Source organism: Cydia splendana, chromosome 9 (genome assembly GCF_910591565.1).
Source record: "Cydia splendana chromosome 9, ilCydSple1.2, whole genome shotgun sequence".
In the NCBI taxonomy this organism is placed as follows: domain Eukaryota; kingdom Metazoa; phylum Arthropoda; class Insecta; order Lepidoptera; family Tortricidae; genus Cydia; species Cydia splendana.
Window position 1 is genome coordinate 1,798,844 of NC_085968.1, and position 288,358 is coordinate 2,087,201.

The 288,358-nt window shown below is 37.3% G+C and overlaps 4 protein-coding genes and 1 long non-coding RNA gene across 5 annotated transcripts; 2 read left to right on the top strand and 3 right to left on the bottom strand.

Moving 5' to 3' along the window:
- Nucleotides 1–16,424: 16,424 nt before the first annotated feature.
- LOC134793368 (cardioacceleratory peptide receptor-like) lies at nt 16,425–198,798 on the top strand. The gene is made up of 11 exons (XM_063764930.1): nt 16,425–16,765; nt 134,330–134,459; nt 140,496–140,631; nt 164,013–164,116; nt 165,836–165,929; nt 170,523–170,618; nt 171,015–171,218; nt 174,608–174,709; nt 176,667–176,847; nt 197,327–197,474; nt 198,664–198,798. The coding sequence occupies exons 2-11, from the start codon at nt 134,334–134,336 to the stop codon at nt 198,754–198,756; spliced, it is 1,284 nt and encodes a 427-aa protein (XP_063621000.1). The 5' UTR covers nt 16,425–16,765; nt 134,330–134,333; the 3' UTR covers nt 198,757–198,798.
- On the bottom strand, nt 39,344–41,144 carry LOC134793958 (leucine-rich repeat-containing protein 74A-like). The gene has a single exon (XM_063765670.1). The coding sequence runs from the start codon at nt 41,118–41,120 to the stop codon at nt 39,432–39,434; it is 1,689 nt and encodes a 562-aa protein (XP_063621740.1). The 5' UTR covers nt 41,121–41,144; the 3' UTR covers nt 39,344–39,431.
- On the top strand, nt 43,758–44,549 carry LOC134793959 (uncharacterized). Its single transcript, XR_010144601.1, has 2 exons — nt 43,758–43,860; nt 44,132–44,549. It is a non-coding gene; the product is annotated as an uncharacterized LOC134793959 (long non-coding RNA).
- LOC134793960 (zinc finger BED domain-containing protein 4-like) lies at nt 52,707–54,700 on the bottom strand. Its single transcript, XM_063765671.1, has one exon. It carries the CDS (start codon nt 54,685–54,687, stop codon nt 53,041–53,043), a length of 1,647 nt encoding a protein of 548 aa, XP_063621741.1. The 5' UTR covers nt 54,688–54,700; the 3' UTR covers nt 52,707–53,040.
- On the bottom strand, nt 81,364–87,929 carry LOC134793866 (uncharacterized). The gene is made up of 2 exons (XM_063765579.1): nt 83,942–87,929; nt 81,364–81,567 (listed from the first exon to the last, which is right to left on the bottom strand). Exons 1-2 carry the CDS (start codon nt 87,845–87,847, stop codon nt 81,364–81,366), a joined length of 4,110 nt encoding a protein of 1,369 aa, XP_063621649.1. The 5' UTR covers nt 87,848–87,929.
- Nucleotides 198,799–288,358: the final 89,560 nt, after the last annotated feature.

Below are 288,358 nucleotides of genomic sequence, written 5' to 3' on the forward strand. Positions count from 1 at the left end.
ATGTATGGAGCAAATACTGTTATTGTTATGTAAGTTTAAAGTGGCATAAGGGGTTAAATATAGTATTTAGTTGGGGTTTTAGGATTTATTTCATTTGAATGACAGAATTTCTTTCATATGTGCTCAGAAAAATTGATTGTGTGTCACATTAAAAGTAAAAATATTCAATTTTGTGATTTTATATGAAAAAGTCAGAAAATACATTTTCACCTCTAAATCGGTATTGTTTTTTGCTTAAACTGTCTGTCAGTGTCGTTTTCTAATAGATAAAATTTAAATCTTGAGAGCTCATTGCAATCAATCGTGAAAATGAAATAAAACTTTATTTTCAAGAGATTGGTTAGTATACACATAAATCAGTCGATATCAAAAGTTTCTATTTGCATTACAGAACAAGTCGCAATATTTTTTTAATCTCAGATATATAAGGCATTATTATTTGTAGTCAACTATGTAACTTACTTCAGGAACATAGTTTTTTAGGCGGCTAAACTTAAAACTTCTCTATCGTAAAGTTGCTCATTTCACAACATTATTTTCAAAAAATCATATCTCTGTAACTACGCAACCTAGAAGGTTGATCTTTTGTGTTATCGATAGCTTATTTATTGTAGATTACTGGGGTATGCATAACTCCATACCCGCCATAAGGTACCTTTGACCGTGGGACGTCACATATCTTAATGTTCAAAACAAAACAGACCACATCAAAATGTGCGTTTTTATTTCTGTAACATTTATCTTACACCTCAAATAATGACCCAACAATGAAAATACAGAAGTATCCAGTTCTGAAAATATCCTAACAAAAGAATTCCGAGTGCAATCCTCATTCGTGCGGAACGGGAAAACTCGCAAAAAGAAAAAGGGAAAACTTTTACAAGTCAAACAATGGACGTACTTGTTACACAATTCATTTCGTAATTTCCGATTTCTCCGAAGTTAGCATCCTTTCCTGATTGTTGTTCAAGTAATTTATTCGCGAATAGCTTATTTGGAAATAGCTATAAGTTGTTTTAAAACAGAGACGTTTTATTTCAAGCCTTTTTAATCGCGCGAGAGACTTAAATTTTTACGTGAGGTAAACCACGGCTTAAGTTAGTGTGACTTACGACAGTTTCGATTCGAATACGGGGATCTCATACTTACATAGATGAGATGTAAAACGGTTGTAAAGTACAGTAGAAAAATAAGTCGTATTACTTCCACTGGAAAAATTGGAGATTTACTTTCATAATTAATCTTTTGCTCTCTTTGTTGAGTTGTCCGCTCCAGGTTTGTACAATGTAATGCTAAATTCTTAAAAGTGAATAGTATTTTTCTGATGCAGTTTTCAAATGGGAGTTTAACAGTTTTAGAAAAGTTTATTTTTCAAATTTAAACGCGTTTAAACGCCCTTTAGAAAGAAAGGAAAAAAACAAAAAGAATACTTAAATCAGCTTTTAAGAATAAGATACAGTATGGTGAATAGAATCAGGCGTTACTTTGCGGAAATTTATATTAATTAAAACGAAAATATTACTTTGCTAATCCGCGAAAAGATAACGTGCTAGTCAATCAGTGCTAACCCGTTATACTTACTTGCGTATTTTTACATGCAAAAAATGTTTTTTTTTTGTGTATTTTTGCGGTGGGAGGGTGGGAATATTAATTGCATGTAAAAATACGCAAGTAAGTATAACGGGTTAGCACGTTATCTTTTCGCGGATTAGCAAAGTAATATTTTCGTTTTAATACAGTATGGTTAAAAAAACGTGATCAGAACCAAATATGGCGAAAAATTCTAGTCTTCGTAATTTTTTGGTCCGAAACGATTTTTTTGGTTTGGTTTAGGAACGTTATTGACGATACTTTAGCAACTATTGGCCGTTAGATATATACATATCTGCTTGGCCGCCGCTATATTTACAAGGTTGCCTGTCAAATATAAAAAGTGCGACAAAATTGGAAGGATATCAAGTGCTGTTGTGCTATACATGTTATCAGCAACATGCCAAAAAATATGCTGCTATAGCACTTCAAATGAAGGTCACACTCACACCTGAACTTTTGCTTGTAGTCGTCGGGCTATTTTTAACCCGTTTTACTCGTTCTTTTTAGGGTTCTGTACCCAAAGGGTAAAACGGGACCCTATTACTAAGACTTCGCTGTCCGTCCGTCCGTCCGTCCGTCCGTCCGTCCGTCCGTCCGTCCGTCCGTCTGTCACCAGGCTGTATCACACGAACCGTGATAGCTAGACAGTTGAAATTTTCACAGATGATGTATTTCTGTTGCCGCTATAACAACAAATACTAAAAACAGAATAAAATAAAGATTTTAATGGGGCTCCCATACAACAAACGTGATTTTTGACCAAAGTTAAGCAACGTCGGGAGTGGTCAGTATTTGGATGGGTGACCGTTTTTTTTTTTTGCTTTTTTTTTGTTTTTTTTTTGCATTATGGTACGGAACCCTTCGTGCGCGAGTCCGACTCGCACTTGCCCGGTTTTTTCTTATTCTGTGTTCGGTACGGCACAAACGCCCTAAGTATTACAAGATCGGATGCCGAAGCCGGTGCTCGAACTTTGATAAGGGAAATTGCCCCGTCGCTATTCCCTGCCGAACAAAACAGTTCCAATCTAAGCAAACTAGTATAAAATGTGGTTTCTGTAGTTCCTAGAATTACATCTCAGCCAAGTGCAAATAATGCGTCGTATGACTCGTATGAGGAAATCAATAGACTGGCCCATGAAAGAATGGATTGGCGATTACTTTACCGACAAGAGCAGAGCTCTTAAGATGATGATGTTTTTCTCTGGTTGCTACAGAACTCAAGATTTTAGTGACGCCGTGGACGGTCGGCCACAGCGTTCGTGTGACATTATGTATAAGTACGTTTGAACTTTAAATATCTCAATTTTAGGTCATTACTCATTAATCGCGTTGCTTCCCGCTCGGATAGTGAGTACCTATTTTCTTCCTTGTTTAGTTCCGTGCATTCTGTTTAGAAACGTCAAAGTTTAAAAAAAGGAAATATTTCTGTCAGAAACAAACCTAATGTTTGTGGCGGGAACTCATATCAACAGCGCCTGTTCACACTGTTCACAGCAGTTTCTCTTTTATTAAGTTAGGTAACAAGTTAGGGTTCAAGTGCTTTCCAGATACATTTTAGAACTCGTAGGACACTTTAAGTGCGACGGACAGTCTGCCCCACCACTCATAACTCATAAGTCTCATAACAGCCGCAACAGGCGTCGATACACACATTAATTGTTTACCGTATTCTCGCGCAACCTATTTCAAAGGGTCTAAAAAAACTCAAAAATAGTTTTCCCAGAGATAAGACCTAGCTAAATCAATTTATCGCCCCCGAAAACACCCATATAGCAAATTTCATCGAAATCGTTAGAGCCGTTTCCGAGATCCTTGTTCGATAATGTTTTTTTTTTTGACATGACGCACGAAGATTTATGCAAATATTTTTATATATGTATATATATAGTGGGTATTAGTGGCTACTCATGCATATTTTTTTTGTAGGTGTACCTCCGCGAATAAATAAATAAATAAAATAAAAAAGCCTTTTATTTCTCGCCAATATAACGTACAAACACATAAAATTTAAATAGTAAACACAAAAAGACATGCTTAAAAAGTCGTAGTACATTTTCATAATTATGTCCCTATTCTATCATGCAATTTTTTGATGAATTCCTTATTGTTATTCATTAATTACTCATTAAGTTTAATATTTAATTAAATTGAATATTTTCATGTCATTTCATTTCAAAGATATTTCGTTTTATATTAATCAAAATTTACAAGGAAATAATAATATAATACAGTAATAGAGTTAACAAAATGCAGATAATAATTTAAATGTCAATAGTCAATAGTAATAGGTATAATAATGAAGTATAAATAGCAATGTCAAGCGAGAACCCCTCTTAGCTGAGGGTAAAGGCCTCCTCCAGCGATGACCAATGGTCTCTATCTTTGGCTTGTGTCATCCATAGTTTGCCAGCCGTATGTGTGATGTCGTCTTCCCATCTGGCTCTTGGTTTTCCTCGTTTTCTTTTGCCTAGCGGTCCTGGCCATTTAGTTAGCACCGTTGTCCAGCGACCGTCGCTCATGCGGGCTACGTGGCCTGCCCACCGCCATTTCATTTTTTTTGAGTAGCTTAAGGCGTCTATTACTCCAGATACTTGTCTTATGTTAGAGTGCCGTATTTTTTGAATCTTTCTGATTTTTAACATGCTTCTCTCCATACCTCGTTGGCAGGAGGTTATTTTGTTTTTTATTTGATTTGTGAATTTCCACGTCTGGCAAGCGTAGGTGAGTGATGGCAATAGGCAGGTATCCATGACCTTTCTCTTAATCTTTATAGGTATATGGCTTTTGAAGATTTCCTTTAGGCTCCAATACTTTTTCCATGTCCCTTTTACTCTTCTGTCAATTTCCATCTCGTTGCTTTCTTTTTCGAAAGAGATTAGCTTGCCTAGGTATATATATGAGTCAACATATTCTAGTGGTACGTTTTCGATGATTATTGGCTGCTTTGATGAATTTGTCATAATTTTGGTTTTACTAAAGTTCATTTCTAGGCCCACCTGTCTACTTGATTTTTGTAGAGTGTCTATCATATACTCCAGATTTACACTGTTTTCTGATAGCAAGACTAGGTCGTCAGCAAACCTCAGGTGGCTGATACGTTTTTCGTTGATGTCCAAGCCAGCTCTTTTCCAGTTTAATTTGCTTATAACCATTTCCAGCACGGCTATGAAAATTTTTGGTGAGATAGGGTCCCCTTGCCTCACTCCTCTTTTTATTGGTATAGGTGGGCCTGTAGACTCCAGTTTCACTTTGCTAATGTTATTGTCATAAAGATATTTCAGAATCTTGATGTATTTGTTCTCTACATTTTGAACCGCTAGAGCTTCCCATATTGATGACCTCCGCGAATAGTACCTATAAAATATAATGAGAAGAAAAATAAAATGTTTTTTTTTTTTATAATGAAGTATAAGGACATGATGCAGGTTAAACATATTCATTTTGTAGTCTATTTTATTGTTGTCAAATATAATTTTGTTTGGTTAATCTAACTTGAACGGTTTACAAAATATGACACTTTCAATGATACACTGATGATTTTACATTATCCTGAATAACTCGAAAACAAAAGAAGATCGAGGACTGATATTAAGCATAGAGAGTTCTTAGGACCTGCCAGTACACCACCTGAAAGAATGACCAAATCCGTCGTTGGGGGCACTTCTTGTTCGCTTAGCCTGCTAGACCCTTTACATGGGAGTTTTGGAGTTTCTAGTTAAAAAAGCGAAAGTTAAAACGTTATAACATAAAAGTTTTATCGGGGTTTAAACGTAACTCGAACAATTTTCGAATTGCAATTATAAGAACGAGTTTTTATAGTACGGTACGCTTAGTGACTTAAAAAAAACGTATGATCCATTAGTACGAGAATTTAGTAGTACATATTAGCGATTTTCAAAATTACCCCACTTTCAAAGTTATTCCCAAGTTTTTGAGTGTATTTTTTTAACATAAAGCAGCCAATTTTACGAACGCTGCAGAATAATAATATATCTTATTCAATATATAAAGTTTCTACAAATCCGTTTCAATACAAATAGAAGCTCATTATCATTCGTTACTCGCAAAAAGAAAACTTCCAAAAAAGGGTTTGGACAAGTTATATTCGTTACTGATGAGCCTTTATACGAGGCCCAAAAAGAGGCCTATTCAATTTTTTTGAGTTTCATCTTAATTTGCTGCATCTCGCATAGTACCTATGTACCTACATGTATTGCTTGACTGGAGATGCGCAAAATACTTCACTGAGTTGAAAGATTGATTCATATCTTTCGCTCGCGGTGATGTATATCACTCGTTTCGCTCATTTCGCTCAGAGGATCTGTAGACTCGGCCCGATTCAAACTTTAAGATATATCAAATATTAAAAGTGACGTTTTGACACTGACATATCTAATCTATATCGTATCTAGCCGTAATATTTGACGTATCTTAAAGTTCGAATAGGGCCGTATATTGTTCACGAATGAGTACAGAGAGATGTCAATTAATCAGATACACACAGCCATAAGTGCGACCAAGATGGAACACTGAGATATATGAGTTACTGAGCGAGTTAAATCATCAGTGATTTGAAGAGTGAGTGAGTTCAATCAAAAGATTATAGTTCATTTAAATCACTCACTCGTGAACGACACAGGTCTAAATAGCTTCTGCTAGTAGGTACCTCTGAGTTACAAAAAAGGAATGGATTTCTCGTAACTCAACGGAAAATTTGAAAAAAGAATTGTCCCAAATTGGGATTTCGGGTTTAATCCGCCCAGAACGAGGAGTTCTTCAAACTAACCAAGTTTATATGTATTATAATCTGACAAAAAAAATTTGCAACAAAATAAAACGTAAAGAAATTTTTTTCTTTACTTATTTGCTCTCGTCTTGCTTTATGTGTATCCAAAATTATCATATTGCTATTTGTCCATATTAAATTGTCTTTCACGTGTTAGTGTTTGATCCTTTCGCATTTTCTTAAAGGTTAGCTGGAAGAGATCCCGTTTATGGATAAATTCGCCTTTGTACATAACATTTTTATTTTTGTTTTGTTTTTGTCCATACATACATACATTAACTGCCGTATTCGAACTTCAAGATATTCATATAAAGAGACGACACGTACTAGATCCATTCTAGATACGTTATAGTTTAGATTCAACTAGTTCTCTTTTGCAGCGCAATTCGGGCAACCAATGTCACTTTTACGTTAGATAGAGTAAGATATCTATTAGATGTGAATTGGATCTCTAAGTCATCCTGTGGAAATCGTTCAAGATTATCTCCAGAATCGCGCAAATGTCAAATTTGACAGGTTAGATCTTATACATATCGTTATCGTATCTTGGTGATGTCTAAAAGATATCTAATAGATGTCTATTTCAAAATCCGAATCGGGCCCAAAGTCCCAATATGTAGAAAAAATCGTAAAACATTATAAGATGAGATTTATCGAAGTTCGAATAGGCCCAAGCCTTATTACAATAAGACCAGGCGTCTGTTGCGCATTGTTCGCTAGTAGGAAAATTATTAGGGTTCGAATCTCAAATCATGGCTACTTTCAGTTTGTGAAGTTACTTAGATACAATAAAAACATTACTCAGACTTTTTGCTTTGGATTGCGTTTATACATATCGGCAACATGAGCTTTGTTTAGTGGGAAACCTTTAGGTAAAATCAGTATACAGTATACCTACTAGCTTTTATTTGACTTGCACTGTTAGTAAGCGCCACTTGCACCATTCCACTAACTCGGTTAACCGGTTAAACCTGGAGTTACCATGGTTACCAGTACAATTTGACACTGGGTTAAAGGTTCAAGTTATGAGTTCATACTGTTCAATGTGTTTTATATCATGGTATAGTAATATACTCCGCCTGGTACTCCATTCCCGTCTTTTCTAGGTCACCTAACTGACACGGGCCTACGTCATCATGCGACAGCGCTATATGATAATATGCGATAGCGCTATATATAGCGGCCATGTTGTTGTGACGTAGGCCCGTGTCACTCTGGGAATGGAAGACCATGTTTTATTAGACTATGTTTTATATGACCTATAAAGTCACTACGAAGAGTAAAGCTGGAGATAAAAATGTATAGAGTTAGATTCTGGGCAATATGAGCGCAATTTTACCGTATGTTCTAAAAAAACTTGCAGCAGCTTGACGGAAAATTACATAGATAGGTAGAGTTAGACCAAGAAAAGTCTGCAGCGATTTTGATAGCCCACGCAGTGCAAGTGTTATTTTAAACGTCAAACTTCTATGAAATTATGACTTATAAAATAACAATTGCACTGCGTGGGCTATCAAAATCTCTGCAGACTTTTCTTGGCCTAACTCTACATACATTTTTTGCCCAAATAGGGATTCGTGATTGTTTCACACAAATTGAGTTTAATCAAAAACTGACGATAAAAAAACCTACCTAATACTTAGATATTTCTTCTTAGATTTTCTCTATCGTAGAGGTAATTAATTTCTCATCAGCTAGCCAGACAGGTATGTGGCCGGGGGTTAGAACGGAAAAAGGTAACAGGGAAAATTAATAGAATAAAAACAGGAGAGTAAATCAAGCTGCCATAAATAGCTTTTTGCGTTTGGCGTTAGATTCAGAGAGGTAATTTGCTAAACGTGTTTAAGCTGGGGCCTTACTAAGGCCATAGAGAAATATAGTAAGAATATAGTGCTCACTCCATACATCAATTTGATACCAAAAAGACTATTATCTCTGCAGTCGACATCTAGCATCGAGTAGCGGAATTATCAGTATCGCTACTTGATACTAGATGTCTCTTGTGTCGCGACTCACGTAAACTGTATTGATCAACAATTTACAACGAATATAAACGCAGAAGGAGTTGAAAATAGAGTTCCGGTTAATCCGGTTATAATATTAGCTGAAAATTGTTGAGCATTAGACTTTTTGATCGCCGGAACATCTATTGTCAAGTAGCAGTACTGATAATTCCGCTACTCGATGCTAGATGTCGCCTACGAAGATAATAGTCGTTTTGGTACTACAACTGATGTATGGAGTGATCATTCTATGTATTTTTTTTTCTATATATTAAGGCGACGGTAGCGGTGGGTAAATTTTCAGATCCTGTCAATTTACCCCATTTCACACACAAGCGCACTTCACGCACACTACCTCACTTTACTGGGACAGGTCAGTGACACATCATGTTTTTTTAAGATTGGGGTTTTAGTTTAGTATTGACCACTGGCTTCCTTTGAGGAACAGAAACTGTAAAAGCGTTCCATTGAAAGATGAAAGAGAAACAATACAGTTAATCTTGTGCTTTCCTTGTATGTTTTAACGGTACCTAAATCTTATACTCGTAATAAATAAGAAGTATATGGCTGTATGGCATGTATTTCTGTCTATAATTTACCTTTATACATAATATAGTAGCGGGACTGCTTTAAATAATTACAGACAGGAAAGACCCGTATCCGCGCGGGAAAGGCGCGTTTTAATTCGTTTAGGTTTACTGACCTAAAAATCCTGTTAACATTAAACAAATGTCCACAAACCGTGAAAAGAAATAGGCAAATATATAACAAACCTCCGCCAACAATAAGAAACTCGACACGTGTTTCGCATCATCCATATTTTTTCTAATTCTATTTTCGTTTATTTTGTAAGTACCTACGCGTGTCAGACATCCCCCCGGTCCCGGGCCTTATAATATCTACATGATATTGGGATGTTGCGAACATCCGCATCCGCATCCGCAACCGCGGAACTTCCGCATTATTTTCAACATCCGCATCTGCATCCGCATCCGCATAAAATCGATGTGGAGCTTATGCGGATGCGGATGTCGAACAAGTCGGTACATGAAGTGCTAGGTAATTTCGTCATTACCTATAACGAAATCGCCTCGATCCAGAAAAGTCGGCCAAGTTACTGTTTATTAAATATAACGCACCTATATTCTTGCTCAAATACTAAACGTTTCGTTTTTTTTAAATAAAAAAATACTAAAAATGTAACATATGACGTTTTCTAAGTACCTAATCTTGACATCCGCATCCGCGGATGTGAGCCTTTGAATATCCGCATCCGCATCCGCGGATGTCAAAAAATCTGCATCCGCAACATCTCTGGTACAAAGTTTGGTTTGAGTGGGAGACGTAAGGAAATGAATAAACAATACTCGTAAATGTTGATATATACCTATGTAGCACAGAACTGAAGGTTCGAATGGTAGGAAGAGTACCTAAAATGGAAAAAAACAATCAAACAATATTTAATTTTATTTCGATAAAATAAGTGATGTGTAAGGGGTCATCCATTAATTACGTCACACGTTTAGGGGGAGGGAGGGGGTCAAGAAAATGTGACATATTGTGACATGGGGGAGGGGGGAGACACAAACTTTGTGACGTCACTTTAACTTCATCAGTAACCGAATTATTTTTTTAAATTATTTTATTCGCTGTACATTTAAATAACAAGTTTTTAAAACGATAATCGTTTTTATTCTTTTAATTTTCTTTCCTAAGCAGTTTTGGATTATAAAATTACTAATATTTATATCGTCAAAAATATTTTGATAAAATATTAATAATACTTAGGTACTTACTTAATTCGATTTGGCGATTTCGTAGAAAAAATGTGACGTCACACTAGGGGGGAGGGGTTTGCCAAATGTGACCAAATGTGACAAGGGGGGGGGAGGGGTCAAAAAACCTAGAAATTCGTGTGACGTAATTAATGGATGACCCCTAAGTAACTTTGTAGGCAATTTTATTGTCTTGTTCTGTATTTAAATTTCAATAAAGTAAAACAATTTCCCTGTTCGCTAATCCGATAACTCGTAAAGTTAAGAAGTTAAGGAACATTTCACGCCGCTGGTAATTAATTACGTAGTTTGTTTACTTTATGTAATTAGGCGCAGAACACACTAAACTTGGTGGGAAGTTTGTAAGGCGTGTAATCCATGTGACCTTGGCATTGACTAAAACGCCAACGCGGTGTATAGTATCAAATCAATAGTATAGTAAAAAAAGATTTTTCTTCAATGAGTTCCAATATTCCTACTATCATAAAGTGAAATGGATGTCATAATCAAATTTAAACTTTCGTGAATCATACTTAATCCAGTAACTTTGTCGAATTTTGTAACCTGGCTCTTTTGCGTCAAATCCGGTAGTTCTGATTTTTGCAGACTCGTTTATGATGTTGGCCCATTGCATTGGGGACTGTACGATCTTGTGGCTACCGGGCCAAATCAGCTTTGATTGACCTTAGAAACAATTGTGCCAAACGGCATCACCTGAGACAACAGTGTATACTCACTGCACTTACTTAGCCTACGAATACATGTTCGAAAAAATTATACATTTGGAAAGGCTTTATCTCGGAAAATATTAGATGTACAGAGACAATTCTAGTGTCTTATTGTAGTAGCAAATTTAGTCTACTTTAAAAACGCCCTAGGAAGTTACTATCAAAAACTAGTACTTTAGGGTTATAATCGCCCAAATCTAAAAAAAAATGCGGTTTATTCGATTTTGACAAAGTTGCGTTCGGCGCTCGAGGTCACAAACTTGGATTATTCATTGGGCCAACATCATAAACAAGTCTGCAAAAAATCAGAACTACCGGATTGGACGCAAACGCAAAATGTATAATTTTACTGTATTAACTAACATTACGCTAGATTTGATTTTGAATTACTTACTAAAAAAACCGGACAAGTGCGAGTCGGACTCGCCCACCGAGGGTTCCGTACTTTTGAGTATTTGTTGTTATAGCGGCAACAGATATACAACATCTGTGAAAATTTCAACTGTATCACTGTTCATGAGATACAGACAGCCTGGTGACAGACAGACAGACGGACAGAGACACAGACGGACAGATGGACATATGAATAGACGGACAGTGGAGTCTTAGTAATAGGGTCCCGTTTTTACCCTTGGGGTACGGAATCCTAAAAAAATACGTGAGTTAAAACTTTACTGTAAATTAGCTTTAGCAAAAAGAATAGATAGTATAGAGGGGTCCTGTCATTGTAAATTTTGTAGTCACTGTAAATTTACTGCCATCTATCGACACACGACTAAAACTCAAAATGAAAACGTATAAAGTTATCAAAAAATGTATATATATGGATAAATGATTTTATTATTTTTATATCATTTTGATCCATGTTCATTCACTGATATCTATGTGTTAAAATTGTTAAATATGAAACGGTGTCGTCACGCCATCTAGCCGAGGATAGGCTAAAGGTGTGTGCGGCATCTATTCGAGAATGACTTTTACTTGAATTCCGAGGCACGTTTTTTCCTTAGACTTTATTCGTCTTATACGAAGTTACATATGTCTTTGGCTTTAGGTATGTTAGATCTTCATATAATTATACATATGTAACTCCGTATAAGATGAATAAAGTCTAAGGAAAAAACGTGCCTCGGAAGTCAAGAAAAAGTAATTCTCGGACAGATGGCGCATACACCTTTGGCCTATCCTCGGCTAGATGGCGGTGACGACACCGTTTCATATTTAACAATTTTAACACTTAGGTATCAGTGAATGAACATGGGTCAAAATGATATAAAAATAATAAAATAATTTATCCATATAAGTATATTAATTTTTTGATAGTTTTATACGTTTTCATTTTGAGTTTTGGTCGTGTGTCGAAAGATGGCAGTAAATTTACTGTGACTACAAAATTTACTATGACAGGATATTGAATATACTAAGCGCTACTTGCACCATCCCTCTAACCCGGGGTTCACCGATTAAACCGCCTGGTAACCCATGGTTACCAGTACAATTTGTCACTGGGTTAACGATTTAACTGATTAACTCCGGGTCAGTGGCCGGCGGCGAGTTAGTGGACGAGGCCCTCCAGGTGGTGAAGGCCAGGGCACAGGAGGACTTCGTCTCCTTTTCTTAGTTAGTACTCTTAGTACATGACTTCTATTTCAGTTTATAATTTATAGTAGTGTGACTCAAGATGGGTGTGGGCAGGGGGGTGTCACTACGCAGTTTAGGTACATTTGGCCGGCGGGCCTCCCGGGCAGGGCAGGCGTATGGCAGTGGGATGTGGGATGTGGGCTGCCGCTCGACCGCACGATAGTCGTGTCACGTGGCGCTCGCGCAAAGAAGATTCACCGTTCGTGCGCGGTTATAAGTTTAAATTTTGTTGCAGGCGGCGAGTATAGGTATAATTTATATACCTAAATCTGACTTTTGTGAAGGAGTGAATTTTCTGTACGGTAGTACTATTAATTATACCAAAAAGAATAGCTAGTATAGAGGGGTCCTGTCATTGTAAATTTTGTAGTCACTGTAAATTTACTGCCATCTATCGACACACGACTAAAACTCAAAATGAAAACGTATAAAGTTATCAAAAAATGTATATATGATTTTATTATTTTTATATCATTTTGATCCATGTTCATTCACTGATATCTATGTGTTAAAATTGTTAAATATGAAACGGTGTCGTCACGCCATCAAGCCGAGGATAGGCTAAAGGTGTGTGCGGCATCTATTCGAGTATGACTTTTACTTGAATTCCGAGGCACGTTTTTTCCTTAGACTTTATTCGTCTTATACGAAGTTACATATGTCTTTGGTTATACTGTGGTATGGGGTACACCGAGCGAGTGCTATATACCCTTGTCCGTGTCATGGGACGCACGTAGAGGCAGCACCTGCCAGGCCCCAATTTCACCACGGTGACAGGCGCGACAATTGTAAAATCACTGTTGCTGACGTCACAGGCATCCATGGGCTACGGTTACCACTTACCATCGGGCGGGCCGTATTCCTGTTTGCCACCATCATTGTATTATTTAAAAAAACTTTATTATATCGGAATAAAACAGATATTTCTTTTGCGTAGTTTCTGACAATTGTCAAGATTTAGAAGAATTGTAGGTAATTCTTGACAGGTAATGAGTTATATGTCGGAATTTCGTGACAATTGTAGTGTTTCTTGTGACAATTGTCATAAACTTAGCAAGAGAAATATCTGTTTTTTTCCGATATAATAAAGTTTTTTAATAAAACAATGATGGTGGCAAACAGGAATACGGCCCGCCCGATGGTAAGCGGTAACCGTAGCCCATGGATGCCTGTGACGTCAGCAACAGTGATGTTTTACAATTGTCGCACCTGTCACCGTGGTGAAATTGGAGCTGTTATAACCTAGGCCTACCAAAAATCACAAATCAAGTTTGTGATAAAAAAAAAATCCAAAGCAGTAACCATCACCCACACTGTTAACTGTACATCGGTGGAACTTACCTTATTCCTTTAGTAATAAGGTCCACCGAAGTACAGATAGGAGTGTTGCTGTTTGTACTATCATATTATTCATCATATAAGGTTGTGTGTATGTATGTCAGACAACATTTGGCTGTAAATATCAACTCTTCTTATTTATCTGCTTTACATCCTATAAATACTGATTAGATAAACGTATAAAAATAACTGCATTTTTGCATCGGCGTGTCCTGATGTGTGCATACACATATTTGCGAGCTACATACATGGTACGGAGCGTACGTAGGTAATGAAATATTGTTTTAGAGAATTTAGAGTGTCATGTTAGAAAAAATGTAAATACTGCATGTAGTGCATGATTGTTTTCCATCGTATTTTCTCGGAAACGTTCGAACTTATGTCTATGCCGTCGTATTTGTCATGCTAGATCCGTCAATCTGACCGATTCGAACTTTAAGATACGTCAATGAATAGATCTAGAAACGATATGGATGAGATATGTCAGTGTCAAAAGTGACGTTTTTGTTTGAAGAAACGTCACATTTGACACTGACATATCTCGTCCATATCGTTTCTAGATCTATTGATTGACGTATCATAAAGTTCGAATCGGGCCGATAGTCTGATACGCTACTTTTGTGGTTACAAGCAAGATGCACCGGGCGAATGATAACAAAAGAACATCAATTTATAAGTTCAATTCAGTCTTTTTATAGGACTCGTTGTTGTGTGCGTGACTTAAGACCCCTCTCCTCCTCCGTGCAAAAGCTAAACGTGTGTGTAAGGCCAATGCCAACGTATATTTTGATATCTTGCGGCACGATTCGAACTTTAAGATACGTCAAATATCATGGCTTTTGATACGATATGGTAATCCATATCGTATCAATATATATATATATTCACCTCTAATGAAGTGTCAGTGTCAAAAGTGACTTTTCATTAAACAAAAACGTCACTTTTGACACTGACATATATGATCTAATCTATATTGTATCTAGCCGTAATTTTTTACGTATCTTAAAATCGAATCGGGCCGTTTGTGATGTCATTTTGCTATTGGCTCGTTCTTTTTCGTACAGGTATTGGCGACGGGCGAATGATAACAAAATGACATCATTTTGACGTCAAAATGTAAGTTCGAATCCTCCGGGTAAATACAATACTTCCTTTGTCCGTTTTATAGAGACCAGTCCCTTGTATAAACCTATCTCTAGACGTGAATGCCGGGTTTATGCCACCGATTTGAGGGGATTTCAGCGTACTAAGGCCACTAAATACCAATAATAGTACTATTGTACTAACCTAACCTAACCTAACTGTAATGTAAGTATTACTTACGTATAATCTAAGTACCTAATAATAATGTATGGTATAGAATAAGCCATTAGCAAAAATATTTAGGTACACACAGGGTGGCCATTAAATAAGTGCATTCCCGTTGCAAGGGAGGTTTTGGGATTATACTGAGCAACTTATACTATGGTACCAAACCCGAAATCGCGAAAACTCACTCAATTTTTCTTCTAAGGAGTTACGTAAAGGGGCATGGGGCATCACGTGCATGGGGCACGTCAGAATTTACAGAATACCTGATTTGTCCGGCTGTCGCCGTCGACGGATGCGGTTGGGAGGACATCATCATCATCATCATAATTGCAAATGAATAACTTCAGCTGCAATAATATTTATATCCATGCCACAAAACAACACGTACCAAAAACAATCCAAAAGCGTGGAACAGATTGGGCTGTTGATGCACTCAATGCACCTGCACCTGTTGAATTATTTACGTTTTACAACGATCAAGCACGAAGAGAATGCGTAAAGAGTTTTTTGGAAAAATTATTTTGCCTATAGAAATATTTATTATGCTTGAGTAAATCGAATAGTACGATAGAAAGGCCATATAGGCATATGGCCTGTCGAGCTGTTTTCTGTCAGTAGAAAAGAGCGGCAAATTTTAAAAATGTAGACTCGAAGGGTTATCGTCCCATAGAAAATTAGAATTTCGGGCCGTTTCCAACTGACAAAGTTGTTTGACCAGCTATTTTTTTTTAAGTCATACCTATCTGGAAAAAGAAAAACTACACTGATATTTGTCCGTGTATAGGGCTTACCGCTTACCGTGGGGCTTAGTCAATTTATGTAAAATGTCGTATAATATTTATATTTATTTTATATTTTATATTTATAGGTATATATTTAAAGAGAGGACACCCTATATACGCTTCATGAATTAAAAGTACGTTGTTAATGTACTTGATTACACAAACGGGTCTACCGCAAATTCCGACGTTTCAGCTGAGTTGCACCAGCTGTGGTCACGGAAAGACAACTCAGCTGCAGAGGAGCTGGTGCAACTCAGCTGAAACGTCGGAATTTAAGGTAAAAACAATGAAATTATATCGCGGTAGACCCGTTTGTGTAATTAAATATGTGTACAAAACGCGAGAGTTTAAAGTGTTAAGTATACGTTGTTAATGCATGTGCAAAACTATGTAGAAATAAAATAATTATATCGTACTCTTATACTGGATACAGTAGTAGATAAGATAACTATAGCGCCACTGCACATTTTCAGAATATCATTTCTACCTTTTCAATCAGACGAACCTTTAAAAAGATAATCTAGTCAATCATCCCGTGATTGCTACTTTGCAAAGATGCTCCCATTCAGCGCTCACTCGTGTTTCGAACGCGTCTGGGAGTGCTCGCGCCCGTGACACGCCGCCGCCCACCGCCGCGCACGAATTTAAAAACAAAACATTTAAAAAGTTAAAATGTCATACGAAGTGACTTGAACGATAGACAATTTAACGGTTTACTTTAGTGACTGTGTTTTGTGTAATGTGACTTGGTGATAATTATTTAAATTATCCGATAATTTTCGGAGTCAAGGAGACGTTGAACTAGTTGGTAAGTAATTATAATTATATCGGCAATTTTATATGCATTTTACAAGTTATTTATTACTTGAGTTCCTTGGTTTATAACAGCTAAGTAGTTATTATGACCGGTCCTTAGATAATTAATATAATTATGGTGTAGCGGTAAATTGTCAACAAAATAAAATTATGATAGGCGCACTTTAACCGTAATTGTTGGCGCGTTCATAGGCATAGTTACCTATTACAATAATTATGGTTTGTCGAAAACATATAATCATAAAAACGTGTTAGTAAAATTGAGTTGTGAAAAGAGTTACTAACTTAGGAAAAAAGCTTCATAAGAAAGTACTTAATTTGAATAAACAAAGTTTGGAATCTCAATTCTTTTGCACTTAGTTAGTAAACTATATATTTTAAAACTTTTGGTAGGTAAATGTTCTTTTTTAAATTGGTGGTTTATGTTAAAGGTAAATGTTTCGTGTAATTATATTGAGTTTTATTTCTAAATTCCTATCCTTTTTTTATTTTTCAAGGGGATTATCAAAGTAAAATTTGAAAACACAAGTTTTTAACTGCGTACTAAAAGTTATAACAAATAAAATTAATTTAAATACATTCAAAACCAACAGAATTAAATGTTAATGTTTCTTATTTTTTATTGTGGGACGCAACGCGTATTGGAAACGCGTTGGACCGGCAATCTAAACATGTGGGTGATGTGGGTTCGAGTCCCACGTTGACCAGAGTTGATCAGCGTTGATTTTTTCAATCTGTATAAATCCACAGAATCCAGTCGTTTTGTAGTGATAATCCACAGAAATTGACCCGTTTTCAATGCTCTTGAGCGTATTGGGCACTTAATCCAACCCAGTAGGCACGTTCTCGACAATTTGATTTGACGTAAGTAGGTAATAAATTGCGGGGTATTCGTGGAATTGTATGGTAATATGAGAGATTAGTACTTAGTACTTTTTATAATAGGGGTTATAAATTGTAAACGAGTATGAAATTGGGCTGGAGTATTGAATTGGAGTACCTATTGGATTGGAGTATTGGATTGGCATTGGATTGGACTTGTGGGTCTGAAAAAGTATATATTTAATATATTTTTAATTAAATTTAATAACATGAAAAAAACCGACTTCTAAAAGGATAACATAAAATCCATTTGTTCGTGTCTGGCCAAACAGTCCTGTAACTAAAAAGTTTTAGGCTTGTACGTTTCAAGTTTCAAGGTCTGGATCTGAATCCATATTTGAGTTCCCTCAATTCCTCATGGAACTCATCATCACAGCTAGGCGCCTTTCCCGCATATACGCCGTGTGACGTGTGAACGATTTTGAACGTCGCTATTCAAATTCGATAAAATCTCGTATACGGCCACCACTCTCACCCCCCACCACCTGCCACCTGGCTGACGACGGTCCAGAGAGATCTGAAGGAGACCGAGATGAACGCAGCAATAGCGCAGGATATAGAAAAATGGAAAAGACAGACAAGGTCAGCTCTCCTTGTCTGTCTTTTCCATTTTTCTCTATCCTGCGCTGTTGCTGATGCCACAGATGATGGGAAAAAAGCTTAGGAGAAGAAGAGGAGAAGATACGGTATACGGGAAAAATTTACGCCGTGTGATTCGTGTGAACCTAGCCTGACTTGTTCGAATCGTTCTTTACTCACAAACTCCCATTACAAAACGGCAAGAAATCATGACGTCACTATTTCTAAGAAGCCGACTTGAAGTATGGAAAACAAGGAAATTGCGATTTCGTCGGTGAAATATTGCGTTTATATAAAAATGTAAGAAATCGATTAGTACCTAGTTACCTACCATACAGGGTGTCCCATAAGTGACACGTCACAGTGACACTGGAGGTAGACCAAGCCAAGAGGACCCAAACCAACTTAACATGACCCCAGTAAAAGTGGCACGGTTTTCGAGTTATTGCCAAATTAAGGTTTTTCATGAATTTTGACCGTTTTTAACATTGTTAGTGCCAGTGTGCACTCGGAAAGGTCTCGAAGTTAGTTTTTTTTATGTGTACGGACGGCATCATGAATAGTTAATTAAGATAACAGAATAGGTATTTTATCGATAAACAATGTAAAATGCAAAAAAGTCAGTACTTTTAATCTTGAATTAAATTCACAGCGAAACATTAATTTCGACTTTGACCACCTGTCGTGAAAAAAAATTACTAGAAAAGTAATGAGCAAATAACGTCAAAATATTGAACATTTATGCAGATTCAAAAATGGTATAACACATGTACCTTTCTGCAATAAAATAGGAATTATTATCATCTTTCGAAAGCCTCATAAAAAATAAGTGAAAACTAGGAACTCTGCAATCCGTTGCTACTTTTAGTAAAAATAACGATTAATGTTGAGATATAAACAGTAGTCACCTATTACAATAATTATGGTTTGTCGAAAACATATAATCATAAAAACGTGTTAGTAAAATTAAGTTGTGAAAAGAGTTACTAACTTAGGAAAAAAGCTTCATAAGAAAGTAGGTACTTAATTTGAATAAACAAAGTTTGGAATCTCAATTCTTTTGCACTTAGTTAGTAAACTATATATTTTAAAACTTTTGGTAGGTAAATGTTCTTTTTAAATTGGTGGTTTATGTTAAAGGTAAATGTTTCGTGTAATTATATTGAGTTTTATTTCTAAATTCCTATCCTTTTTTTATTTTTCAAGGGGATTATCAAAGTAAAATTTTAAAACACGTTTTAACTGCGTACTAAAAGTTTTAACAAATAAAATTAATTTAAATAAGTACTTACATTCAAAACCAACAAAATCAAATGTTTTTTATTTTTTATCGTGGGACGCAACGCGTATTGGTAACGCGTTGGACCGGCAATCTAAGGGGCTACAGCGAAAACCGAAATTCGCAACTTGCGGGGATCTTTCTCTTTTACTCCAATGAAGGCGTAATAAGAATGACAGAGAAAAATGCCCGCAATTTGCGAGCTTCAATTTTCGCGGTTATAGCCCTAAACATGTGGGTTCGAGTCCTGCGTTGACCAGAGTCGATCAGCGTTGATTTTTTCATTGCGATTGATATCTGTATATATACAATCAACAAAATCAAGTAATTTTGTAATGATAATCCACAGAAATTGACCCGTTTTCAATGCTCTTGAGCGTATTGGGCACTTAATCCAACCCAGTAGGCACGTTCTCGACAATTTGATTTGACGTAAGTAGGTAATAAATTGCGGGGTATTCGTGGAATTGTATGGTAATATGAGAGATTAGTACTTAGTACTTTTTATAATAGGGGTTATAAATTGTAAACGAGTATGAAATTGGGCTGGAGTATTGAATTGGAGTACCTATTGGATTGGCATTGGATTGGACTTGTGCGTCTGAAAAAAGATATATTTAATTTATTTTTAATTAAATTTAATAACATGAAAAAAAACCGACTTCTAAAAGGATAACATAAAATCCATTTGTTCCTGTCTGGCCAAACAGTCCTGTAACTAAAAAGTTTTAGGCTTGTACGTTTCAAGTTTCAAGGTCTGGATCTGAATCCATATTTGAGTTCCCTCAATTCCTCATGGAACTCATCATCACAGCTAGGCGCCTTTCCCGCATATACGCCGTGTGACGTGTGAACGATTTTGAACGTCGCTATTCAAATTCGATAAAATCTCGTATACGGCCACCACCCCCACCCCCCACCACCTGCCACCTGGCTGACGACGGTCCAGAGAGATCTGAAGGAGACCGAGATGAACGCAGCAATAGCGCAGGATAGAGAAAAATGGAAAAGACAGACAAGGTCAGCTCTCCTTGTCTGTCTTTTCCATTTTTCTCTATCCTGATGCGCTGTTGCTGATGCCACAGATGACGGGAAAAAAGCTTAGGAGAAGAAGAGGAGAAGAAGAGGAGAAGATATGGTATACGGGAAAAATTAACGCCGTGTGATTCGTGTGAACCTAGCCTGACTTGTTCGAATCGTTCTTTACTCACAAACTCCCATTACAAAACGGCAAGAAATCATGACGTCACTATTTCTAAGAAGCCGACTTGAAGTATGGAAAACAAGGAAATTGCGATTTCGTCGGTGAAATATTGCGTTTATATAAAAATGTAAGAAATCGATTAGTACCTAGTTACCTACCATATTTTGTTTAGTTTTCTGCAGTTAAAAAAAACTTGTAAGTATGCAAAACTTTTGGATCTTGTATTGTTTTGGCCATCTCCATATTTTTCAAGTATCCAATTTATTGATATAAATTATTCATTTTCTATCTATTAAACTAGTTTGTTACAAAATTCAACACGAGTCATCATCTCTATTAAAAGAAAAAGAAATGGAATAGTATATTTGCAAGTGTTCAGTGAACCCAGTACAAATCACCTCCGGTATGAAACACCCTTGGATTTCACAGCCCAGTGGTCAGGATATAACTGATGTCCGACGTTTCCGAATATTTTCTGTTGGAAATGCACCTTTTTCTCTGACAAATATACGTACAGCTTTTGCCCGCGACTTCGTTCATGTACAGTCGCCATCAAATATATCGGAGCTGCCGAGGTGATCAAAAATATCTCAACACGCACTCTAGCGTCTTGACAATAAAGGCGTGTTCCGATATTTGTGAGCACCTCGGCCGCTCCGATATATCTGATGGCGACTGTACCTAACAAATCGTGGATGGGGTACAACTTACCCCAGTTTCCTCGGTTAGGGTCAAGTAGGGAACAGTGGCTCGGAAAAAAATAGTTGGGTACAGTGACTCACTCAACCTAATTCCAACATGACAGACTAGAGGCTAATCCCCCTTATTCATAAAACTTTACGGGCCTGATTTAGTTAAATTATGTTATATCCCTTTCTTACAAATACATAAGTCAAAATGCCAGATAAAGACAAACGTTTAGCTAATTGAGGTTTGTAGCGCGTTTATGAATAAGGGGTATTTGTTTACCTGCTAATATAGCAGAGACATTCAGTAAAGTTAGAATCAGGCCGACAGTTTTTGCCCCGACGGAAAAGAGGGGCGTTATAAGTTTATCTCTGTGTGTGCGTGCGTGCGTGCGTGCGTGTGCGTGTGCGTGTAGGTGTAAACTAACGGTGCGATTCGGGAAATGAATTAGAGCTTCACTAGATATGAAATAGTAAAGATATGTGACGTTCCACGGCAAAAGGTACTTTATGGCGGCTGGCGCTTACGTCGCATAGCGCCGCAATAATATTATTGCGGCGCCATAAGGTACCTTTTGCCGTGGAACGTCACATGTCTTTACTATTTCATATCTAGTGAATCTCTAATTCATTTCCCGAATCGCGCCGTAAGTATTATGTATTCCCGGCTGTTATAGTACTGTTTCTGCTTCCAAATACCTGGTTTATATATTATAATAGGTATTGGCTTGAACAAAAGCCGGGAAATTCCTGCTAAATATAGATACGTGGTTCTGATTGGTAATTAAAGGTGGCCACTGACGAGCCTTCCAACAGTCCAAATAGCGTGGCTGCAATCCAAAATCGGTCCGTGAATGTTAAAAACGTACAATGTTTAATATTAGGATGCCGTCCATTTGGATGAATCCATTGTAACGGCATCCATTTGGAAGGCTCGTCAGTGGCCTGCTTAAGACGTTCCTAGAAATTTCTTTTGATATTACCAGATTATCTAATTGCAAAATTAATTTAGTTCAGAATAAGTTCGTTGAAATTAATAACATACCTAACCTTAGAGCATTTAGTAACTGGAGACGTCTTGGCTGTCATTTTCTGTACAAAACAGTCCCCCGATTGTTGCGGGGGAGGGGACGTCAAATGTTTTGCTATTTCTACATGATTTGTACGTAACGTACAAATAGCCATGTCAGTCCATATCCATACAAAAGTTTGCACAATTGTGCAAGGTTTTTGGCAGAGGGGTAAGCTCTTAAAGGCGACTCCGGTTATTAAATGCTCTAAGTACCTAACTAAAGCTACAGGCCAATTTGGAACTTACATTTTGACATCAATATCTCAATATCTGTTTGTTATCATTTGTCCGTGCCTCTCGCTCGCGCCAATACATGTACAGTCACCTGCAATAATATGTTACACAACGAAGGCCGCATAAATATCTGACACGATCTTATTTGTAGAGCCATAAGAGCGTGTCACATATTTTTGCGGCCTTCGAAGAGTAACATATTATTGCAGGTGACTGTACGAACAAGTATGATAACAACTGACATCATTTAGATATCAAAATGTATATTTGAATTGGCTTCCCGGGTTTGCAATGAAGTTATTATTTAAAATTCATTCAAAATAAATCTAGAATTCTTTATGCAACATAAAAATAAAATATTTCTATGATTTAATTTGAATATTCGATTTCTATGTGAATGCATGAGTGCTCATTGAGTAGACACTAGAGATGCCACGAATATTCGGCAACTATTCGGTATTCGGCCTATTCGGACACTTTGCCGAATATTCGGTATTCGGCCGAATGGTACCTACTATTCGGCCACTATTCGGCTACTATTATACCGAATCCGAATCTGTTGCACCTACCTGAAAAGAAAAAATACACAAAAAAATAATCATTATCTATAGCTATATTTAATATTTAAAATGTATTCTTGGAAAGTAGTTAAATACGAAGACACGTTTTAGAGCATTTGTTGATTCCAAAATATTTTATTTTTATCATGGGTCTGATTTGATTGATTCTAACTACATGAATTGATTCTGTTCAACATAAAAATATATCTTAGCAAACATTATGCTTTGTTGGCGAACAGTTTTCATAATAATTGTGACTCAAAATGGTCGCATGTCATGCCGAATATTCGGTCGCCGAATATTCGGTATTTGGCCGAGAGGGGGGCCGAATATTCGGTAAACGGCTGAGAGGGCGGCCGAATATTCGGTATTCGGCCAAATTCACTATTCGGGGCATCTCTAGTAGACACTGCATTAATTTCAAAATAAATTTTATTATTAATTTACCTATTTAACTAGCTCCTGCTTGCGACTTCGTTCTTATTTAGGTACTTTACTTACATAAGGTTGGTAGAACATGAGTGAAGCTCTTCTATTCAGACTGTGTCGACGTACTAAAACAGATGTAGTGCATAATTATTTTCCATCGTTTTATCACGGAAACGTACGAACGTGACTTAATTGCTGTTTCAGTCAGTCTCGGTACAAAAAGTACTGAGGTTGACTGAAGTAGCATGACAAATATGAACGTTTCCGAGAAAATACGATGGAAAACAATTATGCACTACATCTGTACAAAGTTTTTGCCCTCTTCCGAGCAATTAATTACCTATATAATGTCTATCTACCTCACGTTGACCTTACGTCAAATTCTTTTCCTTGGTATTGATGGTTGTAAAAAGTTTAATTTGAGTGATTTAATAACGCTTTAAAAAAACCGGCCAAGTGCGAGTCGGACTCGCGCACGACGGGTTCCGTACAATTACGCAAAAAACGGTAAAAATACACTTTTGTTATATGGGCACCCCGCTTAAATATTTATTTTATTCTTTTTTTAGTATTTGTTATTATTAGAGATGCCACGAATATTCGGCAACTATTCGGTATTTGGCCTGTTCGGCCACTTTGCCGAATATTCGATATTCGGCCGAATGTTGCCTACTATTCGGCGAATACAGAAAATCTATTGCACCTACCTAATAAGAAAAATTACACAAAAAATAACCAAAAACTAGGTATATTTAATATTTAAAAAAGCGCTGGTGGCCTAGCGGTAAGAGCGTGCGACTTGCAATCCGGAGGTCGCGGGTTCGAACCCCGGCTCGTACCAATGAGTTTTTCGGAACTTATGTACGAAATATCATTTGATATTTACCAGTCGCTTTTCGGTGAAGGAAAACATCGTGAGGAAACCGGACTAATCCCAATAAGGCCTAGTTTCCCCTCTGGGTTGGAAGGTCAGATGGCAGTCGCTTTCGTAAAAACTAGTGCCTACGTCAAATCATGGGATTAGTTGTCAAGCGGACCCCAGGCTCTCATGAGCCGTGGCGAAATGCCGGGATAACGCGAGGAAAAAGAGATTTAATATTTAAAATGTATTCTTGGAAAGTACTTAAATACGAAGACATGTTTTTGAGCATTTGTTGATTACAAAATATTTAATTTTTAACATGGGTCTGATTTGATTGACTCCTAACTACATTAATTAATTCTGTTCAACAAAAAATTATATCTTAGCAAACGTTGTGCTTTGTTGGCGAACGGTTTTCATAATAATTGTGACTCAAAATGTTCGCATGTCATGCCGAATATTCGGTCGCCGAATATTTGGTATTCGGCCGATAGAGAGGCCGAATATTCGGTATTCGGTATTCGACCAAATTCACTATTCGGGGCATCTCTAGTTATTATAGCAGCAACAGAAATACATCATCTGTGAAAATGTCAACTGTCACGGTTCATGAGATACACCGGGTGACAGACAGACAGATGGACAGGCAGACAAATATTAACAAAATAACGAAAACTCTTCGCGATACCAAAAAGCTGCAAAAGCAATTACTCATATAAAAGTTTATCTGAGACCATTCCTCCACCGCTGGTGCGAACTTCCTTATCCAACTATATAAATCTCATCAATCACAGACAGACAAACAAAGGGATAGATGTACCGGGTGTGGCCTGTACTTAGAGCATTTAATAACTGGAGTGGCCATTGAGAGCTTACACCTCTGCCGAAAAACTTGCACAATTGTGGAGCATTCCACGGGCTGTAGGGTGGTTCACGTTTGTATGGGAAAAATTTAAACTCTAGCTAGAAGAAGCGGCACCCTCTCATTTTGTTACACTTGTTCTGTTGACTAAATATGCCAAGTTTTGTAATCTTATCTCAACTACAAGGGGGTGCTCAAACAGTTTGAAATTTTTCAAAGTTGTATGAAATCCAAAAAAATCAAGTTATTTTTTTTTGAGTTTTATGAAAGTACTTAGTAGTTTTCACATTATTTGAAAGTGTGATTTAAAGGTTTTTTGGTGAAAAACCATTTTTATTTCTATTTTTTATGATTTTTTTACGTAAAATTCTAAAAATCTTACTTTTGAAATATTATAAAAAATAGAAATAAAAATGTTTTTCTACTTAAAAACTTATAAATCACATGTGCAAATAATGTGAAAACAGATACTTAAATAAAATTCTGAATAATAAATACTTGGTTTTTTTTGGTTTTCATACAACATACAAAATTTTCAAAGTGGTTGAGCACCTCCTTGTAGTTGAGATAAAATTACGAAACTTGGTGTATTTTATCAGCATAATAAGTGTAACAAAATAAGGGGGTGCCCCGTCGGAAAATAAAAAAAAATGTTTTTTGAACCACCCTAAGTCGGGCTGTCCCGTACAAACGCATTTTATTTCCCGTGTTGCGACTTTTTTTTCGGCATTTAAAGCAGGCGATTATTTGTCTGTGCATATTTTTGACCATTTGTCATAGAAAAGGCAACTCGTATACTTGCAAATCTTCAGAAAATTCGCGTTTGTATGGGACAAACGGTAGACAATTTCATGGAATGCTCCTTGTGCAAACTTTTGTATGCACTGACATGGCTATTTGTACTTTACGTACAAATCATGTAGAAATAGCAATATATCTGACGACCCCTCCCCCGCAAAAATCGGCAGAATGTTTCGTAAAGAAAATGACAGCGATGACATCTCCAGTTACTAAAAGCTCTAAGGGCCTGTAACACGAGCAAATAATTAAAACATATAGATTGTACTCCTCAAACGGTGACACTTATGTTTAATAACTTTTAAAAATTATGAAGTCTTTAGACTTTCTATTTTTCATACAAAATAAATAATCAATGTATGCCATTATCATTGTGATTAACGTTACTTGTCACGCCTTAAACATAACAAAATTCGCAATACTATGCGTCTTAGAATATTTGTTAAAGTGTATAAAAAATCAAAACATGAGTTATTTTTAAAAATTTGAACAAATATGAGGAGTACACATGCAATAATATGTTACTCTTCGAAGGCCGCAAAAATATGTGACACGCTCTTTTATCTCTACAAATAAGATTGTGTCAGATATTTTTGCAGCCTCCATTGTTGCCATCGTGTAACATATTATTGCAGGTGACTGTACAGCCTACAGTTAATTTTTAACTCGTATTACAGGCCACACCCGGTATATACTACCTACTTATATATTAATATAATAACGTGGGATTGGAAATGTGTCCGATCCATCAAAGACACGAATGATCCGGTTTCTTTGTGTCTTATTGGAATGTCCGAGGAGATTTGAAGCCTCGAGGGCAATGCGAACGTACATTTTGGTAGTTTTCTTGGTATTTATTTGGTATTTTTTTCATTTCCGCATGCATTTCGCTCGTACTATTTCCGTACATGTATATAATCCGTACATGTAAGTTTAAATTGACATCCTTGGGTAACCCCAACCCCCATCCAAAAAAAAAAAGAAAAAAGAAGCCATCAGAAGGCGAATGTATAGTTTGGCCCAAGACTGTCTCATTTCAAACATAGACATAGAATCAGACTGTCTTCGTCCTACGCTAGTACAAACAGAAACACTCCTAACTGTACATAGCCCAAGTAGCATGGAAGTGTCGGCAACATCAATATAGCAGCCAATTAAGAACTTAAAGTGATTTAAGGGACGTATAAGAGTGTCAGAAAAGATTTAAGCTGTATAAAAGGTACTTTACAGACATTATACAGCTCAAGCTGTATAAAATCATTATAAAGGATTCTGCGGAAGCATATAAAAATATAAAAAATCAGAATATAATATAAAAAATCTACTATAAAACTAAAAGTCTTGTGAGTACTACAAGCTAATTCTATCGTAAAAGCTGTATACAGGCTGTATTGTAGTAACACTTGGCACTTTTAGATGTACAAAAGTATCTGTCAACTCCGTTTTAAAACATTAAGTATTGTGAAACACTACAAGCTAATTTTATCGTAAAAGCTGTATACAGGCTGTATTGTAGTATCACTTGGCACTTGTAGCTGTACAAATGTATCTGTCAACCCCGTTTTAAAGCTATTTCTTATGGCGTAATCTTACTCTCCTATAAGAATAGTAGTTGTATAACTTCTGTCTGTAAGGGTATTATAAAACCAAATGAATAAATGGCAGCTATAGTACAGCTTTTTTCTGTATTACTGATAGAGTCGCTTATAACAATCTTTTGGCGTAATTTTACACTCGTATAAGTATAGTAGGTAGTGTAATGATTTCTGAAAATAAGTGTATTATAAAACTAAAGGAATATATGACAGTTACAGTACAGGTTTTTTATTTGTTATACGGATCTCTAAAGAGAATTATAACTTATGTACGGAGAACCGAAATACAGCCAAACGAATACAAATATTCTATTATAAAGCTGTTTTAATTACAAAAGCTGTAAAAGACACTCCATTTATTACACAGCACAGCTACTAAGATTATAATGCTCTCCAACTATCCTGTAGGCTGTTTAAAAATTGTCGCCATTTTACAATTAAAAAAAAAACGTATTTGTAAATATAATTAAAGAAATACTTGCAAATATTTAGCAGACTAACGCCGTGTTATGATTACCAGCTAAAATAAATTGTTTAGTCTTAGAATTCATCATCATCATCATCATCATCTCAGCCATAAGACGTCCACTGCTGAACATAGGCCTCCCCCTTGGACCTCCATACGTGCCGGTTGGAAGCGACCCGCATCCAGCATCTTCCGGCGACCTTAACAAGATCGTTTGTCCATCTTGTGGGTGGACGTCCTACGCTGCGCTTGCTAGTCCGTGGTCTCCACTCGAGCACTTTTCGACCCCATCGGCCATCTTCTCTGCGTGCAATGTGGCCTGCCCATTGCCACTTCAGCTTGCTAATCCGGTGGGCTATGTCGGTGACTTTAGTTCGTCTACGGATCTCCTCATTTCTGATTCGATCACGTAGAGAAACTCCGAGCATAGCCCTCTCCATAGCTCGTTGAGCGACTTTGAGTTTTGAGATGAGGCCGATAGTGAAAGACCACGTTTCGGAGCCGTAAGTCATCACTGGTAACACACATTGATTAAAGACTTTCGTCTTGAGGCACTGAGGTATGTCGGACGAAAAGACATTACGTAGTTTCCCGAACGCTGCCCAACCGAGTTGGATTCGGCGGTTGACCTCTTTCTCGAAGTTGGACCTACCTAATTGGACTACTTGTCCTAGGTAGATGTACGAGTCAACAACTTCGAGTACCGAGTTCCCAACAGAGACTGGGATGCGCACAACATTGGCATTTGACATAAGTTTCGTCTTGTCCATGTTCATTTTCAAGCCCACCCGTTGTGAAACTCGGTTGAGGTCATCGAGCATCATGCTGAGTTCCTCCATCGACTTTGCCATGACTACGATATCGTCGGCAAACCGAAGGTGAGTGATGTATTCGCCGTTGATGTTGATGCCAAGTCCTTCCCATTCCAGGAGCTTGAAGGCGTCTTCCATTACGGCAGTAAACAGTTTCGGAGAGATAACGTCTACCTGCCCTACGCCTCTTCGCAATGGAATCGCCCTCGTGCTCTCAGTCTTAGAATTAATATTTATAAATATTTTTGATACTCTAACCTTAAAAACAAACAGTAACTTTACCGATTTTTGATATTTTCCTTATGGTTTCTCTTTGTTATTTTGCAGGCGCGTAAATATTTTGCCAGAAAAGATACACAGGTTCACAATAAATAATAATCCGCACTTACCAATAATGTAATATTCTATTCAAGTCCTGTATAATATTTACTTTTACTTTTACCATCCACTATAACACTTTATTGTCGCCATTACTATATTACGAATGAACAAGATTAAGACATTTTAGTTTCTTAAATGATTATTATTCTCTTGTAATTCTTTCTTATAACTCATTTAAAACTTATATTCTTATATCGTACTTATAAGAGATTATCTGTAGTGTTAAGGTTTCCTGTTACACCGAAATATAGCTGTAATGCAGGTATTATGCAGCTTATGTATTGCTTATACAGCTACTCTACAGCTCTAATAACGCCAAAGGCTTTATAATTTGGGCCCTTTTTTTACTTATAAGGGCTGTATAAGCGCTTATACAGCCTTTGTACAGCCTAACTGTACAGCTTATAGTATACAAATAAACTTTAATACAGCTTATATACAGCTTGCAATGCTACTTGGGAGGTGGACCTTATTATAAAAGGCATAAGGTCCACTGATGTACAGTTAACAGTGTGGGCGATGGTACTAGCACCCAAAAGAAAGGGATAAGTATAGTTTTCCTGGTTCTTACTGAATCAACACGACTGCCTTAGCAGTGTCAAACTGACATATTCGCTGACGTCTGCGTAAGTAGTACGAGTGAGATGCATACACAGTAAGTTACGTACACGCTAGCGAATATATCTGTGTCAAACTGGTGGTAGTCGTACAGTTAATTGAGGAGATCCTTACAAGCAGTATACATATACATAATAAATAGAAAGCGAATGACATCATCTTCCGCCTAGTAGATACATATTTATTTGCTGCATATCAGCAATGCATTAAAGCTATTAAGAATATTTCCTTAATGCACTAAATGCAACCATTATCTTAAATCCATTTCAAATTTCAGCCATTTACCTCTTAGTAATATCTGTTTTCTCAATTAAGTGCATTAATCATTCCAAGTAGTTTCAGTGCAATGCTTTCTATATTGCGTAGGTAGTTCTTAATGGTTTGTGCTCAGCTTATATTATTATATTCAAATCACAAAATTTGGTTAAGGGTTAAACAATCATCCCGTATGGATATAGGCTTTTAAAATTCAAATTCAAAATATATTTATTTCAAGAAATACAGAAATTTCCATAAAACCACACAGTCCAGTGATCCCCACATTAGGCTCATCCTGTAACGTGGGGATCTTAGAGAAATACCGAATACTGATGTAGCGGCTATTATTTTAACAAACTATAATTAATATCAAAGCTAAGCTAAGCTAAGCATAAATAAGACATTTTTATTATATGACTATCTAAAATCACAACGCAGTCGAGTAAAAAATAAAGAAATCTATCTAAAGATACATTATTTAAGTAGGTACATAGTACACACCCACCCTTCTGGCTTTCAGCTTTTCTATCTCGAGGCTATAAATAGGTAATACTTAGTAATAAAATAATAATTGGAATTTATGAGCCTCCTTTGGAGTTTGCCGATCAATTCTCGGCAAACCGCGACTTAATAATTCAATTAAAACCAAAATTCAACCCGCAAGAGGTTCCGTAGACATACCTGGCTGCTAAATTGGATTTTCATCTTGAAACTAATTATTCTTTTTATTTGGATACTGTTAATTTGGTTGTTAAATTTTGATGCAGTGCGATTTATGTTATTTGAATTGAACATTAGGTCGCCTAAGGTCGACTTGCACCATTCACTGACCCGGGATTAACCGGTTAAACCTGGAATTACCATGTTTACTAGTACAATTTGACACTGGGTTAACGGTTTCACCGGTTAACCTCGGGTTAGTGGGATGGCAAGTGGCAAGTATATGAAGTTTATTTTATAGTCCTAAGAAAGATGATTCATCATCTTCCTCGCGTTATCTCGGCATTTTGCCACGGCTCATCATGGGAGCCTGGGGTCCGCTTGGCAAATAATCGCGAGAATTGGCATAGGCACTAGTTTTTACGAAACCGACTGCCATCTGACCTTCCAACCCAGAGGGTAAACTAGACCTTATTGGGATGATAGATTAATGTGAAGCTATAAAAACAATAGATTTGTAGGGTCTGATCGTAGTTTGTTTATTTGTCTGTGGGATGAATACGTAGATAGATAGAGTTAGACCAAGAAAAGTCTGCAGCGATTTTGATAGCATACGCAGTGCAAGTGTTATTCACACGTCATAATTTCATAGAAGTTTGACGTTTAAATAACATTTGCACTGCGTGTGCTATCAAAATCGTTGCAGACTTCTCTTGGTCTAGCTCTAGGTCATACCTAACAACTTCGAAACCGCGTAAAAAGTGTTCCCTCACATCTACATAATTGGGCATTCCTATTTAAATAGGGGCGGCATATTTTTACTTTTAACGCAAAATTAAATTGAGGCCAGATGAAAATTAATTTAGCCAGAAATATTTTTTCCAAGTTGGGGTATTCTAAATAGTTGACGCGTGAAGGAAACGAAACAGAATTAGGGCTTCCAAATACCGGACTTCTTTCAATACCGGTATTAATACCGAAACTGTCTTCATCAATACCGGGATCCCGGGATCCCGGTATTGACTATGAATCGCTTAATTTTTTTGAGTTTTATTAAAAAAAGGCTCACTGTAACACCACAACACCAGATATGTATGTCCTTAGCTTAGGCACAGAATAAATAATAGTACTAGGTACAGAAGACTCATTCTCTAACAAAATGCGTCTGTTACGATCAGGACAGATATGGCCGCTAGGTGGCGACAGCGCCACGCGCGGCTTATGGCTAGCCACCAAAATTGGTGTGGAACGGATGTACTTGTAGCTACCTGTTGCAAAGCGACGAAAGCGCGGAGTGAGCCACGCCTGGCTTCGGATATTAAACAATAATCGCCATCTGCAATAATTATCATTTCACCCTCCAGGTTGGCAATCATTTTATCCGCCTTGTTGAATTCACCAGTCACATTTTTAGTTCAACCTAATAAACCAGCCAATAAATATTCAAATTTGGCACCTAAAATTCGTGTGCAATTAATTTCTTTCTACTTTTTGATAAAATTTCAAGAACGAATTATGCTAATATCATATCCTGAACATCAGAATTCATCACCAAATATTTATCTAACACATACCTATGCACAGATCTTGTTTCAATTAAATGATCTTTAATTAAATGGGCAAGTAATCTTCTTGATACAGCCGAATTTGATCATTTTAATGGATTTTAAACGTTATAATCGGCATATTTTCCTCGTTTTGAAAATACCGGGATCCCGGTATTGCATTAAAAAATACCGGTATTGAAAAATGCGTTTAAACAGACGGGATCCCGGTATTTCGGGATCTCGGTATTTCGGGATCCCGGGATCCCGGTATTGGAAGCCCTAAACAGAATATTAAAACTGTTTGACCAATCACAGCCAGTTTTTCATCTCTGTCACATAGATGAATCTAGTATATAACTGGATCTGGCATGAAAGGTGGGGGGGAAGTGACCGAACAGGATAGTCTTATGTATCTTTATATAGTATAATTATATAAGTATGGATTATGTTGGGCAACAAATAAATTCGACTAACCATAGTGTCGCATTGCGTATGTTTTGTCCCTCAAGGAGGCACGCGTATACCACTTCTATAGGATCCTACCTTCTATGGTTACATCACATACGTCTACGTCAGCCATATTCGGGCGCACGAGCGCCGAACTAACTAGGAGTCGAAGTGGTCGCCTTGGTCGAAATCGGCCGGAAGGATCATATCATATCATATATCACATCACATACATCCTGACATTTCCTGGACGGTCATTGCTCCAAACTCCAAACCCCACTGATTTTTTAATAAGGTCTCCGACGTCTCGGAAGTTTCTTTTTAAATCTACCATACTATCATAATTCTGTGGCCCTAGTGAATAAGAGTACAAGTCTCGGGCAGCGCAGTTGTAACAGGGCGTAAGTTCCACGTAATCCACGTAACACTTATGCCCTTGTAGACCTAAAAGCTGCGCGAGACTTGTACCCTTTTTCACTAGGGACACAGAATTATGCTGAAGCAGTGTATACACAAGTCTAAACTTTTAGCTAGTTTCTAGTGGTTTGTTGAGGTTTCTAAAAACCGTGAGGCGAAGTCCCCCGCAACCCTGACAAAGGACCAAAAATCCTGACAGGTCAGGGGAAATCCTGACGTATGGCAACCCTGCCCACAGCAGCGTAACAGTCAGTCTCCGTAACTCGAAGTTTTTTTTTTTAAACGACTACTTAACTTACTATCATAATTATGCTGTAGCAGTGTAGATACAACTCTAAACTTTTAGCTAGCTTCTAGTAGTTTGTTGAGCTTTCTAAAAACTGTGAGGCGAAGTCCCCCGCAACCCTGACAAAGGACCAAAAATCCTGACAGGTCAGGGGAAATCCTGACGTATGGCAACCCTGCCCACAACAGCGTAATAGTCATTGCAGAACAGGAATTCATTGCGTGAGAAATCGGTATACAATGGGCTTGGCAACTGTCAAAGGTTTGCATAGATGGCGCCATCATAGCTTGCCCCTTTTTCTATGCGATTTGGCTTAAAGGACTGGCATCCAGGGCATAAAATTCCATTCAAATAACACAAAAATTTGACACAATTCTAGGGAGGGCAAGCTATGCTGGCGCCATCTGCTAAATACTTCGACCGGCCAACCCCATTCAATGAGTTTTCTGAACCCAAGGCTTTAAAGAAATCTCGTTATTAAATTTGTACATAATTTGAATCAGTACTGGTGCAATAAGTGCAATCATACTTTTATAGTCGGCTTCTCTGAACAATAATGATTTTTTAATTAAAAACAAATTACTAAAACCGATTACAAACTTCTTTCTTATCGGGTAATGTTAATTAATTAAAACAATAATATTGCATTGGGAATCAGCGATATAATAACATGCTAGTCAATTAGTGCTAACCCGTTAATACTTAAGGTCTCTGCCCACTACACCGTATCATACCATGACCGTGCTATGAACGTGTCAGGCAAAAAAATATTCTTTGTATTAAAAAGTATGAGACTATGCCCACTAGCCCGTTCCGTCACCGACCATACCCGTCGCTCGCGTGCCATGCACGGACCGTCAAAAATTGTCGGCGAGGATATTTTGCCGGTGCCGAAACGCACCGTGCACGGCACGCAACGTTGCCAGAACGGTGCGCGGTGGTTATAACCGCTTATGGTGACCGTTCTAAGCCCATTATAAACGCGTTGCTATTTTCTTGCTCGCTCTTACCAGTCTGATAACTATTCGGTCGCTCTTTCTGGCGAGTCTTGCTCTCGCGAATAAAACACGGGTACCTACTAAGGGGATGAAACGCGGATGCTACGGGGATTATAGGCGGGTGCTATGGGGATGATGTGCGGTTACTACGGGCACTAAACCCGTTATGTACGGATATGAAACAATGTGGACACGGTGTAGTGGGCATAGTAGTCCGTATCGCGTTCCATTCCGTGCCTGATACGTTCACAGCACGGTCATGGTATGATACGGTGTAGTGGGCAGAGACCTTTAAGCGTTTCTTAAATTAATTCAAGTTTTAATACCACGGGCCGCAAATATTAAACGCAATTGCAAATAAAAAGAAAATGGGTCACTCGCGTTTTTAAGTCAAAGAATGCTCGATTGGTGTTTTATTAACTAAACCTGCACAAAAACCGTCTGACCGTTGAAGCAAGTCTGTATCCCATCCAAAACATAAATGTTAAATGAGAGCAAAGTTCAATTTTAAGAATATTCGTCGTTGTTGACTGCGCTGGAAAAAGAATAGAGATCTATATGGGTGCCAAGTTCTAATTCGCTTGGGATGTACCTAATTAAAGTTCAGGATTTTACTTAGTTAGTTTTTACGTATACAGTCTTAATAAATTAACCAAATTTCATGTTTATGTTCATGTCAAAAGTGGCTCCAAATGGTTCGTGTCATATAACACATGGCTGCTGCGTCTCCAGTTCTCTTCTTTTGAACTTGGCTTGAATTGACTTGACTTGACTTGACTTGACTTGGCTGCCGCGTGTCTAGATAATATAATTTTCATTTATTTTGTCGCTCGAACGATATTATGATATCCTAATCTTTTTATATTCTAAAGTATAGTTTTAATAATGACAGCCACATGGGACTTATATAGTGATATAGCTACATACCTACTGAAACTAATATCACTGACGTATATATCATAAAAATTTCATTGCTTTCTTAAAAACAAATTTGAATTACGCTCGGGGGTATAATTATTAATGTTGAATGTATCCATCATAATATTTCAATTTAATAATATTATGTACGTCACTCAACATGCCTTGATAAATTGAATGATGAACAAAAACCACTGAAATACCTATAATAAGCAAAAGTTTATAGGTATTTCAGTGGTTTACATCGTGCTTGTGGGTGAAGACGGACTCGAGGTACAGAGCTGACTTGAGAAATGGAGAATGTTGGCCTGAAGATCAGCAGATCTAAAACTGAACATATGTTCTGCGATTTCGGCGGTCTCTCCAGTTTCGCCGCCATGGAACTCGATGGCGTTACGTTGCCGGTCTGCTCCGACTTCAAGTACCTCGGTTCGCTGGTACAGTGCGATGGCGATATTGACCGTGACGTGAAAAACCGGATTAGCACAGGATGGATGAAATGGCGACAGGTCATGGGAACCATTTGCGACGCCCGAATGCCTCTTCGATTGAAGGGTAAAATTTATAAAACCATCATAAGACCTGTCGTCATGTATGGATCAGAGTGTTGGGCCCTAAAGGTGACAGATGAAAAGAGGTTGCATGTAGCGGAGATGAGAATTTTAAGATGGATGTGTGCTGGCGTCAATTTTAAAAATATATCTCTCATTGCCTCTTTTACTTCTCCAGATATTGTTCCTTTTACTTTTTCTCCTGTCGCCATCGAAGAAATCCGCAAAATTATAGTATCAATTAAATCTAAGGCCGTTGGCCATGACAATGTCAGTCGTCTTATGATTATTCACATTCTGGACAGCGTCTTGCCAGTTATTGCTGACATAGTCAATACTTCTCTACTCACTGGCGTTTTCCCATCATGCTGGCGTAAGGCGTTTGTCATCCCACTCCCCAAAATTAATAATCGGAGCTCACTTAGCCACTTTCGTCCCATATCTATTCTCCCGTTTCTGTCCAAAATACTAGAGGCCGCGGCCCACAAACAGATCTCACACTTTGTTCATAGCAACAGTCTCCTTTCACCGCTGCAGTCTGGTTTCCGGTCTGGACACAGCACCACCACCGCTCTACTTAAAGTTACAGAGGACATAAGACTCGGTATGGAATCTTCCAAAGTTACGGTGTTAGTGCTGATAGATTTCTCCAACGCCTTTAATGCGGTAGACCATGACCTACTTTTGGCTACTCTAACTCATTTGCGGGTTTCTTCAGATGCCACAAAGTGGTTCTTTTCATATCTTTCTGATAGATCCCAGGCAGTCCGTGCCAGCCGCTCGTTATCTGATTGGTCTGAACTGAGTACTGGAGTACCTCAAGGCGGTATTCTCTCTCCTTTTCTCTTTTCAATTGTTATTAATCTTATTACCGCCAAGATTCGATGCTCTTACCATGTGTACGCAGACGATCTTCAGCTGTACGCGCAAGTTGACGTGGAAGATATAAACACGTCTATCTCATCAATAAATGCTGACTTGGATTACATCGCCGAGTGGTCTGCTAGCTTTGGCATTTGTGTAAATCCAGCTAAATGCCAAGCCATAATTTTAGGTAGCCAGTGCCAAATGTCTTAGGTTGAGTACAGTACCTGTTGCTCCGATCCTTTTTGAGGATACTGTAATTCCGGTGAGCAGTCGGGTTAAGAATCTCGGATTAGTTTTAGATTCCAACCTTTCCTGGTCTGGTCAGCTCTCGGAGACAAGTCGGAAGGTCACAGGTACACTTAGAACTCTATATAAATTTAAAAACTTTCTGCCTGTAAGCACGAAAAAAATGTTAGCGCAGTCCTTAGTGTTACCAATAATTGATTACGCGGATGTGTGCACTACTAATGCCACTCAGGAATCACTCAATAAACTAGACCGTCTACTCAATAACTGTATTAGATTTATATTTGGACTTCGTAAATACGATCATGTCTCCTTTTACCGCCGGCAGCTCAACTGGCTCTCCATCCGTCGTCGTAGGTCCTTCCGGATCCTTTGTGTCTTATTTTCGATCCTGTTTGAGCCTTCTGTTCCTGGATATCTCAAAAGTAAATTCGTCTTCGATACTCCTCGTCCAGCATGTGAGCTGCGTACCTCCCGCGTTCTCAAACTGACTATACCTTCTCACCGTACTGGTTTTATGACTAATTCTTTCGCCGTCCAGGCTAGTCGTCTTTGGAATTCACTCCCTCTAAATATTAGACAAGCTCCAAGTAAGTTTTCTTTAAAGCGGTTGTTGCGTAAGCATTTGCTAAAACAGGAGTTCGAATAATATCCATCATTATTATATTTATAGTATGTATTGTATAAATATGTAGTAGTTTATATATATTTTATTTATTTATGTAGTTTATATGTATAGTTTTTTCTAAATTCACTGAATAGGTATATTTCTCTCTCTGCACCAATTGTAGATATCTCTGTTTGGCCCTATGGTTGACTGGTAGAGAATGCCATTTGGCATTAAGTCCGCCATTTGTACATTTTTGTATATATTTTGTGCAATAAAGTTTAAATAAAATAAAATAAAAATAAAACCGAGAAAAAGGTGGATGGACTGTGTGAGAGATGATATGAAACGAACGCAAGTGATTGAGGAGATGACGGGAGAGAGAGCGGTATTGAAGAAAAAGACATGCTGCGCCGACCCCAAATGAATGGGATAAGGGCAAGCGAATGATGACGCAAAAGTTTATCTAAATAGATATTTTCGTGGATTGAAATAGATTTTTCGTTTATCCTTCGTTCTTATTTTATTTATATTGTTGGAAGCGAGCACTCTACGTAATAATAAATCAATGTCGATTCAAGAACATTTTTTTGTTAAAATTCTTGTATCTTTGTCAGTACGCATTCAGGTCATTGTTTAATTTATGACCCGCTTTTAGTATCTAAGTAAGTAATAATTCTTTTCAAAGCGATTCTCCTTGCGGTGATTCTGAGCTAAGTTTGATAAAAAAGCGTACCAGCAGTTTAAAAAGTATCAGCTGTTTTCCAAAATGATGTATTGTTGGCATAAAATGGTTTAAAATCTTATTATTAGCGTAGGGGTTTTTGAAATTTAAAAATTATTTAATAACAACATAAATAGGAAAAGCAGATATTGAAAAATGTATATTTTAGACGTGATACGTCGAAAAATTCGTAATGTAATTTATCCTTCTTAATGTCGCCGAATATAGTATACTTATAGTATATCCATCCCTCAATGCTAAAAATATTATCTAGAGTACCTTTATTGTATTTCAAGCATTATAATAAGTATAAAAGCCGAAATGTATTAAGAAAATATCTTTTTCGTGATAAATGTAGGCGTAAGAGAAGAATTTTGTTCATACCAGTAATTTATAATGTAGGTTTGTATAACATTCATTGGAAATGCGAAAGTGGATGACATTTTTGTCCATCTATTTTTAAAGAAATCAAAGGCAAATTTACAATCACTATGTTTTAAAAAGCGATTGCTTCAGGGAAGTTCAGAGGAAAATTAGACCTTGACGTTTTCCTATGCCTAAAAGTTAACGGTACTTGATATTTCGTACAGTGCCAAGATATTAATGGGTACGTCTTATTGTCTCACTAAATCTGACACAATATTCATTGCAACAGATCGTTTATTAAATCGAAAATTACAAAATAAAGTAACATAAATCCTAAAATACAAACATAAATACCTATGAAAGTTTGTCGTTCTGTGTCAGCAGCCATTTTAGCGTCGTTATGACATCCGAAGCATCACATTCACTTAATTTTGGTGTAAATATGATCTACTTCTTTCCCTTTCCCTTCCCCTTAGCTTCTTTCCCTTTCTTCTCCTTCTGTGGAATAGGGATTGGCTCCGGTTCCGGTTCAGGCGGCGGCGTCGGTGGCAGCTTCCTCTCAGGCCACTTCCTCTTCATATACTCCCCCATCATCGCAATATTAACCCTCTTTGCCCCCTTTTTAGAGGTAGGCCCAGGGAAAATGCAAGCCAACTCTGCTATAAGCCCGTCATCTAAAGAAACTCCTGCAAATTCAATCGCTTCAGTAAATTCCTTAGTATCTAGTATATTTTTTCCCTCCTTCAGTAGTTGGTAAATCACTAGCGCTATATCCACTTTATTTTTCTTAGGCTTCTTGCAAATAAACTCTACTCTGTTCAGCGTCGTTTCTCTTGGGTCTGGACTTGCTGCCTTGTGTAATCCTTCTACATATCCGTAAGTTACTTCTACGTTTTGTTTATTTGGTAATAACTTCATAACGTTTATTTTTTTTATAAAGTCTACATTTACAGTAATACCATCCATATAAAGTTTCTGTATTTTAACAAACTTGGATTGTAATTTATTTATAAAGAGTATGGAATCCGTCGACTTAATCGGGTTGTATGAAACGTTATAAGTGACCATTTTCTTGGGTTTTGCCATAAAAACAGTCAGGTCCATTGCGACTTCTGTGGTCGATAGCCTGTTATTACTGATATCTAAATGTTGCAAGTTTTTTGCCTTGAAAATCTGTTTTATACCGTCAGATAATTTGGTGCCGCTTAAACTGTTCCATGATAGGTTCATATATTTAAGTAACTGGCTGTTGCTTAACTCAATGAGTAGGTTGTAGAGTCCGGAAGGGAAGGAATACAGAAGGTTGCGGGATAGGTCTAAGTGAGTTATATGGTTGTTCCACTCTAAAGCCTCAGAGAGAGTTTGTGCACCTTTTCCGCTGATACCATTGCTGGAAAGATTAACTTCCCGAACATCAGATTTGGAGAATATAGCTTGAGAGAAGTGATCAGTACCGGCATCACCCAACTGATTCCGACTGAGATTGAGCACCATTAAACCCTTGTTGTTTGGCAGTCCCGCACATAGCCTCAGAGCTCCGCTCGGCCCAATCCTACATCCCGCAAGATTTAACTCAGTTAAAATGGTATTAGTCGTTAACAACTCACCTAAATGGAAGCAGGCGTCGTCGTTTAAAAAGTTGTCCGTCAAATCAATGCTGGTAAGCGTTTTATTGTTGACTAGACTCTTGGTCATAGCTTGGATGCCGTAAGGATTAACGCAGTAATAGCTCAAGTCTGCCTTAGTTCCGAGCAGCGCTCTGTGGAAAATTCGAACCGGGGTCTGATTCATCTGTTTACATAAAGCTAGGTACAGTTCTTGGCCGTCGTCAGAGTAGAAGGGTTTAGGTGCTGGTCCTAATAACGCGTGTGATATCCCAGGGTCGGAGACGCAGGGGTAACTGTAGTAAGCATGTCTGAAGACTGCGCTGTCAGACTGGGCGACGTAACCGGCACATATTTCTCCACTTCCTGGGTCGTAGAGACCCTCTTCGTATAGTACTCTCTTCGGATTAGGGGGTTCTACATGGATGACGAGTGAAGACCATTCAGACATGGAGGGTTCAACTGACTCCACGGACGCTTGGGCTTTTAGTTGTAAGACTTCCACGGTCTCAGCAGACCCGCTGCTAGACATGATGGTAAATAATTTCAAACGAATTACAAATATAAAGAAATCTAAAATAAATTAAAAATCTGAAATCAAATCTCGTAAAAAATCAATGACAGTAAAAAAATGTCAATTTATGAATCCTGGCCATATCCTCCTAAAAAAAGCCATTAATATAGGATATTCTACCTCTAAGTTGACTCTAAGTTAAAAACATATTTTGATTAAAAACTTAATAACCCTAGTGTTGCCACCGAAAACAACCTTTAAAATAGAAAATAGTAGTATGTACTTAAGTTTTTTTCTTGATAAACTTACTTTTCTGGACTAATACTCGTAATAATGAAGTAGGTACATAATAGTACATATAATTAGGTATACCAAGGGTATACCTCGTGTTATGTAAATATGTACAGTCATCAGTCTTAGATGCCTGGTTGTGAAATGAACTAGGTACAGTCAGCTGCAGAGAGAGGTCACCCCCCCTGCATAGACTGATTATATTATAGGGGGATAACCTCTCTGCAACTGTACCTGTCCTGTCTTCTCAAGGGCCAGTATGGTTCTTAAAAAAGTAGTAACAGTGAAACAGGCAAAATTATTAACACATATAGAACTAGAGTTAGACCAAGATAAGTCTGCAACGATTTGTGCAAACTACGCCACCAGATGTCACTATAAAATTGATACAAATTAAAGGCATGAATACAACATTAAGGAGGTTGCATATACCTTGTATGTCAAGACCAAAGAATATAATACTCACTAGGAGAAGAACGATAACTCCATACAAAAAAATGTCCCTTTCAAAAGTTCGTTTATACTACTAGCGCTCTGGTAGGATACCATTGTAATTAGAATTGACAACCCGTTTAGCCTAGCGGGTATTGGCAGTAATACCCGCCTGTTCAGGAAGCTAATGGTCCTGGGTTCGAATCCCGGAGAGGGAATTTCTTTTTGTATTTTTTCTTTTTTGTTGGGGTCAGGTTTTTAAGAGCCCATCAACGTGCACACTAGCGCCACTGCTAAATAATCGTGATTATTTAAATTTAGCGACAGGTATTTCAAAAAGGGGGCCGCTACTGACTGTATTGTGTATTTAAGTACCTTTTGAATACACCAAACTAGTTTTTATGTTACTGGATTCGTCAATCTACGCGTCCAAAGTTAAAACGGCCGTTTTTGTTTCGAGCTCATATATCGACGAATCCAGCAACATAAAAACTAGTTTGGTGTATTCAAAAGGTAAAAGATACTTAAATACACAATACAGTCCGTAGCGGCCCCCTTTTTTAAATACCTGTCATTAAATTTAAATAATCACGATTATTTAGCAGCGGCGCTAATGTGCACGTTGATGGGCTCTTAAATTAGCATATCACAAATAAATAAAAAAATACGTTAAAAGGTAATGATTAGGTACTATATTTAGAAATTCGTCAAATATACATAAAAAAGTATATAAACAAAAAAGTATATTAAGATATAAATATTTTCATTCCTATTAGGATTACTGTATATATGTTAGGAGCAATACATATGAATACATACATTGATATGGCAAATGGTTACAAGTTGTTATTACATCTATCCGGTTATCGGACATTTTCTGCTTCACAGCTCCGCGCAGCGTTCTTGGTCACCGGGGTACTAGTCTGGATATGCGGCAGATACGTGCCCTTTGAGCTTTTTCCAAGAAATCATATGACGGCCCAGGATTATAGTGTTATCTCACGCTCAAGCCATCTGCTGATTCCCTCTCTAAAAACAAAACAGTCACAAATTAAACAATATAATCTAACTGCCTAATTACTAACGTCGCTAATTGCTACCGGGTCTAAATTTACCAGCTTTAACAATGTGAGGTTTTACATCTATGATGAATTTTGATTAAAATTTCGGACGCGATATAGCGTCCGCGGGACTTACGGGGATAATTAGATTAAATTATTATATTTGAATTTGGCAATTAGTACGCTCATTTTTATTTAAAGATTAATATATGTATTTCTTACCTTGAACTTATCGCTGTTTCTGGTTTACTACAGCGGTTTAAATTTAACTAAGTCTGTGCGAAGACGTATTTAGATATGTTGCTCGTACATATGAATAGTTTTTATTTTAAAATTAATAGGTAAATAAATATATTTCAAGTGAATAAATCGTTTTATATGAAAACTGATATTTTTGCGTTAAATGACTTTAATGACAGCATTGACATTACAGACTTTTGTCTTGCCTATGTTCTTACCGGCCAGACCCAAATCAAGGCCTATCAAAGAGGCCTATTAACAAAGATTTTTTTTAATTTTATCATGGAGGGTAGAGGCACGTCTACCCTTCATAGATTTTATGAACATAGACAAAGACAAACTGAAATAGATAATAATTTACATATGACTTCGACTACTTCATAAAATACAAATCAAAATATATTTGATAAAATAATTGGATTTGTTCCTAGAAATCGTATAGACAAAGCCAGTTCTAGCAATGTTGCTGTAGTAAAATATTTTTATGGTAATTACTGGCAATCTTCCTCTAGGAACGGAGCACACATGTACAATTATGAAGGGTCACGTCATTCCAAGGAAGTCAATAGGCCTTGGTCAAGACCCTAGTGAGTATTATATTCTTTGGTCAAGACCTTTCATTATTCATAATGTTGGGAAATTAGAATCCCAATAGTTCCAATGTTACAAAACATGGAGGTTTGAAATTTTAACAGTGCTCAAGGCAATGCCGGGAGGCCTAAATATTCTCGAAAGTAAGAAAAAAATACCATCCTTGGTTCTCATTGCAACCAGCGATGAACAGGTTGGCTATGATAAAGACCTTAAAATTGTTTAAATTTTGTTCTCCTACGACAAACATATCCGATGACAGTCTGCAAAGATTAGTGCAATTTGATTCCGCTAAGTAAGACGAGATAGAGCACATCTATGAAGATACGTGCATAGACAATACATACGACTTCAGCTACGAGGAGGACCCGAATCACGACATCACTACTCATGTGTTTATTTTAATATTTTAAGGGAACTGTGTACGGAGCTACAGAGCGAGGTCAAAAATTACCAGGAATTGCAAGATCCTACTTAGACACTGCACCTCTGGAATCATGAAATCAAGCCCAAATGGATTTTAAGATCAAAGAATGAACGCTAAGTTAAGAAACTTGAGAATAAGGCAAGTCAGCAATAACGACTTGCACATGAAAGAGTTCTAGGTCAGACTAAGTCATAAGTCACAAGTAACAGAAAACGAGTCTAATGCAGCATTCAGCTTTGCACACAAAGATGAACAAACGTAAAAAGAAGAACAATTCCAATGATAATCAGAAACTGCAAGTTTTTACACCTAGTCTTTTACTATTTTGTATACCTATTACCTAACAAATTGAAAACAAATGACATAATTTCTTTACTATGAAGAACATTGCATGTTTTTTAATTATTTTGATTTCATTCTTTTAAAACCTTTTCTACACAATATTAGGTCTACTTGTGTGCTTTCGTACGTCGTAATTGTGTACTTTTGTCCTACATAGGTACCTATACCTATTAGGTCTACTTGGATGGTTTACAAGTTAATATTTTGTTTCATATCTTGTAAACACAAAAACTATTGTAAATTACAAGAAATCAAACAAAAAATCTATTTGGTCTAATAAAAACCAAAATATTACTTTGCTATCCACGAAAAGATAACGTGCTAGTCAATCATTGCTAACCCGTTATACTTACTTGCGTATTTTTTACATGCGAATTCCGTTGCCGGGCGTCAGACCGTCAACATCTCCTGAAGGTGCCTCGTTGAGAGGCGAAACACGTGTCGAGTATTGTTCTTTTGGTGGTGGCTTGTTATTTTTATTTGCGTATTTATTTTTGCGGTGGAAGGGTGGAAACGTTCGGTCTTCGGCAATGTGAACCGTGAACCTTTGATTTGATGTTGCAGATTTGATCTGTCACAGCGCATTGGGCTTCTTCCTCTTGGTCGCCTTCCCTGTGCTTTCCTTGTCACCAACACCAGTTCAAAACCATAACAAATTGTAAAATCTGAATTGGGCATCCGTATTTATATCTTTTCCCGGTCTCTATGGAGCGTGAGCATGAGAAATGCGAATATACTGCTGTTTGCAGCCGTGGCAATTAATTTTCATCATACGCTTCATTTTATGCATGTTAATTATTAACAAGGTTGTTACGTATATGGTGTTAAACCCATAATAAATCTCAGGGGTTAATAGGGATGTTTCCTGATGTATTTAAAATAAATTATATTTACACCAAGCAGAAATAGAGCAGAAAAATATAAGCAAACCTAGACTGCAGTTATTTTCAGATAGATACTTAACATCATTCAGATTTTCATCGCACTTTTGATTTTAATTGAAAGGCAATCTCCTACATTGCAGACCTGTAGTACGTGGGTCATAGGGGTCTCTATTTTTTTCCATAAAGTTTTAAGTCATAATTTATTGTTTGTCCGCATTTTCGTTAGTCATAATTTGTTTTTTCTCGGAAACGCGTAACTTTTTAGGATTGCCATAAAACAAACCTAACCTATCGTAACCTAACTATAGGATAACCTTACGAAAATCCTGAAAAGTTAATGGTTTCAGAATTATGACTAACTCGGATGACTAATGATAATCCGACAATCATTGCATTATGACTTATGACTTTCAATAATTAATTATGTCAAACAAAGGGATCCGGGGTCAAACACACAAGTCATATGTATAACAACAGAATCTCATTGCAAGCACAGACTCGGTCCCCAAGGATTTGTTCGGAACAATTCATCTTGCTCAGCTCGCGGGCAAATCTGAAATATTCATAAGTCTCCAAGGTATCTGGTTACAGTCAACATTTACTTGCACATTATGAAGATTGCCGGCTTTTTCTGACACGGGTTAACAATACAGCTTTTTATAGTACCATCACGCTCCGCGATTGTTGCGCCATTTAGGGTCCTAGCTAAATTGGTTGTTCAATACTTACGCTATAGATTTTTCCAATTTAGCTAGATCCCTAACCCTTGAAGTGGCGGTCAACCCGTGAATGGTCGATGCGAAAACCAGTAAACTGTCATCCACCAGTGAGTGGTTAATGAGGTGTTGACGTACTTAGAGGTGAAATTGAACGCATTTAAGTATAGTTAGGCTCTTCTAGCGCCCAAAATTAGGTAGCGAGTTAGAGAAGGATAGCATACCATAAGAAACACAAAAACACTTGGTATACAATTTGTTGGTGAGGACCATAGGTGCTTATTCGGGAGCGACCGCCTAGTCCGATGTCAGTCTCGTTTGTTAAGAGGTTGTTTTGTAAAAGAAATTGTATCTTAGGTCTTTTTTATTGATTTAATCTTAAAGATAAAAGTCTTCCTTTGATAATTAAATAGCAATTACCTCCAATAATCAATTAGTTTTATGATGGTAGTCATTTTTAACAAGGAAGCTGGAAAACTGTCATTCTTCCGGAGTTTGATTACGTCTGGCCAAATGTATAAACATTAGAATAATTTAATTGCTATATTCAAATAGCCTATATAACGCTGATTCTAACAATATGTGATTTAATATACTTTCAAACATACAAAAGCTTAAATCGACGATTTTGTAAAATTTTCTTAATCTGCGCTGACCACCCACCGGGGCCCCGCCACTTGACTAGTTTTCGCGTTTTCGGTGGCGCCACTTGAAGGGCTAAATGGCATAACAATCCCGTGTGGTGACTGTACATTGTGCAACGAGGGGGGTAAATGAAATTTTGCAGACGAGGTCTTTAGATGCACGATAGCCGCAGGCTGGAGTGAATTAAAGACTCGAGTAACAATATTCTTACCCCCGGAGTTACACACAATGTTTTTCGACATACTCAAAAGAAATAAATAAATAAAATAATTCTTAAATGTGAAGTCCCAATCTGCATTGGGCTACCGTGGAGACTATAGCTGGTACTTCCATCTTAAAAGCCGGCAACGCACTTGTAAGCTCTGCTGTTACAATTCGTTGTTAAACTTGGTCTAAACCATGTCTACACTAAAAAAAGTAATGCAAGCTAAACAATAATCATAATCATAATCATAATCATAATCATAATCATTTATTGCATCCATGGTAAACGATAATGCGTTTATATCTTAAAATAACTTTATCAAAATCATTCATTTCAATTCATATGTAACAAGCTTTTATTAGGTCGACCTGTATGTAACTATGTAATGGAATGGAGCCTTCTTGAGCTTACCGTGGGGCTTAGTCAATTTGTGTAAGAATGTCTCTATAATATTTATTTATTTATTTATTTATTTAATTTAAGGTAGGTAAGTAATGTAACCATCTTCCAAGGATCATAGCGTCATGAAAATTGGCAGCTGTATGTAGTTCTGATGACAATACAATAATATGGTGCTGTCGAGCTGTGATGAAACAACGCAACCTAATTGTGTTAGGGGTTTTTAGAATTGTCTCGATGAGTATTAGTTGTCTATCGTAAGAAATAAAAGCTTGTAGGTACCAAAAATAAAATTTTTGCTATAAACTTATTCATTATTAAGTAAGTAGGTACTTAATCGTTAAATAAAAAGTCAGTACCCCTAGTGTACATTTCAATCGATAACGTGACGTGACGTACGCGTTTGCGTTGGCTCATTTTGTATGGGATTTTGAGTTTCAAAATCGTCCCGTTTGGCGCGCTGTTCAAAATCCCATACATGAGACTTAACGCAAATGCGTACGTCACGTCGAGCTATCGAATGTGCACTAGGGATACAGGTTAACGTTCGTAATCAAAATGACTTATCAAAATACTTCTAAATCCTTAATGACATGCCCACACTTTAATTATCTTATTATTTGATGAAGGTTCACTGTAGGTTAATTGGGGATCTTGACTTTATTTCATTCTAAATGTACTTAATTTTAGGCACAGACTACACTACACACACAACGCATGGAGCGTTTCGGTCATAGGTACTATCACCCACACTGTTAACTGTACATTCGGTGGATCCTATGCCTTTCGTAATAAAGTCCACCGATGTACAGTTAGGAGTGTTACTGTTTGTACGGTCGAGTCGTACCAGCCAGGACGGTCTACCACAGACGCGGCGCGCGAAGTAGTGGATCGAGTGACAGCGCACCTGGAAGGCGGGCGGCAGGTCGCAGCGGTGTTCTGCGACTTGTCGCGCGCCTTCGAGATGATCGACCATTCACTTCTTCTCGCCAAGCTCTCACGTTACGGATTTACAGGTAGTTTCCACAGTGCAATTGCGTCATTCCTGGGAAATCGAAAACAGCGCACCTACGTCCTCAATACGGGGTCGGATCTGGAACCGATTGGAGACTGTGCCGTGCCCCAAGGATCGGTTATGGGAAATAACCTGTTTTTGATTTTAATTAATGACATAACGACTGCCTGTAACGAGCCGGAATATGTGATCTTTGCCGACGATACGTGCATCATAGTTCATGCTGATGAAGTGGAAGCCTTGAAATTAAAGCTACGCTTAGTCATGGAAAACATGTCGCGGTGGTTCTCTTCCAACGGTATGTTATTAAATGTGGAAAAAACTAACATTATACATTTTAGTTTAAAAAAGAAATATAGCCCTCTAAATATTTTAACCACCAATAACACCATTGTACCTCAAGTAGACTCAGCTAGGTATCTGGGCTTCGTAATAGATTCAGGGCTGACATGGTCGTCACACATTGACTATGTATGTGAGAAACTGTCCGCCGCTTGCTATGCACTGTCTAGACTCGCACCCACCTTATCTCCCAGCAACTTGAGGAAAGCATACTTCGGTTACTTTCACTCAATTTTAATTCAAGGGGTCGATTTATGGGCAACGTCTGCAAATCGTGACAGGGTTTTCAAGATAAAGAAGCGAGCCTTGCGCGTCATAGACCGAAAACCGTTAGACCATCCCGCTAAAGACATATTCAGACGTCATAACATCCTTACCTTACCAAGTGTTTACATACTGACTGCTTGTACATACATTCGTAGCAACCTACATAACTATAAAACATACGGGCAATCTACCCAAAGACCTACACGCAGTCGGCACCTGTTGATGCCCCCGCGCACACGTCTAGCCAAGGCTCGCGCGGCTCTCAGCGTCGCGGGAATCCATGTGTATAACTGTGTTCCTGAACACATAAAAAAACAGGATAGTAATGCCTTATTCACAAAAAAACTAAAATCATTCCTTATTGACCTTGCGTGCTATAATGTAAACGAGTTTCTGGAAAATGATCATTGATCCTAACACCCAGTAAATAAAAATAATAGAAGAATATGTACCTATGCAACCTCATGTACCTAATGTGTTAATAACTTAATAATGTAATTTTTTATTTTGAATATTTTGAATTTTTTTTTGCTTTACGTATAAATGAGATGTACATTTACGAATAAATAATCTGAAATCTGAAATCTGAAGTCACAAACATCTTTACAAGCCAATAACAACTATGAAAATATAACGTTTACGGGGAGTAAGTAGAGCAAGCTCGGCTGAACTGCACCTTCCCATACAAATGGAGTTTCGTTCTTATTTTAAAACTACGTGTTGGATTCTAATGAAACTGCACATACAATGACATGAGGTATATATAATTATATAGTCCTGTAATTAGTTTATAGCTCCAGTTTATAAAACAAACGAAATAGAGCTAAAACAAGTTTTGTATTTAAATTCGTTGAATTTTTTTAACTGTGTGGTATCTGAAGCTACCTAAACTAATTACAGGACTAGATATAGCATATACCTTATCCTATTTTAATCTAGCTAGTCGTTTTAAATTGAGAGCGTAACTACGTGTACGTGCGTTGAGGTGTGCAATAAAGAGTATTTGTATTGTATTGTATTGTACGTTTGTATGGAGTACGGAGCTTGCTGGGGACACTTTGCACAAAAAAATGCTCTTATATTTTTCTTCGGCATGCACACCACATATTGGCACATTCCGCAACATTCCCGGCCTCAACACGGGGCCCGATCATGTTCGGGCCGTAAATCAACAGGGTGCCAAACCGAATGAGCGGAAAATATCATTTCCGGATTCCGGAGTGCTATGACGCGCGCAAATGTCGTTTGTCTTACGGCAAATCATAGCAAAAGAGGCGTATTCTGGCAATGACCTTTTATTTATGTAGACGTGTGACGTTCATAGTTGACAAAACTAAAATTTGATCCAACGATTTTGACAACTTGACAGGTCGGCGTCACCCATACTACTAACTAAATATAGGTTCCGGAACCTATATTTGATGGCTCACGATCGTGCGCCTGGTACCATATCTACCTCTTTTTACTTACATCCATGTATTCTGGTCGTTATAACGGATTATAAATTTGATTTAGATATGGTCTGTGTCAAAAGATACAGATAAGATAAAGAAAGTTTATTATTCAAGTAGGCACATTACAATGCGCTTATGAATGTCAAATAAAGGTACATCGGCTCTAACCCTACACCTCTGTCTCGAGAAGATTTAAATCCCCCCTCAATTGAAGTAGGGTTTCCCAATATGGGACCGGCAAGAAATTCGGCGGGATACAAAAGTATCGTTTCTGGTTGAATAAACCGGTTTCATCCGGTTACCGGTTTGTTTGTGCCTACGAATAAAATAATTCTATTCTAGTTATTCTATATGTGGACTACTTAAATCATAATCATTAAACTATTATTACTAAAACGTATCTTAAGGGGCCCACTGATTACCAGTCCGCCGGACGATATCGGCCTGTCAGTTGTTCGGAGCTGTCAAATTTTTGTTCTAACTGACAGGCGCGCAATGAGTTGTTGTCGTTTTGACAACAAACCGGAGCGTGAATCTCGCGACCTAAACGCGTCAGCGCCATGAATTTTTCGGCGCTTACGACGTTTTGGTCGCGTGATACAGGTTGCTTCCTTTTGGTTTCGCCTTTAGGGTCTCCCCAGATATATCGACGCGCATTCGGCAAAAGCCGATAGGAAAAAGCTTTATGTCCACGCAATAAGAGCGAAAAAGTCGTCGTTCGGCTCGGCTCGCATCGGCCGGCGTCGACGGCTTTTTCGCTCTTATTGCGTGGACATAAAGCTTTTTCCTATCGGCTTTTGCCGAATGCGCGTCGATATATCTGGGGAGACCCTTAGTCGAGTATAACATATACTATAGTAAATTATAAAAGTTTGGGGGTTTTCGATAAAAAAAATCTTCCGTTTTTACTGAATTATAAACTTTCAGGTGCACATTAAATCGACTGAAAGAAAAACATTTCAAAATTTAACATTTTTCATTCCCTCATTAATCATTTTCAGAGCGACTTTTTTCATTCAAGTTCAAATAATAGGTTATTTTTATTCATCTGACACTGACAAACTGCCGTATTCGAACTTCAAGATATTCACAAGAGACGACACGTACTAGATCCATTCTAGATACGTTTAGATATCAACTAGTTCTCTTTTGCAGCGCAATTCGGGCAACCAATGTCACTTTTACGTTAGATGGAGTAAGATATCTATTAGTGTCTGAATGTATCTGAATCTGAATGTGAATTGGACCTCTAAGTCATATCCTTTGGAAATCGTTCAACAGTATCTCCAGAATCGCGCAAATGTCAAATTTGGGTTAGATCTTAAACATATCGTTATCGTATCATGGTGATGTCTAAAAGATGTCTAATAGATGTCTATTTCAAAAACCGAATCGGGCCATATCACACCGTCGGGGCTAATTACGACACGTTGTAGTTTTGCCTCTACGAAGCATTTTCGCTTCATACCGGGAAATCCATGTTAACGGCTACAACGTGGCGCTACGACCGTAGCTCAGCGGTGAATGTACTGAATGTGTTAATTATGTTTCATCTAGTAGACAAGTGATCTGTTATGACAGACGGACTAACAGACTGTTGATATTCCATTAATGACACCCACTGATCTGCCACCCTAAAACAACCTTACCCTTCATTCTCAAACTCATTCAATTGTAAACCGTATTGTCACGCAATAGAGTTCACATTCGAACTGTATAAGGTTGTTATGTAAGCCAGTGATACCTTCCGACGTATAAGGGTACTTAAACTTGTCATGTATGATTTTCAAATGAAAGGGGTGGATATCCAAGTGTTGTTGGCAAAGGTATGATGTATTAATATACGAATATAGTTGTTTTGATTCCAAATGTTATTTAATCGAATACTCTTAATTGGGTAGGTGTAGAGAGGCCATGTTGTAAAAATAAACTGGACAAGTGCGAGTCGGACTCGCGCACGAAGGATTCCGTATCATTACGCAAAAAACAGCAAAAAATCAGGTTTGTTTTATGGGAGTCCCACTGAAATATTTATTTTATTTTATTTTTAGTATTTGTTGTTATAGATAGCGGCAACTGAAATACATCATTTGTGAAAATTTTAACTGTTTAGCTAGTCACGGTTCAGGAGGTACAGACTAGTGACAGACAGTCGAACAGTGGAGTCTTAGTAATAGGGTCCCGTTTTTACCCTTTGGGTACGGAACCCTAAAAAAGGAGAAGTATTTTACCCTCATCCTGCCCAAGTATTTAAATAACTTTTAGGATTCAGCCCAATGTTTACAATTAAATAAGGTCCGACCGAGAACACTTTTTTTGTCTCGGCCGAGACCGAGACCGAGACCGAGACAAAATGAAATTCTCGGCCGAGACCGAGACCGAGAATTTGAGAAAAGAAAGAAAAAATACGTATTTTGCAAAAAAAAACTGTATTTTCATAAATACTGACTAAAAACATACAAAACTCTTCTCGGGCCCACTTGCGCTAACCAGGGTTAAAAAATTAAACAGCTAACTTAGGATTCATCACGCCATGTACGAAACTGAAAAGTAAATGCGAGGTTTACCATTTATTTTTTTAACTCTGGTTGGTGCAAGTGGGTCTGATAAAAGACGACGAAAAGACATTAATAATCAAAATTAAATAGTTCTATATTATAGCACAAAAACAATAACTTTTCAGCGTTGTGGCCAGTTAAATTGTGACGCCGCTCGTCGTACAATTGACCAGCCCTGCTAAAAAGCTGTTCGCTAGCCACACTTGTTGGTGGAGCCGACAAAAATTTTTTTGCTGCAGGGCGCAGGAGTTGGTAAGGCGATGAATGCCAGTATTCGTAGATATTTGCATTCCTATGCAGCCTTGGCTCTCTCAGATAATTGTCAAGTGACGATTCAAGTGAGTTGTCCGTCATTGGGTCGTCATCAGACTCGATGGAGTCGTGAGCTGCCCACAAACTTGTCTCATTGACGGATCTAACTGAAGTTGACGCTCCACCCTGACGCTCTCCAAGTCCTGCCGGTGTACCTAATTGTAAAACTTCAAAAATTTTAGTCTTGGCTCCGTTTACCTCGTTTTCGGTCAAATATTTTGTTTTGAATCGGGGATCCAACAATGTTGCACAAATTAAGGGGCTCGATGTTCGTATGAATGAAAAGCGATGATTGAGTGAGCACAACAACTTGCTTTTCATCTCAGCAGCAGCACAATTTTGAAGAGCATCACTTTCATTGTTTTCTATATCTGCTGACATTGCAGTATCTGCCGACGCTACAAACTGACTTTGCCCGCTAGTTGACGCAAGTTTTCCACTTAACATGGCTACTAAAGGTATCACCAAGGAGACACATGATGCATCTGACGACATGTCTAATGTGGCCTCATAAAAACATTCCAATACACTGACAGCATCTTGCATCGTCGTCCATTCTTCGTTATTAATTTCATTGATTGAGCCCCTTTCGACACGGTATAGATTAATCGCATTTTTTTGCTCAATCAACCGTGACAACATTAAGTACGTGCTGTTCCAACGTGTTTCCACGTCTTGGAATAGGGTGTGTTCTGGTAAATTTAAAGTTTTTTGGAAAGTATTTAAATACCTCCGTGCCTGCTCACTTCTATGAAAGTGTCCGACTACTTTACGACACTTTTTTAGTATTGTTATTATGTTTGGCACCGATAAAATTGCGTCATGAATCACCAGTTGTAGTGTATGAGACACACAGCCCAACGAATCGTACTCCGCAACCCTTGTAGCACGGGCCATGTTCCCAGCATTATCGCGAAGAGCAAGGTGGATTTTAGAGCCTATATTATAATCTTCGACTACTTCTTTCAGTTTCTCGGAGATATAGTCGCCCGTGTGGTCATTTTCTAAAACTGATGCACCCAAGATTACTTTTGGTCGTTGTTCATTGTGCACAAAATGGGCCGTAAAACTCAGAAGTGAACAAGTTTTAGTAGGATTTGACCAAATGTCTGTAGTAAAACTTATCCACTCGGCCTCACATAGCAAATTGACTACTTTAGTTTTAACTTTTTCAAAAGTTTCCGGCATTAGTTGGGTGCGAAAAAATTTTTCAGATTTCAATTTATATTTTTTTGGTCCTGCAGGGTCCGCAAAATTTAAGCGCTTAAATCCTTTTCCTGACACAGTGTTATAAGGCTGCATGTCAACTAATATATAATCCATGATAGCCTTATCTATGCGTTTTGTTATGTCATGGTCATGGGGCCATTGGGCTTTTGGCGGATTCGCCAGCAATTGCTGCATCGTAGGTTGAGTCTTCTTGTCTGTTTCAAGAAGTACAGGGCCCGCTGATTTTAAATTATTTTGCTTTTCAGCTGCTTGGTTTTTCATGTCATCTATTTGTATTAAAAAATGTTCGTTTTCTGTCAAATGATATTTCGATAAATGTAGTTTTAACCCTTTAATAGTTTGAAGCTTAGGTTGCAAACTTCCCAGAGACACTGTTTTCCTGCAGAGCTTGCATTCTGCCTTAGATGGTTGTGAATTTTTTTTTTTCAAAATACTCCCAAATAGGGTTTATTACTTTAGGCATTGCAAATGCAAAATGCACCTGTAACAAGGTAGTAGGTATCTTTTGAAAAATAAAATTTTCATTTTAAATATCAAACATTAAACAAAAGGAAATCAAATCAAATCAACGAAGTAAAAAGTAAGTCAACTAAGTAATTTTCTGATGTTCTTGCCTTTTTAACAATTCATATCAAATAAAATAACAACAATTTCTAGATCCAAAGCAACACGAACTTTGTTGAACGAACACGAACCCACGAAAACAGTATTTAGTTTTCATATTTAAATTAATTTCCAAATAGTCTCCACCATTACTACTATTACTAATATCGCTACTGCCATTTGAATATGATTTTTAACTAGTAGGCATAAAGTTCAAATAAGTCATTTACTTTCATTCATTTAATATTAGTACCCAACCCACCTATCGTTAAATAAAAAGCTTTAAAAGTCGTCGCAAAATCTATCGTAATAACCTAAAACACAAAATAATGTTTAGTTTACGTACTTACCTACGGTTTAAAGTTCACTCGTACACAACACAACACACAACAATGTTAGCAAATAACTCTTAATTTTTTAAGCACTGTGCCTAATGTGCCTTTATGTATCTCATTTAATGTTATTCTTTTAGTAGTACACCAAAACATAAACAAACACAACAGTGGTTACTTGATAATCCTGCAATACCGCCAATGGCGCCGCCAATTCACCTACTTAATTGGTTTAGATGTTAAATTAAACACCAATAGAAATCAAGTGAACTGACACGAAGTGTCGCAGAAACCCACCAGGCAGCCAATGAGATCGTACGACGAGCTCGCCACCCGCGCGCGAAAGTTTAAATTCGCAAATCGGAACGGTTTCACAGTCTCGGCCGTGGCCGAGAATCTCGGCCTTATTTGGCCGAGAACCGAGACCGAGATCTCGGCCCGAATTTCGGCCGAGACTGCCGAGACCGAGACCGAGACCGAGATCTCGGTCGGACCTTACAATTAAATACACTTTTGTTCGGGTTTTTGAGATTCTTGGACAGGAACCACATACCTACAATAAAGAGCCTTCCTGGGTACATTGGGTAGCACGGAGGTTTAAACTTTAGAATTATTGCTTGTTGTTCAGAAACGTTCAAAAATGGATTAATTTTTGATCCTTTTTCTTAAGCTAAATTTTTAATGTCGTCAGTAAAAATCGACTTTCACAATTTTTAATATAATTTAATTTAATACATCAATATGTTCTTATAATTAGTTTAATTCAAATTGCATATTTTTTAATTAAAATATTCAATAAAATGTATTAATCCAATCATGTCTCTATGTTTCAAATTTAACTATGGCAATTTTATATGGCTACAAATATAATGACCACCAAAAAATACTTTGGTACCCTAAATAAAAAAATCATGCTTACCAAAAAAAATTACTGAACACCAAAAAAATAAGGCCTAAAAATACAAAAGTACCACCACTTTAATTACGACTGCACTTCAAATTGTATTCAAATACCAAATATATTGAATGATCACCAAAAATCATTAATGATCACCAAATCTTGAAGACCAACTTAATGCGATATTTTCACCTAAATAAACCACTATGATTACCAAAAAATTTATACATATTACCAAATAAAGTAAACTGATGCCAAAATTACTAGCCCCTCCCGCTCAACCCCCCGTAGCCCGCACCGCATACCTACCTAACCTAATCTACTTTTCTAGTAGCATTTCGTTATGCTACTAGAAAAGTAAGTTAAACTGCTATCGGTTAAGTGGGTTAGGTTAGGTTAGCACCGCGACCCTTACAGAAACGAAATGGTACTAGAAAAGTAGGTTAGGTTAAGTTTCAACTGCTACCCATACAGATACGAAACGCTACTAGAAAAGTGGGTTAGGTTAGGTTTGAACTGCGACCCTTACAGAAAAGAAATGCTACTAGAAAAGTGGGTTAGGTTAGGTTTGAACTGCGACCCATACAGAAACGAAATGCTACTAGAAAAGTGGGTTAGGTTAGGTTTGAACTGCGTCCCTTGCAGAAAAGAAATGCTACTAGAAAAGTGGGTTAGGTTAGGTTTGAACTGCGACCCTTACAGAAACAAAATGCTACTAGAAAAGTGGGTTAGGTTAGGTTAGAAATGCGACAGTTACAGAAATAAAATGCTACTAGAAAAAGGTGACGAAGTGGATTAATTAATTTAATAGGATAACGATATATTAAATGATTGCACATTTTTAATTAAAATGTGGTTACAATTTTGTGATAATTTACTATTTTTGCGTTTACAATGATTATTTTAGAGCCATTTGCTTTAATAGGATAGCAAGATTTAAAAATTTGGTTATCATTTTACATTAAAATGGAGTTCTAATTTTGGTGGTCATTTACTATTTTTGGGTTTACAATGATTATTTTGGTGTCATTTTCTTTAATAGGATAGCAAGATGTAAAAATTTGGTTATCATTTCACATTAAAATGGGGATTGAAATTTGGTAATCATTGACTATTTTTGGGTTAATAATGATTATTTTGGTGTCATTTCCTTTAAAAGGATAGTAAAATGTAATAAAATTGGTAATCATTTCACATTAAAATGGTGTTATAATTTTGGTGATCATTCATGATTTTAGGGTGGTAAAATAGATTTTTTTGGTATCAAATTTTACTAAATCTGGTGATCAGTTAAATAGCAGCCATTTTATATTCAAAGCTTTGACAGTTGATAGAGCTTTCAAAAACTTACTTTGTCATCTCGATTCCCAACGACAATCCATTTTGCCACTTTTGTATTTTTGTATTACTGCAATGTTCTGCCGCCAGAGTGCAGCACTAATTTGTTTAGTAAACCGTAGAGTAACTTATATATACATAATAGGCCTTAAAACTGTGTATGTATAGACAGCGGAGTCTTAGTAATAGGGCCCGCTATTACTAAGACTCCGCTGTCCGTCCGTCCGTCCGTCCGTCTGTCACCAGGCTGTATCTCACGAACCGTTGAAATTTTCACAGATGATGTATTTCTGTTGCCGCTATAACAACAAATACTAAAAACAGAATAAAATAAAGATTTAAGTGGGGCTCCCATACAACAAACGTGATTTTTGACCGAAGTTAAGCAACGTCGGGCGGGGTCAGTACTTGGATGGGTGACCGTTTTTTTTTGCCGTTTTTTGCATTATGGTACGGAACCCTTCGTGCTTGCGTCCGACTCGCACTTGCCCGGTTTTTTGACAATTTTTCACTATGACATTGATGCATCAAGGCGGTTCGTTTACAGGTGGCCTACCGCGAAATGAGAAAATCGAAATTTCTTTATCTGCCTCTCTATCGGTCGAATAGGTAAGAGTCATAGAGAGGCAGAAACCCAACTTTCGATTGTCGTGTATCACGGTAGGCCATGTGATTGACCTTGTGACACCCTCTACGCAGAGTTTTGCGTAATATTCCCTATTTAGAAAATAACCCAGCGTTAATACTACAGGTCACTTATTATTTCACCATCTATACAACACCTGCGGGCCCGATTTGGATTTTAAAATAGACATCTATTAGATATCTTTTAGACATCACCAAGATACGATATAGTCTGTACGGAAAGAGAAGAGTCGTGAAATGTATGGGGCCCAATAGTTACATTCCACGACTCTTCTCTTTTCGAATAGACTCTAACGATATGTTTAAGATCTAACCTGTCAAATTTGACATTTGCGCGATTCTGGAGATACTCTTGAACGATTTCCACAGGATATGACTTAGAGATCCAATTAACATCTAATAGATATCTTACTCTATCTAACGTAAAAGTGACACTGGTTGCCCGAATTGCGCTGCAAAAGAGAACTAGTTGATATCTAAAATATAACGTATCTAGAGTGGATCCAGTACGTGTCGTCTCTTGTGAATATCTTGAAGTTCGAATACGGCAGTGAGACCAGCGAAAATTACACTTGTACTGTCAAAGAATTTAATCTCAGTACCATTTCGTACCTTGTCACAGTGACAATCAATATGAAAGTCACTGGGAACCTCATACTATAGTCACTGTGACAAGGGCCGACATGGTACTGAAATTAAAATGCTTGACCTTATACCTGTTTGATAGAGTTAGACCAAGATAAGTCTGCAACGATTTTGATAGTATATGCAATGCAAGTGTCATTTACACGTCATAATTTCATAGAAGTTTGACGTTTAAAATAACACTTGCACTGCGTGTGCTATCAAAATCGCTGCAGACTTGCCTCGGTCTAACTTTATCTCTCTATGAAACAAATAAATACCATTTGTAAATGAAATAATGTTTTACATAAGAGGGCTAAGGCTAGTAAGGAGGAATAATTACCCCATTAATAGATATTTACGATACACGTGCGGAAAAGAGGAAATTCGAAACGAGTGGCGATAAATTAAAACACGACCGAAGGGAGTGTGTTAAATCGACACGAGTTGCGAATTACCTATTCGCACGTGTATCGTACAACGTTTTACAGTACCTACATATGGCCCTTTAAACTTTTGACATACGCACGGAAAGTGCTCTTTCCCACACTAGTGCACTAGTATAAAGTAGCATAATATGTACTGTAAAACAATTTTGGTCGCAGTTAATGCTATTATAAAAGCAGACAAAGTGAAATAATAAAAAAAACCTAATTTATTCAAAGGACGTTATTCTTCTTTAACACATTTATGTAACTCGTACCTATGAATAAAATGAGAGTCTAATGTATTTAAAAACCGGCCAAGTGCGAGTCAGACTCGCGCACGAACGGTTCCATACCATTACGCAAAAAACGGCAATAAAATCACGTTTGGTGCCCCGCTTCAATATTTATTTTATTTTGTTTTTAGTATTTGTTGTTATAGCGGCAACAAAAATACATTATCTGTGAAATTTTCACTATCACCGTTCATGAGATATATGTTACTGCCTGGTGACAGACAAACAAACAGACGGACAGACGGACAGACGAACAGAGGAGTCTTAGTAATAGGATCCCGTTTTTACCCTTCGGGTACGGAGAAACGAATGAACTTCATCATTTATAACAATGCCTGTCATAACGATATTATAATGGGTGAGAATAAAACGTGACTTACAAATAAGAAAAATTCGTTTTTGCGAGACTCGTACTCGTATTACGGCTAGGCGAAGAGCTGGCACCGAAAAAGGTTGGTAATTTAGAGAAAGAAGATCCCTAAACTTTCGCAAATTGTGAAATCTGAATACCGCTCCTCGCAAATATTTTCTGCCTGTAATGTCGAACATTTCAAAGTGAATACCGCATTCTTATATACAGCGCGATTCGGGAAATGAATTAGATATTAACTAGATACGATACAGTAAAGATATTAACTTTACTATTTCATATCTAGTGAATCTCCAATTCATTTCCCAAATCGCGGCGTCAGTCGCCATAAGGTACCTTTTGCCGTGGAACGTCACATATCTTTACTATTTCATATCTAGTGAATCTCTAATTCATTTCCCGAATCGAGCCGTTACTCTCAGATACATTTCTTAAAATATACAGGGTCTTTAAAGAAATTTCGGAACAAATTGTTCACGGTTTCTGTCATATTTGTTTCACTTACATTAGATGTTTGTCATTTTTTATGGGCGATAATTATGTTTCACAATCTAAATGAATGTTAGGTACTAATGTTACTGTTATGCTTAGACACAAAACGCCAGTTACGGAAAGAGAGACCTAAGCCCTCCTACGTGTACACGCTCAACGCAGCTGGCCAACTTTACTGTCACGCAATAGAGTATTTAAGACCCAAGTTCGGCCTGGCCAGGTGGCCAGCCACGTAAGGGCTCACGCTAGACAGCGTCCATAATGGCTCCTCTACACGATGGGCCAATGCCGGCCACTACAAGGGACGCATTTATGCGTTAGAGGGAGCAAGTGATACTGCTATCTCATTCTACCGCATGGCTGCGTCCCTTGGAGTGGCCGGCGCTGGTCCATCGTGTAGAGGAGCCATAATATTTATTTAGGGTCGTGGTCAACGAAAACGATGAGGAGGACTATATCAGTATATAGTCGTATTTGTTAATAGCCAACAGGAGTGGTAATTTCTCCATACAAACGTACTCCTCGTTTTCCTCCGTGGGTTTTGAAGCTAGAGCAATGATTTTTTCAACACAGATTAATATTGTCAATATCTGTGTCGGACCGTTTTGCTTTTTTTTATATTTTTGTTTTTTAAGGCGCTAGAGCCCTTCAAAAATGGCCAAAATGGCCTAATTGACTATGCCGCAATGAGAGGCGTGGCATTCAAAACTGATATCAATTAGCCAAAAAAGCAAAACGGTCCGACACAGATAATTTCATAATCATTTAGATTTCCAAATTTGGTTACGATTGGTTAAGTTTTGGAGGAGGAAACAGAGGAGTACGAAACCTCGATTTTTGAGATTTTTACGCAGGATTTTTCGCCTTGCCCTTATCGTACTACTTTTAGGTGCCGCTTCCGTTAGCGAGACGGGTATATTTACTTAAAATATTTAAAACCCAGCTCCTGTTTCGTCTTAAGTAGGTATTTGTTATGTATACCACTCGCGTCAAATGATGGTCCATTATCAAACTGCACAACGGGGCTTAATCGCGTATTTAAGTTTTAAGATGGAGACTGAAGACTGCTTCTCCGAGACCACGGGGACAGCGCCGTCCTCGAAACGTCGGAGGTAAATCTTAAGTCCCGTTGTGCAGTTTGATAATGTTTAATAATCGTGGAAGTTTAAATAAATGATGGTCCCTTTAGCAGTTAATTTTTTCATGGAGTAATTGTTACATAAAATGTTTGTAGATTTTTTTTGGTAATTGAGCACATTAATTCAGTCACAGAAATATAACATATCAGTAAATAAAATACGGGAAAAACATGTTTCTTCAATTCTTTTTTATTAAGCCCAACCAAAACACATGTGAAATAACTGGCATACGGACCATATTTCGTCGAGAGAGGTAGGTATAATCTATCAAAAGTATGTCAGGAAAGAGGCACAATGTGAATATTATAGTAAGATAGTGACAGATTTGTTCGCTAGACATATGTAGGTCTGAAAATAGTTCCAGGCCCCAATTTCACATCGGTGACAGGTGCGACAATTGTAAAACATCACTGTTGCTGACGTCACAGGCATCCATGGGCTACGATTACCACTTACCATCGGGCGGGCCGTATTCCTGTTTGCCACCATCATTGTATTATTTAAAAAAACTTTATTATATCGGAAAAAAACAGATATTCCTCTTGCGAAGTTTCTAACAATTGTCAAGATTTAGAAGAATTGTAGGTAATTCTTGACAGGAAATGAGTCGGAATTTCGTGACAATTGTCGTTTTTCTTGTGACAATTGTCATAAACTTAGCAAGAGAAATATCTGTTTTTTTCCGATATAATAAAGTTTATTTTAATAATACAATGATGGTGGCAAACAGGAATACGGCCCGCCCGATGGCAAGCGGTAACCGTAGCCCATGGATGCCTGTGACGTCAGCAACAGTGATGTTTTACAATTGTCGCACCTGTCACCTATGTGAAATTGGGGCATATATCGAATGAACGTCGTATCTGTATATCTAACGAACTTATCTGTATGTATGAATATCCCAAGCTTAGTTATTAAGTGTTTTGCTTCATATTTACTGTCACTATTCTCAATTAACTAGGTAAACATGCATGTTGTGTTAACATATGTGTAAGTGCTTTACTGTTGTGTCAACAAATAAATAGGCGCCTATATTGTCTGTAAGCTTTAATTTTGAATTTCAATGCTACTTAACCTTTAAGCTTTTTTTAAGCTATTTAACCTTTACGCTTACGTGGTATAAAATAATAATATAATTTACTAGTTTTTTTTTTATCATTTACTAGTTGTTGTTGTAAGTATTTTATTGTTGAATATTAGAAAAGCTAGGTATTCTACGTTAGTTGGGCATTCAAAGTGATTAGCATTAAGTTCTATAGAAACAGTTAATAGAATTACTTGTGCTTAACTATATTTTACAAGGTGCTTATAGAAATGAAAGGAAACATTTGAAATAAAGTTAATTCTGTAATGCTTAAAAATAAAGGTAAAGGGTGTCTTGGGCGAGATTTGAATCCACGACTCCGCCCGCCGCGCTAGCAACTGAGCTACCAAGGCTTACTCGTTGACACCTAATATTTCCATCACATTTATCATTTCTATTTAGGTTTATGTAACTAGACTAGTTACCAAAGTTTACTAGGCTGGGACCCGTCTGAACAATTTCACCATTTGACTAATACCTATTGTCCTATTTGCTATTAAGTCTAGGCAAATGTTGTATCTATAACTTCTAAGTACGGTCGTAACATACCGTTATTCACACATTTAATTACACAAACGGTCCACAGCTGGTGCAACTCAGTTGAAAATTAAAGGTAAAAACAATGAAATTACATCGCGGTAGACCCGTTTGTGTAATATATGTATGTGTATACAAAACGCGAGAGTTTAAAGTGTTATATAGTTAATCAATGAATTTACTGAAAGGAATGCCTTTTAGCCGCTTTTTACACGTGCGAGCTGGAATAGTAAATCAAGTATGATGGCGTCGGCGCCATGCAGTGGCATCTCAAGTGCTCGGTCTAGTGCCAAGCGCGTGCTTTCGGATAACAGGCTATTTTGATATTGGAAGTGCAACGTTTTCGGTTACATTTTCTACATTCAAAGAAATGTTTGTATAACAGTAACAAATCTCACATATTTTTCAAACAAGAAAGTCAGTTTTGACACTGACAAATCTAATCCATATCGTATCTAGACGTAATTGATGTATTTTAAATTTCAAATCGGGTCGTTTATTGTACTCTTCTTCTTCCTCGTGTTATCCCGGCATTTTGCCACGGCTCATGGGAGCCTGGGGTCCGCTTGACAACTAATCCCAAGAATTGAGAAGGCACTAGTTTATTACGAAAGCGACTGCCATCTGATCTTCCAACCCAGAGGGGATAAACTAGGCCTTATTGGAATTAGTCCGGTTTCCTCACGATGTTTTCCTTCACCGAAAAGCGACTGGTAAATATCTAATATTTCGTACAAAGTTACGAAAAACTCATTGGTACGAGCCGGGGTTTGAACCCACGACCTCCGTAGATTGCAAGTCGCACGCTCTTACCACTAGGTCAGCGGTCGGCAACCTTTTTGCAGCCAAGGGCCACATAGCAGTTAACGAAGTGGACGCGGGCCGCACTTTGTTAATATTTATGACTTTATCAGACATTGTCACTTGTCAATATTACATACAAAATAGCCAGGGAGGCTCGCGGGCCGCAAGTGAGAGGTTCGCGGGCCACATGCGGCCCGCGGGCCGCTGGTTGCCGACCGCTGCACTAGGCCACCAGCGCTTGCAGGTCTTTTATTGTACATTGGCATTAAACGCAATGTAGTAGTGCACATATACCTACCTTCGAACTCGCAATAAACACTTAACCAATGTGTAATGTAAACAGATCTCAATGTGAAGGTCAGCCACACTTACCCGTATTGACCTTACCAACTAAACAATATGAACAACATACAACATCAAGGAAAAAGCTTGAAATTATATTTCGCGGGATTTCATTTTAAGGATGACTCACGCTAGACCGGGCCAGGCCGGGCCGGAGCTTCCGGCGCTTCGTTTTCTACAGAAAGCACCACGTGATCAACGACCAGCCGTCAGAAAATGACAAATGTCGGACGGCCCGGTCTAGCGTGAGTCATCCTTTAAGGCGGCGGTCGCCAAGCTGCGGCCCGCGGGCCGCATGCGGCTTGTGAAACTGTCACTTGCGGCCTGCGAGCCTCTCTGGCTATGTAATATTGAGAAACGACAATGTCTGACAAAGTCATAAATATTAACAAAGTGCGGCCCGCGTCAACGTACTCATCGTTAACTACGCTACTAAAACTACGCAAAAAAAGGTTGCCGACCGCTGCTTTAAGGTGACAGTCCATTTCCAACGTCAGCAGCACTACCATTCATTTTACTATGGAAATTCACAATAACACCGACGCGTTCGTACTAGTAGTGCAGCTGCGGTCAGAAACGGAATGTTACCCTTACACTTCTTAAAAACGTTGATCGGTAATTTTTCCCATGAATTTCTTAACAAAACCGAGTTTGAAACTCTAAAAAGCAGCATTGATGGATGGCAGTGTGTAAACATCGACTGGTACCGTAAACACATCAACCTTACTGGTTTAAAAGATTTATAGTTCTACAAAGAGTTTAGATACAAATGTATATTTAACGAGTATATTCTGTAACATTGCGCTGCATACTCGAATGAATTGACTGAAAATATTTTAAAGTGAGACTTTTATTCTATATATCGCCACTAATTTTTTCGTCCGTGTTTAGCATGTGGCAATACAGCATTATTAAAATTCTACTTTATTTCTATGTCTGGTACATACTAGAAACTAGAGCGAGTAGAAAAATGTTCATGTCGAATTCATGTTACAAATGTAGTGCATAATTGTTTTCCATCGTATTTTCTCGGAAACGTTCGTATTTGTCATGCTACTTCAGTCAACCTCAGTACTTTTTGTACCGAGACTGACTGAAATAGCAAGACACGTTCGTACGTTTCCGTGAAAATACGAAGGAAAATAATTATGCACTACATCCGTATTTCAGAAAGACATTTTAAAATGAGAGCTTAACTTCGGTTCTTAGAGCATTTATTAACCGGAGTCGCCTTTAAGAGCTTATCCCTCTAACGAAAACCTTGTACAATTGTGCAAACTCTTGTATGGACTGACGTTTATCTGACATGGCTAATTGTACGTTACGTACAAATAGCCATACATTTGACGTGCCTCTCCCCCGCATAAATCGGCAGACTTGTTACAGAAAATAACAGCCAAGGCGTCTCCAGTTACTATATACTCAAAGCTTTAGTTGTATGTAGTATTCTTTTTAAGTTAGGTTTACGCGTGATGCATGATTCTTAGGAATATGCGAGTAAGCTAGGACATCTATCTTACAGTAGAGCTAGCCTAAGCTCTGGAGCGTAGTTTATAATTAGGTCTTTATAATATGTTGTTTTTAGGGTTACGTACCTCAAAAGGAAATTACGGAACCCTTATAGGATCACTCGTGCGTCTGTCTGTCTGTCCGTCTGTCACAGCCTATTTTCTCGGAAACTACTGCACCAATTAAGTTGAAATCTAGTACACATATGTAAATTAGTGACCCAAAGATGGACATGTAACGTACACAAATGATTTTTTAACATGGGGCCACTTTTGGGGGGTAAAATAGAAAGTTAATAGGTATATATAGTTTTTCAAACTATGCCATGTGATTTGATTTGATATATAACATATGAAATCAAATGACAGAGCTCATTTTGAGAATTTTAAATGTATTTTTTTTTATAATTTTAAAATAAATAGGTTAAAAGGTTCTTGGTTTGTTTTAAACGTATTTCCCTTGCGATACAGAGAGGTAACGCCGCCAGTGTCATGGGGTCCATGCCGCAGTCCGACCTGTTGGACGGGGTGTTCTTTTTATAATTGGTTTTGTTGTTTTGTAGGTAAATATATTTTATAGTTTGTATTTTTATTTTAACTTTAGTTTTAATATTGTATCTTTAGTTTTAGTACATTTATGTGTACTTATTATGATGACAATAAAAATGTTAGAAGTTATTTAAGAATGTAACCGAAAATTTACCATACCCCCCCGTCGTTATCTCCGAAACTACTGGGTATAACATTTTGAAAAAAATACACAAAATAGTTCTTTACCTATAGATGACAGGAAAACCTATTAGAAATGTGCAGTCAAGCGTGAGTCGGACTTAATGTACGGAACCCTTGGAACGCGAGTCCGACTCTCAATTGGCCGGTTTTATTAACTAAGCATTCGTTTGTATGTACTTGAAATAATGTTCATCTTTAATGCAAGCCACGTATGACTTGCTATTTGGAATAACAAGTACAAAGTAATTAGTTCTAATATTACTACGCCGACAAAGGCAGAATAAATAAAAATCATAAATCATAATATATTTTATTCGTGGCAAGCTTTAAAAACTATAAAAATATGACGCACTTATTGTATTTCGATATCACTACATCTCATAAAACAAAGTCCCCCGCCGCGTCTGTCTGTTTGGGCGTATGTTCGCGATAAACTCAAAAACTACTGAACGGATTTTCATGCGGTTTTCACCTATCAATAGAGTGATTCTTGAGGAAGGTTAGGTTTTCAGATTTTCCCTGTATTTGTAGTGTAGGACGATAATACTTGGCAAATTTCATAGTTCTAGGTCAACGGGAAGTACGAGTACCGTATCAATTTTGATTCCCTTGAGAGTGTCGAAATTTACGTTTTTTGCGGCATAAACAGCCGTATCTTTTTTTTAAGTTAATTTAGAAATTTGTTTTTCACTGCTTATAGGGACTGTAGACCGTAGACCTGAGTATATGGTTTTAATTTCAACTCGATACCTTTACGCGGTCCTTAGGTCTTGACAGACAGACGGACGGACGGACAACAGAGTGATCCTATAAGGGTTTCGTTTTTTCCTTTTGAGGTACAGTCGACGCCAAAGATATGTTTACACTTTTGCACCTTACTCCTTTGTAATACGGCGAAAAATGTAAACATATTTTTGACGTCGACTGTACAAACAGCAACACTCCTAACTGTACATCGGTGGACCTTATTACATAAGGCATAAGGTCTACCGATGTACAGTTAACAGTGTGTGCGATGGCACGGAACCCTAAAAATAGAAACTGGTTGATATTTATTGGTTTGTTCTTGTTTCACGTTTCAATAGAACAAAGGGGTGATGAATATTTTCGAACAAAGACAATTTATGGGCCGGAATTTGACAAAGGGTTCTTTTTATTTGGAAAAATGCACGGTAGTTTGAACCCGCAGAGGGAGGATTGAAAAATGGTAGTTTTAATAACAGTTTTAGTTTCGGACCGCGCATTACGAAGGCACTTTTTTGCATCTTTTTATATTTTTGTTTGTGCTTTGTTTTTGTGTTTGTTGTGTGTATGTTTACTGCTTGTATCTTAGTAGGTAACATGTTTTATGTCTTTCAGAGGTTTTATATATGTTACGGTAAGGTATAGTACGGTACGTATAACCTAGGTTTTACCCTTCGAGCAACACGGAAGGGAGGCGGCATTCGCACTGTTTCCCCTCTGCCTAGGTACAAGATCAACTGATTTATATTACGCGGGTAATAAAACTAGTTGCGCTCGGATTTTTACTAGACCGTGTTCAGACGCGCGCGTGAACACAGCAGCAGAAAAAATGCCTAATTACTCGGTTTTTTGTTGTAAAAAGAAGTCGGGGACATCAAATTTATAAAAAGAAGGTGTTACATTTCACATGTAATATGTTTTTTACATATCATACGTTTAATTACATTTAAACACAATTATTATATTTTTGTCTCATGTAATTGTTGGATTTATCGATTTTGCTCGCCCAGTACAAATTGCGGATCGGTCGAGCGACAAATCCGACTTCTCATCTCTCAGAATACAATAAAATTCTTCGACGAAAATGTGTTAGTGTGCGTGTTGTGACACTTGTGACTCGTCCGTACACAAAAAGAGATCGAGGTTTGCAAGATTTGTCTTTGACGTGTGTATTTGTGTCGTCATTACAGATTGGATTTTGTATGTAAGTGTGTGAGAAGTGCGACTGTGTGCACCTTTCCCCCAGCAAAAAATGGCAGAAAGATTTGTAGTTTGTACGGTAAGATATCGCTTGGGCCCCTCCCTTCCGACGTGTCGGAAGCCGGTGTTGCTCGAAGGTTTTACCGTACTTCGGGTTTTTACAGTAACATATACAATAATAGGTATGAACTAAGTTATATGTTTATTTATTAATAAATGCAAAATACAGGGATAAAAACAGGCTTTTTTTTACCTACTCCATATAGATAAGTAGGTACTAAACGGCCGTCCGTTATTATGGTGATTCAAACTTACAAATTTTGCCTGCACATGTTGGATTTATTGGTGCAAGCGAGATTTTATAAAAGACTCGAATTCTATACCTCTATGGGCAGTAGAGCGATAGGATCGTATGGAAGGATGGTAGAAGCGGCATGCGCTGTGCTATAGTATAAAAAAAATATACTGACTTACTTCACCGGCTCAATGACCCAAAAAGGATCTTGGCCTCCGACACAAGAGAGCGCCACTCTGCCCTATTCTGTGCCACTTCACGCCAGTTGGGTATTACGAGGGCGGACAGCTCTTTTAGGCCTTCGTCATCACTCCAGAAGTATTTGCGACGTTTTCAATCCGTATTTCCATTATTATATGTAGCCTCACATTATCTCAAGATATATTTTTATCATAAGATATATCTTACAGACGCCCATGAACTTGTTCGTTGAGATATATTTAGCTTCGACTTCGGTAACAGTCAATTGAACTAGATAAGAGCCTTCCAATACCCGATATGAGTTGGGAAATATCGATAATAATAATTATGAATTCCTTTCATTCATGATTTATTATTTTTGAAGTATGAAATATCATCGCATCTTTGACTAGTAGCAAAGACATAATAATTATGTAACTCCGTATAAGATGAATAAAGTCTAAGGAAAAAACGTGCCTCGGAAGTCAAGAAAAAGTCATTCTCGGACAGATGGCGCATACACCTTTGGCCTATCCTCGGCTAGATGGCGTGACGACACCGTTTCATCTTTAACAATTTTAATACATAGGTATCAGTGAATGAACATGGGTCAAAATGATATAAAAATAATAAAATCATTTATCCAAATATATTAATTTTTTGATAGTTTTATACGTTTTCATTTTGAGTTTTGGTCGTCTGTCGATAGATGGCAGTAAATTTACTGTGACTATAAAATTTACTATGACAGGACCCCTCTATACTATCTATTCTCTTTGCTAGTAGTTAGAGTTCCTGTCAAATATCAAAAGTGAGACCAAAATTATTATAAAGTCAAGTGTCATTTTGGAAGTATTAAATTCAGAAATAATATGTGATTGCTTTAAATCATTTGTTTTTATAACAGTATTCTTTATATATATTTGCTAATTGCTAGTATATTATTGCCCAGGCGGGGAATGGATCCATTTGCTGACTGAGTATTTAGATACTGTCGACTTTGAGATGAGAACGGCTAGTGGAGTATAATACCTTTTACGCAATATTTCAAAATGTCTGCTGCCGTTGGGTCACATCCAAGACCTGGTAAACGTATTTGAAAACCATTTTGGCACGTGACACCTATCATCTGATTTACGCTTCACTTCTCAGGACGTGGTTTGGCTGACTCTACACCAGTTAGGAAAGCTTTCTGAGCACTAAAAAAAAAGCCGATGGAATGGGAACAGTATTTCATTCCCAACAGAGCTTGCAGTTCGAGCAAAAATAAAACAATCTAAAGCTTATTGAATACTAACTGCTCGTAATGGGTTGCCTATGCCTATGCTTCTCATGTTTTTTTTTACAGGTACGAAAGGTCACGGTAACTGTCTCTTTGCAAATTTAAGGCGTGTCCAGACGGGGACAATTTTTCGCCAATCTGATTAAATTGTCCGATCAAATCAGGCCGTGCATTCAGTCAACCGCCAATTATGACCGATATTATGGGGTGCGGGTGCAACCGCATTTGTGACGCCAGTATTCGCATTTGGGGGCATTTTTTTAATTTAGAGCGCTCAAATATCACCATAAATTTAAAATTGGTGAATGTGGCCAAATTGGCGTTTGCGTCCGCACCACCTGATTTGATTGGACAATTTAATCAGTTTTGGGAAAAGTTGTTCTCGTCGGGACAGGCCTTTACATTAATTATTATTAGGTTGCGAATGCGATTGGCGTTTTCCATCAATTATTGTCATCTTGGCTAGGCTCCTTCTAGGCCTTCCGACCAGGAAGGAAACTTTCGCGTTTTGAACACATATTAACTCAGTTTTATAACACGGGTCTATCGCAGGTCTATTTTATTACTTTTATTTACCGACGGTTCGACACAGGTTTCACTGGGCGTCGTGGACCGGATGTGTGCGTGTATATTGTGAATGTTGTGTGTCGGACTATTGACAATAATCAACATTATGTATTATAGTGGGTGGATTGAAAATGTGATGTCTATCCCAAACTTTTTCATACACTTTTCGTCGGGTATTTGCACAAATCTCTGTTTTAACATTTTGCTGGGACATCGACCACGACCAGTGAAACCTGTGTCGAAACGTCGGTAAATAAAGGTAATAAAATAAATTCGCGATAGACCCGTCTATAAATGTGAGTTAATACAAGAAGGAATCCATTGGATTTTTGCAAGGAGATTCCTTGGATTTAGGAATTTATTGGATTTTTCGAGGAGATTTGTTGGATTTTCTTGCAACGTCAAAACATTCAGCAAAAGACTTGCCTTTTATCTGTACGGTTACCACCAGTTTGTCACTGACATAAACGCCGTCGAGAACGTAATTTACTTTCTATACATCTCGCTCGCACTCGCATATTAGTGCAAACGGGATGTATAGAAAGTAAATTACGTTCTCGACGGCGTTTATGTCAGTGACAAACTGATGGTAACCGTACTGCTACGTCTGTTTATAATTTTACGCCGTCGTAAAGTGCGTATCGCCGCCTGCTCACAATGCCCAGCGAGATTAGAAAATAAATGAAACGCGAATAAAACTATTTCAGTCGAAATGTTGTGAGACTTGTGATTCAGTTCACTGTCAAGGTCGAAGTTTTAAATTTAAATATAGGCAAGATTTGAACTTTAAAAATCAATAATTGGTTTGTGAGTTACTACTTGCATTGCAACGCATGTCGAACGAATCTATATTATCTCTAATCTATATATATATATACTATATATACAATGGTTCGATATGCGTATATAGGCACGGACAAAGTGACAAAAATATGTACACACTATCTTAATGTATGGCAATAAGATTTTAGGTCGTTTATACATATTCGGTTGTCTATTTCATTTCCGAAAACTGTATAGCCGATTATTAAAACCGTTTTTTTCTAAATAACCATTGAATTTTCAGAGGAGTCACCAATCTAATCAAACCTAACCCAATGGCTTCTACAGGATGCCTTTTTCAAAACTTTGGAAAATATATCGGTGTTTGAAAAAAAAACGTGATCGGTTAAATGAAAATTCGGAAATGAAACATCGGGCAGATCTATTTCGAAGATGCGACTTATTACCATGTTTTGCACAGTGTTATTTACATAGATAAAGGTAAATAGAGTTACCAAGATAAGCCTGCAATAATTTTGACAGCACACACAAGTGTCATTCGTCATAATTTCATAGAAGTTTGACGTTTAATGTAACACTTGCACTGCGTGTGCTATCAAAATCGTTGCAGACTTATCTTGGTCTAACTCTATATATTTTTTCCTGTCACCGATAATCACGAACGCTGTAGGTAAATGATTCGAAACGTCGGGATTTATTCGCAATGTAATCCGTTTCCATCGTTTTATTTCATAATTATTTTTAAATCAAATACGCTTTTAACGTTTTTCATTAAAAAAAATTGAAACTCTGCTTTCTTTACGCACTAATTCATTTAAGTGTCATTTAAATTTAACTTCACTTCCATCGAGCCATTATGGCTCAAAGGGGCTTGAATATAAAACCATGAAACTAGAAATGAAACATTTTATTACTTCAAAGCTCTTCAAAGACGTAATTTGCCGAGGATTTTTATACGGCTACCAGAGTCTAGTAAATAAAGAAGACTAACAACCCTCATACAATGTCGAGAATCGTCATTGTCGCTTTTCGTTGGAGGAAAACATCGTGAGGAAACCGGAATAATCCCAATAAGGCCTAGTTTGTACCGTCTGGTTTGGAAGGTCAGATAACAGTCACTATCATAAAAACAAGGGCCTACGCCAATTATTGGGTTTAGTTGCCAAGCGGACCACAGGCTCGTGTGAGCCGTGCCAAAATGCCGTGACAACGCGAGAAAGATGATGGCATATGAAAAGTGTCACCTAACCTACATTTTAGTTTTGGCATATGAAACGTGAGACCGAGCATGACAGCGGCCAGGCAAGTCCATTTTTACGTTTTTTAAAAGTCATAAATAGTAGTAGGTGACAGCTTTCATACGCATAAAGGTAAAATGGAAATATAATAAAATGCGCCACTATAACAATGATGAGGCACGCGTTTAACGTGGTACCTATAGGCTACTTTCCTACTAGCAGCTACTAGGTTAATCAGCTTCTTTTTTAGAACTGTCAAAACGTTTTCCTAATATGGAATTTATATGAAAACTAGTATAGTGACGTCACGGTCATCTCACCTACTTTTTATATTTCCAAAGGCATATGTAACTTCGTATAAGACGAATAAAGTCTAAGGAAAAAACGTGCCTCGGAATTCAAGTAAAAGTCATTCTTGAATAGATGCCGCCCACACCTTTAGCCTATCCTCGGCTAGATGGCGTGACGACACCGTTTCATATTTAACAATTTTAACACATAGATATCAGTGAATGAACATGGATCAAATTGATATAAAAATAATAAAATCATTTATCCATATATATACATTTTTTGATAACTTTATACGTTTTCATTTTGAGTTTTAGTCGTGTGTCGATAGATGGCAGTAAATTTACAGTGACTACAAAATTTACAATGACAGGACCCCTCTATACTATCTATTCTTTTTGATATTTCTATCCGATTTATTAAATAGAAATTGTGTTTAAAAATAACTGCTGTGTATGTTTTTCTAATAATTATCTGATGCTTTATTTCGTTATGCGAAAACATTTATTTTAAGTAGAGGAAACTTCCCTATTGTATGGATCGGTCTTGAATATTTACTAGTCCCTGTCGGCCACGAATCAAATAAGGAGCAAAGGAAGATTTATAGCCTAGGATATGCTAGTAAATCTAGCAAATTGAGAACGAGGTGCCGTTTTATTGGCTGAGATTACGTTGGGGAGGGATGTGAGGTGTTTTATATAAGGTTATTGACTTCAGCTAAGGGAATTTGTTAATATGATATGAAGAGATTATTAAATATATTAAGAAGGGGTTATTCACGTATTTTAACACTTTAAACTCTCGCGGTTTGCACACATATTTAATTACACAAACGGGTCTACCGCGATATAATGAACAATGAAATTAGATCGCGGTAGACCCGTTTGTGTAATTAAATATAGTACCTATACACGTATTTTAACTCGAAAAACTCGACATGTTTTATTCCGTACCGAGCTTGTTGTTGTTGAGCGTTTTTCGACTTAGAATACGTGAGTGACCCGTTCTTAATATATTTAATAATGTGTCTCACGGATGTTTTATTATTAAAATAATATTAATACTCCGTGGAAATAAAGATGGCGGTATATTTTATGAAGAGGCTAGTATTAAATAGGTAAATATGGTAAGTTTATATTTCTTTCGACCGAGCGGAAGCGAAGGTCTCCATTTCAGCTTGAGCAGAAATTCTTTCTAGTACCTAGATGTAGATATTTTCGTATACAGATCTCATCTTTGAACCGTTTCTCTTTTAATTTGTTGCGGGTTCAATATGTTGATTCAGTTTTTGGATGTTTTAGGGTTCTGTACCCTAAGGGTAAAAATGAGACCCTATTACTAAGACTCCGCTGTCCGTCTGTCTGTCTATCTGTCTGTCACCAGGCTGTATCGCATGAACCGTGATAGCTAGGCAGTTGAAATTTTCACAGATGATGTATTTCTTTTGCCGCTATAACAACGAATACTAAAAACCACAAAAACAGAATATAATAAATAGTTAAGTAGAGCTCCCGTGATTTTATTGCCGTTTTTTGCGTAATAGTACGGAACCCTTCGTGTGCGAGTCCGACTCGCAATTGGCCGGTTTTTTCAATGTCATGTGAGTTTGTGAGGTTTACAGTTCACAGAATCACTAGTAATTTAAAATTAAGTAAGTGCTGTCCTTATTTCTTAAATTGCATTGACCGAAAAAAAAACAGACAAACATATTCGCCTGAAATCTTTATAATAATAATGTGATAAACCGGTGTTGCCCTTGAGCCATCCCAGATGTCGCTTTTTGTGGGGGCCCATCTTGTGAGGGCGAGTCACCGTCTGCCGGAAATAAAATTGCATATCGTTTTATTAGGCAGGCGTCCGGTTTTTTACCCCATAGCTCAGTACTTAGTTCATCGCTTTCACCCAATAACCTAGTTCATTTTAGATTCCATCAACCCTCAATAGCCCTTACACCCTGCCGGGTGCTGCCTCTGCGTGCGTCCCATGACACGGGCAAGGGCAGCATCGGCTCGTTGTACCCCTTACATTTCATTAAAGTGTCAAAAGGGCCTCTACGTGTTGCCTTCGGCTCCGCGCACGCCTCCCAAAGGTCCGGAACACCATTGGTCCGTGATGGGAAAGATGTGATAATAATATATGTTGTACCGCCTACAATTTTGTGTATTTTTATCGGAGCACTGTGAAGAAATCCTATATAGAATCCAGTCTGCGTCTTTTGCGAGAATTTTATATTAATGCAATAAATTTTAAATAAATCGTTTAGTTTTAATAGTAGAATCCACAGAGGTCCGAAGCACTTTGTGATAATTAGGTTTGACTAAAAAAATATCTACTTAAACTACTGTCCGGTAGTGGGTACTACCCATATAACCATTCCAGTCGCAGAATCACAAAGTGGTAACTAAATGTCAGATGTGTCGTAACAGAGTCCACACAATGTGTCTAGAATTGTTTCGAAACAAAGTGTCGTCGCCGTGTCTACACTTTTCCGTAACAAGGTGTCGACACATTTGTGTGCACTTTGCGTGCGGTTTGCGACTAAATCTGACAGCAAATTTGTGACAGCAAATGTCAATATAAAATACCTCTTGAAAACCAAGGTTTGTCAAACTACTATTAGTGTCTCGTGTGCTCGTAATTCTAGTAAGTCATCATGGGCAATGCAAATGATAATAATCGACCGAAACCATATAAACACCCAACACCCGTCAACCTTTTACAGAAAAGTTTTTAAAGAAATTCAATAAGCTACTTAGGTCAGGCAACGAATGCTCCAAAAGTTGTAGAGGGAAATGCTCGGAACACAATTTTTGACTCCGTAACTCGGTTTGACAAGTTAGGAGGTGAACATATCAAAAGTCCCCGGCCGTAGCCCTTGAGCGGGGGGGAGAGAGGGGGCTTTGAAGGTCCCATTTTCCCGTTTTTCGATTATATCTCGGAAACTATGCATCTCAGCCACTTATACAAAATGAAAGTTAATTTAATTTGTTACAAGTTTATTCAATCAATTTTTTCGATATGTTGAATAGTTTTTGAGATATCCGCTCTTGAAAGTTTATTTAGGGCTCTCAATTTTATCTTGATATATCTATATCAGTGAAGGTGCTAGGCCGTGTTTGGTATCGTTTTCGTATAAATCTGGGGTGCTGAATCCATTTAAGATATCACATTGACACCATTCCACAAAATAAAAATAAATCTTTTTAGGGTTCCGTACCTCAAAAGGAAAAAACGGAACCCTTATAGGATCACTCGTGCGTCTGTATGTATGTCCGTCTGAATACACAAAAAAATAGTTCTTTACCTATAGATGACAGGAAAACCTATTAGAAATGTGCAGTCAAACGCGAGTCGGACTTAATGTACGGAACCCTTAATACGCGAGTCCGACTCGCACTTGGCCGGTTTTTTTGAAACTCTTCTTGACGCTTAACCGCTGAACCGATTTCGTTGAAATTTGGTATAGAAATAGTTTGCGTCCCGGAACAGGACATAGGATAGATCTTATAACCAAAATCATCTTTTGAAGGTGTGAAAAGTGGCGTGGAAATTTGTACGGGAAATCAATAACCGCTGAACCGATTTATATGAAATTTGGGATGGTCTACATCTTTGATTTAGTTAAAAATGATGAAAAAACTTGACTTCAAACCTAAACTTAAACAGTATTAACTTCAAGAAGTCAATTCTGAATTCCCCCCTACACCTCATTTCACACCTTTAAAGGATGATTTTTGAGATAACTTATTATATCCTGTCTCGGGACTCAAAATATATGTGTACCAAATTTAAATTAAAACTGTTCAGCAGTTTAAGCGTGAAGAGGAGTTTAAAAGAAAGTATTTTAATAAGTTTATATGTTTTTACTTCGGAATGGTGTCAATGTGATACCTTAACTAAATTTGGTACTGCGAATTTATACGAAAACGATACCAAACATGGCCTCGTAGCTTTACTGTTGTAGAAGTCAAAATAAAATTGAGAGCCCTAAATTCTTATTACTTGGCCAAACTTGTGTAGAAGGAAAAGGTAAAATAAAAGTCTTCGGCAGGAATATAAGATACAAATATATTTTTTTTTGCGTTACTATTTCATTCATCAAATATAAACATACCTTGATTATACTATTCTAGTGAGATACTCATAGATAAACAAAAACATTTACTTAAAAAATTACAAGGTCGAAATGTCACGGAACTTGTGAGAGTAATATGTGAAAAATAAAAACTTTTATGACAAAAAAAATCTGGACACAATTTAAGAATCACCCAATTGCGTCGAGGAATCATCTGTATTTTTGCTTGTTTCATTACCTCCTCGCTTCTTTTTTGTCCTTTGTATTCTGTAGCAATTTGTTAGATCTGAAAATAAAGATAACTTGCGTCGTCACGGATGTCGATTTATAGGTTTTAGGGAGTGCAGAATTCGAAAACGATGATCATTTTATAATCCAAGATGGCGGCTACGTATTTTGTCATAAAAGTGGAATCCAAAATAGTCATCATTTTCGAAATCTGCGCCCCCTAAAACCTATAAAACGATATCCATGACGACTTTTATGACATAGTGCATTGCCGCCATTTTGAAATTGAAAATGTTATCATTTTCGAAATCTGCGCCCCCTAAAACCTATAAAACGACATCCATGACGACTTTTATGACATAGTGCATGGCCGCCATCTTGGAATCCAAAATAGTCATCATTTTCGAAATCTGCGCCCCCTAAAACCTATAAAACGATATCCATGACGACTTTTATGACATAGTGCATTGCCACCATTTTTAAATTGAAAATGTTATCATTTTCGAAATCTGCGCCCCCCAAAACCTATAAAACGACACCCATGACGACTTTTATGACATAGTGCATGGCCGCCATTTTGGATTCCGAAATGGTCATCATTTTCGAAAGCGCGGCCCCCTAAAACCTATAAAACGACATACATGACGACTTTTATGACATAGTGCATGGCCGCCATCTTGGAATCCAAAATGGTCATCATTTTCGAAATCTGCGCCCCCTAAAACCTATAAAACGACACCCATGACGACTTTTATGACATAGTGCATGGCCGCCATTTTGGAATCCAAAATGGTTATCATTTTCTAAATCTGCGCCCCCCAAAACCTATAAAACGACACCCATGACGACTTTTATGACATAGTGCATGGCCGCCATTTTGGATTTCAAAATGGTCATCATTTTCTAAATCGGGGCCCCCTAAAACCTATAAAACGACATCCATGACGACTTTTATGACATAGTGCATGGCCGCCATCTTGGAATCCAAAATGGTCATCATTTTCGAAATCTGCGCCCCCTAAAACCTATAAAACGACACCCATGACGACTTTTATGGCATAGTGCATGGCCGCCATTTTGGATTCCAAAATGGTCATCATTTTCAAAATTGGGGCCCCCTAAAACGTATAAAACGACATCCATGACGACTTTTATGACACAGTGCATGGCCGCCATTTCGGATTCCAAAATGGTCATTATTTTCGAAATCGGCACTCCCTAAAACCTATATATCGACACCCATCTCGACTTTTATGACAAAGTGTTTTGCTACCATCTGCATGCAAGACATTTCTATTATTTTTACGTACAAAAATGGCCCCCTGTCAACTTTCAATCGAGATTTAATCGATAATTTATTCGATTAATATTCAGATTAATTCAATTTCAATCTATGTTAGGTCGACTAAACTAATCGCGATTAAAATTTGAGAATTAACTTTTTTTATTCCATTAATTAGTCGAATAAACAGTTAATCGATTAATGCCCATCTCTGACCACGGCATTTTTACACTTTGAGAATATCTGAAAACAAATCAACACAAGGAGCCATTTTGCAAATCCAGTAACATACCAGTAACTTTGTTATTACTTTTGACAGCGCGTGTCATGTGTCAACACAGAGTCGACACAAAGTCGAAACATTGCAACTACTTTGTGACTGCAATATTTCTCAGCCTTAAACCATATTTATACATCATAATTAACAAGTTTCGTAGTATGTAAAGCGTTATTTCTGTTATTTAAGTATAGTATACGCATCGAAGTACTAAAAATGCTTCAAATAATATAGTTATGAACACAGGCACTGAGAAGTAAACAATTTCATTTCCGGCTAAACTAAAACAATGTGGTGGCGCGTTGATTATATTACACTTAGTTTATCAAATCACTCGAGCAGTTTAATTCCCCATAATAATTTAAGTCCTATTGAAATATAAATGCAAACAATATATAATTACGTCTTGTAATCCGTTTTAGAGATGGCGTATTAATGTCACTTATTTTTATTTAAGTATTTTTCCATCTGACAGTTTCCATTTGACAGGAACAAAATGAACGAATGAACGAATGATTTTGGCATAAAGTAGTCGCAAACCCGAAACAATGTGTGCACACGGCGACCACACTTTATGTCACTTTGTGTCATGTGTCGACCCTTCCCCATTTCTGGTAACTGTGTCGACACGGCGACGACTCTGCGACTGGAATTGTGACCGAAACAGACGGTGTCGACACAAGATGTGTCAACACCGCGTCGTAACGGCGACTGGAAATGGTTGTATGGGTACCTATTTCTAGATAAAACGCGTTTTAACTTAAGACAGGTTTTAGTATGAGAACACAGACAAATTCAAAATTACAGTAAAATACACCAAAAAACAAGTGTTGTGTTCTAAGAATATCGATACTGAAATAATTAGGAAACTCCTTTTGTCGACCTCCCAAGCCTCCCATGACCCATAATGTTAAAATATTCCGGTGTTTGATCCCGTTCCAATAGAACCATGGAAGGTCAATAGGCACTTAAGGCTCCGCGTTTAGTTAACGACCCCATGTTACCGATAAAGGCCCTTATGTGTTCCTAATAGCTGCAGTAAACTGTTGGGAACGGATTTGGAAAACCCGCTGTTTTCCTTTATTTATTTGTGCCTACCTCTAACAGGAAATTGTAGGTAGTTGTTCATTTCCCATATGGAACAATTCACACGAAAACTAGATTCAATTAAATTTGCAAGTGCAATTTTGCAACCAAAGTACCGGTTAGAAGTCAGAACGTTTTTAACTACCTAACAATTTATTGAAATGGCAGGTTTTATTTTCAAGAACAACCACAAGAAATAAAACAATTCAAAATAATTATTTGAAATTAATAAAACAAAGTTATATTGATATTCCTTAAAAGTAAATACACTCAGCGTCAAAAAAATCGCACATCTTAACTTTTTTCTTTCAAGCAGTTTCAAACCTTATATTATATAAGGAAAGATAAGACTATGGGGCATTATTTGAAAGGTTATGAAACCCTCTATTGGAAAATGTAAAATGGACGATCTACCCCATACAAAAAGAAAATTTTCAGGAAAAACGAATCAACGTGTATTTAGGTTAAAATTGCAAAGAATAAAAACACTACAAAATCAACAGATACAGAAAAAAATAACTTTAAACTAAACTTAAAACCTCTAGTGCTACCTCCTCTTGTCCTTCGAGTAGCTTCCATGCGACGAATCATGACTGTCATGAGTGCCACGATGCGTTTTTGAGGAAAGTTGTTCCACTCCTCAATAATTGTGTCTTGAAGCCTGTCGAGAGTGGCAGGAGCAGGATCATGCGATCGCACCCGCCGTGTTAGCTGATCCTAGAGATGTTCGATAGGGTTCAGGTCAGGGCTCGTTGCTGGCCACTCCATTACGGTGATCCCAGCCTCACACAGTTAGTCTCACAAAAACAACGCAGTGTGGCAGCGGGCGTTGTCATGCATAAACTGGAAGTTGGGTCCAACTAAACCATCATAAGGGACCTCTTGCTCCTCCAAGATCTTCGTTATGTAACGCCGAGCAGTCAGTGATCCCTGGCTGTGACCACCTTCAGTGCGGGAAATGCACAGGAGATCAGTTTACTCGTCGATCGAAATGCCGCCCCAGAACATGCGAGATCCGTCCCCTTAGCAGACGGTTTCTTCAGTGCAGGCTTGCGTGAATTGCTCTCCCTGCCTCCTATACACCCCCCTGCACCTGTCGTTGATGTAAAGGTACACCCTCGTCTCGTCGGAACAGAGGACATTCCTCTATTGTTTAAACGTCCTCTTCGTGCAGTCGGCAAAATTGCCTCCTGGCTATTCGATGCTCTGGCTTCGATTGGGGGCCTATAGCAGTGCTACGGGGCAACATCCTCTTCTCTTCCAGCTTTCTTCCGATCGTAGAGATGCTTACTGCTGTTCTTCCAGCTGCTTGAAGCTGCTGCTGCTGCTGCAGCTCAACAGCCTCGGAGAAACGGTTCTGCAAAGAGTTTTATACAATTTACTGATTGTCTCTAGCGGAAAAGCAGTGTTGTCTTCCAGATCCAGGCCTCCTGATGTAACCACCAGTCAGCTGGAACTCCAGCAAGACTCGACGCACTCGGAAACCGCTTATGTTAAAATTTTCAGCAACTTCATACTGCCATAGTCCTGTTTGCAGCAGTGCCACCTCTTGAGCTGCTTCTTCTGGCCTGGTATCCATGTCCATGTAACGGTTCATTAGTGACCTCAGTAACCTCTGGAGAGCGCATGACAAATAAATAACCTTTACCCTCCATTTTATACCCGTCCAGGATTGCACAACAACGGACCGATTAAAATTGGATCTCGGCCCTTTTTTAAACAAAACGTCGATATTCGGTGATGGTTGTTTTTACGGACAATGACGATTTATTTTTTTAAAGTGCATTAATTGCGCTTTCAAATGATACCAATATTGACAGAGTACAATGCACTGGATAAGAGCTATATTTGCTTGAAACTAATTTTTGCCGAGGTGCGATTTTTTTGACGCCGAGTGTATACTTATAAACGTTTTAATTAAACTCAACGAGGGTGCGGAAAGCTGAAAGTTAGGGTCGGCAACGCGCATAATAATATAACACCTCTGTAGTTGCAGGCGTTCATAGGCTACTGACGTAGTATAAAATAAAAATAAATTTTCCTCCGAAATATTCCTGTATTTATAGAATAATAATTTGGATTTGGATTTATGAAATTTTAGGAAATATAAGTAAGGAACGTCGACGAAAATACTTTCTTTGTCTACACGCGTTTTATTTTAACAATAAGAAGCTTTCATCCCATTCATTTTACTCAATCTTCATCGAGCTCGGTCTTACATGCTGTTGAATGCAATAAGGTTCATTATTGAGTGGGAAATTAAAACACGTCCTGTTGCTATGATTTTTGTAATGCGACTAAATAAGAAATGCATGTATAATGCTGTCACTAGGTATGATGATAGGTATTTGTGTGCGCGTTAACATACCGCCGGCCAAAGGACTACTAAGTCCTTTAAAAAAAACAATTATACATTTTAAGAAATTAAAAGCATGCAAAATAGATTGATAGGTACATTAATCATTAATCTCTATTGGTAATAAGCATAGTTTTGTAACAGGTCTTTTCACCACACTATCACCACTTTTAACACTATACACTCGCGTAATATGATCTGGACCTGGATGTTTAGCGACTATTCGGCCGAGAGCCCATTTTCCAGGTGGAAGATTGTCGGTTTTAATGAGAACAATCTGTCCCTCTTTGAACTCTTCTACTCTTTTCAACCACTTTGGTCGCTGTTGCAAACGTGACAGGTACTCTTGCTGCCATCTACACCAAAGATCTCTAACCAATTTCTGTGTATGCTGCCATCGTGATAGTGAGCTCATTCTAACATCTTTCAAGTCGGGCGATGGGACGTTTATGGGTGCTTCGCCGATCAGAAAGTGCCCGGGTGTAAGGGGTTCTATGCTGTCTGTATCGTCGTTATCAATTGGACATAACGGCCTTGAATTTAAGCATGCCTCAATTTCGCAAAGGATCGTGTTAAATTCTTCGAAGGTAAGGTGAGAGGTGATGATTCTTTTTATGTGATGTTTCAGGGATTTTACACCAGCCTCCCACAAACCACCAAAATTCGGACTATAGGCGGGGATGAAGTGCCATTGCGTACCGTCTCTAGCCAAGGAATCGGAAATTTCACCAGCGAAATCTAGTTGTGCCTCTTTCCATGCATTAATCAATTCCTTATTGGCGCCAACTAAGTTTCTTCCTTGGTCGCTCCACAAATGGTTGCATTTCCCTCTCCTGGCCACAAATCTATTGAAGGCAGCTATAAAAGCTTCAGAAGTCAGGTCACTGACTAGTTCTAGATGTATGCATTTGACTGATAAGCATATAAATATAGCTACATACGTCTTAGTGGTCTTTGCTCCTCTACCCTTAGACATTAGGGTAGTGAAAGGTCCTGCAAAGTCGACGCCACTATGTAAAAACGGTCTAGCAGGCGTAACTCGTTCTCTTGGCAGGTCTCCCATCAGCTGTGGTTTAGGAGCAGCGTTTTGTCTGACGCATACAAGGCATTTATTGACGTGAGCCCTTACCATGTTCTTTGCCTTTATAATCCAAAATTTGGAACGTAAATAACTCATCGTGAGTGTTATTCCACCGTGCAAGGTCTTCAAGTGTGCGTCAGCTATTATGAGAGGAATTAAGTTATTTCTGTTACCCAATATTAAGGGATGCTTTTCTTCGTTGTTTATGTTTGCAAGTCTAAGCCTTCCCCCCACTCTCAGTAGACCTTCTTCCAAATAGGGATTTAAAGATTTTATAGAGCTCCGTTTGTGTACTTGTTTGTTTGTCATTATTCTGTCTATTTCTTCTCCAAACTCTTCTTTTTGTACAATTCTTACACATATTTGCAGTGTGCGTTCCAAGTCGTGAGTAGTTAGATTTAAATTGTCTATTTTCAGTTTTTTCATGTTCAGAAATTTGCGGCAATATGTGATTGTTTTTATTAATTCTTGTAAATTATCAAATTCTTTAAATTGGTCTGTCAAATTACTCTCCTTCTCGCTTCCATGCACGTTTAAATTTGTCTGTATCACATTCTTGCTTTCTATGTCAGTGGAAATGACATTTGGTCTTCTGTATTCTATTTCTTTTCTAGATAGCCATTCTGGCCCTTCCCACCATAGCTTAGAAGCCTTCAAGTCGGACAAGTACATTCCTCTGGAAGCGATGTCGGCGGGGTTATCCTGTGAAGTGACATGATGCCATTGGTTTTGACTAACATTGTTTGTTATTTCCACAACTCTGTTTGCCACAAACGTTTTCCATCTTTGTGGTTCGCCGAAAATCCATGAAATTACAATGGAAGAATCTGTCCATGCGAATATTTGTGAAGCTGGTATTCTCATAGCACGGCTGACTTGTCTTAACAATTTTGCCAACACGACAGCTCCACACAGTTCCAATCTGGGTAATGAGACAGTCTTCACGGGAGAGACTCTTGTTCTCGAAGCAATCAACCTTGTTTTAACTGTACCATCCGCCCTTTCTACTCTAATGTAAACGGCTGCCCCGTATGCGGAGATAGAGGCATCACTGAACCCGTGTATCTGAATATTTGCTCCTTCAGTGCTCAAAGTGTCAAGCCATCTATCAATACGGATCTCATTGACATGTCTCAAGTCTGCTCTTAATTGAAGCCATTCATCTTTTAAGGGTTGACTAAGTTCCTCGTCCCAATTCACCTTTGCTAGCCACAACTTCTGTATCAGTATTTTAGCCATCAGGACACATGGTGAGATCCAGCCCAGAGGGTCAAACAGTTTCTGGATATCAGACAAAATTGTTCGTTTGCTGATGTGATTGTTTACTTCTGGAAGGTTGAGGTTGTACTCGAATTGGTCTGTTCCCATGTTCCATTGAACACCAAGTGCCTTAATCGTGCCGTCCATATTTAAATCAAGATGCGCGTTAGCTGATCTATCTTCGGGCTTCAAACTTCGCATAAATTCAACACTATTGGATGACCATTTTTTTAGCTGAAATCCACCCTTTCGCATAACTTCTTGCAATTGGTTGCTGGCTTCTATGGCTTGTTCGGTGGTGTCACATCCCGACATCAGGTCGTCGACGTAGAAGTCTTCTGTGATCATCTTTGCTGCAACAGGAAACTTGTCTCCTTCATCTATAGCCAGCTGTCGCAAAGTTTTAACTGCCAGATATGGAGCTGAAGCTGTTCCAAAAGTTACTGTAAGGAGACGGTAATCTTCTATTTCCTTGTCGCTGCTACTTCTCCATAAAATTCTCTGATAGTCGGAATCTTCTTTGGTTGTCAGCACCATCCGATACATCTTGTGAATGTCTGAGACGAAGCATATAGCGTGCATTCGCCATCTCATTATCAAACTTCGCAAATCTTCTTGTAACACTGGCCCAACCAGAAGGTCGTCGTTTAATGAGAAACCATTGGTACCCTTACACGACGCGTCATACACGACGCGCGTTTTTGTAGTTTCCTTCTCTTCTCGAATAATTGCATGGTGGGCTAAGTATACACTCTTCTTTGTATGTATTTCTTCGGTTGGTACCTTTTCCATGTGCTTCTGTTCGATGTAATCGTCAATCACCTTTACATATTCTTCTTTGAGCTTTGGCATTTTTAGAAATCTTCTCTCTAGTTGTATTAATCTGTTCTGTGCTATTTCTCGTGTATTTCCTTCACATGCTCGTGGTACTTCTGTTTTTAAAGGTAATTTGACGATGTATCTTCCTTCTTCATTTCTTTTGTAGGTACTTTCGTAAATTCTTTCACATGTTTGTTCTTCTTCAGTTAATGTTCTCTTTGTATCTGGTTCTACCTCCCATATAGTCTTCAATAAATCATCAACATCGACTTGATGATGCATCGTAATGAAAGATTTTTCTTGTATACTTGTATCCGTCTCTCCATTATCTCCAAACAAGATCCAGCCAAAGTATGTTTTCTGAGCACATGGTGTACCCGGTGGACCCTTAATTATTGGTGTATTTTCTTGGATAATCTGTGCATATACTTTCACTCCAAGGAGAAGATCTACTGGACCTGGTGTATTATAACTTGGGTCAGCCAGGTGTAGATTTTGTATGTGAGACCAGTGGCTTGTATTCATAGTTTTCATGGGCATTTGAGTGGTCAATTGCTTAGAAATCACATAGGCTCGAAGCTGTATGGAATACGACGTTTGATATTGCGACGAAACCTGTAATTGAACCACTTGATTTGCGTTCGCCTTTATAGGCCCCAATCCAGTTATGCTTGCTCTTGTTGACTCTCTTTTAAGTTTAAGTAATTGGGCCGCTTTCTCACTGATGAAAGATGCCTGTGAGCATGGGTCGATGAGAGCTCTCAGTGCAATGGTGTGACCTTGCCCGCTCTTAACGTTTACGATTGCAGTTGCTAATAAGCCATCACTATGTCTAGCTGTGTGATGAGATGCAATTGCCACGGTAGCTTGAATTTCTGGTTCAGTCTCGTTGACCTTGGAGAGCGTCGGTTGAGTCTTGCTATCTTGTTCTGCTGTTTCCGGGCTCTTGGAGACATGGACGAGTGAATGATGGCGCTTGCGACATATACGACATGACATGGGCAATCGACACTTGAAAACCGCATGTCCTGGCGCTAGACAATTATAACACAGCCTATTGTTTTTTGTATATTCACATCTCTCAGTGGGTAGCATCTTTGTAAAGTCTTTGCAATGAGCGAGTGTGTGATTACCTTTACACATGACACAACTCTTCTCTGTGTGTGATTCTGTAGCGTGGAACGTGCGTTCTTTGTTTACTGTTCTTTCGCGCGGAGTTGATGAAGCAGCGGTGATGAGCTCGAGCGTTCGGAATTTAGCTTCCAGAAATTTGACGAAGTCTGTCCACTTGGGTAATTCCTCAGAATCGTCCTTGTGAGCGTACTCCTCCCAATCCTTATGTGACTCCGGGTCCAATTTCTGCACTACCAGAAAAATGATTAAAGGATCCCAGGAATCGGTGGCCATGTTCAAATTTTGTAAACTATTTAAGCATTCAGTTGTAGTATCCAATAATGATTTCAGTTGAGTGGCCGACTGAGTATTTAATTTCTTTTGCATAAATAACCGCTTCAATATAGAATTCACTATTAACTTTTTGTTTCCATACCGTTTTTGAAGAATGTCCCACGCTTGTGTATAATTACTCTCGGTAATTTGAACGTGCTTTAAAATCGCCTCTGCCTCGCCGGATACACTGGTCTTCAAATAATGCAATTTTTGTACATTACTAAGCGACGCATTGTTATGCACAATAGACAAAAACAAATCTTTAAAAGTGGGCCATTGTTCATAACCACCAGTAAAACTTGGAAGTTGAATTCGAGGTAATTTTCCCACTTGGTTATCCGAGTTACTTATATTGTGGTTGATTTGTTTTGTGTTGTTGTTCAATAAGTCCTTAAGATCGCCTTCAATGTTCAGGTATAAATCTTCGTAAATAAAGTATTCTTCGTTAATAAAATATTGCGTGACAGCTCGTTGTTCGCGTGGCATAACCTTTATAAGTTCTTGATGTGTTTGTTTGAACGTCGCCCAGTACTGTTGTAAGCAATTTAATCTCGCCTCAACATAACCTCTTGTTAATCGTGCCTTAGGGCATTTCTTTAAATTCACTTGTGTTTTCTGAAGTAAACTTGCCGTATCTTGCAAAACAGTCATCAATTGATCCGCCGTAGCCATTTTTCGTAACTTCAATCTTCACTTATTCACGTAAAAACACAAGTAAACACAATGTTTTGAAGTAAATTATTTAAGTCGAAACTAAATTGCATTGAAGTCGTATCGTTTTAACTTGTTTCTATCGGCTTGTTTATCACATTCCTTTGTTCTCGCGGCCAGGTGTCCGACGGCGGGCGCTCGATGCACTTTTTCCTTATCCGGATCGTTTGGACCATATGTTGAATGCAATAAGGTTCATTATTGAGTGGGAAATTAAAACACGTCCTGTTGCTATGATTTTTGTAATGCGACTAAATAAGAAATGCATGTATAATGCTGTCACTAGGTATGATGATAGGTATTTGTGTGCGCGTTAACACATGCGCTTGGCCAATTTTACCTGTTATCCTCAAAATTTTCTTTTATTCGAAATAACAGGTAGGTATATTCCTATTTAATTCATAAACATCGCTCCTGAACCTGAATAATTGAAACAAAAATATTGTGATACATTTTTGACGTTTCTCCGTTCCCACGAGACACAAGAATTTTTCCTCATTTTAAACAGATGCTTCTCAAGAATAATACAAAAAAAATATGAATGTTAAGGAATAATAAAATTAAAGAAACGTTATTACGTAAATTTGACACAAACAGTAAGGATCGACTGAGGGATTTTAAACAAGTTTCTTGCGAGTTCTTTGCAATTTTACGGAAACTTAGACATATTTGCTTTTTTACTTGGAAAATTCATGATATTTTTATACACTTTACTAGCGACCCGTCCCAGCTACGCAAGGGTTAACAAATTATATACCTAAACCTTCTTCAAGAATCACTCTATAGTAAGATGGAAACCGCATGAAAATCCGTCCAGTAGGTTTTGAGTTTATCGCGAACATACAAACAAACAAACAGACAGACGCGGCGGGGGACTTTGCTTTATAAGGTGTCGTGATTTAGCTTCAATACTGGTTACCTACTTCCTTTTATTTATTTATTTAACTTTTATTGCACAAAAGATGACCTAACAGTACAAAAGGCGGGCCCAGGCAGGCAGGTATTCTCTATTTATTTATTACTTTAGTGGCTAATGTATGAACTTCCAAGAAATACTAATCAATCTGTTTACAGGCCCATGGTGAAGGCCACCCACACTTGTTCGCAGCAAACTCGGCCGAATTTCACCTTCCCATACAAACAAAGTTTCTATTCAGAATCACGAAATCCGACAAAGTGTATCAGTGGTGTGTAACACTTAAAACTTAATAATTTAGTTTGACAACTTTCCCCGGAATTGCCTTTTAATTATCTAGCCAATACTTACGCGTACTACCGTTATTTGCCGTTGTTGTTTGTTTACACAAGTTTACACGTTTACAATAGTTTCAGTTCCAGCGAAAACTAGCTGATATTAAGTTTCCCGCATTCTCGACAACAAGAGCTGTTTACACGAACATAGCGGCAACCCCTTGTTTTGTGTCGACAAACTTTTCATTGACTGTCATTTCGCCGAAAACGATTCATAGACTATTGAGTAATTAATATACATTTGGCGTTGTTTTGTTTCATTGACTATTGATTTAATTTTTTAGGGTTCCGTACCTGAAGAGTAAAACGGGACCCTATTACTAGGGCTCCTCTGTCCGCCTGTCTGTCACCAGGCTGTATCTCATGAACCGTGATAGCTAGACAGTTGAAATTTTCACAGATGATGTATTTCTGTTGCCGCTGTAATAATAAATACTAAAAATAGAATAAAATAAATATTTAAGTGGGGCTCCCACACAACAAACGTGATTTTTTGTCGTTTTTTTCGTAATGGTACGGAACCCTTCGTGCGCAAGTCCGACTCGCACTTGGTCGGTTTTTTTCACTTTTGAAACAGAAAAAGAGTTCGTCGAATATTACTTGATCTTCATTGACGTATAATATCTAAGGACGGGCCTTACGGGCACTAAAAATGGTACTAGTTCAGCGGTGTTACTCATGAATTCGAGCCAATCGTGATGCAGTCTAACGCAACTAGTTGCGACCACTCGCGCGCGTGATGTGAAGTCATGAACCACTCGCGTTGTAGCGGTGTCACACCGCTGTACTGGCCCCATTCATATTGCCCGTAAGGCCAGTCCTTAGATATAATATACTCTTTATTGCACACGTCTTTGCAGAAAACAATACAAAGAATACAGAAAAGAAGAGGTGTGGGGGAAGGGTTGAGAAGGGTAGGGGGGGGGGGGGGGGGGGGGTTGATTCCACAATTCTATATCAATGGTGAGACAAAACAGTTACTAACCTCGTGTAAACCCTGTATAAGCTAAGTTATTTACAGCCAAGTGCTGTTTGCAAATTGCCTAATTTATCTGCGTTCGGACCTGACTGGGCTAAGCCAAACACAATTTGGACATAACCGAGAAGTGCGCGGAAACGGTTCGTTTTAATTGAAAACAATTATTCTGAGTGAATGCTCGTTTCGTGTAATTTGATCGTTTAAATCTGTCAACCCCTGGAGTCGCTACCCAAATAGTCTAAATTTGTCAGTCAACAAACGATCTTACGGTTTAGATTTAGAATTGAATTTTGATTGGCATTTCGCACGCGATATCACGTCCATGGGGCTCAAGATGTTAGTTTAATGATATTGCTGTTTGTTTTTACTTAAAGAAAGGGGAAAAGGTCATGACATGAAGATTAGATGGTTTAACAATAAAATTGCTTTGTTTGGCGCGTCTTTGGCAAATAAGCGTACGGTTTACCTACTAATCCTACTAAAACCATGATTGCAGAATTCAAAACAAAAGCTATTTTAACCTGATTAACCTTTTAACCGCCAGCAATTTTGAATCGAGCGTGCTCGTGTCGCCACCGACAGTAATTGTACCACGCAGAGTAAGATTGGCATAGTTACGGGAGTTATAAATATGCTGTAAAAACCAAATCAGATTCTTGTCTTATTTATCAGACTGTGGCGAAATGAGCTGGATATGTAATGTCTTATATATCAGACTCTGGCGGTTAAAGGGTTAAGAGCCCATCAACGTGCACCATAAAAACTAACATAAAAACTAGTTTGATGTAGGTATTCAAAAGGTACTTAAATACAGAATACAGTCCGTAGCGGCCCCCTTTTTTAAATACCTGTCGTTAAATTTAAATAATCACGAATATTTAGCAGTGGCGCTAGTGTGCACGTTGATGGGCTCTTAATCCAAAGTAGATATACTTAAATAAATACTCGGCGCTAAGCGGGTACTTATTCGTCTTCCTCGCTGTCGAGACCTCAGGCTGCTGGTGCGCTGAGGGTAATCCCTACCTCCGGGAGCTGGGTCGTCGCCTGCTTGAAAGGGGCCTTGACCCCCGCTCCGGGGTTTTCCTGATGCAAAGGTTGTCCATCGCAATCCAACGCGGCAACGCAGCGAGCGTGATGGGCACCTTTTCGTCGGGGGCAGCCCGGGACGGGCTTCAGTAGGCAATTTATTTTATACTTATTTAGTTTATATTTATATTTAAGTTTAGTTTTTAATTAGTTTTATGTTTAGTTTATGTGTTATTTTAATTATGAAATAAACTTATGTATTTTGTTCGAATAAACATTTCATCAGAGGACGTCGAAAGTTAGATTAACAAATAAATAAATATTATAGAATATTAAAAATAGGTTTAGAATCTCTGATTCTCAAATCTTCTAGAGTCCAATGTTATCTGAAATGAAGTTTTACTAGAAGGCTCATTTTTCGGTATTTGCACCGAAAAATGTTTAACTGCGATACGTTAAAGCGTTTACGGCACTTTAACAAACTATAATGTGTACAGTCATTTGGTCTCGACTGTAATGCTGTATATTATGTTTTCAAATAAATAAATAAATAAATAATGTCGCATCAGAAGATATATGACGACCGGTCTGGCCTAGTGGGTAGTGACCCTGCCTGTGAAGCCGATGGTCCCGGGTTCGAATCCCGGTAAGGGCATTTATTTGTGTGATGACACAGATATTTGTTCCTCAGTCATGGGTGTTTTATATGTATTTAAGTATTTATAAATATGTGTATAATATAAATATATTATATATATCGTTGTCTAAGTACCCACAACACAAGCCTTTTTGAGCTTACTGTGGGACTTGTGTTATATTCAATAAATATTATAGGACATCAAATAATGTCCTATAATATTTATTTATTTATTTTATATTTATTTATTACTGGTTTATTAAGATAGCCTGTCTTAAATAGCTTATGACGAATATTAACGGTATTCATATTTTTGTTTGCTAAAAGTAATTTTATCGTGACAGTTTTGATGGAGATAAGCTTAGGAAATTATGACAAATCTTTAAAATCAACGCCGTCGTTGTGTATTTAATACGTATGTTCAAATATGTATTAACTCGAGAATCTATTTGAAACTAAGTGCATTGTATTCATTAAAAGCAACGCAACGCGGAAACGCAGCGAGCGTGATGGGCACCTTTGCGTCAGGCGCAGCCCCCGTTTGTGTGTTGTTGTGTGTTTTACATAATCAGTTTGTATCTATATTAAATTAAAGTTTTTATAATAAAAATGATTTTAAAAGCATTATAAATTTAATAAATTTAAGGTGGTCACTGACGAGGCCTGAGTGAGGCCTACATGAATAAAGTTTTTGACTTTGACGAGCCTTCCAACAGTCCATATAGCGTGGCTGCAATCCAAAATCGGTCCGTGAATGTCAAAAACGTACAATGTTTAATATTAGGATGCCGTCCATTTGGATGAATTCATTGTAACGGCATCCATTTGGAAGGCTCGTCAGTGGCCTGCTTAAAAGCAGCACTTTGAATTTTAGCTGTCAGGAAATGACCAAATAAACAAGAGGAATGAAAAAAGAACGTCAGAGGAATAAAATGAATGACAAGGGAATGAAAAAATAATGGCAAGGGAACGAGAAAGGCCGAGGCATTATTGATAGTTAACCATTTATTGTTTCTATACGGGCCCGGTCCCGTCGTTAGATGTTCGAGTTCGGCTTAACAGCTTAACAGCGGGAACTCGGAATAATACCTACTTAGTGTTGGTAAAAGCCATGGTATAATAATATACTCCGCCTGGTACTCCATTCCCGTCTTTTCTAGGTCACCTAACTGACACGGGCTTACGTCATCATGCGACAGCGCTATATGATAATATGCGATAGCACTATATATAGCGGCCATGTTGTTGTGACGTAGCCCCGTGTCACTCTGGGAATGGAAGACCATGTTTTATTAGACTATGGTAAAAGCTAAAGACTCGAGTATTTGACAATCGTATTATTCATATATTTATGAAGTGAAAACTTCTTTAGCGGCGCGGCGCTGTGCACTTTTTGTGATGGGGAAAAAATGTTAAACTCGCGACCGGTCACGTGACCGTAAGATTCGTAAGACGTAAGACGGACACGTGACCTGATCGAAAAACTGTTACAATGTCATTGAGTTTTCACTTCTGCCGGCACTCCCGGAGTGCAACCCTTTGTTTTTTTTCCTAAGTTGTTATGAAATATGAAATTAAATTAAATTATACGCCTATCAATCGAATAGGCATCACTTTTGGTCCTTATCAGTTATCACACAATTAAAGCACTTTAAATTTTAGCTGTTGATAGAAGATAAGGCGATTGGGCTATTATATAATAGTACATTGCAAGTTGCGGAAAGTTAGAAAAGTTTCCGGAAATTTCAGGAAAATTTCACGGGAAACAAAGGAAACTTCCATTTTGATAATGGAAAATTTAGCGATCGGGCACGAGTTATATAATGTAATGTAAAGGATGACTCACGTTAGACCGGGCCGTGTCCGGGCCGGAGCTTCCGGCGCATCGTTTTCTATGGGAAGCATCACGTGATCGCCTGTCATGTCATAGAAAAGTAAGCGCCGGAAGCTTCCGCCCTGACAAGGCCCGGTCTAACGTGAATTATCCTTAATGTAACTAAATGCAAAAAAATGATGGATTACCTACTCGAAACACGATTCAAGAATTTTAAGCTCCGACGGCTCGATTCGGTAAATGAATTAGATTTCTACTAGACTTCAACAAGTTACGATACGGATAATTTAAAGATATTTGTAAGATAGATATGTCAAATTTGACGTTTCCGCGATTCTGGAGGTCCTCTTGAACGATTTCGACAAGTTATGACTTAGATATCCAAGTCACATCTAGTCGATATCTAATGTAGATCTAGTTGATCTCTAAATCGTCTCAAGATCTTGAGTTTCAATTTTATGTTTTAGGTATAGTTCTAGTTTTTAATTAGTTTAGTAAATTATAGCATAACCGCCTCGTCGTCGAACGGCGTAAGCCTGGGTTACAACGGAAGAACAGCGCTGGCTTTGCCAGCAACATGCTGAGTTGTGACCCTTTTATGGCATTTTTCACTAAATGTTATACATTGTATATTTGTCAACATGTTTTTGTCATCTGTGTTTGTTTGTCATAAATAAATGTATTTCTATTTCTATTTCTATTTCTATCTTGTGATTATCTCGAAATCCGAATAGGCCTGCGAGTCTCTCAAGTCTGAAACGAGTACTATATAGACTCACTAGACTCGAATGCCAGCACTACTGAATGATCAACGTATGAGGTGTTAGGGAATACTAAACGGAATTAACGAGTTCATTATTGTGAACCAAGCGGTAAACCGGCTTTTACTGTTATAGAGCTGTAACTATGGCATTCATTGGGTGGTTAAAATATTGAATATACAGGGTGATTCACATTCAGTGATCAATCACACAAAAACATCACTATCTACATTTGAATACAGTGTGTAATTTTGATACGATCGTATAAACCTAGGGAAGTTAGTTTCAGGCTTCAATGAACACGCTGCCGTATTCGAACTTAAGATATTCACAAGAGACGACACTTACTAGATCCATTCTAGATACGTTATAGTTTAGATATCAACTAGTTCTCTTTTGCAGCGCAATTCGGGCAACCAATGTCACTTTTACGTTAGATAGAGTAAGATATCTATTAGATGTGAATTGGATCTCTAAGTCATATCCTGTGGAAATCGTTCTACAGTATCTCCAGAATCGCGCAAATGTCAAATTTGACAGGTTAGACCTTAAACATATCGTTATCGTATCTTAGTGATGTCTAAAAGATGTCTATTTCAAAATCCGAATCGGGCCCACACTTTGCTAAATGAGAAAGCTAAAAAATAAAGGTTTTCAAACTATATCGTGTTACATATTAAATGAAAGAGCTCATTTTGAGAATCAAATTTTTTTTTGTAATTAAAAAATAAATGGTTTAGAAGTTATTTAAGAAAATAGCCAAAAAATGACCATTCCCTCCTTGATCCCCGAAACTACTGGGTCTTAAATTTTGAACAAAATAAGCAAAATAGTTCTTTACCTATAGATGACAGGAAAACCTATTAGAAATATGCAGTCAAGCGTGAGTCGGACTAATTACTTAGTTTATGATCCGACCCCTACGAGTTTTTTAAAGGCAATTCACTCGCGTTTGTCATATAAAAATACATTGTTAAAAATTGGGTAATGTACGGTAATCCTTGGAACGCCAGTCCGACTCGCATTTGGCCAGTTTCTTTGTATAGGATTTTGCCGAGCGCACGCCACGCTATACTGGGTCAAGCAGATCTTGTCAGTAGAAAAAGGCGGCAAATTTGAAAAATGTAGGCGTGAAAGTATATCGTCCCATAGAAAATTTGAATTTCGCGCCTTTTTCTACTGACAAGATTTGCTTGACTGTCTATATCTAATGAAATTTACACTAGGGGACTGTGACAATATTCACGTTTTACGAAATAGGTAGGACATTATACAGGGTGACCTTAGCCATTGGACAAACCCTGAAATCCCACGTGGGGTTACTTCTCATGCTCTAACGGTATTTTTTTTTAATTAGAACAAAAGATAAAAAGATAAATTATCAAATAAAAGTTATTTCCAATAATCGACAACAAAAAGAAACATACTGTATTAATCATTGGCAGTGCTTTTGACAATTTGTTTGAAAATGTGCGGCAATGATGACATTTGTCAAAAGTCAGAATCTTATTAATGTCATAAATAAAAAAGATAATCAAAACGGTCGAAGAAGGTTTCATACTATTTATTACCTCAGGAGCTCCTAAACTAACACATACAGGTTGCTCCAAAGTAAAAAAATCGTAATTTGTTAATTTCTTCGTAACCGCTACACCGATTGTTATGATACTTTGTATACTGGTTCTAAATACCCTAATGCATATGTACATTTCGGCTTTGTCCAATGGCTAGGGACACCCTGTAAAGCTCTCAATTAATTATTTCTAAAATTAATTATGCAAAGTGTAAATTAAATATAAATGTTTTGAATTTAATCTATCGTGAGACATACTAACTAACTTTAAGCAGTAGCACTACCTACCAACAGTTTTGACATTGACATATTAGCTCGCGTCTACGTAATTTACTTTCTATACATCTCGCTTGCACTAATATGCGAGTACGAGCGAGATGCATAGAAAGTAAGTTACTTAGACGTGAGTGAATATGTCAGTGTCAAAACTGGTGGTAGTGCTGCTATTCCCCGCTCCCGTGACCGCTACCGCTACTCACTCATGCACTGTTAAGGTGGCCACTGACGAGCCTTCCAACGGTCCAAATAGCGTGGCTGCAATCCAAAATCGGTCCGTGAATGTCAAAAACGTACAATGTTTAATATTAGGATGCCGTCCATTTGGATGAATCCATTGTAACGGCATCCATTTGGAAGGCTCGTTAGTGGCCTGCTTTAGTGCCTAAAATGGAAACCTAGGCTCTCCGAAACATGTTGCGCGAGTGACTAAAATCACGTGAGTGAAACCGTTAAATTAGCTTAATACTAAAGTATTTGAACAAATTAAATTATTTCAGAAAAATATTTTAATTTGTTTTTATCAAGTAGAAACAGAAACACTGAATAATTTTACGGTTTAGACTAACTTGTTTAAAACTGTAAAATTATTCAATGTTAGTATGTCTCACAACAGTTTAAATTCGAGTAGAAACACTGCTATATAAATTATAAACTGAAATAAATGTCATATACTAAGAAAAAGTGACCAAGGCCTCCAGTGCCCCAGCCTGCCAGCCTGGGGCACTAGAGGCCTTGGTCACTTTTTCTTAGTATATGACATTTATTTCAGTTTATAAATTAGCTTAATGTTAGTGGTTATTTATTAATGATGATTTAGTTAAATTATGCTTTATCCCTTTCTTACAAATACATTAGTCAAAATGACAGATAGCTAATTGAGGTTTGTAGCGAGTTTATGAATAAGGGGGTAAAAATATACGCAGTTTAGCGGCAAAGTTGGGGCACGTCGTCTAACTGCCGTATTCGAACTTCAAGATATTCACGAGATATCAAGATATAGTTTAGATATCAACTAATTCCCTTTTGCAGCGCAATTCGGGCAACCAATGTCACTTTTACGTTAGATAGAGTAAGATATCTATTAGATGTGAATTGGATCTCTAAGTCATATCCTGTGGAAATCGTTCAACAGTATCTCCAGAATCGCGCAAATGTCAAATTTGACAGGCTAGATTTTAAACATATCGTTATCGTATCTTGGTGATGTCTAGATGTCTATTTCAAAATCCGAATCGGGCCCTAAGGCTCGATACAGTGCCATTCATCCCCCGTTTAGCCGAGTTTCCTGGCAAAATTTAATCTTGTAGGAACTAATATTTCACATTCCCTGCGGAGCTTATAAACCGCATATTTAATTTCCGCTACACACGTTTTGAAAGTACCGTATAATTTTATATTAAATTTGGTATTTAAAATGTAGATTAGCATAATTGTTGATTTTATCGGCCTGTAAGTCAGAACAAAATATTGACAGTTCCGAACAACTGACAGACCGATACCGTCCGGCGGACTGTTAATCAGTGGGCCCCTTAAGCGAATGCCGCCTTTTCTACCAGTCTTAGGTAGTCTGAGTATATTTTTGTACCTATAGGTACCGTAAACCGGGGTTACTTTGATCAATTTTAGAGTTTGGCACCATTTTTTGACTTTCCTAATATACGTAAAAATATGAAATAAAAATATAATAATCGGTTTTTTCTCTTCTTTCCGCCTGCCAAATAAAAAAAAATTAGGACTTATATTTTTTCCGGAAATAAATAAAAACAACGCGATCAAAGTTATATTGAGAATGGGGTTACTTTGAAACCACTATTTTTTTTGCTGACAATCTAAAGTAGACCCGCTAAAAAGCCCATAAAAAATAAAAAAATAAAAATCGGTTAAGTACTTTTTAAGTTATTTATATTTTTAAGGTGTGGGGTTACTTTGATAACATACCAAATGATACAAATTAATAACTTTAAGCGCTTATTATATTTATCTACTATAAATAACGTAGGATTATAACTTATTATCTCACTTAGCAACTGATTTTTGAATTGCAAGCTTTACGGTTTCAGTAAATTTGGTCTGTGCACCTAGGTTTTTGATATGTTGCCTTTATACTTATTGTGTAAAGTTGTATAAAAAAAATTGTATGCTTTCGATGCGGCACAAATAGATTTTGTGCCCGCCACTATGTGTGCGAGTGCATCATTGAGTTGTTCTTCTTGGTATTTTTTGTAGTCTCGTTACCCGATATTTTTTTGTAATCTCTGGCATTGTTTTTATATAAAAAAATGCATATTTAATAATAGTAGAATTAATTAATACCCTGGTGGTGGTGGGCTGGTGGCCTTACGCACGTATAATAAAACACCTAAAGCAAAGACGCAGGATTAAATATAGCCAATTTCCTCCCAGAAAGTTAATTCCATACAATAGAAACGGGTAAAATAATGCTTAAAATGAGATAAGCAGTTCCGGAGATCAACATTTACATACAAACTTATAATTCTACAACCTCTACCTCTTCCACTGACTCAAACGATACCTATTTATTATTGAAAAAGATACATAAAAAAATCATAAGTTGCCAAAATAATTCATGGTGTTACTTTAATATTTTGATCAATTTCACCACGTATAAGTGATCAAAGACACCCCGACCCATGGATTCCCCGGCTATGTGCTCATGTGTAGGTTGTTGAATACAGGTATTTTTTTATAAACTCACGAATAAACACTGATTAACCTAAGACACTATAAAATTACATGTATTTAATTATTGACACAAATACAGTTTAAGTTTTTTCAAGCAATAAAACCAGGAAGAAATGCGTACCCGCCATTAATATTTTTTTTCAAGACGAAATAATAATATTACACTCGCGTCCGGTAACTGGGCGGTGAAGCAACTATCAGTGTTGCCAATAAAGAAAAAATAACTGCGAAGGTATTTTCCAACTCGTCAAAACAAGCACTTTAGTAGCGGAGGGAAGTCGTTATCAAAGTCGACCCGCAAATCAAAGTAACCCCGGTTTACGGTAATTAACTTATTATTTAGACCAATAAATAATACTTGAATATTGTAAAAAAACATTTTAACATTGTAGGACTTGTCCATTTCAGTTTATAGTGATGATGCTGCCATAACCCTTCCTTTTGTCTTCGCCATAGTCGAGTAACCAAATTTCCTATTAACAGTAGCACAGAATAATTAATAGTACTACCGTACAGAAAGGAAACTTCCTACAAAACCGAAGTTTGACAGCGTTTCAGGGTCGAATCATGCCGTCCCTTTCTAATATATGGCACTATCCCTTTCAGCTATTTAGGGTTGTCAAAAATCAAGTGATTATCTTATCTGTGGTCGTGCACGCAAAAGGAAGTAAAGTGGTGCCAACCCTAATAATTGCTCGGAGCAATGCTGAGCCGAGCGGAGCCGAGTTTGACCGAAGTCAGGAGTTTCGCACCCCTGACAGTAGTGTATAGCAATTAGTTGAACAGCCTATACAAATCAAATCCCTTACCTTAACTGTCGAGCTTAATTGGCGCAAAGACATATGTAACTTCGTATAAGACGAATAGAGTCTAAGGAAAAAACGTGCCTCGGAATTCAAGTAAAAGTCATTCTCGAATAGATGGCGCACACAGCTTTAGCCTATCCTCGGCTAGATGGCGTGACGACACCGTTTCATATTTAACAATTTTAACAAATAGATATCAGTGAATGAACATGGATTAAAATGATATAAAAATAATAAAATTATTTATCCATATATATACATTTTTTGATAACTTTATACGTTTTCATTTTGAGTTTTAGTCGCGTGTCCATAGATGGCAGTAAATTTACAGTGACTACAAAATTTACAATGACAGGACCCCTCTATACTATCTATTCTTTTTGCCTTAACTGTCGAGCTTAATTGGCGTAAACGCTAAATTAGTATATCCCATTTGAATGATTTTGATTCATTCGTTTCAGTGATTATATTGATGAACAGCAACTATTGTGCATGAATAAACACATTGTTATTCATAAATACCTGAATAATATCCTAATGAGTCAACATCAGCAGCATAGATTAGAGAATATCTCGAATATTTCTCGAGAGCTTACAGTATGGAATTTTTCAAATGCGTGCAGTGATTTCAATGTTACCTAAGGTGGCACATAGGACATAGGTACGAAAAGACACACATACATAGACTGGCTAACCTTTCTCGCAGTTGGTTCAAGGGGACTCAAAGCTTTTTAAATACCAACCAAAACTGAAGGATTAACGAAATCGTTCAACTGTCTATGTAGGTACAGATGTAGTGCGTAAATATTTTTCCATCGTATTTTCACGAAAACGTACGAATTTTTCTTGCTATTATTTCTGTCCCCGTACATTGCCCGTAGAACCGATGGCCGTTGGGGCGGAAAGGTTCTCGAGTGGCGACCACGTACTGGAAGGCGCAGCGTGGGTAGACCCCCCACAAGGTGGACTGACGACCTGGTTAACGTCGCAGGAGTCCGCTGGATGCGGGTGGCGCAAGACCGGTCATTGTGGCACTCTTTGGGGGAGGCCTATGTCCAGCAGTGGACGTCCTCTGGCTGATATGATGATGATGATGATTATTATTATTTCAGCCAGTCTCGGTACAAAAGTACTGAGGTTGACTGAAGTAGCATGACAAATACGAATGTTTCCGAGAAAATACGATGGAAAACAATTATGCACTAGGTACATCTGTACCTAACTGTACAAAATTATACTTCTCCGTAATATTGAAAACAAATAAGACGTCCATTAGTCATCAGAATATTAAAAAGTTTTTAAATTCTTTCAAAAAGTGACAACAGAGTTTAATGAATCGTTAAACTGAGTCCAAAGCTGTTGAAGCTTATTTTAAAGTTTTGGACAATCAATTTATAATAGTGTTCAGTTTCAGTTTTATAACTAGTTTCACACTTGGGAATTAACTATGTTTCAATTACTTAATACTTCAATAGCTATTAGGGTTGTCATTAAGCACATCAATTATTTTTGATTCAGCGAGCGCGAGTCGCGAGGAAAGCGTCTCTGTTTCAGCTTGGCCATATGCTTTTGTATGGTATGTCTCGCTGGCTGCTCTCCTTACGCTCCGCATATCACTTTTCTCAACCGATTTTCGTGAATTGTCTTTTGTAGGCCAGGATAATTATGAGATTTTATTCGTATAGCATTTGGAAATTATTCAAAATGGTGGTAGGTTTATTTATGGTTCACGAGGTCTACACCTCACAGAGCCACACTTATTTTTGTATAATCAATTAATTAGTTACCATAAGAAATACGAATTGAATACTATTTTATTGGAACATTTTTTTTTTCAAAATTATAATTTATTTTATTTTATTTTATTTATTGATCAAATAAGTAACACAGCATTACAGTAAAACCAAGGCACTGTGAAACTACAAATTAAAAAAACAAGGAGACAAAGATAACAATAGACACAAAAATTATATACAAATTAAACATTGGATTTGGGCGACGACGTAACAGCGTGGCTCCGTAGCGTCGTCTGACTCGGCGTAGGATTCGGCAGCTTGCCCCGGAACCGCCGAAACACCACACCCTTCGGCCAGAAGTCTGCGCTTGCGATGGTGTCCTGCAACGGCCGCGGCACGCGCACCACAAATGAACTGAAGTGCACATAGTGACGCGACTGTAGCTGGTGCACCCTCAGCGTGTAGCCAGTCTTCCGGCGGACGTACTCCACCACCTCGTCGGCCCCGGCGGAGTAATGTAGGCGAGACACGTAGAGCGCCTTACTAGGTGTCGCAACTCGTAGGCCAGAATTAACCGGCTCCGCAGTGCCACACAGAGTCTTACGAGGCGCCCTGCGCGCCTTGCGTTTCCTTTCCACCAGTGTGAATCCCTCCTTATCCACATCGGTGCGGGAGGACTTCTCCTTAATCGGAGCCCGTGTTTCATACCCCTTAGTAGGTGCGATGACCCGGTTAGCTGCGACAGGCTGACCGGCGACGTCAGCATATGCACGCTGACGTGACGTCGAGGTGACAGGGGGCGGTCGCACGCGCGGGGGGCGCGCGGGCGTGCAGCGGCGCGCGCGGCACATTTCACCGTGTCAGCAACACGCAAACTAAGCGACTCGACTGACACAAACTTGTGACGTCGTAATAGCATACTTGTATGGCGGTTGCCTCTGTTGCGCGAACATTTATCTTTTAAATTTTAAAATTGTTTAAAATTCGTTGCAAATAGCGATATTATTTTCAAGTAATAGAAAAATGGCTATCATAGCTTTACGAACATTCATAAATATAATATAAAAAAAAAAATGTAGAATAGCCTATTTCCAGGCTTTACGCCCCCCTTTTAAAATAAAGAAACAAAACACTATCGATAGTATAATATTCCGAATCCTCCTACCATCCTTTTCTAATAATAACGTTCTCAATTCAACATCATTATGGAACGCTTCAACGCAAAATTACCATTGCTAATACAAACTAATGGATCCCAAAGTCGAATACTACAACAGCCCAATTAGAACTCTCCTTACCAATTAATAGCTATAACAAACTCTTATCTACTTCAACTACGCTTTTGAAAAATCATTCTTATTGTCTTGAAGTAAAGTTTAAATTTCAGAAATCAATCTGGAATAGGTAAGAATTTTAAAGCATTGGTGATGAGAGTACTTGAGACGTTTCTAAAGATACAGTAGAATAAATCAATGCCTTTAGCGGGTGGTATTAGTATGCACCTCGTGGTTTTGATTAGCCTAACTAGTCTTGTGCAAGAAGATTTATACTGCTATTAAAAGTAGATAAAACATAGGCTTGAATACAAATTGAGAATCAAAAAAGATTTTTTAGTAATTTTTATTTACGGTACGCACTATTATTGCAGACTGTACTTTTTATTCCAATACCAAATTCAAATATGCATCGAATTTTTTAGATTTGGTATCTCTCTATAATCTCGACGCTTTTTGAATTTAAACGTTTTTGGAATTAAATTCCTTCGGAAGTATGTTATAAGTAACCTTCCTTTTTGCCACGGCTCATGGGAGCCTGGGGTCCGCGTGGCAACTAAACCCAAGAATTGACGTAGGTACCAGTTTTTACGAAAGCGACTGCCATCTGACCTTCGAACCCAGGGGGTAAACTAGGCCTTATTGGGATTAGTCCGGTTTCCTCACGATGTTTTCCTTCACCGAAAAGCGACTGGTAAATATCAAATGATATTTCGTACATAAGTTCCGAAAAACTCATTGGTACGAGCCGGGGTTTGAACCTGCGACCTCCGGATTGAAAGTCACACGCTCTTACCGCTTGGCCACCAGCGCGGAAGTATATAAGTAACCAACCTACTTACATAAATACGCAGACTCTAAATCATCTTCCTTTCGGCCTTAACGCAAGTAGTCGGTAAAAATAAGGTCCTGGTTTTATTTTCGAGAGCACGAGCGACCACTTCCTTCAACTAGGGACCCTCTTATCATTTAGAGATCGGGGTGTTTTTAGGAGCCGCCCGACTGTTGGCGAAAGAGCGGCGAGAGATCGAATTAACCAACTTCAAATTCTTGAACTTCTCAATTTGTCAGGATCTTAATTTGTCTTTGCATATTTCTCGACTTCTTGCAGCACTTTTTTCGACTTATAAAGACACATTGCATACCAAGAATAAGCAAGCATCTTGCTCGTTTCTTCCCAGAACGTGCAGTATGTGGAATAAGTTACCTCCTGAGAACCTTTGCGTTACGATATGGGGTTTTTCAGAGGGTATTCAGGATTCTCAAGGGTCTGCAACGCATAAGTGGCTCCTCCGATGTTGAGTATGTCCAACTATCGAACTGTCATACAAAATCTATGAAAAAATATAACAACATATAAAATACAGAGAAACTTTCTTTTTCCTTTTAGGATCGAAAAAGCTTGTGATTCTGTGAGTAGAAATTTAATAACAAAAAATAAAATAAAAACTTGTGTATAACTTTAAATTAAATTGTCCCAAAAGCAAGTCTTTGGGCATTATATTCGCTAGAGTCAGACCGTGAAAAGTCTGCAGTGATTTTGATAGCCCACGCAGTGCAAGTGTCATTTTAAACGTCAAACTTCTATGAAATTATGACGTATAAATAACACTAGTTTACACTGCGTGAGCTATCAAATCCGCTGCAGATTTTTCTTGGTGCGTCTGTACTCGTTCCCCGCTGATCGCTGTCAGTCGGACAGTCTGCCTCTATCACCATACCCTGCTGAAGCACTTGCCTCAGAATACTAAATTAAGACGGATACATTCTGGATGAGCGACAATAAAGATCTTTTAGCTATATGGGTCTAACGGGTCCTGTGGGCAAACCGAAATGTATTAATAATTTAGTTTTTGTCTCTAGAGGTTTTTTTCTTTAGTTGAAAGTTGACTTTGAATCTATTTACCCGTAACAAAGATATCGTAGTATATAAAAATATTCGTCTCGAACTGGATTTCAGTGCCCAAATATTAAGGTGACATTCAAATGTCAACTGTAGCTGCATTTATTCGGACTGCAACTGCAGCTTGAGTTCAAAATTCGAAGGAAAGAGACTCATGCAACTATGATTAGTCTTTTACGCGCCATTGATCAAACAATCTAAATATTACTTACAAACTTTCACTTATTTCAATATATCTAACTCTCGCGGAAATTTTCTAGTTGAAATCTTGCTTATAGCTGCCCAATGAACTAAGCCGCAAAGAGGGGCTTTGGTAATGTTTCTAATCTAATAAAAATTAGTGCAAATAGCAAAACAATCTATCCCAGGATATTTCAACATCATTCAGATTTCAAAATTTCATTACAATTAGTTTAGTATTAGAGGAGGAAACAAACGAGTACGAAATATCATTTTTTGAGATTTTTACACAAGATTATTCGCCTAAGCTGCGGATGTCCTGGCCCCAATTTCACCACGGTGACAGGTGCGACAATTGTAAAACATCACTGTTGCTGACGTTACAGGCATCCATGGGCTACGGTTACCGCTTACCATCGGGCGGGCCGTATTCCTGTTTGCAACCATCATTGTATTATTAAAAAAAACTTTATTATATCGGAAAAAACAGATATTTCTCTTGCTAAGTTTATGCCAATTGTCACAAGAAACACGACAATTGTCACGAAATTCCGACATATAACTCATTGCCTGTCAAGAATTACCTACAATTCTTCTAAATCTTGACAATTGTCAGAAACTTCGCAAGAGAAATATCTGTTTTTTTTTCCGATATAATAAAGTTTTTTTAAATAATAGAATGATGGTGGCAAACAAGAATACGGCCCGCCCGATGGTAAGTGGTAACCCTAGCCTATGGATGTCTGTGACGTCAGCAACAGTGATTTTACAATTGTCGCACCTGTCACCGATGTGAAATTGGGGCCAGATCGCACTTACTTTTAGGAGCGGGGTCAAGGCGCTGACTGATATACTGATGTCCACCTAAAATTCTTAAATCGGAGTACGGTCTCATTTCCACTTTCCTCTTAAGACAACTTATGTAAATCTCGCTCATTACTCTTACTCGCATTATCATGTATATCACGTATCGGTATCCCACACTGGTTCTCACGCTACTTTGCATCCCAAATGTTACAGATTTACTTTAAACAAGTCTCATTAGTGTAAAAGTGGTGAAGTTTTACTTGAAAACAATGTTTTGTGAGGACGGAGCTTGTCTAAAAACTCTTTATCTGATTTCGTAGTTTTGAAAAGACCTCTGTAAATAAGTTAGTGTAATAAAAATTCCTTCTTCCATAACAGCAATATATTTCCTGATCACAATATTCCGTTACAGTTCAATCTCCAATCACCTCACTTCACAATCGTCCTCCCTTCACCTCTGCCCGTAACCGAATGCCCATTAACCGCCATGCCAGTCGTCTTTTATTCTTTCTTCCAACTACCTTCTATTTACAAAGGTCAACTATCAATCACGTTACTTTTAAATTTATTAAATTATAGAGATTATTCAACAAGTAATTTTAATGAATCTTACACTCGCCCATCCTGACATTGTGCATGTCCTCATGCACAGTCATACTAATCGCGTCTGTCATCTAATCTTACACTCGGCATGTCAAATCATCGGGCATTCAGTAAGAAGGTTATTAATCCTTCATTACCCATTTAATACAATTTCTTTGTCTGTCTATATACATTTTTCTTATTATTTATTGAATTAATCTATATCTTCACATAATTATTTCAAATCCAATAAATCCATCGAAATATTTAAGTTTCTATTCAATAATTATACAACAATATACAATAATTTTTATGCATCAATACATATAAAGTACATTACTTAACATATTCGATTGCTATGTTTTTTTTTTTTACTCATTATTTCTCGTTTTTTTTTTTTAATCACTCTCATGACACAAACGTGTCTCACAACATACCATTTTTTTAATCAAATTTTACGTGTAGCACATTATTTCTCTTGTTTTTTGATTCCATTCTAATTTTTTTGATGTGCTACTTACTGAATCACTCTCATGACACAAACGTGTCTCATCACAACATAACATTCTCTATTTCCGTCTTTTTTTTCGTCCAATAATCCAATAATCAATAATTTAATAATCCAATAATTTAATAATCCAATAATCCAATAATTTAATAATCCAATAATTTAATAATTTAATAATCCAATAATTTAATAATCCAATAATTTAATAATCCAATAATCCAATAATTTAATAATCCAATAATCCAATAATCCAATAATCCAATAATCCAATAATCCAATAATTTAATAATCCAATAATCCAATAATTTAATAATCCAATAATTTAATAATCCAATAATCCAATAATTTAATAATCCAATAATCCAATAATTTTAAAATCCAATAATTTTAAAATCCAATAATTTTAAAATCCAATAATTTTAAAATCCAATAATTTTAAAATCCAATAATTTTAAAATCCAATAATTTTAAAATCCAATAAATTCAAAATCCAATAAATTCAAAATCCAATAATTTTAAAATCCAATAAATTCAAAATCCAATAATTTTAAAATCCAATAATTTTAAAATCCAATAATCCAATAATCCAAAATCCAATAATCCAATAATCCAATAATGCAATAATCCAATAATGCAATAATCCAATAATCCAATAATCCAATAATCCAATAATCCAATAAACAAATAATCCAATCATCCAATCATCCAATAATCCAATAATCCAATAACCCAATAATCCATTAATCCAATAATCCATAATCCAATAATCCAATAATCCATAACCCAATAATCCAATAACCCAATAACCCAATAACCCAATAATCCAATAAGTCAATAATCCAATAAGTCAATAATCCAATAAGTCAATAATCCAATAACAAAACTCAATAATCCAATAAGTAAATAATCCAATAACTAAACTCAATAATCCAATAACTCAATAATCCAATAACTAAACTCAATAATCCAATAACTAAACTCAATAATCCAATAACTAAACTCAATAATCCAATAACTAAACTCAATAATCCAATAACTAAACTCAATAATCCAATAACTCAACTCAATAATCCAATAACTCAACTCAATAATCCAATAACTCAACTCAATAATCCAATAACTCAACACAATAAACCAATAACTCAACACAATAATCCAATAACTCAACACAATAATCCAATAACTCAACTAATTAATCCAATAACTCAACTAATTAATCCAATAACTCAACTCAATAAACCAATAACTCAACTCAATAATCCAATAACTCAACTCAATAATCCAATAACTCAACTCAATAATCCAATAACTCAACTCAAGAATTCAATAACTCAACTCAATAATCCAATAACTCAACTCAATAATCCAATAACTCAACTCAATAATCCAATAACTCAACTCAATAATCCAATAACTCAACTTGACAATCCAATAACTCAACTCGATAAACCAATAACTCAACTCGATAATCCAATAACTCAACTCAATAATCCAATAACTCAACTCAATAATCCAATAACTCAACTCAATAATCCAATAACTCAACTCAATAATCCAATAACTCAACTCAATAATCCAATAACTCAACTCAATAATCCAATAACTCAACTCAATAATCCAATAACTCAAATCAATAGTCCAATAATTCAACTCAATAATCCATTAAATCAACTCAATAATCCAATAAACTCTACTCAATAATCCAATACTCTACTCAATAATTAAATAAACTCATCTCAATAATCCAATAAACTCATCTCAATAATCCAATAAACTCATCTCAATAATACAATAAACTCATCTCAATAATCCAAAAAACTCATCTCAATAATCCAATAAACTCAACTCAATAATCCAATAAACTCAACTCGATAATCCAATAAACTCAACTCGATAATCCAATAAACTCAACTCGATAATCCAATAAACTCAACTCTATAATCCGATAACTCTATAATCCGATAACTCTATAATCCGATAACTCTATAATCCGATAACTCTATAATCCGATAACTCTATAATCCGATAACTCTATAATCCGATAACTCTATAATCCGATAACTCTATAATCCGATAACTCTATAATCCGATAACTCTATAATCCGATAACTCTATAATCCGATAACTCTATAATCCGATAACTCTATAATCCGATAACTCTATAATCCGATAACTCTATAATCCGATAACTCTATAATCCGATAACTCTATAATCCGATAACTCTATAATCCGATAACTCTATAATCCGATAACTCTATAATCCGATAACTCTATAATCCGATAACTCTATAATCCGATAACTCTATAATCCGATAACTCTATAATCCGATAACTCTATAATCCGATAACTCTATAATCCGATAAATCTATAATCCGATAACTCTATAATCCGATAACTCTATAATTCGATAACTATAATCCAATAACTCTATAACCCAATATTTCTATAATCCAATAACTCTATAATCCAATAACTATAATCCAATAACTCTATAATCCAATAACTCTATAATCCAATAATTCTATAATCCAATAACTCTATAATCCAATAACTCTATAATCCAATAACTCTATAATCCAATAACTCTATAATCCAATAACTCTATAATCCAATAACTCTATAACCCAATAACTCAATAATTCATTAACTGATTAATCCAGTAATCCAGTACCTGATCACTCCAGTAACTGATCAATCCAGTTACTGACCAATCCAGTAACTGATCAATCCAGCAACCGATCAATCCAGCAACTGATCAATCCAGTAACTGATCAATCCAGTAACTGAACAATCCAGTGACCGATCAATCCAGTAACTCATTAATCCAGTAACTCACTAATCCAGTAACTCATTAATACGTAACTCATTAATACGTAACTCATTAATACGTAACTCATTAATCCGTAACTCATCAATCCGTAACTCATTAATCCGTAACTCATTAATCCGTAACTCATTAATTAAAATAATCCAGCAATTTTATAATTCGATAATATTATACTTATCATCATATGTAGGTATTATCATCATATCGTTATATTACTTGCCACTTAAAGCGTCAGTTGCACCAACAACAATTGACGAATTGATCAACAGCAATCAGCAGAGCTTTGCTTGCTACAATAACCAAGCTAAAATATTTAAAATGCAACGAACTTCTTAAAACCAAGGATACTGAAAGCGAATCAATACACGGTTATAATGAATACTTTACTAGTGTAGGCCCAACCCTGGTTATTCAATCAACACCGGCCAAAATGATCCCGCCAACATTATAAGATTTATAAGATTGAAAAAAAATTCCCGTCGATTGAAATTATTCTAATAATAATTAGAAAATTGTAGATTTCCCGGATACGCGGAACTGTCCTGTCAGGCCGCACACATGTGTTAGGGTTAAAGAACAAGTCGGTAATTTTAAACAAACAACTTTACATATACTTGGATTAACTTTGTTTCTAATCTACATTAACGACTTGACTTTCTTGGATCTGACCAATGCAGACGTTGTGCTACGCAGATGACACGGCAATACTATTTCACGGTGCTTCCTGGGATGCAGTAAGCGCCTTCACAGAAAGCGGTCTAGCTTTGGTGACGAACTGGCTTCAATACAATTTGTAACTCTAAACGCAGACTAAACGAGATATGTGTGCGTGTATAAAACAGCTGCTTCCGCCTCGTGGTCTCTAAATGTGTCAAAAGTTTATTCATATATATTAGTTACCACTGGTACCTACCAGACGTCATGTAATTGTAAAACAATAGAAAAACTTCGTCTATAAAGTACTTAGGTGTTATTCTGGATGAGCAGACTGACAACCGACAGAGGAAGATGAGAAACTCAACTTTACAGCGTACATTCAAATCACAGTTAAATAGTGTCAGGAAATAACCTAACACTCATACCACAGCGCCAATCAACCTATATTGCCCTAGCTCAACCCATTATTACGTAGGTAAGTACTAATATCGGTGTATAGCGTATAGCGCTGATAGCGCATCGATCGTTATTGTTTTTTTTTTTTTTTTTTTTAAATATACTAAATTATGAACAAATACTGAAGAAACGTAACTTAGTCTTTCCTTTACCAGCGTTAACGTCACATTTTGCCAAAAGAGGAAACAACCAAGATCAAAACTTATAAATTAGGCTAACGAGCCCCATACAACTAACTTGAGCGAACTACAGGACACCACAGCATTGCCTGGACAACGATTCCACCCCCATAATCTGTGAACCCGTACCTCGAGACAACTTTCGTCTATACAAATAACTTTAAGGTACTGTACCAAAATATTCGCAGTTTAAGCAATAAACGACATCTATTAAAATCTACAACTGAAGACGACAAAGATATACAAGCCATCAGTTCCTGTTCTGTGCGGCTTCCACGTGAAAGCAATCCTGGCCGTGTGGTCCTTCCGTGTTGATCTTCGAAGCCACCTCTCTTTGCCTCGGCCGTGTCTGCCGCTGCTGCGGCTTCGCCGGTTGCGACTCCGTCTGTTGTTCCTCGGGGACTGGCGGCGGTTGCGACTTCGGCTTCGACGTTCTTGTCCATCATCAGATTTCGATTTTCGGTCACGCTCAGGAGTTTTCAAGCGCCGCCTGGATGTTTTTTTCCTCATGGTCCATAGTCTGGAACTCGAAAACAACACCAACAATGGAAGAGTTCTAAATCTTTGGATTGTTAATAGTAGACAAATATAAATTGTTCTTATTAAGCTAAATTCAACTGTTTTATTTATTTATTTAATTTACGTTACTGCTTCCGGGGTAGAATGCGGGACGTTTAAAACAGATCTTAAATCCAAAACAGATCCGTATCCCGGTACGGATCCGGAACACAGGCTTTTCGAAACGAGAAAATTCTAAAACTGGTACAGAAACGGAATCTAGAACAAATTCGGGATCCAGCACTGATCCGATACCAATCCGGCACGCATCCGGTTCAGATCCGGCACGAATCCGGCAAATGATATACATGCGGTATTAATCCGGCACATATCCGGTACCAATCCGGCACGGATCCGGCACCAGTCCGGGACGGATCCGGTACGAATCCGGAACTCATCCGGCACAAATCAGGTATGCATCCGGCACGGTTCCAGTATCCGGCACGGACCCAAATCCAGGAACGCGAGATGGATCCGATATTCGAAACGGGATCCGGAATACGAAACGGGCCGCGTAGCCAAGATGCCAATCGCTTACGCTCCGTAGCGATCGGAACGCAACTGTCACTGTCGCGCTAATATGGAAGAGTGATATAGATACATAATGCTTTTCGTTGTCGAAGCGACAGCGATTGTAACTCCGGCTAGGTCGGCGGGTCGGTAACTACCAGTAAAAGTATCATTCCTACTTATTTACAGTCTGAGTAGTTTATAATTTCGAAAACACTTAACCCCGCTATATAATACTGACGTATTGATAAGTAATATATTGAAAATATGGTAAAAGTTGTAACCAAATAAGCGGTACATACATAGACTAAAAGAATCCGATCTACACCTGTAAATAATCATAAAGGTATCCGAACTATTCAAAATAAAACGGTGTTCCAAAGGTTTCACGCTACCCGCGATGTAATGAATGCTTTAATTATATTATGGATAGTCATTACAGCAAACACTAAAAAAACCTAACTGTTGGTCTTGAAGAGAAAACTTGCAGTATAATGCTCTCGAGTGAACGACTAGGCCGAAATGGGTTTACCCAATTATTTTGTTCTTGATAAAATTAACGGTGTCTTTGTTTCTAAGCGCCCGTTAAACATAAACTTCCTAACATAGGATATACGAAATGATAATTAATTTCAACTAAACAACAACCAATTATAAGTGTTACTAATATATGTATAGGTATATAATTATAATAATTTTACACCACTGTTACTATTGTAACAACTTAATTGGGCAATTAAGATTTAAATCAATCAGTTCTAATATTAATACCTACATAATATAATACATTCAGGAATACCATACTGACTTGTAGGTACTTACCACTTCTGATCTGTAATAAAAATTCCTTCTTCCATAACAGCAATATATTTCCTGATCACAATATTCCGTTACAGTTCAATCTCCAATCACCTCACTTCACAATCGTCCTCCCTTCACCTCTGCCCGTAACCGAATGCCCATTAACCGCCATGCCAGTCGTCTTTTATTCTTTCTTCCAACTACCTTCTATTTACAAAGGTCAACTATCAATCACGTTACTTTTAAATTTATTAAATTATAGAGATTATTCAACAAGTAATTTTAATGAATCTTACATTAGTAATGATTATAAAATAAAATACTTAAATATAACCGACTACCGCCTTAGCCAGAAATGCATCATCGATGTCTTATTAAGGTTAATCAAAAAGCCATTTACTTGGAACCAACATGTCAATTTTAATAATGTACTCTTAGCTCCTCAAAAGAATCACCGGTAACAATGGCACATCCATCATGACATGTTGGTTCCAAGTAAATGGCTTTTTGATTAACCTTAATAAGACATCGATAATGCATTTCTGGCTAAGAGGACCGTATCCCACTCCCCTTGACATAACAATAAATAATATTACGCTTCCACGTGCGGAATGTGCGATTTCTTGGATTTAAATTTGATTGCGGCTTAAAATGAGATAAACATATTGATGCACTTACTAGTAGACTTGCCAAAGCGTCGTTTGCACTGAGGTGACGCGAGGTGAGGTGAGGTGAGGTGGTGAGGTCCTGTCACGGTCGCCATGAGGTGACGAGAGGGGTAGAGGAGTTTTTAAATTAAACACATGCGCTCTATCTAATGGTCCGTTTACTTCTAACTGAATAATATCATCTGTTTTCCTATACTATACCACAGCACTGTCTCGGCTTGCTTCTGCACTTTCACGTGAGAACCTCCGTATGGCGTATTACGCGTATGTAAACTCAATCCTTGTGTACGGTATTGACCTTTGGGGGCTGGCAGCCGACAGGGATAGAGTTTTCATACTGCAGAAGAGGGCTGTTAGAATGTTGTCTGGCGGCGGCATTCACTCCAATAAAAGAGTATTTCCGAGAATTAAAAATTCTAACATTGCCCTGTTTATAAATACATATTTAAGGTAACAAAATATATGTTTAAGCACAAAAGTGATTTTGTCATGCGTCGATCTGATCAAAGGCAAACTGATCGCGATATTAAATCCGTCCTTGTCAGGCTCGTAAAATCATCCAACTCGTTGGGGGTAGTTAGCATTAAAATTTATAACAGCCTGAGCCGTGAAATAAAAGAGGCGGCTTCTTATGAGCTATTTGTTAAAAAGTTAAAATATTTTTTGATTGACCAGGCATTCTTCACGGTAAAAGAATTTTATTGTAAATTTAACGTAAAATGATTCTTTAATATTTTTGACATTTGTATTTTCGTTTTTTGTTGGTTTTATTGACAGTTGTATATACCATTATTTTTGACATTTGTATACTATATTATGTACTTTGTATTTGTATATATATTCCTTTTTAATTTGTGTGGGTTATGTAATTCTAATTTTATTGTGTACCTATTGTATATTTTGACATGTGTTTTTGACACTAAAGATATTGAATTGAATTGAACTGTTAAACTGTATCCCAAGGGAAGGTAAATGATTATACATTTTGATTACTCATACTACACACTGCTAGCTATCTCTACATAGTGTACGAATTGCAAAAACGGCAGTGACTAAGTGAATGTGATTTAAGTGCACTATGTTTAAGCTAAACTCGAAGAAAAGGCTTCTTAAAGACCAACCTAGGTTAGATATTATCGTCGCCTAGTACCCACAACATAAGCCATTGAGCTTACTGTGCTGCAACAAAAAAAAACTTTACGCCTTTCTTCGTTGCTTAGAAGAATACTTTTAATACAAGTTCCTTTTGCTGGTTTTGCTCTTTTTGCGGTCGAAGAGGAGGATTTCTTTCATACGTTGCTGCAAGCCTTTGTGTGCGTAACAATGGAAATTGGAAGAACTATTAATTGATAAAAAGAAGCCACTACATAAAGTAGTTGACAAAAAACGCGCTTGCGAAAACCGAAATTCGCAAATTGCGGGGATCTTTCTCCTTTACTCCAACGAAGGCGTAATAAGAGTGACTGCGAAAGTTGCGCGCAATTTGCGAACTTCGATTTCCGCGGTTATAGCCCATAGATTCGCAGGGCTACCTAATGTCAAAATTAATTAGACATTATCGCAAAAGCAATAGGTAGCCAATTAACCTTCCAAACCAAGGAGGAAACTAAACCCTCTAAGTAATATAACTTGCATAAACATAATCTAAGCGACCTTGCGTTTAACAACTCATAATATAACACTTACGCGAAGACTCTCTCACTCCAACACATTCCCTAATCCGTATGAGCGAAACGTAAAGCTCAGTGGGACGTGCCTCGGGACTCGATTGGGTTATTAACTTCGCCGCTAGTTAACATAATCATAATCACTGCTGATGCTTATGGAGCGAGGATGGGTGGTGTGTTGAAGCAAATATGTCGGCTTCCTCGAAAAATGTGGGGTAAAAATATGTAAAAAGCATGTATTTTGATACGACCATAATGTCTTATCCTATTGGTATAGTTTTTTCAAGTGATGGGTTCGCTGACAGGTTTCATTTCACTACAATTTTGATTTCGAGATTTGGTGTTTTAGGTTATAATTTATATAGACATTTCACTGTTATTCGTTAATACTATAAATAATGTCTCATTTCAATCAGGAAATACTATTAAAATTCCTATCATCCATTTCCATATAGATACTGCAATACTAAGACGAATCAAAATTGCTTACTTCATGTAAATCCACCAGTACACTGCCAAATTACTGCATGAATTCCAATTTTAAAATGCTATTTCAGTCTCGCAGTCGATTTAAAAACAATTCTCGAACGAACTGAAACACCAGACAGTTATCACCGGATTCTTTCAACTGATTTACATGATCGTAAAATGAACTCGGATCAAAATCCTATAACTCAATTTGTACTAAATCTGAGTTTTGCGAGGTCGGATTAGTTTTGACAGTTGCGGAAGAGTGGCGTTTTGTTTACGCAAAATATTACGTTTAGTAAGTGGTTAGAGCATTGTTGTTTATCAATAGGGCTTTAAACTGACAATTTATCAATTGATTGTGCACATCTGAGAGTTCTGTTTATAGTCTAAAGTCTGTGGTTTGTTCTCAGCTAATTATCTGTTAACGTTTCAGGCTTGTTTTTAAAATATAAAATGTCTTAGTTAAATTCATAAAACGTTTGAAGTTTGGAAAAGCGCTAGTTTTATTTTGAATGAAGTCAGTAAACGGAGCCGAAATAATAATTGTACATTTCTTAATACCAATAGATAGTTATTTTCTATAGCAACTGTATAGTAGACTAAACGTAATTCTCTCATAATGAGAACAAAAAAGTTACTATTGTAAATTATTTGTATGAAATATTTGAATTGGTCAATGAGCTATGTCTGACACGGCGTGAATATTATCTTTTATTAAAAATACTTGATAATATTATTCTTTTGTTCTTTGGCTGAAAACATGAGAAAATGATTTTGCCTAAGAATAAAAACCTATAAAAAAAAAGAAAAAAGAACTTACCAGATTTTGATCAGGCGCGACCGAAATGAGTTCGGGTATGTACATACCAAATTCATACAGTAGTCTTATTAACCTACATCGCCGTCAGTTCGTTTACATCTGATTAACGCTAAAGTTATAAAATGAGGTGAGTTATGTGCAATACTCTTATATAATATTATTTTATTTTCTGTCTGGTTCATGTTTCATGTGCGCCAAAGCGGTGGTTGCCGAGATGACGTTCGACTTTCAATCCGGAGGTCGCGGGTTCATCCTGGCTCGTACCAATGAGTTAATCGGAATTTATGTGCAGTTAGCCAAGAAAGTGGTCTACCACTTTTCGACTCTATCATCTGATTGATAGAGTCGAAAAGCGGTAGACCACTTTCTTGGCTGACCGTACCTACGAAATTTGATTTGATATTTACCACTAGCATCGTGAGGAAACCTGCATACATCTGCGAAGAAATTCAAAGGTGTATGTGAAGTCTCCAATCCGCATTGGGCTAGCGTGGGGACTATAGCCCATGCCCTCTCGCGCTTTAGAGGAGGCCTGTGCCCAGCAGTGGGATGTATAGGTATATGCTGAATTTATTATATTTTATTATTATTTCTGTCTGGTCCATGTCTGATGTGACTTCTATTAGGTCGTCTAAAGATGGTGTATTCCCTTCTTTTTTAGTTTTAAGCGGTAGTTTTCATGTAGTCCTAAGAACAATAGACAGTTACCTGTACATATATTCCTTATGGTAAAAAACTAAAAAATAACTGCTTCGGGCACGACTGAATTTGTGATCCGGAAACATGGACCAAATAAGCTACCAAGCTACTCGTCACTAGCGAGTATTTAGAGCGGTTTCAGACTAGCGTATTTTTCTGCTCGTATACGGTCGTTCCGGCGGTACAGTTCGTAGGTTTCTAATAGAGCCCGACGGCTAATCCTATTGTTTATTGTTAAGTAAAACCGCACGTGCTACTTACCTGCAAAAAAGGGTCTTAATTATTCTATTTGGCACCTGAGCGCGGGCTAGTCCAACGCTCAAAAAACCAGTGTAGGTGCGCTCTCGGATAACGCGCCTTTGTTACGCATCTCGATGACACATTTTAAACTGGTTCTGTAGCGTTCGACTCGCCGGCACTCAGTAACTGAAGTACTGTACTTTTTATGCAGGTGGTTGTGGCATGTAGCACGAGCGGTTTTACTTAACAATAGACAATAGGATTAGCCATCGGGCTCTATTAGAAACCTACTAACTATACGAGCTTTTTGCCTACCATTGATTTTAACGAGCTTACACGCGCGGTACATTTCCCTACCTTTGATTTTAACGAGCTTACACGCGCGGTACATTTCCCTACCTTTGATTTTAACGAGCTTACACGCGCGCTACTTTTCCCTACATTGGTCTATATGGGCTTACACGCGCGTACGCGTGCGCTCGTTAAAACGCTAGCAAAGACATATGTAACTTCGTATAAGACGAATAAAGTCTAAGGAAAAAACGTGCCTCGGAATTCAAGTAAAAGTCATTCTCGAATAGATGCCGCACACACCTTTAGCCTATCCTCGGCTAGATGGCGTGACGAAACCGTTTCATATTTAACAATTTTAACACATAGATATCAGTGAATGAACATGGGTCAAAATGATATAAAAATAATAAAATAATTTATCCATTTAAATACATTTTTTGATAACTTTATACGTTTTCATTTTGAGTTTTAGTCGTGTGTCGATAGATGGCAGTAAATTTACAGTGACTACAAAATTTACAATGACAAGACCCCTCTTTACTATCTATTCTTTTTGACGCTAGTCTCATTTTGTGTAGGATTTTGAGTTTCCAAAACGTCCCGCTTGGCGCGCTGTTCAAAATCTCACACAATATGACGCGTACATCACGTCACGCTATCGAATGAAATTAACACTAGGGGTTCTGAAACTGGCTTACATTATATCCTTCATTTCTCAGAATGGTAGAGCGCCGAGTTGGTATTGGTACCGTAAAACGGGGTGAGTAGGTTTCGCGGGGAGAGGTGGGTTCTGAATGGGGAGAGAAGGTTTGAGAGGGGGGTGAGAAGGGATTTAAGGCTACCGCTACAAAAATAATGTATTCCAATTTAAAATGGAGCTATAGTAATACGCATAATAAAAAAAAAACCGGGCAAGAGCGAGTCGGACTCGCGCACGAAAGGTTCCGTACCATAATGCAAAAAAAAAAAAACAAAAAAAAAAGCAAAAAAAAACGGTCACCCATCCAAGTACTGACCACTCCCGACGTTGCTTAACTTTGGTCAAAAATCACGTTTGTTGTATGGGAGCCCCATTTAAATCTTTATTTTATTCTGTTTTTAGTATTTGTTGTTATAGCGGCAACAGAAATACATCATCTGTGAAAATTTCAACTGTCTATAGCTATCACGGTTCGTGAGATACAGCCTGGTGACAGACGGACGGACGGACGGACGGACGGACGGACGGACAGCGAAGTCTTAGTAATAGGGTCCCGTTTTACCCTTTGGGTACGGAACCCTAAAAAGATCCAACAATCTTCCAAAATCATCTTTGTATGAAAACCCTTCTCACCCCAAATACGAGGCACTACGGGGTGAGGTGGGTTTTCCTCTTTATCGTCAAAGTTATGAAATGGAACTACCCAAAATAAAATAAAAACTAAAATACAAACGTCCGGAACACTTATTAGTTATATACACCATTCAGTTTTCATATGTATAAATGAAATGTTATCGAGGTTTGAATTTCAGTTTTGACCCTACTCACCCCATTTTACGGTAACCTAGATTCGCAAGTTCAAGTCTCGCCTGAGGCTTACCATTTCCCTTTATTTATAACAATGTAATTCTCGTTAGCAGTTTCTGCTTACTACAAAATTAAACAATAGTTTCTATTAACGACTATTTACGTACAATTCTGCCTCGGGAGGCAACATAACTTGGTCAACCCAATTAACTAAGTACATTGTATTTGCAAACATTTGCCTTTGAAACTTTGCGCCATCGTATGAAACCTACATACATGTCTAAGGCCAATGACCTTTTATTTATGTAGACGTGTGACGTTCATAGTTGACAAAACTAAAACTTGTTCCAACGATTTTGACAACTTGACAGGTTGGCGTCACCCATACGCCTAACTAAATATAGGTTCCGGAACCTATATTTAATGGCTCACGATCGTGCGCCTGGTACCATATCTACCTCAATTTACTTACATCTATGTCTAAGGCTGGCCGCACATGCTTTGAAAAGCCCGTGTCGGTTACTCGCTTTGTACATTATTAAGGCGAATCCAGACTAGTCAATGTTTCGCCAATCTGATTAAATTGCCCGATAGAATCAGGACATGCGGACGCAAACGCCAATTTGGCTCGCCGAATTCAACCGCTGATAATTACCAATATTACCGAGAAAATGAGGTGTGGACGCAATAATACCAATTTGTGACGTCAGTATTTTCTTTCTGGGGCATTTTTTCAATTTAGAGGGCTCTAATATAACCATAAATCTAAAATTGGTGATTAAATTGGAGATTGACGCCAATTTAATTTCTGATCAAATCGGTCGATTTGATCATCCCGGCTGGACACCGCTTTAAAGGCCAGGAGGTGGTTCAGTTTTAAAAACTAGTTACGGCTTTGATTTTATTTTGAAACGACCTTGGAGCTCGCTCCCGTTGAATGGTGCATGCGGAATGAAAGGGACAGACGTGCGTGATTGCGCGCGCATTTCTTAAAACTTACAACAAATTAAAATTCAAAAACATGACAACAGCGGTCCCGAGCACGCACATCCATCTCGCTCATGCTTACGCCAAGGAGAATTTAGATTAAAGGAATATTGACAAAGTAAATTATGTAGTCAGTACATTTACTGCCATCTTTCGGCACAAATGATTAACACTTTTAGAACGCCATTTGACTTTGATCCTTATTTTTTCACTGAAATGTGTTAAATCTGTTAAATATCAAAAAGTATCGCCATCTACTCGAGAGTAGGCTAAAGGAATGGCGCCATCTCTCGAAAAGATGGCACCATACCTTTGGCCTATCATACATAAATTACTTTGACAATATTCCTCTAGTCTAAATTCTCTTTGCTTACACTCAGCGCAGTACGCTAGAGAGAAGAATAAGAATCTACGGGGCCTTAAGCAATAATATACCGAAGCACCGTTATACTAATATACCCTAACACTTAGTGTTTCAAAGGTAAATACACACACAATTATATTATAGTTCATTAGGCGTTGTAGTAAGTTTCCACAGGCTATATTGAGCAAATAAATTACGGCGCGATTCGGGAAATGAATTAGAGATTCACTAGCTATGAAATAGTAAAGATATGTTACGTTCCACGGCAAAAGGTACCTTATGGCGGACGCAATAATATTGGAGCGGCGTTAATAATAGCGTAAGTGCCTATACCGCCATAAGGTACCTTTTGCCGTGGAACGTCACATATCTTTACTATTTCATATCTAGTGAATCTCTAATTCATTTCCATGTGACTAACCCCATGCAAGACCTGCCCAATTCAGATTAAGCAATTTGTTACATTTCCGATCATATTTAGATACGATCTTGTGTTATAAAATCCAATCTGTAATGACGGCACAAGTACATAGAAAATGGCCCACGTCATAGACGAATCATGCACACCTCGATCTCTTTTTGTGTAGGTACGGATGAGTCAGAACACGCATCGCGCTAGAGTCGGACCAAAAAAAGTCTGCAGCGGATTTGATAGTCCACGCAGTGCAAGTGTCATTTATACGTCATAATTTCATAGAAGTTTGACGTTTAATATAACACTTGCACTGCCTGGGCTATCAAATCCACTGCAGACTATTCTTGGTCTGAGTCTAGTTATGGGCATGCCCAGTTGGGCATGTGCTCCGGCAGAGGGGAAATGCGAAGCCGACTCCCTTCCCGATGTTGCTCGAAGCCTTTATCATTGACCATTGAAGGATCTAATGCGTTATCTCTAGAAAGATACGCCCACGATTCCCAACATACCTATATACATATTATAATGCTAATCAGTCAGACTCCCAATGGGAGGTACGCCGTCTATCTTTTCCACCAGGAACGACAAAGGTTAAAGGTCTACACGTGTTCGCTATTAAAATACCATTCATAGACATAGACATAGAAAGTTTTTATTTAACACCACATTGAAAAATGTTTACAGGCAATGCTACAAAACATTATAAGCCTTAGAATTAAACTTAAATAGGCAAAAATTATTATGTTTACATGTAGATATAATTTTTTAAATTAAGATGCTAAAAAGGAGCGAACCTCAGCATGTGTTGCAGCAGGCTTACCTACTACAACGCTGGTTTTCAGGCCGACCCTTAGTGTAGAAGATAATATAGGTATGTGTATATATGTTTATGTTTGTGGATATATTTATAAGATTATCTTGTATGATACTATGACATATGTGAAGGTAGGTTTAATGTTTAGGCTAAATAAATACGTTGGGTAATAAAGTATATATTGAGGAAATACATGAATGTAATAATAGTACATTACTACAGAGGCCGGGACGAAAGGGGTTGCCGGCCGAAGACATATAGACGGCCGGATAGGTCTGAGCGCGGGCAACCCCATTTCCCGCCGAGGTATGTATAGTGCTTTTCTCAAACATGCAATGAAATAAATAAAATAAAAAATCCACGAAACCCAAGTTTTATTTATAGAAAAAACTAAAAGTAAAGTAAACCCAAAATATAACCAACACGTACCTATATCATTATCACGCGTATGTTTTACACGAGTCGTGTATTTTTACTACCCGTATATTTTCATGTATCTTTGATTTTTTCGCCTTGTATCTGTCTGACTGTCGTTTTCGTCACATAAGTTTACATAGTCTTTCATGTTGATATCATGTTTCACATACATCGTTGCTTTATGCACGGAGTAAATAAGTGTAATTTCCACAGTGTTGACGAATTTGTAGTTACATCCATTTAAAATATGCCACAAAACTGTTTCTAATAAACTGTAAGCCATTTTTCTTAGTTTCTCAAATAATAAAATTGCCATAAGCAACCATATACATACTTCGTCTTTGACTTGGCGGCAGAGGCAGCAAGTTATTAAAATCAATTCTGCTTACGCTGCCAATTCCAACGCCTACGATTACAATAAAATTAATATTAATTTCATTATTTCGTCGGAACTCATATTAAAGTCAAAAAATCAACAACGCACCATAAATCCAATAAAACAGAATGAATATTTTTCAACTTCACCTCCATAACAATTTAAAAAATATAACTACGCGTGTTTGAGTAGACCTTTTTACCGCTAACGTTCAGATGAAATATTTTAAATGTTTTATTTGTGTAGTTAAATTTATAATTTAAAATTATAGAATGTATTATTTATTAAGTTCACGTTGATTTTATACAAATAAAACTGCAAATTATAGCAAACATGGTTTTTTTTTTTTATAGGCGTAGTGGCAGAGTGTCATTACGAACCATAAAGCAAATACTGCCTCTAATTTTTTTTAATGGATGAATGCCACGATGCTGTGTCACAAATATCTGTGAAATGAAAATTAAAAAAGAGGACTTTGCCGGCCTAGGCCTGCAAGATGTGTAAGAAATTCCATTAACGACCTTTTGTCCTAGCCGCACCTGAAACGTCATACTTCGCAGCCTATTATAAGGAACATAACATCAATATTTCATTGCATATTTGAGAAAATAATATAACTATAAGTATAGGTACTGAGATTAACAAAGTTGAACGGCGCATAAGTACGATATCGACCACTACAGATACGACGGTTTTACTCTAGTACCAGCCGGCCTAGCCAAGGTTACAATCGCTATCGCTTCGAAAACGAAAAGCACTACGTCTCTCTATCACTCTTCCATATTAGTGCGACAGTGACAGTTGCGTTTCGATCGCTACGGAGCGTAAGCGATCGGCATCTTGGCTACGCGGCCAGGAGGTAGCGTGCTTTGATATTCTAGAAGTTTTTGTTTGAGTTTTAATTTAAAAGTGCCAATTGTATTTAAGTTTTTGATAGGTGGCGGTATGTTATTGGCATTCAAATTTAAAACAGTGATGTGGGTGGTTAACTCGGCGTCTCGGATCATACTCATACTCATACTCATTTATTCATAAAGCCAATTTACATGTCATATGTGGATTAAGTATAGTAGATAACGTAATTAAATACACTTGTACGTCCTTATCAGTCAACCAGTTTCAGATCCCGTAGTCGGTAGGTACCAAGACTTTTACTCTGTAAGTCCTAACTTTATAAGCTCTAACTGTATAAAGCCAACATCTTAGTCAAACAGTACGGCTTGGCCGTTTCGTTGCAGTCACATAAACACTCCCTCGGTGGACTTGTTGTACAAAGTAGAAAGACCTGTTGTCTTTCAAATTCTGAAAGTGTCATTACGGGATTGTCCATATGACGGCAACGAAACGACCAAGTCGTACTCTTTGTCCAAGATGTTGGCTTTATACAGTTAGAGCTTATAAAGTTAGGACTTACAGTGTAAAAATCTTGGTACCTACTACGGGATCTGATAAATTTTTAGTGTAAAAGCTTTATGCGCATAGTCTTGGCAACACTTTTTGTTTTTGGTCGGATACGTTATGCCGCACGAGGGGATATGGTTAATAATACAAATTAAAATTAAATAAAAAATGATTAATTAAATTAGAGATGTAAAATGGGACCAATTAATATTGCTTTACAAATTAATCATAATATTCGTAACAAGCTTCCTCGTTCATATTTATTTTTAGAGCTTTCGCTTAAAAGTCACACGAACCACTCAGTCAGAAAACATGTTACTTGAATGTTCGTGCCAAATTTCATGTTAATTCAGAATATTTATTTGTTAGCCTGTTGTGTCCCACTGCTGGGCAAAGGCCTTTCTCTCTTTCTTCCACGTGTCTCTTTCTATGGCAATATTAGGCCAATCTTTCCGAAAGATGTCAAGATCGTGCCGCCATCTCCTTCGAGGTCCACCGTGACGCCGCACTATGTTTGGTGTCCACTCGGTAGTTTTCTTGGCCCACAAGTCGTTTCGCATACGGCAGATGTGTCCGGCCCAGTCCCATTTAAGCTTAGCGGCTGTCAGAGCTACGTCGGCTAGAATCGGACCAAGAAAAGTCTGCAGCGGATTTGATAGCCCACGCAGTGCAAGTGTCATTTATACGTCATAATTTCATAGAAGTTTGACGTTTAAAATAACACGTGCACTGCGTGGGCCATCAAATCCGCTGCAGACTTTTCATGGACTGACTTGTCGTTATAAAATGAGAGCGTAACTTAAGGTGGTATTCCATCTGTCCAATTTCTTTGTCCAATGTCAGCGCGTCTCACTCTCTCATTAAAGCAAAATGTGAGACGCAATATACATTGGACAAAGATATTGGATAGGTGGAATACCACCCTTATTATCATCATTAATATTAGAATCAGGGTGTTAATCATATTAGCCGTAGAACCGATAACCGTTGGGGTAGACGAGTTCTCGAGTGGAGACCGCGCATCGGCAAACGTAGCGTAGGACGCCCTCAGACTTTTTTTTTGTCAGAGGTGGAGGTAATCATCATTGGATACTGCCAGCCCGGTTTTGGCAGTATGTCCGACTCAGTTGGGATTGCTCCAGCCGCCTCCACCCTGTCCAGTGTTATGTTTCCGAAAACGCGACGCTATCGGTATACACGTGTCGTTTTCGGGTGAGTTACTGTGTGATCCGGGATATAGAGTTTGTGTAGTGTGAATGTAAAGTGTGAAGTGTGTGTATAGTGTACCTACATGAAAAGTTACAGGTGAGTTATAATGTCATTGATGGAGCGATGACCTTCGCAAGGCGGCTGACAAGAGCTGGATCAGAGTTGCCGCAAATTGTGCTCAATGGCGTGCAATATCAAGGTCTATGTTCAGCTGTGGACGAGAGTAGGCTGATGATGATGATGAATCATTTATGCAATAATGAAATTCGGGCTGCTGAAATGCTCATTCGACCAACCTTTCTAGTTACTTCTCCCACGTTTTTACGAAAATGTCCTACACGATTGATCGCAAACATCAGAATACATAGCAAACTACAAACTACTTAGACAAAGAAATGGATGTTAGGAAATCTTCCCTTGATTGCTCGAAGAATGAATCGGCGGAATGTTTGAAAAGGATCAAATCGCGATCCCTACTCGTAAGTTAGAGTGCAAACATTTTTAGCCAGACGAATTTAAGCTTTATGTTAGTAGTAGACAATGCTGTTCATCTGAACGAGTAGGAACTTTATTTGATTGCTGTCTGATAGCTTTTGTTATATTGTAAAGAACATTCCGACGAATTGAGTAGTCTATTAAAAATATATTTTCTCAGTCTATTTGAATGAATGTAATGTAAGAAATTGTACGTAATAACTGAGCTAAGATCTGAAATAAAGTAAATTAACTAGACGATGTGTTAATGAACATGTGGTTTATCCAAATTAACTTTTTGATTGTGTTTACTGTTTAGGTATTTAATTAATACAGCTTGTTTATACATTGTGGGAGGAATTCATAAAAGTTTGTAATTATTTTGCTAAAATGTTGAAGCCGCTCTAAATGTTATCCATTATCGTTAGAGTTAATTAACTTTTCATGATTATTAAGTGTGATTAAGGTAAATTATTTTAATGGGAGATAGGTATATTTTGCATTGCAGCATTTGTCGTAGTGCTTAAGAAAATATAACAGAAGAACGACTAATGTCAATGTATGTATGTATTTGTTATACCTACAGCAAAATACGGCTGAACGGATTTTAGTTAAAAGCACAGAAACAGTTTATGACCTAGCGCAAACAAAGTCATGGGTAAAATCTAGTATTTTACATAAACTCTATTCTTTATTTAACAAAATCTATATTTATAAAAACTTTCTGCAAACATCACTTACATCGCAATATTCATATTCCTTTATCTATTTAAAAAATAGTTATTTGTTTTACAAGGGGGCAAAGTTGTTGTTTAACCGCACGTGCTAATATTGATACCCGAGCAAGCGAAAGATTTCAAAATTGAACCACGAGCGTAGCGAGTGGTTCGAAAAATGGAATCTTGAGCGTTGCGATGGTTTCAAAGCACGAGGGTTAAACAAAATTTGCCCCCGAGTGAAACACAAAATTTTTCACCACACCAACCCGAAGCAAATATTAAATGTAAAATATCAAACAAAATCAAACCAAAGCAAATCCAAATGATTGTTATTAAATATTTATCATTTAAAAGCCAATTCTACCAGAAAACATAAGAAAACAACTAAAAATTTGCATTTGATTACTTTGCCTCACATGTGAATAAAATGCAACTTTGCTATCAGTTTTTGAAGTGCAAAGTATGCCTTTCCGAGCTGGTGTAGTGAAAAGGAATATGAATATAATATTGATTGTAACAAATATAAGAGCCTCGGCAGAGAGTACCATTTTGTACCATTTGGAGTTGAAACTCTAGGTCCATGGGGTCCCAGCGCGCATAAGTTGTTCGCAGAAATCGCGAAGCGTCTGGTTGACGTAACTGGTGACCGAAGAGCTGGCGGCTACCTCGCACAACGTATCAGCATTGCGATACAGCGAGGAAATGCCGCCAGCATCCTTGGTACAATGCCTCAAGGGCCTATTTTAGATTTAAGCTAGTTATTAATTTAGTTTAGTAGTACCACTGTATATATATATTGTATGTAAATAAATGATTTAATAAAAAAATATTGATTATACATGTAGTCAAACTGATAACAAACATAAATATGTACAGGATAGTAAAATAAATGAAGTTTGGTAAATATAGATAATTTAAAAATGAATAAATGAAATTATCCCTTACAGTGAATATATCGAAAATGGACATAGCTGGGGTTGTTAAATATCAAATAAAATAAAAAATCCCTTATGTTAATATCCAGAGAGTAAAATGGTGACTACGTTTGTACTTAGACGCGGTCAAGTTAGTTAGTGTTGAGTGCTACCGTTAGCCAACAAACTGTCATACAGTTTGGCGAAAAAATCTTTTTAAGAGCCCGCGCCCACAGAGAGGGGTAAGAGCCTCTACCATCAGTTTTAACATTAACATAACGCTCACGTCTACGTAATTTACTTTCTGTACATCTCGCTTGCACTATTGCTCGCATATGCGAGTACGAGCGAGATGCATAGAAAGTAAGTTACGTAAACGTGAGCGTTATGTCAATGTCAAAACTGGTGGTAGCCGTACTGGTGTTCTCGTTCTGCGTTCGGCCCGGTCTAACGTGAGTCATCCTTAATGCCTAATCTTAGTAGTATTTAAATAACAATAAAGGTTCCTAGTGAACTGCTAGCTATCTTAGTCAGCTCGTATCGGTGGCTCGTAAACTTATTTTTACACCCGTTGTTTACTATTGTTTGTGTTTGAGAGTTCTAAAACCAAAGATTTCGTAATGATTCATTTTGTGTCGACCGCTGAATAGCTAATACTAAACTAAACTAGAGTTAGACCAAGACAAGTCTGCAAAGATTTTGATAGCATACGCAGTGCAAGTATTATGTATATGTCATAATTTCATAGAAGTATGACGTTTAAAATAACACTTGCACTGCGTGTGCTATCAAAATCGTTGCAGACTTTTCTTGGTCTAACGTTAGTGGCTCTGTGCAATGTAGACCTCGCGGATTACCATTATGTACAGTCATCGTTGAAATAAATATTTTTTTTGTGTCTGAAATAAATGATTGACATTGAAATATTAAAAATACTCCAAATATTCTCTTAAATATCCCATGATTGGTGCCATTACTAGAAACATTTTTATGAAGAATATGATTATGGTATTCTTCATTCGTGTGTAATCACGACTTCCAGAAAACGATTGTAATACTGACTACCTCTAATATACTTACATTAAATTATATTTAACAAGTAGGCATTTATTTCTATTTATACTTATTTACTTTAACATTTGTTCTTTAAGGATGAAATATCTTACTAATATTTTAAATGAATATAGTGACTTAAGGGGCCCACTGATTAACAGTCCGCCGGACAGAATCGGCCTGTCAGTTAGAACAGTCAGAACCGGCGGACTGTTAATCAGTGGGCCCCTTTATGCCTCGTTGCCTCAAATGTAAGATATTTTGTAATACTTAAGTTGTGGCCAGACCAGACAAAACAAAAAATGCTTAAGACAAACAAAGTGAGTAAAGGAGCCGACCACAGCAACTTAAGACAGTTTCATAAATAAGACACGAAACAACTTAGCGTAGTAATTAATTATTCTTGGCTCGGTCCTTTTTGGGATAAGTATTAGTATAAGTACAGGGAACGGGAGCCGAATTCAGACCTAACAACTTTTGAACCGTTTTGATACGACCTCGATGCCTCCTCTATCGGCGGTCATTGGCAAGTTCTTCGTGCAAACATACACACGATCGCCTGTAGTAGTTTGTCAACGCAACCGGCCATTCCCTTTTATACGTGCACAAAAAACCGACAATTCACGGGTCGCAGGCGATTGGCGATGACTGGCATGAACTGCCGAGTATGCCCTCTACACTATCGTGCCCGCCAGTCATCGTCTATCATCGCCGATAGTGTAGAGGAGCTATGAGATGCGCGACAACACAGAGTAAATAATAGTAGTTCACTATCTAGCAAAACGCGTCTATTACGACAGATATGATCGCAAGGTGGCGCAAGCGCGAGCAGTACGTCTACCATCAGTTTTGACATTGACATATACTCTCACGTTTACGTAACTTACTTTCTATGCATCTCGCTCGTACTCGCATATTAGTGCAAGCGAGATGTACAGAAAGTAAATTACGTACACGTGAGCGTTATGTCAATGTAAAAACTGGTGGTAGACGTACTGGCGTCCGCTCCGCAGCGGTGCGCGGCAACTACTACTGCTAGACACCAAAATTGGTGCGGGTCGCATGTACTTGTAGCGATGCGACGAAATCGCGGGAGTGAGCCACGCCTGGCGACAATCGCCATCGATCGTTAAGGTCGTATCAAAACCAGCTCAAAAACATAAAAAGTTGTGAATCAGGCTCTAGGATATCAATGTTAAGTAAGGGAACGGGATTGCCACTAACCGTAAATAGCCCGATATACTTACGTGATGTTAGAAACCGCAGTTTTAGAGATACAACTGTTAATTCATAACTTGTTCTCAGAAATCGCGAAGCGTCTGGTTGACGTAACTGGTGACCAAAGAGCTGGCGGCTACCTCGCACAACGTGTCAGCATTGCGATACAGCGAAGAAATGCCGCCAGCATCCTTTGTACAATGCCTCAAGGGCCTATTTTAGATTTAAGCTAGTTATTAATTTGTTTTAGTAATATCTTGTTTGTAAATAAAAGAAAATTCAGTATTCATCTTAGAATCGTACATTTGATGCTGACCGTAGGTAGATGCTTCAAATTCTAGTTGCACTTTAGCTCACTTTACCCGACTACGCGTACCGGTGGTTTTCTTACAGAAACATGTTTAGTCTCTCAAAACGTCTTCGGTCAAAACTTATTTATCCCAGCGCACGGTCTAAGGGCCGATACAAACGGACTGCAACCCGACTGCAATTTGTATGGGAACTGCACGCCGACTGCATGCCATGAGTAACTGTTATTGGGGAGCCGTTAAAGTTTTTGGGTGTTATTACTTTTAACCAATTTTTATTCGACAAGTCAAAAAAAAAACAAGCACAAAAAATAAATTAGGTTGGTCTAAATAAAGCTACTTATTTATTTTCTTTAATTTCGGTACAGTAACAGTACTTTATTGGTTATTTATTCAAATGAGTCAACCTTTTTCCTGTAAGGAGGAAAATTCATTGCGACAAATCTTATTGGATTTGCCATCTGGTTTTGTTATTAACAGACATCGTAAATTTTATTAGCATTTTCGGTGCAGCGGAGTGGTGTTAACGGAATTGGTATAAACAATTTCAACCCTAATTATTAATTAGCGTTAATTACGTTAATATTAACCTTAATTTACCATTTCAGTTGGAATTATCTATACCAATTATAAATTTTACGATGTCTGGTTATACTTTAATTTACTCGTAGTTACTTAAAAATGTTAGCGAAAGTTATATGTAAATGATATGTTCTTGGTTTGTTAACTTATCCATGTTTTATCCTATCTTACCAAAATAGGCAATATCCTATATTAGCTCACCGGAAAACTAGCAGTACAATTTGACCTTTCCCCCAAAAAGAAAAATCACAGCAAGATACAAGATGTCATCACGCTGACAACCAATTTTCTACGTTCGTTTTTGTACCTACCCAAATGGTCAAGGTTCAATAAAGGGTTAATGTGTGATGAAAGGAAAACCAATTTTTCATTATCCGTGACGTTTGTATCTGACATCGAACCGTGCTTAATATGGGAAGGTTCGTATTTAATAATGTTGTATTTATCGTATTTAATAGTACCACTGTATATATATTGTATGTAAATAAAGATTTATTCATATTAAAATAATGTTGTTAAACATCAGCGACTGATAAACATTACATTTAATGATTAAATTGACATTGTAATGTACAATAGAGATAATTTGAATTAATTCGATCAATTCAATAAGGATCTGGTTTGGATCGGAATTACTTTTACTTTAATCTCAGACTACTCGTATGTGAAAAGCAAACCCAAGTGCAGGAACCGAAATATTCATAGAGTGGCCTGCTTCAATTTACATATTATAAACTTCTTATAATTTGGAATATCTTCACTATTTTGAATACAAATCGCTCCATAATAATAAAATATTTTACATACTTAGTCAAATATTTTAAATATTATGGACCGATTTGTCCATTCAACACTCTAATCTTGTAGAGTCCAAATCACGGTTGTGACTTATATCGACAACAAAAAAGAAAAACTAAAGCTTTAAATCATCCAGTAACTTGAAAATTACTAGATTAAATACCCTGTATACTTAGGATTTTCCAAAATAAAAAAACAGTATTTCAAACAACTTTCACTTCAAATGTTTACACAAACCACTACATTTCTTTCTCTGTGCCGCCGGCAACACGAAGTCTTTCACATTTTAATTTCACCAAAGGAGAAGAAAGGATGATCAATAAACCCAAATAATTTAATGCGTTTTCAAAGTCCCCTTTCTGTTGCTGACCCTAATGGCTTGTACGCTCACTTCGACTTTGACTTTGTACCCTAGTTAGCGATGTAGTTTTGAATTTATATGGACCGTGGAGGTCCAAGTTTTCGCCGAAGGGTGTTGTTTTAGCATTTCCACGTCGATTCTAATTTAGGAACTTGCTATAGTTTGAACTGGTTTTGTCACTTCGTCGAGTCTTAAAGCAGAGGGCGCAAAGGACTCGAGTTTAAGGGTCAAACAGATCACTGTGTTATGTCTTTCCTGTAGACATACACAAGAGTTAAGGGCTATAAAGGTTAATTTTCTTATTTAACCCTTATCCACATAACCATAAAATCATTACTTACATGCCCACAAGCTGTTAACTATTGCCCACAGGAGATAAAACTAGTGTGTTATCGCGAACTGTACATTTTTCTCTCCTGTGGGCAATAGTTAATAGCTTGTGAGCATGTAAGCAATGATTTGATCATAGTTCTCTAAATAAAAGTAGGACCTTTTCAAGTTACCAGTTAAATAAGAAAATTAACCTTTATAGCCCTTAACTCTTGTGTGTGTCTACAAGAAAGACATAACACAGTGATCTGTTTGACCCTTAAAACCAACACTAATTTAGACAGACCATCTAGACTGTATTAGTTAACAAGCCAAGTCCTTTATAACTATGATCACTTTCAAAGCTTACACGGCTTGAATGACATCACATTAACACTAATCTCTTTGACAAAGCAAGTCTTTTAAGAAAGCACATTGACTTATGGTAACGGTATTTTATAATAATAGGATTCTTTCAACGGTTCCTAAAAAAACACACAATACAAACTACAGAATGGCCCTAAAATACACGTCGTCAAAATTTTTTAGGTATTATCTTTCATACATATTTAGGTAAGTACGTCTTTTACAAAATGTCATTAAAATTTTAAACTACAAATGATGTAGGTAACTAAAACAAAGTTTACCTTCAAAATATTCTCCTCTTAGCTTTGATTCACAAATGAAAACGTTTGTTAAAATTATCAACGATACGCCACACGATAAAAAAAAATTAAACGTATTTTTGGGCAGCCTGTACCTACCTATTACTGCTATAGTACATTGTAGGAGAGGACGGAAAACCGCTAAAAGATGGACGAGTGAGTTTGAGGGCCGACACGTTAGTGGAGGCCCTCGAAATACGAGTCCATCTTTAGCGTTTCCGGCCGAGGCATTACATAGTGCTTTTCACGACTACTGCGAGGAAATAAGAAAACATTTGCATTAACTATAAGTACGAGCCCGCGATTTCTCTGGTAGCAAATGACTAGCCACTGCCTGTGCAGACAGCATTGAATTTCGGTAGGCGTCAGCGTAAGAATATAATTTTCTTCACTAGAAGAACTCATTTTTATAGCGAGCGTAGATACGTGTTTCTTGTATTTTTTTGTCAAACACAATTTACACTATCCAATTCAGTGAGTATTTTCCGATCCCGCCTTTTTTAACTTTTTTTATCACTTTTAAGAGGCGTTTTTCTGTTGTTTGCTTCAAACCGACTCTAAACTTAGAAGCGTTTTTGCTAAAGAACCACAAACAGCTACAAAAGTAAAAAAAACGCCTTAAGCGTGAATCGAATGAACTGTCTGAATGAATGAATGGTTTTGATATTTCTTTTTTTTATAAACAAGAAATTGGTCCTATAAATAACCTAATTTTATTTTTGAAGGAAAAAGTTGCGCCATAAAAGACCTTTTATTGATTTATATGTTTTAAATGATACTCATTGCTGTAGCGAACTGTCACCAATGACAGATGATGATAACAATGAAACATTGTAGTAGTGGTGGTTCAGGTGCTACAGCTATTGCCTACTTTCCAGCTTGGTTTTAGACCATCTATTGCCACATTTCCGAATAGTGGCGTGAAAAATATATGTCGTTTATGCTTTGTCTCCATAATATTAGCTTTATAGTAGGTACATAATACTACTTAGGGTTCAACTTTTTCGCTTCGATATATCTAATGAAGATACATTAGACATATATTAATAAAGTACTTAAGTGAAAATAGAATGCTCAGAGGAAGGCACAATTCAAGAAAATAATTAATTTAAGAGACGCAGTCAGCTAAGCTAGCTTAGTGTTCAAGTTTCTTTAATGGTCTGGACACACGACCTAGAGTCCTAGACATTGATAAATGAGAGAACTAGACACTTTAGCTTAGTTAGGGTAACAACATCAACGTTGCAAATAAAGTTTTTCTGATCGGAGGTTGTCTAGAGATCATTTTTGAATACCTATTGAGCACAATAGTTATTTGTTTTACAAGGGGGCAAAGTTGTTGTTTAACCGCTCGTGCTAATATTGATACCCGAGCAAGCGAAAGATTCCAAAATTAAACCACGAGCGTAGCGAGTGGTTCGAAAAATGGAATCTTAAGCGTTGCGAGGGTTTCAAAGCACGAGGGTTAAACAACATTTGCCCACGAGTGAAACACAAAATTTTTCACCACACCAACCCGAAGCAAATATTAAATGTAAACAAAATCTAACCAAATCAAATTCAAATGAATGTTATTAAATATTTATCATCCAAAATCATCATTTAAAAATCAAATCTACCAGCAAATATAAGAAAACAACTCAAAATTTGCATTTGATTACTTTGCCTCACAGGTGAATTACTGATAGCAAAGTGCAACTTTGCTATCCGTTTTTGAAGTGCAAAGTAAGCCTTTCCGAGGTGGTGTGGTGAAAACATTATTCTTCTGCCTCTACATTTCTGCCTTCAATTGTTTTGTTCTTCTCTCTCTTGTCTTTTTACTGAGGTATGCCAATAACGAGTATACTATCTATCTCTTTTGCAGGACCATGGATCCAGAGCAAGTTATGGAGGAGATGGACTCCTCAACGCCGGGGGACCTGATATTTTCGAGCGACAACAGAACATTGAATACCACCAACGCTACTGAAATCAACTACTATTACTTCTATGAGGTGAGGAGCTATATATGTATGACACACTAGTCAACTTTTTCACGTATCGTAAAATCAGGTAACTTTAGTCCACAACTTACAACTAGTGGTCCAAGTTAAAGTTCCAGTAAAATATGTATAAATATTTATCAAATGAAGTACAATAAGTATATATCTAAAGGGGCCCACTGATTATCAGTCCGCCGGACGATATCGGTCTGTCAGTTAAAAGCAAAATTTGACAGCTCCGAACTGACAGGCTGATATCGTCCGGCGAACTGGTAATCTGTGGACCCCTTAATATAGACAAAAAGAATAGATAGTATAGAGGGGTCCTGTCATTGTAAATTTTGTAGTCACTGTAGATTTACTGCCATCTATCGACACACGACTAAAACTCAAAATGAAAACGTATAAAGTTATCAAAAAATGTATATATATGGATAAATGATTTTATTATTTTTATATCATTTTGATCCATGTTCATTCACTGATATCTATGTGTTAAAATTGTTAAATATGAAACGGTGTCGTCACGCCATCTAGCCGAGGATAGGCTAAAAGTGTGTGCGGCATCTATTCGAGAATGACTTTTACTTGGATTCCGAGGCACGTTTTTTCCTTAGACTTTATTCGTCTTATACGAAGTTACATATATCTTTGATATAGATAAAGCATTAGTAGGTACTTATTCAGAGCTATAGAGATATAGGTATATCATTATGTACAGAGCTATGAATACAGGCAAAGTGCCAAAAATATGTATACACGACCTTAATGTACAGGCAATAAAGTACTGTATACATATTTTTGACACTTTGCCTGTATTCATAGCTCTTTTGTTGACTGTACAACGAAAAGTAGAATAGCTCAAAAACCGCTAGAGAATGTGACATCGAAATAATATTTTTAGCTCTGAACGAGGTCCAGGTAGTGATATAGTTTTGAAACTCTAACCTAACTTTGCGACATGATATCTAGAAATGCTCAAACCTAGTCAACGCCGAACTGAATCGTTCTACTTCGCAAACTAGTGCACACTGCGCTTCAGTATCTACCTTTATATCACTTTTTAGGGTTCCGTACCCAAAGGGTAAAACGGGACCCTATTACTAAGACTCCGCTGTCCGTCCGTCCGTCCGTCCGTCCGTCTGTCACCAGGCTGTATCTCGTGATCTGTGATAGCTAGACAGCTGAAATTTTCACAGATGATGTATTTCCGTTGCCGCTATAACAACAAATACTAAAAACAGAATAAAATAAAGACTTAAGTGGATGGGTGACCGTTTTTATAGATAATGGTACGGAACCCTTCGTGTGCGAGTCGGACTCGCACTTGGCCAATTTTTTTAGGTTAATTTTGGTAAGTACTTATTAATTTCACGCTCGATAAGTAACGATTCTTGCTCCGTGGGTTCTGTTAATTTTGATGGACGTATTACATTATCAGCTAACGATTTCATTTCAATTTAATTAAACTGGTTACCAAGGAACGCTTTGACTTTGTCTGAGTAACGTATGATTTCGCTTTGATATATGTTCCATAAGACCATCTCGTTCGGTCATATCCTATCTTCGCCTATTCACCTCTATAGTATAACTGTATCTCTATGTGCAATATACAGTTATACCTAGCAATACACTCACGAGAACTTTCCAAAGTTGTGAAACTTTCCACATGAGAATTTCTCGGTAACTTCTGAGAATGTTCTCGAGAACGAGAATTTATTTATTTATCGTAGTTTATACCATGAATATTCACGATAGTTTAGGTGTAGTATCCTTACCCCCAGAAAATTCCGACTTTTGGTCTACCGCTTCCGGTCAGAAAAATGTATGACGGCCCGGCCAAACGGTCAGACCTAGGTGGGGGATGCTCGACCAAATGTCATAGAGGGACCCAGGCAGTTTTTGACGCCGTCATGTTTTTATCAATATGGCCGACTTTTTTTTTTAATTTTTTCAAGTTTGTCCTAGCGCGCTGAAAATTTGGTCACGGAATCTCGGGGTTACCTAGATACCTATGAAAAATTTTTTTTTGGAAAAATGCTACAATTGTGGGAAAACTGGCCACTTTTATTTTGTATGGCAACTTTTAAACGGTGCGTGATAGGTGGGGGGTGCTCGGCCAAATGTCATAGAGGGCCCCGAGACAAAACAAACTGCATAAAAAAAATCAAAATGGCCGACTTTTTTTTAATTTTTTCAAGTTGGTCCGAGCGCGCTGAGATTTGGCCTGGCGGGAGATAGAGGCCTCTAGATTCCTATGACAAAAAAATTATTTTGGAAAAAATCCAAAATGGCGGAACAATAATTTCCATGTTGCAGGAATGTTCTGAGAACATTCTCGAGAACGTGTCCGCTTTTTGGGAATGTTCTGCAATTTGTACATTGCTAGTTATACCTATAAATAAATATTTTTTGATGAATTACGTGTGACGATACCTAACGTCCGATGAAATGTCCGTGTCGAAGGACAGACATTAGATAGATGTGGCGTAAAATCGGCACACCTAACACTCCCAAAAGCGTCACCGCCATAAACCATGAAAGGTTTAATCGAGTAATGGACACTTAGCACAGTCTCGCGATAACTGTAGGACGTAGATACGCGGTAACTGTTGGATATAGATAGGTTATCGTGATTGAAAGGCTTTTAACTGAAATTTCGGCAGTTGATATGAAGACATGTGTTGATAAATAATTAACTAGCCTCGTTATCTGTTTTCATTCATTGAAAATCAGGGTTGGCAATATTCAACGTAAGGAACATTAACTTCGTCGTTGGTGTGCAACTTCGCCCAAGGAAAATATTAAAAAAAAATAGTTTATTTACCAAAAACCGCATAGGGTTTTCTTAACCTATGACCATGACCGCCACACTAGGTAAGCCCGGTCTCGTGGAGTCAGTTGAAACAATACCAGTTATTAATGGCACGTATTTAACCGGTCAACTAATTAATTTAATAGTTTGGCAACAAAAACGGAGCCTTAAAATATATCAATATGAGTTGTATTTTAATGCTGTTACAGCTTTTGTTTATTTTTAGGCAGGTACCAAATATTTATTTGGCAACTGAATTATTATATTGGAGTATTGGAGACTATTTATGAAGTATATTTTAAAAAGAAAACGGCTATCTATTAATTTAAAAATGATGTTCTTTTAAAATATTATGTTTGGTCACTACACGGTCAACCTAACACGCTCCTCCTCGCTTCGCTCGTCGTCGCACCTATCTTTTGACTCTTGCAGAACACAGTGGTAACTATTGAAATTAGTAATTAAAAATTTAAAGACCTATTGGTATAATGGCCATTAGGTGTTTAGGAATTTCGACTATAAGTATAGTAAGTATAGTAGGGTATTATTGGTAAATAAATTTGTGGTGTTTTGTGGATTAGGAAATTTGTCAATTTAAAGTACTAGGTATATGCATACGTTTAAATTTAAATTATTTATAAATTGAGTATTTAAAGGTTATGTATATAGGTATCTTAGGTATTCTGTATATGTATATAAACAACCAAATTTTATGATCGCTTTACAATATTAGTTGCCAATTTATTATTTTAGACGCCAACCTATCAATTCAAGTTCCCTATAATTTTTTTGGGTGGCTTGATTTTGCTGCCAGTTTTTTAATAATATGATGCTTAAATTTGAGGCTAATGTAAATTTATAGGTGCTAAAATATTAATGCACAGTCAAATTATATTATTATATGCCCAGTGAAAGTTCCTGTTTAATATTTTAGTTGCCCGGTTAATAATAAGCTATTATTAATTACTTTATTATTATAAACCAATAAATATAATAGTTTTCCATTGAATTAACACTAAAATGAGCTGCGTAAAAATTTCATAGAAGAAAAAGAACCTATCTTGGACAATGGACACCTAGCCCCAACTTCGCCTTATCAGTTATTTATAATATGAAAAATATACTAAAATTTAATGCGAATTTTAAATGATGAATAAATCCTATGACACAATTGATAGTGGAATTGCGAATTAATGCTGGTTAAGGCGAAGTTATGTAGGTTCTAACAAAGTGATCCTGTAAGGGTTCCGTTTTTTTCCTTTTGAGGTACCTACGGGGTTCCGTGTAGGATTCTACGAACGTATTCATGGTACGTATTTTTGCCAAACCTTATTTTCAATAACGAACTTTTTATTGATAACGAAGTTTAATAATTAAGCTCTCGCCGGATGTAGGGACGGCACGTGTAATATGGACAGGTGTTTTTGATAATATTCGGTGAAATTGATATAACGACGCTGCCGTGTCACGCGCAACTCATGTACTTAACTAAAAGATGAGTTTTGACATAATTACGTTTAAAGTTTTAATGATCAAATACAGTTGTTTACGGTCCATCGTATGTAATTTTTTTAATAATGTAAGCCCACAGTAACCCGCCGTTTCTACTGAGAAAGGGACGATTATGTAGCCAGGGCAGAGAGGAGAATAGTTTTGACACTAAGATTTTCAAAATTTTCTTTTAGTTTATTTTATTTTTTTACTTTACTAGGTACACTAAACAGGTATAGTACGTATACAATATCATGAGAAACACACAATTACATGGAACGCCACATATACAACCCACAACATAAAATAAATGTACTTATTATATTACCTACTTTTTCAAAAGGAAAAAAACGTGTTTGAGTAGAATTAAGGTGTGTCCCTGTGAATGACACTATTAGGAGGAAATTAAGACATTTACTCGGAAAACTACTTAACTATGACCCATACAGACTATTGGTGTATGCAGATTTATGAACCAGTCCTTTCTTAATATAAGCGGAACAATACATTGTATAATAGTAATAACATTATTAATTATTTCAGTTTTCCTCGACATCTGAAATTGTACCAGTGGATAACTGGCGAAATTTCGAATGTCCCATTGTATGACTATGAAAAAAAATGTCGTTGACCCAGTGTTTGACATGGAGGTGCATCAAGTTTACAATGATAGCTGTAACGAATGTATGACACTACCTCAATACGTAACTGTCATTCACTCCACTTCCATAGTAAAACAGTGTATGACACTCATGTCAGATACTACTCACATGATCGAAAAATAATTGATTTTTACAGAGTATATTAAATGTATGTCTTACTTCCTTACAACATGGTCAATATTAAATTTCATAAAATAGTAATGTGTGCAAGTGAATGACATAGATGTCATACACTACTAAACGCTAAAATTTTTTTCTAGTGTATGACATGTCTTCAAAATACTAACGTAAGGAAAATAATCTACTTTTAATATACAATATCAATCGTTTGGTTTATTATGTAACAATACGAATGAGCACTTACTAATTACTCATAAATTCCTGATTTTTATTTACACTTTTGAGATGCAAAGTCTTAACAGATTTACTAAGAAACCCGACGCACAACTGAATCGATGCACCTCCTAGCAAAAACCACCTCACAAAGTGAAAAATATTTAACGTATTAATGACAGCTTCGGAACAAAATTCAAAGATAACACATGCAATCGATTAAGTCCTGTTTTTTGTTTATATTAAAAACCGTTTTCTTATTTTTCAAAATAAACTGCGTAAAAGTCATACATTAGGTCAATGTCATCCATACGGACGTTTACCTTAGTAACAATATGTAGATATCGGCATTAAAGCTGAAGTTCGGGCATATAATAACAGCGGATTTACCTCTGAAATTAGTATTCTCTTTTTATTTTCTAGTTTCTTTAGCTAGTTTGTTAAATAGTGTGCACTTAAATCGCATTAAATCTACACTACGAGTATAAAGTAAGTAAATATATTTGATTGCACCATAAAGTTAAAAAAAATATACAAAAAGCGAAATACAAGCTTAAGACTAGGTAACAACAGGCGGTCTTATCGCTAAAAAGCGATCTCTTCCAGACAACCTTTGGGTAGCAGGAAAGTTAACTTACAACTTAACTTACTTATAGTTAAACGTTTACCTCAACTCCCCTGCCGTACACCAGGTACATACTAAACAAAAATCTTTCAATATTTTGCAACACCGTATATTGTCCCCAGGTGGCGCAGTTCACAGTGATGTGGGTGCTCTTCATCTCCATCGTGGTCCTCAACGCGTCAGTCATCGCAGCACTGCTCTGCACCAACGCCAGGAAGAGCAGAATGAACTTCTTCATCATGCAGCTAGCCATTGCCGGTGAGTACTAGCCATACCTACTCTTGACTGATAAATTAGACCTTAAGATAAGTTATATAATGTTACGGGTAATGTTAGAAGGTTGATTAAAAGACTAAATCATCGCACTTCAAATACCTTGGTTCAGTTGTGACGGCAAACGCGAACGTGGACGATGATGTCACCCATCGAGTGAATTCAGCATGGCTAAAGTGGAGATCTCTGTCCGGCGTTCTTTGCGACCCCAAAATGCCAATAAAGACAAAAGGGAAAATATATAAAACCGCCGTTAGACCCGCAATGATGTATGAAGCAGAATGCTGGGCCGGGGCCGCTAAGAAAGTACATGAACAGAAATCACGTCGCGGAAATGAAAATGCTTAGATGGGCCGGCGGTATCACGCGACTCAATAAGGTTCGCAATGAATATGTACGCGGCTCGTCCAAGGTAGCGTCTATTACCGAAACACTCAAAGAGAGTAGAATGAGGTGGTATGATCACGTTATGCGAAGGGACGAAAACTACACATAACAGTGAGGAAGGCTATGAACATCCCAAGCAACCCCAGAGGAAGAGGCAGAAGACCAGCAACCTGGTGGTCCAATGTTGAAAAAGAGATGAGGACACAAAACCTGACCACACAGACAACCCAGGATAGATTGTCCTGGCCCCGACCCCAGCTGAACTGGGAAATGGGCTGGACAAAGAGAGAGAAGAGTTAGAAGGTTGATTAAACTTAAGTTTACCCGCTAAACGTTAAACGTAATACTAAGTAACCCCGGGTAAACCTAAGTTTACTTAATATTCTGGCATTACCCGTACAAGGGTATACTTAATTAACATAAACTTAAGTTTACCTGGGTATACCTAGTATTAACCAAGTCATCTGGGTAAAGCTCGTTAATGAAATCAATTTTTACACCATTACCCAGCCAGTATTGGGTAGACCTAGGTGTTTAAATTTTCGGATTTTACCCAAAAGGCTTGGGTAATACTAGTTTTACCCGGGTAAACTTAAGTTTAATCAACCTTCTAACATTACCCGTAACATAATTATATAAATGTTATATAATACGATTGCCTACAATGTGTTAACTATAAAGATTTTTATGTTAGTATTAGTGTAGACACACTACCATCTACAAGAAAATCCATACTAATATTATAAATGCGAAAGTGTGTCTGTCTGTCTGTCTGTTACCTCTTCACGCTTAAACCGCTGAACCGATTTAGATGAAATTTGGCACAGAGATATTTTGAGACACGGACATAGGATAGTTTTTATGTCGGGAATCATCCCTAAGGAGAGTGAAAAGGAGGGGGTGGAATTGAGAGAGTTAATGAGTTGCCTGATCACTGATTGAAACTGAATTTGAATGATTGCTATTACACTTTATTCAGGCGCTATGCTTGCACTAGCTGCTGTTACTGAATCCACGCAGACGAACTCGCGGGCAAAAGCTAGTTTATATATGTCACTTTAATACCCATTTCTGAAACTAACTTAATATAATATGTTCACACTTCACACTACGAAACTCAAAAAATTAAAACTAAATCAATACTTAATAATTTAAAAAAGTACATTAATGCAATAAAGACTTGTAATACAATGACTGATTAAAAATAATACCTAAAGAACTAAATACAATGCGACTGATTATTAATTATGTAAACATTGCTCTAATATTTTTACTCAACAATAACTGTATTAATATAATACCCTCCGAGTATAATACCCCAAAAATTAAGTAGTTTGCCAGTCTTTCAACCAAGTGTAACTCATTAAGGATTCCTTTGGAAACTAACTAAACTTGAAACGTCTAAAGCATAACTTTCGTGGCTTGACAAATCGCTGCCCCGATATTACAGGGTACTGTGTTTCTCTTTTATGGAACTGAAATTTGAACATTGTCATAGTGGCATTAAGTCGAATTTCAACTATCTTGAAAATGTAACATAGTACCCTGTAATATTGGGGCAGCGAAATGCTGGCAAAATATTTAAATATTCTGTTTATTGTTAAAGACATTAAACTAGAATAGCAAATTTTGGAAAACTTTGTTACTGTTTGTTATTCAGCTTTTAGTATTCTTTTACCGTTTTTACAGATCTGGGAGACCGAGTGTTTGCTCGAAAAACATTTAAAAACTCAAAAATGCGCAAAAAATGACCTAGCTAGATCGATTTTTCGCCCACGAAAACCCCCACATAGAAAATTTCATCGAAGCCGTTTCCGAGATCCCCGAAATAAATAGGTATATAAGACATATTTTAAATTTTTAAATTTGAATATAAACAAGAGTAGCTTTAAAGGTATAAGATTATATCTATAAGCTGGAATCCCTTCTTCAGTCGGTCTCTCAATACTGAGGATCGTGACAACATATCCTTCTGTTGAAGACCAGGTTCCTCCATAGGGTTCTGTTCCCCGCTAAGCGCATGGCCTCGTGCAGTTTTAATTGCATAGGTGCCGTAATTTGAGCACACCATCTAGTAGGAGGAGGGCCCTGAGGTCTCGTGCCTTCAACTTTGCCCGTCATTATTACTCTTTCCAGGCTATCTGGAGAGCGACGTGAAAGGTGTCCGAAGTATGACAGCATTTGGTCCTGGCATATCGTTGACAATCGGCGTTTTATGCGTAGCTCCTCTAGTATGGACTGGTTGGTGGTAGCTGGAATCCCTAGTAATATCGTTAAAAAAGTAAATATATCTTTCGACTAAGTCGCGGGTAAGTAACTCTGTCTGCCTGTGTGTTAATTTTTCACGTCGTAATCGGTTCAGCGGTTTAAGAGTGAATAAATTACATTCAAATGAATGAGATTTGGCACGGAGAGCTTGAGGCCCAAGTACAGTAAGCTGTAGATATAACTGACCCCCCTGTTTGCAGGGACGTCAGTTATTTATGCAGGTTAGTTACATAGGATAGTTTTTATCAATCATCATCATAGTCAGTCCACGCAGACGATGCCGCGAGCAGGATATATTAACTGAAAATCTAAAGTAAACGATGATCTTATTAGATCTAAAATCCCTAATTCATCTTGATGTTTGTGTTTACCGTGTAATGAAATTCTAATTTTGAAAGCTTATTGGTATTCCCAAATAAGCAATTTATTAGTAAAGTTATTTATTGTTCTGACAAAACTTCCGTAAATACAGGGTGACTTAAAATTGGTGATACAAAACCAATGTTTTACACACATCTACCCTAAACTAAGCCCCTCAATTAAGTCTCATGCTTTTAAAATAATCAAAACCATTTTTTTAAGAGTTTACATAATGATTACCAAAGAAGTTTAAATAATTTCAAATTAATCAATCACCTGCCGGAGTATTTATGAAGTAAGCGTGTTTTGATTAGTAATTGTCACTTGTCAAAGAAGATAAGGGTCACAGGTATGACAGTAAGGTATAATTTAATGTGGGGTAATCACACTCCGGGACTTTAATTATTTTTTTATTAGAAAATTAGCGATAATTAACTTCCGCTAATTTCACTGGGGTTATTGTAGTATACTATGTGGCATTATTGAGCCACAATCAAGTGTTTTGTATAACCAATTTCAAATCACCCTGTAGATTTATTATGTTTTTGAAGCGAAAGTAAATTAATTCTCTCTCCGGAAGCTAAATTAAGATGATATTAGATTTTTGTTTTTGGTACATTTAATTAATTTAATTTATAGATAAAAATGTTTACATGACATTACAGTAGGTAATAACCCAACCTGTGATAACTCGGGGCACATTCTAGGGATTTGATATCGATAAAAAGATGTCGATATATAAGACTTTATGACTTAAGGTAAATTTCACTTTTTATGTAGCTTTAGCAATAAATGAAGATGGAGTAATATTGAGGAAATAATAAATAGTTTAAAAATAAATTAAATTCTTCAAAAGAACACCTTTTTAGAATTTAAGAAGCAGTATACAAAGCGATTTGTATAAATATACTTATTTTGTAGAACAATTAATTTTATGTTGACAGTAAAATCGATATATTTAATTGTCGATAAATTATTGCGGGTGAAAACCGGTCAGTAGTTTTTGAGTTTATTTTGAACATACAAACACACAAACAGACAGACGCGGCGGGGGACTTTGTTTTATAATGGTAACATTCCATTTCTGACCGCAGCTGCACTACCTGATACTGAACGTGTCGGTGTTATTGTCATTTTCCATAGTAAAATGAACAGTAGTGCAGCTGTCGTTGGAAATCGACTGTCACCTTAAGGTGTAGTAATAGTGATAAACTGAATTATTTATATTATTTTGGAAAAGTAATGTGCCTCATGTCGTAATAATACAAAACAATAAAAATATAGTCGGTATAATAACAATGGCGGAAGATAAAGACAAGTGACAAAGAAAGTAATAAATGTTAGCAAAGTATTAATAATTTCCTGGCATCCTTATTGATATAGCAAATAAAGCAATATTATCTTAAGGCCCAATAGTAGATTGTACAACAAGGGCATAAAGTGACCCATTTTTACCCGAGGCAATTTTTTGGTAACCAAAATAGTAGACGAGGGTAAAAATGGACATTTATGCCCTTGTTGTACACTCTGCTTTTCACTTCGATTGCGAGGAAAATAAATTATATTTTTCACGGCAAATTACACCACGAAATTGTCGTAAAGCGAAAGAACATAATACATAACCAATTCCCGCCAACTAACTTTTTAATTTTTTTTTTAATTTTCAACATGGTGATCAGAGTTTCAGACGCTTGGTTTTCTGCCAAGTCAAACATTTCGGAGTATTTTTGAACGATAATCGACTCCTATTTTATGTGATTTACTAAATTTAATGACAGAAAATACGAATTTCTAATAAATTCTAGCAAAAATAAAAGAATATAACAAGTTTTGTCATCTACACAATTTTATTGCTCAGTAAAATTGTGCAATATGTTTTAACTGTTTGGCTGTTGAGACCGATTACCTTAGTCTTAGAAGAAAATTTTACTTTCATGCTCTAGAGCATAAAATGCGATTTTATGTCGTCTACGCACGACATAAAGGTGCACTTTTTGAGCATGAGAAGTGAAAATGATATTACTTATATTAATTCTTATTAGTATACTTATTTGTTTGCAACAAACAGTCACCACGTGTAAATAATAAATAGTGATTGTAGGAATCATTAAATGTATCCTCTAGATGCTCAGAGGCCTATAAAAAGGTATACCATTCCATTCTATTTTGAATCTTAATTTTCACGAATCAGAATTTCTTTTGTCTTGGCAACTTTTAATGTAGGGGCCGTTAGAGGTTTAATGTGAAAGTAATACGTAAAAAAACTTCTTTCTCTACATCGTATATACTCTGACAAAAAAAAATGCCAGACTCATTGAGTAAGTTTAATGCAACTGAACTTAAATAATAAATAAATTTTGGTTACTATTGTACTTAACTAACATATTTGTTGGCTGGTGTAACATATAGTTATTCGCAAGTCCCAATTTTTGTGTAAGTAGGTAATAGTAATACAGCTACGCTCGTGGTTCAATTTTGGAATCTTGCGCTTCCTCGGGTATTAACTGAACCACCTAATAAATCTTATTATTAGCAGCCAAGCGTAATAATCATATAAGTATATACGCGGCTTAATCATAATGGGAAATGTACGGTGATGTGGAGCGACGTAGGCAAAAATAAATTACGTACGTGGGTGTAAATATATAGCTATATACCGGGTGTTTCCTGTAATATGAGATAAAAATAAACTGTAGGCTGTACTGTGTACTCTTCGAACTGACCAAAATTTGTCAACGACTTATAAAAATTATGAAGACTTTAGACTTCGTATTTTTCATACAAATTAAATAGGTAGGTATAATCTTCAATGTAGGTATGCTGTCATCAGTGTAATTGACGATGCAACATCGTCAATGTAATGTAATTGACGATGCAGCAGCTGCTACAAAATTTGCAATACATTGCGTCTAAGAATCAAGTTTAAAGTGTGCTAAAAATCAAAAAATAAGTTTTTATTAAGACCCGCTGAACAAATGTTGGTCAGTTTGAGGACTACACCCAGCTTAAGTTTTTGCTCGTATTACAGGACACCCAGTATAAGCTATTAGTATGATTGTGGTTACCTAATTCATCTGAATGATGTATCAAAATCTAATTTCAATGGATTTACAATAGATATTTTGCGAACTAATCATTCAAAGTGCTTGTTAAAGCACTGAACTGGCTATATTTGATTAAAATTATGATACCTAGAAATATGTTGGTCTCGAGAACTTACATAATATAACATATACCTAACGCAGTAACTAGAACTAACATATACCATTCAAATATAGAAACAACATTAAACTATTGGAAAAAATAACTGTTTTTTCCAATGTAAAGTCAGCAATACTATTAGCTTAGTACCTTAACATACAAACTTCTGTGGGGCGGGGAGGTACCTTTTCTTTGCGTCTGTCTGTACCTAGTGATCACATATTATACTATAGGTACACAAATATTCGTTAGTCTCAAAAAAAATACAAGCATTTTAATAATAGGTATTCGAATACCTATGCACGTGCAGTTTATGACAATTCAAATATTCAAAAAATACGCTGGAATTCGCGTGTGGATCGGGATTTGGATTTTCTGAAACTCATCAAATAAATGGCGCCCCCGAGTTGTACAAAAAATAAAAGCAAAATTTGTTTCAAAAAAATCTGGGCTTATGTATGTCACCGTACCTATTTAAAATTGTAAACACTCGTCAGTTTACACTTCACGAGTTATTAAACTGACTGTAGGAAGATTACAAAGTAACCTATTTAATTTATCGGGAGCATTTTTCGTGCTTTTCGCTCACTTTATTATGGTTAGGTATGGTTTATGGTTTAAGAATTTATTTCTCCAAAAGAATTATAAACAGACATTATAATTATACATTATTTAATTACTGTATTATTTCCATTTTTATAAAAGAACAACGTAAAAACCTTACAAATTTTCCAAAAGTTCATGCACCGCGCGCTAATTTTTATAAGACATAATTATAATCAAAGCTCATATAAGAAAAACATGTTATAATATTCAATCTAATAATAATCCAAGAAAAATCAGTTCTCGCTACAAATATTGTTATTATAACTAACATGATTCACAAGAGCAAGTCTATTTTCTGCTTCAAATTTACTATTTTTTGCGTTCTCTCTAAAAATAGCTGTATGGAGTGACGGATACTTCAAAACATTTCAACATTTCTCATGAATACGAGAATGTGATACATTAATCTAAACATGCTGTTAAAATGTTCGTATCATTTTAAATCGTCGTGGCTTTTACAGTTTGAGTGATTTATTTCTATATTGTTAGAAGAAAATTTACAAGAAATCCACAATTAGACGTATGGTAGACGTAATAATAATGGCCTTGCATATTGTTTGTTTTAATTTAAACCAAAATTTAATATTTTTAAATAAATATCAGGTGTATTTTTACACACTTTTATCCTTTTATTAAGATTCACTGTATATGTATATCTGTATGCTTGATACAAATCTTCTTACTTTTTGAACCACTTCGTAGTAAGTAGGTATGATTCAGTCGAAATTTAGTGTAGGTACCTACTTTTCGTAATTCCGATCACAATGCACTGGCCGAACGGTGTGGACGGTGTGGTGTTTCGGCGGTTCCAGGGCAACCTGCCGAATCCTACACGGAGTCAGACGACGCAAGGAACCACGTCGTCGCCCAAATGTTTAATTCGCATTCAGTTTTATGTTGTATTATTTCCTTGTACCCATTTTCTTTTAGTTTGTACTTAGTTTCACAGTGCCTTGGTTTAACTGTAATTATGTGTTGCTTATTGTGAGTAATTCCTAAAATAAATAAATATCGGTACCAAATCAATCACAGTTTTTAATCAAAAAACTTTTAAGATGAGACCCCAATTTCGTATCGTCCAGCCATCGTATTGTTCTCGAAAGCAACCCTGCCTGATTGCGGCAAATATCTTCAAACTTTGACCATTTGCACCTAATATAAATAGAGTGCAGTTTCAAGGCTGTTAAGTGATATTATTAGGAAGTTTGCTGCTAAAATCACAGGCTTAGGAGGATCATTGTTGTTTTGGGGTTTGAGAAAAGGTATTAAATCACATTTACAACCGGGTCTATCGCAAATTTATTTTATCAAATATTCAAAATAGATTGGAATGGGAGACCTTTTTATAGGCCTTTGGGCAACTAGAGGATGAATAATGCCTACAATCACTATTTATTCTTTACACGTTGACTGTTTGTAGCAAATGTTGTTCATAAATACTGTGGCAGGTGATTGATTAATTTGAAATTATTTAAACTTCTTTATTAATGTTACGATACATTTTAAGCCTAAAAAAAATGTGTTTGATGATTTTAAAAGCAGCAGACTAAATTGAGTTAGTTAGTTTAGGGAAGATATGTGTAAAACATGGATTTTGTGTCACCAATTTGAAGGCACCCTGTATTTACGGAAGTTTTGTCGGAACAATAAGGGCCCGATTCGGATTTTGAAATAGACATCTATTAGACATCTTTTAGACATCACCAAGATACGATAACGATAAGATCTAACCTGTCAAATTTGACATTTGCGCGATTCTGGAGATACTGTTGAACGTATTCCGCAGGATATGACTTAGAGATCCAATTCACATCTAATAGATATCTTACTCTATCTAACGTAAAAGTGACATTGGTTGCCCGAATTGCGCTGCAAAAGAGAACTAGTTGATATCTAAACCATAACGTATCTAGAATGGATCTAGTACGTGTCGTCTCTTGTGAATATCTTGAAGTTCAAATACGGCAGTAAATAACTTTTTCATCACGCTCGCTCAGTAAATGTGACATTGCACGCAGGTTTAGCGGGAGTTATAGAAAAAGCGTTCTCCCTAGGGAGTTATGAAGTTTCTAGTGCCATAATTAACAGTTTTTCGTCTTTATACTTAATTTTTGTATCGCAAGTGTGATGAAAAACATTGTGTGTAACTCGGGGCGTAATAATATTGCTAGTCGAGTCTATAAATCGCTCCGGCAAGCCATCGCGATTTAAGTTACTCTCGTTTGCAATATTCAGCTTACGCCCCATGTTGCACAATGTACTATACTAATAAAGGGAATACTAATAAGGTTTCAAAATAGAATTTCATTGCACGGTAAACACAAACATCAACAATTAGGGATTGTACCATCTAACACGATCATCGCGTATTTTAGATTTTCATTTAACATATAGCTCCTGCCCGCGGCATCGTCTGCGTGGACTGACTATGATGATGATTGATAAAAACTATCCTATGTACCTACAGTAAGCTGCATAAATAACTGACATCCCTGCAAACAAAAAATATAGGGTAGTTTTACTCCATTTTCGAGTCGAGTGTCTTTGTGTGACGTCCGTGTCTTTGAATGGACCAATCACGGCACTCGTTTCCCGCACCCCTGTATTTTTGGCAGCATCGGTTTCATTAAATAATTGCTCTAAGCTCCGTCTAGAGGATTGCTAGTATGACACTCACGGAAAGACTGACGTCCCAGCAAAATGTCAATGGAGATGGAAATATGTGTACAAAATGCGGGAGTTTAAAGTGTTATAATAAATCACTCAAACTGAAAAAGCTACGACGATTTAAAATTTTACGAACACATTTTAACAGCAAGAAAGTGGCATCGACAGGTTAAAGATAATGAAATTTTTTTTTTGTATATTTTTTAATTTTAATAATGAAAAAAATGTTTTACCACATCAAGTACCTACCCCAAACCCCAAATTTTCAAAAGGGAACGGAAAATGAAGAAGTTATTTTCAAGACATACAATAACCTATACATTGAACACAGGTTAAAGTTATGCAGGTTACAGTAAAAAATACATTAATTTTTATTTTTTCCCTTGAACGGATAATAATACGAATGTCTCACTTTTAGCATAGATGAATAAACCTTCATACAATATTAAAATGATATTATTACATTAGGCCATTTAGGCCCCATACCAAATTCTTAAAATAATCGAGACAAGTTAAAGTTAACATTCCGTTACAAAACCCCAGATGTCTGCCTTTAACCACTTATCTCTACGAAACTACGACACTTGGGTCATAATGGTACCCTACGGTGGTTAGCTTGATACTTACCTAATATTTTGCCATAGTTATGATCTAAATATTTTTTTCTGTGTATGAGTCAGATGCAATACCGCGCATGTACAGGTTGGTACAGGTTAACAGAGAAAATATCCTTGGACAAACTTCGTGCGTGAATATTGTTGTAAAAAATATATATATAAGGCCTGTGCAAAGTACATTTTAAAAGGTATTGTTTATGTTATTATATAGCATGATATTTTATTTACATAAATTGGTGCTTATAAAATCTAAAGATCTAAAACTGGAAGAGCGATGCTTTTGGACAAGACAGGTTACAGTAAAAAGTGCTACTCTTTATTTTTTATAAATATAAGTATTAAATTTAAATAAAAATAATGACTTGGCCTCGATAAACATTGTTTTAGTTTATCTAGATACATTTTTGTTTCATATGAAAAAGAGAAAATAAACATACATTCAATTCAAAAACTCGATGACAGGTTAAGATGCCACTATTTTGAGAATCACTCATTTAGCGATGCTGTAATGCAGCGGTCGGCAGCCATAGCAGTTAACGAAGTGGACGCGGGCCGCACTTTGTTAATATTTATGACTTTATCAGACATTGTCATTTGTCAATATTACATACAAAATAGCCAGGGGGGCTCGCGGGCCGCAAGTGAGAGGTTCTCGGGCCGCCTGTTGTTGCCGACCGCCGCTAATGTATCACATTCTCGTATTTATGAAATTACCTTACGTCACATGATTTTAACCCCCTGCGCATCACATGCCCGTACTCTTTTTTCCTCTTACTTTTTTGCTGTGGGGTGTAACTTTCAAGCTTCCTCTTTTATATTCCTTATCCGATCGTCACGCCGCACATCCATCTTAGCATCCTGTCCGACACTTGCAATCTCATTTGATTTGTCACCTTGGCACAAGATTTAACAACAACACTGTTTATACAAATCTGTACTGACTAAAATAAAAGAACATCTTGTAATACCATGATTACGATAAATGATTATGATTATTATATGTATTTAGTTTTTTTTTCTTAGCCTCTTTTGGTGTCCCACTGTGGCTTATTTAATTCAGATCTAACGATTTGTTACGGTTTTAATCTTATTTTGATATGAATGAAGATCGCTCACGCACCATGGCCGGTTCACATTATTCCAGTAGCATTCCAGTCCAGCAATCCAATCCAGTGCTGGAATGCTACTGGAATAATGTGAACCGACACTGGAATGCACTGGAATGTACCCATTCCAGTGAGCATTCCAGTATAGTGACTGGAGAGACCGTCAACTTTTCATTACAGCTCACCCAATCCAGCGCGTATAATGTAAACGATCCCAGACTGGAATAATGTAAACGATATTCTCCAGTCCAGCATTGGACTGGATTAGCCCGCTGGATCACTGGACTGGAATAATGTGAACCGGGCATCATACTCATACTCATACTCATTTTCATAAAGCCAATTTACATCAATCATGATGCATGCGAAATGTAGTGAAAGTCGTGTTTGAGATTCGCGCCAATCATCAAGACGATCGTCAAGGCATCAAAACCAGTTCAAAAACATTACAACTTGATAAATTAGGATCGACCTCTTAAGGGCCTACCCGAGCCGAGTTTTGAATCGTATCTCCTTTTTTTGCACTACAGATAGAATTATAAGACAATCAGTTATCGGTTTTTCAATCTTTTATCTCCGGTTTTGTCCACCGGATTTTCAAAGATATGAATACCTACCTACTTATTTTTTTAAGAATTTTTTAAACATTGTCTAAAAAAACACTTTTTTCGAATCTAGTTTGCAGTGAAATCTACATATTTGGGTTCGTCTTTGACGTCTTGAAAAACGTGTCCAGGGTTTTAATTTTAAACTAATTAACACAAAAGTTATGGCCAGAAAACCAGTTTTTTAGCCTAACTTTGTTCAACTTTGATGCCAAATATCTCGAAGGCAATGAACTTTGAAGTAAATATGGGATACTATATTGCGTAAAGCCGTTGCTGTTAATACAATAAGCTATAAAAAACATTAGAAAACTAAGGGATTCAGATCGAAGGTCATTGGCGTGGGGTAGCCCCTTAAGGTGACGTTCGGGTGTCAACTGCAGCTGGATTACTGTTGCGGCGTCATTATTATGGCCTCTTTATCTGTCAATTCCCTAGATAAAATGAGTGACAGAATGAACGTCATAATCTCGGCAGTAATGCGGCGGTGAACGTCACTTATTTTATCAAGGAAATTAACAGACACAGAGCCAGCTACAAACGCCGCAACAATAATGGGGCTGCGCTTGACATCCGAGCGTCATCTTTAGATGTAATTATTTTCCATCGTATTTTCACGGAAACGTACGAACGTGTCTTACTATTTCAGTCAGTCTCGGTACAAAAAGTACTGAGGTTGACTGAAGTAGCATGACAAATACGAACGTTTCCGAGAAAATACGATGGAAAACAATTATGCAATACATCTGTACCTACGCCATTCGTATGTCACAGAACTCTCCATTATGCGTATTTTAACGCGCACTTGTCCCGTTTTTAGCGCTAACCTAAACTACTTCTTGAAATTTTATATCGGAAGGAACTATAAATAAAAGTTTACAACTAAAATACCTTCTTTATTATGTTAAACGTATTGTTTAGAAGCGGTGCTAGGCGATGAGAGTTTTATAATGTTTGGAAGAACAATACGTCAACAGGATGGAGAAACTAAAGCTAATATGTAAATAATCATTACGTCAACTACTTATATTCATATTAAATATATTAAGAACGGGTCACTCACGTATTTTAAGTCGAAAAACGGTCGACATGTTTCACTCTCTTTTAAATGGGTGACCAGAGGTATAAGGACATCAAGTAGAATGAAGCGAGTTCTTACTAATGTTAATAAGGCTACGTGTGATATTACTGTTTTGGAATATAGGGCTAAGTACATTAACATATTTAGGAAAGTCATAAGGTATTCTAAAAGGACCGCGGTCCAAACTGAAATTTCTAAGACCAAAAATTGTTCTAAAGGCATATGGGGTATCGTAAACAAGTAATATAGAAATAAATTGTGTAAGAATAATCAAAAACAACTGTCTTTGAACATAGATAACAGAACCATAATAGATCCTAGAGAGGTCGCTGACTCTTTTTCAACGCAGTTTGACCATGATAAATCTCCAAGCTCTGGTGATTTAAATGCCGCAGTTCATTGTCTGCATCTAGGAAATAATAACAATAGTAGGTACTATAAAGATATTTCGTGGAAACCATTTACGCCATCAGAGATAACAAAGACAGTTAAGTACAGCACATGAAAAACAAAAAATCTTGCGGGCATTATGAAATGCCAATTTTAGTAATTAAAAATTGCATAGATATATTAGCTAAGCCACTTGCATGTTTCTTTAACAATTGCTTCGATCGTGCTGTCTTCCCTGACCAACTAAAGGTGGCTAGAGTTCTCCCGGTTTACAAGAAAGGTGTAAAAAGTGACCCGAAAAACTACCGGCCTATAGCGCTTCTGCCCGTGGTCTCAAAAATCTTTGAAAAGCTGATTAAAACGCAACTCTTAAAACACCTCCAGGAGAATGATATAATTAACCCGCGACAATTCGGTTTCCAGAAGAATAAGGGAACAGCAGATGCCGTAGATGCCCTAATCGATGATGTGATCACTAAACTACATGATCGTAAAAGAGTTGTAGGACTATTCCTTGACCTGAGTTCCGCATTTGATACGGTCGACCATGTGATTCTAATGGAAAAGCTTGAATTTTATGGAATCAGGGGTAATGCGTATCATCTTTTAGCTAGCTATCTTCAAAACAGGAACCAATATGTCGAAATAAATAATTTTGAAGTTAGTGGTGAATGTAGAGTTGATATTCCTGTTAAATCAAAGTTAGTTAGAGTAAACAGAGGGGTACCACAGGGCTCCATATTGGGCCCTATACTTTTCCTCCTATTTGCTAATGACCTAGTCAATTATGTGCCTAGTGTCGTGCCGAGCTGTTCCTTGATTGTCTTTGCTGATGACACAAACGCAGTGATATCTGCGAATAGCATGGCCGAGCTCAATAGTATTACCAATAGTGCTATTTCAGCCTTCACCCATTGGTTCACGTCTAATAACTTACGCCTGAATTCAGACAAGACCCAAGCTTTACTATTCAAACTAAACGCCAAGAAAACTGACAAACTTGATGTTACTATGGACCAAGTCAGTTTGAATACTGCTGATCACGTTAAATTTCTAGGAGTTTACATTGACGCTAATCTAAATTGGAAGCGAGAGCTGGAGGCTATAGTAAATTCGATCCATTCCGCTTGTTATGCCCTTAGAAGCCTCAGAGATGTGTTAGATCTAGATCAACTCAAAATTGTTTATTATGCCCTAGTAGAGTCAAGATTGCGGTACAGTATAAGGTTTTGGGGAAATAGTTTTTTATATAATATTAACGGAGCCTTGATTGCCCAGAAAAGAGCAATTCGAGCAATGGTACGCATTCCTACTCTGGGTTCATGTAGAGAGTTTTTTCAAAAACTAGGTATTCTCACGGGTCCCAGCTTGTACGTCCTCATTCTTCTTACCCAGTTTGTGAAAGACGTTGCTAAAGTTTGTACAGTTGAAGAACAGGAGTCTCGCCTAGCCACAAGGACAAAAAACATAAAGCACAGTTTCATTCCAAAGCTTCAGGTAGCTAAACATTGTGCAAGATATCAGGCGGTCACTCTATTTAATAAGCTCCCTACTGACCTAAAACTAATTACGGACTGGTTCTTATTTAAGCGTAAGTTGAAGTCGTTCTTATTGACTAGATGCTCCTATAGTATTGAGGAAATATATGATAGGTCCTAACATAAGGTATTTATAATTGTTATTTAGTATTAGTATTAATGGTTTATTGTTGTTATTTATAAAATGTATTTAATGTGATTTCTGACACAATGATTGTATTGTTTAAGAATAGAATAAATGAAAATAAAATGAAACTCCCTACCGAGTATTGTCATCAGTACGTCTACCATCAGTTTTGACATTGACATATACCTACGCTCACGTCTACGTAACTTATTTTCTATGCATCTCGCTCGTACTCGCATATTAGTGCAAGCGAAATGTACAGAAAGTAAATTACGTAGACGTGAGCGTTATGTCAATGTAAAAACTGCTGGTAGACGTACAGGAGCTTGCCTTTACGGTGGTGATGACGGTGGTGGTGAGCGTTTTTCGACTTAAAATACGTGAGTGACCCGTTCTTAATATATTTAATATGTCTGTGTCTCACGGAAGTTTTTTTATTAGAATTACTTATACTCAGTAACTATTCTAAACGTTTTTAGAGAATTGGATACCTTACTATAAGGTAGGTAATACTTAATACTTACATAATTACCCCTAGTGTCATTTTCATTCAATAGCGTGACGAGCGTTCACGTTTGCGTTGTCTATTTTTGTATGGAATTTTGAACAGCGCGCCAAGCGGGACATTTTGGAAACTCAAAATCCACAAAGTGACACTTAACGCAACTTAACGTTTGACGTTTCTTACGGCCATACAGTCGGATGCTTTATTTCTGGTGTATTGCAGCGCGACATTGCCGCTGCAGTAAAGCCTGTGCTCGCCTGTGCTCGCGGTAAAAAATTGCCTTAATCCCTTACTATAGTGTGTAGCTTTCAAATAGAGCTCGACGGTTAATCATATTGTCTATTGTTAAGTAAAACCGCTCGTGCCACGTACCACAACCACCTGCATAAAAAATACGTACTTCGGTTTCTGAGTGCCGGCGAGTCGAATGCTACAGAACCAGTCTAAAATGTGTCATCGAGATGCGTAACAAAGGCGCGTTATCGGAGAGCGCACCTACACGGGTTTTTTGGGCGTTGGACTAGCCCGCGCTTAGGTGCCAAATAGAATAATTAAGACCCTTTTAAGTAAGTAGCACGTGCGGTTTTACTTAACAATAGACAATAGGATTAGCCGTCGAGCTCTATTTAAAAGCTACACACTATACCTGCTACCTACAAGGCGTTCAATCAAGCGAGTATCGCCCTAAGGGTGGAACACCGCGAGCGCAGGCGATTGTAGGATACCTGTAGTAGGTAACCTAAATCTAGAAATGATTGATTGTACATGTAGTTGAAAGTGTTATTAAACAGAGTGCGCGAGAAAATCCGACAAATTTTAAACACGTATAATAATTAAATTTAATCGCCGTAGACCCGTTATTATCATTAAATGTGTAATAATAAGGCTGTTGTGTATTCTTCGATTACTCCCGTACTCGAAAATACGAATAAAAATCTATAAGGACATCATTAAGTTGATACTTAGCCTCTAGAACACGAATTTTTTGGCGTATTCCTTGAGCTTCATGCTATGGAGGTTCTACTGTGTAATAATATAATAACATTATGCTCTTTTCTCTTATAAAATTGCTTTTATGCATAAGAGTTTCTTCTAAGGTAATAAGAAACTGCCGGGGGCCAGTCTACAAAAATTCAATTATCTTTTTGATTCTTCTCGTACTGATAACATCAATGGATTCATTCCTTAGACTCAATCGAGTCACATATCAAAAGTTCACGTCTCAATGGGCTTCCGGACCCATTTCCCTTTTGAACTACATATTTGGTATAAGTACCTCAATTAAAGATCACTTATTAGACGGGCCAAATTGATTTTAAAAAGTTGTACGCTTGACTTAGGGTAACATTCTATTTCCAACGACAGCTGCACTACTGTCACTATGGAAATTGACAATGACAGCGACGCGTTCAGTACCGGTAGTGCAGCTGCGGTTAGAAATGGAATGTTGCCATTATTAAAACCAAAATATTACTTTGCTAATCCGCGAAAAGATAACGTGCTAGTCAATCAGTGCTAACCCGTTATACTTACTTGCGTATTTTTACATGCAATTAATATTCCCACCCTCCCATCGCAAAAATAAATACGCAAATAAATATAACAAACCACCACCAAAAGAATAATCCTCGACACGTGTTTCGCCTCTCTACGAGGCATCCTCAGGATTTGTTGACGGTCTGACGCCCGGCAACGGAATGACCTGTCTAGAATGGTCGGCCATATTTATACCTTGACCACTCCCCCTACTGTGCAAGTGTGAGTGAGATGGAAAAATTCGTAATAACGGCGATGACGCAACATTCAATTGTTCGTTAAGAATCATGCCCCTATTGTTGTACCTAATTATTTCCAGTTGTTCCAGAACACCCAAATGCAATCCCTTTTTGCAAACATGTAAATTATCAAAAGAATGTTTCTCAGATAAAGTGTGACCTGTATCTAATAAGTGCTTTGCAAAATTGGACTTGCCACAGGAATGTCGTTAGACTTTAAAATTGACACCAGACTTGCACACCAGATGTATACTACCCAGCTTAACAAATTGCATAGGTTAACAGAGTCGAGTTCTGGTTCATTTTTAAGGAGAAGGGATGTGCAAGTAACTCACCATGTTTTCCATCCTCGAGTCAAGAATTTAACTAATGTGGAGTTCTCAGAAAATGAGATTGGGCTTTTAGATAAAGGTTTGAAGTATAATTTCCAGCCAAAAATTACTCAGAGAACATTAGAAAATTTGGCAGTGGATTCTGAGGTTGCAATAGTGCGGGGCCGTGGTGATGTAGATACAAAGACCATGGTGGCTAATGTTATCAAGAGTACTAGTCCAGCACAGAGTGCGTGTGTTGATTGTGATGTTTTGCTGCTGAGATCTATACAACAGAAAGTGCAAGACAGTGATTTGGTGGTTTCAAAGGCAGACAAAGGCAACTGCATTGTGATTATGGAGAAGGGACAGTATAATCGGAAAGTACTAGACCTTATTCAAGGTGACGGATTTTCGAGATTGCAAAGAGACCCAACTCCAGGGTTCCAGAAAGATCTTAGACAAGCAGTTAAGAATTCTTCGTTTGTTTTTTAAACCGATCATCAGAAGAGTATGGTTGTGCCTATGAATCCACGAGCTCCTATTCTTTATGGACTTCCTAAAATTCATAAGGATAATATCCCAGTTCGTCCAGTAGTCTCGTATTTGGGTGCGCCAACTTATAATCTGGCAAAAAGGTTGAATTCCATTATAAGAGACAAGTCCCAGTTCCAGCCGAAATATTGCTTGAAAAATAGCTTGCAGTTAATAGAAAAGATCAAGGACATTAACATACCAGATAATGCTGTACTTCTTTCATTGGATGTAGACAGTTTGTTTACAAATGTGCCATATGGAGAGACTTTGGAGATTCTTAAGGGTCTTTTTGAAAGGCAACGTTTACATCCAGGGGAAGTAGATGAATTGATAGATCTAACAGCGATTTGTATGAAACAAAATTATTTCAGATTTGGGGGACAGTATTATTTGCAAAGTGATGGTTTGGATATGGGTTCACCACTAAGTCCTTTAATGGCTTATATTTTTATGGACCATTTTGAGAACCAGCATATTGTGGGCAACAATAATATATTATACTATTTTAGATACGTGGATGATTTGATTATTTGTTGGACGGGTAGTATGGGCCTCCTGGATGCATTTATTGCTGAAATTAATAGTAAGCATCCAAAAATTAAGTTTAAAAAAAGGAACTAGAGCAAGACAACTCACTGAATTTTCTAGATTTAACAATCACTAAAGTAAACAACAGGCATCAGTTCAGAATTTACCGTAAACCTACACATACCGATACAGTTATCCCGGCTTCTTCCACGCATCCGTGGCAGCATAAGTTGGCTGCTTTTCATTGTTATGTGCATATAATATGGACTGTGCCTCTTTCTGATGAACACTATCAGATTGAATTAAATAATATTTATCACTTAACAGTTTCAAATGGTTACGATAAGTCTGTTGTGGATGGTATCATCAGGAAAAAGCGGAATAGTATAGTCAACACTATGTTGTATGCGGCACGATCCTCTGAACCGATTAAGAAATATAAAGCGAGCATAACTTATGTTGGCAAGTTGTCTGATGCAATTTACAAAATTTTAAAGTCTAACGACATTCCTGTGGCCTTTAAGACAAATAACACTTTGCACTCAAGGCTTTGCAATGGCAAAGATAAGACCGAGAATGGGAAAAAGTCTGGAGTTTATAAGCTTACCTGTGACGAATGCAATAAAGTGTATGTGGGGCAAACGGGCCGTAATTTCACTACTAGGTATAAAGAGCATGTTGCGTCATATAGACATAACCATCCAGAGAAGTCCAATTTTGCAAAGCACTTATTAGATACAGGTCACACTTTATCTGAGAATCATTCTTTTGATATTTTACATGTTTGGGAAAAGGGATTGCGTTTGGGTGTTCTGGAACAACTGGAAATAATTAGGTACAACAATAGGGGCATGATTCTTAACGAACAATTGAATGTTGCGTCATCGCCGTTCTTACGAATTTTTCCATCTCACTCACACTTGCACAGTACGGGGAGTGGTCAAGGTATAAATATGGCCGACCATTCTAGACAGGTCATTCCGTTGCCGGGCGTCAGACCGTCAACAACTCCTGAGGATGCCTCGTAGAGAGGCGAAACACGTGTCGAGGATTATTCTTTTGGTGGTGGTTTGTTATATTTATTTGCGTATTTATTTTTGCGGTGGGTGGGTGGGAATATTAATTGCATGTAAAAATACGCAAGTAAGTATAACGGGTTAGCACTGATTGACTAGCACGTTATCTTTTCGCGGATTAGCAAAGTAATATTTTGGTTTTAATTAATATGGATTTCCGCAAAGTAACGCCTGATTCTATTCACTGTTGCCATTATTTCTAATTTGAAAATTTTTATGTTATTTCTACACGGAATCATGAGCTCTTTCGATCCTTATACGAGAAAAAAAGTATCTCAAAATGTCGGTACCTACTTACATTTTTTTATGTTTCCATTCCGTTACCGTCCTATTAAATTACTGAAAAATTGTAACGGAATGGATATACAAATCTTGGGACACTTTAGTCCTATTATTAGGACGGTAAGAGCTTGTGATTTCAGATCACACACACCCAGGTAGAAATAACATAAAAATCCCAGATCTGAAAAAAGTGTATTGTTCAATTATTATAAATGAAATGTAAAAATAAAAATCTATTTTATAATATTTTTAAGAATCGAACCAAAACTATAAATAAATTAACCCACATGAAGAAAATCTTGAGAAACTTTTTTTCTCCTATTAGGAACAAAAGAGCTCGTGATTCTGGGTATAATAATTTCCAAATGCTTATCTGACATAATTATAGCCCGCAGATTTCAATATTACCCGATACAAAATTACCGCTAAATATTGAGAAAAAGTTGCGATTGGTGAAAAAAGACTAAAATAAAATTACTTATAGCAACTTATAGGTATAATTATGTTAAGCATCGTGCGCGAAATTACACTTATTTGACGTTGTCAACAAGCGTGCCGTACGTCAAGCCGCACGCAGCACATTTTTCCTTGGGTCGTTTTGAGTTCAAGTCAGTCTTCTATAGTTATAATTTCTTTCATTTTTAGATTAAGTCAGGTCCCCACAGAAAACCAGCGCCACGGTCTGCCGCGGCATCATGCTGAGTGGGGATCCTATTTTAGCGTCCTAATCTGTTTTATGTCTGCATACTTTTTTTTTTCATGTACTATGTTGTGACGTTAAAATAAATGTATTTCTTCTGTATTTCTTCTAATTCGTTATATAGCGGAGGTTGTAAAAGTTTCTTGACGCGGAGTCTGTTATTTGGTAATCTATTGCCTGAATGTATATATTGTGCAATGTACATGTTATACATATAGCACACATTAAGTACTTTACCACCTTTACGTATATGCTTTTGGTTGTAAATTAAATAGGAATTTTAATAAGGCTCTTTGATATATTATAACATGAATGGAAAAATATGTCAGCCACGCTTTTAATCTTTTGAAATATTAAATGATTGAGGTTTCAACGTAGAAGGAAAATAATAAAATATACATTAAGAGAGGTTTATAGCATACTCATTATTGACTGGCACGTGTAAAAATACAGTGTTCATTTATCCATAGAAGAGAAAGGCTTATATGCGTTGTTCTTTTTCTTTTAAATAGGTAATGGCTTCCATCATAGACTAGGAATCCTCTAGACGGAGTGTAGAGCAATTATTTCATGAAACCGATGCTGCCAAAAATACGGGGGTTCGGGGGACGAGGTGAGCGAGGTCCCGTGCCGTGATTGGTCCGTTCAAAGACACGGACGTCACACAAAGACACTTTTGACTCGAAAATGGAGTAAAACTACCGTATTTGTGGCAGAGGGGGTAGAGCTACTATGCTCAACACATTAACATTATGTGTAGTGGGTGGTTTGAAAATGTGATGTCTATACCCCAAACTTCTCCATACACTTTTCGTCGGGTAGGTGCACAAATCTCTGTTTTGACATTTTGCTGGCACATCAGTCAGCCGCGACCACGACTAATGAAACCTGTGTCGAAACGTCGGTAAATCAAGGTAATTGAATAAAATTCGCGTTAGACCCGTCTATAAATGTGAGTTAATATGTGTTCAAAATGCGCGCTCAGTCTGGAGGATGTCTTGTCTGTGGCTTCCATCAAATTTATTATGATTTGGCCAATGTCAAAAGTGTGCTCGTAGAACATGCAAATGCATGTAATTTACCGTAGAGTTATGCAAATATTATATTCATACGTTTTCGTAACGCAGAGTAATTGGAAATTAAACATTAAACAACCTGGATGACAACGGCTCTAAATTCTAAAAGGTCCTATAGGTAACGAGTACCTGCTTATTGGTATTCTAACTCTATAAGTCAAAAAGTGTATAAGTAAGTGTATGTGTAGTGTATAAGTGTACTTATAAGTCTATAAGTAAGTAAGTATAAGTATATACGTACTCTTTAAGCGGTAAAGTTGTTATCTGTATGAAATCTTTTGTTGTTATTGCTTTTTATTTTCCACGCGCAATTAGCGGTTTGGTTTGACAAAAGATAACAACGCCATTCATCGGCTGGTAATCTCTTAAGTAAATTCCGACATTTTAAAACTATACGACTATAGACTGCGAACAACAAGTTAACATTCGACATTTCTTAAAAGATTATTCATCATGATATAAAATAAACTTAAAAATTTCAGGTTCTTTTTATGCCAAAAGCAAGAAGCTCATGAAATTAAAAGTAATATTCTTAAAAACTTAAATTATATTGTAAAATCAGCAACACTCTTAACTGGCCATCGGTGGACCGTATGCCTTTTGTAATAAGTAGAGATGCAACGGATAGTTGTTTGGCCGGATACCGGATATTCGGCCGGACCATCGGCCGAATATCCGGTATTCGGCCGCCGAATGTTCGGCCGGCGGAACTATACCTACATTTCGGTTTTTCAGATGCGCATTGTGCAGGTTTTGAGCTGTTTCGTAGTGAACGTTCGCGCGGACTCATTTCTAGGTTAGAAATGATTGCGCGTGCAAGTTAGTGGAATGTTTAAATTGTTTTAAAATAATAAACGGGTACGATTATGACCGTGACTGTTTCTTATTTCAATTTTGTTTACTCCGAAATCAAGCAATGATACTATCCGGTATGCGGCCGGATAGTAGGTCACTATCCGGTATCCGGCCGGATGTTAAAATAATGGCCGGATAGGCCGGATACCGGATAGTAACCGAATATCCGGTGCATCTCTAGTAATAAGGTTTACAAACTGTCAGTTAACAGTGTGGGTGATTGTACAAGGTTTACGACAAAAGTTAGTGTATAATTTTGTAAGCATGGCAAACAAAACAAAGAGGGTCTAACTGTACCCGTGTTCATAAAGTTTCATTACGGTCAATCCACGAGTAAATCACGAACATTTATTTTAACTACTCCTGTTTTTTCTAAAATAAAAAGTAACAGTTTCTTTAAGAGTCAACGAACCGCCACCAAAAAGCCGCTCCCATACAATCGAAGTTACGCTCATTTTAAAACGACATGCTTAAATTATATGGAATTTGACATGAACATTAAACGTAACACGTTATTAGTTTTGATTGCTAGAAATTGTAATAAAATAAGAGATAGTACCTAGAAGTTTTACATACGAAACTTTTTACTCGTACTACTAAGTGTAACCATATTATAAGCATATTAAACCGTATTCAAAACCCTCGAGTGATGTTTTTATGAAACTCGCTTTCGGCTCGTTTCATAAACCCGCACTCGTATTTTAATGCCGCTCATTATGTAGCAGTCATAAACTACTATAATTTACACAAATTTTTATTTGTCCTCAGATCTTTTCGTGGGCCTTGTGCTGGTATTCGCAGACATCGTGCAAAAACACACAATAGCGTGGCTCGCCGGGGAGTTTATGTGCAAATTCGTTAAATTTCTGCAGGTAAGAAACTTTCCCATCGGTCATATTTCTGAACAAAATTTTAAATTAAATAAATTGGTACCTATAAATACAGTATAAAAATTAAAGTAACCTAAAAAGACCCCAATCATAAAAAAATGCCCCGTCGAACAGTTCAGCCTGCGGCATGGATCCCATTACGCTGGCGGCGTTACCTCTCTGTACCGCAAGGGCGATACGCTGAGGGAGGTACGCACCAGCCCTACCTTCGATTCTACAGGGTATCTCATGTGGAATCGAAAACAAAATTTGAATTAAGTCGAATAAACGCTCGACGTTACGATACGTTTTTGAGGATCTTCCACTGGAGCACCGATACGACTGCATCGTCTCTAGTCCGAACGTTAACTTTAGACTAATCTTACAGTGTCAAAAGTGACGTTTTTCGTTGAAGAAATGACACTTTTGACACTGACAGATCGGTATCGTACCACTGCGACTTCTTATAAGCAATGTTCGAATAGAGCTGATAAACATTTTGGCGAGAAATCCGAGGAAAACATGTTCATTCGATTACAAGAAAAATTTATTTCCGCATTGTTGACATGAAAGACTGGCGCTGTTGATAAAATCAATTCCTTTGAACACGCTTGCTTGCTTGCTTGCAATGATATGATCAAAGGTTTTCTTCCTATTAACCTTATTCATTTTAGAAATAGATTAGATTCATCTCATTTTCCTTGTAAATTTCATGAAAACCATCAGAAGAATCATGAAGAGTTCGCGGGATGATTATTATCAAATGGGTTGCCCGGTCGACGTATTTAGCAGGTGGCGCCAGCATAGCTTGCCCTGTCAATCCCTACAATTGTGTCAAATTTTTGCTTTTTTTATGCCCTGGATGCCAGCCCTTTAAGCCAAATCTCATAGAAAATGGGGCAAGCTACGATGGCGCCATCTATGCAAACCTTTGACAGTTGCCAACCCCATTGCTTTACTTCCTTCAGTAACACTCCCATAGTAGCAGTAGTCCCTACTACTGCTGACCCTTCAAGGAGGGAACAGTGGCTCAGTAGAAAAAGGCCAGGTACAGTGGCTCACTCAACCTAATTTCAACACGAGAGAGGCGATATTTGGGCGACTGAGCCACTACTGCCATTACACAGCGTGACATTACTGCCGGCTTCATTACTGCCGCAAATGTCAAACTCAATGTTAATTAACTCAACTCAACTCTAATATACAAAAAAAAAACCGGGCAAGTGCGAGTCGTGCTCGCGCACGAAGGGTTCCGTACCATAATGCAAAAAAAAAACGGAAAAAAAAGCAAAAAATAAACGGTCACCCATCCAAGTACTGACCACTCCCGACGTTGCTTAACTTTGGTCAAAAATCACGTTTGTTGTATGGGAGCCCCATTTAAATCTTTATTTTATTCTGTTTTTAGTATTTGTTGTTATAGCGGCAACAGAAATACATTATCTGTGAAAATTTCAACTGTCTAGCTATCACGGTTCGAGAGATACAGCCTGGTGACAGACAGACGGACGGACGGACGGACGGACGGACTGACGGACGGACGGACGGACGGACAGCGAAGTCTTAGTAATAGGGTCCCGTTTTACCCTTTGGGTACGGAACCCTAAAAAGGTTGATGTCCTGATTTTTGACATTTGCGACAGGAATGCAGCCGGCAGTAACATCGCGCTGCCATACTGGTGCAGAAATCCGAACCGTACCTTAACAGTGTTTCTGTTGCAGGCCGTGGTGATGTACGCGTCCACGTACGTGCTGGTCGCACTGAGCATAGACCGGTGTGACGCCATCACCAATCCTATGAACTTCTCGGGCAGTTGTGAGTAAAACCATTCATTTATTTTTTTATTTATTTAAACTCTATTGCACATTGGCATTCTCTACCAGTCAACCAATGGTCAAAAAGAAAACTTGTACCGTAAAACGGGGTGAGTAGGTTTCGCGGGGAGAGGTGGGTTATGAATGGGGAGAGAAGGTTTGAGAGGGCGGTGAGAAGGGATTTTAAGGCTACTGCTACAAAAATAATGTATTCCAATTTAAAATGGAGCTATAGTAATACGGATATTTAAAAAAAATCAATCCAATAATCTTCCAAAATCACATTTGTATGAAAACCCCTCTCACCCCAAATACGAGGCACTACGGGGTGAGGTGGGTTTTCCTCTTTATCGTCAAAGTTATGAAATGGAACTACCCAAAATAAAATAAAAACTAAAATACAAACGTCCGGAACACTTATTATATACACCATTCAGTTTTCATATGTAAAAATAAAATGTTATCAAGGTTTGAATTTCAGTTTTGACTCTACTCACCCCATTTTACGGTACTTAGTGCAGGATTGTAGACAACGAGAAGAAATATGAAACATAAATCAAGTTATTCTAAACAATATTTTATTTATACACTCACAGATATAAACATAATAGCAATATATTAGAGAGTTTATAATATGTGTGTAGATATACAGCAGTGTATGCACGTAATTGTACAAAATTAGGCATTACAACACTCGTGTGATGTTTTTATGAAGCTCGCTTTTAGCTCGTTTCATAAAACTACACTGAATGTCTTTCATTATGTAGCAGTTACATAAACTATTACTTTAATTAAACTATTTCTGACGCTGCCTGCTCGTATGTTGTGTAATATTCGTTTCCCATAATATGTGACAAGCGTACCGTCAAATGTCTTGTAACGGGTGACTTCGCTTGAGAATTAACACACGAATATTAATTAATTAGTCTTTGAGCCAATTATTTTGGGCAGTGATATAGAAACCACGCTAAAGAAATTTAACATGTTCATCAAACTCATTTACTTGAATACGTAAGGTCGATATACTGGAGGCCCCCCGGAAGACCTGATAAAACTGAACGACGAAGCTATCAAGTGGATTAATTCTCTGGAGTTAGATTTATGATTTCTCTGTATCTGTAAATATAATATGATGCCATACGATAAAATAAATAAATTTACTCATAATAATTAATTTTCGTTACTGACTAAAACTAGTTATATTGAAAAGTAAATATCACTAGTTATTATTTGCAAATACCGCGTCTACACAACCCGTTCGCTATCATTATCAAACTGCACAACGGGACTTAATCGCGTATTTAAGTTTTAAGATTTACCTCCGACGTTTCGAGGACGGCGTTGTCCCCGTGGTCTCGGAGAAGACTGGCTCAAGTTGACATCAACATCTTCTAGCCGCGCGATGTTGGTGTCAACTTGAGCCAGTCTTCTCCGAGACCACGGGGACAACGCCGTCCTCGAAACGTCGGAGGTAAATCTTAAAACTTAAATACGCGATTAAGTCCCGTTGTGCAGTTTGATAATGTTTAATAATCGTGAAAGTTTAAATCCGTTCGCTATCATTTCAAGCTACAGGATAGAGTGAGATAGTAAGACAAACGACTTTACATGTCTCTTTCTTACAAGACCGTCGTGTATAATCGTGCGAATAGGTACTGCTTAATAAAATTATTTGCAAATTGAAATGAAATATTATTATTAATTGGTGAGGTATGTTGTGATATATTTGAACACTGGCGGTAATTAATTGTAGAATCTGATGGTAATTAATTGTAGAATCACCGCGATTACAATAGAATAAGTAATTACCGTTGAATGTAACCAACAAGCCAATGAAACCGCGGATTAAATAGGTATTTAATTTACTTTTCACACCACCTATTCGGAAAAGAGCTTTTTCTTCCCTGCTAGGAGGGATCAAAGTGGCACTTTTCCTCCTTGCTAGGAGGGATCAAAGTAACACTTTTCTGTTCTAGAACACTATTTTTACATTTGTTTGCACATTATTTTTTTTTGCTTAAATAATCTGTATCAGATTTAATGATTTGTGTTGGCATCAGATTGTGTCAACACTAAGATTTTTTTAGTTTTCCTCATAGTTGATGTGAAAAGCAGTATGTGTCACACGGTATCAAAATTATTTCGTCTTGGGCGTTAACACTTGAATCCCTCATTACACTCAGGATTCTACTTTGTAGAATCCATCGCTTCATTCAGGATTTAATGTACGCTCTTGACGGAAATATATAATTTTGATCCCTTGTAACACAAACTACTATTTCCTGAGCTCTGCGATTTTTTTTTGTTTATTTCAGTACCTACACTAAACAGTCGAGTTAACTTTTTATGTCGGCTGTACAGTCACCTGCAATAATATGTACTCTTCGAAAGCCGCAAAAATATATGACACGCTCTTATGGCTCTACAAATAAGATCGTGTCAGATATTTTTGCGGCCTTCGTTGTGTAACATATTATTGTAGGTGACTGTACACACTCGTCAAGAACCTCGTGCCGAGAGTCTCGGTAAAAATATACCTAAGTAGGGTATTATATTTGTTGTAAACAGATTTTTCATTCTGACTATTTTCTTTTTACTTCAATAAACATTATCATAAGTCTGACATTATGACGGTACAACTGGTACAAGTCACCGTACAATAAATCCCTGAATCTAATACAAAAGTTTTGGGTCAGCCATACTCGTAAATTGAGTAAATAAATGGATGAAATTGTCCGTCTAAAGGGCAAGCAAAGAATATGTTAGAATGTTGTTCACGTCGAAATCACTCATATTTTGTTGTAAGGTTTTTTTTGTGGCCAATTTAAGGGGCCCACTGATTAACAGTCCGCCGGACGGCATCGGCCTGTCAGTTGTTCGGATCTGTCAACATTTTGTTCTAACTGACAGGCCGATACCGTCCGGCGGACTCTTAATCAGTGGGCCACTTTTAAGGATGCCCCGGACTGAGGCTTTCGACACTTCATTTTCTATGACAGGTGATCTATAATCACGTGATTCTATATAAAACGAAGTGTCGGACGCCTTGGCCCGGACCCGGAACGTTCTAGAGTGAGTCATTCTTTACTGTAAAAAAAGAAAATACACCGCCAGTAATAAATCAAAACTATACATCGTAAAAGTGTTTAATATTTTGAAATAATTGCGCTTGTACCTATTTTGTTAACGAAAAAACTAATAAAAATAAAAATACATTAGTTCATTGAAAAAAGTATTAGATTTTTATTATAGTAATAAGGTTTCTTTGATTGTCAACAATTCAATGCCTACCAAAGCTTCTTAATTAAAGCCTTCGTAAAAACCTTTCTCAATTTTGGCATTTACAAAAATGTCAAAAAAGTTTCCCAACCATATTTTACTTACTTCCCAATTTAGGTTGAATCTTTTTTGTCATTCGTTTTTAAGTGGAACGTGTTTTATTATAGAAATCGCCTACACGTGTATCTTTGACAAATTAGAATATAAAAATACTTCAAATTCTTTGGGTATTTCTTCTTAGTACCTACTTATTCAATTTGTAATTTTTTTTTCAATTGTATGATATCAGTCACGCGAAACTTCTTGAATCTATTTTAATAAAGTACCTACACTCATTTAATAAATAATAATAATAAATATTGGGGACATCTTACACAGATCAACCTAGCCCCAAACTAAGCAAAGCTTGTACTATGGGTGCTAGACGACGATATACATACTTATATAGATAAATACATACTTATATACATAGAAAACACCCATGACTCAGGAACAAATATTAGTGTTCATCACACAAATAAATGCCCTTACTGGGATTCGAACCCAGGACCATCGGCTTCGCAGGCAGGGTCACTACCCACTAGGCCAGACCGGTCGTCATTATTTACTGAAACCTTGTATTGAATGCTTCTTAGTAGAAAATGTTTCATATTATAATTTTTAGGACGGTAAAATTGTCTATGTATTCATAGTACCTACTTAGTATTATTATTATTATTACCTACCTAATATTACTGAAATTAATATGGATTTCCGCAAAGTAACGCCTGATTCTATTGAATATTCATTTGTTTTTAGTTTCGATGCAGGCTCTAGAGTCTCGTGACTGCGGTATTCAACTTGTATTATTAATTTAATACTAACGTATAGAACAGGCACAGAGAACAAGTATTTTGCGCCATGAGTTGATGTTGTTTTGACAACAAACCATAGAAGCGGAGCGTGAATCTCGCGACCTAATCGCGTGAGCGCCATGAATTTTACGGTCCTTACGACGTTTTGGTCGCGTGGTACAGGTTGTGAATGCGACAATTTCATTGTTAGGTATGGCTTCTCTACAATAATACTAACCCAATGGACCGCGGGTGAGTTAGTATGTCTTGGCTTGTCGAACGATAATATGTATACACGAGTCCGATTCATTGTTATGATTTTGAAAAGATATTGACGATCGTCTTGACGATTGCCGCATATCACACGCACTACTTTCTTGATTTGTCTTGGCCGTTTATGTGTGGTGCGGCAATGTGTGTAGTTGTGTACCTATATCTGTATGTATTTGTGTACTTGAATTATTATTATTTTATTGTTTCAGGGAACCGAGCGAGGGGCCTCATTGCGTCAGCTTGGATCATCAGCATAGTGTTTTCTATCCCACTTCTGATATTGTACGAAATTAAAGAAGTACAAGGTAAAGCTTCTTTTACCACGTCAGTGGCAAACAAGCATTGAACTTTGTTATAAACCCTACTTATCTTGAAGTTGAAAGAGCAGTCGCTGCATTTATCAAACGATTTTTAAAAATATTCATACTATTTTGTAATCAGAGCCCTGTAATAAACATCTTTGAATAAGTTTTATCTTATGAAGAAGTTGTCAGGGCTACGGTATTTTTAAGACATAAGCTAATTTGGTTGTTCAAGACCTAAAAATGTGTATATAAATGGCTTGGCAATTGAAGTCCATCATTGTGCGTTAGCCCTACATTGACTTCATGCTTCTTAAAAATTATTATTCCTAACAAAACATTGTATGCAGACCAAATTTGTCTTCAACTGAAACATTTATACTTTCCTGTTAATTTTAGGGCAACAACAATGCTGGATAGACCTTGGCTCGTCCGAGAGATGGCAGATCTGGATGACCCTGGTCTCCGTCATGATCTTCGTGTTCCCCGCCCTGGCTATAGCGGCTTGCTACGCTGTTATAGTCATGACCATCTGGACGAAGAGCAAAGCGGTCGTCATGAGTCCCCCCGTTAGCTCTAGGAGGACGAAAACTATGAGTAATGGTTAGTAGTAGTATGTTTGTGTTCCCGGCCCTGGCTATAGCGGCGTGCTACGCTGTTATAGTCATGACTCATGACTATCTGGACGAAAAGCAAAGGTAAATGGTAAGAGTCAAAATTATGAAGATGACTGTATATGACAATGATCGTATATGAACGAAAGAGAAACTGAGCTTCCAGCTAATAGCTAAGCTAGGTGCTTTTGATCATACTTCTAAGGACACACAAATCAGTTTTTTTATATTAAATTAATGCATTCAAAAATTTTACTCAGTTAATCCGCGTGATACTACAAAACAACGTGCTAGTAAATTAGTGCTAACCCGTTATATGTAAGTACTTACTTGCGTATTTTTTGCATACAATTAATGTGCTCACACTTCCACCGCAAAAATAAATCCTATTGCCTAAGTGTGACCTACATATTTTTTTTTGTTTTATATCTCAGATAAAATGACAATTTTATTACCCAAGCTTTTGTTTTTCTTACTAAAATGACAGAACGGGACAAATTGGGACAATCGACCTGTCATTTTGTATCGGGTCTATAAAATCAGGTTTTAAGACGCCGTTCCCATAAAAGTACGAAATAAATTTTTATTTAATTATTTTGGTCTAACTGAAATAAATTAAGGGAAATCTAGACGACCACGCAAAATCGCTTTTCCACACAAAGAAGGTGTTTCCCATTTTTCTCTTTTAATATTAACATCATAGAAAATATTTGTACACCATTTGATGTTTATTAAAAACATATATAGATTTTTTCGATATTTTGATTATTAAAAAAGTTACGAATTAGTGTTTAAAACATTGTTTGTATGTAATTTGGTTTTTGCTCAGTGTGTGTTTTGTGGTTAATTACATATATATTGTGTAAAGGTATTTTCCATAATGTTATGAGAGAAAAATGAGGACTATGTTTGTATGAAGAAGTAGTCATCCAATATCCATAAAACATTATTTTTTAACTCGCGATATCGTAATGAATAGGTAATGGATAATTCTAGCGGTTATTCGCGACCTATATATATAATACACATTTTTTTATGAAATGTAGATCGGTACCTATTTTGATTTAATAATTTTGCCAGAAGCGCTAAATATTTTTTTCCAATCAACAAATAACCTAACTTTAAAACATTATTTAAAATCAAAATGTATTTCTTTTGTAACATTTCTTCTTTGGTATGTAGCAAATGTACATTTTTCATAGATCAAACAACCGTATGACCTATTTATTAAATAACATTTAAATCAACAATTACAACATTAAACTCTTTCTAAAGCTCATTGTAATAAAACTATCACCACTGTTTATTAACATGCCACAAAATATATACGGTACATTGGGGTTATTGCGATAGGTTTTTGAGCGAGAATAATGTTTAAAAGTTATGATTTTGTCCTTATACTTTTACCATTTTTAGGGTTCCATACCCAAAGGGTAAAACGGGACCCTATTACTATGACTCCGCTGTCCGTCCGTCCGTCCGTCTGTCACCAGGCTGTATCTCACGAAGCGTGATAGCTAGACAGTTGAAATTTTCACAGATGATGTATTTCTGTTGCCGCTATAACAACAAATACTAAAAACAGAATAAAATAAAGATTTAAGTGGGGCTCCCATACAACAAACGTGACTTTTGACCGAAGTTAAGCAACGTCGGGCGAGGTCAGTACTTGGATGGGTGACCGTTTTTTTTTTTGCCGTTTTTTGCATTATGGTACGGAACCCTTCGTGCGCGAGTCCGACTCGCACTTGCCCGGTTTTTAAGTTCCTTAATTTAAGTAACTACTGGTAGTACTGGTATTAAATATATTTTGATTTATGTTTTCTAATTAGTTACCTAGTTACATTACTATATAGGTTGATTAATTCATCGTTCACCATTGTTGATATATAGTGAAACTTTTTGTTAAGGCTGTATTAAGCGTCCAAATTCATTGGTTTATTAGATAACACTATTCCCCTAATGAGGCCGTTAATGGACGGTCGATGCGGTCTTAATTTCTTGACCTTGACTGTACATTCGCATACGATATCTATTTCAGTTAAGGAGATAAATGCAGATTTTTCGAAAGTCGGAATTGTCCTGTTGACGCAATAACCCCAATTACCCCTTATCTGAAAAGAAAATGCTTTTATCTCTAGCACTCAAAGAAAATAGGATAAGTATACGTCAGATAATGAACTCTGAGAGAATTATTACAAAATGGGTTTAGCGGAAACAAAAAAAATGGAGTATTTTCGTTTCCTTAACGAATAAATATAATTACTGAATCAACGAAATTTTGGGGTTTCTTGTTGGTAAATTGGTCTTGTCTAAACCACCATTATATTAAAATATATATGTATATATATAATAGTTATTTGTTTTACAAGGGGCAAAGTTGTTGTTTAACCGCTCGTGCTAATATTGATAGGTACCCGAACCCGAGCAAGCGAAAGATTCCAAAATTGAACCACTAGCGTAGCCAGTGGTTCGAAAAATGGAATTTTGAGCGTTGCGAGGGTTTCAAAGCACGAGGGTTAAACAAAATTTGCCCCCGAGTGAAACAAAAAATTTTAACTACACCAACCCGAAGCAAATAATATTAATTGTAAAATATCAAACATAATCAAATCCAAATGAATGTTATTAAATATTTGTCACCCAAAATCATCATTTAAAAGTCAATTCTACCAGCAAACATAAGAAAACAACTCAAAAATTTGCATTTGATTACTTTGCCTCACATGTGAATAAAATGCAACTTAGCTATCAGTTTTTGTAGTGCAAAGTAAGCCTCTCCGAGCTGGTGTGGTCAAAAGGATATTGCTGTGAAGCCTAATTCAGATTTGACAATTTATTACGGTTTTGAACTGGTTTTGATAATCACGCCTTTTTCCCGGAGGGGTAGGCAGATACCACGGATTTCCACTTGCTACGATCCTGACATACCTCTTTCGCTTCATTCATTTTCGTAACATTCGTCATACACGCTCGCCAGATTAGGGTGCTCTTGACCTGGCCTTTCTTCAGGAAAAAAGCAATCAGTCAATTCAATTTCTGTATTATAATAAATTTAATATCCGTATTATATTAACGTACCGGAAGGTGCAGCGTGGGTAGACCCCCCACAAGGTGGACTGACGACCTGATGGTAAAGGTCGCGGGAGTCCGCTGGATGCTGGTGGCGCAAGACCGGTCATTGTGGCACTCTTTGGGGGAGGCCTATGTCCAGCAGTGGACGTCCTCTGGCTGATATGATGATGATGATGATGATGATGATGATGATGATGATGATGATGATGATGATGATGATGATGATGATGATGATGATGATGATGATGATGATGATGATGATGATGATGATGATGATGATGATGATAATCATTATATTTACAGGACACGCGGAGGGTGACCCAGATTCCAGGCGCGCCAGCTCACGAGGCCTCATACCCAGAGCCAAGATTAAAAGCGTCAAGATGACCTTTGTCATCGTTTTCGGTGAGGATCTTATTTTATTTATAAATACCTAGGGTCAAGGCGGAAACAGTGGCTCAGCACGAACAGTGGCTCAGTCGTCCAATTATCGCGTCTCTCGTGTTGAAATTAGGTTGAGTGAGCCACTGTACCCGGCCTTTTTCTACTGACTGTTCTCTCCTTGACCCTACATGATTTTGGGATCGTAATCCCAAATCTCAAAAATGGATTCTTCAATACCCGCTGTATTTAGAGTTCTCAAGGGTCGGCAACGTATAAAAGGCTCCGACGTTGCTTTTGTCCGCGGGCGACGGTGCCCGCTTCCCATTTTCTGACTTACATTATTGCTGGCTTACTGATCATACATGCGACCGATATGTAATTCGTGAAAAAATATACCCTTCGCCCATACGTTTCTTTACTAAGGTGACGCGTTTTTACAGTTCATCACATTAAGCTCTGTCATTGACAGGCAGGCATCTGATTGATCGAACTGTCTGTCGAAACTCTAAGTGACAGCAAACCCAATAAAATTAGTGCTAAATATAATTACAAAATCCATCATAGGCAAAACCTTGAAGAACTCTTCACTACGGGGAAACCAAAAATGAAATCTATTAAGATACTTTTTAGGGTTTCGTACCCAAATGCTAAAAACGGGAAAGACTCCACTGTCCGTCCGTCTGACTGTCTGTCTGTCACCAGCCTGTATCTCATGAACCGTGATAGCTAGCTATTTTTAGTATTTGTTGTTATAGCGGCAACAGAAATACATCATCTGTGAAAATTTCAACTGCCTAGCTAACGGTTCATGAGATACAGCCTGGTGACAGACGGACGGACGGACAGCGGAGTCTTAGTAATAGGGTCCCGTTTTTACCCTTTGGGTACGGAACCCTAAAAAGTACGGAACCCTCGGTGGGCGAGTCCGAATCGCACTTGTCCCGTTTTTATTCGTATCTGGATCCGGTTTCACCCTTGACAACATTTTTAAGTGATACAAATTTAACGAGTTACATCTGTTTTTTAAAGTTTGCCAAATCGTTTTTTATAGTTTCCTGTGGTGTACCGGTTGAAAATTGGCAGCATTTGCATTTAATATTTATTAAATATTACGAGTTTAGTAATAATGGTTTATGACCAAAATTTCAAGTTCAAATATTTTTAGAACTACGGATTGAGTGAACATCTTGATTTCATTCTGGTTTATTTATTTGTTGCTGAAATATTAAAGTTAAATTAAAACATACAGACCAATTCAAACGTCATTCATTCGTTCATTAGAATGATAGTTGAATTATATTTGGATTATGTTATTTAGTTATTTTTAATGTTTGCACGTATTCATATCACGTTACTAAGTATATACCTACAGTTTTCAATTATTATTTTTTTGCCCAAATATTTTAATCTCGCTTTTTGTATCGGCTTGGGACTTATCATTCAAAAATATGACATCATCGGTCAAAAAAATCCCCAAGTTTCGAAAAGGGAGATAAAAAAGTACCTCTAGATTTTTTTACCTATTTACTTGTCATCAGCCGAGTTTCTTGCCGCTCCCATATTGGGATACTCCAATTTAGGAGGGAATTAAATCTTCTCGAGGATTAGAGCCGGCGTAGCTTTATTTGATGTTCATAAGCGCATAATAATGTAATTTGTAAACTATCCCTATTGGGAGTGTTTTAAATCGACACGAGTTGCGAATTATTTTTTCGCACGTGTATTGTACAACGTTTTACAGTACATAATGGCCCTTTACGTTTTCGACATACGCACGTATAGTGAGTGCTAGTTACCGCACTAGGGTGGTAAAGTAGCACTCTATGTACTGTAAACCGTTGTTTAAATACATGTGCAAATAGGTAATACGCAACTCGTGTTGATTTATCTAAAACACGACCGAAGGGAGTTTATAGCCACTCGTTTCGAATTTCCTATTTTCCGCACTCCTAAATCGTAATGGGATAATTTCTTTCAGTATTCGTCCTCTGCTGGCTCCCGTACATCGGCTTTGACCTGCTGCAGGTGTACCACTTCATCCCGCAGACGCAGACCAGCATGGCCATTGCCACGCTGATCCAGAGCTTGGCGCCACTTAATTCAGCTGCCAACCCATTGATATGCTGCATGTTTTCGCCTCACATCTATATGAGTCTTAGGTAATATTGGTAATATTATATACGTGTGCTATTTCACGAATCTTTTTATCTAATACCTTTAAACGAGCAATTCTTGTATAATTATATATTTCGGGGATCTCGGAAACGGCTCTAACGATTTTGATGAAATTTGCTATATGGGGGTTTCCGGGGGCGAAAGATCGATCTAGCTAGGTCTTATCTCTGGGAAAACGAGCATTTATTGAGTTTTTATATGTTTTCCGAGCAAATCTCGGTCTCCCAGATATTGTTATTTGTACTCGAAACCTTCCTTTTGTACTTTTTACTTCGTGTTGTGCAAATAAGTAAATTAAAAATAAAGTCAGTGTTCTTTTGACTTTAATAGGAAAATAACTGTTTCAAAGGAGAATGGGCAATTTGTCCCATGGATGTATACTATTGAGACGTATCTCGTTTGAAAGGGCTTACACATAGCATTATTTTATTGTATGACACCAACTTTGGATAACTTGCAGGGACTGAGCTATTTAAAAAAAAGAGTGACGCATACAAACCGGTTTTTTACAATATACTTGTTATGTAGCTAGTTGTTAGGTGTGTTATATGAAAGAACATGAAAAATTCTACACTTCTGTATACCAATACCTACGTTTAAGTACGTAAAGGGCTGGAATTAATTGATAAAACATATGCTTGAATTAAAAAAACTGTAATTAAACACTTAAGCTTGCTTGTATACGCAAGCCATATATAACAATTAAAAGCCATTTTTATAAGGTATTTTTAGAAAAGTAGACTCGCACTTAAATGCTTGCAGGGGCGGAGATAAAACTAGTTTATTAATTATTTAATTGTGGTAAATGCCGCTTTGATTGTTCTACCTGACACAAGATGGAGCTTTTGTAGCAGAATGGGCATTTTACTATTTTTATACATAAATGAAACATATCTTATTTGGAAGGTATTTAACTTTAGCATTAATTTCTTATATGAAACCAAAGGCCGAAAGTATCCAGGGAAGATACTATTAATTATTATGATCATGCACTGCGGCGTAAACTGGAACTAAAAAATGTCACTCATCTAGGGTTACTTTTCTAACTATTTACATCACTTCGCATGCCTGAAATATAAAGTTATTGCATTTCGTAAATAATTATTGATATTATTCTTATATTTTCGTATATAATCAAGTCGTACTAAACAACTTAAGTATGTATTTTCAAAACCTCTCTAGTACTGACATCTTGCGTGCAATAGAAGAACCAAATAAGCAGCAAATGCTGGATCCACATAGTCGCATTTAAACGCTCAAAAATGTCACTGAGAACTAAGAATTCACGACTTCATATGTTTGTTTAAATCGGAACGTTGACAATAAAACGAGAGGTCACCATGAACATCGTAAGTTTCATTATATTTGTCTCATTTTGTTGCTCTTACATATTCGAGTGATAAAGCAAGATAAACGAGACATAAGTTTCAAAGTTCGCGGTGGGGATATAACCCTGGCGGTCAGGCTTAGTGGTCTATAGAACCTAAAGTCAGCATGATAAAAGCAGATGATCAGGGAAAAAAATTGGCGTCAATTTCATCTAGCGTCCAAGGTACTTGAATTATCGCTCTTCAAGAAAATATAAGTAGTGAAACATTAGAGCCGATACAGACGGACTGCAACCCGACTGCAACTTGTATAGGAGGCAGCTGCACGCCGACTGCAACGTTGGCGTGCAGTCGGCGTGCAGTTCCCATACAGATTGCAGTCGGGTTGCAGTACCTACTTTGTAGTCCGTCTGTATTGGCCCTATGAGTTTGCGTCGCGAGTCGAAGGTGCGTTTCTTTCGTTTGCCTTAAAAAGCACGATGAAATGGTAGCTGTATGACATAAATAATATAAGTACCTATATATAATTATATATTATTAAATAAAACCTTTCAAAACTTCAAGTATAATATATTTATTTCATGCAAACTAAGAAATATTTCACGACATACATTTTCTTCACGCATAAATATTAGCAGGACAAGTCAACAATTCAACGTAAAGCAAGCATTGGGAATAAGTGTGAAAAAGTACATCAAGATTTGGGAATGGCTAGTGGGACAATCTCGGATCATTTGCGAAAGGTTCGCTAAGGGCGTCCGCTAGCTGGCACGGGTGCACGCGAGTGTACCTACGTAGATAAAATCCGTCGCATGCGTCCGCGGCAGTATATGAGCGCCACTAACCACTAACTGACGCAGACGCGTGCGGTGGATTAAGAGCCACCACACACTAGCGTCTCCCGAGCGTCGGCGTCTAGTCAACTCTATGGCTGCTCCTCGACGCAACGTCGGCGCAGCGGCGCCATTTTCCATAGCGCTGACTATATAGACGCCGATGCTCAAAAGAAGCTAGTGTGGGCAGGCTTTCCTCATGAACCAACTACGTATGCACAACTAGTTGTACCATAAGGATTTTTTTTTCTAAATCCTTCCCAGAGATACAACTGGTTTACTGTCATTTAATTTTAGTTCCAAATACACAACTATTCTTGGTATAGTCGCGGACGGTCTAGAACGCAAAATGACCACTTTTTTATATCACTAGGGTAGGTTAGGTTCGTTAGTTATCTTCAAATGGCCGAAGGCCAACGGCACAGAAAAGGTCGACATCGCTAACGTAAAGATAAAACGACGAAAATGATGTAGGCATTTTGCGTTCTGGACCGTTCGCGATGTAGGCTAAAAGTGATATAGGCAAAATATTACACTAGTCATTTTGCGTTCTAAACCGTCCCCGAATAACCCCTATTCTTGAGTCTTGCCTGTAGTTGTGTTATAAAGAATGGTTAGAGAGCACATTATTTGTGCTTAGTTGTGCCAGTTGGGCGTAGTTGTGCCATTAGGAATACATATTTTTGATCGCACTACCAGTTCTGCATACGTAGTTGGTCCATGAGGAAAGCCTGAGTGTGGGGTATCCTAAGGTGTAATGCACCCCAGCAGAACCACCTTAGCTTTAATGAATATTAATATCTCTTCTTCCTCGCGTTATCCCGGCATTTTGCCACGGCTCATGGGAACCTGGGGTCCGCTTGACAACTAATCCCATGATTTGACGTAGGCACTAGTTTTTACGAAAGTGACTGCCATCTGACCTTACAACCCAGAGGGGAAACTAGGCCTTATTGGGATAATTATTAGGCCTTAATGAATATTAACCCTTTACCGCCAGAGTCTGATATATAAGACATTACATATCCAGCTCATTTCGCCACAGTCTGATAAATAAGACAAAGATCTGATTTGGTTTTTACAGCACATTTATAACTCCCGTAACTATGCCAACCTTACTCTGCGTGGTACAATTACTGTCGGTGGCGACACGAGCACGCTCGATCAAAAATTGCTGGCGGTTAAAAGGTTAATAATAGAAAAATATCTATCAAATTATAGACTAGTTTAGAATTATTTGATGTCATCTATGTTAAAGCTAAGGTGGTTCAGCTAAGGACCATGACACGGATTAAGTACGATTCCTATCGAACGGGCGGAGTCGGAGCGCGTTTCACATTTAAACGGCCTTAAGCCGGTCGGGTCCTCGCGGACGTGGACGGCTCCGGACGAACTCCATCGCTTCTGCCATACATGATGTTTAGGCACATTGAAAATGCGCTACGCCGCGACCCGACCACTACTGTCGGTGGGAATCGTATATTAAGGAATCCGCAACGTTGGGCGTGTGCACGGAGCGGGCGAGCGGGTTAATGAAAAATGTAGGTATGACCTGCCTGACGTAGTTGGGATTTTACCTTACGATTCCACCTGCTCCGTGCATCCGCGCCAGCTAGCAGACGCTCTAAAAGCTCCTAATGAGGCTGCCTTGCATTAGGTAGATGCCCCACACGCGGTTAGTCCCTGATTCGCCGGATTCTTTTTTCCTCGGATTCTCATATAAGTAGGTATTCGGATTGTGACGTCCTAAAGTAAATCCGGCGAAACAGGAATCCGGCGAATCGGGAACTAACACCACACGCCGGTCCGGTGTGCGAGCGAGGGATATCGCTGTATACGTACATAAAGCCAGGGATAGACCATGGATAGACTAGGGACAATTGTCCCACAACAAGTGTCGCCAGCGACGTCGGGTGAAGTCCGGCAATGTCGCGGCATTTCACCCGACGTCGCTGGCGGACAGGTGTCCTGCTGGGACCACTATCCCCAGTCTATCGCTGGCTTAGCACTAGGCCAATTCGAACGTGCACCTGACGTCAAACCGACATTAGAATAATATCGGAATCATAACACTTAGCTGTAATTCACGCGTCTATTTCGATCGGACTTTCAAATGTAGTGCACGTTCAAATTGGCCTGACTGTCTCACTCGCACACCAAAGCAGCGTGAGGATCCGCTCATCCGGCCCGCAAACGCGCATACGAATTTAGTTAGGTACCTGCAATAATATGTTACACAACGAAAGCCGCAAAAATATATGACACAATTTTATTTGTAGAGCCATAAGAGTGTCACATATTTTTGCGGACCTCGAAGAGTAACATACTATTGCAGATGACTGTACATAGCGTAAGGGCGTTCGCTGACCGCCAGTAAGTTACTGGTGCGGTTGCACGGAGCGGGTGAGCGGGTTAGCAAAAAATAGTATGACATGGATTTTTCCCACAAAATGGCACCCCCTTGCGTGCGCCTGCTCCGTGCACCCGCGCTTTGTCCATAAGTAGTAAATACTATAATCCAAGTCCTACCGTAGGACCTAAAATCTTCTTCTGTGATTACTATCACAGAAAAGTATCAATAGATAAATACTGTTGACAGTTAGTCAACAGTATTTAATACAATAATTACACTAAAACAATTCATGTACATTAAGAATACAGAACCTATGAATAAAATGTACCTGATAGGATAGGTACCTATGCATATGAATGAAATATAATTGAAATAATATTATATTACCTACTAGAAGTAGTACGACCTACCTATACGTATATACTAATAGTTTTAATGTTCGAACCATTGGTTCTGTATTCTGTGCACATTATGATTTATTTTTCAACCTTACATATATCTAACCAACTCAACATAAGTAGGTAGGTACTACACATGATTATATGAATTTTTCTTGAACTATGCTTGATTTTTCTTGTTTCGATGTATCCTTGTTGTACTGTCGTATATAGTCTCTGAAATTATAACTAATATAACAATTTATATCTTATTTCCTGACATGTTAGAAGTTTTTTTTAAAGATTAATAATTTTATTTTTCCATTTTTTATTTATATACCGTCATGTGGGGTAGCTAGGTAGCATTTGTCTCCAATGGGGTAAGTAAGTACCTATAGACATTTTTTTACTATGTACCTACTCAGTTACTTAGTGACTTTACCACTAGGTATTTCTTATGTTAAGGTCGCCGGAAGACGCTGGATGCGGGTCGCTTCCAACCGGCACGTATGGAGGTCCAAGGGGGAGGCCTATGTTCAGCAGTGGACGTCTTATGGCTGAGATGATGATGATGATGATGATGATTTCTTATGAGTGACGCAGCAATTTGGAAGACTCGTTCCTGTCTGGCCAAACAGTGAAGTCACTAAACAGTTTTATCCTTCGGGTACGCGTACGCTTGATCAATTACAATTCCTTCAAGTTAATTTTGTATCAATCAGTAACGTCTGCGAACGATGCTATTAAGCTTAGAAATAAACTAAAAGTGGAAAAATTCCTGTCCTGTAGTACTTGAACCCACAACTACGTTCGTTAGCTGGTGGGATGTGGTGGTGGGGTGGTTCAATTTTTCATGGAACCCCTCATCTAAGCTGAACCTTGACACAAATGTTCATTAAAAACCTTAAGCTACTTGCATAGAAAACTTATCGAAGAAGATAAATCACCAAACGTGAAATATGAACAGTTCTACTCTAGTCCTGATAGTAAGTTCAACTTCATCAAATGGCATTTATTTGAATGGAAATGCTTGGTTTGATGACAGTGAATAAAGTCGGTACATTATGCCTATAAGATTCGAGGAGTTCCCTCAGTTGAGATTAGGTAACATATAAAGATCCGGTCGAATTTATAACCTCCTTATATAGAATTCGGTAAAAAAAAAAATATTTTCACAGCACAGTCCTTTTACTAAGAAGGGATACCTACTACAACTTGCGTACTTACTTAGTACTTACTTTTGGTTTTAGATTGGATGGGCCTCGTTGTCATTCCGGGCGGAAAGGGATTTCACCGCATGAAAAAAGAGACACATAGTGAATTGTTGGTCTACCAAAATTGAAAGTATAGTATTTTCAAAAAACGAAGGGTACGGTGGAATTTTATACTGTGTACGGTCTTCTACAACTTATAATTTATAACCTTAAAATGCCAAATCTCGCAAAATTGTTACCTACTGAAAAAGACATCTCATCGTCAGAGTACTCTTCCTGTTTGAATGATACATTATATAATACGTTACGCAGAGTCATTTGTGATTTCACTTTTTGAGTTAGGTTAGATTCATTCAAAAGGTGTAATAATGGCCTGACTCGCTCATCAGAACTCGTCCTAGACAAAAATATTCCTATAAACATCTTACTTGCTAAAGACTTACAGAAAAAGTCATATCACCAAACGTAAAATTCATGTCCTTGAAGAGTTCCATTTTGATCTACATCAGCTGCTGTCCCACTTCATCAAATGTAGCTTTTTTAGATAAAAATGCTTGAGGTGTTAATGAAAATCCAAAAGTAACTACTTATATGTAACCTATGTGATTTGAGGAGTCGTCCCGATTCCTTGTGGAATCCATCATCAGAATTGGTCCTTGGCGCAAATGTGCTGAATATAAACATCTTACTTGCTAAAGACTAACAGGAATAGATTTGAGGAGTCCCCTCGATTCCTTGTGGAATCCATCATCAGAAGTGGTCCTTGACACAAATGTTACTATAAACATTCTTACTTGCTAAAAACTTACAGGAATAGATTAGAGGAGTCCCCTCGATTCCTTGTGGAATCCATCATCAGAAATGGTCCTTGACACTAATGTTACTATAAACATCTTAATTGCTAAAGACTTATAGGATAAGACATATCGTTAAACGTGAAATTCATGTCATTGAAGAGTTCCGTTTTGATCAAGATCAGCTGTCCCACTTCATCAAATGTTACTTTTTTAATGAAAATACAATAGTTACTACTTATATGTAACCTATAAGATTTGAGGAGTCCCCTCGATTCCTTGTGGAATCCATCATCGAAACTGGTCCTTGGCGCAAATGTTACTATAAACATCTTACTTGCTAAAGACTTACAGGAATAGATTAGAGGAGTCCCCTCGATTCCTTGTGGAATCCATCATCAGAAATGGTCCTTGACACTAATGTTACTACAAACCTCTTAATTGCTAAAGACTTATAGGATAAGACATATAGTTAAACGTGAAATTCATATCATTGAAGAGTTCCGTTTTGATCTAGATCAGCTCTCCCACTTCATCAAATGTTACTTTTTTAATGAAAATATAAAATAGTTACTACTTATATGTAAACTATAAGATTTGAGGAGTCCCCTCGATTCCTTGTGAAATCCATCATAGAACTGGTCCTTGGCGCAAATGTTACACAAATGTGGCGCAAATAAACATCTTACTTACTAAAGACTTACAGGAATAGGCAAATCACTAAACATGAAATCGTCCTTAAAACCTTATATCTAATATTACTATGTGTTCCTATGTTTTTAAGATTTGAGGAGTTCCCTCGTGGCATCCATCATCAGAACCTTGATTCATTTGTTCCTAAAATGCCTTACTTGCGTAACAACTGTTGGGTCGTGTAATAAATCTTCAAACTCTAACTTTTTTACAATAATGCTCGAGTTGTTCATGAAACCCCAATCCAAATGTTAACTATAATAAAGTCTAAATAATGAGGTGAACTCCACCTTCTCCATCTTAATGCCGCCAGCTTGGACCTTCAGTAGCCTCGGTGTCCGACGTCCAACTTAAAAATGCAGAAAGTGCGTTTTGGACACGTCAATTGCCGCTTATAACACTGAGACATCTGGTTCACTGCATATATTTGGTGCTGATATAATACCTGCAACATCACCCGGGTACATTAAGTAAAATATGAATAGCAATGGCTGCAATTGGAAGGTCGTTACAAAAATGTGTTAGATACTGACAAGCTCTGGGCGACACCTATGGGTGTAGCCAACGGGTCTGACCTGACTTGACCCCCATCCCCTACCACGATTTGCGATCGGCCTTGCAGAATGTCAGTGAGGAAGCTGTGCTCAAATTGACACAGTGGAGTAGTTTGTCAGCAATATGCCTATCTGCCGCCGCATCGTCAACCGCCTTGGAAAGGTACCGGCAAATCATTGCAACCTGCTTCTTGTCTTCCAACGCTTCAAAGACTTTGCACAGCCTCGCATGTAATTTAATTTAAATAATAAACAATATTTTACGACATGACGTACATGTCAAATACGTTAAATGTTATATTTTTTTTCAGGTATCCATAGAGGTGTAGAATATTGGAATCTATATTGTAAGGGCCTCTTTAGACCTTGCAAAAAATTGCATACGATTTTAGATTACTGCCGGCTAAATGAGTCAACCAATTTAATTATTCGGTCCATTACCGAAATATAATGTGAAATTAAATAATTCACACGCAATTAGGTATAGGAGAAGTTGAATGATAGGTGAGGCCCTAAAGCGGATTGGGTTCTACCAAGAATATAATATATCTTTGGTTCTACTTAAGTTCAAAAAGTTTGACCGAAATAGAAGACAAACTACAAGATTACATTTTATTTTGATAACGCTATTACGCTACGCTAACGCGTCATTATTTTGATAGTAATTAATACGTTACCAAAAACAGTGTAGAGTCTATGCAACTGCAACTGTGTGTATTGGGCCCCATACATTCAACGACTCTTCTCTACCTATAGGTAATACCTACCTAATATTATGTAAGTTTATAAAAACAAGAAACTAAAGTGAATGATAACAGTAAAAATACTACTTGACTTATTATTATAAACTACTTGACTTATTACTACTTCGTAAAGACGGGCCCTTACGAACACGAAGTGAGCCAGTTCAATGGTGCGCAAGTGGCGTATGTGCACATTTTCGTTGGTGCGCATGTTCGCCTGGCGTGAAAGTGCTAATCATCCCTACTTTTGGCATCTTTGATTATGATTAGGTAAAAAAAGTTAGACCAAGATAAATCTGCAACAATTTTGATAGCACACGCAGTGCAAGTGTTATTTTAAAATTGAAAAACTTCTATGAAATTATGTGCGTTATAACACTGCGTGTTCTATCAAAATCGTTACAGACTTATCTTGATCTAACTCTACAATCATATCTACAATGTTGATTTGGATGGGCATGGGGGAAGAAAAAAATGTCAACAGTCTACGTCAAATTATTAATTGCTTCAATCAGAATATTTTATTATTAATCCTTCCACTTCTTTATAAAAGCCATTCAGATATCTATCTGGCACTTTTATCATGTGCCGAAAATCCACTGTCATTTTATTTCTAAGAGGTCCATCTTGACAATGTCTGGGTGTAGTCGTCTTACATCTTCAATTTTGGAATTAATGATTTTCCATCTGAAACATTTTCTGTGTTATAGGTATTACAAATCTTTAGGTCCTTGGCTCCAAATATTTTGTGGACACTAAATGTAACAACTTGTTGGTAGTGGGAATAATCCGAAATAGGTACAGTCGACGTCAAAGATATGTTTACATTACAAAGGAGTAAGGTGCAAAAGTGTAAACATATCTTTGACGTCGACTGTAGTCTGTACCTACCTAGCCAATACATCCTTACATAGACAGCATAATATTATTAGTTCGTTCGAAGCGATTAGCATCGTATTTTTTAAAGCTGACAATAACTATATTTGCATTTGTCTTGTCTAGATTGGAAACCCACTGTGTTGTGTACAGTTTAGGTAATGACCGTAGCAATATTACAAAAAAACTGGTCAATATAAGAAAATGTGCATTTGTATGTTATATCGATTAGGTAATCATAGTTTTTGTATGGTATATCCATACAAAAACTATGATTTATTTATAGATATTTATTTCTTTATTCCTTTATCTACTACTTCTTACCTAATCTGATGAGGTATGTTGGAATTATTTCTTGAGTACAGCCGTGTGTGTGTTGGTTTACGTTACATGTAAACTGTTTAACTCTTTGAACGCTTTACATCATAAGCCAAAACATCACTTAGGGGAGGTAGGGGAGCATTGGGCAGTCGGGAGGCTCGGGCACCCTCTTGTGAATCAGGACTTATTACAAGGGGGTGCCGGGGCCTCCCGACTGCCGATTCGTTTTTATCCATGGAGATGATCACTATAGGACGAGCTATACGAAAAAATAATACTTTCCCATCATCATCGATGGCCACTGCATCCCTGACGGATGATTGTTGTAACGCTGTATCAGGAGCGGTTGAGACGGCCAATGCATTTCCGGTTATGGCTATACAAGCCTATCGCTGCACGGCACTTCTTGCCGCGTAAGTCGCATGTGTGCATTTGTTGAGCCTCTGGATTTGAGACCAGAGCACCAGCCCGATGACGCCTGTGTCTTTTGTCTCAAGTTTTCCAGCCACACTTCGTTGAGCTTCTTCGCTCCCACGTATAGGTCTCTACGCCACTCGGGTCTCATTGCAGCACGTTCCTCCCAGCCGTCGGTACCGATGCCAAAACATTCGATGTCGCGCTTGCAGGAGTCCCTAAATCTTAACATCGGGCGCCCCACGGGTCTTTTTGCGTGTGCTATCACAACCAATCTAACAACATCTCATTATACCCATTATCCAGTTTAGCCTTTTATTTACCTAGTGAAGATCATCAAAGAGCATTGTTAGGTACTCGCTGAGATACATCGGATTTAAAATAAATCAATGGAATGTCTTTCGGTTGGACAAAATTCTAGCGCATTTTAAATACGCTATTTTGTAAAAACCATGTTCATTAATGGTTCATTATTTTAAATTGCATGTTTTGACAATTATTGACAATGTTACATTGAGCGTCATCTTGACATTACTTTAGAAAGTCCATAGACATTGGTCAACTATCTATATTTTATAAAATGCTGGAGTAAGACTGTCGAGATTACCGCAATTTAGAAATGCTTTACGTCAAGTTGAATTTTGCCTTGTTGCGACATCTAGCGGTGAGTAGAAAAATTAAGGCGTAATTAACTACATTTAATTAACTCATTAAATGGATTTATTTCGATTCCTGCAAGCGTATGACCACGGCTATATTATACTAAAAATAGCTTATACAAATACTTTTCACATGATATACATGGCATGTGTATACACTCATATTCCGCTGTACAGCAAGTAATTTTTAGTATGACGATTTTGTAAAACTGTAAACTGAAACTCTTTAAATACTTTATCGTTGGTGTTGATACAAAAAACATACGGCATTTTTCATATTATTTCTATTATAATACGCTACAACTTATTATATCAAGCGTATTATGAAAAATAACTGCTTATGTGCGCAACTTTTTTTTTTATATAGCTCGGTCCCTGCAAGTTGTCTAAGGTTGGTGCCATACAATAGAATGATACTACGATTAAGAGCTTTAAAACGATATATATCTCAACAGTATACATCCATGGGACACTGCCCATACTGAAGTGCCCATTCTCCTTTTAGGTATGTAGTAGTATGTACGTCAAACGGTCTCTAAGAAAAAGGCATTTAACTGGTTTGCAAGACCGAAGTGATCCCAGAAGTGTTCCGTGAACAAAGTTTTGTACGGAACACTAAAAATAGCTTTGATAAGCACATACCATTTAATATAAATTAACTAATTAATAGAACCGCACTAATATTTTTTTAGATTATAAATACGTAATTATTTATTTATAACAAATAGAACATACGTAAAAATCTATTCTTTATTTTCTTGCTAGTACTTAGTTTCGTATGGAATAAAAATCATTTTAAAAGACGGAAATACACGTGAACATCAACATCTGAACGTTGTGCCAATCTACAAACCATTTCCGCCATTATACCTTTGAAAAACGACTCAAATGCTCCCCATTTCCGGTACTTTGTCGTAGAAAGAGACATTAGAAATTGAGTCTACGCGTGATTGTGAGTGTTTCTATTCTATTCTATTGACTATAAATCTTTGAAGACTGGGATAGTATTATCTTTTTCTTTTTTTTTTTTTTTTTTTTTTAATTTATTGCTAATAAACAAAAAACACTTAAAACTATTACAAAACTTCGCCAAACTGCGAAACAGTTTGTTGGCGAATGAAATACACCCAATTATACCTAAATGTTTATACCTTCATGCTTAATACTATGCTAATTACTAAACTAAATATGACTAACTTGCATTAGCGTAACTATTTAATAACAGACTTCTAATTTTTTTCTTAAATATTGTTTTTGTTGAAAAATTTTGCTCGGGGGGTATGACATTAAAAATACGCGGTATTAGGTACTGCCTTGTTCTTCGGCCGTAATAATTGGAGGCTTGTGGCTCGACATATCGTTTTCGTGTAGATTCTCTTAGACTTCTGTTGTATATCTTTACTATCTTAAATTTAGGACACATATACTGTTCGACAGCTAACAGATATTTAAGTTTTTCGTGAACAGGTAAAATGTTACAGCTCTGAAAAAGTTGGTTATAGTGCTTGTTACATTTTTCTTTAGTTTTCTTATCTACTAATATCTTAACAAGTCTAAGTTGTAAGTTAAGGATCTTATCAAGTTGAGTTTTAAATGTGCGACCGTATGCCACTAATCCATAACTTATCACAGAATCTGCTAATGCGTGGTACAGTGTAAATAGAACCGCCTTATTTACTATAGGTTTTAAATTGATAAATTTGCATAATATAGACCTTAACTTTTTACACACCGACTCCACATGGAGGTTCCAGTTAAAACAACTATCGACATTTAAACCCAAGTACTTATAGTTAGTGACCATTTCAAGGCGACTGCACTTACACGACACCATGTCATTGTGCAAACATTCATATGTGTGCCCTACTATTCCGAATTGTTCACAGGGAATTTTGAGGTACGGAGACTTTATCAACATACACTTGGTCTTTGCTACATTCAGTATAATACCGTTATCGTGTGCCCACCTCAGAATGTTGTTAAAGTCTGCCTGCAGCCTGTCCCGCATGAGCGCGACGTCCCGGTCGGCGTACACCAGGCACGTGTCGTCCGCGTACATGTAGGTGGAGCAGTGCTCCACGACGTTGCTAATGCTGTTCACGTGCATGATGTACCCGACCGGGCCGTACACTGACCCAGTCGGTACGCCGTATTTTATATTGGCTTCTTCTCCCGTTTCATCTATTATCTTCGTGCGAAGCGACCGGTTATGTAAGTAGCTCTGAAACCACAGACTAATTGGACCACAGATGCCGCACTCTTGCATAGCTTTGAGTAGCAATGTGTGGTCCAAAGTGTCAAAAGCTTTTTTGAAGTCAATATATAATACAGCTACATACATTTTTTTATCCAATTTATCATTTACATCGTCCACAAATTGCGCTAAAGCAGTAGATGTACTGTGTGACCTTCTAAATCCATGTTGTGTGTCTGATAAGACGTTATTATTTTCTAAGAAGGTATTTAGTCTGCCTACTATTACTTTTTCTGTTATCTTATTTATTGTGGATAGGATAGCGATAGGCCTATAATTAGAATAGTCACAGTGACTGCCTTGTTTGAAAATCGGACGTATAATAGCCTTTTTTAAGTAATCTGGGTATACACCCTGTTTGGCACACATGTTTATAAATTTAGCTAGCACTGGGCTTATTTTGTTTTTCACATATTTTAGGTCACAAACTCTAATGTCGTCTAACCCCGGAGCTTTCCGACAGTTTAAGTGGTCTATGATTTTTTCAATTTCCTGCGAATTAACTAGCTGAAACCTAAAAGATACATTACTTGGCCTTACATAGGCTGACCGGTTTAAGAAATTGTGGTCACAGTGGTGCTTAACACGGTCAATTTCTTCTGTGAAGGTTTTGGCAAAGTTCGTACATATATTTCGTACAGAATCCGTCTTCCCCAAGTACTTCATTATAACGGTATCAACATCATCTTTTTTATTACCTAACCACTTGTTTATGACTGCCCAGATCTTTCTACAATCCCCATTACAGTTAAATATTTCCTCTCTCCGAAACTTATTTCTAGCTGAATTTATTAACTTGTTTGTTCTGTTCCGGTGTCTAGTGTAATCTAACCTTAATAACATATTTTTCGGGGCCGCTTTCCATTTTCTAAATAACTCATCCCTACGTTCTATCATCATTCTTAGATAACTGTTGATCCAAGGTTGATTTTCCCGCCTATTTACAGTCTTTACAGTTTTTTTACTTTTATCGTATATATTTTTAAAAGTGCTACACATCAAATTATATAACATCAGCGGACAGTCCAGTGACAACAACTCGTTCCAGTTTATTTTATCTAACTCTGACCTCACTAATTTGTTATCCAATACACACCGCAAATTAGAAACCGAGGACTCACTTCGTTCACTGAAACTTAAGTTCGCTCCTATCATGTAGTGATCTGATAATTTGCACCTAAGTATGTGTGTCTCGACGCGCGCGCGCATGCGTGTGCGCACCCACACATGGTCGATGCACGACGCTGATAGCACACCTGCCACCACCTCCTCCCTAGTGCACTCGTTGATACCACTCTGCAGGCCGCATTCACACAAGGTGTTTCTGTAGTTATCAATACTGCTATTCGATTCTAACAAGTTTATGTTTGTGTCTCCTATTAATATAACACTGTGGTTGCTAGGTATTTGTTTCAAAAGGTTTTTTAATTCCTCTGTAAAATATAGCTTGTTCGTATCGGGAGGTCTGTACAGCGCGATAACATGTATTTTATTAGCTCCCATGGTAATTAAGCAATGTAACATTTCCGAAGAATACACCTGTGTTGCTTGAAGTTCAACGTTGAGGTCCGCTTTAAAATACATCAGAACACCACCTCCTCTCCTTGTTTCTCTGGTATAGCTGTACATTTCATAGCCAGGAATCTCGTAAAAGCTCAACTCCGCTTGTTTAATATTTATCTCGCTTAAAATGATAATGTCTTGACTGTAGTCGCACTCTTTAATTTGAAGACAAATCTCAGAAAAGTTCTTTCTTAAGGATCTTATATTTAAATATATTATTTGTAGTTTTTCAGACGTATTCTTAATATAAGTGACCCAATCATCTATTCGCGTAAAAGGCTTAAAATCTATGTTGTCATCTAAATGAGACAAAAAATACAAACTAAACAATAATAAAACTAAACTACATGGAATTGAGATCGTTGAATTTTAATTACATTAAGGAAAACACGTAGTGTGGTCCCGCGCGTTCTTTATTGTTCACTCGGCGTTATCACAGCTGAGTTTGTTTACGTCCGCCTCCGATCGAATATGGGTAATCTTTTTGATATTATCGTCTTTTTTTACAAGGATTCGCAGGTCTTGCACCCATATATATTTATATTTTTCTTTTAACGTTGTTTTTGTGTACCAGAACAGCTGTCGCATATATTTAGGAAGAGATTCGTTTATATAAAGTCGATTGTTTACTCCGTTCTCCAATATATCCTCATTAGTCAACCGCATTTTTTTCTTAGAAATCCATTCATTCCTGGCACTCTTTGTACGCAGTGATACAATTATCGGGCGCGGCTTGGATTCATTTTGCTTTTCTCTACCTACCCTCTTTGCAACTTCTATGTCTTTGGGGTTTAAATCTAGCTTTTTAGCAATTGTTTCGGCTATCTTCATCGTATTTTCTTCTTTGCTCTCTGCTAGACCCACCACTTCGACGTTCTTCTCCACTTCTTTCAGCTCGAGCTGTGCCACTCTCGCTTCCAGAGCTTCATTGACTTTTTGTAGGTTTATATTTCTGTTTTCCAGTGCAGTCAGCTTTTTTTCGGCACTTGCCTTAAACTCTTGCAGGCCCTGATACTGCTCAGCGTAGAAGTCTACAGAGTCAGATAATTCTTGGATTTGCTTTTGTATATATAGAGTATCCCGAGTTTGTTGTTCACCTCCGTCAAGACTGTCTCCGCGCTGGCCTTGCTCACATCAGTTATGTTCAACTTTGGCGATTGTGCTTTCGGACTGGCATCGGCTTTGAAGCATCCATCACAAATCTCATTTCTCATTTGAAATTGCTTTTGATTTACACATCGTTTGTGAAAAACTTCTTCCTCGCGGGGTCCGCTTGACAACTAATCCCATGATTTGACGTAGGCACTAGTTTTTACGAAAGCGACTGCCATCTGACCTTCCAACCCAGAGGGAAAACTAGGCCTTATTGGGATTAGTCCGGTTTCCTCACGATGTTTTCCTTCACCGAAAAGCGACTGGCAAATATCAAATAATATTTCGTACATAAGTTCCGAAAAACTCATTGGTACGAGCCGGGGTTTGAACCCGCGACCTCCGGATTGAAAGTCGCACGCTCTTACCGCTAGGCCACCAGCGCTTTTTTTTGGGATAGTATTATCACATTCTCTTTATTTCAAAAATGTATCAAGTAAAGAAAGCGAATAAGCAATATTAGTCTTTATGTATTATGGTTTAACGTTCGAAATGGAACAGTGAATATGGAAATTTCCTTGATGTTAACAATTGATGTGTTGTAATTACATTAATCTGTGTATTACTAATTCACTTTGTGCCCTCTTGATTCAATTGTGTGCAGCGTTTGAGGGTGTGTTCCTCATGTGTTCCCTTCCCAGTCAATTAAGTACAATTAATAGACCTAGTTAGTGAGGTACTATTATAATATGATTAAGAGCGCTCTTACAAGAAAAGTCGAAATAATGCAAAATTGATGATACTAGTCGACGAAATTCAGGACTTTGCGCTCATTATTAGAAACAATGAGTGCTTGTTCCAGTAAAAGCGTCTTCTTATCTTTATAAATATCGTTGTAAATATTAGAAAAAGGACTTATTAAATTAGTAATGATTTTTTTTCTGATGGTCGTTTCCGAAAAACCCCGTGAAGCACTGAATGGCGAGCTCTTATTTGGAAATGTTGAGAATTTTACTCTGCTAAACCTGGCTATTTTGTATTACTAATACCCTGTACTTTAGGCATATCAAACTATATTTTTCCTACATACCTTTGAGAAAGAGAAAATCAAAGTAAAACGAACTCGATTTTCTCTCCGAAACAAGTGTCAATTCCTACGAAAATCTACTTAATATCGAAGTCATTTTCATACTCAAGCAATCTGCAACGTTTGCTTATACTGTTGGTATACATTAGTGTTTATGAAATTCTACTATAATTTTTTGGCAATTTTTTGAAAACTACTCTATATTACCGATGACGCGCGCTGCGCCAGCTCAGTGCCGCGGCAGAGCTTGTAGAGGCAGGACGTGTGTCGGTCGGCTCCGCACATTTTCAACGGCGACGACGAGGTTTTTTATCATTGTGTGCGGCGGGCGCCGTGTAAAACGCTATACTGTGTGCGTGTAAACCGCAACGAGAGACTTTGATCCTAGCACTGTTTTTATAGTATTATAATTTATAATGGTACAGTTTAATAAACTACCGGACAGGATTAAAAATATTTGAAACGACCTGACATTCTATATGTATTTATTTGACTCAAGATAGTACTCAGGGTCTGATGATGGAGCCGGAAGGTGGTCACCGGTACCAATCAACCATGCAACTAAACCACTTCGTGTTTAGGCTCGTTTTATTCATCTCAACAAGATCTTTGACACAAGATAGTACTCAGGGTCTGATGATGGAGCCGGAAGGTGGTCACCGGTACCAATCAACCATGCAACTAAACCACTTCGTGTTTGGGCTCGTTTGATTCGGCTCAACAAGATCTTTGACTTAAGATAGTACTCAGGGTCTGATGATGGAGCCGGAAGGTGGTCACCAGTACCAATCAACAATGCAACTAAACCACTTCGTGTTTAGGCTCGTTTTATTCGTCTCAACAAGATCTTTGACTTAAGATAGTACTCAGGGTCTGATGATGGAGCCGGAAGGTGGTCACCGGTACCAATCAACCATGCAACTAAACCACTTCGTGTTTGGGCTCGTTTGATTCGTCTCAACAAGATCTTTGGCACAAGATAATACTCAGGGTCTGATGATGGAGCCGGAAGGTGGTCACCGGTACCAATCAACCATGCAACTAAACCACTTCGTGTTTAGGCTCGTTTGATTCATCTCAACAAGATCTTTGACACAAGATAGTACTCAGGGTCTGATGATGGAGCCGGAAGGTGGTCACCGGTACCAATCAACCATGCAACTAAACCACTTCGTGTTTGGGCTCGTTTGATTCGGCTCAACAAGATCTTTGACACAAGGTAGTACTGAGGGTCTGATGATGGATCCGGAAGGTGGTCACCGGTACCAATCAACCATGCAACTAAACCACTTCGTGTTTGGCTTCGTTCGATTCGTCGCAACAAGATCTTTGACACAAGTTAGTACTCAGGGTCTGATGATGGAGCTGGACTGTGGCCACGGGTACCAGTCTACCATGTAACTGAACCACTTCGTGTTTGGGCTCGTTTGATTCGTCGCAATAAGATGTTTGACATAAGATACTACTCAGGGTCTGATGATGGAGCTGATGATGATAGACAGGTACCCGTCGCCACCTTCGCGCTCCATCGTCAGACCCTGAGTACTGCCTTGTGTCAAAGATCTTGTTGAGATGAATAAAACGTGCCTAAACACGAAGTGGTTTAGTTGAATGGTTGATTGGTACCGGTGACCACCTTCCGGCTCCAACATCAGACCCTGAGTACTATCTTGTGTCAAAGATCTTGTTGAAACGAATAAAACGAGCCTAAACACGAAGTGGTTTAGTTGCATGGTTGATTGGTACCGGTGACCACCTTCCAGCTCCATCATCAGACTCTGAGTATCACCTAGTGTCAAAGATCTTGTTGAGACGAATCAAACGATCCTAAACACGATGTGGTTTAGGCATGGTTGATTGGTAATGGTACCTTCCAGCTCCATTATCAGACCCTGAGTACTGTCTTGTGTCAAAGATCTTGTTGAGACGAATCAAACGAGCCCAAACACGAAGTTGTTTAGTTACATGATAGACTGGTACCCGTGGCCACCTTCCAGCTCCATCATCAGACCCTGTGTATCTTCAGTGTCAAAGATCTTGTTGAGACGAATCAAACGAGCCTAATCATGTTACTACATGGTTGATTGGTATCCGTGACCACCTTAATCATCATCAGATCCTCAGTACCAGTTCGTTTTTAAACCCTCGTTGATACAAACTTTACAACCTATAGGTACCAAATGCAATGACGAAACATGTAAATAAGCGAGTAGGTACCTATAATTTCTTTCGAATATTACTCGATGGCGATTACCTTCATAAGTACGAGTATGGGGCTATTCATAAATTACGTCGTTTCAAATGGGAGGAGTGGGGGGGGGGGGGTCTGGACATCGGATGATGGTAACATGACGTAGGAGGAAACAGATTCATCCGAAGCTTGATTTTTGGATGATTTGAGGGGGGGGGGGGTCAAAAATCGTCAAAAATAGATGACGTAATTTATGAACAGCCCCTATGTACATTTGCACTGCATTTAGTATTTTCGTACTTACCAAATAACAGTTTTAGAACTTTAAAAGTTAAGTACAGTTAGTGTTGTTATGGTTGATTTCAATATGCTTCGCGAAGGATCAAGAATGTTTAATCCATCATTGTAGTGCGAGTGTGGTAGAAGGGATCGGCATACTGAGCTCGCACGGCCTGCCGCAGCGCGTAAAATACCTAAACTCGCTCAACGCCGAAATGTAATAGCGCTCTTAAAAGTATAGTTGGAACCTGTTCCAACAATATAATCTAACAAATTTACAAAACAGTCATTAACTTGTTGGATTTTAAGTGTAAGTACAACATTGTAAAAAATTAGGTACTTCTTAATAAATTTCGTAAATAAATTAGTGATACATTTAAACTTTGCAAATAAAAACTTCTCAAAAGTGATAAATGGTTAACTTTTATCTGTAATCAATTACTTGAAGTTGAATACATGATATTTTTTATTAGTGTCACGAATTAAATAAATAAATAAATATTGTAGGACATTTTTACACGAATTTACTAAGCCCCACGGTAAGCTCATGAAGGCTTGTGTTGTGGGTACTTAGACAAAGATATATATAATATATAAATACTTATGTATATACATAGAAAACAACCATGACTCAGGAACAAATATCTGTGTCATCACACAAATAAATGCCCTTACCGGGATTCGAACCCGGGACCATCGGCTTCATAGGCAGGGTCACTACCCACTAGGCCAGACCGGTCATCAAATTAATACATTAATTCCCAGTGTAAATCGGTGTCATTCGCTAATGCTTTGCTTTCTTTCCGCACATGTGTCATAAATTACAACGATATTTCAGACGGGTGCCGCCGTACCGATGGCTGTGGTGCAGCCGGCGCCGGCGCAGGCGCGCACGCGGCACGCTGCGATCACGGTCCGACTCCACGGCGAACTCGGACCTGCTTAGCCATTCGACGCATGCAAGAAGATCGCAGTCTGTTGCTCTGGTAAGTACCCTGGTAATAACTTCTTAGTGTACGGTCAAGTAATTTGATGTCCGAGAAACTTTGTATCTTGTCATCGACGCGGACGCGGCACGTTGCGATCACGGTCCGACTCCACGGCGAACTCGGACCTGCTTAGCCATTCGACGAATGCAAGGAGATCACAGTCTGTTGCTCTGGTAAGTAATAACTTCCAACCCCCTTATTCATAAAACTTTACGGGCCTGATTTAGTATCGCTCGAATATGCAAGAGTGATAGAGAGGTTAGATAACGAAATTTTAAATTTCTTGTTTCGCAGTAGACCCTCGGATTGTGATGGATTGTGGTAGTGGCGCCCCCTACGCAGTGTTTCGCGTAATATTCCCTATTATGTTATACCCCTTTCTGTCATTTCGACTTATGTATTTCTACATAAGTCAAAATGACAGATATAAAGACAAACGATTATTAGCTAATTGAGGTTTATAGCGCATTTATGAATAAGGGGGTTAGTGTACGGTCAAGTGGGTAATTTGATTTTCACCACACCAGCCTGGAAAGGCTTACTTTGCACTTCAAAAACTGATAGCAAAGTTGCATTTTATTCAAAAAGCTATTTATGAAGCAAAGTAATGAAATGCAAATTTTGAGTTGTTTTCTTATGTTTGCTGGTAGAATTGACCCCTTGTAAAAAATAACTATTACGTGCTACAGCTTGTCTTGCCGGCGCGCGGACGCGGAACGTTGCGATCACGGTCCGACTTCACGGCCATCTTGGACCTGCACAGCCATTCTATTGCTATGGCAAATATACCTACACTAATATCTAGAATTAGCAAGATTAATCTGATAACTGTTTAAAATAATATGCCTAGATGCATAAAAATGTGATTAAAAAGGCAAGAAAAGAAAGGTGCATTCACACTGCAGTTTTTCAACGTTGAGCACACTGCAACGCGGTAACATTAGGTAACTTTCCTAGTTACTTACTGTTGCACAGTCAGTGTTACTCAACGTTGCTCCACCAAAGTTCACTGGCGGTGGGGGTGGCGATGCAGCTTAAAACAAGTATTTGGAAAAATATATGATTTATACGAAACACGGTAATCTTATGAAACATTCCCGCAACTGTCAATGTAGTCTTTCTTATTCTAGTAACGAATGTACAATGACTTTTTAATTGATTTATTAATAATAATTTGACGTTTCAGTCGCTGAACCGCACGCGCAGCAGCAGCGTGTCCCGCGCGATCCACAGCGACCGGCGCACGCAACTGCTCGTCCTGACGTCCGTGCGCGACTGACGACTAACCGACACTGATGACGTCATGCTGTAGATAACATTACATTAGTTTAAAAGCTACCTACACCGCTGGCAGCATTAGCGTGTTCTGTGCGATCCACAGCGACCGGCGCACGCAACTGCTCGTCCTGACGTCCGTGCGCGACTGACGACTAACCGGCACTGATGACGTCATGCTGTAGATGCTGTAGATAACATTACATTAGTTTAAAAGCTACCTACACCGCTGGCAGCATTAGCGTGTTCTGTGCGATCCACAGCGACCGGCGCACGCAACTGCTCGTCCTGACGTCCGTGCGCGACTGACGACTAACCGACACTGTAGATAACATTACATTAGTTTAAAAGCTACCTACACCGCTGGCAGCATTAGCGTGTTCTGTGCGATTCACAGCGACCGGCGCACGCAACTGCTCGTCCTGACGTCCGTGCGCGACTGACGACTAACCGACACTGATGACGTCATGCTGTAGATAACATTACATTAGTCTAGAAGCTACCTACACCGCTTGCAGCGTTAGCGTGTTCTGCGCGACCCATAGCGACCGGCGCACGCAACTGATACTGACGTCCGTGCGCGACTGACGACTAACCGACACGGACGACGTCATGCTGTAAAGTGTCATTCTATGGAACTTACTAACTATCTAAACAAAAGTCACTAGTAAATTCATCATTCTTTGACAATTTCAATATGGCGGTTTGTTTACATAGTTAGCAAGTTCCATAGAATTACACTTTTAGATAACATTATGTGTAGTAAGCTGCAATAATATATATTCTCTGTCAGTGTCAAAAGTGACATTTCCTTAACCAGGGCCGTGTTGCATTTTAAACTTCCTACAACTAATATTACAACGGAACTCCTTTTCTAATAAGTGATATTAGAAGAGGAGTTCCGCTTGTAATACAAGTTGTAGTTTATTATGCAACACGGACCTGAAATCTCACTGTTGACATTAATCATACATAACAAATCCAGATCAAAGCTATTTTTGTAATCAGATACCTGCAAACGATACTACAAATTAAATACTTTTTTTTATTTCATACTGCTACTAACACAAATGTAATTAATTATATAAGTAATTGTTAATGTTAATTAATGTTTTAATTAAAATGTATAATATAGACCTGGTCTACATCTTCTTCTACTACTTCTATTACTTCTACACAGTATTCATACGCAAATATCTCAAACGTTCAAATAATATTAAGCGTCATCTAAAACAATGACGATTATCACGGCTTTAGCTAAGGGGTTTGTAAGTCTTTTATATTTACTATCCTTTGGTAATGGTAATTAAGCAAAAAATACAAAGATTGAAATATTAGTCTTACTAGGTGTTTAATTATAATTATTTATTTTGAAAATAAGAATGTTTGTAGATATGTCTTGAAATAATACATTGTAAGACTGCCATATATTGTGTGAATGCATATTGTAGTAAATAAAACTTATATTATCAACGAACGTTAAATTAATATTATTTTATACTGTGGTTGTTTGTCAATGTACTTTTTTATATAAATGTAAAACTTATTAAATAAACTAAAATAACTACTTAAGTACCTAACGTTTTTTCTTACTTTACTATTAGTTCTGATAGTAGATGTTTGTTAGTTTGTTTAAATGTTTAATTAAACTAAGTATTTACTGAATAAAAAATAATCAATCATATTAAGAATTATACCCCGTCGTTATTGTACGTACCTAGTTCTAATACTTTTAATTTATCTAATTTCTTTGGACTTTCACGTTATTATTTATTGCGTAACTGAGGTTAAATAATATTATATATATTTATTGTCTATTTTAATTATTTTTATTTTGAAAGATATTTTACTTTTAAAATTATATAAGTTTGAATTGATTCCTCAGTTAGTTTCCAAACTTGTGTTATAATGCAACATAATATAACAAATTGATAATTTGCCATGTATTTTAATGAATTAACACAAAAACAGCCTATAAATTACAGTATTATACCTTATAATAATTATAAGTACCTAATTGGTATACCTACATTTTCTGCCAAAGATGAAAATGAGATGTAAAAAAAAATATATATACATTCTAATACATAGTGTCCTCTATGATACTTTATTATGTATCTTGTATCTGAAATATCATGTTTAAATATAAATATATTATATAGATGCTTGTAAAAAAGCAAATGTTTATATGAGAATAATTGGCAACTTTTGATCTTCCATAGCGAATAAAAATATTATTTTTTTTCATGTTAAAGTATCACTAGTCAACACGGCATTTATTTATTGTATTTATAAACTAGTTAAAATACTCTATGTATTATTTATTGTAAAATGTAAACTTAAGTTTCTAGTTATGATCAAATAAAAAAAATCGTTATGGTTTAGGTATACATTTTTTTTATACTTAGCTGGTAAGTGTTTTTCTACCTATGTTTACCTGATTTCTGTTCAATGCTTACATTTTTTTATTTAATATCAAGGTAAAATGGAACGGTACGTGAAATTAAATGTTACCTAAGGTGCATTGGGGTAACTTCAAAAGCGGGATAATTTTGAAAATAGCAATGGGTAATTTATTTATTTTTTCATTTTTAAACATTTTCAGAGGGTTTGATAAAATTTGGAGGATAGAGTTCCTTATTCTGTACAATATAAACGCAATTTCACTGTATGTCCTAGAAAGGTATCGTCTTGGGTCGTCCCATTCGTTTTTCGTCAAGTTCTTAAATTAGTCCTATTCTGCTTTCGTCACTCATTCTACATTCGTCACAATCATCGGTGGCTTTCAATGTAGAATGAGTGACGAAAGCAGAATAGGACTAATTTAAGAACTTGACGAAAAACGAATGGGACGACCCAAGACGATACCCCTAGAAAACCATTCACTGAGTTACGGAAAACATATGGAATTTTCCGTAACTCAATGGGAATTTTCATACATTTTTTTGTCCCAAATTTGGATTTCGTGTTTATTCCGACCAGAATAAAGAGCTTTACAAACCTACCAATTTTTATCAAAGTCTGACAAAAAAAATCGTAAAAAAATGGCCCAAATATCTATTTAACCAGAGGCCATTCATAATTTAGCAACATTTACACTACTGCAACGCTTATCATGGTATTTTTCATTACTGTTGAAATAATTGAAAGTTCCTTTGGAACTTTAACAATTTGGAACATTACCTCGCTTTCGAAATTACCCCAAATAAATATATTTAATATATTTTATTTTTGTAATGATTTGTTAAGAAAAAATATTTATTTATGTTTTATTTATTTATTATATTACAGTATAACTTGTATAAAATTCGAATAAACCTTATTATGGTTTACGAAATCAACTGGGTTTTATAAATTAGATTTAACTTTATTTGCATTTAATTTTAAATTATTTATTTAAAAAGAAAATGTAAAAAGTGTTTTAAATAATCTTACCTTACATTTTTTTAAAGTCATTTAATAAAAAAAAACAGTCAAGTAAAAATGTAAAAGAAAACTAAATGACATAAAATGTAATTCAAATTTAGAACTAAAATTATTTATGCCTAAATAAAGAGAGATAAAAAGCCGTCAAATATTTTTGTACGAAAATCTGAGATAGTATTTATATTTAACATTGTATGTAAAGTAATATATAAAATTAGTTTATAACTCATACATAAAATTATCTTAGTAAATTCATGTATGTTTCTGAATAAAAATGTTCAAAACATGACTGTGTTAAATTGTTTTTTAATCAACCAGAACAAGAAAAGAAAAACAATCCTTTTTAGTAATAACAAACAATTATAGTGTCGCTTAACTTCAAACTCGGGTAAATCCATTCGACCGTCTCAGCAAATATCTACCCTATTTCTTTTTCTTAATACCAAAATCGCATAATCTGACTGATGGACTTACCCGAGTTTGAAGTTAAGCGACTCAATAGATATTTATAAAATTCGCTACAGAAAAGTTTGTTTACTTCACTGACTTAATATTAGAAATAGACACACAGAGCGGAACAAAAACGTCAACAAAATGTGGGTCAGAATGACAGTAGCGGCAAATTTGCATTGATGATAAAAACGCTTACGTAAATTTTGAGTCAAGATAAATGTTTTGTACGGAAAAGAACTTACTGTCGTAAGCATTAAGTGTCAAATTTGTAAACATTAGTACCAACACTGTTAAAACTTTAAGTCCGATGGCACTAAACGTAACTTCACCTTTGTATTTACGTCAAACAACGTCAAATGAGAATAATGAACGAATGGAGTCCCTTTGGTACATTTTAATAGGTATTACTGTACAGAAAAACCAAAGTAATAAATGAATCAATTTAATTTGATCGGGAGTTCAAATAAAATTAATTCATGGTAACAACCCGTTTAAGTTACATAAAACAAATTTATTTTTAATAAGTAAGTATATATAGGTACGTCTTTAAATACTATTTTCCTTGAAATAAATTCAACTTATTAAATAACTGTGTATTTTAGATCTACATAATCTTCGCACTTTCGTTCTTTGCAATATAGTGCACGGGGATATTCAGGTCGCTACTGGTACTGATTGGTTATGGTCTTTATCAAGAAATTCCTGTGGTTGTCACTGTGTTCAGACAGGTTTAACATTTACAGATAGTCGATGTAAGCCCTTATTGGTCGTGTATATGTCGGAAACAAGGAAATGCGCCGAACACACAAGTGCCGTTTTGCCTTGTTTAAAACTGCATCACCCCTATCTCTTGCTATAATAGCAGTACACTCAGCACGTCGCATAGGTTTTCTTGGAAATCTTGAATTTAAACATAATATTATATCTTACGAATTCCATATAAAAATAAAAAAAGTATTGACCTCACATCGACTCATTAGATTTTTGTTCCTTCACATCCCTTCTTTGGTACTAACAAAATAATTTATACAAAACCATGAAATTACCACCAGATTACATAAATTATGTAATGCTATCCAAAGAACTAACCGAAAGAAATACATTCCAAGCTTTTTCCTTATTTTATCATTGTTATTTTTGCATATTTTGACGACCATTTTACGACATTGTTGACAACTTCACATTTGAGCGGTCTATACAAGACTAAACGAAAAAGTAACGCGTGATCTGTTTTAACGTTACTTTTGCGGGGCCATTTTTTGCGGCTGATTGGGTATCCAGTTCTTATTCTATATCAATGGTTTACTTACATTAAAATAAATCCGTAATGTTATCACCCCCTCCCTCACAATATGAAAAAAAAAACTTACAATTAGACACATTTAAACGAAACGCCATCTGTGGAGAACCAAAGAAACCTATATACGGACCGTATGTAACCGAAACTCGGTTGTGCCTCTTAGCAAAAATTTTAGAGCCTTCTTCCTAGAGGGCGCCAGCCCGATATAAGTTTTTTTGATATGATATACCACCTTTTTAGATTTGAGTGCGCTTTTTTCTTGAAGTATTGAAGATCTTATAGGTCCGGAAATACTGCAGGCGACAGTTCATTCCACAGTTTGGCTGTGCGAGGCAGGAAGTTTCTGGAGAAACGCACAGTCGAGGACTTCCAACCATCTAAGTGGAGATGATGGAAATGTCGCGTAGAGCGATTAGTCTTATCCATATAATTATTAGAGATGCACCGGATATTCGGTATTCGGCCTATCCGGCCGTTATTTTAATATCCGGCCTAATACCGAATAGTGACTTACTATCCGGCCGGATACCAGATAGTAACTTTGCTTGATTTCGGAGTAAACAAATTGGACTTAAGGAAGAGTCACGGTCATAATCGTACTCGTTTATTATTTTAATACAATTTAAACATTCCACTCACTTGCATGCGAACTCAGTTCGTACCTCGAAATGACGAACGTTCAGTACGAAACAGGTCAAAACCTGCACAATGCGCACCTGAAAAACCGAAAAGTAGGTATAGTTCTGCCGGCCGAATATGGTCGAACATCCGGTATCCGGTATCCGGCTAAACAACTATCCGTTGCATCTCTAATAATTATGATTACGATCTTTATCTTATATCTTCATCTAAATGCAAAATTTTACTGCAGATCATTGTAAACCTTCTAATGGCGAATAGAAAGGATGAAATTAACATGTGAAACCCGGAAAACAGAATTAAATAGAATATTAACCCTTCATTTGCATTTGGATGACCGGTGACCGGTACCATTACGTTAATTAACACTTATCTTTTTATTATGTATGTAAATACTGTATAATATGGGTCATACCATCTCCTCTTGCGTCGAATGATGGTCCATAAATGACAATTCATTTTTATATGGAGTAGGTACCTAAAATGTTTGCAACTGCGTCCCTATCAGTCATTTTGACATTTACGTATGCAAGAAAGAGACTAAATTTAACAGAAACGGTAGACGTCTTGTGGGTCTTTCGGTAGATCTCGCTATACGCTACCCCAATGGCGTGTATAGATAAGGGAAGGAATGGAAAGATTCGCGAGATTCTGGTAGGCTTCCGTAGCTCAATTGGTAGAGCTAACGCACGGATTGCGGAGGTTGCGGGTTCAAGTCCTGCCGGAAGCGTAATTTTTCCATTTTTTCCTTTAATATAAAATTTAAATTTAACAGAGGTTTGAAAAAGGTTGTTATATGAATAAGGGGGATATTACCCACCTAATAGGGGTGGTATATTATGGGTTATTGTCCCTTGTTCACTCAGTTGACAGGGAAGTTAATGTGAGGTGAAAGGTAATATGAGTAATTTCCAAGTGATGAGCACGGTAACTGACCCTGGTAGATGTTGTAGTAGTACTATGCCTTATGGGAAACGGTCGAAGAGATCATTTACACATTGATTAGTGTTTAGTGTGATTGCATAATATTTGCCACTAAACGCAAGCAGGAAATGTGTGAGCTCGCACTTAACACTTATCAATGTGTAAATTGGGGTAAAGTTATACTTAGTACGGAGTAAATATTCAATTTCTTGAATGCCTCATTAAGTTTTTCTGGTTTTTTTAATATAGATGACTTCCGAAAGTCGTGTTCTATGTAGATTTTTATTTTTGTTTATTTATTCAGGTAATTACAACACAATATCTAAACTTAATTACAAAAGTATCGTTAAACCAGTAAGGTTTGTCTCGATACTCCATCCGCGGTAGATTTACGAGGATAGCGAGAGATACGAGTATAGCGCCAAAATATAAATAATACACATTTAGAGTTTAAAAACAAACTTTATTAGTAAAATTTGACTTCAGATAGTTGCGTTCATTCTATGAAGCCTTGAAATTTTACAGAAGTTTTCATTGGTTTACGTTTTTTAGCGTGTATACGTAAATATAAATAATACACTTTATAAATGGTTTAAAAACTATCAATATTTCAATAGCAATAGTAATAATATCACGACACCTTATAAAGCAAAGTCCCCCGCCGCGTCTGTCTGTTTGTGTGTTTGTTTGTATGTTTGCGATAAACTTAAAAACTACTGGACGGAACCGTTTTTCACCAACCAATAGGAGTGATTCTTGAGGAAGGTTTAGGTGAGTAATTTGTTAAGATTATGTGTAACCCGTGCGAAACCGGGGCGGGTCGCTAGTTCATATGAAGACAGGAATTTCAAAATGGAAGCCGAATTCTTTATAATACCTAAGACTCGAATCCTTTGAGCTTCAGCATACATCTTTTGCAAAGAAAACTGTGAATAATTTTAATAAAAAGGAAATTGTGTAAATACATAATATTTTCACGCTTTTTTCAGGAAAGTATTATGTAAATAAATGCTTGCGTCGTTTCAGCGGTCTTACTAATATATAGGTAGGTAGGTAATGCCAAAGACATATGTAACTCTCTTTGGTAATGCTATTTACATATGCGAAGGAAATTAACCGTGGAATGAGCTGTCGCCTGCAGTATTTCCGGACCGATACAACCTTGAAACCTTCATGAAAAGAGCCAATTTCCGTTTCAAAGGCCGGCAACGCACTTGCAACCTTATAGCAAGGCTAATAAGGTCGCCTTTTTATCAATTGTCACCATGCCTGTCACGTTCTAACAAGTGTGAAAGTGCGAAAGTGACGCATGACATGACAAGTGATAAAAATGCGACCACGGTATACCCATGCTGGTGTTGCAGGCAGGTCCATGGGCGAATTGGGCGAAGGTAATTTCATTTCATGTTATTCATAAACTATTGTTATATACAATAGGGAGTATTACTGCAATGTTCTGCCGCCAGAGTGCAGCACTAAACATAGAGTAACTTATACATACTAGGCCTTAAACAGTTTTTTGACAAGTTTTCACAGGTGGGCTTACTTACTTCTTTTGTTTACAGGTGGGCTACCGCGAAATTTCGTTATCTGCCTCTCTATCGATCGAATAAGCAAGAGTGATAGAGAGGCAGAAACCGAATTTTCGATTGTCGTGTTTAAGCTCTACGCAGAGTTATGCGTAATATTCCCTATTGTGTCTGAATATCACATTATTACCTAAATAAAATAGCTTAACATCAGGCGATTTATGTGCTCGCATTTTAATTATAGTCGGCAATAAATAAAATAAGTGTGTTTTTTAAAACAAAAATTTGGCAGCAACTTTGCTATAGGTACCCGTATATTTAATCCCAACAAAAACATAAATGTGAAATGAGAGCCAAGTTCAATATTAAGAATATGTGTCGTTGTTGACTCGCTGACAAAAGAATTGAGATCTATATGGGTGCCAAGTTCTGTGTTGTGTAGAAAATCCTGAAATTATAAAGGATTTGACTTGGCTAGTTTTTACGTATAGGCTACTTTTCTAAAATTTGGTTTGTTGGTAAAAACTAGCCCATATAGATCTCAATTCTTTTGTCAGCGAGTCAACAACGACACATATTCTTAATATTGAACTTGGCTCTCATTTCACATTTATGTTTTTGTTGGGATATCATTACTTTTTGTACAGAAATTACTATAGTAGGTATTCATCATAAAAGCAGTTTGCCTAAGCTGAAAAGGAGACCCTAGCTAAGGCGCGGTCAATTGTTAAAAAGTTTCAGTTTTCAGATTTTTTTCTTTTTTATACGCCTAATAGTCCAGCTTCATGCCAAATATCAAGTTTCTAAGTGATCTAGAAGTGGGTTAGGTTTTTGGTTTATAAGTATTACCTAATTAATTTTTTTACATCTAAATATCAATAATTTCCCGTTTTCAGATTTTTCCCTCTATATAAACCTAATAACCTTGATGCCAAAATTGCCAAATATCAAGTTTCTAAGTCATCTAGAAGTGGGTTAGGTTTTTGGTCTATAAGTATTAATTATTTTTTTTCCATCGAAATATCAATAATTTCCAGTTTTCAGATTTTTCCCTATATATACACCTAATAGTCTACTTTGATGCCAAATATCAAGTTTCTAAGTGATCTTGAAGAGGGGTTAGGTTTTTGGTCTATAAGTATTATTTTTGTTTTTTCCATCGAAATATCAATAATTTCCAGTTTTCAGATTTTTCCCTCTATATAAACCTAATAGTCTACCTTGATGCCAAATATCAAGTTTCTAAGTCATCTAGAAGTGGGTTAGGTTTTTGGTCTATAAGTATTAATTATTTTTTTTCCATCAAAATATCAATAATTTCCAGTTTTCAGATTTTTTCCTCTATATACACCTAATAGTCTACCTTGATGCCAAATATCAAGTTTTTAAGTGATCTAGAAGAGGGGTTAGATTTTTGGTCTATAAGTATGAATTATTATTTTTTCCATCTAAATCTCAATAATTTCCAGTTTTCAGATTTTTCCCTCTATATACACCTAATAGTCTACCTTGATGCCAAATATCAAGTTTCTAAGTCATCTAGAAGTGGGTTAGGTTTTTGGTCTATAAGTATTAGTTCTTTTTTTTCCATCGAAATATCAATAATTTCCAGTTTTCAGATTTTTCCCTCTATATACACCTAATAGTCTACCTTGATGCCAAATATCAAGTTTCTAAGTGATCTAGAAGTGGGTTAGATTTTTGGTCTATAAGTATTAATTATTATTTTTTTCCATCTAAATCTCAATAATTTTCAGTTTTCAGATTTTTCCCTCTATATACACCTAATAGTCTACCTTGATGCCAAATATCAAGTTTCTAAGTGATCTAGAAGTGGGTTAGGTTTTTGGTCTAAAACTATTAATTATTTTTTTCCCTCGAAATATCAATAATTTCCTGTTTTCAGATTTTTTCCTCTATATACACCTAATAGTCTACCTTGGTGCCAAATATCAAGTTTCTAAGTGATCTAGAAGTGGGTTAGGTTTTTGGTCTATAAGTATTAATTATTTTTTTTCCATCGAAATATCAATAATTTTCACTTTTCAGATTTTTCCCTCTATATACACCTAATAGTCTACCTTGATGCCAAATTTCAAGTTTCTAGGTCATCTGGAAGTGGGTTAGGTTTATGATCTATATGTCAGTCAGTCACAAAAATGCCGGTTTTTAAATGTTAATTTATCAGTAACTGTTTGAGCTACGTTTATGAAATTTTGTATTTTGGAGAAGCTAAGGGGCTTGAATACATGTGCCAAATTTCATTAGTGTAGGTTAAGTAGGTTTCAAGTTGTGAAGGGGTCAAAAGTAGCTCGAAATGGTTCGTGTAATATTACACACGGTTGCTGCGTCGCCAGTTCCTTTTTCTTTGAACTTGGCTGGACACGCTACCGCGTGTCTAGATGTCAGTTAAAGTTGTTCACGCCTTCCGGTTAGCCCTAAAATCTGTGGGCAAACGATTCGTGCCTAAAATGGCCGACTTCCGGTCCAGGAACAGCCTCCATTAAGCCTTGTTGCGCATGAGCGCGTATTATTTAGTACATTAATGCGATAGTTACGATATCCCTTGGAATAAAACATTATACGGTCCATTTATTAGTTGTTGGATTATAAAAAAAATCTAGATTTCCCTCTGTACTTTTATTCATCATCATCATCATCATCTCAGCCGAAAGACGTCTACTCCTGGGTAAAGGTCAAGGATCTCCACAGCGAACGGTCATTCGCTGCCCTCAACCAACGGTCTCCCGCGACTTTAACCAGATCGTCGGTTCATCTAGACTGGGGCCTTCCCACACTGTCTTCCGGTACAGTCACCTGCAATAATATGTTACACAACGAAGGCCGCAAAAATATCTGACACGATCTTATTTGTAGAGCGTGTCACATATTTTGGCGGCCTTCAAATAGTAACATATTATTGTGAGGGGGCAGATGGAGGAGCCTCACGGGATTGATGGAGTGAAAGGCAACTTGGCGATATAAGAAAAACAAGAAGACTTTCGTAAATAATTAATATATTATATCGAACAACACCGGTAAGTAAACGTGAGCGACCGAACGTCTACCATCGTACTACTAGCGACACATGGCCAGTTTAGGAACTAAACATAAAAAACTAAAGCGCTGTCTATGACAGCAGTCTAATCAGCCAATATCAAATTTCTATATTCAATACTCCCACTAAATTTGAAATGGCTAATGCTATTTAGTACAATTACTCACAGTACATATTTAACTAAAACAAAACTATAAACCATTAACAGAACAACTTCTTGACTGTAAACAAATAAAATTACAATACTGAAAGTATCTGATCTCTAATGTTCATAAACTGAACAGCCGGTAAAGCCTTGGTAAAAATGTCCGCAAGTTGTTCTGAACTAGGAACATATTTAATATCAATCAACTTTTGTTGGACCTTCTCACGAATGAAATTAAATTTTACATCTATGTGCTTACTTTTCCTATGAAACACTGGGTTATTTATCAGCTTTATAGCACTTTGATTGTCCATACACAAAGTTGTACAATTCATGTCAAAGTCTATGTCTTTAAAAAACTGCTTTAGCCATAAAAGATTTTTGGCTGCTTCACAACCAGCCAAAAATTCAGCTTCGCATGTCGATAAGGCCACACAGGGCTGCTTCTGACTAGCCCAAGAAATAGGCCCACCGTTTAACATTAACAAGTAACCCGTGGTTGACTTTCTAGTGTCTAAATCCCCGGCATAATCTGAGTCTGAATAACCAACTAAGTCTGACTGCTTTTCATATCTAATACAAACATCTTTTGTTTTTATAAGGTATTTGATTATTCTTTTTACTTGAGCTACATGCTGCAAACTAGGATTGTTAATATATCCACTTAAAACATTAACACCAAAGCATATGTCAGGCCTAGTTGCATTTGCCAAGAACAATAGCGAGCCAATAGCTTCACGATATGGAAAGTCAATCCTATCATTTTCAGTTTCATTTTTTTGAATAGGCACGTTAACATCAACAGGTGTATTGCATGCATTAGCAGTATTCATATTGAACTTACCTATTATCTGTTCGATATATCTTTTCTGATGGACACAGATAGCGCCATTGCTCTTGACTATTTCTAATCCTACATATTTGTTCAAATCAATTTCTTTAATTTGAAAACCTGTCTTCAAATGGCCAACAATCAGGTCCAAAACTCTAGTAGACTCAGACATAACCAGAGCGTCATCAACATACAAGATTAACAGTGCTTTCACTTTCTCAAAATTACCTACAAAAACACAACTATCTGCCTGTGATTGTTTGAAACCAAATTTCACTAAAAAATCTGTAAATTTCTTATTCCAGCATCTGGACGCTTGTTTCAGCCCATAGAGGGACTTCTCCAATTTGCATATCTTATTAGGTGCTGGTGCTTTAACACCTTCAGGCACTTCCATGAATATGTCCTCTTCTAGGACTCCATATAAGAATGCTGTTTTAACATCCAATTGTCTTATATTCCAATTCAATTGAGCAGCAATGCTTAGCAATATTCTAATAGATTCATATCTGGTGGTTGGTGAAAAAGTTTCATAGTAATCAAGACCTTCAATTTGTGTAAAGCCACGAGCGCAAAGGCGGGCTTTATATCTCTCTACTTCACCATCTTTATTTCTCTTAATGTTGAAAACCCATTTAGACGTTATGGTTCTATGATCTTCTCGGTCGACAAAACTCCAGGTGTTATTCTCACGATGGGATTCCAGCTCTTCAGATATAGCTTTCAGCCATTCTTTACACTCTGGGCTGTTGATAGCATCATTATAAGTCACTGGTACATCTAAACTACCTGACAGATTCACTTCAAAATTACAATCTCTCCTGGATCTCAAGTTGTATGGCATGTCATGGCTTAAATTTTCTTGTTCAATTTCATGAGGTGGCACATAAGTCTCATCCTGTTCATTAGCATCATCATAAGAGGTATCCACAGCATCATCAGCCTCAGCCTCTTCTGGTGCCACCCTTTCTATCTCAACTTGTTCAGAATTATTTTCACTCTCTGCATCATCACCAAATCGAAGTGACACTTCAGCTTCACTTTTCTGAAAATTTGGTGTGTTATTTTCATCAAATATAACATTTCTTGACACAGTCACTCTTTTCGTCTCTGGATTATACATCCTGTAATTTGTGTGTTCATATCCCACTAACATCAATTTCCGACTTTTACTCTCTAGCTTCGTTCTTAATTGATCTGGTACATGAACATAACCCACACATCCAAACACTCTTACATGATCTAAACTTGGTTTCATATCAGTCCATAGTTCATAAGGTGTGACATTTGGGGTTTGACTTGAAGATGTGCGATTCAATATATATACAGCACAACTAACTGCTTCTGCCCAAAGATCAAGGGATATGTCACGAGCATATAGCATAGACCGAGCATTCTGCATAATCGTTCTCATCTCGCGTTCGGCCCTTCCATTCATTTCTGGTGTGTATGGTGCAGTCAATTCATGCACGATGCCTTCACTATCCAGATATTCTTTAAAAGCTTTATTCTTAAATTCACCGCCATTGTCAGTATGCAACACACACACACTGTGCAAGAATCTATTCTTTATTATAGCATTGTACTTCTTGAAATAATCTAAAGCATCACTCTTGTTCTTAAGAAAGTACACATGTCTATAAGCAGTGGCAGCATCTTTGAATAATATGAGATATTTCATACCTTGTACTGAGGGCTCGCTCATGGGCCCACAGAGATCACTATAAACCATGTCACCTGGCTGCAGTGGACCTCTGCTGGACTTCTGGAATGGTCTCCGGGCTTGTTTTCCGTATGCACAACCCTCACACACAAAACTGTCACAATTAGTTAGGTCCACACCGTTTATCACATTATTCTTGCACATTTTCTGTATTTCTTTAATGTCCATGTGACCTAAACGCTCGTGCCACGTACGCAAGTCCGATTTTTGCACTAAGTTACACTGATTTAATACAGTCTTCACTTTCACTTCATATAAGTTATTTCCTTTTAAGGAAGCACACATAACTTTTTTACCGTCCAGATAAATAAACGCATCAGAGTCTTTTTTCACAATTTCATAACCTTGTCTTGTTATCACACCTTCAGAGATCAAGTTTCGATGCATTTTAGGGGCATATAAAACACCTTTTAAGATACTGGTCTCCCACTGACCATCAACCCATTTATTCAACAAGATGTCTCCCTGTCCAGCAACTTCTACAACTTCCTTAGTGCCCAATTTCAATGGGGAACCTCTGTACTCATGTATTTCTGTAAAATATTCCTTTTTGAAAGAAATATGGCCAGAAGCGCCACTGTCCAATAGCCACTTGTCATCTACATCGGGTTCTTTCCACTCACAGTGAGTAACATTGAAGGCTAACATGTCACCTTTTCCCTGACTTTTCTTCGGAGCTCGACATTCTTTTGCAAAGTGACCACGAACGCCACAGTTGTAACAAGGGTAACGATGCCCTTGTCCCTTACTTGAATCTTTCTTACTTGAACTAGGAGTTGAGTTAGAAGCGGTAACCTTTTTTTTTATCTGTTTTGAAACAAATAAAGCGGTTTCAACATTTTCTTCCACATTTAAGCTCGCCTCCTCGTCCAGTAGACGTGCAGTCAAGTTTATTATACTTTGTGACTTCGGATCAAGAGACATCCATGCTTGACGTAAAGATCTGAACTTCGGGGGAAGAGTACTCAAAATCTTCGTCATAATTGCAGTATCACTGATTGTCTCTCCACTCTCCTTGAGTTGTTTGGCCAAGCTTTCAACTTTAGCGATATGCTGAGCTATGCTATCCGTAGGGCTCATTTTGTATTGATAAAATCTCTCATGAATCATCATTTTCGTAAGCTCAGACTTTTGCTCATAGATAGATTCGAGTTTGGTCAATATTTCTAGTGCGGTCCCGCAATTTTCAATAAGCGCAATTTGGTTAAGATGCATGGCCGATGTCATGATAAACATCGCCATCCCATCATCTTTGTTCCATTTTGTGGCATCCGATTCCGGCTTAACCTCATTTATATCTAAACCTTTCGCTCGTAATGCGCACATAATTTGAAACTTCCATTGCTTGAAATTCGTTCCATCGAATTTTTCGACTTTTCCAGTAACCTCCATTTTTGTTCACACGCCGCCGTGTTTTGTTTTTTCTTCGAGGCACTTTTTCACTGAATTTACTTTACCGTATAACTATTTCTTTGTTTAACTATCACTCGCGTGAGCAGACAGCCCATAACCACTTGGCAATATAAGAAAAACAAGAAGACTTTCGTAAATAATTAATATATTATATCGAACAACACCGGTAAGTAAACGTGAGCGACCGAACGTCTACCATCGTACTACTAGCGACACATGGCCAGTTTAGGAACTAAACATAAAAAACTAAAGCGCTGTCTATGACAGCAGTCTAATCAGCCAATATCAAATTTCTATATTCAATAAGGCAGGATCCAGGACGAGTGGGTATTTATTTAATTAAAATATAAAGGCACCTGTAACAATACAGGTTACGTGTTAACAGATAGGTATGTATAAAAACACTTTCGTAATTCAGAAGGTTAGAAATCAAATAACTTACAATATGTGCCTTGGTGATGATGTAGATATATATCTGGAAGGTGTGCAGGGCCACAAAACGAGCACTATACTGAACTGCACGCACTTATGAATTATTACGTTTACGTTTCACTAATAAAAATCACACTTAAACGGTCGTGTTTAGGAACTTGGGAAGTATAGTCTGTTAGATGTTTATCGACCGGAGTGTGTGATCGAACTGAAAATAAAAATCATTGAATGGAATTTGGAATAGGATTTGAATTTGAAAAGGGAATTTAGAATTTGTATGGTGCCAGAAATAGTATGAAGGTTGATAGTGTAACGTTTCGTTACACGCACCGTTACAATTATTGCAGGTGACTGTACGTGGTCACCACTCGAGAACCTTTATGTACTTTTATTACAACCGAATATTTCAGTCCCAAGCTTTTTTTATACTTTGACTTAAGAAAGCGCTTAAAAGATGACACGCTAGACCGGGCCCGGGGTTTACAGTGCTTCGTTTTCTATGGAAAGCATAACGTGATCACCGATCAGCCGTTATATAAAATGATATGTCGGATGCTTCGACCTGGGCCCGGCCCGGTCTAGCGTGAGTCATCCTTGTGACGCCGGTTCCATTCCAGCCTCCGACACTTGAGGGCTTGGTCACTTTTTTTTATATGTATGTATATATATATATATGACATCTATTTCAGTTACTGTTACAAAATTACTGAGTTACGCGACAGTTTTCTGGTATTTATACATATTAAAAACGAAACCAAAAGCTCATGTTATTAAGAAATAGCCATTTATTTTAGTTAGCGTCCATACTTCCATAGTTTCATATAAACATGTTTACCAAATATCACGTGAGAGCGGCGATTTCTACATCGCGCTAACGACATTTTATTGGGATTGTATAGGGTTTGGGATATATTTTTAAATATATCGGCTTTATTTGTGACTGTTGTTTGGTTTTATAATCGATCCTTCACGTGAAAAGCGCGCCCTTTTGATTCAGTTAGAAGTACATACAGATATTCCAAAACAATCATTTTTATACCGTAAAATCAAAGGAACATCAAACCGCTTTGAAAAACAGGAAATTCGGAACACAAAAATATTGCAATAAGGAACACAGGATCGCCTAAAGGTAAATGAATATTGTATTCGATTTGTAACAGACATGGTGACATGGGTGTAAGTAACAAATCCCATGGCGGGAGATCTGATCAGAAGGGACATTCGAACTTCAAAAATATGATCTTGATTTAATACTACTCGGCCATCATGCGCGTATTTATAAACTGGCCACCTTAAAACTAAAAATGAATTCTATTAACCTATAAATAGTATACATTTATGTATAAGGTGGCTAGTTATTGAAGGCTGGCCAGTTATTGAAACCTTATACTAAAATGAATTCTGTTTAAAGGTGAATAAAATTAATTTTTAGTTTAGAAAAAGAAATAGAAATTTATTCCTTGCATTGGTTAATTCTTTTATGTCGTTAGGTAAACGGTTATAAATTTTTATGGCCATTAGGTAACAATTTTTGCTGTAAAGCTCACTGTTATAATTACTTGTCACGACAAGCCTGTTTGGATATCTAGGGTTGTTGTTTAGGGTGGCCAGTTATTGCCCGGTGGGCGGTTACTGGCGAATTACCCTATCTCTATTATTTAGATAGTTTTAAATGTGGGACCAAAATTACGTTTTCGCTTCATATTCTGAAAATTATGCCATCGCCGGCTATGACGTCTACGAGCGTAGTCTACCTATAAACGTTGCTTTACGTCAGTACGGATCAAAATTAGATTTTCAAGTTACGAATGCCGCTAGAGATGTTGAGCAGAATCAGGGAAACGAAAAATGTATTTGGTCGTATGCCTGTATTGAGAAAATTGAATTACACCCTGACCCTTAAATGAAGTGACCGGAATTTAAGAATTTTCCCACAAATACGAAAAAATCGTGAATTAATATGGGTCAAAAACTTTTTTACTATGAGTTAAGATTTTGTTACTTTTTGTGGAGAATAAACGTTAAAGGGCTAATCGCGATCCTTTGTCTGATTGGTGATATTGGCGCTTTATTTTGAGATTTGATCTGCATCAAATAATTAACTGTTCCCCTTTTTTGTGCCAACCATTGCATATTTTGTTGTAATCCGTGGATAATGTCGTTGGTTATGCATTAAGTTAATTTTAATTCCACTACTAAATGTAACATTGTATTGTGTAGCTGTTTGTTATCCCTAAAATGAATAAAATAAAAATAAAACAAATAAAATAAATTATTTATATTTACTTATTTTTTTTAATCATAGGCTCAGACTAGGTAGTCTTAAATAGTTATTTGTACAACAAGAGATCAAAGTTTGATATTTCTTCGAGTGCTTATTTTGAGTCCCGTGCAAGCGAAAGATTCTATAATAGATTCACGAGCGTAGCGAGTGAATCTAATTTAGAATCTTGAGCGTAGTAAGGGATTCAAAAGCGCACGAGATGTAAATAACTTTGATCTCGTGTAGTACACAAAATTTTTCACCCTAAGCAGTGAGAACATACCTAGAGGGACAGAGATAATAGAACCCACATATCGAACTTGTTGAAATGACATTTGACTATAAAGGTCACTTGAATGTCATTTTGTCTCACTCCGTGAGCAAAATGCGATTTTGCTCACTGAGTGAGACCCTTAGTGAGCAAAATGCGATTTTGCTCACTGAGTGAGACAAAATTACTCAGTGAGCAAAATCGCATTTTGCTCACTGTTTTTAAGAAGCAAAGTACCCTTGTTCGAGCTGCTGAGGTGAAAAAAATATATCCAAATTGTTAGCTTTAGCTTTAGACAACAGAAAAGACACTGATTTTACCGAACGTTTTGGACCACGAATCACTTTTCTTGTCGAGCTTTACTTTTCGCAATTTTTTTTCGCTAAGCCGCTATTGCGGCTATTTATATCGTATGAAATTCAAATCGGTGCATTTCACTGAAGTGCCCAAATATAATAATAATATTTAAAACAATGATGGCAGGTTTCCGGATCTCTCAGCAATAGCCCAATCTTTTGACCAGCTAAACTTCAACGCCATAACCGGCTCTTCACCACTGTATTTAAAATAGCTCCTACGCCAGCTGGGACCGATTGACAGGTCTATTTGTACCCGTGAATGGGTTCTAGCTGGTGTATTACAAACATGTCTCAAAGGGCCTCTGTGCTGTTGGCTTCGGCCCTACGCAAACGCATTGCCTCCCAAAGATCTGGGACCCCATGGTCCCGAGATATGGAAATACATATTTAAAACAATGAAAATATCAATATTTTATTGGTTCCCCTATCTTTGGCATATTTTTTTTTGTAATAATTCTATTGTGCATAATAACTTTAGGCATAATATACTGTTAGCATAAACTCACTTGGTACTGGATTGTTGCGCATACGTACTCTACGCATAATTTTTATTGATCGAAGTATCTTTTGGCGGAAATTTAATGTCCGAATCGAGAACTGGTATCTGTTTCATTTCGCATAATTTTATTTGTAATAATTTATTTCTGCATAATTCGCCATTAAGCATAAAGTACTACAAGCATAAAATCTTATGGCATAGAAATGTTATGCATACTTGCAAGAATCATATATGTTGACTTGTAGGCCGAATATTTTTTGCGGAAATTAATTCGCCGAATGTTTTGCAATTCGCAACTATTATTTTCTCATATATAATTTCAATTCTGGCAAGTTTGTTTTCTTGGGGGCGCAGTTCTAACCTAACCAAACCCACTTTTCAGGCAACAGTTTGTTTTCATGGGGTCGCAGTTCTAACCTAACCTAACCCACTTTTCTGGAAATAGTTCGTTTTCTTGGGGGTCGCAGTTCTAACCTAACCTAACCCACTTTTCCGGCAAGAGTTTGTTTTCGTGGGGTCGCAGTTCTAACCTAACCTAACCCACTTTTCTGGCAACAGTTTGTTTTCGTGGGGTCGCAGTTCTAACCTAACCTAACCCACTTTTCTGGCAACAGTTTGTTTTCGTGGGGTCGCAGTTCTAACCTAACCCAACCCACTTTTCTGGAAATAGTTCGTTTTCTTGGGGGTCGCAGTTCTAACCTAACCTAACCCACTTTTCTGGCAACATTTTTTTCGTGAGGTCGCAGTTCTAACCTTACCTAACCCACTTTTCTGGAAATAGTTCGTTTTCTTGGGGGTCGCAGTTCTAACCTAACCTAACCCACTTTTCCGGCAACAGTTTGTTTTCGTGGGGTCGCAGTTCTAACCTAACCTAACCCACTTTTCTGGCAACAGTTTGTTTTCTTGGGGTCGCAGTTCTAACCTAACCTAACCCACTTTTCTGGCAACAGTTTGTTTTCGTGGGGTCGCAGTTCTAACCTAACCTAACCCACTTTTCTGGCAACAGTTTGTTTTCGTGGGGTCGCAGTTCTAACCTAACCTAACACACTTTTCTGGCAACAGTTTGTTTTCGTGGGGTCGCAGTTCTAACCTAACCTAACCCACTTTTCCGGCAACAGTTTGTTTTCGTGGGGTCGCAGTTCTAACCTAACCTAACCCACTTTTCTGGCAACAGTTTGTTTTCTTGGGGTCGCAGTTCTAACCTAACCTAACCCACTTTTCTTGCAACAGTTTGTTTTCGTGGGGTCGCATTTCTAACCTAACCTAACCCACTTTTCTGGCAACATTTTTTTCGTGGGGTCGCAGTTCTAACCTAACCCAACCCACTTTTCTGGAAATAGTTCGTTTTCTTGGGGGTCGCAGTTCTAACCTAACCTAACCCACTTTTCTGGCAACATTTTTTTCGTGGGGTCGCAGTTCTAACCTAACTCAACCCACTTTTCTGGCAACTGTTTGTTTTCGTGGGGTCGCAGTTCTAACCTAACCTAACCCACTTTTCTGGCAACAGTTTGTTTTCGTGGGGTCGCAGTTCTAACCTAACCTAACCCACTTTTCTGGCAACAGTCTGTTTTCGTGGGGTCGCAGTTCTAACCTAACCTAACCCACTTTTCTGGCAACAGTTTGTTTTCGTGGGGTCGCAGTTCTAACCTAACCTAACCCACTTTTCAGGCAACAGTTTGTTTTCGTGGGGTCGCAGTTCTAACCTAACCTAACCCACTTTTCTGGCAACAGTTTGTTTTCGTGGGGTCGCAGTTCTAACCTAACCTAACCCACTTTTCTGGCAACAGTCTGTTTTCGTGGGGTCGCAGTTCTAACCTAACCTAACCCACTTTTCTGGCAACAGTTTGTTTTCGTGGGGTCGCAGTTCTAACCTAACCTAACCCACTTTTCAGGCAACAGTTTGTTTATGTGGGGTCGCATTTCTAACCTAACCTAACCGACTTTTCAGGCAACAGTTTTTTTGTTGGGCTCCGCATCTGCTCCGGTGCTACGGGCATAGCAGCCCCTTCGCCCTTGCATAGCAAAGCGCAGGCGCTAATGCTATCAATCAATCAATTTATTTATTTCATAAAGATAACAATGATCTTATGCTATGTGCTCTGCGCTTTGCTACGGCGGGCGAGGGCTGCTTCCCCTCCGCGCCTCCGGCTTTTTACATACACTCTAGAGGTAGGACAGACAAGACCATGTGGATAGTGGGATGCTCGGATTCGGATTTTTTTTTGAGCTAAAAATATGTATACATCCAAAATGCCAATAATATGTTCCCAAAGGTTCAAAAATACAATAACAATGTTTTTTTTACGAATTATAAATGTAGGCAGAGCTTTTAGTTACGGCTCTGCGTTAATAAGTCAGTCAGCCACATATTTAGGTGCTTTGTGCATTGTTAAATATAAATTAGACTTGGATTATACAATCTGACGCTTTCTTTAATTTTAACATTCGTTGAAAAACATTCTGCCAAATCTAACTCATGACAGATGCGTTTTAGATCATACAAGTTATACGAAATAGAAAGAATCGAAATACGTTTTCTGCGATGTAAATATTTGCCTAAATCCTATTATGCTAAACAGAGTATGCAAATCAAATTTCGGACATTTAAACAAACGCTAAATAAAATTATTCGTATCAAAAGTCGGCCAAAATAATAGTAGTCTATTTAAGATTCGGACTTGCAAACATTCGGCCTATTGCATATTATACAAACTTAAACTTTCTGCAAATTTAACATTCGTCGAAAAACATTTCTGCCAAATAGGTTATGCCAGATGCGTTTCGGGTCACGGAAGTTATGCCAAATAGACGGAACCCTATTTTATTGATATTAGTTTCTGCGCATTTTAGACAAAATCTATTTTTGTGTCTTGCGTTTGGAAGGAACGCATCTTTTGCAGGTTTGATTTAGATTTTTTAAGGTTTTGTTACCATTAGTAATATCCCGTATAGTTTTGTCATGACTGTAAGCTTACATGTAGATTCGTTTCATGCATTTTCCTTGGCCTCCTAAGCCCCAGCCATACTCGTACAAATGAAAATTCTAAATTTGCAATTGAAATTTGAACCTATAGTGTAGGAAATAGACATGATTTTGCGTTGTTGGAAAATTGAACGAAACAAAGCAAAAGCTACTCTATTCCAATTGAATAGGTTTTAAAATTCATCAAACTGAAGAGGTACTATAGGTAGGACCTTGGGCCTTAGGAGGGTAGAGATCAGATCAACTTTAAATAAATCTTGCAGTTATTTTCGTTTCGCTCCCACAGTTTATCATCAATCTTCTCTGTATATCATCAGATTTACTTTAAAAACCTCGCTTCTCATTCAAATTCGTATTACAAATCTCTACCTTGTCGCTTGGTGTTACAGTTGCAATTTTAATAAAAATCGTGAATGGTTAAGAGTATTGGTGAAATATTGCTGAATGTAGCTAGGAGAGTTCGAGAAAACCGTCATTTACACCATTACTCGGCTAAACTAAACAAACATCGTATATCATTCAGATATCAGAACTTCCTCGATTTTATCGATTTCTAATTTTAAAACAGGAAGCAAAAACATTTCAAACAACTTTTCATGGCGTGTGATTTAATTTAATAAAGACATTAAATATTTAACTTACTCGTAATTTCTGCTCTGCAAGAGTTATTTGTTTCACAAGCAACTTTGCTTTGTTGTATAACGCTTTGTGCTAATATTGATAACCGAGCAAGCGAAAGAGTCCAAAAGTAAACATTGAGCGTAGGTTTTAAAATACGATATTATGCTTTACAGTACCCAGTACCTATTGTATAAGAAGTTCCGTAAAGTTCATCATATTCACCTGCACTCACACGATCTCACACACATTCATATACCTAGACACATACGCACACACACACACACACACACACACACACACACACACACACACACACACACACACACACACACACAAAGTTAGAATAAATTGTACTATTAGCTAAGTTTTCTTTCTGGATGTTAGTTATATTTCTCAAATCTACAACTTGTTACTACGGAGGAGCGGGGCTTCCTGATACAGGTATAATATACTTAATAGGAAGTCCCAACCTGTTGCCTTTATTATGTAACATTTGTTAAGGTAATTATCATGGGGGACTTTAATATAGATATGTTGAAAAAACAAGACTCAACTACTAAAAAGCTGAACGATTTTTTATACTGTCATAATTTTACTCAATATGTAAATAAAGCCACTCATTTCACAGATCATAGCCAAACGCTGATCGATGTAATTTGTTCGACCGCAAAGCTTTCCGATATATGTGTCAATCTCATTCCCGACCTTAGCAGTCATGCATTTATATCGTGTAAAGTAAACATCACCAAAACAAAAGTTCATCTACAGCGTATCATTCACCGCCCACTTAAGGACATAGACTTAGATTGCTTTAATTCTGACGTTAATCGTATCGAATGGGAAAAAGTTTTATCAATCGATGTCAATACATCTGTAATTACATTTAACGCATTTTTACTTAATTTGATTGATTGGCACGCACCACTTAAATTAACCGTGATTAAAGAGCGCTCGTTTCCGTGGATAACTTATAACATTAAAAAAATTATGGCTAAACGAGATGAGGCCCATGAACGTTACAGGCGGGGCGGACTGTACACTCAAAAAATGTATTACAAGGATTTAAAAAAGGTAGTCATTGATGCTATACATAGGGAAAAAACAGCATATTTTAATAAATACATTGTATCTCAAATAAAAAACCCCCGCGCTCTATGGAAACATGTAAAGCAAAACATAGCTAACTTTAAAAAGAGAGACTCTGACATACCTCAACATTTATTGGACCCAAATGCTATTAATAACTTTTTTCTTGACGTACCTGGTAGAGACGAATTTAGTATATCCGATTTGACATATTTTGAGTTCAGTAGATACAGTGATGCACGTTTTAGCCTTCAGCCAGTAACAGAGGTCACTGTCAGTAAAATAATAAGCTCTATTCGCACTCAGGCCCAGGGAACCGACGGTATCTCTCTTGACATGCTGCTAATGACCCTACCGCGCACTCTGCCTATTATTACGGCCATTATAAATCAGTCAATTAGCACAGGCGTTTTCCCCGAGCCTTGGAAAAGTGCTGTGGTCAAGCCCATTCCTAAACAAACGTCCCCAGCAAACTTTAAAGATTTACGACCAATCAGTATTCTTCCTGTAATGTCAAAGATACTAGAGAAAGTTGTGTGCCTACAATTAGTGGAATATCTGGAAAAAAACAATATTTTACCTTGTAAACAGTCAGGCTTCAGGAAGAAACGTAGCACAGCAACTGCCCTTCTCGATGTCGTCGATGATATCCTCGCTGCTCAGGACAATGGGAATGCCACAATCCTGGTTCTGCTAGATTTCTCACGCGCTTTCGATACAATCAACCCTTTGTTATTATTATCGAAACTGACGTACTACGGATTTGACACTAAGGCAATAAACTGGTTCGCTTCATACCTTCGCGAGCGCACCCAGCAGGTTGAAGTACGAAACTCGGAGGGCTTATCCTTGGTCTCTGAAAGGACTACAGTCACCAGGGGCGTCCCTCAGGGATCTATTTTGGGGCCCATCCTTTTCATTTTATACAGTGCCGACATAATAAGCTATATCAACAATTGTAAATGCCACTTATATGCTGACGACTTACAAATGTATATTTCGTTTAAGCCTGAAAATACTAATTTAGCCATTACAAAATTAAATCAAGATCTCAATCAGGTTGCATACTGGTCTAAGAAAAACAGTTTAGTTCTGAATCCTTTGAAATCAAAGTTTTTAATACTAGGTACCAAAAATCAAGTGGCAAATACAACACTACGCAACCCACAGGTCCGTATTCTAGACGAAATCATTCCTCGCGTGTCAGAAGCCAGAAACCTGGGAGTAATTATGGACGAGAAACTGCAGTTTGAGAATCACGTTCTAGAAATTACGCGTAATTGTTTTTACCGCCTCACAGTTTTATACAAGATTCGGAACTATTTAAGTGTAGATATGCGAATAAAACTTTGTGACACCCTTGTATTGTCAAAACTGAACTACGCCGATACGGTCATTGGAAACTGCTTGTTATCTCGTGCAAAAACTCAGTTACAGAGGCTTCAGAATGCCTGTGCCAGATTCTGTTTTCCGATTCCACCAAGAACACATGTAACACCGTTTTTAAATAGTGGCAATATGCTTAAGATGGAGGCCCGTAGAAAATTACATTTTGCTTCACTCTTGTTCGGGATTATGCTGACCAAACAACCAACTTACCTCTACGAAAGACTAACGTTCTCCCGTAAACACATAAGGCAAGCCCCCCGCCTCATCTGTCCAAGGCACAGGTCGGCTAGTTTCCGTGGCAGCTTCCGGTACGCAGCCACGCGGTGCTGGAACAATCTCCCACCACCAATAAGAAATGCCAGCTCACTATACATGTTCAAATCCAGACTGAAACTGCACCTACTCAAGGAACAAACGATCCCCACCTAGCCGACCTATACCTACCTACATCCACCTGTATTTGTACCGACTACTGTGCTTTAGAGTCTATATATTTATTTATGTATTATGTAAGTATTTATTCATAAACATGTCTCATTTTTCTTATTTTGTTAATAAATTACCATGTCAACCGCACATTCTGTTGTATTCTGCTTCGGTTTTGTTTTTATGTTCTGTGTTGTTTTGTGTTTGTTTTACGTGTCAATGGGTACACTGAAAATCAGCGTCGTAACACTGTTCATGTGCTGCGACACATGCTGAGTGTTATCCTTTTTGGAACCTCTCGCAACACTGTAACTTCAAATTTACCTAGACTTAAGCATTTTTTAATGTTGTTGTGTATGTGTGTTTCCAATAAAAGCATCATTCATTCATTCATTCATTCAAATATTTTTCATTTTTCATTTTCTTCTTGGTTTCAACTAGATCGTGACGTCACGGTTAAGTACCATTTAGTAAGGGGAGTTTCGCTCGTAGAGTACGTTTGTAGGACATTGACTGTCATTTCTGACTTTTATAATTTACTAGCTGTGCCCGCGGCTCCGCCCGCGTGGAATTCGGTCTGTGTCAGTAAGCGGCTAATTACTAATCCTAATTTCTCTCCCTCTCCTCTGGAGGAGGAAATTGAAGTAAAGTTGACAGATGGATAATAATGGATATGCTAGAAGTCTGCAGTCCAGATAAAATATTGTACAATTAGGTAGGTACCACTAAATAAAACTACACTCCAAAATCAATAGTTTTTTTCGCCCTTATTCAAATTTTACACGTGATTTAAACGACAGAGTAGTAGATGTATATCGGACGATACAGTAAGGTAGAGCGCCACCCACTCACCGTGGTCTTCTTCAGACTCCTGAGGAAGGCCACGTGCCCCTTGTAACCTCAATGCATGCGTTGCGAGACTTTCGCGAATGATTGGATTTTTTTTTGGAAGGCATGGTAATGCGTATTAAATGCGAGTCCCAATTCGTTTGACCCCGCAAACGACCAGTGCCGTTTTGATGCCCTAAGCATTGCTAGACCATGGTGCCCCCTCTCCCTAGGGTCATCGGGATTACATTGAATTTTTTTTGTTAGTTGAGTGACGTTCATTGCCGCATTACAGCTGACAATGGAAATTAGTCACATCATTTTATCACGAAAATTGACAGTGCTGCAGCAGTAACGCTGTAACAGAGTAATGCTGCTATAGTAGCCATACCTCAGAAAGTTGTTGTAAACGCGAGCGAAGCGAGCGCGAAAATTTTTCGATATAAAAACGCAATTTGATAAACAGTTGTACATTTTTACTTTTAGTATGGAAATGAGTCACATAATTTTATCACGAAAATTGACAGTGCTGCAGCAGTAACGTTGCAACAGAGTAATGATGCTACAGTAGCCATACATTAGAAAGTAATTGTAAACGCGAGCGAAGCGAGCGCGAAAATTTTTCGATATAAAAACGCAATTTGATAGACAGTTGTACATTTCTACTTTTAGTATGGAAATCAGTCACACCATTTTATCACGAAAATTGACAGTAATGCTACTGCAGTCGCCACCCGAATGTCACCTTTATCATATCTTAGAATGTTACTGAAAACGCGAGCGAAGCAAGTGCGAAAATTTTTCGATATAAATACGCAATTTGAGTTAGAAAGCGAAATTTTTTCGATATATAAACGCAATTTGATAGACAGTTGTACATTTTTATTTTTAGTATGGAAATCAGTCACATCATTTTATCACGAAAATTAACAGTGCTGCAGCAGTAACGTTACAACAGAGTAATTCTGCTGCAGTCACCACCCGAATGTCACTTTTATCATATACTATAATGTTATTGTAAACGCGAGCGAAGCAAGCGCGAAAATTTTTCGATATAAAAAACGCAGTTTGATAGACAGTTGTACATTTTTACTTTTAGTCCCAACCAGGCGCGAATCCAGGATTTCATACAGAGAAGGGATGGGACGTTATTAGATGGGTACTTGTACACGTTTAAAAGTTTCATATAGGTAACTACTCCACGACGACTGCAATGCTGATGCAGCCTGCGCTTTTTTTTGCCTACGGTTTTGGTGCCCCCTAGACGTGGTGCCCTAAGCAAGTAAGCAAGTGCTTATTTTGCCTAAAAGGGTTAATCCGGCACTGCAAATGACAGAGGTCAATGTTTTTTTTTTCAATGTACCCACCTTGTATGAATATGGATTTGATATGGGTGCGATATAATTACGATTAGGTATATATAATTCATGATGGAGAAAATTAATAATTTTAAATAATTATGCAATTATACGCGTGTTGATAATTATGTGTGTTTATTTTGCCACTATGTAACTATGTAAACTCATTTTTAGTTTTCTTTATTAATTAATGTTTACTCAGTTCCCCAAAAGACTGTGCAATGAGGGGCAATTAATTTACTGTCGTTTAGTTTTGTTGTATTATTAATTTATGAAATCAACATAATTATTCAATTATTTTTGTTGATATCCGTACCCCCTGTTCTAAACGTAGATTTAATTTGGCAAAATCTTTCCTCGGTGGCTTATTCATGTCACAACGTATTAAATTCAGCGCCATCTGTTAGTTTACCAGGGTACTCAATAGTGGTAGCACTTATTTGAAAAAAGTTTGCCCCTCCTTCCTAAGTAGTGCCATAAGATTCAGGGGCAAACTTAAGTCAATCGAGAGTTGTGGCTCCCCCCCTTTTAGGGGTTGAATTTTTATAGCCTATAACCTGGCCGGGGATTTTCTCGACAGATTAGTAAAGTTTTCATCAAAATCCGTTCAGCAGTTTTCACGTGATGCGCGTTCAAATAAACAGACAAACAGATAAACAGACAAACAGACAAAAATTCTAAAAACTTTTGGAACGTGTTCTGTTATCGATTCTAAGTATCCCCAGACAACTTTTTTCCAAATATCTTCCATGTACAGACTTTCGACCGTCTTCAGCTTTATTATATGTATAGATAGATAGATAGATTGCTTTAATGCAATGGGTCCCATATCCTCAAAAACACCTCATTGGCTGATACGATTAATAAAGACCGGGCAAGTGCGAGTCGGACTCGCCCACCGAGGGTTCCGTACTTTTTAGTATTTGTTGTTATAGCGGCAACAGAAATACATCATCTGTGAAAATTTCAACTGCCTAGCCATCACGGTTCATGAGATATAGTCTGGTGACAGACGGAAGGACGGACGGACGGACAGCGAAGTCTTAGTAATAGGGTCCCGTTTTTACCCTTTGGGTACGGAACCCTAAAAACTTGTGGTCTAGCCTATTTTATGCAACAAATAACCACAACAGAAGATTTACTTGTATGTTTGTACGTAGTATGTACAACGGGATTGTTCCTGACACCATATGGGATCAAAGAGGGACGCATATGTTTGAAGCTCTACGTGATTTCCACTCAAATCCTGATTATACATCTTGTAGCCAACACAAAACACTGTAAAATAAACTCTAAATACAGCGTAACAAATGCCACATTTGTTCAAAAAGTAGGTGAAATATGTTCATGGCAATAAACAGTTGAAAAGCGTCACGCTTGGACAGCGGTTCGGAAATAATTACAAGGATTTTAGGTAAATAATATTGGAATTTCGATAGAAGAACGTTATATGTATGTAAAGGTGCCATTGATGTTTAGTCGTTTTGAAAAGGAGGCTTTTACGCCAGGGGCATTCGTTGAAAAGGGCCTGAAAGAGTAACTTAAATGTGTTTTGTTCCATCCGAATTTTGTTTGGGAGGATAAAATAAAACTGAAACGGGATTTGATTGTTCTTTCGGTTGTTTCTTACACACAAACAAGGTACAAAATGGATCGGAAATTAAATTCTTTGTATAAGAAAGCAATGTTGATTTTCTATCAGATCTACAATGTAAAAGATTGCCTGTCAAACATCAAAAGTGAAACCAAAACGAGAATGTCATCAAGTTTAATTAGCATTGAATTTCTTCAAAAATAATGTGTGATTGCGTATACAGGTGGATAAAAAATAACTGCATTGCCGTTGCCAGGCAGGTTTTGGAATTATACTGAACAACTTTTGCTATGGGACCAACCCCGAAATCGCGGTAAATAAATATAACCATCTTAATATGTATGCTAGTTTTAAGGTATTTATCTATGGGCCAATAGTTGCCTGAAAATAAATGTTTTCATTCATTCATTCATAAACAATATCTTATCTTCTGCTCGGTCAACAATATACAAGCTATCAAACATTGACGAAAGGCATCTCATTCCCGTTAAAAACCTTTTCAAAAGAGACCCTTTTATGCTAATAGGTACAAGGCGCCCTTATATATAATATAAGAACTAAGCTGACCTTTATAACGTACAGTTAAATCATCGTAGAGGATAGAACAATGCCCTAAATATATTTTCTCAAAAATGGACGGCAAAGTCGACTTTGACGTCTAAAAAATAGGTCGCGAAGCGCGTAGTTTATGGTCAGTCAAAAATTAAAAAGTTAAAAACATTGCAGTCTCGATTTTGGGACTGCAATGTTGCATACAAATTCCATTATTTGTCGAGTTCCAAACTTTTTAAAAGTTGAAATGGCCATATCAAATGAAGGCACAGGCCCATTAAACAGCCAAACAGATGATTAGTACCGCGACTATTTAGCTGTCTCAAATAGGTTGGGGGCTGTCCATAAATTACGTCATCGATTTTTGACGATTTTGGACCCCCCCCCCTATAATCATCCAAAAATCATGCTTCAAATGACCCCATTTCCTCCTACTTCATGCTACCGTCATCCGATGTCCAGACCCCCCCCCCCCCCTAATTTGAAATGACGTAATTTATGAATAGCCCCTTGGCGTATTTTCGGCAGTAAAATACACTTCTATTTTTTTATTAAAAAAATTAAAAGGCGGCAAAGCTAATTGTTTCTACTTTTTTCTGTGAAAATATTTACGTAAGAACGTTGCTTTTGTAAAATATTTTTATTATATTTATATTTCTTGCACCATTTTTGAGAAAAGCACTATATATGACTCGGCTGGAAGGCTACTTGCTGGCTTCGGATTCAATTAAACGGACTCCCAAGGTCGTCCGTTTAATACGAATCCTCAGCCTGCAAGTAGCTACTTCCGAGCCTCGACAATAATGTACTATTGCCATCTTCGAAAACTTTTACAAATATAAATATAAAAGCTCCTTGAGAATCATAGTGAGACTACGAAATGAAGAACCATTCAAGACATACCTATTATTTTATCATGAAAAAATGTATAAAATCTATTTAATTACACAAACGGGTCTACCGCGATATAATTTTATTGTTTTTACCTTTAATTCCGACGTTTCAGCTGAGTTGCACCAGCTGTGGTCACGGAAAGACTGACGTCCCAACAAATGTCAACGGAGATATTAATAAAACACCACTAAACTACCCGAAATTAGTTTATAAAAATGGGTTAACGGGTAGCTGCAATTTCTTTGTCTACCCCGAACATTTTTATAAACTAATTTCGGGTAGTTTAGTGGTGTTTTATTAATATCTCCGTTGACATTTGTTGGGACGTCAGTCTTTCCGTGACCACAGCTGGTGCAACTCAGCTGAAACGTCGGAATTAAAGGTAAAAACAATGAAATTATATCGCGGTAGACCCGTTTGTGTAATTAAATATGTGTACAAAACGCGAGAGTTTAAAGTGTTGTATAAAATCTACATACAAAAGTTGTGCATGACGTTATCTATAAATAAAGTATTTGGTGCAGCTATTACGATGATAAAAATAATTTCAGTCGAAAATGTACGAAGTTATGGCCTACCAAAATAAATTTAAGGATTATATAGGGTGTTACCACTCGGCACTCATTTAATCAATTTACGAGCTTTCTATAAGTTCACGATATTAATACATTTACATACATTTATATATGATACTAGACGGGCCCGCAGCTCCGCTCGCGTAAATGAAATAAAGAGTGTGTCAACCCTGCCAGGGTTCATAAAGGTGATAGGGATTTCTTATTTGTACCCGTTATTTGGATAACTTAATACGCAAAATATCTGAAAAAAAATATGTGATTTGATAAAAGGCAAAATTATACTTCTTCATCTACGTAGTTATTTATTTAAAACTCGTTTCAACATAAAATTATTTGTTATTTTTATAAGCCTAATTGCCAAAACGTTCATTAGATTAATATCCGCCTTAAGACGAATATGGACGACCACCGCCCATAAATCGCCTTTTGGTACAAACGTACGTACTCCCCATTTCCCTTTCTGAATACTAACATTACTTACTACGGTTATGTGAATCCTGGCCTCCGAGAAAAGACAAAACAAAACACACCATGTTTCTCGGTCTTGCGATAGCTCTCGCCAGTCCCCATGGCCGAGGATAAGCAGATCTCGAGCAACTACGTCGTTCCAGCGGTAGGTACCTATGACGTCCAATTGGGCGTCTCCCATTTCGTTGTCCCAAGTACGCTCTCGTCACGACACGATCCTCTCCCATTCTCTCTAAATGTCCGAGCCAATGTAAGCTTAGCCACTTTTGTCTCTCAGTATTCCGCCAGTATATCGGAACATATCCTTATTTCTATAGCAACAGAGTTATATTACGATATTTGGCCGACTGCTGACTGTACGTTTGCTTATTTTCACCAGGTCGTTTCGCTCAAAAATATCTGAACATGCACTTAAATTTTATCTACCTACATTATAACTTGCTATCAACTTTGTATTTTTGGCCCATCTCGGCAGCCCGGTTCCCGGACGAATTTGTTTGCCGAAGCTGTGAAAGTAAATCTGAATAACATAACTCAAAAAGAAATTTAAAACAACAAAATACAAATTACTATTGATATTGATAAGTCATTATCAGTCATTATATGGCATGTCACTCGTATAGGCATAAACTAAGGTAAAAGGTTGAGGTTGACAGCACTTTTTATTTTACTTCGAGTAAAAAAGGCCGAAATCGCTGCATACCAACATAACAAACATAATTTTGGTTATTAGAAGTTCGAAACGAAACCAACCGAGACTTTCCGAAAATAGCCGATAGTCGTAAAATGAAGAATGTTATGAAAATTTCTTTTGCTTGTTGTAAATTAAATACGCATCGAAAGCGATAGTTTTTATGCTCTAGTTATATTCTCATACTTAGATAATAGATTAGAACAGTTTTTTCTTATCATACGTGCGTCGTATTTGAGAAACGTGTCAAAAACTTTTTTAGAAATTTGTAAGGCGCCATCTCGCTTCTTCTCTCGTTTTTTATCCCGTTCTGGTTTTTCAATTTTATATATATGATAATACATTTGACTGTACAGACTGCCCTACCACAAAAAACCATATGTTACATTGAAAAGCATTCAATTTTATACTATACTCTACAGCGATAAAGTACAAATTCAAACGGCGTTTACCAAGTGACATACGAGAGTTATGTTGTACGTGAGCAAAAATCATTGTGTTGGCAAAAACTCACTTAGTAAAATAAGCAAGCAAAGCAACATTATGGATACCATCTGTCCTTTGCCAGTCATTTCCTGATAACATTTATTAAATTATGAAATTATGATAGATTGAGATAATATTTGGGTCAATTTTATTTGTATGTACATATTAAGGTTGCGCAATAATGGATTTCAATAACTAATTTTCTTATCTTTACCTTTATATTTAACCCCTTACTTTATGTTATAAAAATACTTTTTTAGAACTAATACATATATGACTGTCAGTTGAGTTGAATATTATACAATGTTATCCTAGTAGAATCAAACCTAATCATTATCTGAGTAAGTTATCCAAAAATTTCTCGGAAAGCATCCGAAGTAGGTACTTCTACAAATATTTCTAAAACCGCCCAGTTTTTGATTTTTAATCTGACGTTACTATTGGTCGCTAAAACATCTTGGATTTATAGAAAAAGTTTTTGTTGCAAATTATTTAAGAACGTTTTTTTGTATTAATATATTATTGCTTTTTTATCGCTTTATTATTATAGAATGAAAATGGCGAGTCCCCAAATCTCGGAACCCTTTTCTACGTCAACTGTTACTTCCCGGAGTTCGATTTTCATGCTTAATAAATTTTCTATCATAAATGAATAAGAATAGGGTGCCATGAGGGCTTAAATACAGGAGGCATATTCAAATTCCATCAATATTATACCAACTTGATATCAAGCTGAATCCTTTCATATGCACGGCAGACTAATAGACTACCTATTTTATTTTATATGGATTTGCAAAAAAAAAACACGAAATTTAGTATTTTGGCTAATGAGGTATAACTTTTAGTATATCCATAAAATTGAATTATTCTTTGCACACCTGTATTAAAATAAATATTAAATAAAAAAAACAACGGGTTGCACTGCAGTGCAGTGCCGGCAGAAGTGAAAACTCAATGACATTATGTAACAGTTTTTCGATCAGGTCACGTGGCCGTCTTACGAATTTTCAATTTGTCGAATCTGTCGGTCACGTGACCTGTCGCGAGTTTAACATTTTTTCCCCATCACAAAAAGTGCACAGCGCCACTAAAGAAGTTTTTACTTCAATGATGTAAACAACAATTTGTTGTACAATGTTGCTCGCCATTTTAAAACGTGATCTAAAATTAGCGGATTGCGTGTGTCCTTCCCTTTCGGTGGTTACACGAATGCAGCCCCTTGGCCCAAATTAATTATTAAGTAGTAAGAGCAAGACCGACAGATGTAGTGCATAATTTTTTTCCATCGTTTTTTCACGGAAACATACGAACGTGTCTTGCTATTTCAGTCAGTCTCGGTACAAAAAATACTGAGGTTGACCGAAGTAGCATTACAAATACGAACGTTTCCGAGAAAATACGACGGAAAATAATTATGCACTAGGTACATCTGTACCTACAGATTGGTTATTATGTAAGAACTTTGTTTATGTTAGTATTAGAGTCTGTGCGGAAAGAGAAGAGTTGTGGAATACAATGGAACCGATAAATTTTATTGTTCTTTTTTTCTGCACAGACTCTATCTCTCTCAGGTCTTTCCCTTATCGTGTGACTATTCCCTTATGACTGGAGTGTCATGTTGGTATGATATAAGTAGAATCTGAACTCGTCCCAGCAAACGAGGCATAACCGGCCCCACAAGCACCATTAGACTAATGTAGACGTATTGTCCATTATATAGGGTGTCCTTGTGATAAGCGAGGTCTTTGGGTCAGTAGTGTCCACGTTTGTTATCATGTTCCGCATTTACCGTAAAATAATTCGGAATGATGGCGCATTTGGAAACTTGAATTGATATTAAATTGTGTCGGCAAAGTGGTTAGCATTTTTTAATCCAAATTTAGTTAGGAATAGGAGTATCTGTCAAAAAACTATGATCCTACGCCTTCTCAAAATTACAGTTTCAAAATTCAAAAGTAATAAAAAAATACTTCAGTACACCTTATAAAAACAAAATCCCCCGCCGCGTCTGTCTGTTTGTGTGTTTGTATGTTCGCGATAAACTCAAGAACTACTGAACGGATTTCATGCGGTTTCACCTATCAATAGAGTGATTCTTGAGGAAGGTTTAGGCGTATAGACATTGTATACCAACAGTCTGGGGGTCTGGGGGTAGTGTGTTGCCGACCCGTGCGAAACCGGGGCGGGTCGCTAGTACTTTATAGGTATATGTATTTCTATTTCAATAATAATAGAAAGAAGTCTCAATATACAAAGATGGTTATATTAATTTTATTGAATTTATTGCAGAGTCCAGCCTCATTTAACGAGCAAAAACCCTCACGTTTAGTTTCCAAGTTTACGGACGGGATTTACGACAAAGATTATGGCCAATCTATAAGCACTTTTGTATATTCTCAATTGGGACGTTTTGTGGAGGATGGTTTATTGGGCTTTTTAATTTTTTTATATCTACTTAAGTATAACTGTATAATTGTACTCTCTTTCATCCTATAGCCCTGCCTAAGACGCCGATGGTCCCGGGTTCGAATCCCGGTAAAGGCATTTATTTGTGTGATGAACACAGATATATGTTATATATGTATATTATATTATATATATATCGTTGTCTGAGTACCCACAACACAAGCTTTCTTGAGCTTACCGTGGGGCTTAGTCAATTTGTGTAAGAATGTCCCTATAATATTTATTTCATTTCAGCCCATACACGTCCCACTGCTGGGCACAGGCCTCCTCTCATGCGCGAGAGGGCTTGGGCTATAGTCCCCACGCTAGCCCAATGCGGATTGGGGACTTCACATACACCTTTGAATTTCTTCGCAGATGTATGCAGGTTTCCTCACGATGTTTTCCTTCACCGAAAAGCTAGTGGTAAATATCAAATGATATTTCGTACATAAGTTTCGAAGAACTCATTGGTAGAAGCCAGGATTTGAACCCGCGACCTCCGGATTGAAAGTCAGACGTCATATCCACTCGGCCACTACTGCTTTTTTATTTATTTAATATTATTTATTTATGGCGTGACGAGCGTTCACGTTTGCGTCATGTCTATTTTTGAATGCGATTTTGAACAGCGCGCCAAGCGGGACGTTTTGGAAACTCAAAATCCCATACAAATGACACTTAAGGAAAAGCGTATGTCACGTCACTCTATCGAATGAAATTTACACTAGGTGTAAACCAACTTTGTCAGTAAAAAAAAGCGCAAAATTCGAAATTTGCGTGTACTGTGTAGCTGTATGTATAATACATATGTGATTGTGAGTATGGCTGTATGGGAACGACCATAGGGTCGACCATAACGAGTAAGAGAACCGCCTGTGAAAATTATCCGCACATGTGGTGTGATGCGTGCGGATTCAAATCATAAACCTAAGCGGATTTGATGTTTTAAAAACACTATCAAAATGACTTACTCTTTAGATATATTTCCTTTTTTGTCTTAGATATCTTTTGTGTATGGATAGACACAAAAGTGACGTTTTCAACCAAATACCTCATTTGTACCTGTAAATGGCACAAATCAAGTAATTAATTCTGTTGCTGTAAAATTATAATTTTGTAACAGGCCAATCCGAATACACTGATATCAGACAGAATGCCATCCAAATTATGTCATTTAGTTATGGTGCATTTCACATGTACTTGTCCGTACATGTATTAGTGAGACGCACGGACATAATCATTTACGTGTACGTTCGAATTGGTAAGTTGAAAAATTGTTGTCTAATGCACATACTTTCTCGAAAACGTTCGTATTTGTCATGCTACTTCAGTCAACCTCAGTACTCTCAGTATTAGGTACTTTTTGTACCGAGACTGACTGAAACACTTATACTTATCTACTTATAACTCAGAGTTAAGGTTTTAAGGTATTGATTTTGTAGTGCAAATGCTGGGCAAAGTGTAAGTATGTTGTCCTATTCAAATTAAACAAAACTCGATTATACAAGAGTCAAGCTGTTATCACCTTAGACACTTTTCACATACTTTTATATAACTGTAAAAGTTAACTACATACTCCTCAGTCATAAAACCTTAGCATTACTAATAATAAGATAACGTAACAGGGCAGCTTGTGGCGAGCTGTTGGGGAGTAACGACCCCACGGACCCGAGTGCTCCCGAGAGTCGGTCAGGGTCTCCGTCTCCGGCGTGTCTTCGTCGGTCGGAGTGGACCCCAAGGGGACCCGCAGGACTCTCAGCTCTGGCTTGCCTTCATTGGCCGTCCAGAGAGGAGTCACTAGAGCTATATGCTCCAGGGGTGGAAGTGAAAGATGCATAAGACGCGAGTTGGCACAGTGGCTGGTAACAGCCACTGGGTAGAAAGCAGCGCACACCTCTCGACACCCCTGAGCCGCTCACACCGATGTTGCTCCTGGTCGTCTTTACGACGGCAGTTTCAGGGGCCCATCTAGTCAGCGGCGAGTCACCGCCTGCCTCGATGACGGTGTTAACATTGTTATGGCAGGTGTCTGGACCTCTTTTACAATAGCCCAATCTCATTGTCCACCCAAACATCAATCCATAGACCGGTATACTGTTCACTTTTTCTACAATAGTCCCAATGCCTGCTGAGACCGGTTCATGGGTGTCTATTGTTGCGCCTGTGAACGGGTTCCAGCAGGCGTTCTACATGACATTAAAGCTCTCCAAAGGGCCTCTACGCGTTGGATCTATATCCCCACGCAAGCCTATCAAAAGACCGGGATTTATAGGCCCGTGATATCAAAGGGGATAACGTAATTTATTTTAAAAAATATGACAAAACTGAAGAGGATAAATGCGTGAGAATTATTTTAGAAATTTTTCTTCTACAATACCAGTCGACTGATTTCAAAATAATTTTCAATGCGTTCATTGAGATGTAAACAAATCAAACAGTGACAAACATGCATTAAATATTATATAATTAATATTGCCCTTTATTTTAATTAAGTACATTTTATTAATTATTGCGCCACGCTACCATGGCTACCAAGTGCACGTTTACAATGGCTTTATTTTCATAATTCGTACAAATATTATATAATCCTGGTATAATATTTGGTCACCTCTTGAAATACAACCTTATGCTTTTGAAGTTACAGTTGATTTTTGTTTATTAGGTTCTTGTAAATATGAGTTTTTAAAAGTAACTGGAGAATTATGGCAAACTGTGCAAAGCCTTTATTAATAGGACAAAGGAAGGATAATTGAGGCTTTCATTAAATTAGGTGTAATGGAATAATAAAGGGGTTTTATTTTGATATCGACACAGAAAAGGAAATATATTAGGAAGGTATTATATAGGTACTTAGTATCTTAATCATCATCATCATCATCATCATCATATCAGCCAGAGGACGTCCACTGCTGGACATAGGCCTCCCCCAAAGAGTTGCACAATGACCGGTCTTGCGCCACCCGCATCCAGCGGACTCCCGCGACCTTTACCAGGTCGTCAGTCCACCTTGTGGGGGGTCTACCCACGTTGCGCCTTCCGGTACGTGGTCGCCACTCGAGAACCTTTCCGCCCCAACGGCCATCGGTTCTACGGGCAATGTGCCCCGCCCACTGCCACTTAAGTTTAGCGATTCGGAGGGATATATCGGTTACTTTGGTTCTGCTGCGGATGGCCTCATTTCTGATGCGATCACGCAAAGAGACTCCAAGCATAGCCCTCTCCATTTCCCTTTGGGTGACTTTGAGCCTTCTTATGAGGCACACAGTAAGCGGCCACGTTTCAGTTCCATATGTCATCACTGGCAACACACACTGGTCGAAGACTTTCATCTTGAGACACTGCGGAATATTGGACAAAAAGATGTGCTGTAGCTTCCCACACGCTGCCCAACCGAGTCGGATTCGTCGATTAACCTCTTTCTCGAAGTTGGACCTACCTAACTGGACAGTCTGTCCTAGGTATATATAATCGTCTACAACTTCAAGTGTAAAGTCTCCGATTGTAACAGGAGTTGGTTCTACACGGGCATTTGACATGATTATCGTCTTGTCCATGTTCATCCTCAGACCAACTCGCTCGGAAGCTTTACTGAGGTCATCGAGCATCATTCTCAAATCCTCCGTAGTCTCAGCCAAGATTACTATATCGTCCGCAAACCGAAGGTGAGTGATGTACTCGCCGTTTATGTTGATGCCAAGCCTTCTCCAGTCCAAAGTCTTGAAAACATCCTCTAATGCAGCGGTAAACAGTTTAGGAGAAATAACATCCCCTTGCCTGACTCCCCGCTGCAACGGAATAGGTTTCGAGTTCCGGTCCTGGAGTCGGACTGACATAGTGGCGTTCTCGTACAAACACTTCAGCACTTCGATATAGCGGTAATCCACTTAGCATCTTAATCATTATACGAAATAAATTCGTAGTTTAGTTGAGTTGAGTTGACAATCCAAATTACTAATTCTACGCAGAGGAAGTTGCGGGCAAAAGCTAGTCAATAAATAAAATAAACTAGTAGGTAAATCCAATTTTCAGGTTTCGAATGCCGCCTGCAGAAAATACCTTGAATAGCGTATTAATTTTACAGTGTAATGATTCGGATGCCGCGATATTACCGCGATTTAAACTTGTCTGGCGCTTTAAGCTCCACAGTCTGCTAGTAATACGCGTAGACAATGAATTAGAAGATAAGTCACTTGGAAAAAGTAATTATATACTTAATTATGTTTACGGACTACAAATCGATAAAAAAAACAAATATAAAAAGAAAGAGCGTATTCCCATCTCAAAGGCCGGCAACGCACTTACAACCGCTCTGGTGTTTCAGGACCTGCATCAGCAGACCTCCGTGGGCGGCGGTAATCACTTACCATCAGGCAATTCGTCTGCTCATTTGCCTCCCTTATCTTAATAAAAATACAGAATATACGGAAAAAACTGAAATAAATGTCATATACTAAGAAAAAGTGACCAAGGCCTCCAATAAAATATTTTCTGAAAATAATTTAATTTGTTCTAATAGTATTGATTGGCAGCGCCATCTCTCTCGCTAACTCGGTATCACATGAGATGATCCGAACCATACTGTTCTACCTTAGGGATGGCCAGGGGGCGTCATAAGCCTTCAGCAAGAAGTGCATATGTCGTAGGCCGATCGTACGATCAGGCAGATCGTAATGTTCCTGTGTAATATTTTGACGATAGTCACATCAAACCAATATATAGGTAGGATAGGTCCGTTAGGTTGCTTCAGATGCCCGAAGGGCAAACTGCCCAGAAATAGGAGCCCCGCATAGCGGGGCTCAGTCGACTCGGGGAACGAGTCAAAGATTTTCACGTTTCTCGATATGCCTATGAATTTCTGGCCGCCGACACATATCCTTGGAAAAATTCGACCTATGCCGCTGTGGCCCGGTGGCCGATTGACACAGGCACCTGCCGCGATAGCAGCGGACGCTGGTTCGATTCCAGCCTGGGGCACTGGAGGCCTTGGTCACTTTTTCTTAGTATATGACATTTATTACAGTTTATAATTTATATAGTAGTGTTTCTACTTGATAAAAAACAAATTAAAATATTTTCTGAAAATAGTTTAATTTGTTCTAATAGTAAGGTGGAAAAAACACTGAAAGCTCTTCCACTTATCGACACAATAATTAATTAATCACCTTATTGATATTCGAAAACCGCAAGAGTATAATTTTTGAGTTTATCTCGAACATACAGACAGACAGACGCGGCGGGGGAATATGTTTTGTTGTAGTGATGATTGATGAAAGAAAACATTTGTCACGGGAGTTAAGTAAGTACGTAACTTCAATGTGGGTATTGTTATAAAATAAAATGGACGAGAATTGGCGTTTCTGGTTGTTGTATTCAACTTTTGTAAAAATTTTGATGCCAGATGAAAAAAACTAAAACTATCAATAAATTACAATGAAACACAAAAAAATACTCTAATTTTATGTTTATTTTGACTCTTCAAAAAGTATAAAATATTCCATCATTCCCAGTGCACCATCTTCCGCTAAGTACTCCCAAGTCTAGGTGTAGGTACACTTTAATTGAAATTCCTGAGTTGATCGCCCTCAACTTTGGCCGAGTGTACTCGCTAGCGACGGTATTAGCGAGTGAAACTGTCGAATATTTAATTAAATGTTCACTAATTTATCTTATACCCGAAATTCATCGATTGTTTAAACCCGATAACTCGTGAAGCCAATTAAAGGATGACTCACGCTAGACCGGGCCGGGGCCGGACCGGAGCTTCCGGCGCTTCGTTTTCTACGAAAAGCACCACGTGGTCACCAATCAGCCGTTATAGAAAATGACATGTCGGATGCCTCGGCCCGGGCCCGGCCTTCATCCTTAAAACTGATTACCTATATCGCGTAGGTAGTTGCGCATAAGATGGCCCATCGTTATTTTTATTTTTTAGTTTTAATATGATTTTGCAGTTTCATCTATTGTATTGGCGAACATGGACGCAAAGTTTTAACTCCTTCATACTTATAAAAGCATAGAATTTTGAAAGTAGGCAAAATTATGAACCCGGCCATCTTAAGGGTGACTCACGCTAGACCTGGCCGTGCCCGGGCCGAGGCGTCCGACATGTCATTTACTATGACGGCTGATCGGTAGTGCTTTCCATAGAAAACGAAGCGCCGCGCGGAATCTCCGGCCCCGTCTAGCGTGAGTCATCCTGGATACATACGTGGTACATACACACCGCAGTAACTTTTGTGGACAAGAGTAAGAGGTAACATAAGGTCACGTACAGTCGCCATCAGATATATAGGAGCGGCCAAGGTGTTCACAATATCTGAACACGCGCTCTAACGCCCTGACAATAGAGGCGTGTTCCGATATTTGTGAGCACCTTGGCCGCTCCGATATATCTGATGGCGACTGTACCTAGTTACTTACTGCTGCACTGTGTTGTTCTTTAAGTGAAACAAAGCTGGTCCCTCGATGTCCCAGTTATCAAGGTTTCACTGTATAAATAATTGTGTAGACTAATAAAATAATCTTAAATAATTTACCTTATTTTCTTATCATTCACTTTTGCATTTACAGGAAAATAAATTGACAAAAGCCTTTAAGATTTTATAAGTACAAAGAGCTCTCGAAGTGGTTTTTAATTTCCCCCTCAGTAAATGAGGTTTCGCGCTCCGTTTTCCTACGTCATTTTGAGGTGAAGATTTCAAAAATGTTGCGTTTAATACACTGAATTTTAAAATAAATAAAATATCATCATTATAAAGAATAGCATACAGTCAAGTGTAAAAATAATTATGGATGCGTATAACTTAAAAAAAATACATTTAAAAAATAAAATAAAAATATATAAAACATTGATAAAAAAATTAAAAATAAAATACATTAACAAACTAGGTACGCTGCAAACATTTACTATAGATACAAATTACGCCTTATGGTACTTAGGTACCTACTCAAAAATATGTCCCATAGTCCTTAATTCGCTGACATAAAGAGTCATGGGACATATTTTTGAGTAAGTATGATGTGTGCACCCATATTTTTACACTTGGCTGTACATTAAGAGGGCTATTCTCTTAGGGCCCGATTCGGATTTTGAAATAGACATCTATTAGACATCACCAAGATACGATAACGATATGTTTAAGATCTAACCTGTCAATTTGACATTTGCGCGATTCTGGAGATACTGTTGAACGATTTCCACAGGATATGACTTAGAGATCCAATTCACATCTAATAGATATCTTACTCTATCTAACGTAAAAGTGACATTGGTTGCCCGAATTGCGCTGCAAAAGAGAACTAGTTGATATCTAAACTATAACGTATCTAGAATGGATCTAGTAATACGTGTCGTCTCTTGTGAATATCTGGAAGTTCGAATACGGCAGTATGTCTGTGGTTGCGTCTAACTGCCACGACTCCTTTCATACATTTTGTATGGGTCGCAGCAAATAGACCGCAGGTAATTTTTAGGGTTCCGTACCCAAAGGGTAAAACGGGACCCTATTACTAAGACTTCGCTGTCCGTCCGTCCGTCTGTCACCAGGCTGTATCTGACGAACCGTGATAGCTAGACAGTTGAAATTTTCACAGATGATGTATTTCTGTTGCCGCTATAACAACAAATACTAAAAACAGAATAAAATAAAGATTTAAATGAGGCTCCCATACAACAAACGTGATTTTTGACCAAAGTTAAGCAACGTCGGGAGTGGTCAGTACTTGGATGGGTGACCGTTTTTTTTTTTGCTTTTTTTTTTGTTTTTTTTTTTTGTATGGTACGGAACCCTTCGTGCGCGAGTCCGACTCGCACTTGCCCGATTTTTTTTTTTAAATGACCCAAAAAATTAAGCTTAGGATAGTTGAGATGGCTTTTGTTAGAAATGTTCGTTACTTTTTTATTATTAAGGATGAGCCATGTTAGACCGAGCCGTGTCCGGGGCGGAGCTTCCGGCGCATCGTTTTCTATGGAAAGCATCACATGATCACCTGTCATGTCATAGAAAAGTAAGCGCCGGAAGCTCCGGCCCGGACACGGCCCGGTCTAACGTGAGGCATCCTTTTATTTGTCTTTCCAATCTTTCCATATCTCGGGACTATGGGGTCCCGGACCTTTGGGAGGCATGCGTGGGGCCGAAGCCAACAGCACAGACGCCCTTTAAGACACGTTTGATGTTATGTGATACACCAGCTAGAACCCATTCACGCGTACAAATAGATACCCGTCAATCGGTCCGAGCTGGCATAGGAGCTATTGAGAGTGCCGGTTATGGTGTTGAAGTTTGGCTGGTCAAAAGATTGTGCTAACGCTGCTCAAAATCCGATACTAAATGACACTTAACGCAGACGCGTACGTCACGTCACGCTATCGAATGAAATTTACACTAGGGATGCTTCACTAATGTTATTTACATAAACATTATATCAAGCGAAACACAATGTTGCGTCAGTGACCCATTTAAATCTCTCCAATATTTCCATATCAACCTCAATTTGGTATGAACCATTTCCCAAAGGCAAAGTTAAGTTATTTTTCGTCTCAAGCAAAAATCTCATTTTGCAATAAAATACGATTTGTGTCAAGGAGTCGACAATTTTATCTCCGTTTTTGTAAGGGCGCAATTTTCCTAAATGGTTCAAGTTAACATAATTTGAGGTTATATTTAAGAGTCCGCAGCAAGTTCCGCCGAATTCCACCTTCCCATACAAACGGAGTTTCGTTCTCATTTTAAAACTACGTGTTGGATTGGGAGTCCCTTTGTTTCCCATAAAGATTTAAGTCATAATGTATTGTTTGTCAGATTATCATTAGTCATAAAACTGAAACAGTGAACTGAACTTTTCAGGTTTTTCGTAAGGTTATCCTATTATAGATAGGTTAGGTTATATTTGTTTTATGGCAATCCTGAAAAGTGACGCGTTTCTGAACCAAAAAATTATGACTAACGAAAATGCGGGCAAACAATACATTAGGACTTAAAACTTTTTGGGAAACAATACAGACCCTTTGGATTGTACTGAAACTTTGCACATACAATGACATGAGGTATATCTATGCCTGTAATTAGTTTATATAGCTCCAGCTTATAAAAAAAACAGAGCAAATAATTCGCTGTATTTTTTTACTATGGTGTCTGAAGCTACATAAACTAATTACAGGCATAAATATACCTATTGTAAATACAAAGTTTCAGAGCAATCCAGCTAGTCGTTTTAAAATGAGAGCGTAAATCTACGTTTGTATGGAGAACCGAGCTTGCTGGGGAGTCTTGAGGCATTGGTTTCCAGGGAGATTTTTTATAAGTGGGAAAGATGGAAGCATTACTTTAGTGTTAACTTGACATTATTACGTTTTTTACACCGTATTTTACGTATTAGCCACAATTGGTTTGATTGAACCAATTTGAAACATAAAAATCCAAACGAAATTGATTTAATAATTACCGAATGCACCAAACTACCAAAGGAGCGCTGGACCAAACCAGCTACAGACTGGGTCCCACAGGACGGATCTCGGGACAGAGGAAGACCAAAACGGAGATGGCGGGACGACCTTGACATATTTTGTAAAGGGTGGCGGGAGTGTGCATCGGATAGGACCAAATGGCGGGAAAGAAGTGAGGCCTTTGCCCAGCAGTGGGACACTCTTACAGGTAACATGACGACTGCAGCAGTGGTCCAATATGTATTGCAACGTTACTGCTGTAGCGTTGACGTGGACGATGTCCTTGTCAATTTCATTGCATTTTTTAAATCAGAAAACTGCCGTCGATGCCGCCGCCTTCCGAATGTCACCTTTACCCTTTCTAGGAAGGCCACAGTAACAATACACATACGCATCAAATCAATCAAAATAAAATCAATCAAAAATATTTATTTGCATAAATAAGGGTACAATGGGTGGGATAACAAGTTTTCAGTCTCATTCCTTATTTTACCATAATATGGCGTACACATATTCAATACGTTACCCATAGAGCTATATTCTGGCTATATGTACCTACATACATGCATTCTTATAATCTAAGTATATGGCACAATTTTACACGAAGTCAAAAAAATAATAAATTTAAATTAAATTGATAATTAATGTCTTACTTGGTAACATGTCTAATAAATATAAAATAAATAATTTCATAATCAATAAATACTTTATCATGCTTACAAATTACAATTTTCCAAAAACTCATCGATCGAATAATAGCAATTTTCAATTAATTAATTAGGTTTTAAAACCCCAATATAATATATATATTAGGGGACATCTTACACAGATCAACCTAGCCCCAAACTAAGCAAAGCTTGTACTATGGGTGCTAGGCGACGATATACATACTTATATAGATAAATACATACTTATATACATAGAAAACACCCATGACTCAGGAACAAATATTAGTGTTCATCACACAAATAAATGCCCTTACTGGGATTCGAACCCAGGACCATCGGCTTCCAAAAAATGTTAAATGTGTATATTTTTTTTTTAATAAATTTAATGGCAGTTCCTTAAAACTATCAGTAAAACAATTAATTATTTGTATTGCCATTCCATATACATTCTTCTTATGTAGAGAAAGATTTGTTGTCGGCATGAAAAGTTTATTCCTATAAGCGCCTCGTTTTGATGTCATAGTGATAGTTCTAAAGCAAGACGGGTTTTTCCTAACAAAAATACAAATTTCGTGTATGTACAGAGCGGGTAATGTCAATATTTTTTTGCTCTAAACAGTGGTCTACAGGGTTCTCTGAAGTCTGCTCCACATGCTGCCCTAATGCATTTCTTTTGGGCCTTAAAAATGATATCTGAGTCCACCGAATTTCACCACATAATGATGCAATATCTTAATTGCGACGCAACATATCCATGATAGGCTGTCATAGCTGTAGATTCTGACACTACATTATGAATACGATGCAAGACATATACAAAACGATCTAATTTTTTTTTATCATTTATTTACATACAATATATATACAGTGGTACTACTAAACTAAATTAATAACTAGCTTAAATCTAAAATAGGCCCTTGAGGCATTGTACCGATCTAATTTAATTCGTAAACTGTCAATATGAGCTTTCCAGTTGCATATACATTCTTATCGATTTTTAGAGTTCTAATACAGCTCCTGTCCACTGCACCCCTATCACCCTTAAGCCAGGGCATTGACCTCTTAGGACCCATATCAGTTATTTGTTTGGGACTAACTTGATAAGCCCAACATCTAACTTGTGACCCTACATTCGATATTACCATCTCGGTTATTGCCAAATTCGGATATTATTTTGTAGGTACACACTTAGGTACTACCAAAGACATATGTAACTTCGTATAAGACGAATAAAGTCTAAGGAAAAAACTGTGGTTACATAATTAATAATTGTGCAAGGTTTGCACAATTGTGCAAGGTTTTCGGCAGAGGGGTAAGGTCTTAAAAGCGACTCCGTTTACTAAATGCTCTAAGATGCTTGGCAAAGACCATTTCCTAAATGATAGATGTTGGTATAGTGCCCCTGGTCCGGCGCATATTTAGTCCAGCATATTTCGCTGGCTGGCTGTTCAAAGCAGCGTGCTAGACACATTTACCAGGGTCAAAGACATATGTAACTTCGTATAAGACGAATAAAGTCTAAGGAAAAAGCGTGCCTCGGAATTCAAGCAAAAGTCATTCTCGAATAGATGGCGCACACACCTTTAGCCTATCCTCGGCTAGATGGCGTGACGACACCGTTTCATATTTAACAATTTTAACACATAGATATCAGTGAATGAACATGGATCAAAATGATATAAAAATAATAAAATCATTTATCCATATATATACATTTTTTGATAACTTTATTTATTTATTTATTAAACTTTACACATAAATTAACAGTATGACACCAAAGCACATATGTGGTATATTACATAATAATATTAAAATTCAAAAAATATTTATACAACAATAAATAAACTTATAACAATGAGATCCGGGACGCATTTTTACATTATATTATTTTCTATGCACCTTATCAGTTTCCTGTAAAATACACGTTTGCATTTTGAGTTTTAGTCGTGTGTCGATAGATGGCAGTAAATTTACAGTGACTACAAAATTTACAATGACAGGACCCCTCTATACTATCTATTCTTTTTGCCAGGGTACATATCGACCCTAGTCTGTAAATTTCTATAATATTACTATTGGCGAGAGGTCGCACAGGACCGAGAAAAGTGGCGCTGTCTTGTGTCGGAGGCCAAGTATCATTTAGGGTCGCTGAGCCAACGGAGTAAGTAAGTAAGTATATTTCTTATATAAATAAAACATACATTTTCCTAAATACAACCAAAACTTTGCGCTATTTCTACGGGATCTTGACCTTGCTGGTCATAAAGAGCTTACGCGATATCGCGACGCCGCGGGCCGACATTTAACCATATTGCACGACTGTACAGTCAGCGTCAAAAGAACTGACTACGCTTCAAAAGTACCATCCTCTAACAGCTTAACATAAAAAGAGATAATATGTCTCTATATTCCCGTTGCCAGGGATGTTTTGGGATTATACTGAGCAACTTTTACTATGGGACCAACCCCGAAATAACTGTGATACCTAGCTAGGCAGTTGAAATTTTCACAGATGATATATTTCTATTGCCGTTAGGTATAAAAAAAATACTAAAAACAGAATAAAATAAATATTTAGTTGGGGCTCCCATACATTAACATGATTTTTGCCGTGTTTTGCTTAATGGTACGGAACCCTTCGTGCGCCAGTCCGACTCGCACTTGAGCGGTTTTTACCTCCAAATGCTGTTTTAAGTGTACCATTTTATAATACCAGTGGCGGCCCAGAAAATTCATATTAAATTACGAAACTTTATTCCATTGTAAAGTTTTAACGTTCACAATAAAGTAGATACCTATAAATAACTGGTACCTGCTGACAGCTCAGTACATCGAAGACTCGAAACTATTCCACTCCAGATATATTAGTTTGAAAACAGTACTTACAAAAACAGTAGGTAGATAACTTACAGCAGCGACGAAATATATAGACGAAGCTCTCAATACATTTTTGAATTGGAAAAACGGTCCATATGATCAAAGAAAATTTGAAATAAAGACGGATTGTCAAAGTAAATTATGTAACCACAGTAAATTTACTAGGCCAAAGCTATGGTGCAATCTTTTCGAGCGACAGCGCCATAACCTTCAGCCTACTCTCGAATAGATGTTGTTAATTTTCATATTATTTTAATCTACTGTCGAAAGATGGCAGGAATTGTACTGTGGCTACATAATTTATCATGACCGTAAAACTCTATATACACTCTATTCTCTTTGATATGACTGAAACTAATTGGCATGCTAAACTTTCTTGTGCCGATTTACAACATGTCACGTTGTCAACTTTCAATCAGTACAGTGGATCATTTTTGATTGAGCCTTGTTTATAAATAACGCCATCAGTCGCTACCGTTACTGACCCATATAAAAATCTAACCTAATTTAAGTTGATCGCAGAAATCGCGAAGCGTCTGGTTGACATAACTGGTGACCGAAGAGCTGGCGGCTACCTCGCACAACGTATCAGCATTGCGATACAGCGAGGAAATGCCGCCAACATCCTTGGTACAATGCCTCAAGGGCCTATTTAAGTTAGTTATTCATTTGTTTTAGTAATACCACTGTACCTATATATATCTGGTTTGTAAAAAAATGATTTTATTTACATATATACTTTTACATAAAATCTACACACGAAAGAAGTTACACGGGTGTCTGCAAACACAAGTAGGTATTAATATAAGTTGTTTACGCACAGAAATCAAAGAAATTCCGAGAAATAGGAGCATTATTCCACGAATGTTAGTAAGAATAATAAGCTTATTTATGTTGATAGGCACTCGAGAAAAATCTGACTACGAAAATAAACTTGGAGCGGTTTCCGACTGTGAAAATCTGTCATTGATTTGGTATGGATATTTATTACTCTCAACCGCCCATTTAACTATAGCTACACATATATAAATTTTGGATTTAAGAAAAGAACGTACTTACTCCCGTCTGAAGTGCCGGCGTCACACTTATAACCCCTCTGCGGCGGTAGCACGGTCGCATTTTTATCGATTGTCACCATGCCCGTCACGTTCTAACGAGTGGGTAAGTGCGAAAGTGACGGGCATAGTGATATATGATAGAAATGGACCATGCTGCGCCCGCTCGTGTTGCGGGTGTCCAAGGGCGACGGTTATAATATTAATTTTAATTCTTTTTTTTCAGGGGTCGTGAGTTCAAGTCTCACCCAAGACAGTAATTTTTCCACTTTTAAATTTATTCTAAGGTTATAATATTGCCGGACGGAATCGGAAACATAAACAATTAAACATGTACATTGCCAAAGCAAGTGCTGCCATCTACCGTTCTCGTACGTTTTCTTGTGCATAGTAAGTTCTGCCATCTTGTGGGCTACATCGGAAGCATAAACTTCACATTTACGCATCGCGCTAAAAATCTGACGGCTCAGGAGCCGTGCTGCCCAGCACAGGTGCTGCCCCCTATATCACGCACGTTCGCTATTCCAACGCAACATTGCTCTAATTCTAAGGGTAACATTCCATTTCTGACCGCAGCTGCACTACTAGTACGAACGCGTCGGTGTTATTGTCAATTTCCATAGTAAAATGAATGGTAATGCTGCTGTCGTTGGAAATGGACTGTCACCTTTACTCAAAATCAGTGTAGATGCCTAGATTTTAATATTTGCTGTAGCATTGCAGTCGGCAACAACGTCGCACCATAGTGCTGCAGCCGACCTCATTACTGCAGGTATTGTCAAACTTAATAAACGTCTTGATTAAAATAGTATTTGCGTCAATGCAATTGGCAATGTCACGCCGCAATAATTCAGCAGTAACGTAATCTTAATCTGAATGTTACCTTAAGCGAGATCCATGTGCGAATAATGTCAAATGAGATCAAACTAACATCAAAATGAAGGTTTGAATCGGCTTAGGTAATACCTACACTGTTATTGTTCACACGAGCGCAAGCGAGTTGTTTTGAAAACGAACAAGAGTATATTAACCTTGAGATTTTTAATAGTAAGTTCCTATCCACGTGTAGAATTTTATTTATTGTAGATGTGCGGTATGGTATACGTTATAATTTTAATATTAATATGGCTAGGGAAGTACTTTTCAAACTACAAAGATGACAAGTAAAACATTTTTCATAAAAAACAGGGCAGAGATATTTAAAAATAAAAGCAGTAAGCAGGAAAAAGATGATTTATGACAACTAAAAACACAACTATGAGGATCATAATAACATTTATTATAAACTACTTACGAAAAAAGAATAACTATTAAAGATGAAAGGGACTGATCGGCACGTCGTAAAACAACAAAACTATCATTTACACCACACTAACAAGGGATTTATTTATGTGGAAGAAATGCAGCCACCGGCCATAATTCTGACATAATTGCACATAAATTTAAGTATTTGTGTGTTAGAAGTTGGCAAAGTTTGAGGTTGCTGTTGACTTTGGTTCCGTGACGTTGGATATCGTCCTTTTCGCTTTTTTTTGTGGCAAAATCAGACGATGTTCAAGTTTCAAACTACGAGACCTAGGCTAGTTGTCACCTAACTAAAATGACAACCGTTACCGATAAATATTGGGGACATCTTACACAGATCAACCTAGCCCCAAACTAAGCAAAGCTTGTACTATGGGTGCTAGGCGACGATATACATACTTATATAGATAAATACATACTTATATACATAGAAAACATCCATGACTCAGGAACAAATATCAGTGTTCATCACACAAATTAATGCCCTTACTGGGATTCGAACCCAGGACCATCGAATTTAGATTTTAGATTTTTTTTAATTTTGACTGTCATCTTGATTGATGTTATAGATTCGAATTCTGTAGAGCTAAGATGGTCGGCTCTTGACTTTATCATTTGTCACCATGCCTGTCACGTTCTAAGTATACGTAAGTGCGAAAATTGACGCATAGCATGACAGGTGATAAAAATGCGACCATGATAAAGCTTCTGGCTACTAATGATCTTATATGATAAAATCGTAAAAGCTGCGGTCCATGGGCTTCGGGTACCAAATCAACTTACCATTAGAATTGTGTTCCGGTAACTACTTACATACAAAACTTTATTAATAAAGAACCAAAATAGGTAACATGTCCACAGCCTCCAAACGCTGGCGTCTCGCCAAACATTGTTATAGACGTATTAATCGCAATTTATCATCGGGTTATGTCGCGGGTTTTTAGCGATAGGCTTGTGACGTTCCAGCGTAGATTGAGTTTTTTTGCTTTAGTATTGAGTACTTGTGATCTACACAGACTTCATAGATTTTGAGTTAATAATAATTGGTATTTTCACCTCAGAAACTTGAACAAGTGTACTTTGCTGCTTAAAAACAATGAGCAAAATACGACTACGTGAGGTGAGACATAAATTATATCCAAGTGACCTTTACGTTCGAATGTCATTTCAAAGGCGAACCGAGATTGAAAATCCCATACTTACAGAGTATGAAAATGTCATCGTTAATGTTTTTTTTTAATGAAAATATGAAGTTTATAATGACACTCTCACTTTGTTCTTTATAAAGTTGTGTAAAAATACTAGCCCAGCAATCGTCCCATCACTACAAAAGTATTTCTTACAAACATATATTGATAGAAATCGCACTTACGAGCAATATGAATATTGATATAGGTACACATTGGATCATTAATTCTGAAGATACATTCGCTATTTATTTCTCTGCTATATAATATACAGTTTTGTGGGGAGTTATAAGTAACGATGCGTTTAATCTTAGTTCCAATACTTTTATGATGTAAATCGCAAATTGCTTGTCGTATTTTTGTGCCATAAAATCTAAATTCAAACTTGTTTTCAAATGACTGTTATCGTTGTTTTGCATTAACATACCATTTACAACAGATGTTTACATTTTTGACGCATTTTTCATACATTATCATTATTTTTCAGTAAAAATATTTGTCATAAGATAAACGTACTGGTGCTCGACGCGGTCCCAGTACATTATCATCTTGAAACTTAAGTCATTGCCAATAGAGGTGACATCAAGGTGTCATCTATTGGGCATTAGCATGTCGAGCACTAGTACGTTTAAGTACCTTATTTTCCTATGTTTATCCAACTTATCACGGTCTAATAAAATGTATGAGTATTAAAGTTAGTTTATCAAAGTGAATCGTCTCTCGAGAATCCATCTATGTTAGAGAAGTAACTAAACTTCGCAAAAGGCGTATAAAAAACTTTTTATTCCACTTCCAACGACTCAGATTTATTATTATGTGAGTCTTAGCCAGTTTATCCCTTCAACAAGTCTGTGATCCTAGTCTACACAAATTTTAGATATTCAAATGTCTAGGAGGCTCATTCTATTTAAGCAATTTGTAAGGATTTGGAACTTATTTTGATACGACTTTGACTCGTGTCTACGGTGGTGCAGTTCATATTGGATGCGGATTCGCACCCGGCTCCGGACATCACTATGCTTTTGCCACGAACGCAAAGGGTGGTTAGTTAGGGTCCTAATTAACAAACTTTCCTAAGCTTTATAAAACATTTACGTTTAAGATAGATAGAACTCTTACTCTTCATTGACACACCTCTGTAAAAGATACAGCTAAAAGAAAAACAATTGACTAAAGATAGAGGCAGACAACAGAAGGTCTTATCGTTAAACAGCGATCTCTTCCAGACAACCTTTGACCCCTGATTACATTTTGTCAGCACCAACCAACGTGAGCCGCTAACGCTGATTTGTGATCAAAGTCAAGATCGTATGAAAATGAGATGAAAACGATATATAAAATTCTGGAAACAGAATCGGCATCTAGAAATTTTGCAAAAAGACTGTCTGAGAAAAGATAAATGTCGTCTCGCTACTGTCGACTCGACAAACTATTTAATAACGTCTGATAATGTTTAATTTTAAACTTGTATTTTAATGTTTTGTGACTTTTACGACTTGAAACATGATGTTAGATAAATCTGTGGACTTTGTATGAATTTTACGACTTGGTGTTTATCTGTGTACAAATGTAAGTAGAATATTTTAATATGTGTATTTGATGGTTGATGTTTTTGCATTGAGATAAATAAGAGATCATTATAAAAAAAAATTAAAAAAAATCATTTACTCAGATGAAATAAACCCTATTTTATTTACAGATGTTTTTTCTTCTGACAAACTGCAGGGCAGTTTGTTGGCAGAGAGAACTCCCTTAAAACATAGATGGGTAAACTTAGCTAATTGTTAACTTAAGTATACATCTTATTGCTTATGCTTATTTTACGAATAAACACTACACTTCTCAATATTTTATAGGTAATATTAATTGTATTTCACAATCTTTTACACTTGAAATAAAACTATTGAAACGGATTATATCGCTTTTACACTTGTTGAGGAACAAAACCAAAAACTATAAGGATTATACTAAGACCAAATATATTTATGACAATAATACCTAGACCTACCCTGTTCGTTTTTTTAGCATTAGAAAGAACTTGAAAGAAGGTAAGCGATCTTGACATGTCTTTTAATTGAAAAACGCTTTTTAAAAATCAATAACTATTACTTATGAAAGCAGAAGAATTTAAATGATCGTATTAGGTTCATAATTGTTACATATTTGCCGTAACTTATTTTTAAAATGTGTTTATCAATTAAAAGACACATCAAGATTGTTTACCTTATTTCTAATGCTAAAAAAAACGAAGTATACCTTATGACACGTGCCTATTCCTACAAAGTATAATAGTACGTACCTAATAAGGGTACCCTACCAAGCAAAGATCTTCCAAATTGAGGTTAAAAGAGTAAGCCTATCACAACCTCACAAATATGAGATTAGGCCTAGGTACCTACCGTTATCGATGTCTCGCATAGTTCCGCTATTCGCTGTGATGTGGTTATTGGAAGTACCACGTAGTGTGAGAACTTGTCCTGTTTTAGCGGATTTCTTTTTTTTAATAGCCTGTTTACAGTATCTCATTGCTGGGCAAAGGCTATTTATGTACCTACTTTATAATATTATAAGTGTGAAAATAGGAAAGTTTGACTGTCTGTCTGTTACCTCTTAATCATCAATAATCAATCCACCTTGTTCCCGAATTCCTCATAAAGATAATCACAATAACAGGAAATCTTTTGAATGACATGACGTCATCGTCCAGCTTTGGAGATGACTTGCCTGATATAAGCCCTTATAAATTTGGTATTAGGTAGCTGGGGACAGATGCGGGTAACTATAGACAATATTTTTTACTGACACTTGTAAAAAAATACTGATTTCAAGTTTACTGCTGCGTTCACATAATATTGGGGAATATTTCCTTTGTCTAACGTTACCGTTTCTGTCCCAGTTACTTCACTTGACGGTATACGCCTGCAATTTTTTAGTTCGTGGTTTGTTATGGTTATTGCTTAGCTTTCAAAAATATTTCGAACATCTCCGGAATTATTAGGTTTGCCAAAGTTCAGACTTTCAGTACTCGCTGAGCTATGACACATTTAGTCCCGCAAATGGCTCTTTCACATAGCCTACGTAGAGAGTTTGTGGGCCAAACGGCACTTCAAGCCATCGTCACGTGTCGGACGCCCTTTATTGAGCCAATCGGGGTTAACCACCGATATTATGACAAGGAGTAAAAACCGTAACGTAAAAACGACGTATTAGATATAGATAAAGAAATAAAGTAAGACTTTTCCTCCTAGGAAAGCGAAATATTACCGGTTAACAAGACTCGTAAAGTTTTTATTAAGTAGTTTGATTGGCGAGTTAATGAAGGAGCCGTTAAAGTGACGTGTCGGCAGTAATTGAGGGAAAAAGTTTACGAGGGAGTAATAGAATGGAACCTAGATGTCGGGCGATAAAAAATGTTAACGGTTAACTTTACTTACTTGGCTGGCGCTATGACCAAAAATGAGTCTTGGCCTCCAACACAAGAGCACGCCACTTTACTCGGTACGCCAGCATTCGTCGACGCCGAGCTCACAGAGACCTGCCTCCACTCTATCTGCCCAACGATATTTAGGATGACCAACAGGACGGCGTCTAGTTGGTAGACCCATATAAGTCCTTTTGTCGAAACGGTTAACTTTAACTTCCTTCGATATATATTATGAGGGTTGCACGTCTCTATTGTATATAGATATACCCAAGGTAAAGCCTAATTTTACAAGTTTGTATTTAACTTGCAATGTATGTATGTTCGGTTAAAATCTTGCAAGCTAAATTAGATCCACTTTCTATTATTCCATTAAGCTGAAACTTCACTATCGTAAATAATTAAAATGTAATAAATGTGTATGTAATTAATGTGTAATTGTCTTTCGGTAGATGTCGCTATACGCCACCTCAAAGGCGTGTTTACATAAAGAAAGGAATGGAAAGATTTGCGATGTCCTGGTAGGCTTCCGTAGCTCAACTGGTTAAGAGCAACACACGGATTGTGGAGGATACGGGTTCAAGTCCTGCCGGAAGCGTAAGTTTTTCCATTTTTTCCTTTAATATAAAATTTGGAATATCGCTCGCAGACGTATCTGCTTGTTAAAAAATTGATTCACTATCGTATGTAGTAAGTTCGGTGACGATGCAATATTATGTTACCATCAAGCTGACCTGATGGACACTAGAGGTGGACATAGGAACTGTATGATAAAAAACATTGTACACACTAAACAGATACGTACAGGAAAATAACATTCGTATGTTTGAGCAACTTTATTAAAAATATTTTCCAGGTTAATACCTAAACTAAAGAAACCACTGAAAGTTCTGATACTAGTCATTAAATACGGGTAGATAACCTGTAAGGCGAACTGGCAGTAATAAAATCCTGCACATGAATTATTCAGGACGACATCCGAAGCTGTCCTGTACCTATTCAGAATCTCCATAGGTTTCCTTTAGGTCCACGTGTGTACAAGAGCCTGATTCAGATATATCCTCTACCACCCAGACATCAAAACTTGCCAATAAAAATGCAATTATGATTTGCCAAATAAAAAATCAAATTTGAATGGAACGGGAAACCTTTTTATAGGCCACTGGGCGGCTAGAGGATATAACACCTTGAAATGAAATGAAATTATTTGTGACGTCCCACGGGAAAAGGTACCTTATGGTGGTTGGCGCTTACGCTATTATTAACGCCGCTCCAATATTATTGCGGCGCTATGCGACGTAAGCGCCAGCCGCCATAAGGTACCTTTTGCCGTGGAACCTCGCATTTTTTTTTTTACGGTTTTGATCGATACGATCTTGAAGATCGCTCACGCTGATCAGTGCATGCAAATCGAAGTTAAAGTCTTGTGTGAGATGTGCGCAAATCACTAAGACGGTCGTTAAAGTCGTATCAAAACTAGCTCAAAATTGTAACAACTTATATTTAATTACACAAACGGGTCTACCGCGATATAATTTCATTGTTTTTACCTTTAATTCCGACGTTTTAGCTGAGTTGCACCAGCTGTGGTCACGGAAAGACTGACGTCCCAACAAATGTCAACGGAGATATTAATAAAACAACACTAAACTACCCGAAATTAGTAACAACTTGTTAAATTAGAATTAACCTCAAGCATTTTCAGGCTTGACATTGTAACTGAGAGAGAAACTAATTAAACAATAAAAAGCTAACTAGGTAATATAAAACTTAAATTACTTAAAATTAGATTTCGAATTACGTACGTAACTATTCAGATGTTGCCAATCAGCTTTTAATTAAATTTACAACTAATTTCTGTTCGAAACTGAAAATTACTTTCAGCTGGAAATTCATCAAAGCTGTTTAATTGGTGTCAACCACATAGTTAACTCACACGCATTGTAGTTAGAAACTTACCTACAGTTACAAAATAAGAGTCCACAGCAAGTTCCGCCGAATACGCAAAACTCTGCGTAGGGGGCGCCACTACCACTATCCATCACGCATGACTTTTACTTCATTTTTTGACGACCGGTCTGGCCTAGTGGGTAGTGACTACAGAATGCAATCTCGATCTCGCAATTTCAAGATCTCGCGAGATCTCGCACGAATTTTCGACATTCAATCTCGTTGACAGGAAATCTCGATTTTAGCAATCTCGGTCGAGATCTTGATTAATATTTTCGAACGAACGAACGAACGAAATTGAAAGATTGATCCGTGTGAATTACTTTGTTTTGAGTAATCTTTTTGACCTTAGATTCATGTTGTTCAGGCAGTGCTATTGTATGCGGCCGGCTTTAGCGTCAGCTAAAAGCACTGTGGCGCGCTCTGTGCGGAAAAATCGGACGAACTTAACGTACCCAGTCACAATTATTTATGATTTTTTCTCGCTTACCCTACATTTTTTTGTAAGTTGCTGAGTGCTTGTCAAAAGTATCAGCTGAGCATGTTACTGCCTCTGCTTACAATTTTGTAAAATTAAATATAATTAATACCACTTTTTCATAATTATATGCAAATTAGAGCTACATACATATTATTTGTTTTTTTTTTATAAAAGTAGTTTTTTTATTAAATGTTGATTAATTTGTTGATCTTCAAAATAAAACATGACGTACCTACTCTAAATATGTAGTATATATGGAATTCTTAGAGATTTTTGCTCAAAATAACACATTTTTAATGACTTTGTCAAATCTCGATCTCGTCGAGATTAATCTCGATCTCGAAAGTGTGATGGTCGAGATCTCGAAACACCCTATCTTGATTTAGATTTTTCGTGCGAGATCTCGAATCGCCAATCTTGGTGCGAGATTGCATTCCCTAGTAGTGACCCTGCCTGCGAAGCCGATGGTCCTGGGTTCGAATCCCGGTAAGGGCATTTATTTGTGTGCTGCGCACAGATATTGGTTCCTGAGTCATGGATGTTTTCTATGTATTTAAGTATTTGTATAATATATCGTTGTCTGAGTACCCACATCACAAGCCTTCTTGAGCTTACCGTGGGACCCACGGCTCGATTCGGAAAATTAATTAGATTTCTACTAGACTTCAACAAGTTACGATACGGATAATTTAAAGATATTTGTAAGATAGATATGTCAAATTTGACGTTTCCGCGATTCTGGAGGTCCTCTTAAACGATTTCGACAAGTTATGACTTAGATATCCAAGTCACATCTAGTCGATATCTAATGTAGATCTAGTTGATCTCTAAATCGTCTCAAGATCTTGTGATTATCTTGAAATCCGAATAGGCCTGTTAGTCAATTTGTGTAAGAATGTCCCTATAATATAATATATAGCTATTAATATTTCACATGCACCAACCAGTGTGAGCGATCTTCAAGATCGTATCAGAATAAAATCAAAACTATAACAACTTATCAAATCAGGATCGATCCCTTGTATAACAATGGTGTAACAAGGCCCGATGATACACATGCAGTGCATAATTATTTTCCATCGTTTTTTCACGGAAACGTACGAGCGTGTCTACTATTTCAGTCAGTCTCGGTACAAAAGTACTGAGGTTGACTGAAGTAGCATGACAAATACGAACGTTTCCGAGAAAATACGATGGAATTAACAATTATGCACTACATCTGTAGGCAGTTACCGTATCGACCCTTTGAAGAACCATATTAGATATGAACAAACTATTTTTAAAAATCACGTCAGTAATAAACAACCTACGCACATTCCTCTAAAAAAAAAACTTGCAGTGGTCGTAAACCTTGACAATTAATTTAGCCGGCCATATTACTGTTAATAAAGTTCAGCGTCAAGAACTTAGCTTTGCGGCAAATCTCCTAATTGTAAGAGAACGAGCGAAATTTTTATAGAGTCGTAAAAGTTCAGTAATAAATCGTCCAAGTTCACTGCTCTGTAATTTGTTAACAAGTTTACGGCTGAACCATATTTTTGGCGTCATTATTGTTGTCATTAAATGTAATGAAACAGCTGCGCGAGATTAAACTATGCTGGTTTCTTGTTGGATAAAAATTTACTTACTAAAGGCCACAACAAACCGGCTGCGTGAACGTAGACGTGCACGACGCGCGTGCACTATAGTGTGCCACGCACGCACACGTCCCGCAAGCGGTGCGTCTCACATAAGAATCTGTATATTACAACGCTACTACCAAAGACATATGTAACTCCGTATAAGATGAATAAAGTCTAAGAAAAAAACGTGCCTCGGAAATCAAGAAAAAGTCATTCTCGGATAGATGGCGCACACACCTTTGGCCTATGGTCGGCTAGATGGCGTTGACGACACCGTTTTATATTTAACAATTTTAACACATAGGTATCAGTGAATGAACATGGGTCAAAATTATATAAAAATAATAAAATCATTTATCCATATTATATATAAATGTTTTCGATAGTTTTATACGTTTTCATTTTGAGTTTTAGTCGTGTGTCGATAGATGGCAGTAAATTTACTGTGACTACAAAATTTACTATGACAGGACCCCTCTATACTATCTATTCTCTTTGCTACTACTCATGCCTGTCAGTTGTTCGGAGCTGTCAAATTTTGCGTTTAACTGACAGGCTGATATCGTCCGGCGAACTGGTAATCATGCAGTAGGCCCCTTTAGAGCGTTTGCTAAATTTTATTGCAATGGGATGTTCCATAGTTCAACTTCCGAGTGACGTTAATCAGCCCGCAAAATTTTGTTGGTGCAACTGTAATATGTTACATTTTAGACTTGATTTTCGGCATTTATCAAAAAAAGTGCATTTTACGAGTTTTGCTCCAGTAAAGCGAGATTTACAGTTATAATTAAGTTGACTCTCTTATTTATTCATTTCCTTATAGCTATAAAATAGCACTTCCATAGCTATGCTAAAAGGAACCAGTATTTAAATATTTCCTTCACGCCACCGACGAATGGGGACGCGTCTTACATTCGCAATATTAGTCCTCTTCTACAATACTGAATCGCCAATTTAATTTGACCTTTACATCTTTTAAAACTATGCGTAATCGCAGACCAAGATATACTGGATTATATTTGCATCAACAACTTATAAAACCACTTTATTTGTGAGCTCTCTCACCGTTTCAATGGTATGTAATAAAGGGCCAAGCGTATACTGGTTAGGTTTAGGTTGGCTATGGGAATGGTGTTATGCAATGCGGCGCCAGCGGGGTACTACGTGTTCGAGTTTTAATACCAGGCTAGTATACATACCATGCGATAATCTATCTTTATGCTAGATGTGAAATACACGTGAATGATATTCTAGTTTGAAGTTGTGTTTTATACTGATTTTCTGATCTACATAGACACAAAAAAGCCCTTGTTTATACTTCATCATCATCATCATATCAGCCAGAGGACGTCCACTGCTGTACATAGGCCTCCCCCAAAGAGTGCCACAATGACCGGTCTTGCGCCACCCGCATCCGCCCGGACCCGCAGCGGACTCCTGCGACCTTAACCAGGTCGTCAGTCCACCTTGTGGGGGTTCTACCCACGCTGCGCCTTCCGGTACGTGGTCGCCACTCGAGAACCTTTCCGCCCCAACGGTTCATACTTACCCCGGCTTAACGGCTGCAATTGAGTTTGATATTTAGAAAGTGCGAGGACAAGTGAAACTTACGATATTGTCAGAAAAATCACATTTAAAGTATTCACCAGCCGTCCCTATTCACCCCGGTTGACGGTATTTTAACCATTAAATTTAGCATTGGTACGTTTTTGCCCCCGAAATACCGGGCTATAGTAATGAATAAATAAAAAACCCTGACCGCGATATTTGCCTTCAATGCCGGAAATATAAACAGAAATAGTACACTTTCATTCATGCCAAGATATGAATGAACTGACGTGAACAGGTGGAGAATGTTGTATCCATTATACGTACTATTTTTAAATGAGTGTCGTTTTTATTAAAATTTACAAATGTTTTAAATAAAGAAAGAACTACGCGAGGTATTTTGAAATATATGTAATGTAGGTATACAGGTTACTTTTAATTAGAACTACTTGAGGTATTTCGGAATAATGTGTAGGTACATGTTACTTTTATTATCTTATAAAATAAAGAAATTATTAGATAAGAGAACATTTATCTATGTCTAGTACTAGTTTTCGTTGCCAAAATTAAAAAAAAAACAGATCGATTAGAATTTTTACATACAAAACTTAGAAGATTTCACAGAAATTAGAAGAACATTAGCAATCTAATAAATATGACAAGTAAAGGGCCCGTAGAAACTATCTTTGAACATCTAATAGGGTCTAATAAATAGCTCACTTTGCCTACATGTCTATTAAGCAATAGTTATACGGCACTATTATACAACACCTTATTAACATGCTACAAAGACCCCTTTTCTATTACGTACGCCATTTACACTTATTGAAAGGCTTGCACAAAGGTGTTCACCCTGTATAATTACTCAGGTCGGGGTTAACCACACCCTGTATACGATACGCACGAGTAACCACACGTCATTCGTTAGAATAATTAAACTATATTGAATCAATAGCCAATCGGCTCGATTCGGAAAATGAATTAGATTTCTACTAGACTTCAACAAGTTACGATAAGGATAATTTAAAGATATTTGTAAGATAGATATGTCAAATTTTCCGACGTTTCCGCGATTCTGGAGGTCCTTTTGAACGATTTCGACAAGTTGACTTAGATATCCAAGTCACATCAAGTCGATATCTAATGTAGATCTAGTTGATCTCTAAATCGCCCCAAGATCTTGGAATTATCTCGAAATCCGAATAGGCCTGTTAGCCTGTAACACGGGACATAGTCGAGTAAAACTTACGTTTATTTATGGCCTGAAGTGACGCTACATACCTACGTAAGTTTAACGCGATTAAATCCTGATTAGTTTTAAAATTATGAGTGAAAATCTTGTTATAGTTCGTTTTTTTAGCATTAGAAAGAACTCCACAGAAGCAAGCGTGCAGTTTTTATCGTGCTCTTTAATTGTTAATAATTATTGAATTATCTAATGTAGCATGGTCAATACATATAATTTACTTCAAATTATTACCGCTAAAAGTGCCGGATTTGTCGGAGTTGCCGGAACCACATGGTTACTTCTGTGGTGTTCTTTCTAATGCTAAAAAAACGAACTATAGTTTAAATCAATGTGACTGGGACTTTGCCCAGTACGACCTTAAAGCATTCAAAAAAAGAACGTACTCCCATCATAAAGGCCCAACACAGCCGCTCTGGTGTGTGGTGGTGGCTCTGGGGTGTGGTGATACAGGTTTACAATTTAATAGGCGACGGCAATCCCTTACTATTACGCGATTCGTCTGTTCTCCAGACATAACAATTATAGCGAAAGTGTTGGACGGTGTGCTTGAGCGGCATCTCAGTGGTTATGCCAAGGTACATGACGGTCAATTTGGGTTCAGGTCTGGGCTCTCTACTGAGAGTGCGATTCTAGTCCTCAAGCACACCGTCCGATACTACACGGACAGGAAGACGCCAGTATACGCTGCCTTTCTCGACTTATCCAAGGCATTCGATCTTGTGTCTTACGATACACTGTGGAGTAAGTTAAGGCAAACAGGTATACCTCGCGAGTTGATAGAGGTTTTTAAGTTTTGGTACAATAACCAAAACAATTATGTAAGGTGGTCAGATTCCTTTTCAGATGGTTATAGGGCGGAGTGTGGAGTTAGGCAAGGGGGGCTGACCTCACCATTACTGTTTAACATCTACGTTAATCAGCTGATCGTGGAGCTCAGTGGCACCAGAGTCGGCTGCTCCATAGGAGGACAAATGGTCAATAATATCAGCTACGCCGACGATATGGTGCTACTGGGACCCACGGCTGGTGCCGTTAACGAGTTGTTGGGGATGTGCGAGTCATATGCAGAAACCCACGGGCTCTGCTATAATGTTAAAAAAAGTGAACTCCTCGTGTTCAGAGCTAACCGCAGGAGCCCGTCAGTTACACCACCGGTGACTCTTTGTGGCACCCCTCTGAATAGGGTCTCGAGTTTTAAGTACTTGGGGCATGTAGTGACAGAAGACCTAAACGATGATGCCGATATTGAGAGGGAACGCAGGGCACTGGCAGTTAGAACAAACATGTTGATCCGTAGGTTCGCTCGTTGTACGGCTGAGGTTAAACAGACACTCTTTAGAGCTTATTGCCAGTCGTTCTATACGAGCAGCCTATGGATTAACTATACCAAAAAAGCTTACAGTGCCTTGCGTGTCCAATTCAATAACGGGTATAGAATGCTATTGGGGTTGCCGCGTTTTTGTAGCGCATCCGGCATGTTTGCTGAGGCACGCATGGATGATTTTTATGCAATAATGCGCAAACGAGTGGCCTCTCAAATGTGTCGCGTGAGGGGCAGCGCCAATAGCTTCTTAGCGGCAATAGGAGAGAGGCTAGATAACCCTTTTAAAAGATATTGGGTGTCGCTGCATGCTCCTAAGTACCAGGACTGTAAATAGTAATTTTTAAGTTTTTATTAGGATAGGACTAGGATAAACTAACATAGATATAAGTAAATAGTATTGTACATAACTAACAAATATGGACTGTAATTTTGGTCTGAAATAAATATATATTGATTGATTGATTGATAACAAAACCCCCTAGGCACATAATATGTTTCTAAGGGCTTTATCTTACGCCCGCTAATGTCGGAATGAAGGTGCCCACAACTTAGCTTGAAATAACGGCCATTGTTATATAATAATAATGTTACTTGGGACAAAGCTTTTTGTCTTTGAGACATGTTGTTAAACATATGGTTGGCTTGTATAGAGATTAGGGGGCTGGTAGTCTTGTTAAATTAATGATATCTTTATTTATAGTCCTAAAAGGGATTGTATTAAACTTGTATTATGTCATGATAGAAATTGTGGCTCAGACCAGATTAGAATTTATGACCTTTGAGGTGCGGATTGTTAAGGATTATTTAAAATTCAAATATGAATAATGTTCTGATGAATAATGACCATCATTTTAACACCTTTAACGGGTACAAGCATCTAGCCGCGAATGCCGCGAACGCTAGAGCGTAACTTCAAGTGTATGGGAGCGACATTTGGCTGGTTCGGGTAAATCTTAAATATTTACTATAGATTAACATCATCATCATCATCATCATCATATCAGCCCTTTATCGCCCACTGCTGAGCACAGGCCTCTCTTCTAGTACACCACTTGTCCCGGTCCTGAGCTAATCTCATCCAGATTAACACGAAGTACGTTCTTCTTACATTTTTCAATCCTTATCAATATAAATTATTTTGTTTCAAAACAAATTGTGTAAAATGTAATTTTGACGTCATTACGCTGGCTAAAAGTGAAGTCTTTAATCCTGTTCATTTGGAAAATTTAATCACGTCGAAAGCTTTTTCGTGCTTTTAATTAAGAAATAGGTTAAAGGTTTTTGTCTAAAAGCTTATTATTTAAAAAAATCGTTTCGGTTGAGGAGAAATACTTATTTGTTCCCGGGTACATGCCCACATAAACCGTCTCAACACGACGCCGCTGTTTACACAGCCACAAGCTGACCTTGCACGCCCTTGACTTCCTATCAAAGTTACCAACAGGTTTTATGCCCTTTTTACGACGCCCCATCCTTAGGGTTAGGGAAAAACAACTTTTCCTATAAGTAAGGCCGTTTCAATGAGATAGGGGGTTGTTATTTTGATGCAATTTGCTGAGTGATAAAATGCGACGTCAATTTGGGGTACAATATTCCATTTTTGGTTTGGTTTGACTTTTTTAAGGCCTGAATCTAAATCAAAAGAAAATTGAGAATTCTATTTTGACAGGTGAAATAAGTGGCGGCTTTTGGTCACTGCCAAAGCTCATTAGCAAAGGTTATTTTAACAATCAATGTGACCGTATATCTACGGTCACATTGATTGTTAAAATATATATGGCGGACGTCGTACACAGCTCTATATATATACGCTGTCAAGAAGACCATGATGGATGGCGCAAGCGTGTTGTGGAGGGGAGTAGGCTATGCGACCAAGCCTGGTTTAATGAGTTAGATAGCAAAAGGTGTCGTGGAAAGCAAACCGGGGCTGGAACCTCGGGTGGCATGAGCTTTCTCTGCCAAAAATGTGGAGGGTCGTGCCGCTCACGCATCGGCATCCACAGTCACCAAACCCGTTGTCTAAACAGCAATACTGCATAAATCGTCTGCAATAGACGCAAAGGCCTGTGATGATGATGATTCCAAAATAAGTATATTACTCTTTAAGGGCTTTTCTAAACGACACACCTGTACGAGTTATATTCTTAGTTAATAGGTTCCTATTTAGGTACCATAATTGCGTAAACCCATTAGCACAAAATAGGATTGTACCTGCGACCTTCCTAGCAAAAAGCTGTGTACTAACCAGACATTGTGACTAGATACTAGGATTAACAATACTTTAGTACGTAGTTGGATTAAGTAAGGAAAGTTGGACAGTAAAACGTGTTTTATGCCGCCGGTTCCGTCTAAAGTGCTTGGTAAATCGTTGTTGGAGCGTTAGCTCTTAGTCTTCGAGTGCGGTGACATAAGTTTTTAGGTTATTTTAGGATGTTTTTCTGAAGTTTGATGATAAAAGTTTATTTTAGTCATCCTGTTACAGTTTAAATGGCACTGGTTTATGGCTTTTGTTAGCTTTTATCCATCCCTAAAGAAAATAGTGCAGTGTTAACGCCTGTGCCCGTTGTAATATACGGATCTTTATGAGGGATGGCACACCGTTTGCGTGACATGTGCATGTGCAGCTTCAACATTTTAGCGCACTCGTATGTGCACATCTATGGACGCACACGCAACCGGTGGGGTCTGGCTTTACTTTTACTTTACTTTATTTTTGAGCTTAATACATTTAAAGAAATTTTGTAACAGAAATTGTTTCCATTACGCGTAATATTTTTCACAAACCATCTGAGTTAAGTAGATAGTAGACTTAATACCTAAGTAGGTTAACATACAAGTAAGCCTATTTTTAAGCTCACCAAGGTCAAAATAAAAACTCAATTAAATTCCGATCCATCGACTCCTATTATCAGTTTTCATTGAAAAAATATTTGATACAGAAAATTCCAATTCCAGCAAAAGCAATAACGGCGTATTGTCAAAATTGTTGCCTGGCTTACGATTGGGAGCCCTAGGAATACATAAAACTGGGATGTTCTGAATATTACACGGATCACTTGCCTCCACAGAACCAGTTTAAAAATGTCCCGAGATAAAAGAGGACAAACCTATCCATTCTCAGAGAGCTCAACATTGTCACTCGTCTCTCCACATCATGCCATGAGCAAGGCATTCGATTCTTCGGGCATGTCATGCGGTCTCCATGCATGATGTGGAGAGATATATGATTCTGGCCGATGGATGGCAAAAGGTGCTCGTGGTGGGGCACGTATTGCTACGCGACATATCTTTGCCCGTGGACGGGCACATATTTTTCACTGTATACGTACAATTTTCGACAGAAGAGCACATGTGACGTCAAGCAAATGAAACAATACTGAAGATAGCATTCGTAACGAAAATAAAAGAAATCAAGTGGAACCAGCCAGAAAGCGGTGAGTGGCAATGTCTCACATTTTGGCGGCGATACAATCCATGATAAATCTTTAGGTCGCATTACAGAGAAAGCTTTAGATTTCTTATTTTGTTACGGATTCTAGATTTGCGATCGAATCAATCACAATTAAACTTACAGCTCGATTCGAACTATAAGATACGTCCGTTAATAGATCTAGAAACTATATGGATTAAATGCAAAATATGCCTGTGTGAGACGGTCTATACGTGCAATTTTCAAAAATAATGTACCTACTTATATTATGTAATTAGCAGCTTTTTGAAAGATAGCTGTGTATTAACTTGTCTTTCCCTACGAATTTGTCTGGTAGCACTGGTTAACCGCACTCCAGTGCAAACTTTTAGTCCTTTACCCTTTTTGGGGGAGAATTTTGGAATAAAAGTTTACTGTCCTGGGTGCGTAGCCAACGTGCAATCGTTAACGCTCCGTAGCCCATAAAACGCAACTGTCACTGTCGCACTAGTTTGGAAGTCTGATAGAGAGAGATGACTTCGATACGCTACGGAGTGTTAACGATTGGCACGTTGGCTACGCGGCCTGTTTCGGAGTTTAGACTTAACGTTAAATTTCGTCTAGATCCGATTAAAGAATGGTGGGTTGACTGTAATTATTGGCCACTACTTAGTAATTGGCCACTTCTAAAAAACAGAAGGTAACAAGCAAATTGCAGCCTTATTGTTAAGAGTGGCCACTTACTATGTAGCGGCCAATTTTGACGTGTAGTCTGATCCGCTACTTTTGTTACGAACTGTACCTACTCATAGCGAAAAGTTTATAAATGAAAGTTATAAAATCAAATTAATGCACTGTAAAATAAACGCAAAGACCGTCCCACGGGTCATTAGGCAGATTTAACCCAAGCCAGTCTTGGCGAGATTGTTTCAGCAAAAAATAGGTTTAATACTCGTTTCTATGGAGAACCAAGTAAACTTGGAGTGCTTATTTAATACGTAGCTATCATTACAAAACTTTGTTATACCACATCGATGAACAACAAGCATACGGCCCGCCTGATCGTAAGCGGTCACCGTAGCCTATGGACGATTGCTCCAGGGATGTTACATGCGCGTTGCCGACCCTTTAAAAACCTGTACGCTTTTTTGAAGAAGCTCGGAAGGGAGATCATCCCACATCCGGAAAACAACTATACCGGTAATATTATTTTATTAATGCAAAAATATGTATGGGTCCGTCTGATGAAAAAATGAATGAAATATTTCTTATCACAGGCGCGGCGGGTTCAAATCCTGGCTCGTACCAATGAGTTTTTCTGAATTATGTACGAAATATCATTGGATATTTACCACTAGCTTTTCGGTGAAGGAAAACATCGTGAGAAACCCTGCATACATCTGCGAAGAACTTCAAATGTGTATAAAGTCCCCAATCCGCATTGGGCTAGCGTGGGGACTATAGCCTAAGCCCTCTCGCGCATGAGAGGAGGCCTGTGCCCAGCAGTGGGACGTATATAGGCTGAATTATTATTATATTTATCACAGAAAACATCCTTCAAATATTTGGTGCCTCAACAAAATGACAGAATAGATGACCTAAATTCTGAGTAAAAGGTCATTACACCGACCCGACTAATACCAACGAATGTTGTCAACTTCTCACCAACCATGGTATAATAATATACTCCGCCTGGTACTCCATTCCCGTCTTTTCTAGGTCACCTAACTGACACGGGCTTACGTCATCATGCGACAGCGCTATATGATAATATGCGATAGCGCTATATATAGCGGCCATATTGTTGTGACGTAGCCCCGTGTCACTCTGGGCATGGAAGACCATGTTTTATTAGACTATGTCACCAACCATCATATCAAATTACTGGATAAATGACGGTACTTTACTTTCCTTACAATAAATTGTGTTGTGGCAGCACTGTTTTGTTGGAAACGGGCCAAATATAGCTACAAGTTCATACAACCAACCACTTTTAGAAGACCTCTCGGTTTTCTTTTCGGGCTTAAAAATTTGGTAAGTTGAATAAAATGGGAGGTGTCAAGCTATGATGGTGGGTTAATAATGACAATTATGATCCGAATGAATGGCGTTAAGGAATGTTTTGGATGAAATGTGAATGTGTTCGGGTTTGAATAAGTTTGTTGATATATGGAGAAAAATAGACAAGAGTTCAATTGGTAAAGCTACGCAGTTTAAATACCTTCTGTTATCCCTTCCTTCCTATGATAATACCCGTCTATCTGGTACTTCTTTGCGCTTAAGGGTAACATTCCATTTCTAACCGCAGCTGCATTACTGTCAATTTTACTATGGAAATTGACAATGACAGCGACGCGTTCAGTACCGGTAGTGCAGCTGCGGTTAGAAATGGAATGTTATCATAAATTGCTGAACTATAATATCACCCAATAATTGACCAAGAGCTCCAAATGTGGTCCAAAATTAATTCCAATAACTTCGCTCGAGTAGGACTTTCATGACTAAATATTTGTAAGAACGAAACAAAAACGCAGACAAAACCAAATAGAACATTAGTATATAAATGTTGTCTTGAACCTGTATACCATAGTTGTATCTACTGCAAGCGTTATGGATGGCTTTATCCATCATGATAAAATAACTGTCACTTTTTAACACCGCGGGATAGAAAGTGACGGATACCGTTTTATCACGCTATCATGTAGACAAAAACTACCATCATATCCGTGCTGGACTATAGTTGAGTGGAGGTGGCTATAGGTGGTGGACTGGAATCGGTTTATATGAAATTTGATACGTTATAATAAAATTGGATATGGAAATATTTTATATAAAGTCGCGGGCAGCCGCTAGTATACCGCGATCCCAATCTTATTAAATGCGAGGTTTGCTCAAACCAGAGATGTTGCGAATATCCGCATCCGCCACCGCGGAACTTCCGCATTATTTTCAAAATCCGCATCCGCATAAAATCGTTGTGGAGCTTAACAGGCCTATTCGGATTTCGAGATAATCACAAGATCTTGAGACGATTTAGAGATCAACTAGATCTTTTTAAATTCTGCCTTTTTGTCCCTAAATTTACGTATGTGCTCCGCTGTTGTCCTTTCTGGAAACATCAAAATTTATTGTCGCCCATAGATGATTTGATCAAAATTAGTTTAGAGACGATTCTAAACATTCAGCTAAGTGAGCCTTCCTGGTCTCAAGCGTCCCTCCCCATTCGGTTTGGAGGTTTAGGAATTCGCAAAATTTCCAGTGTGGCTTCCCCAGCCTTTTTAGCGTCCACTCATAGCACGTCTGGTCTCATAGGAAATATCTTAAGGCGACGGTAGCGGTGGGTAAAATTTCAGATTCTGTCAATTTACCCCATTTCACACACAAGCTCACTTCACGCACACTACCTCACTTTACTGGGACAGGTCAGTGACCCATCATGTTTTTTTAAGATTGGACTTTTAGTTTAGTATTGACCACTAGCCTCCTTTGAGGGTAAAAGCGTTCCATTGAAAGATGAAAGAGAAACAATGCATTTAATCTTGCTTTCCTTGTCTGTTCATGTCACACGTGACGTACCTATTTAATTCATTTGATTGTTGACTGTTTTACTACCTAATATTGCTTTGTCGAGATACGCGTTTTGTACAATTAAAGCGAATAAAACAAGATGTCATTAAGTCAGATGTAAAATGTTATTTACTACTCTATACGGTTTTTCATAAGGTGCAAAATCCATTCAATAGGAATTTAAATAAATAAAGTTTCAGCAGGGTGGCAATTCCATTTTGGCGGATAAAGCGAAACAGAATAGTTCTATCGAACCTGCTTACAAATTTTCACGAGAATCAGTTGAGAAATGTGATCTGCAAAGGAGAACATACAAAAGCATTTTTGCCCAAGCTGAAACGGAGACCTTTGCTAACGCTCGGTCAATGATGGTTTAGGTACACCTATAAATAATGGTTGTCCCTGCTGTAATTTTAATATCTTTATATTTCAACCGGTATAGTTTTACCTTCAAAAATAATCGGTATCGCTAAACAATAGCGGTACCTTACTACTTATACGTTCACGAAATCGGTATCTGCATAACTTGATTGTTAGTAAACTAACCTGAAAAATAATCTCAAAATCACCGAAACATTTATGTACAGTCACCTGCAATAATATGTTACGTCATTAGCGCCAACTTGACCTCCAGGGAAATTTTGCCCAAAACGACAATTTTAAACAAATTCGTTAATGTAGAAAAAAATATAATAGTTATGGCCACCCTGCTATTTTTAGTAGAATATAGGTTATATTTCTGACAAAACTATATACTTACCAAACTTGTGCATAACTTGACTTGGGAATTTTGATTTGAGCGAGTTGTCTAATATAGGGTATATTTCGGCGGGCAAAAAATTTATAAATAATAAATGCAAGTAGAAAAAATTGAGAACCCTTTGACAAATATTTCCGGGTTTGAGTTATAACACATGAAGCATAGATTATGTCTATTAAGATTTAAACTAAAAAGGCCTAAATACACAAAAGTTTTAGCGGTGGGCAAAGTAATCCGGTAATTTGGCATCCATACCAACATTGCCCACCACCAAAAACGGATTAGGGTTGTCACTTTCATCTAATTTACCCAACTTCGCAAGTAAAAGAAGGTTATGTTTGTACACTAAAATAAGTTTATAAATATATACTGTATTTAATTTGTCTTATTATCCTTTATTTAGATGTTTTATCCCGTTAACGAATGAAAAACACAACAAAAATCATATTTTTGGCCATTAAACTATTGTAACAGATTTTCTCAAAAGTGACAACCCTAGCCTTTGTAAAATGCTTAGGCGAGCCTTATTTGGAAATGGGCAAAAACGGGTAGGCAACATTGCCCAGCAAATTTATTTTAAAGTTTTTACACTTATCGCTAAGTTATTAACAGGGAATGGTAGGATTGCCCAAAACCTTTAAGTGATCCTTAGACATCATCATCATACGAGCTGTATTTGAATACCAAATTGACGTGGGCAATGTTGGCGAAAACCCCGGATATCTTTGCCCGCCCTCTAAAACGCAAAAAAATGGGTAAAAAATATATTTTTTTCAAATAAACTGATGCGTTTGATCACAATGGACGTGCTGAGCAAAAAAAGTCATATGATGTGATGTTTTTTGAGAAATTCGTTTTAAAAAAAAAGCGGGCAAAGTTGGTGATAATGACGGTACCTACTCTTCGAACGCCGCAAAAATATGTGACATGTTCTTATGGTTCTACAAATAAGATCGTGTCAGATATTTTTGCGGCCTTCGTTGTGTAACATAAATTGCAGGCGACTGTACATTTGGAATAATTATTTTATTTAGTTTCAACGAAAGTTTCAAGTTTAGTACGAAAATACTTCAGATATGCAATATGCACAAAATGTAGACCTAATCGAAATAAAACATTGCTTTTTATAGGTAATTTATAAAACATTCGATACATAGGTATACATAACAATAACTAGAGCGCCATTGGCCTGTAAGCTTCATCTCGGTCTCCAAAGCCGCAAAAACTCGCTAGTACTTTCAGAGAACAGCACGTACACGCATTATACATATAGACGGAACGAACGGCATAATCATTATCATTTATTCGTCGCAATCCATGGTATTACAGATCTAGGTACAAGACTTTCAGGTATTACTTATACGAATTACATAACTCTTCCTGTTAATAGGCAATATTTTAAGATAAAACTTGTATAATATAATACAAGATTACAATTGTCATCAAAATTCATTGACGTACAGAAGTCAAATACGTTTTTAAACTGACGCAAAATGATACCAGCATAATAAAAATTTATCCCAATCAGTAAAGATGAGTCTTTAAACTTTTTTCATTTTAAGCGAGTTTTGAAGGAACATAATACTTAAATTCGACTGTAATCGTATTGTTTTAAGATAGTTTACTGCGGTTTTCAACCATTATACCAGCAAATCAAATTTAAATGAGACGAAGGCAGATATTTATGTACCCTATTTTTTGAAATACAATTTATCTACTGGTATACTTTCTCGTGTGCGTATATGATTTAATGTCAATATAATTGTCAAAAGCAAGAAAATCAAGCTGTCATTTTCATTTGAAGAAGTACACGTGTGCTCCGGTGTAGCCCCAACGGGCATCTGACTTGAAGAAGAATTTTGAGTGATGTCGTCAATGTATGGAAATTGTTCGAAAGTTTACATTTGAGATTGAATTTCTGTGTTGTCTTTGTGAGTAAAAATATAAATCGATAATAAATTGGTAGCTGAATTATCTAGCTTTCAGAATCATACAATAATTCAATTACTGTCAAAGACAAAATTGTTTTGCTTCTGTCTCAAACGGAACTCCATATTTTGATTTTTTGATACTTTTGGTGTCGATTTGTAGAGAATAACAGCAAATTAAAAATATAATGGCACAAAGAGTCGGTACACGGTTTCTTCGTGAACAAATTTACGTGTAATTTAATGCAATTATTAAACACTTATTGAACAAATTATGGTTACAAAGTGAGGTCTAAATCGAAAACGTCATATACCGGCCCCTTAAGGGCTTTGCCCACAAACTGTGAGATCGCGGGCTTTGAGGACGCCAAAAATGCTTTTAAAATTGCTTGCCCAGGCAAACAATTTCCAGACAACCCAAATTCACAAAGGAGTTGGGATAATGTTTACTGTGATTTAACTTACAATACTCTCCTAAACAACTGTACAGGTCCAGACCGCGCGAGGCTTTTGGCGGTCGGAGCCCGGGAAGCCGGTTACTGGCTACATGCCCATCCTTCGCCCAATACTGGTACTTTCTTGGATCCGGCCTCCCTTAGACTGGCGACTGGTTTGCGACTCGGGGTTTCGGTGTGTACGCCACACATATGCTCTTGTGGCACGGACGTGGACCGACTGGGACACCACGGATTATCTTGTCAAAAAAGTGCAGGCCGTTTTTCGAGACATGCGTCGCTTAATGACATAGTCCGTCGGTCTCTTGCCACCATCAATGTGCCTGCTCTTCTTGAGCCGACTGGCATTATCAGAGATGATGGCAAGAGGCCCGATGGAGTGTCCTTAGTTCCTTGGAGCTTGGGACGGATGTTGGTGTGGGATGCTACCTGCGTAGACACACTGGCACCGTCCCACCTCCAACGGACTACTGTAAAAGCGGGCGGAGCGGCGGAAAGCGCCGAAATTCTAAAACGTAACAAATATAAGAGCCTCGGTAGAGAGTACCATTTTGTACCATTTGGTGTTGAAACTCTAGGTCCATGGGGTCCCAGCGCGCATAAGTTGTTCGCAGAAATCGCGAAGCGTCTGGTTGACGTAACTGGTGACCGAAGAGCTGGCGGCTACCTCGCACAACGTATCAGCATTGCGATACAGCGAGGAAATGCCGCCAGCATCCTTGGTACAATGCCTCAAGGGCCTATTTTAGATTTAAGCTAGTTATTAATTTCGTTTAGTAGTACCACTGTATATATATTGTATGTAAATAAATGATTTTTTCTTTGATCTACATTAGATATCGACTAGATGTGACTTGAATATCTAAGTCACTTGTCGAAATCGTTCAAGAGGACCTCCAGAATCGCGGAAACGTCAAATTTGACATATCTATCTTACAAATATCTTTCAATTATCCGTATCGTAACTTGTTGAAGTCTAGTAGAAATCTAATTCATTTTCCGAATCGAGCCGTAATGCAGATGCGGATGTCGAACAAGTTGGTTCAGGAACGTCTTAGCGTCGGCGTAAGTGATAGATAATTTCGTCATCACCTATAACGAAAATTACTGATTAATAAATATAACGCACCTAATATTCTTCCTCAAATACTAAACGGTTCGTTTTTTTAAATAAAAATTACTAAAATGTAATGTTTGACATTGTATTGTACCTAATCTTGACATCCGCATCCGCAATAATCCGCATCCGCGGATGTAAGCCTTTAAATATCCGTGTCAAAAAATCTGCATCAGCAACATCCCTGGCTCAAACTTTGAGTTAATAACTTGATGATTCGAAGTTTGTGTTCCAAATCATAGGAGTTAGGAACAATTAACATGTTACCTACTAAATTATTCAACTACATAAATTTCTCGAAACGCACTTTAACTTTGTACGGTAATATAACTGTAACTTTATGATAATGATAAGTAAATACTTACTAAATAGCCAAATACAGTGATTCTTGAGAAAGGTATTAATTTGTTAAGGTTTTGTGGGGTCACTATTGTTCCCCAAATAGTTTTAAGTCATAATGTATTGTTGGTCCGCATTTCCGTTAGTCATAATTTGTTTGGTTCAGAAACGCGCAACTTTTTAGGATTGCCATAAAACAAACCTAACCTATCTGTAGGATAACCTTACGAAAATCCTGAAACGGTTTCAGTTTTAGGACTAATGATAATATGAAAAACAATACATTATAACTTAAAACTTTATGTCGAACAAAGGGACCCCGGTTTCGTGTAATCCGAGCCTACGTATGGACTTATGGAGTGCTTTATAAAATGTATATGATAAATTACTCAATACTTTAATGAAAATATGGAGAATACTATTCTGCTTCACATTTATCTACTTAATTTTGAAGACCATTGGCCTGATTTGAACTTTAAGATACGTCAAACATTTTCTAAAGATACGGATCGGACGATATGGATCGGATATGTCAAGTGACGTTTCTTCAAACAAAAATGTCTTATCTTTAGCAACTTTTTGACGTATCTTAAAGTGCGAATCAGGCCGACGGTCTTTTGTGGAGGAAGAAACATAAATTCGGAACTTTCAGCCGTTTTTTCAGCCCATTTTAAGACCCTGCGCCTAAACCGTCCGGATTACAGGGATCACCGGATTAGCGAAGCTGTCTAGGTACTTAACTGTATCCATACTAATATTATAAAGGCGAAAGTGTGTCTGTCTGTTTATCTATTACCTCTTCACGCTTAAGCCGTGAACCGATTTAGTTAAAATTTGGTATAGAGATAGTTTGAGCCCCGGGGAAGGACATAGGATAGTTTTTATGTCGGAAATCATCCCTGAAGAGAGTGCAAATGGGGGTGGAATTGAAGGAGTTAATGAATTGCCTAATAATCGAAGTAAGCAATGCGCGAATTGAATGATTGTTATTAGCAATATCCAGGCGCTATAGCTACTTTAGCTGCTGTCACTAATTTAACGCAGACGAAGTCGCGGGCAAAAGCTAGTGTGAAATAAACCGATTCGACTTTGTTGTGCAGAAATGGTAATAATAATACTTTACTTGGTAAGTACGTCTCTTAAAATATTTGCTTCATTAACTCCATTTATCTGAAACTGAAGTAAGAAATACATTCGTTATTTTTATTATAAATCCCAAATAATAAATCAAACTTTTAACAACTCACGACTAAGTGACGACCAATGTAAGCGATGATCGCCAAAATATATCAGCACACATGGAGTCCCTAAACACACTGAAAATAGAGTTCATTTTCGCATGCACTTGTGCTATTTTCGTGGTATTCTGTATCAACACTTTTCCGGTATAAAATGGGAAATGTGTTGGTGACACGAACAAGAAAGCTCCCTTAATGCATTTCGCTGCATTTTCCATGTTTATGTTTGCGGCAAATGCACTTTTTGGACTTGAAAAGGATGTAAGATTTCGGATTATGAATGGGTTGCCTTTATAAAATGTTTTAGTTATTTGAAATAAAGAAAGAGCAATGAATATGTGAGTATTTAGACTAAAGGATGACTCACAATAGACCGGGCCGTGCCCGGGCCGAGGCGTCGGACATGTCATTTTCTATGACGGCTTTTGGGATTTTCTAAAACAAAGCGTCGGAAGCTCCGGGCCCGGACCGGTCTAGCGTGAGTCATCTTTAATTCGCCTGTCCTGTATCAAAGCTAGTAAAAATACAATCAAAATACAAAAAAATTAGATACAAAAAATTTTATTTCGTTACCAGTTATAGATGAAACATAGGCTTAACAAGCATCATTTTCCCGGTTTCAAACCTAGAAAACCTAGTATTTTATTCGTCATCAAATTTTTCATGTTGATCCGTTTCGCCCTTTGATCCGATTTTCCTTGGTCTACCCTAGGTATCTCAACACAATAATACAAAGCCTGACAATAGTATGTATATCCATGATTTCTACCTACGCCTCCGAGTAATAGGCGTACCTAATTATAATATAATGTATGCACATCTAAATGACTTCATTCCACATTGAACAAAATGATCTCAAAGGTCAAAGTGTCCGTCATAAAACTAGCATTACTGATGCAATACGCACTCGCACTGTCAATAAAACAGCAGTTATCACGTCTATTCGTTTGTCATGACTATTAGGGGCCAGTGAACCCTTTGTCATGGTCATGACGTATTTTATGATACCCACATTCGCATTATAGCTGACAGAAATGGCAAGTTTATCGAGCTTTTGGGACACAAAGTGGAATTTACCTATAAAAGTTGTTGCTTTTATTCTGGTGGCAGTGTGTTATGTAGGTAGAATAAAGTAGTTTCAAAGTAAATAGTTGGTCGTAAGCCGATTTACTTACACTACAGGAAATAGGATGTTTCTATCCCTAGGTAGGCTCGAAATACGACACATTACTTATACATTCAAAATATTTCCTAGCTTCTGAGTATTACAAGTGATAAAATCCAGTTAGATCTTCCATTATACATAATAACGCCCATGTAAGGAACAGATATTACTGGTACCATAGTACCGTCTACAGGAAAAGACAGTCTGCGTCTGAGAAAATGGTAAAACCGTACCGCCTTTTGAATTTAGTCGGCAACCGTGACGTCATCTAATGCATTTGCTTTGCTTGTTCCAGAGATTACTTGCTACTAGATGGGGCTACTTTCCAACATACTGTTTGTTATTGAAAAAAATATAGGTAGAGGAAATATGAAGCTGCGTAGTAAATATACTTTATGAGAACCTAAGAAAAAAACCATGTCCCTTCGTTTTCTTATTACGACTGTAGGTAATAGGCTCAGCGCCTTATGAATATTTCCATGCATAACCCATTTTTGGTAAAGAATACCTCAAGGCACTTAGTTTGCAATTTTTACTTTATTGTATTGTCGAACAAGAATTTAGTAATAAATTAAAAGCATACGTCCATTTGTACTTTGTTTCATAATGGCTAGACAGCCTCCTAGCCTAGTCAGTAGTGACCCTGCCTACGAAGCAGGTCTAGTCCCGGGTTCGAATCTTGGTTAGGGCGTTCATTTGTGCATTTATCACAAATATTTGTTTCTTAGTTATGGATATTTTCTGTGTAGGTATATAAGTTTTTATATATAACTATATAATTTAAATAACGTCATTTAGTACCCACAACACGAGCCTTATTGAGCTTACTGTAGGACTAGGTCGGTCTGTGTGAAATTGTCCTACAATATTTATTTATTATTTCAATATTTGCAGAATCTAATAGCTATGGCAAAATGCCGGGATGACGTAAGGAAGAAGGATACAGAGTCTATGGATGGTAATCTTATCCTTGTTTCTTTTCCAACATTATTGGCACATGTTCGATGTCCCATTACACGGAATGTCTCTGTGCGGCTCTGTTGAATAAGTGTTTATGCGTTTGCTATTCAGTCGACTCTCTGTTTTAGTCTGTGTACTCTCTGTTAACGGAATATTGGAATTTCCGCTCAATGTGTTTTTTAATACGCCTATTGGTAAAATGTATTATTTGTAATGTTATAAACGGCTATCAAAGGAGAAAAACATTTATAATAATAATAACAACATAAAACAGGTGTCCGGACGTCTTTTCAATGACCCAGTCTCATTGTCCACCCAAACTACAATCCATAGACCGGATGGTACACTGTTCACCTTTTCTACAATAGTCCCAATGCCTGCTGAGACCGGATCATGTTGGGCCTGTGAACGGGTTCCAGCAGGCGTTCTACATGACATTAAAGCTCTCCAAAGGGCCTCTACGTGTTGGATCTATATCCCTACGCAAGCCCATCAAAAGACCGGGATTTAAGGGTGCCCCTTAATATGCCTAACATTCATTGTCATAATATGAATTAGAATAACAGATTTGGCATAACATAATTCTGCCTAATATTGAACAGGCATAATATTAAAAAAGCATAACACTTATTGCGCATAATAATGAATCCGCATAATTTAAATATGCATAACATTATTAACTACCTATAACTTTATTTGGCACTAATTTGAATTAGCATAATTTAATAAAGCAAGAGAATTAGATGGATCAGGGCAAAACCAACTCGGTTAGGTCAGGTTCGAGCGAAACGAAGCGAAGCTTTTGTAACAAATAATAATCTTTTTGCTGTAAAACATTATTAAGGCGTTGTAGTAAGTTCGTCTTCATTTTTTTAAATAATTTTAGGTTTTAGAACGAATTTTCATATTTTGATTTTTTTGTGCAATTTTTTTATGTGCATTTTAGACCTATTTTAGTGATTTTTTTATCGAGCAAAAGTCAAAAACTCAGGATTCAAATCGCTGAAGTCCCTAGAAAAAGGCCGCAAGCTTTCTAATTAAAATTTTGGCATCCGTATTGTGATATTTGTGATCTAAAAAAGCGCTACTTTTACTTAAAACTTCGTTCTCTGATCCTACTGAACCTTAATTCGAGCCGCTCTGTCTTCATTTTTATTAATTTGCCTTTTATATTTATACGATTTAATATACTGCGTCAAGCAAATCTTGTCAGTAGAAAAAGGCGGCAAATTTGAAAAATCGCGGGCTAGCAACACTGTGTTCGAATAATTCCAAAATCGCGTGTCATCTGTGTTTTATCTGTGGCCAACTTGTTTGTTGACATTCTGAAATTTCTGAATCGTTTTTATTTCAAGAGATATTTCTGCTGTGACCTGTGATATTTTCTGATATTTAATAAGATTGTGCATTACCTTAAACAAAGCGAAGCCTGCAATGTATAATCATACTCGTTGATAGTACACATTACTAAAATTTTAGGTTATGACAAGTACTGGAAGAACATGGGAAGAACTTGGGAACTTTTAAGATTATGTGCAGTTTTTTTTTGTTTTAGGGTTAAAAGGCATAAATAAAATTAAAACGTATGCCTAAATCTATCCAATAAGACCACACATTGTGTCCTGGAAACCGTCCATAGGCCCACATATCTTAATATTTTCAGCGACTGATTCGACTACATAATTTACAAAGGTAAACTTTTAAAACAGTATTAAGAACTTTGATTATATCGCCGTTCTTTCGCAACATTACCTAATCCTTACATATGTTTGTTGCAGGATTAAATCTCGCTCAATATGAGGCGTTCATTGTAGGTTTCTCTTCAGAAGTTCAGTCAGACAATACTACTACGGCGGTTTATATACGTGTACAGCTCAACCAAGACGAAAACTAAATTTACTATTTAAAAATGTAACAAAAATATTGAGAGCTTAAATATTGATGGAATAGATTATTCTTGTATAAGTTGTCCTTATGTTAGTCATCAAGAAAATATATTATTTAGGCTAATTTGTTTCATGCTCTCAGCTGCTGCACATATATACCTATGGGAAATCCTAGTTTATACTTGCTGAAACAGGTACAGTCAGCAGCAAAAGTTACTAAGCGGGCCAGGTGTTCAAAATGATCTTGACGTGACTTTATTATTAAGAGAATAAGAGTGTGTCAAGGTAATTTTGAATACCTGGCCCGCTTAGCAACTTTTTCTGTTGACTGTACCTATGTATCTTTTTAAAAGAAGTTTAAAGTCGCTTTACATACCTGTTTGTTCAATATAAGAAAATAATGTAGTCAGCATTCATATGGAGCACTAGACGTAGTGTAGGTATAATGTTAGAAAAGTATTTTCACATTTCCAAAATGACAAGTCTTGAATAGCCTAATGTGCAAGTTAATAAAATTTCCTAACAGTATTCTCCTGATATATAAATGCCTTGTTTAATTATCAGCATACCAAATATAATTTAGCCGATATGTGTAACATTTTTAGCCCATACACAAAACAGCAGCATGAGCAAAATGTTACCAAACTAGCATGTAAAGAGTATCCCTGAACTATAATTATACATAACATACACAACATAACAATATTATAATTATGGTATATTTCTCAAACATATTTCCTAAACTTTAGCCTGGCAAACACAACTAGCCAGTTAGTCAGATCCAAGAAAATTATACTCATAGCTTTAGCATAAGACAAAGAGTATGATTCACTCTGTCTTTAGACAGTCAGTCCTGGGCCAAACTACATAAAGAATCTATTTTATGCCTGTCACAGAACCCTACAAATTATAATTTGAATAGAAGAATAGAATCTCTTAGCACCATGAAATAAAATAGGTACCAAGGGTTAAATTAGACAAATTACTGTTAATCTAAACTAAAAAGATTTAGTTTACCCAAGAAATGTTTATTGTAAGTTAATTAAAGTTATATGTATAGGAAAGATAAAAGGAGTTAACTCCTTATGTTTGGAAACTTAAATTACACATTTTGTAACAAATCTGTTTTATGCTTAAGATGCAATAGATGACTACAGAGTATTATGATGCTTGGTTGAAGTGACCAGGTAACCTTGGTAACTTCATATTTTTTCAATGAATGCCCTGAATTAAAGTGTAGGTAAGTTAAAGTGACCCTCATCTTCTCTTACATTTAAATTAAATAAGCACCCAAATATCATTTGTTTTATTTTTATTATGTATATTGTACAATATATACCAATCAAAATATTACACAGGTAGGTATGTGATATTGATCTAGAAAAATACACAAATTTACATTAACAAGTGGCATATTATATTGTAAGTATCAAATATACCACAATTTCCATTTTGCTATGATTAAAATTGAATTCCAACTGAGAAATCTAATAAAATATTAAAATCCAGTAGGACATCTACCTGCGGAAGCAATGATTTTATTCATACATTCTAGTTGAATGGCATCTCTTCTTCTTTGTCGTTCCCTCATGACTGAGGACCGTGACCAATTACTATGTCCCTCCATTTATCGCGAACAAGGGCTATGGGGGTGCCCTCTGCATGGAACCACATGCTTGTTTTATGGAATCCGACCATCTTGCAGGGGCTCTTCCTGTAGCGCGCTTGCCTTCAACTTGCCCCAGTATGATGTCACGTTCGAGGCTGTGGTGTGGCGACCGCATTATGTGCCCAAAGAATCTAAGAGCCCTCTCCTGGCAGATTGTTGAGAGTCGTTTGGTGATTTTGAGTTCTCTCAGAATGGTTTAATGGCATAGACCGCTTCTAATTGTAATTTGATATCTTCAAATTTGTTAATCATTTTGACTAACATGGCTTTTAAATTGTCCGTCCATATTAAATAACAATTTCTAAAATTTTCAATAAGCCGCAAGTGACATATTGAATTGACGTACGTAGGGCGCGCTCAGCGGAAAAAAAATCATATTCGTTTTAGTTCGACGTACATTGCTGCTTTTCTTAGCGCAATACTGCTCTTTGAGTGTTGCCCTACTTTAGTTTGCTTTACATTGCTACTGACAAGATTTGCTTGACGCACTATAATTATGCAAAGTACCTTTATGCTTATTATATTTATCCCAAGTCATCGTTATGACAATTTACGTTATGCGCATTAACATTATGCGTACTCAGTTATGCGAAATAATGTTATGCGTAATATACGTTATGCCAATTTGAATTAGGAGTATTAAGTTATGCGAATTAATATAGACCCGGGATTTATAGGTCCGTGAAATTCAAAATGGATTTTTCTTTTTTTCGATAGGGTTTAGGTTTGCAATCAGCTCCGTGGAAATTTAATATTGGTAGCGAGTGTAGTGACCTAACTAGCCCGAAGGCTAATGCTCGGTCAGTTGAAGCGGGAGCTTATTGGATCCAGCAGGGCCCCGGACCTAAAGTATGGAAAATGTGGTTTCAGTTAAATATCTTGAGATTTTGATATGTTATAGATTTTAGAGTCCTGAACAAAAGCCTAGGTGCTACCACTGTTTCCGAGTCCCTTTCAGCGTTTCGACTGATTTTGTACTAGATAACAAAGTAATAGTACTTCTGACAATACAAAATGTAAAATTGCCTCCGACTATTTCCATAGTATGTTCTTTTACACTTGTAAATGTCTAGGTATAACTCAATGTAATTCAGAAACTCCTACAGAGTTACAAGCTTTTATTTAAATTGCCCTGTTAAAATAAGTTTGTTGGTTTCTTAGTAAGTGTGGGTCAAATGTTGGAAGCTAAATTTGACCCACTTCCCGATTTCCGATTAGGCTGAAAATTTGCATAGGTGCATATAGGTATTATGTAAGTCGGGTAACAATGCAATATTATAGTACCATCCGAGCTGATATCTAATGATGTAGATAGGAGGTGGCTACTGATGTGCCTAAGGAAACTTTCCACGTAGGAAAAATTCGGAAAATTTCTTACATTTTTGTATGAGAATTGAAACTTTCCAATTTTAAATTTAAATTTCCCATATTTCCTAGTGAAAGTTTCATGAAATTTCCGAGAATTTATGGAAACTTTCCGCTACTTGCACATCTGTAGAGGTGGCCATAGGAACTCTGTGATGAAACAACGCAACCTAATTGCGTTTGGGGTTTTTTTAATTATCTCGACGAGTATTAGTTACCTGTGGTAAGAAAAGTACAGTCAGCTAGAAAGGCTTGTACAAAACATGTAATTTTTGCCAAAAACTTATTTACTACATACGCATGGTTTTTAACGCCACACATTCGTGTTTTTAATCTGTTACAATGTTAGTACATACATAAACAGCCCAGGAAATCAGGATAGCCGGTCAACGGACCAGTAAAAGTTAAAATCCCTCTCAATAAACTTTCTATTGTCTTACAAGATGAACTTTGGTTTATTACGTCTTAAAACAGAACGAGAGCAACGTTTCATTTATTTGGTTTGCTGCTATTCCGATTTTTATTAAGTTTTTAAGATTAGTACCTAGTTATGTAGGTTACCTAGTTGGTAACATTCATCATTACTAGACATCGGAGTTTAGGGGGCAATATTAAATACCGGTAGGGAGTTCCTATATCGATAAACTCAATAGGAATGGTTCCTGTATTTAAAATAAATTATTTCACACGCACGAAATCAAGCACTAAATAAATATTAGAAAAACCTAGATCGCAGTTATTTTCAGACACAATTTATATTTAATAAATTCGAAAAAACCATAAAGAGTAGGTCACTCCGTGGACCGTAGGGATCATGACGTCATTGTTCTGTATTTCATAGAGAATCCATAGGGGCTAATCGTTTAGACTGTTCGAAAAAGGAAGCTGATTTGACTAAGTCTACTACTCTATTCTCACTAACCTACTGCAATAGACAGAAGGTAACGTTCGAATTCAGACAAGCATTGGTGCCGCAAATGTTAAAAATCCGGGCAGCAAAATTCAATTTTGACATTTTACGGCAGTAACTCAGTCAGCAGTAAGGTCACGCTGCAATACTGCTACATTAATGCAGCCGACTGCATCACTACAGGGTGTGTAATGTTTGATATAATTATAAAAAAACTATCATACATTTGTTATAACGCCATTTGATATATTATTGTATGTTATAATGTAATTTTTAGTATACGTTTCCTTTATTATATAGTGATTTCATCTAAACTGTCATTGATAATGCCTAATGTCATATAATTTTCAAATAGTATATAAACATGTTTTATAATGACATTTGTTATATTATATTTTTATATAACGTAATACTTCATACAATTTTATCAAGTATAAATATATATATCTTATAACTTTTTTTGTCATATTTCATTTACTGATAACGTAAAGTTTTACATACTTTTTATAGCTAGTACGCAGGCCTACTGCTTTTGCTAGCTATTTTATTCTAGGGAGGTCGCAGTTTTAACCTAACCTAACCTATTTTTTCACGGTTTTCATTCTGCGGGGGCCGCAGTTCAAACCTAACCTAAACCACTTGTTTGATAGAATATTTTATTCTACCGAGGGTCAAAGTTCTAACCTAACCTAACCCTCTTTTTGTTAGGTAATTATTCGTTTGTGCGGAGTCGCAGTTCCAACCTAACCTAACCCATTTATGACATGCAATTATTATGCTACATAAATAATTATGTGATGTAACTTGTTATAACAAATAATATGCTTTAGAGTATGTAATTATTATGGCAATGTATATTAGACGAAGTGTAAATATACCTTATGACCATTATACCAATAATAACATTATGTATACCGTTAATTAGGTATTACGGTAGTATGTCATTTATTACGTTATACAAAATAACGATATATCAAACTATAATATATGAAAAGTAATTATAACAAATGTAATGCACCCAGGCAGCACTACACCTTATAAAACAAAGTCCCCCGCCGCGTCTGTCTGTTTGTGTGTTTGTATATTGTATGTTTGTTCGCGATATGATAGTGCCGTGTCGTACAGCTGCGTCCGTGACCCACAAATGGTCTCGCTGGAAGATCAGCGCTGACTTTTGTGTTGGCATTACGCTGAGGCGGGACCATTTCGTGGTAAACTATTTATATATTTTATGTCTAATTTCTTTGTTGTTTTATACTTGTGTATGTTATAGTTTATCACGAATAAATGCGATGATTCAGATTCTGATAAACTCAAAAACTACTGAACGGATTTTCATGTGGTTGTCACCTATCAATAGAATGATTCTTGAGGAAGGTTTAGATGTATAGTTGGCGAGACATATCCGAGACATGTCCATAGACGCTGTGTCAACTTACCTTTATGCCAACACTCCTCGGTCTCCCCTGCCCTATTTTCCTGAAGGTTTGAAGGTCGTATCAGTCCGGAAATAGTGCAAGAGCTAGTTCATTTAACAGTTTAAGTAACAGAAAGCTCCACGGAAGCTTGAATTTGATCGAAGCTCTCAGTAATAATTTTTTCTAAAGCTTCTGCGAGCAAAAGCTTTGCGATCATAGCTCCCAAGTTGCCACTCAGTTAACTTAACCACAACATTGTATTTCATAACCCAAAACCCTCTCCAGAGAACGAGAAATACCAAAAGCCTTACTTTAGCGGAATAACTGCTTTGTAGTTTACAATACGTTATAATTATCTCATGCCGTCACAAGAAATACTGAGTTTATTTTAGCGCAACTAATTGAACATATTTAGCTGTATAACGGCTATATAAAGTACGCTCGTGTTGTATAAACAGGGTGTCCTTTAATTTGCGATTGTAAAATTTTACATCGCGCATTCCTTCATTATATTGATATTTACTATCGAAAAACATCCTGAAAATATATTTAGTTTTCAGTTCGCATCGAGATGTTTTGTGAAATAATATTATCCATAAAGCAGTATTTATGCAGTGATATGAAAAAAAAATTAAAAATTAGTCATTTTTATACATTGTATGGGAGATTCGCATGACAGCTGGCACGGATTGCAGTTACAGGATTGACCTGAAATTTATTTTCAGAATATTTTGGGGTAATGAAAACCTATTTCGAGGGTATGTGTTTTACGCCAAAGACGTCACCTGACGCGCGCGGCTTCAGCCCAATATCAACCTTCGTGCATTCCTACAAGGTTCATATTGACGCGGCGCACTCGATAAGCGGCGTCAAAGGTTTAATTTCTGAACCTCGTAGAATAAGGGACACCCTAATATCATAGAGTAATAAGTAAAGAAAGAGTGGTAACTCCATACATCAGTTTTCTTACCAAAACGCGCGTTATTTCATAGTCGACACCTAACGTCAAGTAGTGGAACTATCAGTACCGCTACTTGACACCAGATGGCACAAGTGTCGCTACTGACGAAAAATGTACTGCTAAAACAATTTACAACTACCTACTAATATTAGAAGCAGGAATTGAAAATAGAGTTTTTGCGTAATCCGGTTATAATATTAGCTGAAAATTGTTGAGCATTAGAGTTTTTGTTCGCCGCGACATCTATTGTCGACTAGCAATACTGATATATTCCGCTACTTGACGCTAGATGTCGACTACGAAATAACGCGCGTTTTGGTAAGAAAACTGATGTATGGAGTTACCACGCTTTCTTTACTTGTATTACTCTATGCTAATGTTTAAGCATGCATGGCTGCATATTGCGGGGAAATTGGTTTCCCGGCCTTGCGGAATATTATTTACATAATGATGTAAGTGGCCCTTATTTCTCAATGCCTTAATTTTATTGGAGCACTCTCAAAGATGTTGTCTGTAAGTACCTATTTAAAAAAATATATTTCACACATAATATTTAAAAAAAATAATAACAAAAAAATGTTACATGTTTTCTTTTTTGTTTACTTTCGTAGTGTTTTCTGTGTATCGTTGGCATAGGTAGGTACGTGTTCCCACTAACTCATAGTTTTAACTTTTAAGTGCCACTTGCACCTTCCCACTAACCCGGGGTTAAGCGGTTAAACCGTTAACCCAGTGTAAAATTGTAGGGTAACCATGGTAACTCCAGGTTTAACCGGTTAACCCCGGGTTAGTGAATGGTGCAAAGGGCCCTATTCAGTTCCTCTCTCTAATCCAGCACCACGGATTGCCGCGGCATTATGCTGAGTAGGGATCCTATGAGCGTCCATGTTTAGTTTTATGTCTGCATGTTTTCTTTTTCTATGTACTATGTTGTGGCGTTAATTAATTGTATTTTCATTCTTTCTCAAAATTGTAGGGATACCCACGGGATTTCCCGGAATCAAGTTCAAAGCGGATCGATTGCGAGGGCGTAAATTGACAGTTTTTGCGTAGGCGGCTGTCAAAAGCAGGGGTCATTGTATAAAGATTTGAATAACCCTCGTTCGGAAATCCAGTTCTATATAACACAAAAACGCCCTCTTGAGCGCTGAACTGGAGCTGGAATCAATAACAAAATTAAGAATTAGTTTTATTTTAAATATGCTAAAAAGTGTCTCTTAAAACAGACAAAGAATTATATTTTTTTACGTTACTAATAGGATTCATAATTCTTTAAAATACCTATAGTTAAAATTTAAAGTAAGGTAACTTATATGTATTATATTAAACAAACAAGGTTTATATGTAGGTACAAAAAAAAATTATAACTAATGTAATATAAAACTAAAATAAATTCCTAAATTTAAAGAAAATTAAAGCAATTGATTACGTGTGCTTAAACGATTTATTAAATAAATGATCAGTTAATTTCACATTAAAGTATTTTCACATTATTTTTGCTGTGAGTGTGATCGAGCTAGTGAAAGATTCTATACTTAATAGAATTTTGATCGTATTGACCTTGCAGCAAAATCGAATTTTGCTCATTATTTTCAAGCTCCAAGGCTGCTAAGGTGAAAATAATATTCTAAAACTAAAATTAAACCTGTTAGCAAAAGCCATCATTGTCCAATGAATCTCCTGATACGGGCCCTATTTCATTTAGATAACTCGCGACTCGTGACAGTTTAATCAGTGCTCAAGTAGGCACTTTACCGAATAAGGGCTAAGAAAAGCCAGAAATTCGGTTGACCTTCAAGATTCTGAAGGACAAAGTTGTGGTTAAAGAATTTTTGCGATGAAAAGTTTTTGAATAGCTATGAGGAAAGTTTGTGTTGTCGAGGTTCTACTGTACCTTAAATTAAAGAAGCTGCAGCCAAAGCTGTTACATTCGTTTATTTTGTGGACATTTTAGTATATTTATCATTTCTGCTGAATTTCGTAAGCCGTTTCCAATATTCCGTTCCAAATTAATTGGAACCCAGCATTTAGGTTCCAATTAATCTCCATTTCAGCAATATTTTAGAGATCCAATAACAAAATAGACCGCTATCTCATTTATTAGCAATTAATTGACGTAAAATGATGACTCAAATTTATCATTTATCAGTTTTATCACGTTCACAATAATTCTTATTTTTGTTTATTACTTACAAAATAAATAGCAAATTAGCCTTAGTTTCATTATCAGATTTATAAAAAGCGTAACTATTAGGCATATATTGTCTTATTAACGCAGCATTAAATATATAGATATACCGTTTGTAGTGAAAGAAAAAAATAACGAACTACCCGTTCTAAGTTAGACCTTGAAATTCATAACATAATTAATTTTGTTAATATATATCCTGAATTGAATTAAGGGCGTTGAAATGAAAGTTTTCAAAAACTTTCACGCGGAAATTGCTATCTTACTTAATCAAAGTGACCACGTCTAGCAAAGCATTTAAATGCAACTGAAATGGCGATAAAAATAAACTACTGTCTCCAACTGTTTCCAAAAATAACTTTCTAAACAAAGACACGATTATATTTAAAAGATAATATGGTTGTAGATTTCCTTTAGACATACGCCGTTTTAGAAATTAAGTCAAAAGAGCTTAAGGAAACAATTTCCCGT

Coding starts and splice junctions, on each gene's coding strand:
- LOC134793958 (XM_063765670.1), bottom strand. CDS start 41,120: ATGTCTAGCAGCGGGTCTGCTGAGACCGTGGAAGTCTTACAACTAAAA.
- LOC134793866 (XM_063765579.1), bottom strand. CDS start 87,847: ATGGCTACGGCGGATCAATTGATGACTGTTTTGCAAGATACGGCAAGT. Junction 81,568..83,941: donor GAATAATGACAAACAAACAA/GTACACAAACGG, acceptor AACTCTTTGCAG/AACCGTTTCTCCGAGGCTGT.
- LOC134793368 (XM_063764930.1), top strand. CDS start 134,334: ATGGATCCAGAGCAAGTTATGGAGGAGATGGACTCCTCAACGCCGGGG. Junction 164,117..165,835: donor AATTCGTTAAATTTCTGCAG/GTAAGAAACTTT, acceptor TTTCTGTTGCAG/GCCGTGGTGATGTACGCGTC. Junction 174,710..176,666: donor GACCTTTGTCATCGTTTTCG/GTGAGGATCTTA, acceptor AATTTCTTTCAG/TATTCGTCCTCTGCTGGCTC.
- LOC134793960 (XM_063765671.1), bottom strand. CDS start 54,687: ATGCAGCAATTGCTGGCGAATCCGCCAAAAGCCCAATGGCCCCATGAC.